This window comes from Lutra lutra, chromosome 4 (genome assembly GCF_902655055.1).
Source record: "Lutra lutra chromosome 4, mLutLut1.2, whole genome shotgun sequence".
NCBI classification, from domain to species: domain Eukaryota; kingdom Metazoa; phylum Chordata; class Mammalia; order Carnivora; family Mustelidae; genus Lutra; species Lutra lutra.
Window position 1 is genome coordinate 43,877,665 of NC_062281.1, and position 288,358 is coordinate 44,166,022.

A 288,358-nucleotide genomic window follows, 5' to 3' on the forward strand; every position below is an offset into this window, starting at 1 on the left:
GCCTTCTTGGCTCTACACTCTCTATCTCTGGTGATAAGGATGTCTCTCTCCTGGTACAGGGAGGGTACCTTTCACATGGGAAATTTATTTCCTGCTTTCATGGGGACATAGGCGGGTCAGTGTGTCCTTCCTGCACTGGTTGTTTAAGTAACTTTAATTCAAAATAATCAATATGCCAAAGTGGCATATTTTGAGGCTGCCTACCCTGAATCCTATAAGGTATAAAATAATAAAAGAACATGTATTTTACAATTAAGTATTTTCCAAATAATAAATCAATGGGCCTAAAATTGGAATAGAATACTAAGTTGAGGGAAAATGTTCAATTTAAAATAAGTATCTCTGCCAGTCATTATTCCCTTCAAATTACTGGAGTTAGATAAAGCTCCTGATAGTTGCTGCCTACAAATTTAATGCTTCTCCAACAGCTTACACATATCATATTAGATAGTACATATTTCACTAAGGGCAGGGTTTTCTTAGTAGACTCCATTCAAGGGGCTGCTCCTTTAAAAGTTTATCTAAAAGACACATTAGAGGAAACCTCTTCCTTGTACAGGAATTTTTCTGTATTGTTTACATAGGTATCACAGAGTGATATGCTTGATACAAATTGTTGCAGTCGGAAAGAGCTCTGCCAAAGAAAACAGACAGGCAGCTGTTTGCATAGTGCATAATTTTTTTTTTTTTGTTAAATATGGCTGCACCTGTGTAAACACAAACTTTATTTCCAAGAAGTACCCCTGCAGCTGCAAAGACTTTCAGACGTAGCCAGAGCAGCTATTTTTATTGTACCGCCTAATGTGTGTAATAGGTTTTGTCAGTTGTCAGTCTCAAAAATCATAGAAGAAGGTTCATTTATTTTAAGATAGACATTTTATTGTATTTTTCTAAAACCTTAATATGAAGTTGACTTTATTTCCTATTTGTGCTTTGTATTGACTTACTACAAACATTAAAATTAATCAGGGAACAATGTTCCAGTCATGCAAAGCACATCAGAAAGAGCAGCTTTCTTCATCTGTTCATTCACTCCTCATTCACTTGTACCTTCCCTTGTTTTTATGAATATAGTCAAGAAATACAGTAATTGTACAAATGACTGGTTCACACAGACCTTATTTCTCATTCAAAAAATGTCTACTATATTGATGGAGGTAACCGTAGTTACATAACAGAATTATAATCATGATACAGCCTAACAGAAGAGAGGACATTCCTTTCCCACAGCACTGCCGAAGGACTCCCCAGAGCTTTCTAAAACTTCACCCATATGCAATGAGTTGTGCATCAATACTAAACAATATTAAAATAGTAGCAAATAACTGATTTTTAAGTTTACCATATTTACTTATTACAATCAGTGTAAGTAGTCTTCTTAATGTATAAGTAATTTCATCCTTTATATACTTTTAAGCTTATAGTCACAGTCAAAGAAACTGAAAGTTTATCTCTTGGATCTAAAAAGATAAAAAAAGAACCATTATTTTACATACTTACGATGAACTTGTGATATGGAAAGATTCAAAGTAATTTTTCAGGACTGTAAACATTCTGTAGGAAGCACATTCTCTGCCCAGGAGCCCAGGACACGCAGATAGTCCCTGTGGGCATTCAAAGAGATTTCCAATCTGCTACTTGGGAAACAAACTGCTTCTCCCTCCCACAGGGGTGTGGATTGATGAGTACAGCAATTTCATTAAGAAGGTACCGGTAAATCAACGGTCCTTTAAGTGTGGTCCTGGTACCCTTAGAGGGTTTGCAAGGTCAAAACTATGTTCACAATAATACGAAGGTATCATTTACCTTTTTCATGCATTCTCTCATGAGACTACACTGGAGTTTCCTAAAGGCCACTTGATGTATAATGCATTTTAAAATAAAACATGTTAATGTTTTGGAAGTTAGTGAACAAGTAGTTTTTGGAAGTTAGTGAACCAATTTTTTTTTTTTTTTCAAATTAGCATTGTAGGATGCTATAAGATCATCTGTGTTTTTTTTATTTTTATTTTTTAAAAAGGTCACTTAAAACACTGGAAAGACCAAAGAGTTTTAATGTAATAGGGTACAAAAGATCCATTGATATGGTTTCATATTTCATATTACGATTAACCTTTAAGAAATGACCACTTGTTGAGTTTCAGCAGAGTACTAAAGAATAATACCCACAATTTTCTGAAGGGACTATTAAAAACATTAGTGAATTATGACATTTTGAAACATTATTTTTATTTTCCTTAATGTCTGAATCAATAGAAGGCAAGTGGATTCTTATATCTGTGTCTGCATTCCATCTGTTGTGCTATGTTATTTAGTTGATGCATATGAAGAAAATCCTGCCTCCTCCAGATTTTAGAAAATGAAATATTTTTGCTTGTTGCTTGCTTGTTTAGAAAAATGACATTTTAACATGTACTGAAACTATTATTGTTCTTTTTGAAAGTAATTAATAAATTATTAATAAATTACTATTTTAAGAATTTAGCAGCAACTATCAACAAATACATATACATAGGAAAAATATCATGGGTGTCCACAATAATTATTTAAGAATGTAAAGGGTTCTTGAGACCAAAAGAGTTTGAGAATTAGTACTATGGGTTGTGTTTTGATACTTTAAAGAAATATGAAATGACCGCACGAAAATATATAGTACTCAGTTGACTTTTCTTTTTTTTAAATGAAATATAAGTGTAGAACCCATGAACACACACTGAAAGCTGAATTGTAAAGTATGGTTTCATTTACGTACACACGGCCCTTCCCCATCCACCATAAATTTTTCTCTTATGATGATGTGTAAGACTGTAGTCATATGTCCATGACTTTACTCTGCCTGTGGATACCTATGTATTCAGAGAACATGTGGAAGTTGTTTTGCGCCACCTCCTCTCACACCGCTAGACAGGGCTTGATTAAGCAATCAGGTTAGATAACCATCTCTGATACAAACACAAATATTTCTAATATTACCAAAAAAAAAAAAAAAAAACATAGAGAAAGTGCCAAACTCAAATCAATCCCTGCTTCTCTTAACTTTTCATTCAGTCCAATATTCATGGATCCAAGCTCTGTATTAAGCCCAAGGACCATACTGTGAATTATTCACCCAAGCTTGGAGAGACATTTCCATCTACCAACAAAGGCATCACAAAGACTTAGGTGATCTCTGGCTATTCTTGTTAAAACAAATGTGTTTTAGTAGACATAGAAGTTATTAATAATATTTTAACATGTTTTATGTATTGACTCATATATTTCTTTTGTAAGCACAATTAACAATCTTATTCTCAGGTACAGAGTCCAATAAGCAGGACCCAGAGAGGACAATGCATAGTTGTCCATAAAGGATTACTGGTGGCAATACACTCTTGGCTCCTGCGGATGGGGAGACCATGGCTGGCTCTGGAGGATGTATTCTCTGTTAATTGTTGGCTTCACTTGTATACTGTACAATCAGATTTCCCAATAGGGAAGCTGTCTCAGCCTGCGTAAGGGTCAATAAAAACCTTTCTATGATGAGAGCATACTCCATATGTTTAAGTGTTATACCCAACATCTTGTCTTGCGATGCTCATATTATTTCCTGTTAGTCTTTTCCACGTTGACTACAGTTTACCACTTATTCAGACCCAGGAGTTTTTCATATTTTCATTATCCCCTCTCTGATGATCTTCTCCCTCCATTTCCAAAGGCTCTTTTTCTCCTTCAGTGTTTTCTGCTGGTTTTAATACTTCACGAACTTTCTCTTCATTCTGGTAGAGTCTTTTAATGATTTCTAAAATGGAGTGATTGCACTTCAGGAGAGTATGCAAGGTAATTCGTTAAAGTACAGAAAGAAGATACTCGTGCAGTGCTACTCTTCACTCTTTAAGAATTTATTTTAATATATGTGATATAATGTTCATAGTATCCTAGTGCAGAAGCCCATGTATGTAACTTATAAATAAATATCCATATATGTGGATGGATGCCAGGACTTATTTTCAGTGCTGTATGCCATCAAAAATGCTTTTATGTCACTGATTATATTTAATCTCTTCTTCTTAAATCTCCATCCCATAGTTTCTTGGAATCCTCACACAAACTTCATTTTTATTCTTCCCACAAATTTGAAATCTTTGATTAAGTAAACAAACACTGTAAACAGCTAACACTTCTAATTGTATTTTATTCAATCCTTTAAACACTTTGAAGCATTCCTCATGTTCAAAATAGATGATACATATTTAGCAATAAAGGTGGTTGGAATTCAGATGAATTTTAAGAAATTTAAGTAAGAAAATGATCAGAATTGCCCAAATTTTGATAAATGGTCCCTATTTGCTTGTCACCTGTGTCATCATCGGTAATTTATTGGTGTAGTTTTTGTATGGCCTCCAAAGACTACCCATTCTTTGGCTTTAGCAATTACACAGAAATTGCTTACCAACACCCCCCACATGAAACATAAATAAGATAACTAATCATATATCTGGTGCTATTTTATTTTAACTCCAATGGTCTTTGGACCATGAGTAAGAAATGCCCTAAAATTTGTGCTGTTCTGAAGGGGATAAAAATCTTTAGTATCACTGAAGCTATCACCACACAAGTGTGGCTTGTCCTAAAAATATTTGTAATATCAAAGTGCTCATCATAACCTAGTCCTGATTTACTAGAAATAAAATGGTAGAGTCCAATGCAACTTCAAAGATGATTTAATGTCAGCTACTGGTTTTACCAGTGGAGAACATATCTCTGCTGGATTAAGAAACTTGCTAAAGTTATTTAGCTAAATTTCTATAGCTACTTAGTAGCAAGGCTAGGACTTGAACCCAACTCCTTAGTTCCTAAGAGAGTACACTTTCACTAATTTAGGACTGAAATCTAGAACATCTGAAGAATAGTGTTTGAATATTACTTGGAAAATACATTTCATTTCTAGTTTATTGATTCATTCTCTGAATCACTTAGTTATACCTATAATCAAATTAAGACCTTATAATGTTTTTGAAACAATCAATGAGATATGTCATAATCATAAAATTTTTCCATTCCAAATTTGACCCAGGACATTTGGTATACTTTCGGTGCAAAATAATCCTTCTGCTTATTACTAGGAAATTGGATAAAATTTGAGAATACAGATCTCTTCAAAATCATTGTAGTCTCTACAACCTGACACAAACCTAGGAGAAAACACTGTTCTTCCCTCCAAAGGCTGTTTACAAACATTCTCAGCCCTGAGAGAAGGATGTGGATTGTTATTTATTGAATATCACATCTCCTACAATAGGCATTTTACAATACTAAGCTCTATAATAGTATTAAGTACTAATAATGGTCTCATTGAGTAGCCTGCTTGTGGAATAAAATGGCTTTTAATGGGTTGCCAGTCTTTTTTTTTTTTTAATAAATTTACTGGAAATTCAACTTATAGTAAATGCAGATTCATTTCTTTTTATAGTTTTAAAAAGATACAAAGGTGTGTCCCTCAGCTCACATTTCAGAAGTTTTTTTTTTTTTTTTTAAAGATTTTATTTGTTTATCTACAGACAGAGGTCACAAGTAGGCAGAGAGGCAGGCAGAGAGGGCGGCGGGGGGCGGGGGGGAAGCAGGCTCCCCGCTGAGCAGAGAGCCTGATATGGGCCCAGGACCTTGAGATCAGGACCCGAGCCGAGGGCAGAGGCTTTAACTCACTGAGCCACCCAGGCGCCCCACATTTCAGAAGTTTTAAACGACTCTCTGTATCTGATTTTTACTGCACTGTGAATGTTACAGCAATTTTGGTTTCAATATATAAACTGGAGCCTGTTTTATGCATAAAACCATGTAGCTCAATCTCCAAGTACATTGCCCACCCATGCATGATAATTAATTTTTTATTGAACAAAGCCCTAAAATATAAAGCATTAGTTGATTATGTGTAACCAAATGATGTTAGATGTCCAGGGGCAATTATGATAAAATATTAAAGAAATTTTATATCAAGAAAAAGATAAAAATATACAGCCACATACCCTTGATTCAGTTACTTCCATTTTTTTGCACATTAAAAATGTATTTAAGAGCTGTCAACTCAGTTGTTTCACACATGAAGTTACTTTAGTTTTGAGAAACTCCAAGATTGTTGAAGTGCATTTGAGACACCAGGAGTCCCCAAAAATAACTGACACTAAGCCTCCCATAAGCCAAGGCAAGCTCATGATCCTTTCTTTAATAATAAATTTAGAATCCTTATTAGAAAATGTGCCACAGTGTAGCACTCAGAGATAAACTATGTTGCAGGAGTCTCTCTTGAAAAAAGATAGAAATAAGTCGCTTAATAAAGTCTAAATCATTCCTTAGGTTAGCTAATAGAAGCACCCGTGGTTATAAAATTAATCAGTCCCTGCTATTACAGCAAATTGGTGAAGATTGTATTGACACATCTTCATCTGCATGTCTCATCAGAGGTGTCCGTGCCATTTAGCTACGAAACCCTGGAGGCTTTCCTCCGCACAGAATCTTATAACACTTCAATTAAGGGACACCAAGCTGCCAACCAGACAGCGGCACATTTATTTCTTGATGACTCCTTAAGTTGTGCCACAGGCCTATCATTAAGAGAATATTTTTCACAGCAGGTTGCAAAGATCCTCGTGCCATTAAAAGGAATTGAAAAAGCATCAATTTGTTGTTTCCACCTAACACAGATATTTTTCATTGCTGGAACAGCCATTAAAAACAATCTGTTTTATTGCACTCTGAAAAGATCACATGAAGTACACATAATGATTTATTTTAAGGATGACATTAGGATTAAAACCACTGTGAAAATGTAGTATTTGAAATAAATATTTAGGAAAACACAGCCTCAAATATGCTTTTCTTTTTTATACCAAGTTATTAGAAGAAATTTATTGATACCTTGAATGATAGTTTGAACATACTCCAAAAGAATGTCTTTTAAAAGAGGATGAGGAAGAATATCTCTGGAAAGGTATGTCTCAGGAGAATGGCACATCTTAAAATTTTAAGTGGAAATTCTTTGAAAATTAGTAAACTGGAACAGAATGCTTTAAAAACATAATGGATCAAATCCTGCTTTGGGGTAATTTTATGGGGAGATTTTTGGGGGGGATATAGGTGTTTAAAGCTATTGCTACATTGTAGAGTCTTGATGTAAAATGCTAGCTTTTTAGTCACCAGAGTGGGAGGAATCACCCAATTCTGGTTATTTATTTATATTATGACAGTTGCTGACTATGGGTAACCTACCAGAAATTGAAGTTTGACATAGTGACTTACTTTAAAATTTACTTTCTCAGTACCAGAGTTGGTCACTTATTATGGGATAGTCTGCATCAGCAATAAGTTAAGACAAGGGGATATTTCTGTCAAGGAGGCTTCTTAATGCTACTGCTTAGAAAATTTCTGAAGTTTTTTTAAGTCATTTTTCACGAAACTAACTGGTTTCTGACAAAAACGAAGAATAAAAAATAAAAATAAATCATGCAATCCAGTAGCCATTATACAGTATTTTGAATCCATCTTCTAAAGAAAAACAACAATAAAACAACCTCACAGAGGAGGACTTTATTCTATCTTTCTGCTTTAAAATGTTGATCACACTATGATGTTATGGGAGTTGGAGCGCCCTAGGTTAAAAGTGACCTCGGGGAAACCTACCAGGATCTCACCATGATCAAGGGAACAGGGTATAAAATAAGAGCTGTAGTGGACATTGTGATGTACTGTCAGACCCACCTTGCAGGACTGAGTCATTTGTCTTACGGCAGGAGTGTTGGCAGTTAGCAGGTCTCAGCTGAAATTTTTTCTGGAGATTTCCTGGAACAGAAGATAGCCTCTGTGCCCAAGGTCACTGCTCCTGCCTAGAGATAGTTTCCATACAATGACTGGTCTACAAGGAAAACTGTAAGGGCACTGTCTCCCTGCTGCAGAGCCATACAACTCTGGAGGACCTTCTCTGCTTTAGAGTTCCCCTGTGGGATCGAGGGGGCCTTTGTTGTAAATGCAATGCCATTCAAATCTTCCCTCTGCCCAGTCCTATCTTCCTCCCTGAGCCCCCAGCATCAATCAACTTCCCACAGGGTGAATCGTCATCTCACATTTGGTCCCAAAGAATTAATGTAAGACAACAGTGTCCTGTATATAAGATTTGCTGTATATAAGATTTGATTAGTTTGTCTGAATACATGATGCCCACAGGAGCAAAACTCAGAGAATTTTTTAAATAATTTAATTTAATTTAATTTTTTTCAGTGATCCAAAAAACCCCAGAGAATTATGGAAGTGTAAGGGCACCTGTTTAAAAACAAACAACCTTAGATACCCTTGGAATGCCTGGGATATTCAGAGGTCAGTTTTGGTAAAATACATCTCTTGAATCCTCTGTCTTGTCCATTCTCACTGACACCACCTTCCTAATGTCTGTCTACCTCCAGTTTTTCCCCAGTTCTGTATTGTTCATTCTCTTTGTGGCTGACAGAAATACCTTCCAAAAACTCAGATTCAATGTTACTCCCTTGTTTAAAAACTCTGGATGCTTACACATTGTTTCAGTATAAAGTAGTAGGTCTTACCTCTTAAAACTCTCATTCTGACATTTATGTGCCTTCCCTACACGTAACAACCTTCCTCTGGTGACCAGTCTCAGAGTACTTAGTATAACCCTAGTACCTGTGTTACAGATTCTTGGAATATCTCACTATTTGCAACATATGTCATGTCCTTCTGTGATTCAGTGTGTGCTTTTGAACCTGTTGATCCTAAATGCCTTTTTCTCTAACACCTTATCTTGTTAATAAACTTCCATTGATCCTGCAAGGCTCTTCAAATCTTCATTATTTTTTCAATTGTTTCCTGATTCTCCACCAAAATAACGGCTCCATATTTTATTTCCCAACTTTGTGTTTTTATTTATCACAAAGTTTTTGCTATATTATCATTTATTATGTTTACATTTTTCTGTACCCCATGAAACAGTGCATTTTTAAAGCACAAGGGCATGCTATTTAATTTATAACTCCCAGCATCGCCCATAGTAAATATTTAAATTAAATGGCGATGTCTTAATTTAGGTTTTCCCCAAAGCAGAGCCTAAGACAGGATTTGGGTGCAGGTAGTTTATTTGAGAAGTGAATTTAAGAAGCAACAGTGAGTGAGAAGGAGGAATAAGACAAGGAAGGAGGGAAATTCAATAATGGATTCATTGGTTTTTGGGTGGTCACCACTGTGAATAGTGGGTCACAACCTCTGGGAACTTTCTAAAGCCACGGTAGAAAGCACTTCCAAATTGTCCCCATTGAAAGACAGGAAGATGGAGGCATTTATCTACGCACTCCATCCCACATTGGTGGATGGTTGCTCCAGAGATATTAACTCCCCTTCCCTTCCAGACTGGGTGGGATCCTGGGCTTTGGAAAAAGTCTTGAGTGGAGTGTGCACTGGCAGTGCGTGCAGAACCATCACCACAGCTGCAGCTGAAATCACAGGCAGGTTTGGCAGAGCATAGCTATAGGGAATTATTTAACTTATATTCTGAGATTACTCATTTTGAGAGAGCAGCATTGGATCCAATCAGGCACTTTGATTTAAAGTGGAAAATGTAACTAAATTCATTTTCACTGCAACCAAACTGAAGCTTATATTTATGACATGGATTCTTATTCCCTTAGTTGTCCCTGGCTATTTTTCTTTGTTACCTTCTTTGTTATCTCTTCTATGAATAATGGAGTATGTACTAACTTGACAATATACTCTCTGACCCTCAGTTTTCTCGTGTGTAATGAGAGGATATGACTCTATCTTATAGAATCATTATCCATCTATCCATTCATTCCCTTTTTCATTAAATATCTATTGAATATCTACTACTGCCAGTCACCACTATAGGTAGGGCTATGGATATAATGGAGAGTAAAACAAAACAAGGTGAAACTTCAAATGAACAAAATTATTTACCAGTCCTTGACCTAATGGATTTGGTGAAAGAGAGACACTGAACAACTAATCATACAAATAAATATAATACAAAATAATCTGGCCCATGCAGAAAGAAAAAGTACAAGGGTTGTGCATTAGGAATGTGTAATTTAGACTGGTGTTTACTCAGTGGTCTCATACTAAGACCTGCCTGAAGAATGATCAGGAGTTGGTAAAATGAAGAGATGGAGTGGGTGGTGGGGGTGGGGTGGTAGGGGTGAGGGATAGCATAAGTGATGGTTATGAGGCAGAGGGGAAACCATGATAAATTCTAAAGAAGGTGAAATTTCTCAGCACAAAGTGAAAGAGGTGGGGACAATTGGTGCAAAGTAAGGCTGGAGAAGGAAGCAGGGACAAGAGCACATGGGAGCATGAAGATTCTTAGTTGTCATCAGGAATGGGAAGCAATGGGAAGCCTTTGGAAGAGGTATGTGATAGGACATATTTGTGGAAGATTGCTCTACTGCTATGTGTGGATTGAATGAGTTTTGGAATGCAGAAAATGGAAACAGGACCATAGCTCTATTGAAGGATAATGATTTCATAAAGCAACTAATGTATCTACATGGAGTTGATAGGATTTATTTGCATTCTCCTTTTCTTTTCTTTTTTTTTTTTTTAAATATTTTATTTATTTATTTGACCGACAGAGATCACAAGTAGACAGAGAGGCAGGCAGAGAGAGAGGAAGGGAAGCAGGCTCCACGTTGAGCAGAAAGCCTGATGTGGGGCTCGATCCCAGGACCCTGAGATCATGATCTGAGCTGAAGGCAGAGGCTCTAACCCACTGAGCCACCCAGGCGCTCTGTATTCTCCTTTTCTTGTCTTCTATTTTCCTTTCTTCATTTTTTCTTCCCTTAAGTCTTCCCTCTATCCTAAGAACTTACTCTTTGCACCTCATAAGAGAACTTTATTAAGAGAAAGAAGTTATGTTATTCATAACCAATGGCCCATCACACGTTTTCTGTCATGTTTCTGTGTGATCTGTGCTGCTGAAAAAGGCAAAAGAGGATGCAAAGCCAAGTTGCTTAGGATTTATGGGGCAAGAAGGAATCGTGGTCTTCGTGGTGTTGTTAGAAGTGAAGGAGCAGAGAGAGGTTACGAATCATTTGACAGATGAAATTATATGTAAAGAGAGGTCAAGGGTGTTGGGTAAGCTAAAAGAGGTGAATTAGAGATGAGAGTAACAGTGATTTATGGTAGAGATTTCTGGATATCTGAGCAGCAGGGGAAGAACTGACCATACTCAACTTTAAAGATGCATAATACAATCCTTTCATGATAGAAAAAGGAAACATGAAGAAATTTGGGTAACAAGTATGGTAATGTTGGTATACAACACTTAAGTATCACTATATGTATGTATGAGTTTTAATTCTTATAAAGAATTATAATGATAATGAATTAGAAATATTTTGAAAGCTCTCTAAGAAATTGATAAATGTGAATTTATTTTTGTAGAGAAATAGCTGAGTATCAAGGAAATTCCTAGGGACAATGTATATAGAAATCACTCTCCTGATTATTCAAGGAAAAATCAAAGAGCATTTCCTTTTGGATATTAAATCTGAGCTTATTAGTAATAAGGATAGCACTTTGCATTTTGTTTCTTTCAACTTTGTAGAGAAATACTAAGTTTCACATATCTGAAGTGTGTATTTTGATGACTTTGACACAGTTACACCTCTGGAATACTGCCATAATTGAGGTAATACACAATTCCATAAGCCTAAAAGTTTACTTGTGCCCCCTTTGTGATACTTCCTCCCTCCTCTCTCATCCCAGAGAAGCACTGATGTGCTTATGCATTAATTTACATTTCCTAACATTTTAAATAAATGGAATCATACAGTATGATTCTGAGTTCTTTTACCCAGCACAATTGTCTTGAGATTCACCGTATTGTTGCATGTATCACTAGTTAATTCTATTTTATCACTCAGTAATAATACATTGTATGAATATACCACAAATTCTTCATCAATTTGCCTATTAATGGGCATTCAAGTCCATTAGACATTCAGGTTCCATGTTTTATCTTTTACAAGTAAAGCTTCTATGAACACTGATGTATAAGTATTAGTATGGACATACACTTTTATTTCTTTGGTCTCAATACTTAGAAATGGAATGGCCAAATAATATGGTATGTGTATATGTAAATTTAAATAAACTTCCACAGTATTTCCCAAAGTAATTGTACGATTCTACATGCTCACTTTTCATTTAACATAATTGTATGGGTTGGCATTGCCTTACACAAACGTAACAACAATACACCTGTAAGCTCGGTATTATTTCCCCCATTATATAAAAGGAAACTGAAAGTTCAGGAATGGCACACAAACTACTTGTGGTCACAGAAGAAGTAAATGAGAGAGCTGGAATACAATCTTATATCTGACAGTGTTAGAATGATTTTTCAGAATGCCAAGAAAAGTTTTTTATAAACCAAGGACTAGCTCTTGCTTTAAATAGATATGATTCTCGTCCTCTGAGTTGCTAGCTCCTGCTTGACTTGGATAAATGGATAGAAAGGGAAATTATTTTAGTCCAAGTGATGGCTCATTGGCCAGACAAGGTCGAGGTATAGCTTTAAATGGTTGACTGGAATTTAAACTTGTGACCTGACATCAGTTGGAGAATACACACACACACACACACACACACACACAGACACTTCCGATAAACCAACAATCTCAACAATCTTAATTTAAGAGAGTGGCTCCAATTTAGATGAAGTGCTACTTAAATCAGCAACCATAGCCATGCTTTCATTGGTTTAATGGATTTTTCTTTTTACTGTTGATTTTGTTTCAAAGAGCAGATAAAGACACAAGGACTGGAAAGCAAAAAAAAAACAAAAACAAAAACAAAAAACAAAATCAAATAAGAAATACAAAACCAGCTGGGAAACAAAGAGAAGAGGCTAAAGCACCTGAAGGAGATTAATGGATGGAAGTACTTTCTCTTTGTTTCCATTTTTAATAAGACAGACGCATTATGTAAAATTTAAAATGTGAGAACTGTACATAGATGTATGAAACACAGCCTACAAGAGGCTCTTGTGGTTTTTGATGCTGCTGTTGGCAGTGTTTCTTCTAACTACTGAGGGGCACTTTGGTTTCTATAATGTTACTCTCAAGGCAAACCTCTATAGCAACCTAATATCCAGGAGACACAACCATGAAATAACTGCTTCTACCTTGGAGATGTAACATTTTAGTACTGAGACTAAAACCAATAGAAGACTCTAACTCTTTTCTTTTTAAAGAAGAGTTGGATGTAAGGGTGGTCTGTCTTTAGAAGCTAATGACTGATGGTCCAAAAGGTCAATATTGGAATCACTGTTTCTCAAAGCCTTTCATTTCTCTCCATCTCTACTGTCATCAACTGCAATAACTTCCCAACTGGTTTTAGCAAATACAAATATAGGACTCAGAAATAAATTTAATCTTCAGATAAAAAATAATTTTCTTACTCTAAGGATATCCCTGTAATATTTGGGACATCCTTACATTAAAAATTAGGCATCATTTATCTGAAATTAAAATTTAATTGAGTGTCCTGTATTTTTATCTGGCAACTCTATTGCCAACAGACTTAACCTCCTCTTTCCCGACCTCTCTTCTTTCATTGTCAGAAAAATGGAATATCAAAATTTACTGAAGAAGAAGAACACCTAAATTTAACAGGAGCCACAGAAAAAGGAAGCACCTCAGTACACTCTTTTCAGGCATTCAAAAACAGTCAACTACAGTGTCATCTACTCATACACACATAGAATCGATAGCACGAGTGATAATTTCAGTAATAAAGACATTTTGTAAAACTCAATACACTTATTCTTGATAAATACAATGTATTTATCACATATATACATATACAATATATATCTGAAAAATACAAATGAGAGGACAATACTCAACATAATACATAATCTAATATTTAGTAACTAATCTTGATTTCTGTCTATGTGTCAGCTATGGTAATAAGGAAAAGCAAAAACTTATGAGACAGAAATAATAATTATTATTCCCATTTCCATTCTATAGGCAAGGAAACTGAAGAATAGAGAAGTTAAGCCATTTGCCACAAGGTACACAGCCAGTGATTTATGGGGCCAGGCAACCTCAAAGCTCATACTCTAAACAATTACACTAAACTGCCATTTTTTATAGCAACAGTGATAAATATGCATTGCCTAGGAATAATGCAAATAAAAGATATTTGGGACTTCTATGGAAAACAGTTAAATGGCCAGATATATGTTTCATGTTTTGAATGAAAGACAATGTTTATAATTTTCTCAATTCCTCCCAATTCATATATAGCTAGAATGAAATATCAGTCAAACCTCAAATCCTCCTACTGAAGAAGTTGGCAAAATTATGCTAAAATTATCTGAAAGGATGCATTAGAAAAAATGTTTGAATAAAGGAGATTAAGTAGAGGGAGGTCTGATCTACAAAATAGGATAGGAAGAGTAAATATTGTAAAGATATCAATTTTTCTCAAATTAACCTTTAAATTTAACATAATTCTGGTAAAATCCAGACAGGTTTGTGTGCATGTATATAACTTTACAAGACTATTATAAAATTATGACTGAGATCAGTTATACATTTTTTCCATTTCATTCAACAATATTTAGCATGTCTAAAAAATACTCTTTTTTAAAAAATGTAACCAACCACCATTGTATCATCATGTCTAAATACCTTAATATTGTTAAATACTGTTCAAATTTCTAAGTGTTTTGTAAATGTAGAAATTGTTGTAAAGTTCATTTTATTGACTCAGGGTTCAAACAAGGCTCATGCATTCCAAGTGGTGGAAAGTCTATATATTCACTCCCACCCCCACTGTTTCTTTCTTGCAATTTACTTGTTGAAGAAACCAGCTTTGTCCCATAGTTGCTCACGTTCTGGGTTTTGCTGATTGCATCCCATGTTGTAGTTTAATATCTTCTTCTGTCTTCTGTATATCCTATGAATTGCTAGTAGCATATGGAAATTCAATAAGAATTCAATAAGCACTACTTCCCACGTGGTATTCTTCCATTTGCAAGTACATAAATGTTAGCAGCCATTGGTCATTAATGATTAGATCCATTAATACAGAAGAAATTGCAAAATAGTGATACTCTAATGCTCTATTAAGAATTCTTCCACTTTATTAGTGAGAATGCCTCTATAGAAAGAACCATGTCTTCATCTATTCTTTAGTTACCCAGAGTATAGTTTGAATAGAAAAGGCAAGATAAATGCCCAATTATTCAGGAAATACAAATTTGATAAATAATAACAAGATGGAAAACTCATTTCTTTTGGGTGTGAGACTCATTTTAAAGTTTAGTAATTAATGTCATCTGGTGTAATGAAAAGAAGAAGGGCCATCTGTACCCCGATGTTCATAGCAGCAATGGCCACAGTTGCCAAATTGTGGAAAGAACCAAGATGCCCTTCAACAGACGAATGGATAAACGAGATATGGTCCCTATATACAATGGAGTATATGCCTCCATCAGAAAGGATGAATACCCAACATTTATATCAACATGGACGGGACTGGCAGAGATTAGTCAAGCAGATAGAGTCAAGTATCATCTGGTTTCACTTATTTGTGGAGCATAAGGAATAACACGGAGGACATTGGGAGAAGGAGAGAAGAAGTGAGATGGGGGATATCGGAAGGGGAGACAAACCATGAGACACTGTGGACTCTGATAAACAAATTGAGGGTTTTGGAGGGGTGGGGGTTGGGTGAGCCTGGTGGTGGGTATTATGGAGGCACATATTGCATGGAGCACTGTGTGTGGTGTGTAAACAATGAGATTTGGAACATGGAAATGAAATAAAATAAAATGGGAAAATAATTCTATTAAAAAAAGTTATCTGGCATTGGTATAGACATATAGGAACAAAGCAATGGAACGAAACAAGATGCCCAAAACAAATATTTATTAAACCTTTGAAATATTTTATTGAATAAAGCAGCAACCAGGTAAAGATCAGAATGTTATCAGTCACCCAGAAACCTCCCTCATGGGACCTTTTGGTCATAACCCTTTCCCAAAGGTGACCACTGTTCTGATGTCTAAAGTTACAAGTTGGTTTTGGCTGTATGGTACTTTTTATAAATGGATTCATATGGTAAGGACTCTGTAGTATTTCACTTTTTTGGGTTCAACATTGTATTTGTGAAATTCATTAATGTGGCTGCATGTGGTTATAGATCATTTGTTCTCATTTCTCTATAATATTCCATTTTGATAAGCACTGCTCTACATACTAAGGATAGAACAGATCAAAGAGAGTCTCTGTTTTAATGGGGTTTACCTTCTAGTATATATATAGTAATATATGAAAACAGGTGTATTTAGGGAAGCTGCACATATGCTGGAATTGTTGGGCAATTGCATAAATGGTGCTGGAAAAATTTGTTATCCATTTGGAAACATATAAAAGTGGGACTCTGTGCCATACACACACAGAAATAATTCTAAGAAATTTAAAGTTCAAAATGTAAAAGGTAAAGTTTTAAAATAAGAAATACTAATTTATTAATTATCAATATTTATTAAACATCTACTTGTAACAAGCACTCTTCTGGGTTTCAGGAACACATCATTAAAAACTAGCATACCAAAATCCCTCTCTCATGAAGCACACATTCAATGTGATAAGAGAGACAATAAAAACATGGACAAGTAAATTACATAATATATTAGAAGATTATAAGTGCTTTGGAGAAAAGTAAAGCTAGTAGAAGTAGAGGTATTAAGAGTGTCTGCAGGAAACGATAGGGTTGCAATTCTAGGTAGTTTGGTCAGGAATTGTGACCTTAGAGTGGGGAACTGAAATAAGATTTAAAAACAAAAACAAAGCATAGGAAACACCTGATTAATTCTACTGCATTGGAGAAAAAACTTTTATACATCAAAAAACATTAGAAAAGTAAAAATGAAGTGAGAAGATATTTGCAACCCATATAATCTTCCAAGGTTCAGTAACCAGAATATACAAAATACTTCTATAAGTTAATAAGAAAAATACAAACAACCAATAGAAAAAAATATAGACAAAGGATATGAATATGTAGTTCACAAAAGAGGGAACCCAAATTATGACTAAACCTATGGGAAAAAAGTGCTTAATATCAAAGAAAATATGACCTTAATCCACAATGATTTTTCTTTAGTATCTATTTTTATCTATCTAAGCAAATTATTTAAGATTCGAAAAGAAGACTTTCACTGAATGATTGCTGGGATCAGAGAGGTACCACTATTCTGAATTTGACTGACGGCTTTCCTACTTGCTTTCAGAATCATGACGTGTGCTTTTGGGTTACAAGTAAGATGAGAACCACAGATCCAGGAAGCAATGGAATCCTTTTTCTTTCTTGCCTCTTTAAGCATGCATAATATTAACATCTCTGTAACTTCTATAGTAAATATAGACCTTTTTCTCAAAGTTTTGAGATCTTTGAAAATGAAAAAGAGGAGAAAATGGCATTCACGAACCAAGGGAGTTTGAAATGCCACCCAGCCAAGGTGATGTCTAATTTCTTAAGAAAAAGAAATGCAATTTGTAGATGACCCAAGACCCTTGTTTGCTATTTTTCTTCCTGATGGTCAGTTAATGTCCATTTCAATTCAGTACTTATTGAAATCCTATTAGAAGTGATATAATTCAAATTTGTAAAAAAATGTTGCTCATCACAACTGATGCGAAGATGAACTATCCCATGCATGATGCCAAACTGAGCTTTCTAAAATGCAAAACTGATCACTACACTCCCCTGTGCACTCTGTATTCCAACCTTAATAAATTACTTGCTCTTCTAAAAACAGAAGATATTTGTACTAATACAACCTGTTCCCTCTATTTTTTGTTCATCAAATATTTATTGAGCACCTATGGTGTGTCAGATACTGTTATAGGCACTGGGGTTTTACCTATGAATAAAAAATAAACTTTCTGTTTTCACGGTGCTTATATTTAAGTGGGAGAAAGACAATAACATGAAAAAAAATGTTAATATGTCTGGTATTCTGAGAGCAAATTAAAAAAAAAAAGGATAAGGGGACAGGGTGAAGGAGAAGTGCTTTTTGGTATTTTGGTTTAAAGAAAGGCTCTTAGATAAGAAGAAATTTGAGTAAACGCTTGTGAGAAATGGTGGAGGAAGCCATACAGGTAACACTGCTCTGTGTTTATCCACAGTGTAACAGAAATAAGTTAGTGCTATATCAGTTTAGGATCTGAAATATAAGTGGCAAGTGTTAGTATCTGAATAAAAATATGATTTTTAAAATACCCATACCATTTCAAAGGATATTTTTCTCTGAAGTAAAGAAAAAAATGATACAGCTTTTTGAAATTCTGTACATCCTCCTGCTAGCTGCATTATCAAAACTATAAACCTTGAACCACAGAAACATTTAACTTTTGAAACTCAAAACAGATACATTTCTTATTAAGAATTTTTATAGGAAATAAAAAGGGTCTGATATTTGATGTAATGTATACATGTGACTTACCCTTACCTAAGAGGATTCTTTGTTTTCTCTGCATGTGCAAGGGTTGGGTCCTGCTCGATAAATACCTTTCCCTGCTATCCCTTCCTCAAGTCAAGACACTGAGGTCTGTGGGAGGATTACCAAGAGGCATCTAGACACTCTTGCAAAATTCTTTTTTTTTTCCCCCAAAGATTTTATTTATTTATTTGACAGACAGAGATCACAAGCTGGCAGAGAGGCAGGCAGAGAGAGAGGAGGAACCAGGTTCCCTGCTGAGCAGAGAGCCCGATGCAGAACTCGATCCCAGGACCCTGGGATCATGACCTGAACTGAAGACAGAGGCTTTAACCCACTGAGCCACCCAGGAACCCCAACTCTTGCGAAATTCTTTTAAGAGTATTCCAAAGATGAATTTAGTTTAAAAATGTAATAACTATATCTGAACTTCCCTGGGGACATTTAAAATACAAGTGGTGATTTGGGAATCGGTTGCCATAATTTTCCAGGTGACAAAACCAGTCTTCCCAATAACCCTGCTTTCTCAGGGTCTCATCACAGGCTGATCTTTTGGAGTGTGACTATCACTCCAAAAACTGATGGCGATCTCGATGCCCTCTACCCAGTCACCTAGACACAGAGCTTACTCTTGAACTGCTCTGTCTTCTGAGTTTCTAAAACATACTAGATGTCCTAACCTTGATGTTGTTCATCCCACCAAGTTTTTCCTAGTAGGATATGTGAGCAAATGAAAGAGAAAAGATACCAGAAAAATCATTTCTGATAAAATGAAAAATATGGGATAAAAGAAATTTTCAAAGGCACCCTGATCACAACTTACACATGTAAAATAGCCATGGAGTATCGGGGAAATAAAGCAAATTTGCCACTTGGAAGATTGGTTTATCTATCTATCTATCTATCTATCTATCTATCTTCTATCTGCCCACCCATCCAAACATCCATCAACTCATTCATTATTCATTCAATAAGCACTTCTTGAACATTTACTGTGCATTGACTTCATGATAGTATTCAGGATTAAACAGTTGTTTCAAAATATAAACACTGTTCTTGAAGAGCTAGTAGGTCATATAAAAAAATACATGAATTATTATTTGGTGAGTGTTCTCTTAAAAGTTTATGCAGTCAACTTAGAACATGGAAAGGAAGGACTAAAAGCCATTCTGAGTTGGGAGATGAGTGTGTCAAAGAAAGCTGCTCAGAAACATTTTTTCTTTGAATTTGAGTAATAATTCTAGCAGAGTGTCAAAGTCTAGAATATTCTCTCAGCATAAACACTGTATAGGTTAACAAGTTCCCATTATTTGCACATGCTTACATGCCTTTCCTTTAACTATGGCATCAGTTATATAAAAACAATGGGGGTCACCACCTTTTCAGGCCTTTCCCAGAAATGTTCACTCCTCCTCTTGGCCAGTGGTTTTTCCAGGAATAAATGATAACATGGTCTCAACTGCTTAGCAATATATGAAACTGTGGGACCATTCCTGGAAATACTGAGATTTCAGGGATTGATGTATGATCAGAAGCCTGAATAGGCAAAGATTTCACTTTTTCTCTTGGATCCCAAAAATTATCTTTAAAAGCAGAGACATTTGTCTCTGGAGGGAACTTGACCAGACCTCCAGAGCAAGGAAATATTTCAACCAGTTTAGAGAGTACAGTTGATTTCTGCACTGACTTCCTCCTAAAGAGTAGATGAGCATCAATAAAGGCTCATTCACGCTGAACTTTCAGTAATCGACGCATAAAGAACTTTAATGTAATTTGTTTTTACATAATGCAGGCTCATAAAATGCATCGTTTTTCTTACCCAATTCATAGTTGGAAGATTTATCATTAAGAGGTTTTATTCAAGGCCAGACTCTTTAAAAAAATCTGAAACCTTTTTTTCCCCTCATTCTAGCAAAATCCTCCCGTTAAAGAACTGAAGTGCTTCAAACACCCTAGTAATGGTACAGTAAATTACATTTTCTCATTTGGAACATTGTAATAGATTTCTCTACAGAGTGATTTATCATGCAACAATTAGGAACCCAAGGGAATTAGATGACCATTTTAAATTTTATCAGCTTGTTTCAATAAACTGTTAATGTGACCCTAATGTTTGGGAAGCACTTTAATATAATCAGATTTTGGTTGTTCAATCTACTGACATTAATGGCTACCTCATTAATCATAGCATTCTCGCTGAGACCTTGGAGGCTAAGCTAAGTTCAGTGGACCAATTCTTACAATAATAAAAACAGGCAATTTTCAACAGGAAATATTCTCACTTTAACTACAAAGTGCGTTTTGTTATTTCTTAGGAATTGACAGGAGTAACTAGAAACTCTAAAGGTTTACAAAATAACAATTAAAAACCCTTTAGACTTAATTCCCAAATTGGTCAATTAAATCAAGACCTCCTATAATCATTACCTGTAATGATTTTCTATTATTTAGAAGTATAGAGCTATACAGCAAGACCTAAAATAGGCTAGACGACAAAAACATAATAAATGTCTGTCTCCCAAACCTGGGTAGCATCTGATGGCTTGCACCAATCCTGCAGAGCTGAAACATGCCTTCAACTTTTAAAACCCCATGGTTAATTCCTCAGTGGTCTTTCAGGAGGGATATGAAAAGAGGTACTACAGAGTGATTTATAAGATTCCAGGAAATTGTGTGTAAATGTAGAGGTCGATTTTAGTATTTCTGGCTTTTTGTTCATTGTGATAACAGACTCTCTGTCTCTTTAATGTCTATAGAACTGAAAGAAACAAGATCTTTTTTAAACCACAATATCACTGTAGTTTCCTGCTTGGGTTACCGTTACAAAATGTCTTTGTATTGTATGTCATGACTGGAAAAAAGAGCATAGTACCATCTGTTTCTAAAGTTATGGTTTTGTTTTATTAATTTTTCTTGTTAAACTTAATAGAATGTGATTATATTGGAAACAAAGTTTATAAAGATATATAGTTAGCTGGAAACAGAAAAATCAGATGTTTTTAAGTCAGGCTAAAATGCCTTGCTTGAAAAAAATTTCATTTTTGGTTTCAAGGAAATTTCATCATTAAGTGTGTGGTTTGTATTCTGGGTTTTCTATTATCTTCAAAGATTAAGCGATAGAAAACACAGTCTTAAAATCAAATATAAAAATTCATAAAAATGCAACCAAATACATCTTTCCAAAGCAGAAATTTTTTGGAAATGTAACATGACTGAATCACTATTGATGACTTTTTTAGTTCTTACCTTTTTACTTACTTAACATACATTATTTTGGATAAAGATTCCAGGGTAGAGATGTTTAAGTTTATTGTGTTGGAGAGGAGGAGAGCCTTCTAAAAATGTTCTAGTGCACTATGCCTTCCTAAGGTGATGGAATTTCATTGTATAAAATGGGGTCAATTCACTCATTCAGTCACCAAATATCGTTAAGCCCCTTCTATATTTTAGATGCTATGTCTCCAAGGCTTGGGATTCTGAAAACAACTTGCTAGATTAAGCACATGTTCTGTGCATAATAGTATTTTAAAGGTTGGAAAGAGATGACCTCTATTTTGCCTGGCATTCACTAGGCACTTGCTTCATTCCTTCAGGCTTATGAAATGGATAAATGCATACCCAAGGTAACAAATTCTAGATACTGTGAACTACATAATTCTCCATAGCCAGAAGTCCTTCACTGAAAGACTCCCTGTTTTAGGGGGTGCCTGGGTGGCTCAGTGGTTAAGCCTCTGCCTTCAGCACAGGTCATGATCCCGTGGTCCTGGGATCGAGCCTCACATCAGGCTCTCTGCTAAGCAGGGAGCCTGCTTCCCCCTCTCTCTGCCTGCCTCTCTGCCTGCCTGCCTCTCTGCCTGCTTGTGATCTCTCTCTGTCAAGTAAATAAATAAAATCTTAAAAAAAAAAAAAGACTCCCTATTTTAGGACCGGTTACTAGTAGAGAGGGATTATGCTGGGAAAGCAAAGATGATGGTGATTTGTTTTTTAGATCAGTTAAAACGCCTGGTTGAATTTATTGTCTGCTGGGTTAGAGTTCTTAAAAGTTCTTCAAAAACAAAGCGTTTCTCTATTTGTAACATGTGAAGACCATGGAAATGCACTGCTTAGATCTCCTGCTGAAAGAGCAGAGCTGAGTGACAGACCCCACCACTGTCCCTGTGATCAATAAACAGTGCTTGTCCAAGGCCACGCTTCCTCCAGGATGCTGTCTGTTGGCGTAAGTGCAGGTGTTCACTGGAGACAAGAGCCCACTGGAGGGCAACTTTGTCTTGGGGACTGCACTGGCCTGGCCCAAGCTTTCTTAGGACAGTGTTGCAGTCTGAGAATCTTTGTAGGCAAGCCTCCTCCTTTCCCCCTCTCCTTTCCCAGGAATCAGATCAGCCTTGTGGGCTGCAGGATCTCCTTCCCTACTCCAGCTGCCTCCCCTTTATCTTTTCCACAAGTTGCCCCCCGGGAAATCTCTTGCATATCAAATCCTACCTTGTCCGCTACTTCTCAGAGGATCCAAATATAGAAAATTTGTTCGGCAATCCTTGCAAGCTCTTTTAACATGTATGGTGGATTAATTCAGAACTCATTTTGTTTGAAAGAGCACGAAATGTTATTGGAAGGTGGAAATCATAATTATGGCTCTCTTTCTAAAAGTGTAGAAGAAAAAGCTTTATCATCCATCTTATACTTTTGTATACCATTTTCATTAGTGTGAGACATTTTTTCACTAGAGGCAATTTGAGAGTGCTGTAGACCAGCATTGGCAGCTACTAGACAAAAGAGGAATACCATTTTATGCCATGTCACAAGTCAAAAGCTTTGACTCTGTTGCTCCGTTTCAAGTTATGAATGGGTGATACACATTGATGACATGTTGCAAAAACACATACACTTGCCCAGTCTAGAGCCCAGATGATGCCTTGGATGAAATCATCTTGAAGAATACTATAAATAGAAGATAGTGTATTCTCATTAGACACTGCTTTATATTCTGCTAATGTTTTATGCCATAGAATTTTTATGGGGCGAATTTTTCTGATTATTCCTCCAGCTTATTTAGTCCAGTGATCTTCAAACATTTTTTTTTCTTCAAGCATGGATTTTCTTCCCAAACAAATACTTATCCATTAAGGAAATTCATGTGTTAGTATTTAAGGGCCCAGAGGCTCAAGCATTCAACCTCTCTTTCTCCAGAACCTCCTAGAATCCACCTTGCAGTTTGAAAACCACCATTTAGATTATTGTAATCTTTGGGATCACAGACTAAATTTATATCCTCACATGCTGTAGGAACGTATTTACGGACTTTGTTCCATATGGTGTCTTTTTTCAACTGTGACAGAACTTTCTATGAATGACAGTGGAAATTACATATCTGAAGCGGGTGAAAAATTAATCTCGCTGGCACCAAAATTTTTCTTGGGAGATAATTGTCTTTGTTTAGGAAAATACTTTGATATGTCTTTTAGAGTGGCATCTGAGATCCTCAAGTCATAAGTTTTGAAGACAAATTTAAAAACGATAACTACACTGTTCTGCCAAACAAATGTGTAGGAAATAGAGGGCTGGAAAGGAATAAAGGAGGACTGGAGGAGAGAAGAGGCAGCGAGAGGGAGGCAAGACGGCGAGGGACAGAAGCCCGAGTTATATTTGTAAAAGGCAAACTGTATAATATACTCCATTAAAATTTCAATTATATATCATAATTATATATGGCTCCCACTTTGATGAACATCAGTTGTTGCTCCAGATGCTTCGCTGCTTTATGTAATTTACCTCTAATACACGACAGTCCCATAATGTACTGTATTTTCCCACTTTACTGATAAGGATGAGTAAGACCATTTACATATTCATTCTGTCAGACACATACTTATTGGCGACTTCCTAGTTGACACACAGCACGTTATAGGCTGGGGCTATGGCAGAGAATAAAGAAGGTTGAAGTTCTTGGTCTCAGACAGTTTACATGCATCTGCGTTATGCCGGTGATGAAGGATTCAAGTCTAAGTATACACATTTTTAAATAAAATATGCTCTAATAAGTCAAACTCTTTAAACAAGGCCACTCTTTAAGAAGTTAGCAGTCTTGGCTTTTCTACTTTTTCACGTCTTCTAAGAGACCGGAGGTGGGTGGATAACCTACTAGATCTGCACACCTTACCATGTGTTACTGATTACTTCAGGCCCCTTCCATAGCTACTCACAGGACTTGGAACATTGCTCTGAATTTGAAATGTCTTCTCCTGTGCGTGATGTGCCTAATTATGTCAGCACCAGCTGGAAGGAGATATTGACAAGAGAGTACAACACGGCTATGTTCCCTACATAATTCAAATTCAGTGGCAGGCTTCCACCTCCGTCTCCCCTTGTACCTCCGTCAGCATAAAGAAGCGCAAGCCTACTACTCCATATTTAAATGCACAAAAGAAAGGGCATGCATAGAGGTTTTTCTGTGCTTTCAGTGCTCTAGCATCAAAGTTCTCTAATATCAAACTTATCATCAATAATTAAATTGCATAATAATCACAGGAAGTGCATACCATGGTGGGTTTCAAACGATGTTTCAATGCCTTATTAATTTGTACTGCTGATGACAAATTTTGATCATTTTCCTTCCCCTTCCTGGAGTAAAGCAGTGAAATATCCCATCTGCTTTCATCCTATTTGGAGCATAATGGCCTTAAGTCTAATAATGACTTAAGTAGATATTCAACATAAGCATTTAGTTTCTGCTATAAGCTTAGAAGTAAATGTATCATTCATAGTCCTTTAACAGGTAGCTTTATATGCTTGTTTATTTTTACTTCTGTAATTTAACAAATATTTGTTGGATGCCTACTATATTCCTAATAATGGGAAAATAAGATACAGGAGGTACAGTTTTTCTCCTCTAGAAGTTTATAAGCTAATGACAGACACTGACAAACAGGCACATAAGTTAATTGAATAGACAGAAATCACAGAATGCTTATGGGAGCATTTGGGTGGACAGCGTAGACTTTGCAGGGCTTTTTTTTGGGAGGGTGGGGACTAGTTAAAAATACAATGTTCACATACATTTCATATGAAAACAAAAACATCATCTATTCAAATAGAATAATACCTAGAGAATCATTTTAAGTAAATGAACAAAAACTCAAACTGTGACTGCCTAATGCAATTTTTTAAATATAGGTTTTTGTAATAACTGAGAATAATCACTTTCCTCATAGATGTTTCCTCAATGGGTTTTTAAGAAATTCTATATCCTTAAACTTCTATAATATGAACAATGTTCAAATAAGAATATTGCTTTTAAAATAAGGCTATAATAATAATTATAATAATAATATGTGAAATTAGCATGAAATGGCAATGAAGTGTTATATCCATGTAAGTGCTTCATGTATGCACCTTTGATGGAAGTATACTCAAAGATCTCTCCATAGATTAGGTATGGAAAGCAAACAAAAAATCTCTTTATAGAACATAAGATTGCCCAATATTAAAATACTGTAAATGCATTTTTTTCATTATTGAAATAGGTACACTAATTAACTATATTAAAGTGGTATGTATTTTAGGTAGCAAATTTAATGATTCTTTGGTGTTATTTTGGTTCTCATATAGGTTCTTTTGTTTGCAAGGAACAGAAATTCATTCAGGTCACCTCATATAGGGAATCCTATAAAAATAAGGAAAACAGGAATCTTAGCCAATCCTCAAGGAAAGCCAGAAAAAATATCTGGTCTAAGCAAGAATGAGAAACACTGAACAGTGGGGCCTTGTGACAACTGGAATGCAACCTTTGAGAGTCAATGCAACTGTGGAGTGTCTTCAGGGCTTTCTCACCTGCCTGGCTCCATCTCCTGGGTCAGCAGCCAGTTTCTACCTGCTGGGGCATCCTTTGGTGTTTTCACTTCTGCCTCTACTGCCGACAAGCTCCTTCCCTACATGTGTCAGGATCCAATCCCACCCCGGGGGGGAGGACTGAGTAGTTTGGGTATCAGTGTCATTGAGAGGTTGGACTCTGATGTCATGCTATCTCAGAAGCTTCTGAATGCCCTAGAGTTAGATACCCAGGCCGGTAAAATCGGTCTGGTCAAAATGGCAGGGTCAGATGGTAGAGGTCAGTAGGGTAGGGTCACCCACGATTAAGCTGCTGCCTGGAGTTCTTTCTACAGGCCGTTTATTAAATTACTAATACTTAGTTCTAACACATCCAGTGTGTGATGCAGCTTCTTTGTCATTACTGATATGATCACTAAATGCAATAAAATGATGGATTATTCTCAAAGAACTCTGATTTTCTCAGGAAACATGAGCAATGTGTAGACAAAATTGAAACCAGAAGCAAGTATATTACCTTTTGCATCAAACAAATTTTCTAAAAATAGCACTCAATATCTGGCATTATAAAATTCCACTGATGAAATAAAAAATAGTGTTCAAGGCTCTAGAGACCTACCAGATGAAGCTCTACCAATCCAAAATGAAGTAGTTAGTTGCCTCACTGAAATAACTAAGACGAGGTCAAGAACTATGCACTGAAATCAATGTGTTAGTTATTCAATGTTTTCACTGTTTTTTACATGTTCTGGCATTGTACACTTATCACTTAGAATGCTATAAATGTACAAAGTCAGGCAAATTATTACTAATAATTAAAAATGTCTATAACCTTATTGTTAATATTTATTAATTGCCTCTAGAAAACAGTATGGAGCTTGCAGCCTTCCCGTTGAGATCAGGAACACGACAAGGATGCCCATTCTCACCACTCTTGTTCAACATAGTATTAGAAGTCCGAGCAACAGCAATTAGACAACAAAGAGAAATAAAAGGTATCCAAATTGGCAATGAAGAAGTCAAACTCTCTCTCTTCGCAGATGACATGATTCTTTATATGGAAAACCCAAAAGACTCCACCCCCAAACTACTAGAACTCATACAGCAATTCAGCAACGTGGCAGGATACAAAGTCAATGTACAGAAATCAGTGGCTTTCTTATACACTAAAGATGAAAATACAGAAAGGGAAATAAGAGAATCGATTCCATTTACTATGGCACCAAGAACCATAAGATACCTGGGAATAAACCTAACCAAAGAGGTAAAGGATCTGTACTTGAGGAACTACAGAACACTCATGAAAGAAATTGGAGAAGACACAAAAAGATGGAAGACCATTCCATGCTCTTGGATCAGAAGAATAAACATTGTTAAAATGTCTATACTGCTTAGAGCAATCTATACTTTTAATGCCATTCTGATCAAAATTCCACCGGTATTTTTCAAAGAGCTGGAGCAAATAATCCTAAAATTTGTATGGAATCAGAAGAGACCCCGAATCGCTAAGGAAATGTTGAAAAACAAAAATAAAACTGGCGGCACCATGTTACCTGATTTCAAGCTTTACTACAAAGCTGTGATCACCAAGACAGCATGGTACTGACATAAAAACAGACACATAGACCAGTGGAACAGAGTAGAGAGCCCAGATACGGACCCTCAACTCTATGGTCAGTTAATCTTTGACAAAACAGGAAAAAATATACAGTGGAAAAAAGACAGTCTCTTCAATAAATGGTGCTGGGAAAACTGGACAGCTATATGTAGAAGAATGAAACTCGACTATTCTCTTACACCATACACAAAGATAAACTTGAAATGGATTAAAGACCTCAACGTGAGACAGGAATCTATCAAAATCCTAGAGGAGAACATAGGCAGTAACCTCTTCGACATCAGCCACAACAAATTCTTTCAAGACATGTCTCCAAAGGCAAAGGAAACAAAAGCAAAAATGAACTTTTGGGACTTCATCAAGATCAAAAGCTTCTGCACAGCAAAGGAAACTGTCCCATCAGATTCTTAATATTATGGAATTCTGTGTTCCCCAACTTGTGGGAAGGAAGAGGACTCTGGTTAAACTCATGCTAGGTCCATTTTGAGGAACAGAAATTGGGGAAAGAAGGAGTGAGCAAGAGGGTAGCTCTAATTGGGTGTATGTGTGTGTGTGGAGGGGGTCTCTCTGTGTAGTGTCAGGACTCTGAAATCTAGCTGTTTCAGTACAATGCCAGTGTGCCTTGATTCAAGCACTCTGAAACTTACTTGGAAGGCAAGGGTAAAATAAACTGTCAATACTGTACATTTTATACAAATCATTTTTCTATTAAAAAACTGCCTTTCTTGTCTCTGCAGTTAAAGAACACTCTTCAATGGCCAGATTATTTCTCCTAATGCTTCTGGAATATTGGCTACTAGAAGAGACTTTCCAGCAAACTAATTTACATACAACATAGACTATGGCTACTTTAACAGTATTTTTGTCTCAATGCCTATCTGAAATCAGATGCTCTGTGGGGCAATGTCTTTATTCACTCATGGCTTCCGTGATGAGGGATTTTCACCAAACACCAAAAAACTAAATACCAAGCACATACCAACCAACCAACCAACAAACAAAAACAAAAGGAAAAAAAAACCAAAACAACAAACAACAGAGCTGGAATGATGCAAAAATGGCAGCATAGTTTGTGCCAAAATTCCTCCTTCACAAGATTTCTTTTTTCCTCCTTATTTCTGTCTTAAATAATCTTTAACCCAGGAAGTGGACTTAAAAGTTCCTTAAGTTCAGAAGCAGTGTGCCTCAATAAATTTTTGTCAGCTGTTCTTAGGACCTATCCATCTACAAAACATTCAAGTGTTTTTAAGATCAGTTCCTAGCCTACCTTTACTGCTAAGATTAAGTCTAACCTCAAACTTTTTGTATAGAAATACTCCAAACTTCTAGAAAAATGAAGTGTCATAATACCCATTATTCTTCATATAAAAATAAATGAGTGTTAACATTTAGTACTGTTTTCTTCTAATTATTCTTGTAAGGAAATAAGATCTTCTTTCATCCAACAGGTATTTAAAAAAATTTTTTTTAAGATTTTATTTATTTATTTGAAAGAGAGAGAGAGAGCAAGCGAGCACAAGCAGGGTAAGTGGCAAGCAGAGGGAGAAGAAGGCTCCCCGCTGAGCGAGAAGCCCGATGCGGGACTCAATCCCTGGACCCTGGGATCATGAGCTGAGCCAAAGGCAGCGGTATCCCCAACAGATATTTTTTTGAGTAACCTACTGTTAGCCAGCCATCCTTCTTGGTGTTTAGAATGTATCAGCGAGTAAAACAGACCTCAATAGCTGTTTGGAGGGACACTTGCACTCTTTGTAAGTTATTTTAAAACATTTTAGAGGAGTAAAGCTTCCTGTCCACTTCTCCTTCCTTCTATGTAGAGGTAAGTCATTAACACAGTAGTGTGGGCCCCTCTTGCCAACATCTCTCTTTTGAGGAGAGCCCATTTATCTGGTTGGTGAATCTTGGAGAAGGACTGGATCTGGGCATTTAGCTCCTTCTTTTCAGACAATAGAATCACGCCACTGCTGTCCTGCAACACAGTTTTACAGAGAGAAGCTCTGACCCTATGAGAATGGTCTGAGTAAGTCCAGAGCTGCTGGTGACAGGGTGGATAACTTTGCCAGTGTACTGTCAATATTAAGAAGACTATTTGCAAAATTCCTACACTACACTCCTCAAAACTGATAAAAATATATATATTGCTCTCCAGTTTGCCAATTTTTTTAAATTGTTTATTTGTTAGGTAAAGGAGAGATTTGATTATTGGGATCTCTCAAGCACTCCAAATCCTATTCCTCTTCCCCTCTCCCCAGAGCAATCGTTTTCGTTTTCTAATATTGGTGCATGTTCTCCTGGTCTATGGCTTTGTAGGTTTTTATCTTTCTTTTTTTTTTTTTTTTTTTTTTTTTGGACTACATTTGTATATAAACATAAAAAATTCAGTGTTATTTTTTTTAAATTTTACATAAATGTTCCACATGATATATTATTCTATAGCTTCTTTTTTACTACATTTTGTTATTGAATTCTATCTGTACTAATCTGTTTATAACTAATTTGCCCATAATTACTATATAATATTACATCATACAAACATAAGTTTTTTTGCCCATTCTCTGTGATGGGACTTCCTTTGTTAGCCTTATGCTCAAGCTGTGCTTCATTTCTGCTGTTGCATAGTGATCTCAGCTCTGGGCCTTTGCACCTGCTGTTCTTCTAGGAATACCTTCTTCTACTCAGTTCATCCTCACCCCTATCCCTCCTGCCCACCACTTAGCTAACTCCAAAATTTAAGACTCAGCTCAGACATCTCTCCTTCTAAGAAGTCTTCTCTAATCTGTACAGTAGGTCTTGCCTTTCCCAGATTGTGGTAGGGATCCACATTTCAAAATGAGACCTAAATTCAAGTGTTTTGTAAAACTGGATTGAGTTCTATGCATAAGTGAAATATCTGTAAGGTACATTTTGCAATTTGTAAATTCTCTGCATGAGATTGCAGCAAAATTAAAATTAAAAGTAAACTTTGCTTGGTTGATGGTTAGAGCTGTTTTTCCAAGACTAGATTAGAATGTTAATTGGTAATGGAGCCAACTACGTATGTCATATTCTCTTTCTATACATCCCACTGAATAATTTCCAATTATAATAGAAGAGTGCCCACCAATTTAAATCTCTCAGTGACATTAATGCTGGAGGACACACAGAAAAGCAAGAAATTTGTCTTTTTTGAATAGCAAGTGGGCAACATTTTGTTTTAAATAAAGGGCATGGCTTTGCAAAATGTACTTTGTTCATTTATTGTGATGGCTGTACTCTAGTATAAATTATTTATTATGATACTTTATACTATATTTTATAGTCTGAGTAATATGAGTCCTTACTGAAGCTCTTTGCTATTAAATCTTTTCTAAGACGCATTCAAGATCACTAGTTTTCAGAGAGTATTTCCAGAATTAGTAAAATAATTAGTATGTTTTTAGTGTACATCATACAAATTAAATTCAGTTCTGAGGAATACAAATCTCTATGCATGCTCAAGCAAGTTTTATTTTATTTTATTATTTTTATTTTGGAAAAAGATGTTTTTGTTTCTGATGCACAAGGTGTTTTGTGGGTAACACTCATTAAGGTTAATGGGAGTAAGATGCAAAAATCCCGCCTGCTTTGTGAGAAGTACAGGCCCCATAATGTTTCCAGGAGGAATACTCTGAAACCTTCATAAAACATTTATATCAGTTGGATAGAAAAAAAAAAAAAGAAAGAAAGAAAAGAAAAACCTCCTTTAATAAAACATTTGCCCCTATTACACCATGCTGCCATTAGACTTTTATTTATTCAAGATTGTATGCAATAAATTTGCATTACATGTACATTTTGCAAAGAATGAAAGCACACCAATGCCCTCATGTTATCTGAAGAAAGACAGTCTTCTGAGCAATGAAAGTGAGGATTTTGGTAAAAATTTGCATGTTTCCTGAATGTCCTGGGTTTATATATATGGCATTCCTAATTTGGATTCTAAGATCTATGTTCTAGCTATTGGTGTTAAATTTATGTAATAAAGAAGTAGAGAAAGCTTATACTTATTTAACTTTCTAAGTAAGGGGTTAGTAAAATTAAAAAGGTAAAAAATGTATAATTGAGAAAAATAGTCAATAAAAAAATTAAATATATTTGCAGAATAACCATACATTAAATTTATTTTTCAGTATTTCTTACTCTGATTATATGTTGAATGTCATAATGTAGCCAGAATTTTGGAACAAAATTTAAAAATAATGTAATTTTTGAAACATATAAATTAAAAAATAAACTTGGAAAATCACAAAAAAAATTACGGGCATATACATATGTATAACGTAATAAATTCTAACAAATTTTTTTGGTCAGCTTTTGGTAGAGAAATGCACAGTCAATGTTTATATATCTTAAGTGAAATATGCCACCCTTTTTGAGGAAATGTTAAAATGTTGAACATCTATGTTCTCCACAAGTAAATAACACATTATATGGCTACATTATGACCAGATTATATCTATTAGTTACTGCTGTGCACCATGTAAATCTCTAGATTCCCCTGGGAAATGAGAAAATCATTTCAGACTTCAATAACTAACAATCAGTTATTGCTCTGGGCAATAATAAAGCTGAATGCAATTACCTAAAGTGAAGTTAGCAGTGTAACAAATGAAATACAGATTTTTTTTTCCTCTCTTAAAATAAATGTAGCATCTCCTCATCCTATACTACTGTGTAATATAATAGGGTCTTCTAAACAGTATATTGTCTGTATAACCTATTTGAGATTTAAAATATATCTGATTAAAAGTTATAAAGTTACTTTATGTGATATCACTTAAATGGTATGTTATCACTTGGTGGGTGCTCAAAATAGCAGTAATGATAATAGCAAACAAAAATCAAATCATAAAATCCACAAAATTGCTAAAGATAAAACATTTATTTTATTTAGAAGATTTATTAGACAGGTTTGTGTCCTTAAAAATATTGAATCTTACTAATGAAAATGTTAAAACTTCTTCCTAGTCTTTGTTCATATTGCAAAATGACTAGAATAAAAAATAAGATCATTTTCAAGTTAGCAATAATGGTCTTACATGTATATTATTATTATACATTGTTAAAGTATTTATTGAAATGAATGCCAAAAAGAAAGAAGTGATTCACAGTAATGGCTAATTCACAAATTTTACTCTAAGAATTTCTTTTTTTCTGTAACATTATTTATTTATCCAAAATTGATTTCTAATTCATTATTTGCATATATTTCCTATTTGTCACAACAGAATGCAATTATACTGAAACAGATTTCCCAGTAGAAAGTTAATCCTGCTGTTTCACATTTTGTTTAACCATTTTTTTATGTATAATTGTAGTCTGTGTTTTGGCATAGACCACTCCTGAAACAGTAGATTTTCTGGCAATTTGGCTGTTAGCATACATTTGATGGTGAATATAGCCTTTCATTAGCTCTGTATTCAAATAGCATTGCCAAAGTATTTTTCATGTTCTTTACTCATTTCTGTTTATAATAAATCCTTGGAAGCTTGAAGCTGACATCTGTTTTCTGAAGTAATCCTTTCTCTTTCCTCTGTATGGGCACATACTGACTTATTATTGTAGGGTTGTTTATTAGAGTTGGGCTGCTAGCAATTATTATTATTTAAGAAAAATGGATTGTTTTGTGGGGAAAAACACATAAGAAAACTGTATGAATAATGTTACAAAAGGATATGTAAAAATTGGCACCTACAAACACTGACAGCATCTGCTTAACTGCGTATTTATATTCTGTAGTTTTATTATATGTTGAGTAATCTGAGGGATGCTTCTATTTCACGGACCACACAATATTTTAAAATCAAATAGATGCACTATAGTAAAATCTTTTTTGAATTTGCTTGTCTAAAATTTGCTGTTTTAACTCCTTTATCTCATTCAAGTTGGTTCCCCTTCTGTTTCCTTCCCAATCTCCCTTTCTACTGTTGTCTTTCATTCTATTAGAATTCATTAAACACATACTCTGTTCCGGGTCACCAACAAAGGCAGTTCAAAGGTCGGTAAGATACAGTCCCTGCCTGCAAGAAGCTCACCATCAACTAAGGGAGAGAGACATACAAACCAACAATGATGCTTTTGCCCAGTTTTATTGAAAAATAACTGACATACATCACTATATAAGGTTAAGGCATACAGCATGATGGCTTGATTTACATATATTATGAAATGATTACTGCAATAGGTTCAGCTAACATCCATTCTCTCTTATAGCTACAATAAAAAGAAAAGAAAGAAGAAAAGAATTAAGGAAAAAAATTTCTCCTTGTGATGGGAAGTCTTAGGATCTACTCTTTTAACAACTTCTTATATGCCATTCAGCAGTGTTAGCTGTAGTCATCACGTTGTGCATTATAACCCTAGTACTTATGTATCTTATATCTGGAAATTTGTACCTTTTGACCACCTTCCTCCAATCCCTCCACCCAAATTGTACCAAAATTTGGTACAATTTCTCTTTTTCTATGAGTTGTTTCCCCCCCTTTTCTGATTCTACATATGAGTGAGGTCATACAATATTTGTCTTTTCCAGTCTGACTTATTTCACTTAGGATAATGTCTTCAAGGTCTACCCACATTGTGTATATATGTGTATATCATGAGTTATTTATCCATCCATCAATGAATACTCAGGCTGTTTCCATCTCTTAGCTATCATAAATAATGCTGCTATGAACATGGAGGTGCAGATAGCTCTTCAAGTTAGTATTTTTCTTACTTTTGGATATATTTCCAGAAGTGGAATTGCTGGATCATATGATAGTTAGTTTTATTTTTAATTTTTTGAGGAATCTCCATACTGTTTTCCATAGCAGCTATACCAATTTACAATCCTACCAACAGAGCACAAGGGTTCCTTTTTCTCCACATCCATGACAGCATTTGTTAATCTCGTTTTGTTTTGTTTTTTAAAGATTTTATTTATTTATTTGACAGAGAGAGACAGCTAGAGAGGGAACACAAGCTGGGGGAGTAGGAGAGGGAGAACCAGGCTCCCCCTGCTGAGCAGAGAGCCTGACTTAGAGCTCATCCCACTACCCTGGGATCATGACTTGAGCCAAAGGCAGACGCTTAATGACTGAGCCAACCAGGTGCCCCTTTTCTTTGTTTTTGATGATGGCTATTCTAACAGGCATGAGATGATATCTCATTATGGTTTTTATTTGCATTTCCATAATAACTAGTGATATTGAGCATCTTTTCACATACCTGTTGACCTTTTGTATATCTTCTTTGGAAAAATGTCCTTAGGACTTTTGCCTATTTTTGGTATTTTGCTATTGAGTTGTATGAGTTCTTTATGTTTTAGATATTAACCCCTTATCAAATATATGGTTTGCAAATACCTTTTTTCCATTTTGTATTGTCTTCTCACTTTGTTGACAGTTTCTTTTCCCAAGAGAAGCTTCTAATTTGATGTATTCCTACTTGTTTTTATTTTGTTGCTTGTGCTTTAGGTGTCATATGCAAGGAATCATTACCAAGACTCATGTTAAGGAGATCTGTTCCCATATTTTCTTCTAGGAATGTCATGGTTTCAGGTTTTACATTTAAGTTTTTAATCCATTTCAAGTTAATTTTTGTGAATGATGTAAGATATGGCCCAGTTTCCTTCTTTTACATGTGAATATCTAATTATCCCAGCACCATTTATTGAAGAAACTGTGTGTTCCTCATTGAGTATTCTTGGCTCTTTTGTCAAATATTAATTGACCATATATGCTTGGGTTTTATTTCTGGATTTTCAGTTCTGTTCTATAGGTCTATTTGTCTGTGTTTATGCCAGTATCATATTCTTTTTTTTTTTTTTTTAAAGATTTTATTTATTTGACAGAGATTACAAGTAGATGGAGAGGCAGGCAGAGAGAGAGAGAGAGAGAAGCAGGCTCCCTGCTGAGCAGAGAGCCCAATGTGGGACTCGATCCCAGGACTCTGAGATCATGACCTGAGCTGAAGGCAGCGGCTTAACCCACTGAGCCACACAGGTGCCCCGCCAGTATCATATTCTTTTGATGACTACTGCTTCATAATATTGCTCAAAATCAGGAAGTTTGATATTCCCTGATTTTCTCTTCTTTCTCAGTTTTTCTTTGGCTATTCAGGTTCTTTTGTGGTTCCATTTTATTTTAGTGATTTTTTTTCCCTACTTTTTTTTCTCCTATAAAAAATGACATTGGAATCTTGATGAGGATTGCATTAAATCTACAATGGCTTTCAGTAGTATCAACATTTTAACACTATTAATTCTTCTAATCCATGAACATGGGATACCTTTTCATTTGTCTTCTATTTCTTTAATCATGTCTTTTAGTTTTCAGTGTAGAGATCTTTCATCTCCTTAGTTAAATTTATTCCTAAGTGTTTTACTGTTTTCAATGCTATTATAATTGGGATCTGTTTATTTCTTTTTCAAAAAGTTCATTGTTAGTGTATTGAAATGCTACTGATTTTTGTATGTTGATTTTATATCTTGAAGCTTTATTGAATTCATTAATTAGATCTGACATTTTTGGTTGCATCTTTAGGATTTTCTATATATACAATCATGTCAAAAGCAAATAAGGATAATTTTATTTCTTCCTTTCCAATTCTGCTACCTTTTATTTCTTTTCTTTCCTGATTGCTCTAGCTAGGACTTTCTGTATTATGCTGAAGAGGAGTGGTGAGCATCAGAAATCTTATCTTAAGACTTTGCGGTCTTAGAGGAAAACTTTTCAACCTTTTGCTGTTGAGTACAACATTAGTTGTGGGCTTGTCATATATGACATTTATTATGTTGAGATATTCTCTCTATGCCAAATTTGTTAAGTTTTTATCATGAGTACATGTTGAATTTTGTTCAATGCTTTTTCTGAGTCTACTGACATTATCATATGTCTCTTTTCTTTGATTCTATTGTGATGTACCACACTGACTGATTTGCATATGTTGAATCATCCTTGCATTCCAGGAATAAATCCAACTTGATTGTAGCGAATGACCCTTTTAATGTGCTGCCAAATTTGGTTTGATAGAATTTTATTGGGAATTTTAACATCTATATTCATCAGACTAGTGGCCTATAGTTTTACATTATACTAGTTTCCTTTTCTGGTTTATGACAATTGTTTTTTATGTTGGATTAGTCAAGCCAAATAGTCAAAATGTTACTAAATAAAACCATATTGAATAAACATATATATATATAGTTTTAAGATTTTATTTATTTATTTGACAGACAGAGATCACAAGTAGGCAGAGAGGCAGGCAGACAGAGAGAGAGGGGGAAGCAGGCTCCCTGCTGAGCAGAGAGCCCGACGCAGGGCTCGATCCCAGAACCCTGGGATCATGACCTGAGCCGAAGGCAGAGGCTTCAACCCACTGAGCCACCCAGGCACCCCATATATGTTCTTTAATTAAGGGATTTTCTGTAGATGGGATACTGTGGAGATTGTGCATTGCCCTCCTCTTTAACCTCTAATGAGTGATCAAAAGTTCTCAAAATGTATAATTTTTAGAAAACTTCTCTTAGTGTATCTTGGACAATTCTGAAGAAATTTAGCAAAGCCAGTTTGGGTGATTCTTCTTGTGTATGATGTCACCTTTCTCAGCACTCTCTTCATGTTCCCTTCACACACAGAAAAAGACTGGTGTTTTTCAAATTTAGAATGCAGCCTAGTCAACTCAAGGGCTTGTGTAAATGCATACTTCTGAGCCCCAGCCTCCACTATTTCTGATTCAACAGGTCTAGGGTAAGGCCTAAAAATTTGTTTTTCTGACAAGTTCTCAAGTGATGTTAATGTTGCAGACTTAGGTACCATGCTTTGAGAACTGGTCTATTATAACATTTGGGAATATTTTCTACCCCTTGAGAGAGTTTAGCAAAGAAACAAACCTACTGACAAAACGCTATTAGAGTTCAAGATTCAAGTTGGTGCATTACCTTGTTAGGAGATGGTGAATTATTGCTGTTTTGCTGTCTGCTCTGGTATCAATGTAAAGTTAATGGCAAGCTTTGAAATATATCTGAATTTTGATTTAAGGTGAAGGAATAAAATAATCAGAATTAAAGACCAGGAAAATTTTTTCAATAGTTTGTGCAGTTCCGTTAAACCACTTTTGGGGGTGACCAAATGGGGCACTGGATAGTCACAATTATAATGAAGTATTTGCATTCCCAAAACCACTGTGTTTATTTGCAGCTACCAAATATCTGTGTCTATTTGCAGCTACCACTTCTACCTCCAGTTTATATATTCATAAGATCTTGGCACATGAACCAAATCTTGGACATTAGTTTTACCTGACCACCAACAAAGACATTTCAAACTGTGCATTTGGCTGGACTTAGGATGTTTTCTGACACAAAGAAAAGACAGAATAGTAGTCATTTTGAACGTAAAAAGTTGAAAACAACAACAACAACAAAAATCCTTTGCCCTCTCAACAAAGTTCTTGGCTCAAAACTACAGGAGTATGATTAGTCCATCCAATTTCGAGAGTCCAAAATCAGCCCATATCTCCTCCTACCCATTTTTACTTCCTATCACATGCCCCAGCTTCCTCTCTCTCCACACCTCACAATGTCTTCTTTCATATCTCTGTGCTAGACATCTACTACATACACTCTCTAGATATTTTTCTCCAGCTTATGAATATTTCTCCTCTCACCCTCACCCAACTATCCATCATCAACTTCTGTCTTCCACTCTCAGCATTTGCACATATTTGGTTTTGATACATTTGCAGCTTTTAGTAGAAACAAGAAAATGGGCACAAAAATGGGCATTAGGTTTAGACTAAGTTTGAATCTCATCTCTGATAGTTAGTACTTGTGTTACTTGAGTTGTTTCCTAAACTCTCTGGTTCTCAGTTGCTTCCTTTATAAAATAGAGTTTATTTCCATGTTACAGTTTAGTGGTAATGGTCTAGTGATAAAACACTTGTAAAGTACAGGTCAGTGTTTGGCACAAAGTAAATGCTTAACTGATGGTGTTCCTCTTCCTCCTTTCCTTCTCCCCTTCCCACAAGCTGTGCCTAAATCAGAACTACATTGCTAGGATCTTTACTTAACCATCCCTTCCATCACCCCTCTGACAAGTGAAGGTAATCTGAAAATGATAATAGTATTCTATGACGGTACTTTCTTAAAAAGGAACAAACTATTTTTAACCTAAAGCTAATGTTTTAGTTGCTGTGTTAAACTACCATCAGCTTTTCTCATTTGCATCTTTCCTAGTAAAGACATTATTGGTATGGGGCAATTTTATAGTTAAAATAGGAAGTATGGTGTAAACAGGTTTCCATTCACTTCCACTGGTTTAGATCAGATAGTACCGCTATTAGATCTAGGCACGAGGAACAAGAGGAACCCCTGTATATAGAGGGGTCACCAGACATATACAACACACACACACACACACACACACACACAGTTTATTAAAGTTCATATGGATGCCTATGATACTCAGAATCCTTCACTTGGCATTGGGATAAATTAACCACTAACCTGAAACATCCATTCCTGTAATACCATTCAGGTACTAGTGAAATACTAAGCTAAGATGTATTATGGGCTATGCCATAGGTGACATGCTTTAGATTGCATGGAAAATTTGTGTAGCAAAACCACTTAGGTAAGAAAAAGTTGAATTAATTTTTAAATTCTTTTTTTTTTTCAAATAGTATGAATGTGGTAAATACTTGTACAATAAAGTACTATTTTCTAAGAATCCAAGCACTCATTTTTTTCTCTCATGTTTTAGTTTGTTTCTAAAATTTTTCATAAATTAGTACAGTATTTCCAATAGCTACATGTGCTGGGTGGCAACATTTTACAATATTAAACTACTTATATTACTCTAAAATGTATATAGTTTTATGGAATAGGACACTGGCACACTGGCAACTAATGGTGTTAAAAATAGAACTGCAGGGATGCCTGGGTGGCTCAGTTGGTTAAGTCCCTGCCTTCAGCTCAGGTCATGACCCTGGGTCCTGGGATTGAGTCCCACATCAGGCTCCCTGCTCAGCTTGTTCTCTCTCTGACAAATAAATAAGTAAAATCTTAAAAAAATATAAATGTGAAAGTTTTATCCTTCTAAAAATATCTAAAAATTTAGAGATTTAATTACATTTTCAAGAAGATATTTTAAATTCAGGTTTATTTAAATAATTTTAATTTAAAATTTATATGTATTATAATTTTCATACTTTTAAATATCAATAATTTTGAAAATTTTAAAAGAAAAATATCACTTTGAACATATACTAAAATAATTTTTGATTTTTAGCTACTTTCTTTTATATTTCATATAAATTTCTATACTTTGAATATGAATATATTTTTTAAAAGTTTCTTAATATTGCCTAGCTCATTGGGAACATGTACAAGTGGATAACATGATAGAAACTGAAACTATATAAAAGCAGAATTTGGAAAAGAAAAAAATATATAAAAAATGGAAAATCTGCAAAGAAGAGATTTCATTAAGGTTTTTAAAAACTGGAAACAATTTTTACAATGTATAACACACATCAACTTCATATATAAAGCATTATATATTTTCTATTTATTTATTTATTTATTAGGATTTTATTTATTTATTTGACAGACAAAGATCACAAGTAGGCAGAGAGGCAGGCAGAGAGAGGAGTAAGCAGGCCCCCTGCTGAGCAGAGAGCCCGATGTGGGACTCCATCCCAGGACCCTGGGATCATGACTTGAGCTGAAGGCAGAGGCTTTAACCCACTGAACCACCCAGGCGTCCCCATATTTTTTATTTAATGAAGATTTAATTACTACTCAAAACCATGATGAGAAAAAATTATGTTCATCAAACTACAACTTGAATTGATCAGTTAAAATCTCATCTTCTTTATTAAAAGGAGATTTAAATGTCTATGAACAATGAGAATAAAAGTTTTTAAATTATTTATATCAAGTTCACTGCTCAGAAGCAACAATTCTAATTCTGGCTCACCCAGTAGAGATGAAGATAGTAACATGAGTGAAGCCAAAAAACTGGAGAAAAATGAGATCTCTGGAACTTCGCTGTTGATATTTGGTGATGATCTTACAAGATGGCCATCAAGACCTTCTAACTTCATAAACTATTTCTAGCAAAATATGATCCAGTTCAAACTGGTAATTATAATATTCCATTGCATTAGTGTTTATCAACTTCCATAAAAAGGAGAAAGAAACTAGGACATATAATAATTAAATGGTCAGAGACTAAGTATTTTTTAACTTTAGTCATAAGTTTCAAATCAATAGTCAAGTCTGTTAGTGGCCAACAGAACAAAAACAATTAAGGTTTCAAATAAAACAAAATAAAAATATTATTTTCACACAAAATACAAGCCACTACTAGTGCTATAATCAAGGTTTAATAAACAGCAATAGCTAATATTCAACAAAAAAAAAGCAAACAACACTGTATATTAGCATGCTGGTTGTAGAACAGTAATATAATAGATTTGCTTAAGCCACATACAACAATGCTCTGGCACTAACAGCACAATATTTACAAAAAGTAATGAAGCACTTTCAGGTTTTGTAAAAACAATTTTAAGTGTGATGTTAGAAGATTCAAACATGTAAGACCAGTAAAAAATAATGACAGACATGACTACTATTGAGAATGAAAAATTCAATATGAGATTACTAATTTAAACAAATCATACATGAAATTTTAAAAACTAAATACTCTTCAATCAGCCAGAGTGTACCAAGGACAAAAGTCAAATTTAACAATAACATTTATTATATGTATTGTTGAGTTAGCAGCAGAAGAAAAATAATTCAAAGTTAATGACTGTTTCATTAGTTTCACACTTATTACAAAACACATTTGTTTTGACTTAAGTAAAGAACTGAGAGAAAAATGATTTTCAATTTTAGGCAAAGACTGTTGAATCTATGATAGTAACTCTGAAATGTTTAATAAAGAAAAGAGCAGAATTTGGCCAACAATCTAGAAGAATTTATTTATGCCATAGATGGCACACAGTGTGAATTTATTACTAAGAGACATGCCCTCAACTAAGCTTATGGTGATAATATTCTTTAAAGTAACTAAAAAATTATATTTGTCTGGGTCTGCTACATCTTGAAAATATGTCAAATTTCAAATATGACTGTACCAGCACTCTTGAAAGCTGGAGGGAACTGCCTACCAAATGCTGTTAACGCAATTATATTTGTTTATTCAACATTTCATATGCCCCAGAAGAATGTGATCTGGCTCATATTGATATGCTTATTTCCTCTCTCCCTTTCTCTCTGTTTCTCTCTCTCTCTCTGTCTCTCTAAATCTCTCTCTCTCTCTCACACACACACACACATACACACAGAACTCTGAATTTCATTAAGTGTTATTAAACTATTTCTAAATACTAGCAAAATATGATCCTGAAGCTTGAAACTCATTCTTCACTATATTTCCAACACCTCAGATGCCCAGAAAATAGTAAGCACTAAATAAATACTCAATTACGCTTGGATAAACAATGTTGTCTCATGCCTTTATGACTTTGAATTTTATAATCCTATAAGTCTACATTCCTCTGCCAAAGACATATTCCTTTTCCTACCTGAGATATTCTGGAGGCTTCTAGAGACATTTTTGTAAATCTTTCCCTAAATTGAGATAGATGCTTCTTTCTTCACTGTTCCTAGAATTCCCTTGGTTTTCATCTATTAAAACATATTAGCCTTTCTTGAAAATGTGATTTACTTGTCTGACTTTCCCACTGAAGTATGTACCTTAAAGTTGTTATTTCATTTTTGCAGTCTCACTTCTAAATATTAACAAAATAGAGTTCCAATAATTATTTTTCAAAATGAATAAAAACTAATAAATTTATATTTCCTTTGTGTTTGAGATATCAGTAACATTTTTTCCCAAATGCTATCATAATTTTATACTTACCCACACTGACCTTACATTATACATAAAATACTTGACCTTACACAAAATAAAGGAATTTTGTTTTTATCGTGGTAGTTCTCAAGTTCCTCACAGTCTTTGATGAAAGACATAAAATATAGAAGTTTAAAAAGTATTGATTTAATTTAATTTTCTGCCTTTTTACTGTGCTAACACTAATCCCTTAGAAATTTCCCAATCTCTTTCAGTAAACCGATCTCTTATTGAACAAGCTTCTCTGCCAAATTATCTTTCTTAAAGTGAATATAAATCCTTACACTGAAGTTTAAACCCATTTTCCTCTCTCTACATTTTTATTATAATGCCGAAAATTAATGGAAAGAATTAAAATGAATATGGAAAGATAATTAAAATATATCAATATTAAGTGGGCTAAATATTTAATATTTGATTACAAAATGTGATCATTAATCATCCATTCATTTATTCTAAAACATTTACTGAGGGATTATTAAGGGCCAAGCACTGAGTTGGAGACTTTATATAGGATTAAAATATGAATAAATTAAGTTACTGTTTATTGATGTTTTAGCAGAAAAAGTTTTAGCCTTGGGGCTGACTAGGCCTTTACATTTTTTTTCATTTTTATTGATAACTGCTCTTGTTTCTCATACTATATACCTTTATCTATCTATATCATCTATTTAAATGTTCAGAAAATTAATGCTATAACTATTTAATTAATTTGTCTGGATTTATGGGTATCTTAACACTTACAGAATTCATTTTATTTCATTTTTATAAGTATTGTCTAATTGTTGGAAGTCTTTTAATATTCTTTCTTGGTCTACTATAACAAGAATGATTTCAGAGATCAAAGTCAAATTTTCCACATTTTTGGGTGAGAAATTGAATCCTGGGATGCCTGGGTGGCTTAGTTGGTTAAGAGTCTCCCTTCAGGTCAGCTCATGATCTTGGGGTCGTGAGATCCAGCCCAAATCCGACTTCCTGTTCAGCAGGGAGCCTGCTTTTCCTTCTCTCTCTCCCCCTCCCTCTGCTCCTGCTGTGCTCGTTCTTTCACTGTCTCTCTCTCTCTCAAATAAATAAAAATCTTAAAAAAGAAGAAAAAAAGAAAGAAAAAGTTGAAGCCCAAAGTTCAGAACTAACCCAGTTCCTAGACTCATCATTCATTCTTTTCTTTTTTCATTCATTCTTTCACTAATTCATAAGTTGATTAACTGATTGATTCATTTATTCAACAAATATATGTATAAATCTACTGTGTAGGTGCTAAGAAACCAGTGCCTTTTTTTCAGTGTCCTTATGCCTACCTGCTAGCTCTTAAAACAGCAAAGAAGTAGCCTTCATTATTCTAAAAATTAAAATCTGAAACTAAATCACAAACACTAATCTCACTTCTGATGACTAGATATAAGGACAGAAATTGAGCTGCATTTAAGATGACATAACATGGTTTACTTAAAAATATAACAAATTTGTAACCTAGATATCCAGTGTCCTTTAGCCTTCTGTGGTAAAGTTTGAGATGCCCTTTCTTTTAATATGTAAATAATATTTCTCAAAATCCTATCATCTAGCAAAATCAAATATTTTTTGAGAATTTCCCGGAGAACTTATTTCTTTACTCCTTTGCACAATCTGAATTCCTAGTGCCAGTTTATTTTTTATTTTTATTTATTTTTTATTAATTTTTCAATTTTTTAAATAAACATATAATGTATTTTTGTCCCCAGAGGTACAGGTCTGTGAATCGCCAGCTTTACACACTTCATAGCACTCACCATAGCACATACCCTCCCCAATGTCCATAACCCCGCCCCCCTCTTTCAGCCCCCCTCCCTCCAGCAACCCTCAGTTTGTTTTGTGAGATTAAGAGTCACTTATGGTTTCTCTCCCTCCTGATCCCATCTTGTTTCATTTATTCTTTTCCTACTCCCCAAACCCCCCATGTTGCATCTCCACTTCCTCATATCAGGGAGATCATATGATAGTTGTCTTTCTCTGATTGACTTATTTTGCTAAGCCATAATACCCTCTAGTTCCATCCACGTTGTCGCAAATGGCAAGATTTCATTTCTTTTGATGGCTGCATAGTATCCCATTGTGTATATATACCACATCTTCTTTATCCATTCATCTATTGATGGACATCTAGGTTCTTTCCATAGTTTGGCTATTGTGGACATTGCTGCTATAAACATTTGGGTGCACGTGCCCCTTTGGATCACTATGTTTGTATCTTTAGGGTAAATATCCAGTAGTGCAATTGCTGGGTCATATTTTCAATTTTTTGAGGAACCTCCATGCTGTTTTCCAGAGTGGTTGCACCAGCTTGCATTCCCACAAACGGTATAGGAGGGTTCCCCTTTCTCTGCATCCTTGCCAGCATCTGTCATTTCCTGACTTGTTAATTTTAGCCATTCTGACTGGTGCGAGGTGGTATCTCATTGTGGTTTTTGTTTGTATTTCTCTGATGCTGAGTGATGTGGAGCACTTTTTCATGTGTCTGTTGGCCATCTGGATGTCTTCTTTGTCTGTTCATGTCTGTTCATGTCCTCTGCCCATTTCTTGATTGGATTATTTGTTCTTTGGGTGTTGAGTTTGCTAAGCTCTTTATATACAGTTTGTTTATTGATTTTGGTGCCACTATTTCACTTTCTGTGGACCTCCTTTTTCAGTTAATCATTCCTTAATACATTATTAGCAGAAGGTGCTCTTTGTAACACATTTTACTAAATGTTTATAGGAAATGAAGGGAAATTATAGTCTGACACTGAAAGAGAGAAAGTGTATAATTGAGTGTTGGTCATCTTAAAATTATCTAATTGTCTTCAACATAATGAATTTCTCATTGGATACTAATGTTCATAGGCCTCATTCTGTATCCATCTTGATTATGGGCACCCCATCTCTATTGAAGTGATTTTCCCATTTCTCCATTTCTTCAACCAACACCCTTCCTCTTACTAGTTAAGAATTTCTATTAATTTATTTTGAAGATTACCTCAGTTTAATTAACTTACTATAATTAATTTAGTCTAGGTATCCACTCTGATCATAATTCTAGGTCTATCTGCAGATTCACAAAATTTGCTTATTAAGCTTTCTTGGAAAAAAACAAAAAGTTCAAACTCTTGCAAGTTTGGTAATATAAACAAGTAGAATCTTTCCAGACTTTAGAAGGGACTAGGCTCTCACTTATTTCACTATTGAATAATTAACTACCATCTTATACTAATAAATAACCAGTATTAAGATGATTCAGAGAAGAATTAATCACAGTTCTTAATGTCAATGTGATAATAGTCCATGACTTCATGTTACCTCCTTAGTGAACCTTTTTCTTATCAAACATTAAACCATATGCAAGTAGCTCCTTGCTCCTTGATGTCTAACATGATTCCTCCCATGTTATAACATCTACAGGGCGCAATACACAATTTTGTCCAAGAGCCTGTCTTGATTTCTGGTTCAAGGCAGTAGACTACACACATCAATTTACCTTCCCAGATTTACTGAAATAACAACAACAAAAAAATTAAAATACTGTTAGAACGTTAGAAAATAATAAAAGGGTACAATTAATGGACCAGCAATTCTTTTTTTTTTTTAAAGATTTTATTTATTTATTTGACAGAGAGAGACCACAAGCAGGCAGAGAGGCAGAGAGAGAGGAGGAAGCAGGCTCCCTGCCGAGCAGAGAGCCCGATGCGGGGCTCGATCCCAGGACCCTGAGATCATGACCCGAGCCGAAGGCAGCGGCTTAACCCACTGAGCCACCCAGGCACCCCTTGGACCAGCAATTCTAAAGAACTTTTGCAAAATAGAAAACAGAAGGACAAGATTTAGGGTGGTGCATGCTGAATCTGGATAAGTAGACATCACCTAGATCATGCTAACCTTGCAGACCATGGAAAGGAGTTCAGATTTAACTTCAAGTGCAATGAAAAGTCATTAAAGAATTTTAATTAGGAGAGTGACCTGATCCGATTTACATTGTTATAAACTCAGTCAGAGAGATTCTGGGAAAATGGCATTCTGAACTCAAGCCCAGGACACCCACATTCTTAATTTGCTATCCACTACATTTCTGAAATTCAGGAAATAGGGCAAGTAGCTTGACAGAGCTGGAACAATGTGTACTTGTTCAAAGCCTTTGCCAAAATATTTGGAGGAGAAAACATGTAGAACATGTTATCCTGGTGGAGGAGGCAGGGATACTGGAATTCAGGATATTCCAAAACCTAGAAGAACTATAAGGAAAGTCACACAAATGGACTAAGTTACTTCTTATGCCCAAGACTGGGAACACATTAAGACTTTTACCTGGATAGAACATAGATCAAAAAAGCTTCCTTTTGGTGTTTTAACAGAAACGTGACAGTTGATAAATTATACATCATTTGTTCATAAAATGCCAATCTGTGTACCTTCTATTATTCTTATTAGATTTCCTACCACATAAATAATCCAGGAAATCTGACCTAGCTACTAGGGTTGAATGAAGACATGAGAAGGTAAAGAAAAATATTGGTACTTCCACAGGAATGAAGAAAAACTTTTAAAGTAGGCACCCCTATGAACTAGAATTACAAGATGTATACATAACAATGTTCACTAACTTCAACCAAAAGAATGATGTCATTTTAAGTAGAATAAATTATAACAAAGAAATGACTTCCTATTTTCAAATTAAAAAAATATTAGTAGATGAACTGAGAAAAAATAGTTACTATTGCGAATGGAATCAATGATATCGAAGAATAAGAAGAAAATTACTTCAAAACAGAATGAAAATTTTAAAAATATGGAAATAGTAAGAGAAAAGGGAAAAGATTCATAGAGGATCTAAACTGTGGAAACAAGGAGATACCGCAATAATATACATTAAGACAATAGGAGAGTTATCTGAAAATTTTATACTTAACAAAGATATCAGGATATAAGAAATGATATTTAAGAAAAAGTGAGAAAAACTCCACTATAATCAAACAAAGAATTACAAACAAGATTCCCAGATAATGGTAGGAAAATAGAAAGGAAAAAATATGGTGAGCAATAAACCTTCAATAAAAATAGTTTATTTTTTAATTTTTAAAAATTATTTATTTATTTATTTATGTGAGAGAGAGAGAGTAAGAGAGGGAACACAAGCCAGGGGAGAGGGAGAGGGAGAAGCAGGGTCCCCACAGAGCAGGAAGCCCGATGCTGGGCTCCATGCTGGGCTTGATCCCAGAACCCTGGGATGATGACCTGAGCTGATGGCAGATGCTTAATGACTGAGCCACCCAAGTGCCCCAAAAATAGTTTAGTGAACATAATTAATAATACTGTGACTGAAATAGTAACATAATTAAATATGGATTTTTGGATGAGAAGGAACTTATTGTAATAGAAAATCAACAGTACTCTAGAGTTGAAGTTCTAATTTATCCAGCTAAGGAGTTTGGCAGTGGGAACAGCAAAATTAAACAGCATTCTAAGAAGTTTATTTTGACTGGTGTTGGAAAAGTGGGGCAGTGAAGTAAAAAGATTGGTGTAATATGACATAGTATCTCATTTGATGTAATACAATAAAAATATTTTTTGATTGTCAAGAATGTGAAGGACAAGGAGAAATATTAGGACTTCTAAACTGACAATGGTAAAAAGGGGTAATAAATGATCTAAGAGAAAATAGGAAAAAATAGAAGAAGCAACAAAATAAAATAAATGGTAAAAATACATTTAAGTGGAAAGAATAAAAATAAAAATATAATCTGTTCCCCTGCATATGAATGGTATGAATTCTGTCTCTTAGAGAAAGCAGGAGTAAGATTTGTGATTATTTTTTATGAAACATAATTGAAACAAAGGGATTTTTAAAAGGTGAAAAGAGTGAGCAAATAGATACCAGGGATATATAGAAAAAAGGAAAGCAGTCATGTCCATAAGAAATTCATTTAGGATCCAAAGACTTAAGCAGGTTGCAAGTGAAAAAATTGGGGGGGGGGGTACCCTTATATAAACACTCTTTAGTATTAATAAAAAAGAAAAAAAATAAAGGAACACAACACTCATCTTAGTAAAATAAAAAAATTTGAAAACTAGTAGGAAAATGGAATTAGAAAAATATAGGTTGAGATTAATAAAATTTTAAGAAGTAGGAAATGAGTTATTTGGAAAGACAATAAAATAGTTTAATCTCTTAATGAGGCTTACTGAAGACAAAGATGGAGCAAAAAACATGATTTGAATATGATTAGAAAAATAATTAGATATATATATACAATAAAAGATTTGTAAGAAGAAAAATGCTAACTTTAGGCACCAAATTTGAAAAATTAGAGAGAACGGATATTTTTCTAGCAAAATTTAAGTTAATAAAATCTATGAAGAGGTACAAAGTATGAGTAGATCAATGATCATGAAATAAATTGAAAAGTGTATTTAATATCAACAATTTAAAAAAGCATCACACTCTCATGAATTTAGATGTATAAACCTCTATGTGCTTAGGTTTTCTCATCCATAAAATGTGAATAATAATGTCTACCTCACTTAGTCGCTGTGATGATTAAGTTAATATACATAAAATGCTTAGAATAGTCTGCAATATATTAAGCTTCATATAAAAGTTAGCTACTCTGATATTGAAGAAGATATAATCCTAATGCTATTTAAATGATTCAGGCATTAGAAAAAAAGATGGAAAATTCCTCACTGAAATAATTCCTAAATTTGATTATGAGAAGACAAAATAGAAAATTATAGACCAATTTCCTTATAAATAAAGCTATATTATTTTAAGTATAATAAAGCAAATTGAATCTAGCATTTAAAAAATAATCATTATTAGAAAATATTACTTATTCTAGGAAAGCTAGAATGAGCTTATATCCATAAATATAATTAATCTCAATGAATTAAAGGAGGAAATCTTTATGAATGGGAAAAGTGAATGCTTAAAATTTTATCAAATTTAGCTGCCATTCTTAATTTAAAAAAAAACTGAAATGGAAAGAAACTAACTAAATATGAGAAAGGATGATTTCACAGCAACAAATAATACTCATTCGCAATAGTGAAAATCTATAGTCCAAGATTAGGAACAAGATAGGGATTCCTCCTGTTAACATTATTTTCAGCTCACCAACAACATTATCTATGATCTTCCATGTTTTAGTTTTATCATCAACACTTAAAACTATATAATACCCTGCATATTTTAGTTACTTTCTTGCATTATTGTCCTCTGTGACCTTCAGAATGTAAATTCTAGGAGTACAGAGATTTTGTCTGTTTTATTTTCTGCTATACCCTCCAAGCCTTAAAGAATGGCTGGTACAAAAATTAAGTTAGTATAATTAAATAAATTCATAAATAAGTAATTTATTCCATCTTATTTTTGAGATAATAACTAGTGCAATAAGTTAAGAAAATTGGGTTATAAAAAACAAAATTGTTGTGAAGACTGCATATATCAAGAAAACCTAGGGACTCAAAATAAAATTTAAAAAGCTACTAGAACTAATGAGCTATTTGATAGGAGTTGGATTTTTTATTCCAGAAATTTAAATCTGAAGGGATATTCAAATCTTCACAGTAGTATATAAAACTAGAGTTGAGTCACTCTTTTAATAGTTAACCTAAAAAATTATCATGGGATCTTGCTTCTAAAATCCCTGGAGCTCCTTTAATTCACATTTCTCAATTCTATAATCCAGTAATAAGTTTAATTTTTTTTTTTTTGGCTTGAGTTAATCAAAGGCAGTTTTTGTCACTTGAGATCAACACATCCTACCTGGTACAATATATAAAACTTGATTTTTAAATTTAAAAACCAGTAATATAAATAGATTTTTGGCAAATCTGACCAAAAAATTACAGAGAAAGCACAGAGAGTAATCAGAGGAAATAAAACAGGAGCATCACAGTAAAAACAGCATCAATTTCAGTACAATAATTGACTGAACTTCTTAGAGAAACAGATGTTCTGGTTAATTTAATTTTCTTATTAATTGACAAATTAAAAAGAAGTTCTTAACATTTGAGAAACATTTGAGAAAATTTTCATGAAATGTATTTCTTCATTTTGTTATTTTAATAAGCAACGTAAAGCACATAATATATAGTTTCTTTGGGATTCCTAGCATAATGTTTCAATTTTACCACATTCTGGCCAATATGGAATATTGTCATACCACTATTCTATTTTTTAATCTATGTTTTTATGTATTGTTCTTTCATAATCTTAGTAATTGAGGTATTAGTATTTTAAAAAATCAGTTATTACAAATGTTTTATTAAAATCACTAATACTGGGACGCATGGGTGGCTCAGTCTGTTAAGTGTCTGCTTGCCTCAGGTCATCATCCCAGGGTCCTGGGATCCCTGCTCCTTGGGGACCCTGCTTTTCCCTCTCCCTCTACCTGCTGCTCTGCCTGCTTGTATTCTCTCTCTCTGTCAAATAAATAAATAAAATATTTTAAAAAAATGTTTAAACCTTTATAAAAAATAAAATAAAATCATTAATATTTATGGCAATCTTCCCATTACTTGTTGTTTATCTTTTTTTTTTAAAGGTTTTATTTATTTATTTGACAGACAGAGACAGCACAAGCAGGCAGAGTGGCTGGCAGAGGAAGAGAGTGAGGTAGAGAGAGAAGTAGGCTCTCTCTACACATCTGGAGCAAGGAGCCAGATGTGGTACTTGATCCCAGGACCCTGGGATCATGATCTGAGCTGAAGGCAGCCACTTAACTGACTGAGCCACCCAGGCATCCCTGTTGTTTGTCTTTATTCTCTGATTTTTTTTTTTTAAACAAGAGGTTTTTGCTTTGTTTTTCTTTTTTTTTTTTTTAATATTTTTATGTAGTCAAATGTATATTCCCTGATGGTTCCTTCACGTTTATGGTTTGCTATCTATTATCTAGATATTGTGCTGTATTTTATTCTAGATAGTTGTAATATCTTCTAAGCTTTAACTTTGATACACATGGAATTTGTTTTCATTTTTGGGGTAAACTGATTATTTTAAAATAGAAACACTTTATAGACTAATCCTTCCATTCCTGAAACATAACATTATCTTTATCGCATATTAAGTTAAATCCTCATGACTAAAGAGTTTGTTTATGGACTGTCTGTTCTCTTTCACTGATTTGTCCATATATTTTTGCATCTGTAATGTACTAATTTTCTTAGTTTTAATTGTTTATCACTTTTCTAAATAAAATTAAGAGTAATTTTTGCATGTCTATTGCCGAAAGTGAATAAATCACTATTGTATTTTGGTTGGAATGAAACTAAAATTATAGATTGGGGAAAAGGGGCAGACATTTTTATAATATTTACTTCAACATGTATCATCATACAGTATTCCAAGTATAAGAAATTGACTAAGTCATAATCCCTAATTTTGAGAAAGTTACAGTCAGTAAAATTTGCTGAATGTTTAGAGGGAAGTATCTTTTGGAATAATGAGAATATAAGGAACTGATGAATGGACCAAATGGATCTTGGGAAGATTCTGGGAACAGATGATGTTTGGGATGACCAAATTATTAAGTGTAAATGTTACCTAAGTAAATGTTGGGGATTAAGTAGAACAGAGTCAATCTAAAACAGAATAATTTTAGATGAGTTACATCACTGAACTAATTATAATACTTGAAAATAAAATTGACTTTGTGGTTTTTAGTATGAAAGTAAAACGTAAAATATACCTAATCAATCTAGTGTCTTTTTGATTTAAATGCCAGAAAAGGTGGCATGGAATTTAAACAGTGTATATATACAAACATTCATACTTTTCTACCTTCCTCCTTCTTTTTATGACAATAAAAAGAATATTAAAAGAGTATGAATTCACCTTTGGGATGTAATTATTTTTGAAAATATAAATAAGTATGAAGTAAAAATAAAAATCACAAAGCTCACTATGGGACAGTCCCTGGCTGTAATGACTTCACATCAGGTCCAAGTGTTTTAGAGAACAAAGGCCACTAATAGATGATAGGAGGTTGACTTATTAAATGCCAGGTTATGCCTATAGATATGCCTGAAATAATACTTAAAATCTGCCAAACTTTAAGCCCAGTTACGTTTATGCTTTAACCTGACTATTGTACTTCTATAGAGCATAACTGTTCAGAGGTTATTAATCTTGCTTATTGTAGTTGACCAGATTTAAAAGATTCCGCTATTGAAAATGCAGATGACAGTTGGCTTACTGATGGCAATGGTTTCATAGAAAAAGGAATAAAATGAGCTGGGTATGCTATAGTATTCACTGCTGCTTTGCAATTGCCAAAGTCTTAAAATTATTTATACTGACTCCAAATATGCCTTCCTAGTCCTACAAGCCATGGAGCAATTTGGAAGGAGAGGGGATTATTATCAAGCCATAACTTCCCAATCAAATGTGGGCCTGAAAGTATGACTCTTCTTGAAACTATACACTTACTTAAGGAGATAGCTGTAATTCACTCAAAGGACAGCAAAGGATATGACCTTAGAATCTAAAGGAAACAATTCAGTAAACCGTGCAGTCAAGTAGGCAGCACAAAATAAACAAATACTAAGTCTTTTATCAGTCTTAACTCCAATAAAGTCAGTAAGTTTAGTCTATTCAGACCAAGAAATTCACATAGCCCAGGATGTGAATGGAATGAGGATATTAGAAAATGCACAGGACTGGCTTGTTAATAATGAGGGAGAAATTTTTTTTTTTAAAGATTTTTTTTTTATTATTTTTATTTATTTGTCAGAGAGAGAGGGAGAGAGAGCAAGCACAGGCAGACAGAATGGCAGGCAGAGGCAGAGGGAGAAGCAGGCTCCCTGATGAGCAAGGAGCCCGATGTGGGACTCGATCCCAGGACGCTGGGATCATGACCTGAGCCGAAGGCAGCTGCTTAACCAACTGAGCCACCCAGGCGTCCCGAGGGAGAAATTTTTATAACTAAAAATAACCAATGGAAGGTAATACAGGGTTTACACCAAGCTACTGATTTGGGTAAAAAAATCATAGAGGTGACAAAAACGTTGCTAAGAAAAATTTTCCCTAGATTTAGGCTCCCTTGGTCCCTACCAAGTGACAATGACTATCTTTTATTAAACAAATTCAAAAGGTGGTCCTCTAAAACTGAATAGCCCTTGCTATCTTAACTATAGTTAAAGGAAAACCCAAATTAGATGACTGTCTCTTAATGGGACCCAAGGGCTATGTTGCTCTAAGTTGTGCCCATGGCTTCCCCCAGGCTGGATATGCCACTTGACTCCGTTTTGCCTGAATGCACAGACACACTATTACTATTATTTTAAAGATTTTATATATTCATTTGTCAGAGAGAGAGAGAGAGAGAGAGTGAGCGAGCACAAACAGGGAGAGCAGCAGGCAGAGGGAGAAACAGGCTCCCCACTGAGCAAGGAGCCTGATACAGGTCTCTGGGATCATGATCTGAGCTGAAGGCAGACACTTAACTGACTAAGCCACCCATAATGGATGCATTACTAAAACCAATTCCAACCTAGCCAACTTTCCAAATTTTAAATGATGGTGGACACATTATGTGTCTCATTGGTATGACCACCTAACATCTACCTTTGTTCCATCTTTCATACTGGATGATGTTGTTTGGCATATGGAAGCTTTTAATAAGTACACGGTCAAACCCTAAATGACAGCCAAAACAGCATTTCTCTACTAAATACTGAAGTAACACAAATGCGTAAAGCAGTTTTATGAAACAGAATGGTATTAGATGTTTTAACTGCTGCACAAGGTGGAAGTTGTGTTATCATAAAAACAAAATGCTGTGTGTATGTTCCAGATTACCATAAAAGTATTTCTGGCTTTCTAACTGACATGGATGCTCAAATTGGTGCTTCAAAAGATCCTTCTCTCTCCTTTAATGATTAAACTCCTGGTCTAGAAGACGAATTTTGTCAGCTATCAAAGGACTCTTACTTGGGCTCCTGTTTCTTTTTGTTATACTAATTACGTTTTGCTGTTTTCTCCCTCCTCTCTCCACCTGGTGCTGAGACTCCTTCCCTGCCATAACTTCAAGCCAAAAGATGATCCTTTTGACTTGAGGAGCTCCACACATGCGGTGTCCCTTGGATTCAGCTGCTTCTGCTTTCCATAACTCATATATATGTAAGCCCCCAACTGACAAATATTGACCCATAGGTAGGGATATCTATATGCCCCTATTCAGCAAGAAGAAGTTACAGAAGATGAGCCCTTCCACCCTCAGCAACCTTAAAGATTTAAGGGCCAAAATTGTTCAGGGGGGAATGCTGTGAATTTCCTTACTACCTACAGCCCACTGATAGATTGAAATAGGCAGAGTGACATTCTTCTAGGGACTCAACTGCCCGGATGACAATACTTTGCCAAGGGCAAAAGCAATCTTAGCCTGACCCCCAAGACTCTGTAAGTCTACTTTAACATATAAAAATTCCTTTGGAAGCTTCCTTTATCTCTACTCCTTCCAAGATACATGTTGGCAATCATCCCCCAAGCATATGACCCACTGATATACATCTGAAGGGTCTCATGACTAAGGTTTTATTAGACAGTAATAAATGACCTTTTCCCAACAATAGCTAGCCCCTCAAGGTCCTGGAAACCCAGCTTCCAAAACACTGGGGCTTACACTATCCCTAACACCCTCCCAACCTGAAAGTGTATAATGGGTCACTCCTTATGACCCCAATACAGCTCTTTCTGCCCACGGGTCCTGTCCCCATGCTCTAATAAAACCACCTTTTTGCACCAAAGACATCTCAAGAATATTTTCTTTCCTGTTGGCTTTGAACCCTAACATCTCTCTATATCATTGTATGTTCAAATCACTTAACTAGAACAAGTTTGCTAGGCGTAAGGTCACAGATACCTTTTCAGTAATTTAACTTCCCATGTAACTCAGATATAGGAAGAAAATTTGCTAGTTAAGCAGAAAAGCATCTGGTGCTCTTAACAATTAAATTACTGCTGTAAATTATTAGTCACTATAGAGAATATTGAGTTGTTATTAATTTTGGTAAACTGACAAATCAGCATTCCTAGCCTGTAAATATGAGAGGTTAGAACCTGGATTATGCTAATGGCCACCTTATGTGGCCTCTTACTGACGATATTCTGGGCATGGAATGTATAATACAGTTTTGTAACAACAGTAATGATGGAGAAAACTCTCTCAAGGCCTAATATACAAGAGAAGTCATTTTAGATTTCTTTCTAAGTCAACATGACTGTATATAAATTTTGTTCAAACTAAAGCCTGATTTATGGCCCTCCATCATGCATTGTATGTCCAACTGTTTTGTGAACGAGTAGCCTAAAAGAAGCCCATTTGTCCTTGAGATAATTGATCAATCCTCCTACTCACTGAATTCCTTTGTGATAAAACTTGCGATTTCTCCCTATATGCTAATCTGTAATCCTTTGATCTTCTACAAAATGTAAAAAAAAAACCCCAAAAAACAAAAAACCCTGTAGAAACTGTTCATTGTCCAAAACACTTTATTTCCTGTAGAGTGTGTTTCCTGGGCAGCTGTCCTAACGTGGGCTTGAATAAAGCTCCCTTTTTGACTTTTAGCTAAAAGGTCTGTTCAATTTCCATCAACAGTAACAACAACAAAAAATAATTTTACTTATATTTTCCTCACTTAACTAACATGTTTTTGGCCAAGTTTGTCTGACTCTTTATGACAACAAGGCCTGGGGAAAACTTAGAGGACTTTAGGATATGTCAGACGTGGACGAACAGTAAGTGCATGAGATTAAATGTTAGCCTGTGGTTTCCCATCATGAATGGCAACTGAAAATATAGTGAAGACAAATCTCCTCTAATGTCTCTAAATTAAGCTATCTCCCACATTTTTTCTATCAGGAATAAATAGGTTCATGGATTTCATCTACTGAGAGTTCATCTGGGAGTTGTAAGGAAATGACAAAGAAAAGTGGAAGAAGAAATAGGAGATGGAGTCTAGAAACTATTGAGTAGTCATCAGGAATGCAGAAAAACTTCATGGTCACTAGCAAAATTTGCAATGAGCATTTTTTTGTACAAATACTAGCTCTTCACTCTCTTTTGTACATACAGACACATGCACACTTCAACTCACATTTAAGTAAAAATAAGCTACGTAATTAAGAAATGGCATTATACAAGTTTGTAGAATAATAATAGTCATTCAAAATCTAGCACAGTGGCCATTGACTTTAAATAAAAAGAAAACTAAAATGAAATACATATATAGTATTACCTGACTTGAGTCTAGGAAAAAAAATTAAGACAATGAATTTATTAATCTTTGGACACATGACAGGTAGAGACGAATTGGTCATGGTAATTAGCAGAAGAACTAATTTATTCTAATGGAATTTAGTTCAGTTAGAGGTAACAAGTACAGCATTATGCATATGAGTTGAATATCCTTGCTGTGGTTCCAGATTTTACAGACTAAATACATAAAATACATACATACTCAAGAAAACTTTTGGGAAAATCATGAAGAAAATGTAGGGAAAAGACAGAGAAAGCCAAAACGGAAGCTAAGAGAGGTGAGAGAAAAAAGTTATTTTTCAACCTACCTAAAAATTATAACTTGGGACTTCATTGAACTGGTACATTATCTTCCAATTTGCAGGAAAAACTATTTGATCTTGAGTTCCCATTTAGGTGATTAAGAACAAAGTTGTAAATGTTAAATAAGTAATGATTTATTGCAAAGGAAGTATGTTTAAAAGGTAGGCTAATGTCTATAACAGAATAAAAGGGAACTAAAGAATTAAATTCCTCCTTTCAATTCTTTAATGAGAATTAGCTTAAGACCCTATACTTAGGTTTTTTCTTATTCTGATATCTAATATAATGTTAACAACGAACTGAATTCTCCACTTTTCAGATCCCTGCTTAATGTGACCTTTAAAAACTCCTTTCTCCCTTTTCTTCATTTGAATCTTTGTCTTCTAAATCCTTGGCTCATTATGTAATGGTAAGATTCTGTCCCCTGTGATGACTTCATTATTTTTTACCTCATAGCTCACTGGAACCTTCTCAGTATAAGAAAGTGTTAACTAAATATAGATTCCTTCTGTATAGTACATGTGAAATTCAAATATACATCTAACATTTAAACAACATGATTTGCACAGGGATGCTAATGGATTTGATGAAGACAGGGCAAAGTGGAAATGGAATGCCACGTCATTATTACAGTAATTTTTCAGCCATCTTTTCATTAGTAAAAATAATGCCTCGTGCTTTCTAATTTATAAACACATTTTCATGTATTATTTCAATTTAACTTTCCATTTCTGTGATTTAGACAGACATTTTTCAGGTGAATGAAACTTGGAGAGGTTGAGTCACTTCAGCTTTACAAAGAGCTGGGCCTGGGGCGCCTGGGTGGCTCAGAGGGTTAAAAGCCTCTGCCTTCAGCTCAGGTCATGATCCCAGGGTCCTGGGATCAAGCCCCGCATTAGGTTCTCTGCTTCATGGGGAGCCTGCTTCCTCCTCTCTCTCTGTCTGCCTCTCTGCCTACTACTTGTGATCTCTGTCTGTCAAATAAATAAATAAAATCTTTAAAAAAACAAAACAAAACAACAACAAAAAAACAACAACAACAAAAAAACAAAGAGCTGGGCCTAAGAATCCAGCACTGCTGAGCTAATTAAATTGTAACTACTTTTGGGTTTGATCTTCAGTTTAAGCAAAAATTGGATGCTTATTTTCAAAACTATTTGAAAGGAGCATGCAAAAACTTAGGTGAGGAAATTAAAAAGAAAAATTCAGTGGACTCTCTGCCCATATTTTGATGTCTGACCAAATGACATCTGTGGCTGAAACAATGCCATTTGTTTATCAAACTCTATTTTTTTTCCACCCTGGGTACACAGAGTATATCTCCAAACCTCCCCTCTTCTAGCAGGTGGGACCATGTATGACTAAATTCTGGCCAACGCAATATGAAAAATTTGGAAATGATATATACTGCTTCTATGTGTGGTCTCTAAGAATGCACCCATATGTTTCTCTCTCTCTCTTTTTTTAATCTGTTTGCCAGGTGCAATGGGTTTATCCAAGGTCTTCAAGACCTGGGAATAATGGAACCTGTACATGAAAAAGCCTGATGCCCTGGGTGACTTCATGGAGCAGAGGCCTCACTGCCTTCCTATATCAATTGTGAAGTCAGCAAGAAGTAGACCTTTAATCTGTTAAACCGCTGAAATTTGGCACTTGTTTCTTATAGCAGTTACTCTACTCTGTGCATATGAACAGTTGCCAAATATTTTGTTTTGACTTGAGTTGAAGTGAAGCTCTCACATCTCCTGTCTGCTTCTGCTTTGGGTCATTACTTCCAGCCAGGAGAGCAATCTGAAGAGACTAATAGTGTCTCAGCACATAGAAAGCAACCCTGCTCCTCTCTTTATTGTAGCACTTATAGAATAAATAAAAGTAGTTTAGAGTAAATTTAAGTTGAAAAACCATATAATTCATACCATGGATTTCCCTATATTTGTAACTTTTTGAACATCATCTTGTATAATTTTTATAGCAACACTATGAACTGGATATTATTATCTTAATTTTGTGGATGAGAACTCTTGAGGCAGAGAGACATTAAGTAATTTGCCCAATCTGTCACATATAGATTGAATAGACCTAACATTCAAATTTAATTCTGAAGGGCTCCAAAGCTCCTCAAAATGGATTGCAGCAAGGTCCATCTTTCTCTTAATACTCCCTTTAGGCACTATCACCCCCCCCACCAAAGAAGAAAAGAGCCTCATATCACATCATAACTTTATCTTCTGGGCTTATAATGTGACCCTTTTCAGAAAGCATAATAGAGGACAATTAGCTGTATGGAAAAGAGAATATAATAGCTCTCATTGATATTTGGGGCATCTGAGTTTACAGTAACACTTAAAAGACCAGCGTATCCTTAATTTACCTTACCATTTAGAAATAGAAAAATTATTTCTTTCCGATTTTTGCATCAGTTCTGGTGGCTGTTCTAGCAGGATAAAATTGCCTTGAAAGCAGTCAATCATGATCTTGTCCTTATCATGGACATTTCTCACAACTGAACAACATATGGTTAATTCAGTGAGTGTCAGATTGCTGACGGAATTTTTTCTTGTCCAGTATTCATGTATTCGGCTGGCTGACAAAACACTTTATTGAGTTTGCAGAGTACAATTATAGTTTAACATTCCACAACAAATATATATAAAAATACGATTTCCATTGAAATTCAGAAAATATACATTGCTAAAATTAAAGTGGACCAACTGTCTAGCTTTTCCATTTTTAAGTCTAATTGAATCTCAAAATTATGTTTTCCATAGAAAAATACCCAAGTAAGGTAATATTGCAAATGATGCAATTGTTAATTTAGCAGACTTCAAATAAAAAATTACCAAAGAGAAGCCAAATTTTCAAAATTAATAGCCTCTTTTACTACCAATTGTTGATTTTAATTATTTCTATTTTGTCTCCACTTATTGATTTTTCTAAGATTCTTGCAAAAATAGAAAATCTTATTTACTTATCTCTGAATATTATGAAAATGGGGCTTTACTCTATGTTCTGTAATATAAAATGAAAGGTATTATTTTCATAAGGAGAAATCATGTGCTTGAGATATAAGTTACAGAGTCTAAAATACTATTAATATACTAGGATCAAAATGACATATTAGGTAAATTCTGTATCTTACCCTGTTTCAATTTCTTGGAGTTCACAGTAAAAATATTTTTCAAATATCTATGATTGTACTGGAAAACAAGAAGGATATCCATTTTTGGTCTAGAAACTATGAGAAATGTACAAGATCCCAAGGAGATTGCATTCAGTAGAAGAAAGCTCATCTGAAGCAAAGGACACATTATGTTAGGAAGTAAAGGAAGAAATGAAAAACGAATAAACCAGAAACTTGTTAAGAAAAAAAATAAACAGCAATATTACTATTAGACCAAAAAGAATTTAAGGTAAGCAGCATTAAAGAGGGGGAGGGATATGGCATACTAATGAAATCTAATATAGGAATTTTAACAGTATAGAGCAATAAATGTTCTTTACATACCAATCAGCAAAGGTGAGAAATACATAAGGTAAAATTGATCAATACACAAAAAATTTAATGAATCCATAATCATAGGTAAAAACTTTAATACCTACCTTTAGAAACTTTTGATTTGTTAAATCAGGGATATAAAAATTAGTAAGGAAACAGTATGGAGGGTCTTTAAAAGTTAAAAATAAAACAACCTTATAATCCAGCAATTGTACTACTAGATATTTAACCAAAGGATACAAAAATACTGATTCGAAGAGGTACATGGACCCTGATGTTTATAGCACCATCATCAACAATAGCCAAACTATGGAAACAACCCAAGTGTCCATCGACTGATTAAGGGATAAAGAAGATGTGGTATATACAGGTTAGGGTTAGGGTTACACACACACACACACACACACACACACACACAGAGGAAGATTCTACTCAGCTATCAAAAAGAATGAAATCTTGCCATTTGCAATGATGTTGATGGGCTAGAATGTATTATGCTAAGTGAAACAAGTCAGTCAAATACAAATACCATATGACTGCACTCATATGTAGAATTTAAGAAACAAAACAGATGAACATAGGGGTAGGAGGGAAAAGAGAGAGGGAGGCAAACCATAAGAGACTCCTAACTACAGAGAACAAAATGAGGGTTACTGGAGGGGAGATTGGTGGGGAATGGGCTAGATGGGTGTTGGATATTATGGAGGGCCCTTGCTGTGATGAGCACTGGATATTATATGCAACTGGTGAATCACTAAATTCTATTGCTGAAACCAATATTGCATTATATGTTAACTAACAAGAATTTATTTAAACATTTTTATAAAAGATTTATTTATTTGAGAGACAGAGTACATGCACATATGAGTTGGGGTAGGAGCAGAGGGCCAGAATCTTCAAGCAGACTCCTTGTTGAGTTTGGAACCCAATCTCACAATCCTAGTATCATAACCTGAGCTGAAACCAAGAGGCACTTAAACTACCGGGCCACCCAGGTGCCCCTAACTAACTTGAATTTAAATAAAAACTTGAAACAGAAAATGAGGAAAAAATTAAGGGTTTAAGCAAAGTGTAATGTATGTTAATTCTAGATTCACCACAAAGAAAAAGGATACAATATAAATCTAGCAGAAATACATAGAATTTTACAGAAGTTTGTATTCAGTGGATGATTTAAACACAAAAGGGACACTGAAAGAAAAGAGAAAACAACTATGTACTAAGTTGCAAAACAAATCTCAAAAAGCCACCAAACACTGATATCACAGAGGCCATATTCATTGAAGATGCAAAATAAGAAATTAACAAAAAAAAATCAGCTCTCTTCCAAACCCCCTCCATATCTACAAATGTATTAATTAAAGAAAATGCTCTTAAATAATTATTTGATAACAGCAAAGGAAACAGTTAACAAAACCAAAAGACAACTGACAGAATGGGAGAAGATATTTGCAAACGATATATCAGATAAAGGGCTAGTGTCCAAAATCTTTAAAGAACTTAGCAAATTCAACACCCAAAGAACAAATAATCTAATCAAGAAATGGGCAGAAGACATGAACAGACATTTCTGCAAAGAAGACATCCAGATGGCCAACAGACACATGAAAAAGTGCTCCACATCACTCAGCATCAGGGAAATACAAATCAAAACCACAGTGAGATACCACCTCACACCGGTCAGAATGGCTAAAATTAACAAGTCAGGAAATGACAGATGCTGGCGAGGATGCGGAGAAAGGGGAACCCTCCTACACTGTTGGTGGGAATGCAAGCTGGTGCAACCACTCTGGAAAACAGCATGGAGGTTCCTCAAAAAGTTGAAAATAGAACTACTCTATGACCCAGCAATTGCACTACTGGGTATTTACCCTAAAGATACAAGCGTAGTGATCCGAAGGGGCACGTGCACCCGAATGTTTTTAGCAGCAATGTCTACAATAGCCAAACTATGGAAAGAACCTAGATGTCCATCAACAGATGAATGGATAAAGAAGATGTGGTATATATACACAATGGAATACTATGCAGCCATCAAAAGAAATGAAATCTTGCCATTTGCGACAACGTGGATGGAACTAGAGGGTATCATGCTTAGCGAAATAAGTCAATCAGAGAAAGACAACTATCATATGATCTCCCTGATATGAGGAAGTGGAGATGCAACATGGGGTGTTAAGGGGGTAGGAGAAGAATAAATGAAACAAGATGGGATTGGGAGGGAGAGAAACCATAAGTGACTCTTAATCTCACAAAACAAACTGAGGGTTGCTGGAGGGAGGGGGGCTGAAAGAGGGAGGTGGGATTATGAACATTGGGGAGGGTATGTGCTATGGTGAGTGCTATGAAATGTGTAAACCTGGCGATTCACAGACCTGTACCCCAGGGATAAAAATATATTATATGTTTATAAAAAATTTTTAAAAAAATTAAAAAAAAAAAAGAATACAGATATGCCAATGGGAAGCACCAATGAAAATCTTGGTTGTTTAAACCTGCCATTCTCCAACTCTACTATGAATTTGGGGAAGAATAATATATAATATTATTACTTAGCATACTTCTTATCCTCTTTATGTATGTATGTATGTATCTAACTATCTATCCATTCATCCATCCATCCTTCCTACCTACCATCCTCTGGTTATTCTCAAAACTCCTGTATGAGCAGATACATATAACAACATATATATGATATTATCTTTAAATTAAAATTGTGGAGAATAGTAATCAAAAAATAAAAGTATGTCTTTCCTGGAAAAAAATAATTCTTTGTTAAGAAAAAAAAAACTATTTTTTAAAAGATTTTATTTGTTTATTTGACAGACAGAGATCACAAGTAGGCAGAGAGGCAGACAGGGGGTGGCAGGGAGGGTGGGAAGCAGGCTCCCTGCTGAACCGAGAGCCTGATGTGGGGCTTGATCCCAGGACCCTGAGATCATAACTTGAGCCGAAGGCAGAGGCTTTAACCCACTGTGCCAACTAGGTGCCCCCAAATAAACTATTTTTAAAGAATGAAACCACTATTTAACAAAAGTTATACTGGGTGTCCATGACAGAATTCAGAAAAAGATTTATGAGCCTAAATGCATTACTAGAAAACAATAAAGATTAAAAATAAGTAATAAATACAGAACAAAAATAACATAAAACTAAAAAAAAAAGAAGTCAGGAAATTAAAGTATATATTAATAAAATAACAAAAAGCAAAAAGAAATTCTAAAGTTGATCAACAGAAATAAAAAACAAGATTTTTGGAGAGATAAATATAAAAAATAGCTAGAAGTATGGTCATTAAAGAAAAGGGAGAAGCCCATTAGGAACTCAAATGGACAAAGTTACTGAAAAAAGTTTAAAATATTGTAAGATATTGTACAAAATTTATGCCATAAATTTTTAAAACTATGAAAAGTGCATATGCTTGTAGGAGAATGTGAATTTCCAAGTGTGTTCAAGAGGAATTGGAACAACTGAATTAAACCTTTAACCTTACAAGAAATTGAAGCAGCAGTAAGCCCAGATAATTTTAACCAAGATAGTGAGTTCTGGTAAGATTTTAAAAATAAACAATCTCTCATCTTCTGCATAGATTTCCAGAACAAAGAAAATAAGGTAGAGCTACCTAACTCACTTAACCTAGTATATGCAATAGTTACCAAAAGTGAGCAATGCTAGCAAATACCACACACACACACACACACACATCCCACAATATGCCATTTATACTTATAAAATAAAAACAATATAAAATATTAACAAGTCAAATTAAGCAGCATTTTCAAAAAAAGGCATGACTAGGTAGTGTTTCTTCAGGGTAAAGTATATTTCCATATTAGAATATCTATTAATGTAATAATAGTAAAATGTTATTTGTTTATCTCAATGAGAGATGATAAACATTTAATAGAAATAAATATCCATTCATAATAAAAGCATTTAACAAAACGGGTCTAGAATAGAACATTTGTAATTTAATAAAGTACCAGATATTTATGTGAACACCTTATCACAATAGTGAAACATTAAAAATATTTCAAATTACAGTTTATAGTAAGATGAAGATTCTTTTTTTTTTTTTTTAAAGATTTTATTTATTTATTTGACAGAGAGATCACAAGTAGGCAGAGAGGCAGGCAGAGAGAGAGGAGGAAGCAGGCTCCCTGCCGAGCAGAGAGCCCAATGCGGGGCTCGATCCCAGGACTCTGAGATCATGACCTGAGCCAAAGGCAGCGGCTTAACCTACTGAGCCACCCAGGCGCCCCAAGATGAAGATTCTATTATTGCTTTTCTTCAACATTATGTGGGAGGCCCTAGCTATTGTAATAATGAAAATAAAGTGTTATATATATTGAAAAGGAAGAAACAACTCTGTCATTCATATGTGATCCTCAATTTCAAGATAATCAGGGAGCAAAACTGACAACAGCTAAGAAGCAAGCGGAATGGCTTGATATAAGATCGATATGCAAAAATCAATGGCTTTCCCACAAACCAGTAGTAAGCAATTAGAAAATATAGCAGCATGTAGTGAATACCATTCATAAAACCACAAAAACTATAATATCCTCCCCCCAAAAAAACCAAACCTAAAGAAAAATGTGCATGACCTGAATAGTGATAATGATGAAATTTTGGTTAACAAACTATAAAAAGAAATAATGTGTATGTTCAAGAATGAGAACACAATATTAAAAAGGCATCTAAAAATCAGTAATACCAGTGAAATGCCCACCAAAATGTCAGTAAGACTTTCATGGAATTTGAAAAATTGATTTTAAAATATATATAGCAGTTGAGAGTTCCATATCTAGTGATATGAACCTTAAATGTCCAGAATGACCCCTGGAATTCTTCTTTGCTTAATTCTTAATGCTGAAAACAGCTAAAAACAATGAAAAATGCTTATATATGTATATATCCAAAGAGTTAGTAAGATTAAAGCATTTCAACCACAAATATAAGAGAAGATATGGCAAATCTCATTTTCCAAAAGTAAGTATAATAATTTATTCCATCCCACAGATCTTCTGCAATGTGAACTCATGCTGTAAGAATCCCAAGCCACACCTCAAGACTATGTATATGTCCTCCTGTCAACAGCTCCAGCTAAGTGCAATGCAGCTTTCAAAACATCTTGATCCAGGTACCAGACATTTGTGTAGAAGGCTTAGAGACAATTCCAACTACCAGCCATTTGTATCCTTCTTTAGCAGCTTAGTCTTCCCAGCTGAGACCTCAAAAATCATGGAACAGACAAGCACTTCTGGTTGAGTCCTAATTAGATTGTAATAAAATTATTGTCATTCTGTACCACTGGATTCATGGTGGGGTGTTATGCAGTAACAGTTAATTGCTTCAGCTGTATTTCAGCAAGTAGCAGGAATATCAAAATAGCTTTTTCTCAGAAACTATATGTCAAAGGTAGAAACTTCAGTGATTTTCACAGCCTTTAGGAGTCAGGGCCCACCCAAGGTGGGAAATCTGATAGGATACTCTTAAACATTGACTTGGGAACCTCAGTGTAAGAAGGAAGCAAAGTTAAATAGACTCATGCCTCTATCCTCAAAGAACTATTATTCTTGTTTCTGAGCAGAGAAAAGAAAAAAATAATCCCTGAGAATTTGTAGCCACAAGCTAGACTTTACATGTGTGTGCAGTCAAAGGTGAGATTTTTATGCTTCAATTAATTTTTTTTAAAGATTTTGCTTAATTGAGAGAGAGGGAGAGAGAGAGAGGAGAAGTTGGGGGGATGGAGCAGAGGAAGGAGGAGAGGGAGAAGCAGACTCCCTGCTAAGTGAGGAGCCATATATGGGGCTTGATCCAAGGACCCACAGATCATGACTGAAGCCCAAGGCAGATTCTTAACCAAGTGAGCCACCCAGAAGCCCCTCAATTAAGTTTTAAATGATTCTACATTTTTACTGCCCTAATGTGCTTACTGTGGTGATACAAATCCTCTCTGAAAAGACTGCACCTTTCTTCTACAACCAAAGGCACTGATTAATTTTGAAATAAAATTGAGAATCTCAAGACTTCTGTTCTTCATTATAATTAAGTAATGGAGATCAGATCTAACTTTCACCTGAAACAAAAAATTCAAGTATATCTGTCAAACAATGGTTTCAAACACTAGACATTAGGCAGCACAGGACACTGATCCCTGGGGGGAGGAAAATATTTGAGGTCAGGGATCTCAATGCCCAAGTTTACAGCTTGGACATTTCCTAGGCCACAGGGCAGGGAGAGGAGATGCAGGTGGAGGGGATGCTTGTACCCCTCAGATGAGATGATGGAGTTGGGTATCTGGTGAGGCCAAGGCAGCTACAGTTCACAGGAAGGAAAGCCAGACCTCAGAAAACTGCAGAATGAGAGTTCTACAGAGACATAAAAGTTATCGCTCCAAATTTCAGCTGAGTATTGATCAGTGAGTGTGTGTGAAGAAACAACCCGAGATTGAGAAAAAACTACCTGGAAGAGGCAGAGGCAACAATCTATAGGGCTAACACTGAGCAATTAATAGTTCATGTTCTACCAGCCAAAGTGGAAATACATTATAATTCAAAGGGCACTGGTCAGAATGAACACAAGTGTTTTGGGTCAGTAGTGGGGAAAGATTAATAGACTACAGGCTGCTCTGCTTCTGCCTTATTAAGCTTAAAAGTAAGCCTAAAAAGGACTAAATTGTTTCTAAGTAACAACTGCATTCCAGAAAACAGCTCAAGAATATTTTAGGAACACAAAAATTTCTAGCATCCCACAAGGTAAAGTTCAAAATGTTTGGCATTCAATTAAAAAATTTGCCAGGTATTCCAAGAAATAGGAAAATATGACTCATACAATGAAAAAAAAATCAGTCAATAGTAACAGATCCAGAAGGGACACAGATAAAGTTAGTAGAAAAGAATGATGAAAGTTCTTATAATTATCTTCTAAATAATAAAGAAAGTAGAGGAAAGGAGGAATCTGTGAGGAAAAGAAATGAATGATATAGAAGAAGTTATCAAATTGAACTTCTAGATATAGGAAGAAATTTCTGATATGAAAAATATATTGGATGGGATTAACAACAAAAAAAATAAATGACTTGAATATAATGGAATGGAGCAATACAAACAAAGGTATATAAGAGAGAAAAAAATATAGAAAAATATAAACAGGTCAAGTAATCTAATGTGTATGTGTTTTGGGTCCTTCAAGGCGACAAAGAGTGGGAGGATAGAAAAAATATTTGAAGCAAAAATGACTGAAAATTTCCCAAATTTAACAAAAATAATTAAAAAAAAACATATAGGTCCAAGAAACTCAACAAACCACAAACAAAAGAAACATGAAGAAATCTACATCATAACATATAATCAAATTGCTTAAAGGGACTGATAAAGGGAAAATCTTAAAAGGAATCAAAGAGAAAAGAATCGTAACTTATAGAAGAACAGATATAAAATCATAGCGGATAGCAGACTTCTTATTGTGAATAACACAAAGGAGAAGAAAGTGGGGTAATATCCTTGAAATTCTGAAATGAAAACCACCAACCTGGACTTCTATACCCAGCAACAATGCCTTAAAACGTGAAGACAAAATAAAGGCTTACTCAGTCATACAAAAGAAATCATTACTAGAGGCACCATAAAAAATGTTCAAGGAAGTCCTTCAAGCAGAAAGAAAATAATACGCAGTGGAAACATGCATCCACAAAAGGAGTAAACAACACCATAAATTATAAATATGTAAGTAAAGATAAAAGACCTTTATTTCATGCTTTAAAATTATTTCTAAAGGAAAATTAGTATAGAAAAATAGTAACATAGGGCTGCACTCGTAACATATATAGAAGTAAAGTGCATGACCATTACAAAAGGCCTGAGAAATGGAAGTACATTGTTTTAAGTTTCTTTTACTTTATGTAAAATAATATAATTTCCTATCAGCAGAAATTGAGGAGGCCATAAGAGCAAACCACTTGGAGCAATACATGTTGTATAACCAGGTATCCATGGTCAGTTGCTGATAAGCACCCACTGAAATTATACAGTTCATATGTCATAGCTCATACATGCATATGCATTTTGTTCTTGCCAAAACAGTAGTAACACAGCACAAAACTAACTCAATTGTTCTTATTTCACTTCTTTATTTTTTTTTAAAGATATTATTTATTTGACAGAGACAGACATAAAGAGAGGAAACACAAGCAGAGAGAGAGGGAGAGTGAAAAACAGGCTTCCTGCCGAGCAGGGAGCCCTATGCGGGTCTCAATCCCAGGGACCCTGGGATCATGACTTGAGCCAAAGGCAGACACTTCACTACTAAACCACAGACACCCCTGTTTCACTTCTTTATATGTGATCATTCTACCAATACACTATTGGTATTGCCAGTGACTTTCATAACATACTTACCTTGTATTTTGTGTCATGTTGAACTCCCACACATCATAATTCACTAGAATTCTGTGCTCACAGGGCATCCTGAACTCTACATGCAATGGGATGCCAATATGGTGGCAAATTCGTCTACTGTGTACATCTCTGTTCATGCACATCCTCTGTTATCCAATAAGACTCCCTTTACAAAAGACAAGTTCAAAGATAAAATTATTAAGAATCTCGTGGTGGCAACAGTATAGCATTAACCAAACACAGGGCCCTTCTGAGCCTGGGGTCCTTTGGACTCACATAGTTCTCATGCCATGAAGCTGACCTTGAGTGATACATTCTAGAGCTCAATAAAAATTAAGGGGAAATATTGGGTTTTGCTTGAGTTTTTGGACTGCTTGGCTTACCACTTGTTGGGACAGGCCTTATCCATTCTCTTAGTTCATTTCCCTGTCTCTTTGGCCCAGGTATAGATGATGGTGTTGTTACCCTCCTGTTTGGGGTCATTATCATGTGGCCTGGTGCCAAAAGATGAAGAAAGTTTTTGGTTCCCAATGACCCACTGAAGCCCTGTGCATGGCCAACTGTTTACCTGGGCCAGTAGCCAGGGCTTTGGCTGCACCTGGTAGGATAGTGGGAAAGTCCCTGGGGTTAATGTCAATACTGAAAATTATCTAATTCATTACTCCAATAGGAAAAGTTGAAAAACATGATCATTTCTAATATGCAGAAATATATTTGATAAAGCCAATATTCACCTAGGATTTTTTTTTTTTTAATCTTTAAAACTAGATGTAAAAGGGAACTTCCTTATGGTGGTAGAGAATGCCATAAAAAAAAAGTTCACAGCTAAGAAATACTTAATGATAAAATTGATATAAAAATGTTGGGGTTCAGAGTAAATGGTCAAGAAAGAATTCTTGAGGTGTTTTCAGTGCAAAAAGGTGGTTTTATGAAAGCATGGGGACAGGATGTGTGGGCAGAAAGAAATGCACCAGGGTTGTGAGGAGGAGTGTCTTGTGTTGTATACTTTCTAGTTAGGAGGAGGTTAGGGATAGGGTAAGTCTCCAAGGAATCTGGAAACAAAGTTTCTAGGACCTTGAAGGGCTAGCTGTTGTTTAGAAAAAGGTCATTTACTACTGTCTAATGAAACCTTAGTCATGAGATCCTTCAGATAAATATCAGCTTGGAGGCCGCCTGGGTGGCTCAGTGGGTTAAGCCGCTGCCTTCGGCTCAGGTCATGATCTAAGGGTCCTGGGATCAAGCCCCGCGTCGGGCTCTCTGCTCAGCAGGGAGCTTGCTTCTCTCTCTCTCTCTCTGCCTGCCTCTCTGTCTACTTGTGATCTCTCTCTGTCAAATAAATAAATAAAATCTTTAAAAAAAAATATCAGCTTGGAGAATGATTGCTAACCTATATCTTAGGAGATACAAAAAAGGAAGCTTCCAAAGGAATTTGTTATGTTAAAGGAGACTTAAAGGATACTGGAGGCTGAACTAATGCTAAGCTAGAGTATTAGCATTGAGGCAGTTGATTTCCTAGAGCAAGGTCACTCTGCCTGTCTCAAGGATTTGTCAATGGGCTATAAGTTGTAAGGAAATTTATTTTTTTTTTTCTTTTTCCTTTGCTCCCCACATCAAAAATGTTTAAAGATTTCCTTAGAATACAGAGAAGATAAGAATGCCATCATCACTTCTATTCAACATTGTAGCATAATAAAGAAATAATAAATATTGAAAAGAAGAAACAGTCATTATGTACCAAATGATTATTTAAGACAAAATAAAAATTCAAATATCAATATGAACTTCTGCTTCCTGCCATGACAGAATAATCAGTGCCAGACTAGTCCTTCTACCTTACAGCTGGACAAAATATAGGAAGCAATATTTTTCAGGCTTTGGGCAAGAGTTAGCACACGTCTGTGATTCCTTAAAGAAGGGAAACACTGAACATGAGCCCCAGGTTCACTGCAGTTCTCTGTCTGAAGCCAATTTTCTGATCACAGCATAAGGAATTGAAGCACAAGCAAAGTACATCAGTTTCACAGATCAGTAGAGGCAGATGTTAGTGTCTGAGGTTGTCAAAACAGCTGGAATCTGCAGGGCAGGATATTGGCGAGCAGAAAGATGCTAATTAGGAAGGATCCAAAAGTCTGTTTGGGGGTTTCCTACAAAGTCCTTGGCCAAAGAATAGGCTGGGCATATGTAATGAAAGACATTGCAAGGCTTACCAAAGACCAGTGGCTATGAGACTGGGAGAAGAATAAAGCTATTACAGATTGATGAGAGCTGAGAGATGAAATTTCAGCCCAAGTAGAATGAAGAAACCTCAGAAATACTTCAGGAATAAAACTGAGACAGTAGAACAACCCCAACTTAGGTACAAAGGCCATATCCTAAAGTAAGAACGATTCTGGATCTATGCAAACAGAGCTTAAAACCAAGCCTAGACAAGAACAGGAGGGGAAATAGAGTTTGGAATTTGAGGATAGCCAATGCAAAGGGTCTTGGGAATCATCTTGGAATTTTCACTAATCCACCTTCACATAGTATAAAACTAAGCTTAGACAAATGCAAGGTGATTGGATATAACTGAACTTGCTGCTAATAAAAAACAAACAAACAAAAAACCACTTTTCAGAGGAATTTAACATCCTACAGGCCCCTACATTGTATCATCCACAATGTTCAGTATTCAATAAAAAGTTACCAGATATGCAAAGAAACAGGAAAATATGACCAACAGCGAAGAAAATAGCAGTCAATAAAAACTGATCCTGAGAAGGCCTAGATGTTTTAATTATTAGGTAAAGTGTTTGAAACAAATATTATAAACATGTTCAAGGACTTAAAGGGAAATGCAGCTTTAATGAGTGAAGAGTTAAGGAATCTCAGTAAGTAGAAATATAACAAATATAAATAGAAATATAACAAACATTTAAATGGGTATTCTAAAAATTCTGTAATAACTGAATTGAAAAAGTAACTGAATAAGCTTAAGGGCATATTAAAAACAACAGAAGTGGGGGCGCCTGGGTGGCTCAGTGGGTTAAACGTATGCCTTTAGCTCAGGTCATGGTCTCAAAGTCCTGGGATCAAGTCCCATATCAGGCTCTCTGCTTAGGAGGGAGCCTGCTTCCCCTTCTCTCTCTGCCTGCCTCTCTGCCTACTTGTGATCTCTCTCTGTCAAATAAATAAATAAAATCTTAAAACAAAACAACACACACAACAAGAACAAGGAGTAAAGTGTTAAACATCACCAGAGCCCCAGTGATCTCGATGATACATTATCATTCATGTAACTGGGATTAAAGAATGAAAGAGGAGATGGTAAGTACTCTTATTGGGTGAGCACTGCATACTGTATATAATTGTCAAATTGCTATGTTATATACCTGAGACCAATATAATATTGTCTATCAACTGTACTTCAATAAAAGATAAAAATAAGAATGAAAGAAGAATTACAATGGGCCAGAAAAGTTAATTGAAAAATTATAGCCGAAAACTTCCCAAATAATACAAAGCTTTGCTTATAAATCCCAGTTCAGCAAAATCAAATTAAGATAAATACAAAGGGAAACACATGTCCACATCTAGACACACAATAGTCACAAGGCTGAAAAACAAGGATAGCATCTTGAAAGCAGTCAGAGGTGGGGGACAAAAGACAGATTGCAAACAGGTACAGTAAGATAAATAATAACCTCACAAAAGGAACCTGGTGGCAAGAGGACAACTGAATGACATATTTAAAGTGTTCAAAGAAAAATTACTTTTACCCTGAATTCTAAGTAATATTAAAAAAGGAGAGAGGAGACAGACATTTTCAGATAAACAAAAACTGAGAAAAAATATCACCAATTAACCTGAACTACTAAAAAATACTAATTCTTAATACCATTTATTGAAAAGGCTTCTTTCCCCATTGCATATTCTTGACTCCTTTGTTGTAAATTAATTGACCTAATACACATGGTGTTTTTATGTCTGGATCTCTATGTTGTTCCTTTGATCTATGTATCTGTTTTTATAACAATTGTTTTAATTATTATAGCTTTGTAATATAGTTTGAATTCAGGGAGCATGATGCTTTCAGCTTTGTTTTTCTTTCTCAAGATTGCTTTGGCTAAATGTAAATTGGTGTAGTCACTATGGAAAACACCATGCAATGTTCATCAAAAACCTAAAAATAGAACTACCATACGATCCAGCAATTCCACTTTTGGGTATTTATCTGAAGAAAATGAAAACACTAATTCAAAAAGATATATACACCCCAATGTTCACTGCAGCATTATTTATAATAATCAAGATATGGAAACAACCTAAGTGTCCATTGATGAATGAATAAAGAAATTGTGATATATGTATATATATATACACACACACACATACATACATATATTATATATAATATATATAATGTGCATACATATACATATATATGTGCATATATAATGCATTATATTATATATAAAATATATAGTGGAATATTACTCAACCATAAAAAAGAATGAAATGTTGCCATTTGTGAAAACATGGATGGACCTTAAGGGCATTATGCTAAGTGAAATAAGTTGGAGAAAAACAAATACCATATTATCTCTCTTATATCCGAAATCTAAAAAGAGAAACAAAACAAACAAACAAACAACCCCTGCTCCCAAAATAAAACAATACGAAAACAAGCTCATATATACGGAGAACAGTTTGGTGGTTGCCAGAGGCAGGGTCGGGGGTAGGAAAAAATGTGCTCTAATCGCATTTTTGATCCAGCATCTATATCTATACCTATATCTCTATCTAAAAATTGGATTTTCTCTTTTATTTATTCATTACCATATTTGAAGTTCTACCTAGGAGCTTCCCAACAGTGAGCTAAGCACTATACAGTATTGAAGAGGGATGAATCTTACAGTATTAGATTAGGGAAGATGGATGCTAATTAAAACACAAAAATATACAATAAGCTTTAATGGCTTTTTAAGATAATTGTTAAAAATTTAATCTCTCTGAGCCTCAATTTCTTTATTTCTGCAGATGATGCAGGATAGGATAGTAAATGTAACTTCAGATTAATGTTGCAAGGAATAATTGAAATGTGTAGACATGTTTGTTGAGTCCAAAGAAAATGTTCAAAAGTAAAAATGAATATATGCGGGGGGAGGAGTCAAGATGGTGGAGAAGTAGCAGGCTGAGACTACTTCAGGTTGCGGGATATCAGCTAGATAGCTTATCTAAAGATTGCAAACACCTACAAATCCAACGGGAGATCGAAGAGAAGAAGAACAGCAACTCTAGAAACAGAAAATCAACCACTCTCTGAAAGGTAGGACTGGTGGAGAAGTGAATCCAAAGCTACGGGAAGATAGACCGCAGGGGGAGGGGCCGGCTCCCGGCAAGCGGCGGAGCAACGGAGCACAAAATCAGGACTTTTAAAAGTCTGTTGCGCTGAGGGACATTGCTCCAGAGGCTTAACCGGGGTGAAGCCCACGCGGGTCAGCGTGGCCTCAGGTCCCGCAGTGTCACAGAAGGATCGGAGGTGTCTGAGTGTCGCAGAGCTTACAGGTATTAGAACAGGGAAGCCGGCTACAGAGACAGAGCCGAGGAGTGAGCACTAAACTCGGGGTTACCTTGAACCGGTCGCAGGCTCGGTCAGCTCAGAGCGCGGCCGGAGGCCAGGGTGACGGGAGTAATTGGGTGCTGTTCTCTGAGGGCGCACTGAGGAGTGAGGCTCCGGGCTCTCGGCTCCTCCGGGCCGGAGATCGGGAGGCCGCCATCTTCATTCCCGTCCTCTGGAACTCTATGGAAAGCGCTCAGGGAACAAAAGCTCCCGAAAGCAAACCCGAGTGGATTACTCAGACCGGCCCCGGGTAAGGGCGGTGCAACTCCGCCTGGGGCAAAGACACTTGAGAATCACTACAACAGGCCCCTCCCCCAGAAGAGCAACAAGAAACCCAGCCAGGACCAAGTTCACCTACCAAGGAATGTAGTTTCAATACCAAGGAGAGCATCGGAATTCCAGAGGAGGAGAAAGCAAAGCATGGAACTCATGGCTTTCTCCCCACAATTCTTTAGCCTTGCAGTTAATTTTTTTTTCTTTTGTTTTTCAATTTTTTTTTTCTTCTTCTGCTAAATTTTTTTAACTTTTACCTTTCTTTTTTAATGTTTTCTAACTAGTTTATCTTATATATATATATGTATATATATATATATTTTTTCCTTTTTATATTTTTTCTTTATTGGTTTTCTTTTTTTAATTGTTTCTTTTTTTTTTCTTTTTTTTTCTTTCTGAACCCCTTTTTATCCCCTTTCTCCCCCCTCACGATTTGGGATCTCTTCTGATTTGGCTAAAGCATATTTTCCTGGGGTTGTTGCCACCCTTTTAGTATTTTACTTGCTCCTTCATATACTCTTATCTGGAAAAAATGACAAGGTGGAAAAATTCACCACAAAAAAAAGAACAAGAGGCACTACCAAAGGCTAGGGACCTAATCAATACAGACATTGGTAATATGTCAGATCTAGAGTTCAGAATGACGATTCTCAAGGTTCTAGCCGGGCTCGAAAAAGGCATGGAAGATATTAAAGTAACCCTCTCGGGAGATATAAAAGCCCTTTCTGGAGAAATAAAAGAACTAAAATCGAACCAAGTTGAAATCAAAAAAGCTATTAATGAGGTGCAATAATAAATGGAGGCTCTCACTGCTAGGATAAATGAGGCAGAAGAAAGAATTAGCGATATAGAAGACCAAATGACAGAGAATAAAGAAGCTGAGCAAAAGAGGGACAAACAGCTACTGGACCACGAGGGGAGAATTCGAGAGATAAGTGACACCATAAGACGAAACAACATTAGAATAATTGGGATTCCAGAAGAAGAGGAAACGGAGAGGGGAGCAGAAGGTATATTGGAGAGAATTATTGGAGAGAATTTCCCCAATATGGCAAAGGGAACAAGCATCAAAATCCAGGAGGTTCAGAGAAGCCCCCTCAAGATCAATAATAGGTCCACACCCCATCACCTAATAGTAAAATTTACAAGTCTTAGTGACAAAGAGAAGATCCTGAAAGCAGCCCGGGAAAAGAAGTCTGTAACATACAATGGTAAAAATATTCGATTGGCAGCAGACTTATCCACAGAGACCTGGCAGGCCAGAAAGAGCTGGCATGATATATTCAGAGTACTAAATGAGAAAAACATGCAGCCAAAAATACTATACCCAGCTAGGCTATCATTGAAAATAGAAGGAGAGATTAAAAGCTTCCAGGACAAACAAAAACTGAAAGAATTTGCAAATACCAAGCCAGCTCTACAGGAAATATTGAAAGGGGTCCTCTAAGCAAAGAGAGACCCTCAAAGTAGTAGATCAGAAAGAAACAGAGACAATATACAATAACAGTCACCTTACAGGCAATACAATGGCACTAAATTCATATCTCTCAATACTTACCCTGAATGTTAATGGGCTAAATGCCCCAATCAAAAGACACAGGGTATCAGAATGGATAAAAAAACAAAACCCATCTATATGTTGCCTACAAGAAACTCATCTTAAACCCGAAGACACCTCCAGGTTTAAAGTGAAGGGGTGGAAAAGAATTTACCATGCTAATGGACATCAGAAGAAAGCAGGAGTGGCAATCCTTATATCAGATCAATTAGATTTTAAGCCAAAGACTATAATAAGAGATGAGGAAGGACACTATATCATACTCAAAGGAACTGTCCAACAAGAAGATCTAACAATTTTAAATATCTATGCCCCTAACGTGGGAGCAGCCAACTATATAAACCAATTAATAACAAAATCAAAGAAACACATCGACAAGAATACAATAATAGTAGGGGATTTTAACACTCCCCTCACTGAAATGGACAGCTCATCCAAGCAAAAGATCAACAAGGAAATAAAGGCTTTAAATGACACACTGGACCAGATGGACATCACAGATATATTCAGAACATTTCATCCCAAAGCAACAGAATACACATTCTTCTCTAGTGCACATGGAACATTCTCCAGAATAGATCACATTCTCGGTCCTAAATCAGGTCTCAACCATTATCAAAACATTGGAATCATTCCCTGCATATTTTCAGACCACAATGCTCTGAAGCTAGAACTCAATCACAAGAGGAAATTTGGAAAGAACCCAAATACATGGAGCCTAAACAGCATCCTTCTAAAGAATGAATGGGTCAACCAGGAAATTAAAGAAGAATTGAAAAAATTCATGGAAACAAATGATAATGAAAACACAACGGTTCAAAATCTGTGGGACACAACAAAGGCAGTCCTGAGAGGAAAATATATAGCGGTACAAGCCTTTCTCAAGAAACAAGAAAGGTCTCAGGTACACAACCTAACCCTACACCTAAAAGAGCTGGAGAAAGAACAAGAAAGAAAGCCTAAACCCAGCAGGAGAAGAGAAATCATAAAGATCAGAGCAGAAATCAATGAAATAGAAACCAAAAAAACAATAGAACAAATCAACAAAACTAGGAGCTGGTTCTTAGAAAGAATTAATAAGATCGATAAACCCCTGGCCAGACTTATCAAAAAGAAAAGAGAAAGGACCCAAATAAATAAAATCATGAATGAAAGAGGAGAGATCACAACGAACACCAAAGAAATACAGACAATTATAAGAACATACTATGAGCAACTCTACGCCAACAAATTTGACAATCTGGAAGAAATGGATGCATTCCTAGAGACATATAACTACCACAACTGAACCAGGAAGAAATAGAAAGCCTCAACAACCCTAAACCAGTAAGAAGATTGAAACAGTCATCAAAAATCTCCAAACAAACAAAAGCCCGGGGCCAGATGGCTTCCCAGGGGAATTCTACCAAACATTTAAAGAAGAACTAATTCCTATTCTCCTGAAATTGTTCCAAAAAATAGAAATGGAAGGAATTCTTCCACACTCATTTTATGAGGGCAGCATCACCTTGATCCCAAAACCAGACAAGGATCCCATCAAAAAAGAGAACTACAGACCAATATCCTTGATGAACACAGCTGCAAAAATTCTCGCCAAAATACTAGCCAATAGGATTCAACGGTACATTAAAAGGATTATTCACCACGACCAAGTGGGATTTATTTCAGGGCTGCAAGGTTGGTTCAACATCTGCAAATCAATCAATGTGATACAACACATTAATAAAAGAAAGAACAAGAATCATATGATACTCTCCATAGATGCTGAAAAAGCATTTGACAAAGTACAGCATCCCTTCCTGATCAAAACTCTTCAACGTGTAGGGATAGAGAGCACATACCTCCATATTATCAAAGCCATTTATGAAAAACCCACCGCAAATATCATTCTCAATGGAGAAAAACTGAAAGCTTTTCCGCTAAGGTCAGGAACATGACAGGGATGTCCGTTATCACCACTGCTATTCAACATAGTACTAGAAGTCCTAGCCTCAGCAATCAGACAACAAAAGGAAATTAAAGGCATCCAAATCGGCAAAGAAGAAGTCAAACTATCACTCTTCGCAGATGATATGATACTATATGTAGAAAACCCAAAAGACTCCACTCCAAAACTGCTAGAACTTGTACAGGAATTCAGTCAAGTGTCAGGATATAAAATCAATGCACAGAAATCAGTTGCATTTCTCTACACCAACAACAAGACAGAAGAAAGAGAAATTAAGGAGTCAATCCCTTTTACAATTGCACCCAAAACTATAAGATACCTAGGAATAAACCTAGCCAAAGAGACTAAGAATCTATACACAGAAAACGATAAAGTACTCATGAAAGAAATTGAGGAAGACACAAAGAAATGGAAAAAATGTTCCATGCTCCTGGATTGGAAGAATAAATATTGTGAAAATGTCTATGCTACCTAAAGCAATCTACACATTTAATGCAATTCCTATCAAAGTACCATCCATTTTTTTCAAAGAAATGGAACAAATAATCCTAAAATTTATATGGAACCAGAAAAGACCTCGAATAGCCTAAGGAATATTGAAAAAGAAAGCCAACGTTGATGGCATCACAATTCCGGACTTCAAGCTCTATTACAAAGCTGTCATCATCAAGACAGCATGGTACTGGCACAAAAACAGACACATAGATCAATGGAACAGAATAGAGAGCCCAGAAATAGACCCTCAACTCTATGGTCAACTAATCTTCGACAAAGCAGGAAAGAATGTCCAATGGAAAAAAGACAGCCTCTTCAATAAATGGTGTTGGGAAAATTGGACAGCCACATTCAGAAAAATGAAATTGGATCATTTTCTTACACCACATACGAAAATAGACTCAAAATGGATGAAGGATCTCAATGTGAGAAAGGAATCCATCAAAATCCTTGAGGAGAACACAGGCAGCAACCTCTTCGACCTCAGCTGCAGCAACATCTTCCTAGGAACTTCGCCAAAGACAAGGGAAGCAAGGGCAAAAATGAACTATTGGGATTTTATCAAGATCAAAAGCTTTTGCACAGCAAAGGAAACAGTTAAGAAAACCAGAAGACAACTGACAGAATGGGAGAAGATATTTGCAAATGACATATCAGATAAAGGGTTAGTGTCCAAAATCTATAAAGAACTTAGCAAACTCAACACCCAAAGAACAAATAATCCAATCAAGAAATGGGCAGAGGACATGAACAGACATTTCTGCAAAGATGACATCCAGATGGCCAACAGACACATGAAAAAGTGCTCCACATCACTTGGCATCAGGGAAATACAAATCAAAACCACAATGAGATATCACCTCACACCAGTCAGAATGGCTAAAATTAACAAGTCAGGAAATGACAGATGCTGGCGAGGATGCGGAGAAAGGAGAACCCTCCTACACTGTTGGTGGGAATGCAAGCTGGTGCAACCACTCTGGAAAACAGCATGGAGGTTCCTCAAAATGTTGAAAATAGAACTACCCTATGACCCAGCAATTGCACTGCTGGGTATTTACCCTAAAGATACAAACGTAGTGATCCGAAGGGGCACGTGCACCCGAATGTTTATAGCAGCAATGTCTACAATAGCCAAACTATGGAAAGAACCTAGATGTCCATCAACAGACGAATGGATAAAGAAGATGTGGTATATATACACAATGGAATACTATGCAGCCATCAAAAGAAATGAAATCTTGCCATTTGCGACGACGTGGATGGAACTAGAGGCTATCATGCTTAGGGAAATAAGTCAATCGGAGAAAGACAACTATCATATGATCTCCCTGATATGAGGGAGAGGAGATGCAACATGGGGGGTTAAGGGGGTAGGAGAAGAGTAAATGAAACAAGATGGAATTTGGAGGGAGACAAACCATAAGTGACTCTTAATTTCACAAAACAAACTGAGGGTTCATGGGGAGAGGGAGGTTGGGAGGGGGGGTGGGATTATGGACATTGGGGAGGGTATGTGCTATGGTGAGTTCTGTGAAGTGTGTCGACCTGGCGATTCACAGACCTGTACCCCTGGGGATAAAAATATATTATATGTTTATAAAAAATAAAATTAAAAAAAATGCAAAAAAAATGAATATATGCATATGTATGTGTTTATTTGTATTCATTCTTATTTGAAGTATATGCACATATATATGTGTGCAATAACAATCATTTATAATCTCATACTTTGTGTGAAAGTAAACTTGAAAGTTGTAGAGGATAGAAAAAACTACTAATTCTATAATACAAAGGGAATTGATATTATTGGTGACATAGAAAAGAAAAGTGCTAGAGATGGTAAATACATGAGTAAATATAAAAGACAATTCTCTTTGTTTTCTTTAAAAAAAGCTAACTATTTAGGTCAAAAGCAAATACATTTTAAGTTGAGGTTTTATAATGTATTTAAAAGAAACATATATAACAATAATACTAAAGATGAAGTGGGAGCAGATGAATAGAATTATACTGTCATAAGGTTCTGGCATCTGCGAAGTGTGATGTATGAATGGGAATGTGTGCGAAATGTGCAATTGTGAACTCCAGCTCTCGGGTGCTTGGAGGAGAGGAGAAAACTAGGGACAGTGTGAAGGAGGGGGATAGAGGGATCACTCTTAAATATATAATACTGTATGGATATAATACTGATGAATCTTAGCAATAATTTAAGGATACATATTATTAATTCAAAAATTATAGAACACTACATCAAACAATTGCAGAAAACACATTCTGCTCAAGTACACTGGGAACAATCATTGAGATAAACCATATGGCCAGCTATAAAATAAGTTTTTATAGTAATTTTATTCAGTAATTTTCAGAAGTTTGAAATCTTAGAGTATGTTCTTTAGCAACAATGGAATTAAATTAAATGTCAATAATAAATAAGATATTTGGAAAACCCCCAAATACTTGGACTCAAGAAACACATTCAAAATAAATAACCCAATGATAAAACTCACAGAAATTTAAAAATATTTTCACATGAATGCTAATTAAAACACAACATGTCAAAATTTATGGGCTATTACTAAAGCAGTCTTTAGAAGTAATTTCCTAGCTTTAAATGCCTACAATTTTAAAGGATAACAATTTAAATCAATGATCTTACTTTCTACTAAGTATATAGAAGAATAAAATTAAGTTGGTAGAAAAAAGAAATAATGAAGAAAAACAGAAATTGTTGAAATAGAAAGCAAATATGAGAAAGTTAACAAAATCGAAATTTGGTTTTCTGGAAAGATCAATACATTTGAATCTCACAAATACTTGTTAGGAGGGCAAAATAGTACAACACCTTGGGGAAAAAATTTAGTATTATATTTTCATTTAGAATGTGCCATGCTTTACAAATCTGTGATGCTACTCATAGTCATAAACCAAAGAGAAAGTCTTATAAAATCTACACCAGGAAACTTACATAAGACGGTTTATAACCACCTTATTTATTATAGAACAAACCTAGAAAGAGCCCCAAAGCCCTACAATAGAAGAAGAGATTGTGGCATATTCATACATTAGAATATTACATGGAACTAAATTAATCACAGCTATACAGAACAATTAATTTAATCAAAAATTTCTTGAGTGTACATTAGGTGCTTGGCACTGATCTCAGCACTTGGCATACATAAGTTAAAAACTGACAGGATCTCTACCCTTGAGCAATTCACATTCTTGAGGTAGAGAAAGATAATAAGTAGATCATCTAGCAAATAGGTAAATTATGTATAAAGTACAATAAAAAGTGATGAATGACAATAAGCAAAAGAACATGTTAAGTATTGGTAAGTGGGCTCTGGAATACTTGAGTTAGAGAAGCTGGGGGTTAAGATATAGGGGGAGCATAGGAAGATTGCTGTTATCAGTGTGATATTAAATAAATATAATATTGATAAGTCTTAGCAATGGTGAGTGACAAGAGTACATTGAGATGCTGTGCCTCAATTCTGTCCTGTAGCAGTGAAAACTATGAAACCTTCATTTGCTCCATTCTCTGGATGTGAGGAATTCAGAAGCCTTGTTTTGAGAGTGAGGGGGCATGAGATCAAAGCAGTTTTGATTAATGATTCACCTCCTGAATTATAAGGGGGCTATCAACTGAAAAAAGGTCGTTACTATTATGTGTACACTTAAGATGAGAAAAAAAAAATGCTGTCAGTGAATTATTTGTAAACTATCTTGTTTTTAGAATGTTTACAGTCATTATCACATTCGATTAAATTTCAATAAACTGAAAAAAAAAGTAAATCTGAACATTTTCAACTGGCTACCTTTTATCTACATGTCATTTGCCAGTTAAAGAAATAGCTAGCAGCTATACGTTTGAAATTATATCCTCAAAATATTTGTAATATGTGATCCATCTTTCTTCCATGCACATGAAATAATTCTTGTATCATCTGAAGAATATTTTGAGATATAATTTTATTTCAGATTTCAGAGACAATCTTGCATTGAAGTAATCAAAAATCAAACAAATACAGAAATATGTATTTAATAATGTATGTCAGTTCTTCCCAGGGAGTTCATTCTATATATGTGCTATATAGCTATAATTTCAAATATTATACAAATTAATGAAAAAATTTTTTTTGATTATTAATTTTCTGAATTTTGCAAAGGAAGTTTTTCCTTAAGAAAAGCATATCCATTTTCAAGGTTTTATTAAGTGGTTTCAATATAGTACTATGGGCTAAAACCAATATTTTCAGGCACAGACTTTGGGGATCACAGGGATTTCTTAAAAGAATTCACATGAAAAATAATTTCTTCACATGTTTTAAACAAAATTCACCCTAAATGCCTCCTTATATTCTAAGATGACTGAACAGAAAGAGTAATATGCATATTTGACCTATTACACAGTCATTTTCCAGTTACCACGAGAGCTAATTTGGATATTTAAACTTAAAAATTTAAGGCAAAGGACTGCTTAAAAACATTAAATAATTTGATATTATATTTCTTATTTTAATATACCCAGTGAATTTCATATATTTTGACAGAATCGTAATTTCTGCAAATGATCCAATTGGTACCCCCAAATTTCAAGCTATATGCATATTCATCTAGACCAAAGTGTTAGCACATATAATTATTAGATTCTAATTTGCATTTCAACTTATCACAAATTTAAATGTAGCATGCCTGTCATTACATGGTAAAGAACTCTGAGAAACAAACTGAAGGTTTCAGAGGGGAGGAGCGTGGGGGGTTGGGTAAACCTGGTGGTGGGTATTACAGAAGGCACATACTGCATGGAGCACTGAGTGTGGTGCATAAACAATGAATCTTGGAACACTGAAAAAAAATTATAAAATAAAACTAAAAAAAAAAAAGAAATAAGCATATTCATAACATACATATGGATGCTTTAATTTTACATTAGTCACTGACTTCTTGTTCAATATCCCTAAGATACATTTTATTTCATATTAGGTTAGTTTGTACTTCATAATTTCTTCTAATGTATATTGGTGCCTATGGGGAAATTACAAATTATATATGTTCCAAGTATTGGAGCAGAAGCATAAGTTAAAAAATAAACAACTGAAGCATGGATAACATGAGACTCTCCTACTCCAAAGTGGAGAAGTTAACTAGAAAATTATTTTTTGGAGTTTAACTATTTGGATAAATACTTGCGAAACTACTTTGTAATAGTCTTACTCATATAGGGTAAGTTGGCTACTGCTCATTTTATAAAATAGTAAAGTGCTTGCAGAACAACTCACCAGGACAAGCTATTTCAAAAGAAAATGTTCAAGATAAGAAATTGAGTGGCAGAGACTCATTATTCATTGTTCTAACCTTATTTCCTCATTGCAGACAGAGTTTTGATATGTATTCTTATGTATATGTAGCACAGTAATTTCTACTGGGTGTTTAACTAGATACCAAGGTGTAGAGTTCCATAAATTTGAATGTATGCTTCAAACATCTGGAGCTATACATATGGGAAATATACAGCTGTGTTTATTTCAATGATTACACATTTACATGCATACAATACATTTATTTAAATGTATAATCTCTTATATACGTGAGAATATTTAAACAAATGCATTTGCTGTACTTACTTGAATATGCAATTGAAAAAGGATTCAAATAAATAATTCACCACTTTTATTTAAATCTTACAGTATTTATTTATATAACATACTTATTAATATACAATCATAGCTCTTTTTTTTTAGTCTAAAACAAATATTTTTAAAAGATTAAAGAAACATAATGGTGATCATGAGTCATACAAATCAAGAAATTTTGTGGAGAGTTATTTATAGTTAGTGAGCTTTCAGAAGAATTTGAAAATTCAGCAGGACAAGAGAATAAAATCATTTGCAATTGGAATGTGTCTTTTATCCCAACAATTTTATCATAGTATAATGGACATTTTTAATTGAATCTCAAAGCACTTGTCCAGAAATACCGTTTTGTTTTTTCTGTTATTATTACTACTGTACCGGACAAGATAAACACTTCTGGGTATTGGTTTAATATAGAAGGAAAAAAGAGTTGCACTATTTTAAAACCACACGCATACAAATCTGGTTAAGAGTATTAAGATAATCTCATTTAACTCTACCTTTATTTCTAGGAGAGGAACTGGAGACCAGCAAATGATTTAGGAGAAAAGAAAATAAAATTACATTTTGGATTAAATTCCTGGTCCTGATATCCTGAGAGATTTCAGAGACCTTCTAGTTAGTTTATTTATACTTGTCTCAGTCCTTCTTTATTCTGTGTGCTATTTCCCTTCTCAAGGGCTTTTTTTTTTTTTTTGGAAACTAGGATGGGCTGGCCTACAGGAAAATGACTTACACTAGAGCAAGGGAAAAATTGAAAAATTAAATTGGAAATTGCCTAATTTTAAGAAAGAATTTTAAATTCAATTCGCCACAGTAAAAAATAATGACTACAGGCACTTTTTCATTTGTTGAATGATTGAATAAATGTAACCTATCTGAGCCTGTTTCATTGCTCATAGGCCTTGGATAATAACAGCTCTGTTGGGTGTTGAGAGGAGTACGGGATTATAAGGTATAAATCATTCAACTGTTAAATGCTTTCCAAAAATATTAGCTTAGTATTTCATTCCCATTTCGTAGACGTGAAAACTGAATACCTGGACATACCTCCAAAGTTTTATTGTTGCTCATGATTCAGGAATCACTTTTCCTAGATTAATTAATCTGTGAAAAACTTCAATCTGCAAACAACGTTGTTTTCAGAGATAGTTCATGCTTCCTTCCTCCAAGGTATGCTTCCCGGAGAGTGGGGATGGGGAATGTGTGTATTAGGTGAGAAGCCTTCAACAATCAAAAGAACGTACTCTCGTGTTTTATATTTCTCAAACGAGTTATAGTCCTTATTTCTAATTTCTGGGGTCACCTCGTAAATCAAGTATTGGAGTTCGGAACTCCATGCTGGAGGAAGAAGAGGCCGCAGGGCGGGCTCCTAGGCGTCCGAGATCCGCGCACAGGCGGGAGAGAGACTGACCAATCCGAGCGCGGGCTGGGGACTGGTCGCGTCCTTTTCCTCCGAGCCCCGCCTCTTTTCGTACCGCCCGTTGGGATTAGGGGTGTGCGGCCGGCTCGTCCCGCCCCTGCCTCTGAGTGACAGGACCGTGGACAGCAACATTTCCAGCTAGACCCGAAGTTTGTCGGCCCTTGCCTTGGCTGAGCTGAGGTGTGTGTCCGGCGAGGGCGAGGGGGCTGGGGAGGCCCTGCCAGGGAAGCTTGGGGTCAGGGACTGAAAGCGGGCGCACGGCCTTAGCGAGCCCCCAAAGCGTTTAGGAGATGGTAGTTCCGCCCCTGAGAGCGGCACTTGGGTGGGCCGTGTGGAGGGAGGCTCTGGAAGAGGGGGAACCCGAAGCCCGGGAAACCCAGTAGGTACGGTAATAACTTAAGGACCCCTTCTGGCTAACCGGACGCTCGCGGTGGGGGTGGGGATGGCGGGTCTGGTGTTGGGGTGCGGGGTGGGCGTGGCCGCCGCTGTTGCTAAGGAACGCGCGGTTCCCGCCCTGCCAGCGTGTCCGGCTGGGGCACTGGGCCCTGGAAATTTTAGTCCCGCCCACCTCCCGAGACCGACCTCTCACTTGGCTAGGGATTGGCTCCCTTGTGCTGTCAGTTAATTAGCGTTCGTTTATTTTACTGTCTAGCTCTCCCGCTCAGTAGTTGTCTGGCGTCCCTCCCTAGTATTACCCTTCTCCGTACTTTCCCCGCCTTTCTTTCTTAATAAGCATCTGCAGACCAAAACAGGCAGCGTGAGGTGGCTTTATTTGCACGGAGGAGGGGGGCGCCGGAGTGGGATGGGGAGAGGATCTTTGCTTGGTTCTTGGTGAATCCCTGAACCCACAAAGTGTTGGTGTCCATGTGGATGGCTAGGGAAAGGTGGATAGGAGATCTAGTCTTTTCCACCTAGAATTCTTTTTCTCACTGGTGCCCGTTTGAGCACAATGAGCAGCTCAGGAAGTTGAGGCTATTCATTTTTGGACAGGCTTCAATACATGATCTCCATGTCTTCTGTGGAGAGTGGGTAATATTAAGCTTTATGTAAAGCCCCTTGGCTTCACTGACCCACCTTCAATGATTAACTGTAAGATGGTAACCACAGAAAACCACTTCAGATCTCTTTGCTCATACCACTTGGCCCCAAATGATTCAGCAGAACAAACATTCCAGAGAGAAAACACAAAAGGAGCTAAAAATCTGCTTTTACTTCCTTCTTCTAGGTTTACTGTATAAATCCCCAAGAAGGAAGCTTGTACTGCTTGATAACACTGGGGAGAACCTTGACCTATAAGTCAGAAAACAGGCAGGGTTAGGAAATACTGTCCTTGGGCAATAACTTTCATAACTTTTCTCATCTATAAAGTGGGGCTTCTGTGCCCTTTGTTCCTAAAGAGTAAGAAGGGATAATTGATTATGAAAGTATTATTAATGATCTACACAGATATAAAATGTTACTGATTACATTTTATCTTTTTGTCTGTATAATCTGAATTTGTAAACACAGAAGTATGATTATTCAGCTTAAATATTTTCAGACTTCCTTTGTGACTTATCATTGGAACTACTCTGGGTCTGTAGTTCCCTCCTTTATGTTAATGATTCTGTAATAGTTCTGGTTACATAGCACTTTAAATGTTTTGTGTGACATCCCTCTCCCCCCTTACTTGAAAAACCATCACTGGTTTTTCAAAGTATACACATAGCCTGAAAGGATTGGGAAAGATTACCTTCTAATCCAAAGATGAATGACCTCTTTGGTGCCATATACCACTTTGAGAAGCCAAGGAAAGCTGTTGACTCTCCCCTTAGAGAAAGACACAGTTGGAAGCCTAAGTGGTCCTGGATTAAGATCCTATTTTGGATCAAGTTCTTGAGGGATAAGGAAATTACTCTCCCCCTTGCCTCATCTCAAAGAGAGAGTGAGTATATAGTTGGGAAAAGAATTGGGTCTTTTTCCTTTCTTCCACAATGCATTTACCATAGTTTAATTCAGAATCTTAAGCCAATCCTTTCTTTTTTAAAACTATTTAATAAACAGGAACTACCAATAGATTGTTGCTGTCATTTCAAAACCATGTAAGCTGTAATTTTTTTCAAATACCTTTTGATCATTCTCTTAAAGGATATTCTTGTACTTACGCCAGTGGAAAGAGAAATTATTGTCAAATATTTTGAGAAAATGTGAATTGGTATTTTTGAGATTAACATTAAATACATAAACTTTCTCTTCTATCAAAGTCCATTTTGGACAAAGAAAAACTGATTATGTTTAGCATATGCCACTTGAATACCATAACCTGACTCCTAGACTCCTTTCTACAACTTAAGTGAGTCATCTTTTGTACTATTTTAATTTCTTGTGGCTAAAAAATATTGTGGTTGGTTCCACTGTGGCTCTTTTCTTGATTTCTATATTTAAATAAAAGGCTATAAATGAGGTTACTTTGTTTGCTGAATTTTCTTATCGAGGTTTATCAATAAAGTGGACATCTGTAGTAGATATTATCATTAGGGAAAACACTGGAAAAAGAAAATATATATTGCTTTTGTAATAAACATAAGAGTATATAGGAGCACTTGTTTTCTTTATTAGCATTTATAATTTCATTTGAATTGTTCAGTATTTGATTATCCTTTCTTAACTCCATTTCTGGTGGAGAAGCTGGTATAAAGACAAATGGATTAGAGAAAGCATTCTAATGAAATTAAAGTTTTTAGGGCCTCAATAAATAATAGCTTTTTTTCTCTCTTGAGTTTGTTAACAGGTGGAGTTTACAATATCAGCTTCATTACTAAATAGCTGATTGGGCATAATAATTTCAATAGGAGAATAGAAATGAATACTAGTACTTCCTGTCCCTTTCTACCTCCGCTTCTTTTCTCAGAACCTAGACTTCAGTGAGAGAAAATTTCAGTTTGCAGAAAAGATGCACTTACCCAGAATTACTGATAGGCATGGCCCAGGGAGGAGAGTGAAGTAAAAGAAGGAAAACCTCTAGTATTTACAGATTTGCAGTAGTTACTATCTACCCATTGGAGTAATATGGACCAATGGATTTCAGTCATCAATCAGATAACTCTCCTCTTGGGAAGCCGCAAGTAGGGAGTGGGATCTGAGGCCAGGACTGTTAACCTAGTGTTCTGATTTTCTACCCTGGGTGATCCCTTTGGGTCATTTGAAATACGCAGAGGTGTTTTTAAATTATTACTATCTGTTTAAAAGCTCCTGGCTTTTGGGACCCTGTGTAATATAGAGGTACAGCTCAATGAAGAATTTTCTTCCTCCCCTCCAATGCCAGAAATACTTCCTTTGAGAACCACTGTTCAGTGAAGTTCCTCCACATGGAAACATGAGGCTAGGCCAGATTTCTCCCGAGTCTTTGTTCCTCTGTATTCATATTTTTGATATCAATAGATTTAGCTCTAAGTGTGAAGGTTTTAATAAAAATATTGCTTAGAAATTGTCATTTTTTGGTATTCTCCCAGAATGTCCAAAACAATATTAATGGAAAGTAGTGATGCATATTTTATAATATTTGATATCCTCAAGACATATCTAACTGAACAAATAAGGATCATAGATTCCTAGAGCTAATTCTTTTCACACCTCTTACATCCATACCTGTTAAGTATCTTTGTAACAACAGAGTGAAATAGGTATACAGTTTCATGAAAAAGAAAAAATGATTTCTTAGACTCCTAATTTGGGAATGTTAAACAATAGAAAGATAAATACTCTGTACTCAGAGGTTTAACAAATTCTGTTTTGTTGAATCAGAAGGTGGAGACAGTTGCATAAGTGAGAGGATCTTATCAGTTTCATGGTTTTCAAGCCACTGAACATGGAGAATGACAACAGGATTAAAAAGATGCTTAGTTCTTCTATAGAAGTATTATGTAGTGGATGCCTGGGTGGCTCAGTTGGTTAAGCGACTGCCTTCGGCTCAGGTCATGATCCCAGAGTTATGGGATCAAGTCCTGTGTCGGGCTTCCACCTCCATGGGCAGTCTGCTTCTCTGTCTGACCTTCTCCCTTCTTGTGCTTCTCTCACTCTTTCAAATAAATAAAGAAAATGTTTTTTTAAAAAAGGAGTATTATATAGTGATACAGTTGCAAAATTAGCAGACCAATTAGACTGATCAACTTAAAATTTTGGCAAAGAGAAAAGGAAGATCGTTAAACCGAAAAAACATTTTGTCATAGATATTAAAAATATTCGAATATTCTAGGATGTAGAATCATAAATTATATGGGTACCTGTGACAAAGTCCTACTTGTGGATTATAGTTTATATCTACACTAGATAGAAGGTACACTGGACTGAAAGGTTTTGGCTTAACTCCAGCAGTAGAAACATTATTTTGGGTGGAGTGGGGGGTGGTTTATAATGTTTCAGGCATCAAGTTCCTTATAACTGAATATATACAGTTGAAGATTTATGAGGTTCTTCCATTTTTATGAAGAATGTGCTTGAACATTATAATACATTCTCATTATTCACAGTGGTTCAGTATAGCACTGAATCTCTCTGGGCAGGGGCATATCAGATTTTTTTAAGGATGGAAAAGTATAATTTTAAAAAGAACCAGTTTCTGATTCCATTTTGTCATTTCCTAGGTGTCCATTCTCTGCCTCCTCTCCTCTCCTCAACATCTCCACCCTACCCCCATACATACATATATATACATTTGGAAAAGACTCGACTAGGTAGAAATGATCTGTATAGTCTCATCCAATGCCAAAATATTCTGGATAGATTTAGCATTTGAAATGAATAGAGTAGAATAAAAAACCCCCACAAATCCAAGGAAGAGTTAATCATAAGATTCAGTGAAATACCTGTGAAAATCAAGAATTTTAAGCTACAGAAGAACATTTGAGGAAATTCTTTGACATCTAATACAAGAATTCATGGCCTCTATGGATAGGAGAACTCCATATAAAAAGGACAGACAATGATTAAGTGACAGTAGAAAGATAAAAAAGGTAAAACGAAAAGATGAGGAAGAAACTAAAAATGAGAACTGTATTAATTTATATTCTTGCTTTAACAAACTGCCACAAACTTAGTGACTTTAAAAAGCACAAATTCGGGGCACCTGGGTGGCTCAGTGGTTAAACCTCTGCCTTCGGCTCAGATCATGATCTCCGGGTCCTGGGATCAAGCCCCACATTGGGCTCTCTGCTCAGCGGGGAGCCTGCTTCCCCTTCTCTCTCTCTCTGCCTGCCTCTCTGCCTACTTGTGATTTCTGTCAAATAAATACATGAAATCTTAAAAAAAAAAACAAAACCAAAAAACCCCCCCAAAACCCCCAAAATCCCCACAAATTCATTATCTTATAGATCTGTGTAGTTCAGAAGTCTGACATAGTTCTCAATGGGCTGAAATCAAGGTATCACTAGGGTTGCATTCCTTTCTGGAGGCTCTGGGAGGGGATCTGTTTACTCAGAAAAAATATATACTTAAACATTCATCAGCTGACTATGATCCATGGGCTACCCAAATCTGGATCACTGCTGTTTTTTATGACCCGTGAACTAAGAATAGTTTTTGCTTTTATTTTTTATTTATTTATTTATTTTTTTTTAAAGATTTTATTTATTGATTTGACAGAGAGAGATCACAAGCAGACAGAGAGGCAGGCAGAGAGAGAGAGAGGGAAGCAGGCTTCCCGCCAAGCAGAGAGCCCGATGCGGGACTCGATCCCAGGACCCTGAGATAATGACCTGAGCCAAAGGCAGCGGCCCAACCCACTGAGCCACCCAGGCGCCCCTAGTTTTTGCTTTTAAATGGTTGGAAAAAACAAACAATATTTTGTGGTGTAAACATGGATTTTAAATTTTGTTTACAAATAAAGTTTTATTGGGACACACCTACACATATGTTTACATATTGTATGTGGTGCTTAAACTGCAGTGTTGAGTAGTTGCAGCAGATAAGCAAATGTGTGGGTATGTTGCTTTGTATTGCTCAGAGCACTACAAATTGATGCGACACAGTTATAATTTGATTTTCCCTCAAACTTCAAAGCCTAAAAATTTATGATCTGGTGTTTTATAGGAAAAGTTTGCAACTCTTGCCCTAAACTATAAACTTTAGTGTATAAGATTGGAATTTTCTTTTTATTTCAAGGTACCCAAATTTACTTAGTAATTGCTTTGCAGTGTTCTACTCCCCCCTCTCCGCCCCCACTTTTCTTGGTCTTATATGGACTGGGGTTAAAAATAAGTCTATTATTCTTTATATTTAATCATACAAAATTTCTTTTTTTCATCTCTGTGCCATAAATGAAGCATACTCATGTAAAGATTTTAGAATTTCATTTCCAAAGACTTTCAGTTAATTATTGCAGTATTGTAAGAAATAGTAATACTTTATGTATACCAAAAATCTGTGTACTTATAGAGATAAGCATGTACTGTATTAAGTTACGTATCAATCAGTTAATCAGCAAAGATCTGTTTGTCGGACATAGGTGAATTATATAGGGGGAGTGGCTTTGAAAGGTTTTGAAGGATGCCTGTGAATTTAAGGTAGGTAAGGCTGGGGCTAAAGTAACATCAAGGCAAAGAGAACAAGATTTGTAAAGCTACTAAGCTGTCAATAGGATCACATAGATGGGAATTGAAAGAAATTCAGTGGCTGGAACACAGAAAAGTGGCTGGAGTGGAGGCAATAAAGACCTGCTGGCCCAGGCCGAGATGGCTGTTTTATATGCCATACAAAGCAATTTTCATCTTATAGGCAGTGAGGATCCATTTTAGATTTTTATACTGTAAAGCCCATGTGATTGGATCGGTATTTTAGAATAATGGTTATTAAATTTTCAAATATAGCACTCCCTAAATTTTTTTAATGCTATGAATATACCATCATGGAACAGAAGTTGCATTGGGATATACCCTCGCATGTCGTATTTATAACAACATTTTCCTTGAGGGAGGATATATAGATAATCCTCTAATTATCGTAGAAACTTAAATGGTACATAAATTTTGTGAGCAGACTATTAAATAAACTGAAATAATTTTAAGATTTCAAAAGATTAAGAAGTTACCTATAATGTAAAAAATATAATCTGTCTGGCCTCTCCTGGGTACACAGAACTACTTTAAGACCAAACACAATATATATGTTTGCACACTGCACCAGTGTTATATATGGCTTATAAAAACTTGAGATAGACGTTTAGTTATGGACCACTTTAACACATTTGGATTTTCTTTTCTTAGATATTTAAAAAACAATGTTTAATGCTTAGTGTTTCTTCAAATAAAATTAGTGTATTTTGAATGCCTCTAAAGAATTGGACTAAAACTGTATCTCACTTTAAACATTGATTTAGATATATAATAAAAATTGTATTCCAGGTAATATTTTCTCACATTTATATAGACTTTTATATTTGCCACATTGTTTTCATAAAAATGATCTCATTTCATTCTTACAATAATCTCTGATATATATGAGTTCTTTACTCCATTTTATAGATTTGAAGTCTATATTTCAGAGGGATGATCTGAACATAGTCTTCATTGTAGAGGAAAGTGAGTATGCTCTATGATTAGATAGATTTGCATTCAAATCTGTGCCCTTTTCTTTGTTAACTGTGTGTGCTTAGAAAAGTCACTTAATTGTTAGGAAACTCAGCTTTACCAGTTGGAGTTAATTGTACTTGTCCCACAGGAATGTTATGAGAATTTCTTTCTGATAATTCATGTGACATGTAATGCACAGTAAATGGAAACTGCTGATATGATTATTGTTGCTAATATTAATCATCATCATTAATAAGGGTCCAATACCCATTATTCACATTTTCAAAACCCAAAACTTATTTAAAGAAAAAGGTTTTGCAAAATAAATTTTTCCCCAAGTATTACATAAACTCAGTTGAGACAAAACAGTATTTAAAATGACATGGAACCATTTATGTAGTGTTTACTTTTCTAGTCATTGTCAATAGTGATAAGATTCTGCTATGAAGTATTAATATGCTGTCCCTACATTCCTCTAAGATTGTTTTGTAATTACAGTAAATGAGACATATTACCTCTCTGTAATCTAAAAACCTTTAAGACACAACTGGCCCAAACATTTTAGATAAGGACTACAGATATATATTATTATAATTCTTTTATTTTAATAACCTTATTGAGATGTAGTTTACAACCATTAAATTTATTATTTTAAAATGTACAATTCAGAAGTTTTGTAGCATATTCACAAAGCTGTACAACCATCACCACTATGTAATTTTAGAATATTTTCATAACCTCAAGAAAGAAACCCTGTACCCATTATCAGTCATGCCCCATCTCTTCTGCTCTCACTCCCAGCCTTACCTAACTGTTAACCTGTTTTCTGTCTCTATAGATTTTCTCATTCTGGACATTTCATATAAAGAGAACAATAGGAATGATGTATTAACTGGACTTTTGTGACTGGCTTCTTTCATTTAGAATAATGTTTTCAAGGTTCACCCATGGTGTCACACGTATCAATATTTCATTCCTTTTTTGGTGGAATAATACTCTATGGAATGGTTATATCACATTTTATTTATCTGTTTCTTGGCTAGAAGAATATGCTGCTATGAACATTTATGTGCAAGTTTTTATGTGGACATGTGTTTTCATTTCTCTTGGGTAAATACCTAGGAGTGGAAATGCTGGGTCATATGGTTACTCTATGATTTTGGGGGGAACTACCAAACTATTTTGAAGATGGCTGTGCACCATTTTACTTTTCCACCAGCAGGGTATGAAGATTCTAGTTTCTCTACATCCTCACTAACACGTCTTATTGTCTGTCTAGTGAAGTGGTATCTCACTGTGGTTTTGATTTGAATTTCCCTAGTGACGAATGAAATCTACTGTCTTTTCATGTGCTTATTGGCAATTTGTTTTTATTCTTTGAAGAAATCTCTATTTAAGTCCTTTGCCTTCTAAATTTTGGATTATTTGCATTTTTTACTGTTGAATTGTAGGAGTTCTTCATTCTGGGTATAAAACCCATATCAGATATGTGATTTGCAAATATTTTCTCCTGTTCTCTGGGTTGTCTTTTCACTTCCTTGGTCATGTACTTTGGAGCACAAAGGTTTTTCTTAATTCTGATGAAGTCCAATATACCTATTTTTTCTTTTGTTGCTTGTATGTTTGGTGTTATGTCTAAGAAACTATTGCCTAACCCAAGGTCATGAAGTTTTACTCCTCCATTTTCTTCTAAGCCTTTTATAATTTCAGTATTTACCTCTAGGTCTGTGATTCATTTAAGTTAAATTTTGTGTATGGTAAAACAGGACTTTGATGTAGGAAAGATGTTAAGGTTCAGAGCTAACAGCCAAGAAAGAATTCTTGAGACGTCTTTGGTCCAAAAAGGTGGTTTCATTAAAGCACAGGGATAAGGAACTGTGTTTTCAGAAATGGCTGCACTGGGGTCATGAAGAGTGGCTGATTATATACCAACTTTCAAGTTAGGAGGGGTTCGGGATAATGTTATCCCTTTTTGGATTTCCAGGACCTTGAGGGGACTAGCTGTTGTTGGGAAGAGGTCATTTATTATTGTCTGTCAGTGGGTAATAAGCTTGGGGGATGATTGCCAACATGCATCTTGGAGGGGGAGGCGATGATAGAGAGAAAAGATGTTTCCAAAGAGATTTTTATGTGTTAAAGTAGACTTGCAGGATCCTGAGGGTCAGATTAAGATTGCCTTTAGCCCTTAGCAAAGTATTAACATCGAGGCAGTTGAGTCCTTAGAGGAATGTCACTCTGCCTTTTTCAAGGACTTGGCAGTGGGCTGTAGGTAGTAAGGAAGTTTAGTTTTTCTTTTTGCCTTTCTTTCCCATGTCAGACTTCAATTTTATTCTTTTGCAGCACCATTTTTAAAAGACTATGCTTTTGTATTATCACGCTTGAGCTGGATTATTATCACTATTTAAAAACAGCCTAAAGGTTGCAAGCTATTTTTAATGATATGATTAGAATTAGTGAAACTTGTGTTCTCAAATGCTTGGGGTTAAATTTTGAGTTGGTGTTACTATTATGAGACAATGGTTTGGAACCATTGTCTTACATAGATAAGAGTATCTATATAAGGGCAATTGCAATATAAAACTAGAGATAAGTTCAGTGCCTGGCACATAATAGGTATTCAGTAAATATTTGTCGAACAAAAATGAATAAATCATCTATTATTTGATTGTTTCCTTTCTTGCTTTTTAATGGGCATTTAGTTTAGAAAGTAACATATTTAAGCAATTATGGTTAAATAAAATTATTTTATAGGTTGACCCTGTATAAATTACTAACAGAGAACAAATTCAAATTGGTCTCTTTATATTCCTATTCAATTCTAAAATATAGTGAATACATCTCTAACTACTTTTTAGATAATTACTATACAATGAACCATTCTTAAAGTGTGATCTGCAGAAATAATGTTACTATTTATTACAGTGGAAAGGGGGTCTTTAATTAAATAAATTTTAGACACATTGGGTCAAGCAAATTTAAATAGGCTTTTCTATTACAGGATTTCTCAGAGCCTTGTTTTTGAAGGTATGCTTTGTGAAAAAAGAGCATGATATGCAACATTTTCTGAGTATATTTGACCAGAGAAACTTAATTCAAGTGAATGTGTAACAGACTTAGCAAACCAAGAAACACCTCTTAGAAAATGCTACCACAGTGATTTTATTTTGTAGGCATTAGGGCACTGGAGATCATCCATTTATAATGTTTCCATATACTCTACTTTGAATTCCAGTAAGAAAAAGCAACCAAGAGCATTGTTATTGGTATCTGGAATTGAATTTGCCAGGAATGCAAGCGCAGCTTCCTCGGTAAAGATCTCGCCTTTGGAAACGTCTTACCCCTTGGCAGCTCTCCAGAGTTCAGACTTGGCAGCATCAAGGACACAACACAAGGTGTGTTTATTTGATTTAACATTTGGCAAAAGGTGTTTTGACTTGTGGTTTGTTTTCTTTCACTTGTTTTTTTTTTTTTTTTTTTTTTTTTTTTTGTTTTGTTTTGTTTTGGTTTGGTTTGTTTGCTTCTGGCAATGAACTTGAGTTTGGAATGTAGTTTTTATAGAAGGCAGTATTACAATGGGAGGATGATTTTATTTTTATTTGTTTTGTATTTGGGCAAATCCAAATAAAGAGAGCAAGATCCCTAGAGCTATAAATCTATATCTGATTTTTTAAATCATTTAGTTTTATTGTCTACTAGGATTTGCTTCTACTTTAAGCACTTGATCTCTCTCTCTCTCTCTCTTTGTACTTGATCTCTCTTATGTTTGATACACTATGATACTTTGGCACATTACTATATTTTGGTAGTTATATATGGATTATAATCAATGTCTCTGTATAGTAAGTAATAAGCAGATTGAGATCATCATAAAATGTCATTCAATGTCATTTTTAACCTTTCTTGATTAATTGGTGTATCTGTGTTTCACCTGTTTTGTGGGAGAGGAAATATGTTATATAATCAAAGAATATGGGCCCCATTATATCTCTGACCTCATCCTCTGCTATCCTCTTCCACCTCTTCCTCCACACAGAACTTTTCAATGGCTTTCTGTTTCATTCAAGATAAAAGCTAAAAGCTCTTAAACTGGCCTCTTCAAGAGATGGTTCCTTGTTACTGCTCTAATTTCATCTCTAATCACTCACTTGCCCAACCATACTGGCTCCTTTGTTGTTCTTTGAACATGCCAGGCATGTTCCCCCTCAGGATTTTTATACCGTTCTCTCTACTGAATACTCTTCCCTAGATATCTGTATAGCATATTGATTACTTTCCTTTGGGTCTTTATTACAAGATCACCTGGTCACCATCCACATATCTCTGCTCTATATTTTCTACTTAGCATTTATCGCTATATAATAAACTATATATTTTATACTTATTTGTCTTGCTTATTGTCATTATCCTTCACAGGAAAATCAGGTCCTATGAGGGCAGATGGCTTTTTTTTTTTTTTTTTTTTTTTGCTTTGGTATTACTCTATCTCTAGCAACTAGAGTAGTTCTTGGTTCTTGATAAGTGAATGAACGAATTACCAGTTAACTTAGCAAACGTCTCAGTGTTTCACTTACCGTGAGTGAGGCACTTGTGCTAATTGGTAACCCTACATGTGGTGTCCAAATGGAGCATCTCTTCATTGGATGGGGGGTGACGATCAGGTAGAAGCTGTAGTGCAGGGGGTGAAAGAGTTCACCTGAGGCGGAACAAAGGAGACAGAAGTTTATTGAATATACTGCAAGGGAGAGAGGTGGGCAGAATAGTAGAGGAGAGGCTGTCTGCCATGAGGTGGTGGGTGGAGGCTGTTTATTTAAAGGGGGAAGGTGAGGCGGTATAATCACCTATGGAATTCTCCTTTTTGGTTATCTGTGCCTAATTGTAAGTAGCCTATTGTTCAGTTAGGGCCTATGGATATTTTGAGGTAGGCTCTTGATGGGCCTTTTTCTATATTCCATTGCTCAAGCCTGTTTGCCTAAAAGCTGCCTCTGCAATACAGAGATGGAAAACACAGTTCCTGCCCTTCTAAGGACTGTTTGAAGGGAGATGGATGGTTATAGCAGCCATCTTACTACAGTGTTGTGTTGTAATGAGGTATGAATACAAAGCTATCATCATTTGGAGAAACAGCATTTGAGTCAGACTGTGTTGGGCTCATGGAAGCCTTCCTGAGAAAGGTAACCTATTTTTTTTTTTTTTTAATCAGCTGGAATAGCCTAGGTTATGCTGTAGGAACAGACAAGCCCAATTCACAGTGTCCTAACACAACAAATGTTCATTTCTCACAGAGACTACATGTCTAAAATCTGTTAGTAGGAAAGCTCATATACTTCCATGATCCACATGCAGCAATGGGAAGAGAGGGGTTAATTATGCACTGGCATTTAGAGTTTTATTGGTCAAAACAAATTTCAAAAGGGGGACTGTGAAGTGCAATATCGTCTCTACCCAGAGGGAGAGGAAAATTGGAAGATATGTGAGTAGAATTAATGACTACTGTTATACTTTTCTACTGTTTTAAAGGAGTATAAGATATCCAGGTAAAGAGAAAGTATTTCAGAGAAAGGAAGAGCATGGGCAAAGGCAGTAAGCTGTTATGTAGTGTGGTAATTTCAGGGAACTGTACGTAATTCAAAGTAGTTAGAGCACAGTGTTGGTGTGGGATAAAGATAGGTTAAAGAGATTGGGGGGAGAATGGGGGTTTGATTACACCAAACTATGGAATTAGAACTCCATCCTGAAGCACATAAGGAAACACTGAAGGATATAATATACTTCAGGGGAATTTTCTTGATTAAACTTAATTGACAAAAGATTATTCTGGAAGCAGTATGGGGGATGGTTTGAGGGGAGCAAGACCAGAGACAGTAAGAACAATTATGATACTAACGCAATAATGCTGGTGAGACTGCAGATGAAGGCAATGACAGAGAAAATGGTAAAGGAGGGGAACAAAAGGTAAAAGGGCAGGAAAAGTGTATATACATGGAGGTGGACTCCAGGGCAGAGGGGGAGCCTTGGTGGAAGACAGGACACTTCATCCACTGAGATTATAGTAGAGGTAACGGCATGAACAGTGTTTGTACCTTAGCATATGTGTGGATTTATGTGTGTTTAATGTGTATGAGAGAGTAAGTTAGAATAAGCTAGCAAGTGAGCAATTCTTACCTAGTGATCTATATATTCTTTGTGACTTGGGAAACCAGCTCATGTGCCTAGAATAGAATGAAGGTGGGTGGAAGACTTCAGGAGAGCCCTACAAATTGTAATGGCTACTGAGTCAAATGGGACATACAGCCAACTTGAGGCAGAGACGTTGCTGGGAAGTGTTATGCACTTGTTAAAAATCAGATTATACACTTTACTATAGAAATTGCTTTGGGAAGCTCGGTTGCTTTTTCTTTAAATTGTTTAGAATTCAGTAATAATTTAAAAATATACACTTGAAAAAGCTTTTGTGTATGCAGCTTCCATTAGAGGGACTCAAGAGATACAATTTAGTTCCAGTCCCCAAATTTTGGTTAATGTGATAATAAGGACCCAATTATTTCATAACAGAAGGAATACAAATTTCTAAAACTAGTGAGGTAGTTATCCAGTGCTTTTATAAAATCATTCTTTTATGATATGCTTTCAAATAAAGTAGTAAATGTGACAGTAAAGTTTAATTTTTTTAAAGAAGACCGAGAAATGATTGGAATACCTGTGATATTTTTCTTAAAGGTTTTAGAAGACATTGCTTGGAAAGTTCTATGATTTAAAGGATATTCTAAAATCATGTTTCTTGTTTCCCATGTATATTAGGACCATGGTTAAAATATTTGGGATGCTGGGATGCCTGGGTGACTCCCAGTCAGTTGAGCATCTGACTTTGGCTTGGGTCATGATCTTGGGGTCCTGGGATGGAGCCCCAGAGTGGGCTCCCTGCTCGGCTGGGAGCCTGCTTCTCCTTCTCCCTGTGCCTCTACTCCTGCTTGTGCTCTCTCTCTCTCTCTTTGTGTCAAATGAATAGGTAAATAAATCTCCAAAAAAAAGAAAATATTTAGGATGCTACATTTATTATTGCAAATTGAAGTTTTGAGACCTTGATGAAAGAATCAGTTTTATCTAGGGGCACCTGGGTGGCTCAGTGGGTTAAAGCCTCTGCCTTCGGCTCAGATCATGATCTCAAGTTCCTGGGATCGAGCCCCACATCGGGCTCTCTGCTCAGTGGAGAGCCTGCTTCCTCCTCTCTCTCTCTCTCTCTCTGCCGGCCTCTGCCTACATGTGATCTCTGTCTGTCAAATAAATAAATAAAATCTTTAAAAAAAAAAAGAATCAGTTTTATCTAATATCATACTATTTCCCTAGAGAACCATACTGACCTGCTCAATGCATGTGGTGGGAATACAGATACATATGGATATAGATATATAAAATTTTTTTTAGATATATAAATTTTATATATGTAAACTTGTACAACTTAGTACAACTCCTGAGGAGAGAATAACAAAGAATTGATGGGAATGTTGACCTGAGAGGATTTTTTTCTTAGATTGGAGGGTAATTAGGAACTCTTGACAAAGATTAGAGATAACAGTTATTAGTTTTAAAACTGGGGACTAGTGTTTAAGCCTATTTGTTAGTTAGTTTGTTTGTTTAGGAGCCTGCCATTTTCCAAAGTATTTTTTTTTTTTAAGATTTTATTTATTTGTCAGAGAGAGAGAGTACACACAAGCAGGCAGAGAGGCAGGCAGAGAGAGAGGAGGAAGCAGGCTCCCTGCCAAGCAAGGAGCCCGATGCGGGACTCCATCCCAGGACCCCAGGATCATGATCTGAGCTGAAGGCAGTGGCTCTACCAACTGAGCCACCCAGACATCCCTCCAAAGTATTTTTGAGTACTTCTACTGTAAGCATGAAAGTGGTACTATCTTACTCCAGAATTTCCAATACTTGCTAACAGTAATGGGCACCTGGGTGGCTCAGTGGGTTAAAGTGCCTACTTGTGATCTCTCTCTGTCAAATAAATAAATAAAATCTTCAAAAAAAAAGTGCATATGTAATTTGGCATCTTAAAAGTAAATCCAAAGATACTTTTGTTGAAGCCACTTAGCTGATAGTAGAGGATAGTTAGGAGACCAAATAGTAGCAGAAAAGTATACAATTTATATGTAATTAAGTTAATAGTATATTCTGAGATCATTCTTATACTCTAAGAACCTTAACTATAAAGGAGCTCATTTACTTTTTAAATGAATGTAAGGTCATCAAGTTCAGATTGTTTTTGTTTGTTTATTTGTTTATAAAAGCCATTTGGACTGTGTGGCCCCTCAGCAATGAGTAACTGATTAAACCAGCATGATGTAATGATACTAATAATATTTAATGAACACTTACTATGTGAGAAGCACCATGTTAAGTGCTTAATATATTTAGCTATTTAATTTAGTGCTCACAATAGCAGTATGGGATAGGTATTCTTACTGTGCCCATTTAAAAAATGGTGAATGAGCTTAGCTTGGTAAACAACTAAAAAGTGATAGAACCAGAAAGGAAGTGAATTAAGATAGAGAAGAGTTAACCCACCTTTTATCAGTCTCATATTCCTATAAGAGTTAGAGAATTTATAGTAATATTTTAAAACTCAAAGCATTTTTAATTGTTTATGATAATGAACCATAAAATATGGATGATTTAACTTAATGTAACTGTCTTCTGAAAAATGTTTGCTCAAAAACATGTGTGCCACCATTTTCTAATTGTTTTGGATTCTTTTTTTTTTTTTTTTTAAACCTTTTTTTTTTTTTTTAAGATTTTATTTATTTATTTGACAGAGAGAGATCACAAGCAGGCAGAGAGGCAGGCAGAGAGACAGGAGGAAGAAGGCTCCCTGCTGAGTAGAGAGCCCGATGCGGGACTCGATCCCAGGACTCCGAGATCATGACCTGAGCCGAAGGCAGCGGCTTAACCCACTGAGCCACCCAGGCGCCCCTTGTTTTGGATTCTTAATATATAAAAACAAAGATCCCTACTCTTGTGGTACTATGTTCTAGTGGATGGAATTCAGAAAATAAACAATAGACTACATTTAATATGAAAAAGCCTTTTTGATATTTTTAAATAGTTGGTAGATCTAAAGTAAAATAACTTTTCTTTTGCAACACTGATAATCTAATTGTTCACATCATTTGTAGTGCCTACATCAAATCATGAAAAGGATGAAATATTGATATAAAATGGTCATTTATGTTAAATAATTAATTTGCGATTAAATATTATTGACCATTATTTTGAAGACATCTCTTCCTCTCCTCCCTTCTTATACACTGAAGATGCAGCATTCCAAGAAAGCAATTAATTGTCTTTTGTCATTTGTAAAAGAACTTTGTTTTGTGTAATTAAAGATCTGGGTGGTCTATGGCTAACATGGAATGAAAGTGAATTAAAAAAAGTCTTTGGACATATTTTTCCTATGAAGGACACAGTTAAGTGTAGTCTTAGTACCTTAAAATAACAGGAAATGCTCATGATTAAAGATTCAATTTTGCTCTTTTTGTTCAGCTATATCAGTGTGTCTTTATATGTGTATGAGAAAAAGAGGAATGGAGAGAATAAATATGGGAATGAATTATGTCAGGGCTTCCTAGGTGCCTTTGTTACAGTAGGTTTTCAGAATCCTACTGCTGTAATTCCAGAAATTGACTAAACATTTACATATATTGTTAAAATAGAGCACGCTATTTCTCTCTGTCTTGGGTTTCTTCTACTTTCTCTTAAGTGATCTTAGTATCCTATACAGGATCTTCCTTTATGTATGCATCTCCAGTAGACCACTCTGCACTGCTTTATTTGGTAGGCTATCTTTCATTAATTCTCTCTTATAAATGCTTTAAGGAGTTAAATAATGGATACGGTTTATGGACTTCATTATTGAAGTAGTAATGATGTGGTACAGTGAAAAATTAAAATGTTCAATCACAAGGTCATTAACAAAGAATGAAAAATAATTAAGGGCAAAAGAAGAAAGACAGTTTTAAGATAAAATCCAAACTCACATATAAGACCAGTGTGTTGAGAAAGACATTGGAAAGATTTTTGCAGAGGATAGAATCTGTATTAAAAGAAAAGTCCAGTTCTGTTAGTAACTAGATTTTTGTATAGAAGAGATAACGAAAGTCTTTGGCACAGGCTGTAAAAAGGTTTTGGAAAAAAGTAGAGGTAACGAAAGTGACAAGTGTAATTAAAAAATGAACAGTAAGGAGTATGATGCATTAAGGAGAAATATGGTCCTATCGGAAATTATGATTATGGCCAATAAATGTGAAAAAGTTTGAGAACGTTTGTTTCTTTATTAATTGCTTTAGATATTTATTCATAGATTAAGAGTTGCTTACTTTCATGAAATCCCATTTCCTGATCTGAGCTAAACAGGGCAAGTTTAAAGGCAGGGCTCAGAAGAGTTCATAGCCTTTTTACTACATTCATTTTTAAATGCCTTATTTGAAAGAGGATGTCCTAGTTTATGATTTTCATATTTTTTTCCCTTTTAGAAAGAGGCAGATGGTATGAAAACTGGACTCCCTTATTTAAAGGGAATGTTGATATTTATAACCAAGCTTATCTCCAGCAAGATTTGTTTTTTGCAGCTGTTCCAGGTTGGAAAAAAATATTATATTAAAGCCCTGGCTTGTTTTTCTTTCCATATTTGGGGGGGGGGGGGGAATCTTCAGAATGTGAAAAAGTGATGTTTGATTTTAAACATGAATGCAATGTAAACTGTGATTTTTTCCTTCTATATGTGAATTTTCTGTTTGTATGCTGTGATGATATTACTCTTTTTGTTTCACTGATCTTTTTCCTAGATGCATCACACTTGAAAAATAATTTACTCATCGTTTTCATATCATCAAAGTATTCTAGGAAGTATAGCAGATTTTTATTAAGAGTTAGCCTATTTTATTAAACAAACCATTTTCTAACTTTGTATTTTGGTATTTTAGTCATTTTCTTTCTGCCCAGAGCATCTTTTTCACTGGGAAGTTAAGGGTTTTTTGTTTTGTTTTGTTTTGTTTTAATAGTTATGTTATTTAATATCAGATATATATTTTTCTTTTTAATTTTCTGTTCTTTGCTTCTGTTTTTAATAAAAGCTGCTGGACATTTCTGTGGACATAGTTTGGTAAGGTTTTTAAAAATAATTTAATTGAAAATTAATTTTATTTTATACTTAAACTTAATACATGGAGCTATTTGGGTGCATGATAACACTAGAGTGAATATCTATGCTTGTACACACATAAAGTCTTTGTACATATTTATTCTGTATATGCACCCACACATACACGTTTTTTCATAAAGAAGGGTGTTTTTGTAGTAAATATATTGATTTATTGTGAATAAATGTGATTGCTGATTTATGTAGAGATAATTTATACATCCTGCTTGTCAAATTAAAGCAAACCCCACTATTTATCTTGAATATGAAATTTTATGCAATTTATGATTGTCAGACTTGTATATTTTTTCTTTTTAATAATTGAAATCAACATTTTTATTTAAAAGTTTTTATTGCTTGGGGCACCTGGGTGGCTCAGTTGGTTAAGCATTGGACTCTAGATTTGGGCTCAGCTCATGATCTCAGGATGGTAGGATAGAGCCCTTTGTGGGCTTTGTGCTCAGCATGGAGTCTGCTTGTCCGTCTCCCTCTTCTCCTCTATCCCTCACCCCTTGGTCGTTCTGTCTCTCTCAAATAAATAAATAAAGTAATAAAGTAAATCTTTAAAAAAAATTTTATTTCCTGTCTTTCAGCACTTACAATTAAACTATTTTAACATCATGAAGACTAGCATATTGCTAAATCTTTGAAATAAACCATTATTAGTATAGTTTATTTCCAGAGATTATCTGTTTTTCTGAGTAAACCCTTTAAACTTCAATCTTTTTTTTTTTTTTAAGATTTTATTTATTTATTTGTCAGGGACAGAGGGAGAGCGCACAGGCAGACAGAGAGGCAGGCAGAGGCAGAGGGAGAAGCAGGCTCCCTGCCGAGCAAGGAGCCCGATGTGGGACTCGATCCCAGGACGCTAGGGTCATGACCTGAGCCGAAGGCAGCCGCTTAACCAACTGAGCCACCCAGGCGTCCCTAAACTTCAATCTTTAATTCAAAAAATTATCACTCTCTCTCTCTTTAATTACATAGAACATGAATACCTTTAATTGATTTTATCCATTCAGATTATTACACATCTTTTATTATTCCCTTAGTCTTTGTAATGATACTCAGAGTTAAAAGTGTAAAGTGAAGGATATGGGAATTTTTTGTTGGTTATCGCTTCTCTCTATCTTTTTTATAAGGAATGCTTTTCATGTTCATTGCACAAACGTCATTCTTTCCTTGCTTGAGTGTTTGCCTAAGGTAGGTTTAGTAAAAATTTAAATGCAATTCTTAAAATTAAGAAACAAATCAACATGAAGCACTTAATGAAAGGTGCTAGCATTCTGTTGCTCTGTCTTCTCACCATGTAACAAAGCAAGTGATTCTATAGAAGGTATGAAACTGTGCAAGTAAAAATCATGCACATTACTGTTCCCTGTTTTCTTGTGATTGCTGCATGTTCTCAGTGGATACCTATATGAGTGAGCATTTAAGGACCATGTGACTGGGGTCATCTGTATTCATTTTCTATTTCTTTAGCCAAGAGATCCAAAGTATGTTTTTCAAATTATTTAAAAATAATAAAGATGAAAAGATATTTTTTCAATCAATACCTTACATATCTGAAGACATATAAGTTCAGATACAAAGATCTGGGGCAGAAATAAAATGAACTTTTTTATTATATGACATGGCTGAAGGAGATGCTGTGTTTAGTAATTTAAATGTAGATGTAATGGAGTATAAAAGAAAATGAAATAAAATATATTTATAAACTATATTAAAATAATTGAATTTTTAATCAGAAAACATTTATGTATTTCCTGTGCTTGTGGCCTCTTATTATGAACATCAGTGATCATTATTCTATTTGTTCACTGGGGCAAATAGCAAATTACTGACAATAATCATTCTCTTTTGGAAATATCTTCTAGAGGACCTGATTCAGAGGTAAAATGTTAACTTACTGAAGGAGGATTTTATCAACACTGTTGAAAATTAGCCAGTGGGAAAGAGAGAAAACTTGCAGACTACTAATGCCATTTTATAGGAGAATAAAAATTGATTCTAAAATAGAAGCCTCTAAGACATATGTTAAAATAGTGACATTTTAACTTACTAATAAGAATATCGTATAAGAAAGGATTTAACATTCTTTTGTCTTTAAAAATAATTGCTAGTAATAGCCTGCATAGCTATGTTTAACTGATTCAATAATTAGATATCAGATGACCCATTTCCAGGTATATATTAATTAATTTTTTATTGCTGCATAGCCAATTACCATGAACTTGGTGACTTAAAGCAACAACCATTTATTAGCTCCCAGTTTTGTAGGTTAGAAGTCCAGTGTGGCCTGCTGGGTTCTGTGCTCAGGGTCTTACAAACCTGAAATCATACCAGGGTGTTCAAGGATCTGTGAAAGAATCTTCGTCTAAAATCAGATATGTGGTTGGCTGAATCTAGTTTCTTGTGGTTGTAGGACTGAAATCCTCCTTTCCTCTTAGCTCCTTTAAACCACTCATATGTCTTGCCACATGGCCCTATCCAGCAGTGGAGAATTTCTCAGGCATCAAATCCCTTTTAGTTTGAATCTCTCTAATTTCTCTGACCTCTAAACCAAGATTTAAAGTGCTCTTATTATTAGATGAATCCCAGTTTGAAAATATCCCTATTTTAAAGTCAGCTGATATAGACATTAATTAAATCTGTGAAACTTCTTTTGGTATTTAATTTAACATAATCATAGAAGTTATATTTCATCATATTCACAGATTCTGCCCATACTCAAACTTTGATTTACTCTGTTCTCAAGATCACCTCATTATTTTTGTAGCTAATATGAGGTCTTTCTTGCTATACCCACTTAACATTTTTGTATTTACATTTGACATATGGCTTCCTACATCTCTGCAACTATTATCATAGTTTTTTTTTAAAGATTTTATTTATTTATTTGACAGACAGAGATCACAAGTAGGCAGAAAGGCAGGCAGAGAGAGAGGAAGGGAAGTAGGCCCCCTGTTGAGCAGAGAGCCTGACACCACCGGGCTCGATCCCAGGACCCCGGGATCATGACCTGAGCCTAAGGCAGAGGCTTTAACCCACTGAGCCACCCAGGTGCCCCATCATAGTTTTTTCTTATCTGCATTTAGAACAGGATAGACATAGGGAATCCACACACTGAGCCCCCTATTTTTGAAAAGCAGCTTGTGAATTTCTAGGCAAAGTTACTGTGGGTCTCTGACATTCACAACTGTTTTTAAGAAATCACACAGTATCCTAGTTAATCACAAAAAAGCTGTAATATATTTAGGAATTGATGTGACAGGAATATAATAATGAATTATAAGGTCATCAGATTTCGATGTATAAGTTAAGCTTGGGTACAATACTAGGGGGATATAACAAACAAACAAACAAACACACACAAAAAACCAGTATAAAGAAAGACAAATACAAGGTGGTTACTGGGCTGGCCACAGCTGCATCAGAAAACATAGACTTTTGTCTAGTCAAGTGGGAAATCTCCAGACGTGCTGTACAGAACCAATTACAGCTGATTCTTGAACAACATAGGTTTGAACTGTGTATTTAAAATATGTGGATTTTTTTTTCAATAAATATAGTATTTTTTGTAGCTTTATGGTAAGAATACAGTATATAACACATATAACATAGAAAATATGTATTAATTGACTGTTTATACTGTTTATTTTATTGGCAAGGCTTCCATTCAACTGTTAACTTTTAGAAGTTAAGTTTTGGGGGAATTAAAAGTTATACATGGATTTTTGACCGTGGGTTGGCATCCTTAACCCCTGTGTTGTTCAAAGGTCAATGTATCTGAACTGAGAAAGAAAGAAATTTATCTACCTGCATCTTCCTATCTTTTGTTTCCCATTGGTCAAAGCTCACCTCATGGTATGTTATTGTCCTTGTACTTTTCAGATCATTGTTGGGGAAGTCAAATCTCACAATGTGTACTCTGTGGCTTCATTAGACTCTTGGAAGTGGTGGGAGGAGCCAGGCTTCCTGTGGGTGTAGGATTATGAATGTCTGTGACCGTGGAGGTAGTAGTGGAAGCTGTAATTTACCATTACACCTAGAGGAACTCAAGACAGACAGTGGTGTTAGAAGATGAGTTGAAGGTAATGGCTGGTGTTGACCATTGAGCAAGGACTGAGGCTATAGTAGGCAGTGAATATGGAGAAGTATGTAAGTTGGGTCTAAGGATAATTTATAGCAATTGCATCTGGATAACATCTTTAACAATTCTTTATCATGTAAAGGTGACTTTGATAGAACCTAAGCCACAGTTTGAACTCATTGAATGTTTGTAAAGTTTAATCTTTAGGTAATGTATTCTCCTTGGTTCTTAGAGTCTCTTCAAAATTTGGAATTTTTTTTTTTTTTTTACAGCTTTATAAACAGCAGAGAGAGTCAATTATCATATGGTTTCACTTATTTGTGGAGCATAACAAATAGCATGGAGGACAAGGGGAGATGGAGAGGAGAAGGGAGTTGAGGGAAATTGGAAGGGGAGGTGAACCATGAGAGACTATGGACTCTGAAAAACGATCTGAGAATTTTGAAGGGGTGGGGGGTGGGAGGTTGGGGGCACCAGGTGGTGGGTATTGTAGAGGGCACGGATTGCATGGAGCACTGGGTGTGGTGCAAAAATAATGAATACTGTTATGCTGAAAAAAAAATAAATAAAAAAAAATTAAAAGTTAAAAAAAAATTTGGAATTTTTTTTTTTTTTTTTTTTTTTTTTTTTTTACTGACAGGGAAATAACTCAATCAAAATTAACATAAGAAACAATAGCTATCCTTCCTTTGGATACCTTTGTTAATTGAGTCTTAGAGTTGTACTGAAGAGCATTGATCATATGGATGTATTGCTTTTCAAATGTGAGTATTCAACCAGGTCAGTATTCTTTACTAGTGTAGACAAAAGCCAGTTGTCTATATTTCACAGTTACAGCAGAATTCAGATTAGAATTATATTACAAATATTACAAAAATATTTTCTTACTGTCATTTATTTTGTTGTCATTGTTAGCAAGATCAGGGTAGGGTGGAACTCAGGTTCTCTGATAAGGCTAGTTGAACTGTCCAAAGAACCCTGATTAGGATAAAACATAAACAGACACCTAAGCACATCAAAATTAAATTGTTGAAAACAGGGATAAAAGAAATCTAAAATAGTCACAGCAGGGGATTTATATGAAGTAAAGAAAAAAATTAATTTAAAGAATGTTCGATACTATGCCAACTAGAAGACAAAGGAGTGACATTTTTCAAATACCAAAAAAAAAAAAAAATAGAATTCTATACCCAGCAAAAATATTCTTCAGACATGAAAGACAAAACAAATACTTATGTATCTAAAAAAATAGCTGAGAGAATTTGTTGCCAAAAACTTACACTGCAAGAAATGTTAAAGGAAGTTCCTCAGAAAAAAGGAAAATTAAACATCAATCTATAAATGAATAAAGAGAACTGGAAATAGAAAATATGTTTTGATAAATATGAAAAACATTTTTCTCATTTTTAAAAATTTGGAAAAATATATTTGTTTGTTTAAAGCAAATATATTGGCTATGGCTTATTTATTATACATGTAGATGTAACATGTGACATAATAATGTCCCAAAGGATTGGGGAAGGGAAGTGGATGTTTACTGTAGTAGTAGCAGATTATTTGAAGATAGACTGTGACAAGCAATATATGGACATTATAAATTCTAGAGTGACCATTAAAAATACAAAACAAAAAGGAATAGCTACAAATTAAAAGGGAAGATAGAATAGAATACTAAAATATGTTCAATTAATTGCAAAGCAGAAAGTAAAGAATAAGGAAAAGAATAGAACAAATAGAAAATAAATTACATGATAGTAGATATAAACACAAACACAATTCCATTAAATAAAGTTATTCTCACACTCCATTTATATATATATTTATTTATTTATGAATAAATAAAATGATTTATTTATTTATTTGAGAGGGGAAAGGGGCAGAGGGAGAGAGAAACAAATAGACTCTGTGCCAAGTGAAGAGCTTGATGCGGGACTCAAGTTCATGACCCTGAGATAATGAGCTGAGCCAAACCACTCAGTTGCTTAACCAACTGTGCCACCCAGGTTCCCCCTTAACACTCTGTTTAAGCCAAATATTTTCAGACTGGGTAAAAAAGCAAGACCCAACTATATGCTATGTACAGATCGATCCAATTAAATACCTCTGTGCAAGCAATCTCAGTTGTATGTCTTTCTTGTTTCCACCAGATAACCAAAGAATTTGATATTTTGATGTTTATTATTAGGAAGCATGAAAATATGTATTATATATATTGTATATTTTCCCTAGCTGATACTTCAGCTATTAATTTGAATTTTTTTTTTATCCATTTGAGAGAGAGAGAGAGAGAGCATGGGCAGTGGGGTGGGGCAGTGGGAGAGGGAGAAGTAGACTCCCCACTGAGCAGGGAGCCCTACTTGGGGTTCTATCCAAGGACACTGAGATCATGACCTGAGCTGAAGCAGATCCTTAACTGACTGAGCCACCGGGCGCCCCTTGAATATTTTAAAACCTCATGTAATTTATCTCTGTCCACAGATTTTTAAAAAAGATTTTATTTATTTATTTATTTTAGAGAGAGAGAGAGAGAGTGAATGGGAAGTGTGGAGAGCAGAGAGGGAAGGAGAGGTAGGGAGAAAGAATCCCAAGCAGACCCTGTACTGAATGCAGAGCCCCAAGTGGGATAGATCCTACAACCTGAGCCAAGACCAAGAAGGGGGGGTCAACACACTGAACCATCCAACCATCCAAGTGCCCTTCATTGCCTACACTTTTTTTTTTTAAAGATTTTATTTATTTATTTGACAGGCAGAGATCACAAGTAGGCAGAGAGGCAGGCAGAGAGAGAGAGGAGGAAGCAGGCTCCCTGTTGAGCAGGAAGCCTGACGTGGGGCTCGATCCCAGGACCCTGGGATCATGACCTGAGCCAAAGGCAGTGGCTTTAACCCACTGAGCCACCCAGGCGCCCCATCATTGCCTACACCTTTTAACCTCATTATATTTCACTGATGAATGAATTGTGATGTACATGCAGGACTTTGGATTTTTTTTCCAAGTTTTTAAAATTTTTGCTATCATTAAATAGCTTTTTGAATGTTTTGTTTACATAGAGGATGTTTCACTAGTTCATATAACTAGCAGTGAAACTGATGTTTCTGACACATACATGTTTTAGATTTTATTGCATATTCTGTAGCTCTCCTCAAAATGCCCATTAACGACTGCTCTTATTTTATTGTAATAATCTATTCTCTTAAAAAAGTTATGCATATATTTTATATGTATTCATGGTATTTATAGATGTTTAAAAATTTTTATTGCTATAGTAATTTATGATTTTTGTATATAGACTTTATAAATTGTAACTTTGCTGAGCTCTTATGAAAAAATCTTATACTGATTCTAATAATTTGTGTCATATTATTTGTGATATATTATTTGTGAATCATAGTCATAACTTTTTTTTTCTTTCAATTCCTATGTCCTGTCTCCCCTTGTCTCACTCGATTACCTGGATTTCTGATTATAGTGATTGTCTTGTTCATGATTTTTCACAATTAAGGATAATCTTTTCTTTTTCTGTTTGCTACCATCAACAACGTAAGAAGGTTCTTTTCTATTGCTATTTCCCTCCTGCTTTGTCTCTTTTCTCTCCTCCTTCCCTTCTTTTCTACTTTGTCTCACTCTTTAAGAATCAATGGGTATTGAATATAACTTTTTTCATGTATCTGTTGAGGACTTCCAATTTTTTTCAGCTGAAATCAGTTAACATGGAGAATATTACTAATGTATTATCTAGTGTTAAACTATCTTTCCATTTTTGCTATTAGCCCAGCTCTATTTTGGTAAACATTGTTATATGATTATATGCACATATTGTATTTATTTTCCAATATTATACTTAGGATTTTTATCTCTCTCTTTATAAGTGAGTTTGACCTATGATTTCTCGTTCTCATAATGTCCTTGCCTTGGTGTCATTGTAAGGATTTGTTAGCCTCATGAAATGAGTTGAGCAGTGTTGTACCTATTTGTATTTTTCAAAATAGCTTATCATTCTATGTGTCTGATACAGCTTGTTTATATGGATTATCTGTCTCTTGAATGGCTAATAGAATTTACCTTTAAAACTATCTAGGGGCACCTTGGTGGCTCAGTGGGTTAATTAAGCTTCTGCCTTTAGTTCAGGTCATGATCTCAGATCTCATGATCTCAGGTCCTGGGACTGAGACCTGAATCCAGCTCTCTGCTGGGCGGGGAGCCTGCTTTCCCCTTTCTCTCTGCCTGCCTCTCTGCCTACTTGTGATCTCTGTCAAATAAATAAATAAAATCTTTAAAGAAAAAACAAACAAACAAAACCCTATCTAGTCTTGTTGCTTTTGTTTTATGTGTATATCTTTTAATTTTTAAGGGTAGATTTTAAACACTGATTGATTCTTTTAAATGACTTTTATTCTATTCAATTTTATGCTACCTTGACCTTCTTGAACTGGTATTAGTGATATTTTATCTTAATTTTTAAATTTATTTACAAGAAATTTTTTTACAGTATCCTCTTCTTTTTTTTTTTTTAAAGGTTTTATTTATTTATTTGACAGAGAGAGATCACAAGCAGGCAGAGAGGCAGGCAGAGAGACAGGAGGAAGCAGGCTCCCTGCTGAGCAGAGAGCCCGATGCGGGACTCGATCCCAGGACTCCGAGATCATGACCTGAGCCGAAGGCAGCAGCTTAACCCACTGAGCCACCCAGGCGCCCCTACAGTATCCTCTTCTTAATTAATAGTAATAGTTGCTGAATGTTTAGCCATGTTCCCTTATATATTTCTAATACTTTTGTATCTTTTTTCTTGTTCTATCACAAGAGTTTGTTTCATGTTTTTATTTTTCAAAAGCTTTTGTCTATGTGGATCATCTTATCTCTTTTGTGTCTTTGTTTCATTGTTTATTGGTCTTAGCTTATTTTATCACTTGTTGTAATTTGGGAGACTTTTTTACTCCTTTTTTTCCCTAATATTTTCTTTTTAGTTCTCTTTTTTCAGTCTCTTGTCTATTTAAAGTTCTTTCTTCTTAAGTATTATATTAGCTGAATCCTTTATGTTTTGTATAAAACATTTCATTGATGTATAATACATAAATTATAAATACATAATATGTAAAGCAACACAGCACAAGAGTGTTAGATGTTCAGTTTTCATAAAGACTCATGTAAACAAAACCCTATGAATGTTTTTATTTTATGTTAATTTTATTTTTTCTTTTCAGTGTTCCAGAATTCATTGTTTATGCACCACACCCAGTGCTCCATGCAATGTATGCCCTCCATAATACCTACCACCAGTCTCACCCACCCTCCCAGCCCCTGTCCCCTCCAAAACTCTCAGTTTGTTTCTCAGAGTTCACAGTCTCATGGTTTTCTCCCCTTCCAATTTCCCCCAACTCACTTCTCTCTATCTACCAATGTCTTCCATGTTATTCCTTATGCGCCACAAGTGAGTGAAACCATATGATAATTGACTCTCAGAACCCTATAAGTGTTTAATCTCAATAATCTATAACGTTGCTGAAATGTAAAGTCTTTTATTGCTTTTTGACCATTCTAAATCTATATCTTCCATATTTTCACTTTGATAGCTTTTCTTTAATTATTTCTTTTTTATGAAACTGAATGCTTTTAGGTCAACTATCAAGCAACACTTTAACATCTTTTTTTTTTTTTTAAAGATTTTATTTATTTATTTGTCAGAGAGAGAGAGAGAATGAACACGGGCAGACAGAGTGGCAGAGGGAGAAGCAGGCTCCCTGCAGAGCAAAGAGCCCGATGCGGGACTCGATTCTAGGATGCTGGGATCATGACCTGAGCCAAAGGCAGCCGCTCAACCAACTGAGCCACCCCGGCATCCACTTTAATATCTTTTTAAATGAAATGCTTTATAAAAGGCAATACAGGGACACCTGGGTAGCTCAGTCAGTTAAGCCTTGAGCTCTTGGTTTTGGTTCAGGTCATAATCTCATGGGTCATGGGCTAGAGCTCTGTGGTGTGGCTCCACATTCAGCAGGGAGTCTGCCTCGGGGGTTCTTTCCTTCTGCCCCCACTCTCATTCTCTCTCTCTCTCTCGAATAAATAAGTTAATCTTTTTTTTTTTTAAAGATTTTATTTATTTATTTGACAGACAGAGATCACAAGTAGGCAGAGAGGCAGGCAGAGAGAAAGGTGGAGGCAGGCTCCCTGCGGAGCAGAGAGCCCGATGCGGGGCTCAATCCCAGGACCCTGGGATCATGACCTGAGCTGAAGGCAGTGGCTTAACCCACTGAGCCACCCAGGTGCCCCAATAACTTAATCTTAAAAGAAAAAAAAAGTATTATGTACTTGATAGAATAGGAATTAAGGAATAAGGAGTGGAAGATAGATCCCAGTACAAAGTAGAATTTATGATTTTCTTATTTGTGTTTTGATTCATATCTGGGGTATTTTTTCTCTATCAATCGATTGCTATAAAAACATATAAATGTACTTTTAGGGGTGTCTGGGTGGTACAGTTGGTTAAGCATCCAGCTCTTGGTTTTGGCTCAGGTCATGATCTTACTGTCATGAGATTGAGCCCCACATTGTGCTCTGCGCTCAGCATGGAGTCTGCTTAAGATTCTCTCTCCCTTTGTCTCCCCCCCATCTCTCTTTCTCTAAATCTCTCAAAATTTAAAATAAATCTTTTAAAAAAAACTAAATTTACTTTTGCATTTTTGTAAAAATGCATACTTGTTTCTATGTAGCAGAATTATATTAGTTAATAACCCAGTGCTTCTCCCCATTAACCTATTTTCTCAGTTTTTAAACTCAATTCTTTTTATTGTATTTCTCTGGCAGTATAGTTTGGTGGTTTTAAAAATGAGCAATTTGCATCATTGTTTATAAATACAAGTTTTAATAATACAATCTGTTTGGAAACTACCAGTCTGAGAAATCCTTATATTAGTAAAATGGTAATGATTTAATCACGTGAGACATCAATATAATGAATGCATTTAATGCAACTTCTATGAAATTGGATGTGTACTAGTTATTTTTATACTTTTGACACTTATTTACTAATAAAGCTATTTTTTAGTAAGTCATACAGAATTATGAAACTATTAGAAACAAAATAACCATAAAGAGCATTCTGATGGTTGCCTTGAGATGTTTATTTCCTCTTATATACTCAGATAAACTTTACCTCAGTGAACATATCTTTCATTGGTTTTAAAAGATATGTTTAAAAATATGTAGTATTATTATTGGGCCTCTCTAATTTGTTTGTTTCTAAGATTTGTTTCTGGGCATGAAAATGATTATCCTTAACCTGATACATATGATCATGTGCACTAGTTTGTCTTAATTTGAAGGAAATTTAGGAATCATTTAAGAAGGGAAATAGCATGGTTTTGTCAAGGCCATGCAATTTTTTTTTTTTTAAAGACTGGGCTCAACTCAAGTTTTGTATGTTCTGGTCTGGTATATTAACATTGATGTTTCTTAGAAACTATCCATGTAGCAAACTAGAATTTTCTTTTCCAGTTTGCTTTTCCTAAAGTAGTTAGCCAAAGAGAAGGAGAGAGAAAGAAAAATCTAGGTGATTTTTTTTGAAGTTTTTAAAACCTTTCTATTTTTGAAATATAGTTAACATACAATGTTATGTTAGTTTTACTTGTACAATATAGTGATTTGGCAGTTCTATGCAATATATAGTACTCACTATGATAAGTGTAGGTACTGTCACCATATACTGTTATTATAATGCTATGGACTATATTCCCTATGCTGTATTTTCCTCCTCATGACTTAATTATTTTATAATTGGATGTTTGTATCTCTCAATTTCCTCTATCTATTTTGCCCATGCCCCCTTTTCTCTGCAAATAACTGTTTGTTCTCTTTATCTATGAGTTGGTTTCTGTTTTTTTTTTTTTTCAGTTTTTTGGTTCATTTGTTTTTGTTTTTGTTTTTTTTTTTTTTTTAGATTCTACATATAAGTGAAGTCATATTTTTGCTCCTAAGTGACTTTTCCCAGGATGTTTTTCTTGAATTTGAAAACCTAATCACTTGAAATAGGTAATATACATCGAAATGACTAATAATTAGCATAAGTGATAATTGCCAAAAATAATTGCCACAAACTAAAAGAAAACTTAATAAATGGGAGAAGATATTTGCCAATGACATATCCAATAAAGTGTTAGTATCCAAAATATATAAAGAACTTATACAACTCAACACCCAAAAAACAAGCAAGACATAAACAGACATTTCTCCAAAGAAGACATATAGATGGCCAACGGACGTATGAAAAGATGCTTAACATCACTCATAATCAGAGAAATGCCAATCAATACTACAGTGAGATATCACCTCATACCTATCAGAGTGGCTAAAATAAAAAACACAAGAAACAAGTGTTGGTAAGGATGGGGAGAAATAGGAACCCTCTTGTACTGTTGGTGGGAATGTAAAGTGGTATAGCCACTGTGGAAAACAGTATGGAGATTCCTCAAAAAATTAAAAATAGAACTACCCTATGATTCAGTGATTGTACTACTGGATAGTTACCAAAAAAAGTATAAAAACGCTAATTCAAAGGATACACCCCTATGTTTATAGTAGCTTTATTTACAATAGCCAAATTATGGAAGCAGCTCAGATATCCATGAATAAATGAATGGATAATGAAGAAGTGGTATGTATATACAGATGGGACATTATTCAGCCATAAAAAAAGAAAGAGATCTTGCCATTTGCAATAATATGGATGGAACTACAGATTATAATGCTAAGAAAAGTAAGTCATTCGGGAAAGAAATACGATATGATTTCACTCATATGTGGAATTTAAGCAACTAAACAAGTGAGCAAAGGGAAAAAAGAGAGAGAGAAACCAAAAATCAGACTCTGAATTATAAAGCACAAACTGATGGTTACCGGAGGAGAGGTGGTTAGGAGCATGGGTAAAATAGGTGATGGGGATTAAAAAGTACATTTTTGATGAGCACTGACTATCAGTAGGGAATTGTTGAATCACTATATTATACACCTAAAATAATATAGCACTGTATGTTAACTATACTGAAATTAAAACAAAAGACTTAATGAAAAGAAGTATGAAAACTATCATTTTCCAATTTTAGAATAAGTGATGAATCCATATATATACAAGTAATTGCACAATGTAGATCTTTATAGATCTTGAATGTTAGCAATTCAATATATGCAATCTATTTCTTTTTTATGGTGAATCTTATATGTACATTGAAACAACACTTTCAGTTGTCTATTTAGAATTCCATTGATCCTAATCTTCAAAGAACCTTGATTTTATTACACTAACTATTTCTCCCATATGCAAACATATGCTTATGAGAAGATGGCCATCTTTAGGGATAAGCCTAGTTTTTTTTTTTTTTTAAGATTTATTTATTTATTTATTTATTTGACAGACAGAGATTACAAGTAGGCAGAGAGGCAGGCAGACGGAGAGAGAGGAGAAAGCAGGCTCCCTGCTGAGCAGAGAGCCCGATTCGGGGCTCGATCCCAGGACTCTGGGATCATGACCTGAGCCGAAGGCAGAGGCTTTAACCCACTGAGCCACCCAGGCGTCCCAAGCCTAGTTGTTTTAAGAGCAGTCTCATTTTTCTTGCCATAGAGTGGAGCACTTGTCTGTAAGGCATAAAGTAATGTGACTGACATCTGTGAGGTATTTGATATTTGAGATTACTATTACTCTCAAGTTGGTCTACATTAGCATAGGTTAGTTACTTATTAGATTTAGTTCAAATGGGCTTTTGTATATTGTTTCTTAGGTGATCTACAAGTTAAAAATCTTAGGTATTAACTTTTTATTATAAAATGTTAAACAAAAAATTAAATATGACAAATTTCCTTGATAGTAATGCTGATAGGTTTGTCACTGTTAGAAAAGAAAGTTACAAATATAAATGTAGAAAGGGAAAAACTACAATGAATTGTGCGGCATTGGGTTGGAAGTTGGAAGCACTGACTTCATGCCAATATGTATGTTCCCTAGCTCTGTGCACTGACAAGCTTAGAAACGGTATCACTCGTTAGCAAGGAACATATCCTGTCCCCAGATCTTGATGTCTAAATACTGTTCTTCACTGAAAGGTAACTGGGCTCATGGGAGAAATGACAGATTCCAGGGCAGGATCAAGGAGAGTATATAAGATGAACCTTGAATATTTTCTTGTGCCAGAAAATAACAAGTGTTTAAATTTAAAAAATGATGGCAATATGTCAAAACGATATAAACCACTTGAAGGACCTTTCATTGGCTAAACCCAGGACAACCTGAGCATCAAAATAAACAAATGATATATATGAATTTTGACCTGTTGAACAAAATAGCAATTTACAAGTGAGTATATACTGCTATAAACACAGAAATGAATAAATAAATAGGGAGAAGGAAATACTTTTTAATACCATAGAATATGAGCTAATAAATGTAGAAGGAATGATGAAATTAGAAAATCATTTGACAACTCTATGAGTATAATTAATTCAGCATGAAGCATCAATAAATCCTAAACTAGTAGTTGCAAATTTGAGGAAGAAGAGGATATTTATATAATTTCAAAGTACTCCCAACCAAATACTTATTAATTACAGAGAGGAAAAAACTAAATTCACAGTGGGGAAATCAGGCAGATTATCACCTTAATCAAGTGATCAAAGTTAACACTACCAATTGAGGAAAATATGCAATGAGAAGAAAACAACACTGCTTCTGTGACATTCCTTGAGTTTAGTTAAAAAATAAAATAAATAATAAATTTTTTAGTTAAAAAATGTTTTTTCTAGAACATAGAAAAAAACAAGTCAGTCATTGGGACAAATGAGAAATTCACATTGGTCATACTCAGAAGAATGCTGGATGTATGATCAAAGAAGCCAGGGCTAGGGATATAGGTCCTTGATACATATATTCAAAGGAATGAGGTACCCAAGGTGAACACATGTGGAATGGATGAACTATGGGGAGCACCAGTGTTTAATAGGCAAACTGAGGAAGAGTGCATATGAAGATGGTCAAGAGGAAATCAAGATGGAAAGGGGGGGAATTGGGACAGTGCTAGTTGGGAAATCAACTTATTTTCAAGACCAAATACTCAGTAGTGCCATATGTCCCAGAGAGATTCATAAATGAGGACAGTCTCACAGTATAACCTGATATTGTGGTATTGCCATATCTGCAGCAAGTATTGTCTAAAATAATAATTTGTTTCCTTAAATGGAAGTTTTCCAGAAGATGTCCCTTTCCTTCCTTCTACTGCAACACCTAATGAATGACAAAATTAGTTGAGGTACAGTGTGTTGTGAATTGTACTTGTGTTCTTTGTAGTTAGGGCAAGAGTATATTGGGGCAGGAAGTTGGCCCAGAGCAGTCCTGGTTTATACTTGCTGTCCTGGTGTCACAGGACACTTTCACTCTCAAAGTGTTCTGGCTTGGATGGTGAATTATATGGTCATCCTATACTAGGTCTCTGTTGCCAGAATATTCCTTTCCTATCTGAAGCTGGGGAGCTGATAAGCATGTCTCTTAGCCAGTTCTTTAACATCTTTTATTCATCAACCATATGCTTGCTTATTCATTTCCCTTAAAATTCTTCTAAATCAGCTTTCTAATAAACCTTCTCTTTCACCAAACTTTACATGAAATGGAGGCTTCATGAGATGATAATATGCAAAATGTGAAAAGTTGGTCAAGTAACATTGGAAATGACATATTCAAGTTCTATTTAAGAGATTGACAAGGCACATGTAGAGACTCAGAAAAGCTTTTCAGTAGACTTCCCAAAGTTGTTATATATTGTCCTAAAATGACCATTTTGGGGGAACTTGGTTCACATTTGCTTCAATGTAAAATACATGCAAACTAAGAAAAATAAAAACTTTTAACTTCAAGTAAGTCAGACTTGGTTATTGTGATTTTGTTAGAGTTAGAGTGTATTAGAACGTTTCATCTACACTGAACACAGGTATATTATTTGGATGTTCCCAGTGAAATGTGTTTAAACATTTGGGCTAAATAGAAAAAAATATATACTTTTTGTCAGTAAACCTTTGTCTCTGGTAACTTATTGAAAGTTCTGAATCATAAGAATTCACTAATATCACTTGAGAACCAAGAAAAGGGAGTTTGTATTGAGAAATTATGATAAAATAGATATATATCTGTTTACTTAGGAATTACAGAGATAAGAATAGATGCCATCTGAGATGTTTGCATCTAGAAATTATTGTTTTCCTTCATCCTTTAGCCACCAGTTTTTGGTACCATCTGGACAGAATAAAACTTTTTATTATCTGTATGATAATTGAAACAATCTTGGGTTTCATATAATTCTCTTAAAATAACCAGTTTAAAGGGATTATAAGTATTGAAATATCAAGGCTTGTGACCTTTAGATCTATAATCCTGTTTTCAATTACTCTTTGTCTCATCAGAAGAAACAGTCTGAAGGTGTATTAGTTAGCAGCCAAAATAGACACGAAACTGCCTTTTCTCTACCTCAGGATCATTGAAGCCAAACATACACTTTCTCCTTCTCATTCCTCGTGACTCATTAAGCTCTTAGCGTGCAGTAGTACATGCTGCCGGCCTTACTGGTTTTATACTAGAATTGTAGATGTCTTGGCTTTTTCAGTATGGTTGGATATGTGTCTCTTCTCTGCCGTCACTTTGTAATTAGTAAAACAGGATTTGCTGTTCTATTTATTTGATACCATATTATTGTAACCTTAAAAATTTTTGACAGTACAGTTGACATAATAAAATCCTTTATTTCACTTGATCTTAGCTGAAATGCTGAGAAAGGATTATATAAAATCTTTTATTTGAAAGATACTTTAATTTTTTATTACTAATGACCCTTTATTGACCATTAAAAGTTATATTGTAGATCAATCCTTGTTTAATTAACCTATCTCCTTTTGCAAATATAATGCAAAAAATTAACTGAAGTACGTTTCCCATTTTGCTGAATTTAAACTCTGTAAAAGTATGATCATTTTCCAATTAGGAACATGGTCACTTACTTGGTAGAAATTCTCTCCTTCTCACATTTGAAGTGTTTATTCCTTTGATATTCATGCAAAGTTCAGAATTTAAATAATAATAATTCCATGGGACCCTGCTACTGTAGCACCCCTTCCCCCAGTGATGAGCATTGTTGATGGTACACGCAAGGCAGCTTTTTGTCTATTCTGGGCTGTATAAATTTAATGTGTTGTTTTCAAGTATGTCATGTGTCCAGATGCCACAACAATCTGTGCATTAAAAATGCATTAAAATAAAAGTAAAATATTTGTGGGTATTTTTTGATGGAGGCCAGGGAATTAGTGATACAATTATGTTTAGATAAACCAATTCTTTGAGGTTTCAGGAAAAACAAGAGCCTTGATTTCTTTTTCTTTCTTTCTTTTTTTGTAAAGATGTTATTTATTTATTTGACAGAGATCAGGCAGGCAGAGAGGCAGGCAGAGAGAGAGAGAGAAGCAGGCTCCCTGCTGAGCAGAGAGCCTGATATGGGGCTCCGTCCCAGGACCCTGAGATCATGACCTGAGCCGATGTCAGAGGCTTAACAAACCCAGCCACCCAGGTGCCCCAAATCCTTGTTTTCTTACAGCAATTATAAACATTTTATAATGTATATTTATAACACTCCCCTACCCTCATCACTTACCCCTTATTTATTTCTCCCTATTACTGCTTATATTACCTATTTCTGCTAATGACATACCATCTTTCTAGCTGAATATTTTGCCAAGTGTGGTCCATGTACCACCTGAGATTGAAAATGTTGGCAGGGGGTTGGTGCTTGTTAAAAATTCAGTTTCTTTGGTCTTTCCCCAACCTTACCGACTGGGTATCTTTGAATAATGAGTCCTAGGACTTTGTATCTTAATTATCATTGTAGTTTAAAAGCACTGTTATCTTCAGCTTTTCCTCTGCCTCATACCCCATTTCTGCTCTGCCCAAATTCTGAAACGTCAATCACCAAATGTCTCTTCCTTTCTACTAAGTATTGCTCTCTTAGTAGATTGCCTTAGGAAAGTACCTAGATTTGTTTTAAGCTTGTTAATTATCTTCTAACCTTCTAGTCTTTCATAAACATGCTAAAAAGTATCTGATTTGATTACTTCATTGCCCAATACCATCTATGGTTTCCTGTTGAATTTAGAAAAAGTCTGTAGTTTCAGCTGATTTTTTTAAATCATTTTTTTAATTTATTTTCAGCATAACAGTATTCATTGTTTTTGTACCACACCCAGTGCTCCATGCAATCCGTGCCCTCTCTAATACCCACCACCTGGTTCCCCCAACCTCCCACCCCCCCACCTCTTCAAACCCTTCAGATTGTTTTTCAGAGTCCATAGTCTCTCATTGTTCACCTCCCCTTCCAATTTCCCCCAACTCCCTTCTCCTAACTCCCCATGTCCTCCATGCTATTTGTTATGCTCCACAAATAAGTGAAACCATATGATAGTTGACTCTCTCTGCTTGACTTAGTTCACTCAGCATAATCTCTTCCAGTCCCGTCCATGTTGGTACAAAAGTTGGGTATTCATCCTTTCTCATGGAGGCACAATACTCCATAGTGTATATGGACCACATCTTCCTTATCCATTCGTCCGTTGAAGGGCATCTTGGTTCTTTCCACAGTTTGGCAACCGTGGCCATTGCTGCTATAAACATTGGAGTACAGATGGCCCTTCTTTTCACTACATCTGTATCTTTGGGGTAAATACCCAGTAGTGCAATTGCAGGGTCCTAGGGAAGCTCTATTTTTAATTTCTTGAGGAATCTCCACACTGTTCTCCAAAGAGGCTGCACCAACTTGCATTCCCACCAACAGTGTAAGAGGGTTCCCCTTTCTCCACATCCCCTCCAACACATGTTGTTTCCTGTCTTGCTAATTTTGGCCATTCTAACTGGTGTAAGGTGGTATCTCAATGTGGTTTTAATTTGAATCTCCCTGATGGCTGGTGATGATGAACATTTTTTCATGTGTCTGATAGCCATTTGTATGTCTTCATTGGAGAAGTGTCTGTTCATATCTTCTGCCCATTTTTTGATATGATTATCTGTTTTGTGTATGTTGAGTTTGAGGAGTTCTTTATAGATCCTGGATATCAATCTTTTGTCTGTACTGTCATTTGCAAATATCTTCTCCCATTCCGTGGGTTGCCTCTTTGTTTTGTTGACTGTTTCCTTTGCTGTGCAGAAGCTTTTGATTTTGATGAAGTCCCAAAAGTTTATTTTGGCTTTTGTTTCCTTTGCCTTTGGAGACATATCTTGAAAGAAGTTGCTGTGGTTGATATCGAAGAGATTACTGCCTATGTTCTCCTCTAGGATTCTGATGGATTCCTGTCTCATGTTGAGGTCTTTTATCCATTTTGAGTTTATCTTTGTGTACACTGTAAGAGAATGGTCGCGTTTCATTCTTCTACATATAGCTGCCCAGTTTTCCCAGCACCATTTATTGAAGAGACTGTCTCTTTTCCACTGTATATTTTTTCCTGTTTGTCAAAGATTAACTGACCATAGAGTTGAGGGTCCATATCTGGGCTCTCTACTCTGTTCCACTGGTCTATGTGTCTGTTTTTATGCCAGTACCATGCTGTCTTGGTGATCACAGCTTTGTAGTAAAGCTTGAAATCAGGTAACATGGTGCCGCCAGTTTTATTTTTGTTTTTCAACATTTCCTTAGCGATTCGGGGTCTCTTCTGGTTCCATACAAATTTTTGGATTATTTGCTCTAGCTCTTTGAAGAATACCGGTGGAATTTTGATTGGAATGGCATTAAAAGTATAGATTGCTCTAGGCAGTATAGACATTTTAACAATGTTTATTCTTCCAATCCAAGAGCATGGAATGGTCTTCCACCTTTTTGTGTCTTCTCAATTTCTTTCATGAGTGTTCTGTAGTTCCTCAAGTACAGATCCTTTACCTCTTTGGTTAGGTTTATTCCCAGGTATCTTATGGTTCTTGGTGCTATAGTAAATGGAATCGATTCTCTAATTTCCCTTTCTGTATTTTCATTGTTAGTGTATAAGAAAGCCACTGATTTCTGTACATTGACTTTGTATCCTGCCACGTTGCTGAATTGCTGTATGAGTTCTAGTAGTTTGGGGGTGGAGTCTTTTGGGTTTTCCATATAAAGAATCATGTCATCTGCGGAGAGAGAGAGTTTGACTTCTTCATTGACAATTTGGATACCTTTTATTTCTCTTTGTTGTCTGATTGCCGTTGCTAGGACTTCTAATACTATGTTGAACAAGAGTGGTGAGAGTGGGCATCCTTGTCGTGTTCCTGATCTCAACGGGAAGGCTGCAAGCTTTTTCCCATTGAGGATGATATTTGCTGTGGGTTTTTCATAGATAGATTTGATGAAGTCCAGGAATGTTCCCTCTATACCTATACTTGGAAGCGTTTTAATCAGGAACGGATGCTGGATTTTGTCAAATGCTTTTTCTGCATTAATTGAGAGGACCATGTGGTTCTTCTCTCTTCTCTTATTAATTTGTTCTATCACATTGATTTGCAAATGTTGAACCATCCTTGTAGCCCAGGAATGAATCCCACCTGGTCATGGTGGATAATATTTTTAATGTGCTGTTGGATCCTGTTTGCTAGGATCTTGTTGAGAATCTTAGCATCTATATTCATCAGTGATATTGGTCTGAAATTCTCCTTTTGGTAGGGTCTTTGCCTGGTTTGGGGATCAGGGTAATGCTGGCTTCATAGAAAGAGTCTGGAAGTTTTCCTTCTGCTTCAATTTTTTGAAACAGCTTCAGGAGAATAGGTGTTATTTCTTCTTTGAAAGTTTGGTAGAATTCCCCAGGGAATCCGTCAGGTCCTGGGCTCTTGTTTTTTGGGAGGTGTTTGATCACTACTTCAATCTCGTTACTAGATATTGGTCTATTTAGGTTATCGATTTCTTCCTGGTTCAATTTTGGGAATTTATAGTTTTCCAGGAATGCATCCATTTCATCTAGGTTGCTTAGCTTATTGGCATATAACTGTTGATAATAACTTCTGATGATTGTTTCTACTTCCTTGGTGTTAGTTGTGATCTCTCCCTTTTCAGTCATAATTTTATTAATTTGGGCTTTCTCTCTTTTCTTTTGGATTAGTGTGGCCAATGGTTTATTGATATTATTGATTCTTTCAAAAAACCAGCTTCTAGTTTCATTGATACGTTCTACTGTATCTCTGGTTTCTACCTCATTGATCTCAGCTCTAATCTTGATTATTTCCCTTCTTATGTGTGGAGTTGGTTTGATTTGTTGTTGATTCTCCAGTTCTTTAAGGTGTAGAGACAGCTGCTGTGTTCTGGATTTTTCAGTTTTTTTGAGGGAGGCTTGGATGGCTATGTATTTACCCCTTAGGACCACCTTTGCTGTATCCCATAGGTTTTGGACCGAAGTGTCTTCATTTTCATTGGTTTCCATGAATTGTTTGAGTTCTTCTTTGATATCCTGGTTGATCCAAGCATTCTTAAGCAAGGTGGTCTTTAGCTTCCAGGTGTTTGAGTTCCTTCTGAACTTTTACTTGTGATTGAGCTCCATTTTCAAAGCATTTGATCTGAGAATATGCAGGGAATAATCTCGGGTCTTTTGGTATCGGTTGAGTCCTGATTTGTGACCCAGTATGTGGTCTATTCTTGAGAAGGTTCCATGTGCACTCTAGAAGAATGAGTATTCTGTTATTTTAGGGTGGAATGTTCTGTATATATCTATGAGGTCCATCTGGTTCAATGTATCATTCAATGCTCTTGTTTCTTTATTGATTTTCTGTTTTGATGATCTGTCTATTACTGAGAGAGGTGTGTTAAGATCTCCTACTATTAATGCATTCATATCAACATGACTCTTTATTTTGATTAACAGTTTTCTTATGTAATTGGCTGCTCCCATATTGGGGGCATAGATATTTACAATTGTTAGATCATCTTGTTGGATAGTCCCTTTAAGAATTATGTAGTGTCCTTCTGTATCTCTGACTACAGTCTTTAGTTTAAAATCTAATTTATCTGATATGAGAATCGCTACCCCAGCCTTCTTTTGAGGCCCATTGGCATGAAAGATGCTTCTCCATCCCTTCACTTTCAGTCTGGGTGTATCTTTAGGTTCAAAATGGGTCTCTTGTAGACAACATATGGATGGGTCCTGTCGTTTTATCCAATCTGCAACCCTGTGCCATTTTATGGGCACATTTAGGCCATTCACATTGAGAGTGATTATTGATAGATACGTTTTTATTGACATCGTGTTACCTTTGAAGTCTTTCTTTCTGTAGATTGTCTCTATATTTCTGTTCAATGCTATTCTTAGGATTTTTCCTCTTTTATAGAACCCCCCCCCCCCCTTAATATTTCCTGCAGTGTTGGCTTGGTGGTTGCATAGTCTTTTAAGCCTTGCTGGTCTTGGAAACTCTTTATCTCTCCATCAATTTGAATGTCAGTCTTGCTGGATAAAGTATTCTTGGCTGCATGTTCTTCTCATTTAGTGCCCTGAATATATCTTGCCAGCCCTTTCTGGCTTGCCAGGTCTCTGTGGACAGGTCTGACGTTATTCTGATGGGCTTTCCTCTGTAAGTAAGGAGCCTCTTTGTCCTAGCAGCTTTCAAGAGATTATACCTACAATCATGATTCCTCAACTTGACTATCAGGTGCCTTGATGTTTTTCTGGAATGTATAATCTTGGGTGGAGACCGTTCGGCCTCTAGTACATGAGCGCTGGTTCCATTCGCGAGATTGGGAAAATTTTCATGAAGAACTTGTTCCACTATATCTTCTAGACTTCTTTCTTTCTCCTCCCCTTCAGGGATTCCAATAATTCTGACTTTGGAACGTTTCATGATGTCATTTATTTCCCTGATTCTGTTTTCATGGTTTCTAAGCTGTTTGTTCCAGGCTTCCTCTTGATCCTTTCTCTCTATCTGTTTGTCCTCCAGATCACTAATTCTATCTTCTGTCTCAGTTACCCTATCTTTGAGAGAATTTAGATTAGATTGGAACTCATTGAGAGCATTGTGAACCTCAGCCCTGGTAGCTTTTAGCTCTGCCCTAACATTGTGAACATCCTGTCTGGTCACTTTCAGCTCGGCCCTAATCAATTCCATGGCTTTCTCCCACCTAGCTATTGCCTGGATAATTGTTAGCCTGAATTCTCTTTCCTACATATTGTCTATGTTGATAGCTGTTAGCTCTGTTGCAGAAGGTCCATCTTCTGTATTTTTCTTCTGTTGGGCATTCCTCCTCCTAGTCATTTTGGTGAGAGATGACTGAACAGATGTAGCTGGTTGTATCGGCCGTGGTGCAGTCTGGGTGCACCCTGGAACACTTCTGAGCAATCAGGATTCCCCACCCAAATGAGAGAAAAAAGAAAAGAAAAGGAAAAAAAAAAAAGAGAGAGAGAGAGACAGGAAAGAAAGGGAAGATGAAAGAGAAGGCTCAGCCCAATTGGGCCCCAAGGTAAGATTTATGAGGTATACAAACAAAAACAGACAAACAAAAAGACTGATAAAAGTATATAACAAGAGGAAAAAAAAAATATATGCAAATAAAGGAAAAACCTTGCCGAAAAGAACCCCAAGTGTAAGATTTATATACTATCAGTACAAACACAAAAACACAGAAACACTGGTGGAAGAAAAAGATGGAAGATTGGTTATAAATTCTCAGTGTGGGCGAGGAAGGTTGTTTTGATTCTTCCTGGATGTATCTTGATATCTTTGTTAAAGGACTCAACTTTCCTAGGCTAAAGGGGGATTAAAAATTGGTTTACCGGGCGCTTGGGTGGCTCAGTGGGTTGAGCCTCTGCCTTCGGCTCGGGTCGTGATCTCAGGGTCCTGGGATCGAGCCCCGAGTGGGGCTCTCTGCTCGGCGGGGAGCCTGCTTCCTCCTCTCTCTCTGCCTGCCTCTCTGCCTACTTGTGATCTGTCTGTCAAATAAATAAATAAAATCTTAAAAAAAAATTGGTTTACCTATAGGGGTAGTATTGATTGGGGAAAGGGTATTACTTTGAATTTTAACTCTATATGAATATTAGAAAATAAAAACAAAAAAGGAATAAACTAGACTAAACTAAACTAAAATTTAAAAAAAAAATTCAAAAAATAGAAATGCAAAAGAAAAACACAGGTGCATGGATCAAAAAGTTCAGGTTGGAAGGTTATTATGGAATTTGATGTACTGGACAGCTCGCTGTGATGGTAAATAGGTTAAAAAATTATCTATATAAAAAAATGAGCCAGAATAGTGGGAACAAATTAAAAATAAAAGTTGTCCTATGAAGTAGTGGTGGTGGTTCTCTTGTAGTCTTTTTTTTTTTTTTTTTTTCTTTCCTGGTTGGTTTTCTGGGGGAGGGGCCTGCCACGTGGGTTTTCAGTCAGTGAAGTTCCCTGAGTCAAGTCCTCCAGTCCCCCTCAAGGGGGTGGGCTCTGAGGAAACCGTTTTTCTCAGGCTTTTGTTCTCTGGAGGTTTTTATGTTTGTTCACCTTTTTTTTTTTTTTTCCTCTCTCCTTGACCGCTTTTGATGGTTTTTGGAGGTTTAGAGGAAAGCAAACTGCACCCTGATCTCCCTCTCAGAGAGAAGCCTCAGCCTGTTCTTCTTTGGGTATTGCAGAGCCCATATAAATCCCCGCCTTGGCCGCTGGCAGAGCAGGTTCCGAGTCGCGGTCCCTGGGGACACAGGATCTTCTGCTTGTACCCGAAACCAAAGCAGCGGCAGCTGTTTGGGCAGCTCCAGACCACCAGAGAGGTTCCAAGCAGCGATCGCACACTGAGATTTTCCCGCTGGCCCAGGCTGGGAGTGCCTGGTCTTTCTGTGTCTAAGAGCACCCGGCTTGCGCGCACCTCTTTCAGGGGAGGCTGTGGGTCACATGCACGTCTCAGGCTCTGAGAACGGGGCGCAGGTACGAAAGCACCAGGCTGGGCCTTCGCGCACCTCTCTCAGGGGAGAGTTTGGGGCGCGCGTCTTAGGCTCTGAAACAATGGCGCATGTCAAAGAGTGCCGGCTGGGCCTTTGTACCTCTCTCAGGGGAGGATGAGGGGCACGCGCTTCTCAGGCTCTGTAGCAGGGCTCGAGTTTCTGCCGTCCAGCGTGGCTCCCATCCCCTCACAGGGGCCAGAACCCACGCAATCTCGGGCGCTGGTGGCTCAGGGACCAAGACCTGGTTTCTCCACTGCACTTTCTCTGGCTCAGCGTCAGGGGAGGCTGTCCTGGGACCCGGGACTTAAGCCCCTGTCCCTAGCCGCTCCGATTCCCACAATTTCCCCCCGCGATCTTTTGCTCTTTTGGAGTGCTTTCAACCAGTCTCCAAGTTAATGCTGGTCCCCAGACGCAGGGCACTCTAGCTCGTATTAGGGGTGTTACTTTCCAACCGGTCACCTCTGGTGGTTCCCTCCTCCTTTTGTTTATCTTCTGATATCAGTCCGCCTTTCCCACGCCGCTTTACCTCTTTACCTGCCCACTGGCATCTTCTGTCCCTGTAGAGATCCAGATGTGTATAATTCTGATCTCAGGCTGATTTCATGGGTGATCGGAGTTCTTTGGTAGGTAATCAGCTCACTTTAGGGTACAGGTTGAAAAGGCGCCTCCTCCTACTTCCCCGCCATCTTGTCCCCCCTTCAGCTGATTTTTTAAAAGCTTCTTCAGCTTTGTCATACCGCCTTATTCATTTTCCACCAAAGAGGCTGAAGGATCTCACAGCCCCTGCTGAGGCCTTCCATCTACTTACAGCAGCGTTTCTCAAATGCTAGTGCACAGAATTACCTATAAGCTGATTTAAAATAAAAGTAGTGATTCTTAAACATTAAAGGACAAAAAAAACAAGAACAAGAACAACAACAACAACAAAAAAAACACCAAAAACCCCTGGAGATTCATGGACCTGGGTCCTTGAGCTTTTGATTCAGTAGGACTATGATGGGGGAGTCTGCATTTTGATCCCACACAACTCCTTATGTTGGTGTTAGATGGACAGCATTTTTGACAAGTCCTGACCTGGAGCCTCTAGTTGCTCCTGGTAAGTTGGTACCTAAGTAGATTCTACAGACCTGGGTCTTTCTTCCAAAGTGTTCAGATCCAGCCAGCTGAACCTTCCTAGAGGGATTGGGATTTCCTCATTTTACCCAGGCCGCAGCTGACTCCTGAAGAGGCCTGAGTACTGGAAGCAGTTTTGAGATAACCTAATTCAAGATACTGCACATTTCTGTTATCTTTATTTGCTGTCCAAAATGACACATTTAACTCTTTATTCTCCCCTGAACACATATGCCCATGCTTTTCTGTGGTTTATTTTTATTCTTTTACCAGACCAGTCTATTGCTATTCTTTCTTCTATTTTTCTTTGTATCCATCTTGAACCGTTTCCATCCTCAAGCACTTCATTGATTATCACTTTTACCTCTTGACATTAATACACCATTTCCATAAAGCCTTCTTAAGTCTCCACTTAAGTCTCTTCTTTCTTTAATTCTCCACATACCTGTGGATTAAAAGTCTGGTATCTTTTTATTTTCTTATTGTCGCTCCTAGTGCATTTACTTTTCCTAGTATATAAAAACAAACAAGACAAATGAAACAAGAAACCCAGCTCCTTTGTAGTTGATTCCATTTGACTGTAGTCACCTCAATCTCCTTATTGCTGTTAAGTGTGGATATCCAGGTCACTCCTCCATCTTCCTAACTTAGAGTCTTTCTGCCTTAGCCCAAACCCTTCAACCATCCCGGGTGCCTTCACTATCCACAGGTGTGATGTTTGTATTATCCTGGCCCTCATTTCCTTGTCTGTTGTGCTGTTTTCCTATTACTTTAGTCACTCTGGATCATAACCTGCTCCATCGCAGTAATAGCATCAATCACACGATACTGTTAACAACCTTTAGTTCTCCAGTCAAAGAAAGTCTAGTTCTTTTCTTCCCCAAACTGGTTATTTGACCTCATCCAAATTTTTAAGCCCCAAAATTGGCTCACTTTCTGCTTAACTCTACACCTTCTGCTGTCTTCACTTCCTTCTCTGGCTTTAGAAGCCATGGCACAACACTTTATCCACTTTATAGAGTACCCTAAACTTTTTTCCCCTACTGCGCTTCTGTCATGCCTCTCCGGGAAAACCTAAACTTTACTTAATCTAGCTATCTATCCCTTCCCAAAGCCAGAAGTGAGCAGCCGAACACTCAGGAAAACCAAACCAAACAAAACCAAAGCATGCTATTTTCAATCATGTAGTTTAATGCTACCATGGATTCATAGTTACCAAATTAATTTGGTCTCATAGTGTTTCTCATTAATCCTGTTTTCACTGGACAGCCCTTTCTATTCTGCTCCTGCGTAAATTTTCCCCAGCGTAAATTCTAGCCTCTGCACTCAAATTTCTGAAGTCTCTACCTTTCATATCACTCTTAGAAGACAATCATGCCTCCTACTTCATAGTGAACATGTAGCTGCCAGGTGGAACTTAATCTTCTTTGGACTACCAAACCTCAAAACTGAATTAATCTTACCCATCCTTTTTTCCTCTCTACTGTTAAAGTGAAAGAAGTAGTTTGCTGTGATTACTACTTCCAGTGTGCACTGAATTCTATCCCTTCCTACTGACTTAAAAATCATTTTTAATTTTTTTTTCTGTCTTCCCACCCCCTCACTTTTTATTGGCTCCCACTTATTTAGACTGATTCCAGTTTCCATCTGCATTCAAAAACAAGCCCTCAAGAGTAAAACCAAAGTATAACAAAAAGTCTTCCTTAACCTCTCCCTTCCTCTGAGTAATATCCTCTTTCCCCTTCCCTTTACTTATTTTGTAATAGATTTATCTATGCTTTCCATCTCTGCTTTCTTACCTCTTATATATTCCTTCACCCTTGGGAAGTAAGTGTTTTAATGAGTGTTTCAACAAAGAGGCAGGTATCACCATTGTTAAATATGTTACAAGGGCACATAAAACTGATAAATACTCACTCGATTTAGTTCTAAAGGAGCCATTGCTTCTTTCCCTCAGCACACTGTTTTTGAGATTTATCTCCATTGTTGCATATTATCAGTATTATTAGTAGTAGTATTTTGCTGAGTAATATTACACCCTATGAATAAACCAGTTTATCAGTTCTTCTGTTGATCAACATGAGGGTTATTTCCAATTTTTGGCTATTATGAATAAAAATACTATGAACATACTTGTACAAAGCTTTTTTGTGGGTGTGTGTACTTACCTCTCTTAGATAAATACCTAGGAGTGGAATTGCTAGCAGTTAACTTTAAGAAATTGCCAATTTTCCAAAGTGGTTGTGATTTTACATCAGCAATGTACTAGAAGTTCAGTTGTTTTACATCCTCCCAATATTTTGTATAGGAAAGCTTTATTTGAACCATTCTAATGGGTGTGGTGATATTTTAATTCTTATTTTAATTTGCATTTTGCAGACTAATAATGGTATTGAGCTTTTTCATGTGCTTATTTGTCATCTGTACATTTTCTTTGATGAAGTTGCTGTTCAAGTCTTTCATTTAAATTGGGTTGTATCTTGTATATTACTGAGTAGTTCTTTATACATCCTGGGTGCAATTTCTTTTTTCAGATAGGCTATTATGAATATTTACAAACTGTCTATAAATTACATATTTATTTTCCTTTTTCTTCCTTGTATCTTTGGTGAACAAAAACTAATTTTGATGAAGTTCAGTACATCCTCTTTTTTTTTTCCTTTAGAGTCTATACTGTTTTGTTTTCTGAGAAATATTTGCCTACACTAAGGTCATAAAGATAATCTCTTTTTTCCTAGTAACTTATTGTTTTAGCTCTTTTGTTTAGGTCTATGATCTATCCTCAATTGATTTTTATTTATTTATTTGAGGGAGAGAGAGTGAGCATGAGCAGTGGGAGGGACAGAAGTAGAGGGAGAAACAGGCTCCGCACTGAGTAGGGAGGCAGACATGGGATTTGATCCCAGGACCCTGAGATCATGACCTGAGCCAAAGGCAGATGGTTAACCACCTAAGCCACCCAGGTGCCCCTATCCTCAATTGATTTTTATATATGGTGTGAGATAGGGGTCTAATTTTGGCTTTGTTTTCCCATAAGGATATACAGTTGTTCTAGCACTGTTTGTTAATACTGTATTCATTTTAGTTCCCTCATATGGCTGAAGGATGAGTCCCAACAACTAAGATTCCTTTCCTGGTATATGACTTTAGGGGGTTACATAGCTAACTATTTTGTTGTTTCTTTTCTTATGAATTTTTATATCATAAAAATTGGATAGTTATCAGGATCTTAGGAATCACTTTTTCACATATTCAAGTTTTGACATATTTTTTTTTCTGCAGCTATAAAGGAAATTAATAAAGTAAAGATGAGGTAGTCACTTTGATCCCTGAAAACATTAAGAAGACCACTGGTTAGCTCTCCAGTTTTACACAACAGGAATTTGTTCCTTCTTGTAATAATTTATTGCGATATTATACTTATGTCAAAGTGTACATTGTCTACTGTGTCACACTTAGATTGTCTCCTAAACTACTTATTTTTTTCATTTCCTTAAGTGTGGAGAATTATCTCTGGAGATCTGAAGCATGTGCTTTTGCTTGAAATATTAAAATATATATTCCACAAGTGGGAGAATATGGAAATGACACTTAAAGTACATAGTAGAGCATGAGTAAATTCATAAAAATGTGAATGAACTTGTCAAAATCATGGAACTAAAAGCTGAATTTGATAGAGTAAGAGTAGGGACATGAGTAAGGAACACATGACAAAGTTGTGTTATTAATGGTCCTGTATATTAAGAGTTTTATCTGGGAAATGGGCCATTATTTGGATGACTTAAATATGTTGTTTTGACCAGCTTTGAGTTCTTAAACCATCAGTCTGGGAATAATGAGTGCATCAGATCAGGGACAAGTGCCTTCTTTATTTATTCACTACTTTGTTCATCCTAACATTGGCATAATATTTTATTTTCATGATTGGTTCTCAATTCTCATCCAGTCATAAACAAATAGGCATATCTTCTGCCTATTTATAACTTCATACTAAAGTAAGAATTTTTTTAAGGAAGGGTCTTTTAGCCTTAAAAACTGAGATGATTATGTTTACTGTGGTCATGGGTTGAATTTTTTAATAACCTGTGTTTTGATCTGTATTTAAATGTCACAGTCTGGATTGCATGCTTTTTCTGGAAGCAGAGACATATGTGGAGGCTTCAGGTTTCTTATTTCTTTACTTGTTCTTTCTGGATTTCATAAAGAAGGTATAAATGAGCAATAAAATAACTTGGTCGGAATGTGATAGGACATTGCATTACCTTTGCTTGTTTTTAAAGGTCACATATTGTATTTAAAAATACGTGAGGCAAATTGCTGTGTAAAATTCAGGTTAAGAAAGGATATTAAAAACAAAAACACCCTCTTTAATCTGAAAAGTCCTGAAGAGTGTAAAGTTTTAATTAAATAAAAATTAATTATGAACTATTTTAATATGCAATTTAGGCATTAAATAAAATGAGCATTTTTTTCTTCCTTAAGTATGTGTTATCAAGTTTCAAGAATGTTAAAAACTTCTCTGATGATTTAATCTGAAATCATTCCTACAGCGAAATTCATAAATAATAAATATTATCTTATTAATCCATATTTTAGTTTAGCTGGGTCTCAGAGCAACTTAGTTCCTCAGGGAATGCGGTGTTCTTTATAAAAGAAGGTGATGAGATGTAATCTCCAAGGAATTAAATTGTGAAAACAATCTTGGTATTGTACATGCTAATATAGATCTGTTATTCCCTTTCCGCATCTATCACAACACATTTTAAATTGTGGCTGATCTTGTATGCAAATAGCTGCGTTATTAGAAATTGCGGCTCTACGTGCTAATGTCTCCCTGGATTTCTTGGGAGTTTGCTATCTCACCATCAAAGCAATAGAAATGAATGATCATTACTGCAAGGCTTTGAAGAACAAAGAGAAGTCAGAACATTTTAGAGGTTCTAGATGTCTGAGGCACTGACAGTTTGCAACATACAAATGAATGGGAATCTCCTTAGATAATTTAAAATAGCCTCAATGTGTTTATTAGGAAAGTAAAATATTTTCTACATTTTTGTATTTGTTACAGCTAATAAAATGTAAGTCATTTGTGCATAGGTGTGTTCTTAAGAACTTTTTTTTGTTTCATCATTTGGTAAAAATTGTATTTTGCTTAAAAAATAGAACAGACTGAATAAATAGAGTAGAATAATTTCAGAGAACAAAGTTTAAATTTTTGAAATTTTGGTTAATAATTATCAGTCACCAAAATCATTGGGAACAAAAATTCAAGGCTAGTTCCTCCTTAGTGTATCTCTTAAGTTGAAAGTCTTTTAAAGATTTTATAGTCACAGGTTATATACATATAAAATGTATCAATTCATAGCGTATAAGCTTTTATAAAAATATAGGTTCTTTAGCTTTTTTGGTATCACTTTATTTAAAGTACATTTTAAAATAAGTAAAATCTAATTCCTTTTGTTGAAAAAATATTCTCAATGGAGCTCTTCCTTTTTTATTTACTACAGGTAAGGAATGAATAAAATACTGGCCTTTGAAGTATTATCTCTGTTAGGATTTTGGTTTAAATGACCAAGCAGGAATTGAGGGAAGCATAGTAGGTGGCCTTAGTAATTTTCTTCTTAAAAAATTTTCCGTAAAGGCAACAGACAAAACTAAATTGAAGAGGGAATAATGTCTTTGTATTTATTTATTTAAACTAACTTCTCTCCTAACATGGAGTGATATTTTTTCTAGCCCCACATAATCAAGATTAAAATAACTTGACTCCCTTTTACAATTAGTAGATGCAAAACACTATGCAAATGGTTGCTACATGAATAAATTATATCGTATCTATTGATATTTTTTGTGATGCTTATATTAATGTTCTATAATAACAAGTGAGAATATAGGATTAGGTGATGTCTTGGTTTCATTTCTGAGATTTTAAGGTTGTATTATCTTAGAGTGATAGCTACATGGTTTATGAGGTGAAGATTTAATTTATTTGATTTTTTTGTCTTACTTTGCACATTTCTAAATATTACCATAATATTAAATGTGAAGATTATTATGAATAGAAAAATAGATTTTTAGCAGAATTTATAGTTTTCTTACACGTAAGTAGTAATTGTTAATTTGGGGATGCCTTTTTACTGTGTTAGGTGGTATCGTTGTTAGGATTGTTCTGTGTGACCATATATATAAATAAACAATACAGTTTGAACAGATTTCAAAGACATTTGGCATTTGAGAACCTTAATAATGCTCTTTAGGAAAATTACAGCTTAATAATTTATATGGAGACATCTATAACTTAAGTTAGGGTGATACTACCTACTGTAACAGATAAATATAAAGTGTATAAAGGCTCAAATGCTACAAGTTATTTCTTGTTCTCACAGCGGCGTGAAAGAGAAAAAACAAGTTGGCTGAGTGGGTTTCCTTTGCGTAGCCATTCAGAATCCAGGATGTCACAGGCTCTGCCATCCTCATCAGATTATTTTCAGCATCGCTTGGGGGGTCATCTCCATTTTATCCAGATGAATGGGTACATATGGAAAGTTTTTGTAGGTTGATTCTAGAAGTAGCAAGCTCTAATTTATTCATATTCTGTTGGCTAAAACTCAGTCACATGCCCACAGCTAACATCAAAGGAGGCTGGAAAAGTTGTCAGGTGAGCTCAAGAACAAAACAAAACCAAAGACCCTAAAAAATGGAGGAGAACGTATTCTAGTAAGTAACTAGGAATTTTTCCTATAGTCTACCTTTCTAGTCATGAAATAGCCATGCACATCCTTTTCCCTGACTCTTTGGTAGGAAGATCCTAAAGTTCCCCACTTATCGTGGCCAGGACAAGCCAAAGATCCCTCTTAGGTTGGAATGTGTGTCCCTGAAGTTTACGGACTATTAAATTTTGCTAATGGTGAACCAGAAGATGACTGCTTCATATCTCCCAATTAAAGAAGGAAGAATGGGAAGAATGGGAAACATACCAGGAAGCACTGATGCAGCATGATAATGAAGCCTGCTGTGCACGAGGCCACTGATAAGGCCCCTTGTGCAGACAGAATTTTCTTCCTTGGACCCTCAATTACGGTTTTTTAGAGAAGTTTCCTTGTCCATTGTTCTTTATGGCCCTCACCTTCTGGATGGTTCTCCTTTCTGGTCACATATGAAGTGGATATTCCAAATCTACAGAGTTTGCTTTCCTTGGGGGCTACAATCTGCTGGTTTAAGTTTAGAGGTCCAAGGATTCATTTTAATTCACTTATTTTTTTAGACAAAGTTGTAAATAAAATTTCCTCAGATTTTAGTATCCTTCTTAACTGTTTCTGATTAGTTCCATGTGACAGTGTGTTTCTGCCACATATAATTTTTTAAAGTTTTTATTTCAATTCCAGTTAGTTGGCAGTGTAATATTAGTTTCAGATGAATAATACAGTAATTCAGCTCTTCCATACAATACCTGTGCCCATCACAAGTGTCCTCCTTAATCCCTACCACCTACCTCACCCATCCCCTCACCCACTTCCCCTCTGGTAGCCATCAGTGTGGTCTCTATAGTTAAGAGTCTTTTTCTTGGTTTGCCTCTCTCTCCTGTCCTTCTCCCTCTCCCCCCTTGCCCATTTGTTTTGTTTCTTAAATTCCACACATGTCTGCCACATATTTAAATTCAATAAAAATAGTAAGATTTGAAAGATGTGTTGTGGATTAAATCAAACAGTGCATGTAATGAGTAAGCATGAGAATACTAGTAAATGGTAGTCATTTATACTGTTTACAGAAGGAGAGACAGAACTAGAACTCATATTTATGCACTTTTCTTACCTGTCATACTTTTTAAAACAAGATTCAAAGTATTTGAGATTCAAACTTTTTGTGTAACAGAATGGGTAATTAGAAAGAAACATACTGCCAAGAGCATGCCTACAACCCTAACCCATCTGAGTCAATGGTACATGGTTTTCACATTTACAGATAATACTTTTAACAGTTTGGTTTAATTGAGTATTTATAGTACTTGATAAAATGAATGTTACCAAGAACAAATAATTGGGAAATTTAATTACCAGCAATTGTATCCTTGATAATTTATTTGAAAGAATTTGTGTTCTTTACTGATATCTAATAGGAATAATCAAAGACATTTTTACCCATTGCTTTAAAAATGGATTTTATGGAATAAATTATTCCTGAAGTTTTTAGATAGTCCTTTTGATTTTTTAGGACTTTATCATAATTATTTTCTTTTTTTGCAGCAGGCATTTTGGAGATCAAAGATGGGTAAAAAAGATGCCTCTACTATAAAACTTCCTGTTGATCAGTACAGAAAGCAAATTGGTAAGCAATGGATTCCCTTTGATACATTCCTGTGAATTAAGATAAAGAAAAAAGAATGATGTGTGATATTAAGAAAATAACTTTTCCTTAATACATATGATACACAGAGTATGAATAATGAAGGGCTATATATTTTTAAAGAGCAAAAAATAAGTGTAGCCTGCTTACCAGTAGAGAAATATACTTTGTGTACTTGTGATTTTCAAAGCTCTTATAATTTTTATTAATTTAATACAAGCAAAAATGATTTTATTATTTTTCTTAAGGCCAGAAGTTTTTATATAGTATTTTTAGTGTTATTATCTATTAAATCATTTATTTTTATCCATGTAAAAACTTAATTTTGTTGACTCAATGACAATAATTTGATAAGCCTGAAATTCTTCTTCAAAATTTTACTTTAGTAAGATAGTGGGCTAGAGAAAAGTACACTAGTCAACACACACACAAAAAAAACAGGAAGCTTATCTATTTTAGACTATTCTCTAAGTACAAGATTTTCTACCCATTCTTTTCAAGAGCACATGAAGTGTTTATAAAAAATTACCCACATACAAAATCACAAACCAAGTTCCCCCAATTTTAAAGAATCTGTATTCTATAGCTACAACTTTGAGCAAAGTGTAGTAAATCAGAAATTGTTTAGAAGCAAAAAGGTAACCTACCCTTTCCCATCTTGCACCCTCTCTTTTTACATATTCCTACTCACTTCCATCCATTCCTACTTTGGAAATAAAAAAATAGCAGTTAGTAAAAAACCTCTTCTAAAAAACTGAAGGATAAACAGAGAAGTTACAATGGAAGTCAGAAAATAAGTAGAAATTATTAATACCAAAAGAGTATACATCTATTTTATAAATGTGATATATAAGGTGCACACCATAAAGATATTTCTGTAAAACAAAAGAGGTGCAAAATGAAAGAAATATTAAATAATATTTAGAATATATATAAGCAATTAAAGATTTATATGTAGAAAAATAAAATCCTACTATAAATAAATAAACAAAATAGTCTGGAAATCCAATAGTAAAACGGGTACAAAACATGAAGAAGCAATTCATGAAAGAAGAAATCTGAATAAAGAAAATAAAAACAAAACAAACAACTATTACAATAAAAAAATGAAATTGAAAGAGTCTTACAAAATGACCTAACTCATCTAACTGGTAGTCAGAAAAAAGCAAATTTAAAAAAGTATTTCTAACTGGATTAAATTTCTTGAGGGACGGTTTATGATGCTTGATTTTTTTCAGGGGGTTTATTCCTCCCTCTTTCCTTCACTTAGAGGATGTCTGATGAATAAATAGTGTGGGTTGCTATGTTATTTTTGTGTTTAAACAGGACTGATTTATCAGATTAAAGTCTCTGATCAAATAAGATATGCTAACCACATAAATAATAGCCATATCGTGAATCAATTCACAATCCAACTCTTAAATATACAATTCTTAGAATTTTGACAAATGTACATACCCATGTAACCAGAAATGCCAGTAAAAATAGAAACATTTCCATTTTCTCAGGCAATTCATATCTGCTTCCAGTCAGTCTCTACCCACCTTCATATGCAACTACTGTTCAGATTTCTATCACCACAGATGAACTTTTTCTAAAATAAAAAAATAAGTGGCCTGCAAAGTTTTTATTGAAATTGACTTTTATCTATCAATTTTGGAGATTAGATATTAAAATCTAAATTCTTCTCTTTTATAGACATGGCATACCTTTTATTTACTTCTATTCATATTTATTAGAGCCAAGAAAGGATGAGACAAAGTAATATAATTATGAGGCCTCCACCCTTTTCTTATACTAAACTATTCAGAGAGTGCTGTGATATGCATTATATTCCCATACAAAGTTCTCTTTCCTGTTTTACTTCCTCTTGAAAATATTAGCTGCACAAGATCCACCTGTCTCACAAGGTTCTTTGGAGATCCATGAGAAGTGTCAGACCAGTTTGTAAACTAGAGTGTTGCATGGATATGAGTAATCCTGTGTGTATTTTACAAAAAGAGTAATCATAATCAAACACAGTATATTAAAAGTAAAAGAGTGATGATGTTTTTGTTCACTACTTTTAAGGATAATTGACTGAGTTAAGATTCTTATGCATATATCATAGAATATTATGATATATATAAGTTTTTTGTAAAGATAGAAAAATGGAATAGAAAAGATACTGACTAGTTAATTAATAAAAACTAATTAAGATATTAACTAATTCAAGGATTTTCTCAAGGAAAGATTATCTGATTTTCTGTATCACAGTTAGAAAATACCACAAGACTGAGCTCATACTAATGATGATAGATTTATCTTCAGCACTGTCTCCCTTAAATGGAGTCCTATGCAGATGTTTCCCAGATCTGATAAAAAATGTGAGGAGGGAATAAATCAGCCATAATTATCTTGAAGCGATATTTTAGTATTGGTGGTAAGAAAAAATATATAAATATATAAATAAATATATATAATAAATATGACATATTTATTATATATTATATAAAATATATAAAATAAATATATATATATAAAATATATAAATAAAATAGTATCATAGTGGTTTTTTTTACTATTAAAGTTATTGGTAAGCTAATTCAATTGCTACTTAATGAACATTCACAAAGAGTAGTGGTATTACATGTGTGCAATGTCCTCTTGTTATGAAATCTCACTTATTTATATAATTTTTGTATGGTCAGTCAATAACTATATTTGGTAATACCAATACCAGTGCCATTTTTTTGAATGATGATTTTAATATCACTGTTTAATTTATCTTCTGCTAAAAGTTTGCCTTTTCAATTATGTACTAAATGACAATGATTAATGGCTTTCATAAAAGCTTTCTTTACAATATTCTTTGCTCAGGTAAGAATCAAATAGGCTAATGCTGTGACTAGAAACACCTTGTAGATACAGAATCCTCATATTAAATGGACACTGTTTTAATTACTCTAGCGTGATCTTGAAATGTGTAGTAAGATGAAGTACCTTCTCGATTTCAAGGCAATGCACCTAAGAAAAACAATACTTTGAAATATTTCTGGCTTAAAGGAGAAATAAATTGGTTTGGGTCTTTTCTTCAGATATAATATCATATGAATAGAGAGTAAGATTGCCCAGTATTGCATGTATTATTCTAGGGATAAATTATTTCAAGATTGGAAGAGAATTTTAAAAACTGCTTTAACATAATTAAGATATATTCTAAGTATATGTCATTAAGTATATCAGGCTAAACAATATTTATATGTATGAGGTTATTCATTATAAAACACAACTAATTTACCTGTAAATCTCTATTTTCTTACATAATATAAGTTGCTAACATTATTAAGCATCTTGTGCCAGGCACATCTTATTTTATCTTCATAATAGGTAAAAAAGCAACTACTATTTATAACTCCATTATACATATCAGGAAGATTTGGCACAGATGGGTTAAAGAAGTTTCCCAAGGTTCTACAATTGGTAGAAAGTACAGCCAGGACTCAATTCCAAGCAATGACCACATAATCCCTTTACTATACTACTTTTCTAGGGTTGAAGACTATATTAGGTACTGGCAGATGCAAAGATAATTGAATCACAAGATTTGAGTTCATGGAATTGACAGAATAATAGCACTTTGGCTGTCAGGAGAGTTTGAGGGACCTCTCTCTGCCCCTAATTCAGAAATACCAAAATATGAAGCTTCCATTTCTTAATTCTATTTTTAAGACTCCTAAGACATTTCTATTATAGTTCATTCAGTCAAAGCTCATACAATTATATGCATATTTACCACCACCCTGCTCTTAATTCACATTTACATCCCAGACCTTAAATCTGAAATCATGTTCTTTGTGCCTGGTGAACATTTTTTGGAATTTCTTAGAGTGTATGTCTACTTGTGACAAGTTCTGTTTCTTTCTTTTATGATATTAACATACCATTTTTAAAAGTTTTTATTGAAATTCCAGTTAGTTAACATACACTGTAGTATTAGTTTTGGGTGTACAATTTAGTGATTTGACACTTCCATGCAACACCTAGTGCTCATCACAGCAAGTATACCTATTAACTCCCATCACCTATTTAACCTATCCCCCACCCATCTCTCCCTGGTAACCATGTTTGTTCTCTATAGTTAAGAATCAGTTTCTTGGTTCCCCCCCACCCATTTTGTTTCTTAAATTAATTCCACACATCAGTAAAATCATATATTTGTCTTTCTCTGACTGACTTATTTCGCTTAGCATAATACCCTCTAGCTCTATCCACATCATTGCAAATGGCAAGATTTCATTCTTTTTGATGCCTGAGTAATTAAATAATATACCATTTTGTGTGTGTGTGTGTGTGTATACATAATAGAAATGGAATTTTCTTTGGAAAAATGTCTATTCATGTCTTCTGCCCATTTCTTAACTGGATTATTTATTTTTTGCATGTTGAGTTTGATAAGTTCTTTATAGATTTTGGATACTAACCCTTTATCTTATATGTCATTTGCATATCAAATTCTCCCATTCCATAGGTTGCCTTTTAGTTTTGTTGATTGTTTCCTTCTCTGTGCAGAAGCTTTTTATCTAGATGGATTCCCAATAGTTCATTTTTGCTTTTCTTTTCCTTGTCTAGTAAGTAGTTGCTACAGCCAGTGTCAACATTTCAACAATATTTGTTCTTCCAATCCGTGAGGATGGAATGTTTTTTCATTTCTTTGTATCCTCCTCAATTTCTTTCGTGAGTACTTTATAGTTTTCTGTGTACAGATTCTTTGCCTCTTTGGTTAGGTTTATTCCTAAGTATTTTATGGTTTTGAGTGTAATTGTAAATGAGATCGACCCCTTAATTTCTCTTTCTTCTGTGTTGTTGTTGGTGTATAGAAATGCAACTGATTTCTATGCACTGATTTTATATCCTGACACTTCACTGAATTCCTTTATGAGTTCTAACAGTTTTGGAGTAGAGTCTTTTGGATTTCCACATAAAGTATCATGTCATCTTCAAAGACTGAGAGTTTTACTTCTTCTGTGCTGATTTGGATGCCTTTTATTTCTTTTTGTTGTCTGAATGCTGAGGCTAAGACCTCTAGTACTATGTTGAATAGCAGTGGTGATAGTGGACAGCCCTGCTCTGTTCCTGATCTTAGGAGAAAAGCTTTCAGTTTTTCCCCATTGAGAATGATATTTGCTGTTGACTTTCATAGATGGCTTTGATGGTATTGAGGTAATGTACCCTCTATCCCTGCACTTTGAAGGGTTTTGATCAAGAAATGATGCTGTACTGTGTCAAATTCTTTTTCAGCATCTATTGAGAGTATCATATGGTTCTTGTGCTTTCTTTTATTAATGTATTGTATAACATTGATTGATTTGTAGATGTTGAACCATCCTTGCAGCCCAGGAATCAATTCCATTTGGTCATGGTGAATAATCCTTTTAATGTACAGTTGGATCCTATTGGCTAGTATTTTGGTGAGAATTTTTGTATCCATGTTCATCAAGGATATTGGTCTGTAATTCTCCTTTTTGATAGGGTCTTTGGATTTGGAATCAAGGTAATGCTGGCCTCATGAAATGAGTTTGGAAGTTTTCCTTCCATTTCTATTTTTTGGAACAGTTTCAGGGGAATAGGTAGTAATTCTTTAAGTGTTTGGTAGAATTCCCCCAGGAAGCCATCTGGCCCTGGGCTCTTGTTTTTGGTAGATTTTTGATGACTGCTTCAATCTCCTTACTGGTTATTGGTCTGTTCAGGTTTTCTATTTCTTCCTGGTTCAGTTGTGGTAGTTTATATGTCTCTAGGAATGCATCCATTTCTTCCAGATTGTCAAATTTGCTGGTGTATAGTTGCTCCTAATATGTTCTTATAATTGCTTGTATTTCTTTGGTGTTGGTTGTGATCTCTCCTCTTTCATTCGTGATTTATTAATTTGGGTCCTTTCTCTTTTCTTTTGGATAAGTCTGGCCAGGGGCTTATCAATCTTATTAATTCTTTCAAAGAACCAGCTCCTAGTTTTGTTGATTTGTTCTACTGTTTCTTTTGGTTTCTATTTCATTGATTTCTACTCTGATCTTTATGATTTCTCTTCTCCTGCTGGGTTTAGGTTTTCTTTGCTGTTCTTTCTTTGCTGTGCTTTAGGTTTTCTTTACTGTTCTTTCTTTGCTGTGCTTTAGGTGCAGGGTTGGTTGTATACTTGAGACCTTTCTTGTTTCTTGAGAAAGGCTTGTATCGCTATATACTTTCCTCTCAGGGTCACCTTTGCTGTGTCCTAAAGATTTTGAAAAGTTGTGTTTTCATCTTTGTTTCCATGAATTTTTTCAATTCTTCTTTAATTTCCTGGTTGACCCATTCATTCTTCAGTAGGATGCTCTTTAGCCTCTATGTATTTGAGTTCTTTCCAACTTTCCTCTGGTGATTGAGTTCTAGCTTCAAAACATTGTGGTCTGAAAATATGCAGGGAATGATCCCAGTCTTTTGGTACCGGTTGAGACCTGATTTGTGACTCAGGATGTAATCTATTCTGGAGAATTTTCCATGTGCACTAGAGAGAAACGTGTATTCTGTTGCTTTGGGATGGAATGTTTTGAATATATCTGTGATGTTCATCTGGTCCACTTTGTCATTTAAAGCCTTTATTTAAAAAAAAATAAATAAATAAAGCCTTTATTTCCTTGTTGATCTTTTGCTTAACTGATCTGTCTGTTTCATTGAGGGGGTGTTAAACTCCCCTACTATTATTTTATTACTACTACTGTGTTTCTTTGATTTTGTTATTGCTTCATGTAGTTGGCTACTCCTGTATTAGGGACATAGATATTTAAAATTGTTAGATCTTCTTGTTGGACAGACCCTTTAAATATGATATAGTATCCTTCCTCATCTCTTATTACAGTCTTTGGCTTAAAATCTAATTTATCTGATATAAGGATTGCCACCCCAACTTTCTTTTGATGTCCATTAGGATGGTAAATTGTTTTCCACCCCCTCTCTTTAAATTTGGGGGTGTCTTTGGGTCTAAAATGAGTTTCTTGTAGACAGCATATAGGTGGGTCTTATTTTTTATCCATTCTGATACCCTGTATCTTTTGATTGGGGCATTTAGCCCATTTACATTCAGGGTAACTATTGAAAGATGTGAATTTAGTGCCATTGTATTGCCTGTAAGGTGACTGGTACTGTATATTGTCTCTGTTCCTTTCTGGTCTCTTACTTTTAGGCTCTCTCTCTTTGCTTAGAAGACTCCTTTCAATATTTTCGGTAGGATTGTTTTGGTGTTTGCAGATTCTTTTAATTTTTGTTTGTCCTGGAAGCTTTTTATCTCTCCTTCTATTTTCAATGACAACTAGCTCAATATAGTATTCTTGGCTGCATATTTTTAATGTTTAGTGCTCTGAATATATCAGGTCCTTTCTGGCCTGCCAAGTCTCTGTGGATAAGTCTGCTGTCAATCTAATATTTCTACCATTGTATGTTACAGACCTCTTGTCCCATGCTGCTTTCAGGATTTTCTCTTTGTCACTAAGACTTATAAGTTTTACTATTAGATGATGTGGTGTGGACCTATTTTTATTGATTTTGAGGGGGATTCTCTGTGCCTCCTGGATTTTGATGCTTGTTCCCTTTGCCGTATTAGGGAAATTCTCTATTTTAATTTGCTCCAATAAACCTTCTGCCCCTCTCTCTGTTTCTTCTTCTTCTGGGATCCCAATAATTCTAATATTGTTTCATCCTATGGTATCACTTCTCTCTCATATTCTTCCCTCATGGTCCAGTAGTTGTTTGTCTCTCTTTTGCTTAGCTTCTTTATTCTCTGTCATTTTGTCTTCTGTAGCACTAATTCTCTCTTCTGCCACATTTATCCTTGCATTAAGAGCCTTCATTTTTTTAATTACACCTCATTAATAGCTTTTTAAATTTTAACTTGGCTAGATTTTAGTTCTTTTATTTCTCCAGAAAGGGATTCTCTAATATCTTCCATGTCTTTTTCAAGCCCAGCTAGCACCTTGATAATTGTCCTTCTGAACGCTAGTTCTGACATATTACCAATGTCCTTATTGATGAGGTCCCTAGCCATTGGTACTGCCTCTTGGTCTTTTTTTTTTTGTGGTGAGTTTTTCTGCTTTGTCATTTTATCCAGATAAGAATATATGAACGATTGAGTATCTTTTCTTGTTAGTTGTAATAATTTGTAATTTCTCTTTGATTTTCTATATAGATAGTTTTCTAATAGGTATACTTTAAAAAATTTTAATTCTTGCATTTAATCTTTTGTATCTTGTTGTGTTTTTCAGTTAGAAATAGAGATATTCATATTCTATTTCTAAATTTGAAGGATATGTTTCAGTCATTTTGCCGTTATATGTGATGTTATTTCTAGGTTTTTGGTATATACTTGCTGTTGAGCTAAGGAAATTCCCCTTTGTTCTTAGTTTATAAAGAGTTGTTTTTTTTTCCCCCATTTTTTAAAGTAATGAAGTAAGTGGTATTTTATTGAAGATTTTCTCTATCAGAAGAACATTTATTTTGTCAAATATTATTAATAGATTTTCTACACTCTCTTTTCATTGCTGATATAAATCTTATTTTGTTTTGATTTCTTAAAAATATGCAGTTGATTTCAGTTTATTGGTATTTTATGACTTTTTACACTTTGTTTTTTATTTATGAAATTGATGTATGTCTCTCCATTCTCTTACCATCTTTGTTCAGTTTTAGTTTGAATGTCATATAAGATTTATATAATGAATTGGTAATAATACCCTTCTTTAATATGCTCTGAGATAGGTTATACAAATATGTAAAAATAACCTTCTAGAATGTTTCTAAAAGTCCCTAAAAAAACTTCTGTATTGCTTTATATTTAAGTGGATCTTTAATGATTTTCTCTCTTTTTTAAAATTGATTAATAGATCTATATTTTTGAGCAACTCTAGGTAACATATTCATTGATAAAGCTGAATAAAAAAATTTCAAATGTATTCATAAAGTTGTGTGTAAATTTTTTTAGTATTTTTAAAATATCTACTATGTTTCTATTTTTAGTTGATGTTATTTAACTATGTCTTTATCACTATTAACTGAGATGTCTAATTTTTTACACATTTTAAAGAATTAGCTTCTGGTACTATATATTCTACTGTTTCTTTTCCCATAATTTTACTCTTTATGATTTCCTTCATTGACATTTCTTAACTTTTTCTTTGGTAATTATTTGAGATGAGTGTTTTTCTATTTGTTTTTTAAACTTTTTAAAAATAATGTGTTCATTTAATGAATCTTTTTTTCATTTAATTATTGGCAACATTACATTATTTAGAGCTTTTTTGAACTTTTAAATATACTTTTTTCATGTATAGGTACTTCATATATATTTATACATTTACGTAATTTGAATTGATTATTGAACATATTGTTTTTTTTTTCTTTAAAAAATTTTTTTTTTAATGATTTTATTTATTTATTTGAGAGAGAGAGAGAGCATGAGAGGAGAGAGAGATCAGCGGGAGAAGCAGACTCCCCGCAGAGCAGAGAGTCCAATGCGGGACTCGATCCCAGGACTCCAGGATCATGACCTGAGCCGAAGGCAGCCGCCCAACCAACTGAGCCACCCAGGCGCCCCTGTTTTTTTTTTTTTTTAAGAGTTTATTTAATTGAAGAGTGAGAGATGGAGAGAGAGAGTATGAGTGGGAGGAGGAGTCATGGAATGGGAGAAGCAGGCTGAGCAGGGACCCCCATGTGGGACTCAGCCCCTGAGTCATGACCTGAGTTGACGGCAGAGGCTTAATCAACTGAGCCCCAACTTACTATTTTTTGTTCAGAGACTTTCAAGAGTCAGTTTGTGATATTAAGCTTTTCTCTATTGCTTAGTATGTGGTAAATTTCATTTATGTTCTTATGTCCATGCTTGAAAGGAATAAGTATTCTCTAACATTAGGATACTGTACTGCTTCTGTTACTTGTGGTGTTCAAATCTATTTTGTACTTTATATGAATGTTTAAGTTGTCATTCTGTGAGAAAGGAGAATTAAAATACTCTCATAAGACGATGGAGATGTTAATTTTTGTAATTCTATTAGTTTTTGTTTTGTATATTTTAAAGCTATGTTTTTGTTGTGTAGCATTTCTAAATTTGTATATATTTCTGATTTTTTTTCTTTTTTCTATTAAATGATGGTCTTTTTATTTCTAAAAATGCATTTAAGTTTTTCCTTAGAGCTTTTTTTTGGTTTTACATTAATATTGGTGACCTTGCTCTTGTTTAGTATTCCGAATTTCTTTCCTGTTGCTTTACTTTTGTCTCAACTTTAGCATTATGTTTTATGTTTTTGATATAGCCTAAGAATCCTTATTTTTGAGCAAGCAAATTTAATTCTATATCATTTCTTGTGAATGAAAAATCTAGATATATTTCCATGATTTCATTTTGTAATTTTTAATTGTGGTGGATTTTGCTAATCTCTACCCTAAATCTTCTTACCTGAGAAATTTGGAGTTTTTTTTAATTGTTCAAATTTGGAAAGTTTTTTGAAATGTTTTTCATTTCATTTCATTTCATTTCATTTCATTTCATTTCATTTCATTGCATTTCTTCTCTCCTTCCTCATTCCCTCCCTGTCTCTCTCTTTTCTTTTTCTATTTTTACCTTCCTGCCTTCCCTTCTCCTCCTCCCCCACTTACCTCCTTCCCCTCCTCCTCCTTTTTGTTTCTCCTCTTCTTCCTCTTCATTTTCTTCCTCTTCTTGGATTCCTCAAATTTCATTCATGATGTATTTGACTTAATGAAATTTAAAGCCTATTAATATCTTTATTTATCCAAAACAATATAAAGATTTTTAACTCTATATATGATTACTCCTTCCTGTTGCTCATGTTATTGTGTGTATTACTTTATTTCTTTTTTGTTTTTAACAATACAAACTCAATTGTTACAGCTCTTTTTTAGTGTTAGTCATCAGTAATTACTTAGATCTAACTTCATATTTGTTTTTTTTTTTACTTTTTGTGTTTCACATCTGCTTTCCGGTGAAGTTTCCTTGTTATTTTGCCTTCATGCAAGTATCTATTAGTGGCAAAATTTCTCGATCTTTGTTTATAAGACACTATTATATTGCACTTATTTTTGAATTATAGTTTAGCTGGATACATAATTTTAGGTTGATATTATTTGTATCTGCTCAGAACTTTGACAGCATTGTTTTATTCATTTCTTGTTTCTGGTATTTCTGATGAGACAATTTTCAATAATATAATTATCACTTCTTTTAATTTTCATTCCTGTTTTTAAGGTTTTTCTTTTTATCTTAAATGTTTTTCAGCTTTAATTCAATGCAAATGCTTATTTTTATTTAGTAAAAAGAAAAAAACCTTGAAATCTGGTTTTCTCCTTCATATTAAATATTCTTGTCTTTCTAAGTCCTGGAAGTACTTAATATCTGATTTTTTTTTTTTTTTTGGTCTTTTGAATAATGGCTTTCCCCCTTCTCTCTAATTTCTCTTTCTAGCATTACTATTATATATAAATTGAGACTTCATATTACAACATTTGTAATTCTTAAAATCATAGTTATATATTTTCTCTCTTAAAACTTCTATTGCAGGGATGCCTCAGTGGCTTAGTTGTTTAAGTGCCTGACTTTGGCTCGGGTCATTATCCCAGGGTCCTGGAATTGAGTCCCACATTGGGCTCCTTGCTCAGTGTGGAGCTTGCTTCTCCCTCTGCAGGCAGTTCCCCCTGCTTGTATGTGTTTTCTCTCTCTCTCTCTCTGATAAATAAATAAATAAATAAATAAATAAATAAATAAAATCTTTAAAAAATTTTTCTATCATATTTGGGTTTGTAATTTCTCTGACTTATCTTCCCTTAGATTAAATTTACAAATTCTTTTTCTTTCTCAGTCATTTATTTACTATGTCTAAGTTGGGTCCATGGATATATAATCTCAGTGACCTTTTTTGTCATGTGTAAAAGGTCAATTTGGTCACTTTAAAAATCATTCATTTTTATTCTGTTTCTTTCCTCTTTATTTTAAATACCAATTTTATATATTCTTTGAGATTCTTCCACTATTCCTTCTTATGGTGCCAATTTTCCCATTTGTTATATTGGTATATTGTATCTCATGCTATTTTCTTTTTCTTTCTTTCTTTTTTTCAGTCCTTTTATGGTTTATTCTCTCCCACCCCCACCCCGTGTGTGTGTATGTGTGTGTGTGTATTCATCTTCAACAGAGGGTCATTTGTTTTTGTTTCTGTTTTCTCCCTCTGTAGGGGGTTCAAGCAGTCTAAATTGTGAAATATACTTGCAGAGCAGTGTTTAATTTATTTATTGACAGTAGGGATTTTTGGACCATTAATCTAGACTTATTTCTTGGCTGAAGATGTCTGCAATTTGGACCTCACACCTTCTTTTTGGGTATTACAGGCTTACGATTTGTATTTCCCATAGGTGACACAACTTTTCTACATACCCAGAATTTAGAGGCAGTAGAAACATTCCTTGTTATTTCTCCAAATAAGTACAGTGTCTTTTGTATGGTTGGGTCAATCCTTTGAGGATCTCAATTTTATCCATATATTTCAGTTTCAGCTCCTTTCTCATAGCAGTGCTGCCCATGCCTTGGCCTTAAAAGCCAATGTACAATCCTCTTGATATCTACAACCGGGCACTGGTTTTAGATGTACCACCTCCCTCCCAACTCCCCACCCAAGGCCACCCAAGGATATCTAGGATATCAGCTAGAACTAGCTGTTTTGCTTTGAGTTTTATCTTTGCTTCTGCCACTTGAACATTTCTATTTTTCCTTTTATTATCATGTATATATGTTTATTTAAAATATATATACATTCAATATTTATAGGTCTATAGGATGAGCATTTCACTACCATTTCTATGTGTTTATATAAAAAAAGAGTCCACCTCAGCTCTGTCTACCATATTTTCAGAACTGGAAGTCTTTTGAGCATTTTATTGGCTGATAGCACATATAACTCTCTTTCTTCCTTGTTTTAAGTATTTATATATGTATTTTATATGTACCTACTGGAATTTAAACATTCTTGAAGACAGAAGTTCTATCTAATTTTATTTTTCATCCCTGATGATCACCTCTAATGATAGAAAGTACTTAAAAATATTCAATAAAAAATCTCCCTAATTCTAAGGTAATTAAATTCTATACAGTCTTTGTTTAATCTACTCTGTTCATATTAGTCTTGAGTGTTCTATTATATCACTTGAAATAATGAGTATCTTTGATATGCTGTTATTTAATTTTTCTGCAAGTTTTTATCTTCCCTGTGATACTTTTTTAATGTTTTCTATTGATTTTTATCTCTGTATCCCCAAGGATACATTACACATAGCAGTTACTTAAAAAATTGTTCATTTACTTGTTTGTTTTGGCTAGGTGCAAACTAAAGTTTGATATGCTTGATGATATCTTCTATTCAGCCACATTTCTCTCCATATCTAAGTTGTTGCTTGGTCAGCATTTTTAATGTGATTTTCTGAGAAATTAATTTATATCTCATGAATAAGTTGTTGGTTTATCTTTGTAACAGCCCAAAGCATAGACTTGTTTCTTAGTACTTAATGTTATTCAAGGATGGTGGAGCCTCTGCAATATATGATTAATATCAAGCTGTTTTGTCCAAGTATTTAAAAAAACTGGCTTGAGTTGCCTTTATAACATAATTTTTGAAGTTTGAATGAATTTTAATTTTTAACGATTAGTTTACTTATTTCCTCTCCTTAGTTCAAATATACCTAAATAATTTTTTAAAAGATTTTATTTATTTATTTGATGGTGAGAAAGAGAGAGAGCACAAGCAGGGGGAGCAGCAGGAAGAAGGAGAGGAAGAAGCGGGTTTGCTGCTGAGCAGGGAACCTGATGCTGGGCTTGATCCCAGGACCCTGGGATCATGACCTGAGCTGACGGCAGACACTTAACTGACTGAGCCACCCAGGTGCCCCAAATATCCCTAAATAATTTTGAGAAAAATACTTTTTTGCAAATTTTACATCATTTTATATGACTGGCTAAATATAAAAGTGTACTATACCAGTGATAATCCACTCGATCTGTATTGTTTATTCTTTATCTGTATTTTATTGTGTTTCTGGTTTTGTAATAAGATTTTAATCAATTTGATTAACATTTAAATTATTTTTTTTGCCTGTGATCATGCCATTTCTGATTTTGTTCATCTTGTAGCTATCAAAATGCTGATCATTTGTTTATTGACATTGTTACTGGAGTTTGCTATAGGATTCCATAGGAAAGACTATAGACCCTTGTTTTTATAATGAGTTTTCCACAGTTATTTGTAGTTTACAATATAGTAACTAAAATCTGTGTTCATATGGCAGGGAGATTACTTTATATGCCAAATTCCATTGCTCTTTTATATGTAATACAAGTAATATGATATGGTAATACCATATGGTAATCATATGGTAAGATGAGAAAAGTAAGATTTCAAATAGTGTTTTGCTTTTCGAGGAAGAGGGGAGGGATTTAAAGCAGTTGATAAGAAATTATTCTAAAAATGCTGAAGGAAATCTGAGTCTTTGATTAACAAATATTATTATTTGTCAGTATTTTTGGCATGCTGTAAATAACTCATCTTCCAATAATTCGTTTGAGTAATTAAATTTAGATTGCAAATTTTTCTTTTCAAATATTTTGACTCTTATCTCTTTGCTTTTCTATTGTATCTTAATTGGTGTGGTCTCTATAAATGGACAATAAATTATATATCTTTGTTATAGAGATCAGACAGTGAATAGAACTTGGTATTCATCCCAGACAGAATTATGATTGAATGTATTTGCAAGATTAAAGCACTGAATTTACTTTTTTCTAATTAAAGGCAATTAAAGATTTCCAGACACAAATAAAAGACAATGAATTGAGGAATAAGTGTAGGAGCAAGTCCATTTGCAGGTGAAAAGATGTGCCTTTGAAGCAGAACCAGCTGTATTTTCATTGAAAGAATAACAGTTTAGGAAGCTTTTCTGCATGTGCTTGCTTGATAGCATAATGTACTCATAAGCAGCTTATGCAGTATTCAGAAAATAACAGTGCATTAATTTTTAAAGCAGCAAAGGCAGAGGAAGAGCAGTACTGCCACATGATGATAATGAGTGTGGCTAGCGTAATGTCGAGTGTTGAGAAAGAAAAAAACAGCGAGCTTCTGAAAAATGAACATTTATAAAACAATAACCAGATAGTCACATGATAATGAGCTTAGACAGCAATATCAACAAAGGGCAAAGATTCAGTCTTGTTTCTGGACAAAGTAAAGGAAGGGAAAAGCAAAAAGCCAAAAGCAGTTAAGTCACCTGTTTTTTTCATTAAACTAAGAAAACTCAGTGAAAGTACAGCAGAGTTAATGCCATGTCTTTAAATATGAAATAATTTATGACATAAATGTGTTTTTATGTTGAATTAAATAAAGCATAAAAATTACTCTATTCTTTTCTAAATTAGTGTAATATGAGGAATAGTACATGACAATATTAAGGTACCAAAATATTTATGATTTTTGTTAAATATGTTTTTGTATCTACTTGGGATTTTTTTATAGAAATGGTGCTCATGCTAGAGTTAAATGTATTTTAACATATTGAATAAAAAAGAAAACATTACATAGACAATATCTGCTGATTAGAAATTATAACTGAAAATGACTTTTTAAATTATTCTGTTTTAAAAACAGATACTACACAGATTATCTGCAAAGTATATATAAATAAAAATTATGAATATGTGTAGAATAAACTTTGCTATTAAAAATTCAGGTGTAATTCAAAAATTATTTTGCTTCAATGATTACTTTTTAGTTACAATTTTGCTTTTACTTCATACTCAGAAGCCCTGTTTAAGACTTGGAACAGGAAATTCTGTTGATTATGTACTATTAGTTTTCATGTATGTATTTTCAACCCATATTTAACAGGAGAAATCAGGGACGGGCTAGTTTGATTTGTTAAAGCTGATGGAATTGGGAACTAGACCCATATTATCAGGTGAATCTTAACTCTTTTGTAATTGGAAGAAACGAGATAGTTTTTTTGAGTTTAAGAATGATTAAAATTATCCCAAGTTAAAGTATTCATCCCACTTTGCTTTTCATTTTGTAAGACTGTGAACCAGAGTGGGAAATAGCCATGATTATAGAGAGAAGCAAGAAGTACAAACTGGTGGTGTAAAGTCCTTCAGAGTCAAGACTGGAGTTCAAGTCAATCCCAGCTGAACTCATTCTTCTCCTTGGAAGAACTCTTCCTCATTCTCCTGGAATAACTAAAAAATCCATTAATCTTTTGCTCTCCCCCTCTCCCTCCATCTATCCTATTTTCCCATTATTTCAGGTTGGATTTCTGCCCTTTATCACTAAAATAATCTTGAAAGGATCTAGAAAGATCTTCAGCAACTACCCACATATTTTCCAACCAAGACTGGGACTACTGTTCTCTAAGTACAGGATCTTCAATGATATAGATAGATAGATAGATGAGCATATATCTATCTAACTATATATTGTGACTCAGCCTAAAGGGAGAGGAAGAAATATTTTTAAAATTTTGATAATGCCAATCTTACAGAGAAACTGGCTATGTAGAGATGATGAGCAAAGAAATAAAAGTTCAGGTTACCATTCTCATTTCTCTTGCTGGTTGTAGTTGTTACAATTTATGACCTACCTCCTCCAAAATTCATTCTGGATCTTGTCCCTAGCAAGCATCTTAGTTTGATGAACTTTTTTCTTTAGTGCATAACCCACATGTTTATTCCTGAAGGTTCTAGGTGATTCTTCTATTTATAAAGTTATGTAAAAAATTCATGAAATTTTATTATTGGTCATAATAGCACATGAGATAACCCCAGAAGTTCCCTAACATCTTTCCATAATTCTTTTGATCTTCACTGTGTGTTAACAAATCATTTTATCCTTGATAATCAGCATCAATTACCCTAGCCAATACTGTGATTCTCCATGTTACCTGTTTACCTACAGGCATAAATAACCCAAACTGACCAGATGACAGACTTGGTATCCACTTCAGGAAAACTAATATTGTGTCTTTCTTAGGTTACCTCTTTTCCTAACTAAAATGCATAACCAAATGTACTACTCAAATTTTGGCCACTGGGAGGATCTCCTTTGTAGGTTGTGTTTAAGGGCTATCTCCAAGGATAGAAGTCTACTTCCAGCTGGTGTCAGCATGTTATAAAGAGCCATCTATAAACATTTTTTTAACTGCTAAAATGGTATACCCAATTTTATGCTTTGTTGAATTAGATAACCTTCAATTCATAACTGGTAGCTCTGGCCAGATGGTCCCTGAGTCTTATGACCAGGTAGTCAGTCTCCATCAGAGCTTGGTAGCAATCCAGGAGTTGTTTCTTAGCAGCTGTTACCTGCTGAAGGATGTATGGCACTATTCCAAAACCCTAGAGACTGCCACTTCTTTTTGGGGGGGACCTGCTAAAGGCTTATTTCTATGTCACAGCTAAAAGCATTTCAAGCTTCATTTATTCTGCCATGCCATAGGCTCTAAGAGGTAGAGTAGCTTGCACAGCAATCTGCTGGAGAACTTTTGATTGTCCCATGTCCACACAACAGTAGCAGCTTGTCAGGTTCTCTACCTTTATAAAACATATATGCAGAATTTAAAAACACAATTATAGCATGGGCAACCATGCATCCCTCATCCAGGTTAAAAACTAGACATATACCAGTATCTTAGAACCCTCTTTATGCTTCCCAGTTGCAACACTCTCTAAGCCTCTGAGAGAGAAATCACTATCTTGATTTTGCAATAATTCTGTTTATGAATTTCCATCTAGATTCATGTTTTATGCTTTATAGCATTTCATTGTATGTGTATACCAGTATTGTTTTTTGTCTGTTCTCCTGGTTTTGACATTGGATCATTCACAGTTTCTTTTTTTCCTTGAAAGTTTTTTCTATGAATGTTGTTATAAGCATTCATTGCACATTTCTGGACATGTCTGTTCTTTGGTCATATGTATGAGAGTTTCTCTATAATATATACCTAGCAGAAAAATGTTGGATCATAGATCATAGAAGAATGTTATCAAGTAATGCTGGTAAGTTAGACCTATGTTCCTTTCTTAATGGTAGATATAGTGTGAAGTAGAACAAGTTGGACCTTTCTTCTTGGAAACAATCCTGACATGCTCTAAATCAATGGATTCCCATGAATCAGATTTAGATGCCAAGTTTCTGTATTTAAAAGAATGTTTTCTTTTCTCTTTCTTATACATGTATTTGAATGAGGCATATCAGGCAGTTGCCCTGCCTTCTCCAAGGCTTACAACAAATCATTGTTATTGTGATGTATCATGTAGTAGTGAGGCAGTTAAATTCTCTTAGAATGAGACCATAGCACTAAGACAGTTGTTCTGGTTCTTGAGCAGGATTATAAGTATACTGCTGTTTCTTTCCAGTAAAGGCAGATAGTACTTGTGATTGGAACTGAGAAAAAAACATCGGCTAGAATAATTAGCTACTTGTGACCATGTGTGAAGACTTTTTATATTCTGCTACTGTAAGAACAACAAGAAAATTCTACCATAAGTTTGAATTTAATAGTGCTCAGTTGGCCTCTCAAGACCAACAATACACAGTGAGAAAATAAATAAGTCTCTGGAAATAAACAGTGTGACTGTATGTTTAGTTTTGATGATATAATGAATCTATGAATCTTCTCCAGGAATGTACATTCCCTTTGATTTACCATTTTAGTAAGGTAGGAGAGTAATATTTCTACCTCACTTTTACTTTCAAAATAGCTCTCATAGCACATATCAGAGAACCAAGCTGAAGGTTCTGCCTATCATTTTAACCCATATGCTCAGAAACTGTGAATATTCATTGGGTCTGTTCTGGACCTCTGAGCTTACCATCAGGAACTGAACTTTTTAATTTTAAATTTACTTAATTTTTAAAATTGAATAACTGGCATGTAACATTGTATAAGTTTAAGGTATACAATGTATCATTTTGATACAGTTATGTTTTGTAATTGCTGATGTAGCAAAGTTTATCACATTACATAATTAAAGTATAACATTTGGTCTATATTGATTATACTGTGCATTCGATCTCTATGGCTTATTTATTATTTGTTGCAAGTTTATACCCTTAAACACCATCACTCTTCTCCCTCTCCTCTTTTTTACTGTTAACTACCATTTTACTGTTTTGTTTTTTTTTAAAAACAGGTTTAACTTTTTAGTGATATCATATAGTTTTTGTCTCCTCTATATGACTTATTTGGTTCAGCATAATGTTCTCAAGACCCATCCATGTTATAGCAGATAGGAAGATATCCTTCTTTCTCCTAGCTGAACAATATTCCATTGTGTTTATTTACCATATCTTCTAAAATTCATTTATCCATTGATGGGCATTCAGGTTGTTTTCACATCTTGGCTATTGTGATTAATGCTCTGATAAAAGTGGGAATGCAAAAATCTCATTGCAATCATGATTTCATTTCCTTTGGGTATATAAACAAAAAAGGAATTGCTGGATCATGTGGTACATATATATATATTTTTAATTTTTGAGAGCCCTCCATATTGTTTTTCATCATGGTTGGACCAGTTTATGTTCCCACCAAAAATGTATATAGGTTCTCTTTTCACCACATTCTTTTTTTAAAATTTTTACTCCAGTGTAGTTAACATACAGTGTTATATTATTTTCTGGTGTATAGTGTAGTGATTCAACAATTCCATATATTACTTCCATATATAGTGCTCATCAAAATGAGAGCACTCTTAATTCCCTTCACCACATTCTTGCCAGCTCCTGTTGTCTCTCATCTTTCTGGTGATAGCCATTCCAATAAGCATGAGATATCACATAGTTGTTTTGATTTGCATTTCACTGATTAGTGATGTTGAACATCTTTTCATGTGTCTGTTGGCCATTTTGATGTTCTCTTTGGAAAATTTTATTTAGTTCTGCCCATTTTTTATTGGATTGTTTGAATTTTTTGTTATTAAGTTAGCTGAGTTCTTTATATGCTTTGGCATTAACCCATTATCCAATATATGATCTGCAAAAATTTTCTCCCATTCTATAGCTTGTCATTCCATTTATTTTTTGACAGAGAGAGAGGGAGAACAAGTAGGGGGAGGAGGTGGAGGAAGAGGGAGAAGCAGGCTCCTAGCTGAGTGGGGAGCCCAATGTGGGGCTCAGTCCCAGGACCCTGGGATCATGACCTGATGCTTAACCAACTGAGCCACCCAGGCACTCCTGTGCAGAAGCTCTAGAGTTTAATGTAGATTTGTTGATTTTTGCTATTGTGGTTTGTGGTTTGGTGTATGTTAAAAATATCATTGTCAAGATCAATATTGACCAATATCTTCCCTATGTTTTCTTCTACAGTTTTATAGTGTCAAGTCTTGTGTTTAAGTCTTTGATCTATTTTGAGTTAATGTTGTGAGTGGTGTAAGATAGGGGCCCAATTTTATTGTTCTGCATAACTTTCTCCAGTTTTCTCAGCACCATTTGTTAAAGAAACTGTCCTTTCTCTATTGGGTATTCTTGGCTCTCTTTTCAAATACTAGTTGACCAAATATATCAAGATTTAATTCTGGGCTCTCTATTCTGTTCCACTGGTTGATGGGTCTGTTTTTGTGCCAGTATCATACTGTTTTTATTATTATGGCTTTATACTACAATTTGAAATTGGGAAGAATGATACCTCTGGCTTTGTTCTTTTTTCTCAGGACTGATTTAGCTGTTTAGGGTCTTTTGTGATTCCATACAAATTTTAGGACTTTTCCCTTCTATTTCTGTGAAGAATGCCTTTGGTATTTTGATGAGGATTGCATTAAATATGTAGATGCCTTTAGGTAGTATGGTCATTTTAACTATTAATTCTTCTGAACCATGCATGGGATGTCTTTCAATTTGTTTGTGTCTTCTTTCATCCAAGTCTTATAATTTTCATTGTATAGATATTTTACTTTGTGTGAATGTGTTCTTAAATATTTTATTATTTTGATGCTATTGTGAGTGGGATAGTTTTTTTTTTTAGATGCATCATAATTAGTGTAAAGAAATACAATTGTTTTCTGTACATTGATTTTTTATCCTGCCACTTTACTAAAGTTGTTAATTCTACATATACGATCAGCAACTAAAGAGTTTACTTTTTCCCTTCCTGATTTGGATGTCTTTAGTTTCTCTGTCATGCCTAATTGCACTAACTAGGATGTCCAATACTGTATTGAATAGGAGTGGTGAGTCTATGGCCATACCACCCTGAACGTGCCCGATCTCATCTGATCTCGGAAGCTAAGCAGGGTCAGGCCTGGTTAGTACTTGGATGGGAATAGGAGTGGTGAGAATAGGCATCCTTGTCTTATTCCTAATATTAGAAGAAATGCTTTCAGTTTTTCTCCATTAAGTATAATGTTAAATGTAGGTTTGTCACATTTGTCCCTTATTATGTTGAAGTATGTTCCTTCTATACCCAATCTGTTAAGGATTTTTTATCATCAAATGGTGTTATATTTTGTCAAATATTTTTTCTGCATCTATTGAGATGATCGTATGATTTTTATCTTTAATTTTATAGGTGCGATGTATTACATTGATTGATTTGCATATGTTGAACCATCCTTGCATCCCAGGGATAAGTTCCACTTGGCCATAGTGTATAATTCTTTTAATGAATTTTTGAAATCAGTTTGCCAGTATGTTGTTAAGAATGTTTGCATCTATATTCATCAGGGATATTAGTGTATAATTTTCTTTTACTGTGGTATCCTTATCTGGCTTTACAATCTAATTAATGCTGGCTTCATAGAATGAGTTGGGAAGAGTGTGAAAGAGTTTGAGGAGGATTGGTGTTGATTCTTTAAATGTTCTGTAGAATTTTCCAGTGAACCTGTCTGGTCTTTGAGTTTTCTGTGTTGGAATTTTTTGATTATGGATTCAGTCTCTTTACTCATTAATTTGTCCATATTTTCTACTTCTTCCTGAGTTAGTCTTGGTAGGTTGTGTGTTTGTAGAAATGTATCCATTCCTTCTAGGTTATGTAACTTATTGGCAAATCATTGTGCATAGAGGTCTTCATATTTCTGTAGTATCAGTTTAATGTCTCCTCTTCCATTTCTTATGGATTTATGGATCTTCTCACTTTCTTTTTGTTGTTGATTTCTAGTTTCATTCCACTGTGATCAGTGAAGATAGTTGGTATTATTTTAATCTTTTTAAATCTGCTAAGATTTGTTTTGTGATTTATCATATGATCTATGCTGGAGAATGTTCTATGTGCACTTGAGAAGAATGTTTATTTTGATACTATTGGATGGAATGTTCTGTATATGCCTATTAAGTCCACTTGTTGTAAATTGTGCTTCACTGCAAAGTTTCTTTGTTGATTTTCTGTCTGCATGATTTACTCATTGCTATATAATGGGGTATTGAAGTCCCCTGCAATTGTTACATTATCATCTATTTCTCCTTTAAGATCTGTTATTATTTACTTAATATTATATCTTGGTGCTCAGATGTTGAGAGCATATACATTTAGCTGTTACATCTTCATGAGGTACTGATCTCTTTATCATCATATAATGATCTCCTTTGTGTCTTACTACATTTATTTTTCTTTTTTTTTAAGATTTTATTTATTTATTTGACAGACAAGGATCACAAGTAGGCAGAGAGGCAGGCAAAGAGAGAGGAGGAAGCAGGTTCCCTGCTGAGCAGAGAGCCTGATACACGGCTCCATCCCAGGACCCTGGGATCATGACCTGAGCTGAAGGCAGAGGCTTTAACCCACTGAGCCACCCAGGTGCCCCTACATTTGTTTTTCTTGAAGTGTACTTTGTCTGATGTAAGTATGGTCACACCTACTTTCTTTAGGTATCTATTTGCTTGGAATATCATCTTCCACACTTTCACTTTGAACCTATGTGTGTTTTTAGAGCTGAGATGAGTATTCTCTAGGTAGCATATAGTTGGGACTTGTGTGTGTGTGTGTGTGCGCGCGCGCGTGTGTTTGTGTGTGTGTGTGTGTGTGTGTGTGTGTGTATGTTTTAAACCTCTACAGCCACCCTGCTTTTAATTGGTGAGTTCAATCCCTTTACATTTAGAGTGATTATTTCTAGGTAAGGATTTGCTACTATCATTTTATTTTTTGCCTTCTGGTTATTTTGTCTTTCCATTGTTTATCTTCTTTTTCTATTTTTTTAAGTTAGTTTTCTGTGCTGATTTGCTTTGTCTCCCCTGTCTTTGTTTCCTGTCTCTCTAAATTTTTGCTTTGTGGTTACCACAAGGTTTAAAATAATAAAATGATAAAAAAATGATGAAATAAAAAATGATTATATAAATAAATAATTAATAAAATAGCCTTTTTTCCTGCTGATAACTTATCTTCTTTTGCTGTAAGGGTTCTGTCATTTTATTCTTCCCTTTTTATATTTCTGATGACACAAAGTATCTTTTTTACACTGTGACTTTCTTACCAAGTTGTAGTAGCTATATTTTTAATGTTCTCTTCCTTTTACCTTTATGTTATAATTAGGAGTTTAACATGCTATTCTAAAAGAGATACTTTTTTTTTTTAAAGACATATATTTGACAGAGACAGAGACTGAGAGAGAGAAAACTTGAGCAGGGGGAGGAGCAGAGGAAGAGAGATAGAGAATCCTCAGGTAGACTCTCTGCTGAGTATGGAGCCCCAATGCAAAACTGATCCCAGGACCCTGAGATCATGACCTGAGCTGAAATCAAGAGTCGGCACACTCAATGAACTGAGTCACCCAGGTGCACCTATTCTAAAAAAAGATTCTAATTTTAATTTTGACTGACATCTTATCACCTTAATCAGTTTTGTGTACTTTTGTCCTTTCTTCTCAGCTTGAAGTGATTATTTCAACATTTCTTGTATGGCAGGTCTAGTGGCAATGAACTTCCTCAGCTTTAATTGTCTGAGAAAGCCTTTATTTCTCCTTTATATATGAAGGATAAATTTGTCAGAGAGGGTATTCTTGGGTGGCAGTTTTTATCTTTCAGTATTTTAGTATTCCATTCTCTCCTGACCTGTAGAGTTTTTGCTGAGAAATCCACTCATAATCTAATAGGCATTCCTTTATGGGTTACTGTCTTTTTTTCCCCTGACTGTCATTAAAATTCTTTATCATTGATTTTTAACAGTTTTAATAAAATGTGTCTTGGAGTTTTTTTGTTTTTGTTTTGTTTCATTTTTTTTGTTTTGTTTTGTTTTTTGCATTGAGTAATAAGGTATTCAGTAAGCTTCATGGAATTATATCCAGTTCCTTCCCTGGATTTGGGAAGTTGTCAGCTATTAGTTATTTAATTAAACTCTCTGTCCTCTTTCCCCCCTCCTCTCTTTCTGGAATATCCATTATTCTTACCTTGACTTTTTTTTTTTTTTTAAGATTTTATTTATTTATTTATTTGTCAGAGAGAGAGAGAGAGAGGGCACACAAGCAGGCAGAGGCAGAGAGAGAAGCAGGCTCCCTGCTGAGCAAGGAGCCTGATGTGGGACTTGATCCCAGAATCCCGGGATCATGACCCAAGCCAAAGGCAGTGGCTTAACGAACTGAGCCACCCAGGCATCCCTTACATTAGTTTTTCTTTCTTTTTTTTTTTTAATTTTTTTTATTTGACAGACAGAGATCACAAGTAGGCAGAGAGGCAGGCAGAGAGATGGGGAAGCAGGCTCCCTGCTGAGCAGAGAGCCCCATGTGGGGCTCGATCCCAGGACCCTGAGATCATGACCTGAGCTGAAGGCAGAGGCTTAACCCACTGAGCCACCCGGGTGCCCCTACATTGGCTTTTCTAATGGAGTCTGATAACTCCTGTAGAATTTCATTATTTTAAAAAAGTCTTTGTTCTTTTTCATCTTCTACCTGAATTATTTCTAGATGCCTATCTTCTAGCTTGTGAATTCTCTCTTTCATCTGATCTGCTCTACTTCCAATGCATTTTAATGCATTATCTCATTTATTGAGTTCTTTACCTGCAGAATTTGTTTGGTTCTTATTTAGAATTTCAATACTTTTGGTAAAGTACTCATTTTGTTTGTTAATTTTATTCCTGAGATCTTTTTATGGTCTTTCTGAGTTTTCTTACAGCTCATTGAATGTCTTCATAACAACTATTTTGAATTCTTTTATCCATTAGATTGCAATATTTCATGTCTTTGGGTTCAGTTGCTGGGAAATTGTCATTTTCTTTTAGTAATTTAAGTATGTTATCATGATTTCTCTCTCTCTCTCTCTCTCTTCTTTTTTGATTTCTCATTTTTGGTGAAAAGTGTTTCTGCCACCACATTGAAAGTAATGTACACCTTTCTTATTTAGTTAAGATATTGTTTAATGTGATTCTAATAGATCAACATGTTGGTAATTAGGAGCCTTCCTTTTGCCTTCCAGAAGGTGGTGATATCACATAATCTTTTGGTTTTTCTTATCAGAGCTGATTGGCGCTAAGTTTGGGAGTCCAGGCATTAAAAAAAAAAAAAAAATGGTGGCAGACTGGGTGTAGGTGTGTATTTAGCTCTTGGGTCTGTGGATGTGCGCACAGCTCTATTGAGGGTTCCATGATTGTGGGGGAAGTAGTCCCAGAGGAATATGGGTGATTCTATTGCCAGAACCCTGAGGCAGACAGCAGGAGACACTTCCCTTCAGTTCTCTTTGTCTGCTACTTCCCTCCTAAGAGAAAGCAATGGATTCCCAGCTGCAGAACACAAAACTGGGCACACCTCACTTACTACCTTCACCCTCCACCTCCTTTGCCAGAAAGATTGTGCTGTTCCATAACCAGACCTGCAGCAGTCTTCTCTGTAGCTACCACCTCTGGTGCAACTCCCCTTGCTCCACTGCCCCCTCTGCTATCCAATCCACCCACTTTTGGGTGCATGAATAAATGGGTCTCTTGAGTGCCTTGGTATGTGCTGCAGAGGGGCTTTTCTTTGGTTACGGATATCTGATTAGTTGCGAAATGAAAGGGCAGGGGAAAAAGGAACAACTCATGCTGCTGTGATGCTAACCTCACTCTCAGACTTTTATTTTATTACTTATAAAGCTCTTTTTTCTGACTTGAGAGACTTTAGTGACATTTTGACTCTCTACGGGTTCTTGTCTCCTGAGTCTTTGAACTTTGATATTCCCAGTATTTGGAATTGCTTCTACAAGATATCCATGTGACTTCCTCCCTTAAACTCATTTAAGTATCTGGTCAAGTGCAATCAAGTAATAATGTCGAGTGGCATTATCAAGGAGGCCTCCCTGGACCACTCTATCTGAAATAGTACTTCTCTCCCTTTTATTTTCTGCCCCTCACCAGCTCTATTTTTCTTTTTAGTGCTTTTTATCACCTAGAAAACTGAATATTTTTTTCCTTATTATTTATCTTTTAACAAGGATAATAGGCAATTAGTCTGTTTTGCTCACACTGCTGTATATTTAGTACCTTGAACGTTGTTTGTTACATGGTAAGTGCTCAATAAATAATTTTTAAAAAAGATTTAAAGTAATCTCCACACCCAGTGTAGGACTTGAACTTACAACCCTGATATCAAGAGTCATGTGCTATACTGACTGAGCCAGCCAGGCATCCCACAGTAAATAATTTTTAATGAGTGAATGAATGAATGAATGAATGAGTTGTTTAGAAAACAGACTATAAAAATACTTATGACTGTAAGGGAACAATTTTAGTTACACTTAATTAGGTACAAAGTTAACTAGGAAAACTAATAGTCAGTGATATGTTCTAATGTCACACTATTCTCAGACGTTCTGGCAATTCTATCTACTAACCTTAAAAAATAATGACTCATGTAATTAAAATTTTGGATGCAGGTGAAAATAGTAAACTGTTATATATATTTTTTCATATATTTTTCTTTTTTTTCCTGATGGACAATAGTTAATATTTTTTTACTTGATAGCCAAAATAACCATACTTCAGAGATCTCACCATCTACTCATTAACTATATGCATATACTAATAATTTGAGAATCAGTATTAATATTAGTTCAAAGAGCAATCTTATAACAAATTTTTCTATGTGAAAATGCAAACTTTAATATTTCTTAATTATGAAACATCCATTTTTCAGCATTAAATCTTGACTCATTTTGGGAAATAAAAAAGAAAGCTAGAATCTCTTATGGAATAAATACTAAGGGTCACACATCTTAAGTGTATTTTTGCCTTATATGTAAGTTCATGTAAATCCAGGCATTCATATAAAAACAAATTTGTTTTGTTGTTCTAAGTGTATTATTTAGCTGTATCATTATTATATTGGGGAGGACTTTTTCACTTTCCCTCTAAGAATGATCTAGGATTTTACATGCAAAAGGAGTTTTGTAATGAAAAATTCACATTGACGCACTCTCTTTTTTAAGAATTCAGGTTGATTTGAAGGAATTTCAACTCAATGTCATGATTTTTAGAGAAATATTCTGTTTGGATTGGTAATTTAAAGATGCAATTATTTAAATGTATTTTACTTATTAAGAACCATAAATAATGGATAATAGAATCTGTATTCATACTAGGCCATAAAAGCAGTTTCCCATATTATAGTATTTTCTACTAGAATATTAATTTTACAACTTTAAACATATAAAAATGGCATTTTGCTAGTATAAATATATCTCACAAGTTTAAATTATAATATGTAGTTATTTTAGAGAGAATTAAAGAGAATATTATGACTGTTTTGATGATGGTCATTGAGATTGGGGATTAAGAATGGCATTTGTCATCATGTATCATCCTGAACATTACATGTGTTTCTGTATCTTTTTTTGGTTTCACAATATCAAGAAAATTCTATTAACATGAATAGTTAAAAATAATAATGTAACTTTTTAATAGCACAGATCTTGCAACTTCAGGATACTATTCAATTTAAACTAGTCACAAATAAAAATAAATAAACTAGTCACAAAACTGGAGAGAAGAGTAGTAGGAAATTTTATTTCACGACTATATCACAGATATTATTTAAGGATAAATTGTAGTTTTATCATGAATCTAAAGTTCCAGTAACAAGAGTATAATAATCCTTCTAACTATGCATGTGTCTTTCACATTTTATTGCAAAACTGTTAAGCTATAATAAGAACATACATCCAATACAAACAACAGTGTCTTGCCTGGCATTTTTAAGGAAACCAAGCATGTGCTACAGTACTCTATTCACTTTTTTTTTTTAAGATTTTATTTATTTATTTGACAGACAGAGATCACAAGTAGGCAGAGAGGCAGGCAGAGAGAGGGGGAGAAGCAGGCTTCCTGCTGAGCAGAGAGCTGATGCAGGGCTTGATCCCAGGATCCTGGAATCATGACCTGAGCCAAAGACAGAGGCTTAACCCACTGAGCCACCCAGGTGCCCCTCTATTCACTTTTATAAATCTTTCCTTGCAGACATTTAAAGGTTTGAATTAGTAGACGCCCACTGTGTACATCAACTTTCCAAACCTATGACACATGTCCAGGAAGTTCAAATATAAGCACAGAAAAGTCAAAAGATAGAAACTACAGCTAGTGGAACTAGCTCTACAAAGCACTATAGTGCTTATTTCCATCAACTGGAATATGAAATTTATTGAAGTGTGTATTTTAAAATTTTAAAAATAATGTAGATTATGTTTAAAAGTAGGGAATTGAACAAAATATTGATTTGAATTAGAATCTGAAGAGTTAAATATATATTTTATAATCTCTAGGACAATTTTTAAAAATACTAAAAATATATCAAAATCATGATAACTTAAATCAAATACTAAGAAATGTTTAAAGAATTCAAAAAAATGACAGGAAAAGTGAAACAGGAACAAATCAAAGGGAGCAAAAAGAAAGCAATAATAAAATAATAGACCTAAATAAAAATGTATTAATAGTTTCTTTAAGTGTTAATAGTCTAAACATACCAATTAAAAGACAATAGATTTTCAGGTTGAAATTTTATAAAATAACCCAAATATATGCTGTATAAAAGAAATAAACTTCAAATATAATGCCATTAAAAGTAAAGGGATGGAGACGTACTTCTTGAATAAAAAGGAAGGATCTCAAAATCTGCTCTTCTATAAAAGCAATAAGAACAATGACAAAAAAAAAAAAGTCAAAATCAACTTTTTCAGAAATCTGGAAATTAATGGACCTCTTAACAACAGTCCAAGGAGTGTTTACTTGAGAAAAACTGAATTTCAATTAGAACATTAGACTTTTTGGGGTTTTAACTGGTCTTACTTCCATCTTTCTCTGCTCATCCTTGCAACTATAGTAGTTGTGAAAAGCATCATCCTGCAACTAACGGAGAAGGCAGAATGAGTTTGGGAACTATGCCACACTCTATCTTCAGAGAATTGTCCCTATCTGACCTGTCTGGTAACTCCCTGAAAAGCCTCATTCTCAAAACTTGTCCTTATTTGACTAGACTTAGAGCTCACTCTGTGTGAAGGGCCCTCTCCCAGAATTTGACCCAGTCAGTGGCAAGTTTTTAACATCACAACTACTTGAAGTAGCATTACTAGTTGGGACTAGTAGGAGGTTCTCCTAAAAATATTAAAAAACTGGGCAATGAGATTTCCATAGGGTCTTTAAGAATCTCCAACATAGATTTCTGGGAATCTAGAAAGTCACAAGCCTATGGAGAGCTATGCCATGTCCAATGAAGATCTGAAAAGGCTATAAAATTTTTCACCTCTTGCTGACCTTGAAGAAGCTAGCAGGAAGTGAAGGCCAAGGCAGGACTATAAACTACTGTCAGAGTATGGAAAATATATACCAACACACACACACACACACACACACACGCATACACACACACACCTGCCCCACCACACACAGCTCCTGAGCAAAGCTGGAAGATATTGGTTCAGAGCATTTAAGAAAATATTTGTCCAGTCTTTAGGTGAACATTAAGCTAAGTGGCTGCACATGACAAGAATACAGACTTTACAGAATTAGAACATAAAAGTCATTAAAAAAACAAACAATAAACCCAACAAAAGAAAAACAAATAGTAGCAACAACATCATAGGGGAGATATGATTAGCAGGGTTGCCACATTACATTACTTGATATGTCCAGTTTTTACAAGAATTATAAAATGTACAAAGAATCAGCAAAGTGTGTTGCATACACAGAAAAAGAATAGTGAGACTTGTCTCTAAGAAAGTTAATATCTTGGACTTATTGAACAGAGACTTTAAGTCAGCCTTTTAAAATATGTTCAAAAACTAAAAACCATGTTTAAAGAATTGAAATTAAGAATGATGCCTCATCAAATAAATCACCTTATTATAGAAATGTAAATTATGTATATTTAAAAAAGCAAATAGAAATTCTGGAGGTGAAAAATACAATAATTATAAAAATTTCACTAGAGGGACCTCACAGCAGATGTGATCTGACAGAAGAATCAGAGAACATGAAGAGAAGTTAATTGAGATTATACTTTCTGAGGAACATGAAGAAAAAAGAATAAATGAAGAATGACCAAAAAATGGACAGAGACACAAAGACCTGTAGGATACCATCCATCATACCAACTATGTACAGCAATAGTTCCAGAATAAGAGGAGGAAGAGAGCGGCTCAGAAAGGGTATTTGAAGAAATCATATCCGAAAGCTTCCCTAATTTGATGAAACACTTTGATTTTTTTAATCCAAAAACCTCGATAAATTTCAAGCAGGATAAACTCAAAGAGATACACACTGGTCTACATTATAGTGAAACTGTCGAAAGTCAAAAATAAAAAACGATTGTTGAAAGCAGCAAGAGAAAAGTAATAGATTACATATGATATGCTAAAAGCAATAGACAGTCAGCCAAGAGATCTATATCCAGCACAATTTTCCTTTAAAAAGGGAGAAATTGGGAGAAGTAGCAGGCTGAGACTACATCAGGTAGCAGGAGATCAGTTAGATAGCTTACCAAACCATTGCAAACACCTAAAAACCCAATGGGAGATTGAAGAGAAGAAGACAGCAATTCTAAAAACAGAAAATTGACCACTTTCTGAAAGGTAGGACTAGCGGAGAAGTGAATCCAAAGCGACGGGAAAATAGACTGCGGGGGGAGGGGCCGGCTGCCGGCAAGCAGCGGAGCAACGGAGCACAAAATCAGGACTTTTAAAAGTCTGCTCCACTGAGGGACATTGCTCCAGAGGCAAAACTGGGGTCAAGCCCATGTGGGGCCAGCATGGCCCTAGGTCCCACAAGGTCACAGAAGGATCGGGGGTGTCTGAGTGTCGCAGAGCTCGCAGGTAATAGACTGGAGAAGCTGGCTACAGAGACAGAGCCAAGGAGTGGGCTCTCAGCTCGGGGTTACCTTGAACCGGTCGCAGGTTGGGTGAGCTCGGAGCGTGGCCAGAGGCCAGAGAGACGGGAGTGATTGGGCTCTTTTCTCTGAGGCGCACTGAGGAGTGGGGCCCTGAGCTCTTGGCTCCTCCTCCGGGCCGGAGACTGGGAAGCCACCATTTTCATTCCTGTCCTCCGGAACTCTACGGAAAGTGTTCAGGGGACAAAAGCTCCTGAAAGCGAACCCGAGCAGATTACTTAGCCCGGCTGCTGGTAAGGGTGATGCAGTTCCGCCTGGGGCAAAGACACTTGAGAATCACTACAACAGGATCCTCCAAGAAATCCAGCCAAGACAAAGTTCACCTACCAAGGAGAACAGCAGAATTCCAGTGCAGGAGAAAGCAAAGCACAGAACTAATGGCTTTCTCCCCATGATTCTTTAATCTTACAGTTAATTTAATTTATTTTATTTTATTTTTCTTCTTCTGCTAAATTTTTTTTAACTTTTACCCTTTTCTTTTTTAACATTTTTTAACTAGTTTATCTAATATATATATATATATATATTTTTCTTTTTTATATTTTTTCTTTATTTGTTTTCTTTTTCTAATTTTTTTTTCCCTGAACTTCTTTTTATCCCCTTTCTCCCTCCCATGATTTGGGGTCTCTTCTGATTTGGTTAAAGCACATTTTCCTGGGGTCATTGCCACCCTTTCAGTATTTTATTTGCTCCTTCATATACTCTTATCTGGACAAAATGACAAAGTGGAAAAACCCACCACAAAAAAAAAAAAAAAAAAGAACAAGAGGCAGTATTGAAGGCTAGGGACCTAATCAATACAGACATTGATAATATGTCAGATATAGAATTCAGAATGACAATTCTCAAGGTTCTAGCTGGGCTCAAAAAAGGCATGAAGGATATTAGAGAAACCCTCTCTGGAGAGAGAAAAGCCCTTTCTGGAGAAATAAAAGAACTAAAATCTAACCAAGTTGAAATAAAAAAAGCTATTAATGAGATGCAATAAAAAATGGAGGCTCTTACTGCTAGGATTAATGAGGCAGAAGAAAGAATTAGGGATATAGAAGACCAAATGACAGAGAATAAAGAAGCTGAGCAAATGAGGGACAAACAGCTACTGGACCATGAGGGGAGAATTTGAGAGATAAGTGACACCATAAGACAAAACAACATTAGAATAATTGGGATTCCAGAAGAAGAACAAAGAGAGAGGGGAGCAGAAGGTATTTTGGAGAGAATTATTGTAGAGAATTTCCCTAATATGGCAAAGGGAACAAGCATCAAAATCCAGGAGGTGCAGAGAACCCCCCTCAAAATCAATAAGAATAGGTCCATACCCCATCACCTAATAGTAAAATTTACAAGTCTTAGCGACGAAGAGAAAATCCTGAAAGCAGCCCGGGAAAAGAAGTCTGTAACATACAATGGTAAAAATATTAGATTGGCAGAAGACTTATCCACAGAGACCTGGCAGGCCATAAAGAACTGGCATGATATATTCAGAGCACTAAATGAGAAAAACATGCAGCCAAGAATACTATATCCAGCTAGGCTATCATTGAAAATAGAAGGAGAGATTAAAAGCTTCCAGGACAAACAAAAACTGAAAGAATTTGCAAACACCAAACCAGCTCTACAGAAAATATTGAAAGGGGTCCTCTAAGCAAAGAGAGACCCTAAAAGTAGTAGATCAGAAAGAAACAGAGACCATATACAGTAACAGTCACCTTACAGGCAATACAATGGCACTAAATTCACATCTCTCAGTAGTTACCCTGAATGTAAATGGGCTAAATGCCCCAATCAAAAGACATAGGGTATCAGAATGGATAAAAAAACAAACCCATCAATATGTTGCCTACAAGAAACTCATTTTAGACCCAAAGACACCTCCAGATTTAAAGTGAGGCAGTGGAAAAGAATTTACCATGATAATGGACATCAGAAGAAAGCTGGGGTGGCAATCCTTATATCAGATCAATCAGATTTTAAGCCAAAGACTGTAATAAGAGATGAGGAAGGACACTATATCATACTCAAAGGGTCTGCCCAACAAGAAGATCTAACAATTTTAAATATCTATGCCCCTAACATGGGAGCAGCCAACTATATAAGCCAATTAATAACATAATCAAAGAAACACATCAACAATAATAAGTAATAGTAGGGGACTTTAGCACTCCCCTCACGGAAATGGACAGATCATCCAAGCAAAAGATCAACAAGGAAATAAAGGCCTTAAATGACACACTGGACCAGACGGACATCACAGATATATTCAGAACATTTCATCTCAAAGCAACAGAATGCACATTCTTCTCTAGTGCACATGGAACATTCTCCAGAATAGATCACATCCTGGGTCATAAATCAGGTCTCAACCAGTATCAAAAGATTGGGATCATTCCCTGCATATTTTCAGACCACAATGCTCTGAAGCTAGAACTCAATCACAAGAGGAAATTTGGAAAGAACACAAGTACATAGAGACTAAACAGCATCCTTCTAAAGAATGAATGGGTCAACCAGGAAATTAAAGAAGTATTGAGAAAATTTATGAAAACAAATGATGATGAAAAGACAACGGTTCAAAATCTGTGGGACACAACAAAGGCAGTCCTGAGAGGAAAATATATAGCGGTACAAGCCTTTCTCAAGAAACAAGAAAGGTCTCAGGTACACGACCTAACCCTACACCTAAAGGAGCTGGAGAAAGAACAAGAAAGAAACCCTAAACCCAGCAGGAGAAGACAAATCATAAAGATCAGAGCAGAAATCAATGAAATAGAAACCAAAAAAACAATAGAACAAATCAACGAAACTAGGAGCTGGTTCTTTGAAAGAATTAATAAGATTGATAAACCCCTGGCCAGACTTATCAAAAAGAAAAGAGAAAGGACCCAAATCAATAAAATCATGAATGAAAGAGGAGACATCACAACGAACACCAAAGAAATACAGACAATTATAAGAACATACTATGAGCAACTCTACGCTAACAAATTTGACAATCTGGAAGAAATGGATGCATTCCTAGAGATCTATAAACTACCACAACTGAACCAGGAAGAAATAGAAAACCTGAACAGACCCATAACCACTAAGGAGATTGAAACAGTCATCAAAAATCTCCAAACAAACAGAAGCCCAGGGCCAGACGGCTTCCCAGGGGAATTCTACCAAACATTTAAAGAAGAATTAATTCCTATTCTCCTGAAACTGTTCCAAAAAATAGAAATGGAAGGAAAACTTCCAAACTCATTTTATGAGGCCAGCATCACCTTGATCCCAAAACCAGACAAGGATCCCATCAAAAAAGAGAATTACAGACCAATATCCTTAATGAACACAGATGGGAAAATTCTCACCAAAATACTAGTCAGTAGGATTCAACAGTACATTAAAAGGATTATTCACCACAACCAAGTGGGATTTATTCCAGGGCTACAAGTTTGGTTCAACATCCACAAATCAATCAATGTGATACAACACATTAATAAAAGAAAGAACAAGAACCATATGGTACTCTCAATAGATGCTGAAAAAGCATTTAACAAAAGTACAGCATCCCTTCCTGATCGAAACTCTTCACAGTGTAGGGGTAGAGGGCACATACCTCAATATCATCAAAGCCATCTATGAAAAACCCACCGCAAATATCATTCTCAATGGAGAAAAACTGAAAGCTTTTCCGCTAAGGTCAGGAACACGGCAGGGATGTCCATTATCACCACTGCTATTCAACATAGTACTAGAAGTCCTAGCCTCAGCAATCAGGCAACAAAAAGAAATTAAAGGCATCCAAATCGGCAAAGAAGAAGTCAAACTATCACTCTTTGCAGATGATATGATACTATGTGTGGAAAACCCAAAAGACTCCACTCCAAATCTGCTAGAACTTGTACAGGAATTCAGTCAAGTGTCAGGATATAAAATCAATGCACAGAAATCAGTTGCATTTCTCTACACCAACAACAAGACAGAAGAAAGAGAAATTAAGGAGTCAATCCCTTTTACAATTGCACCCAATACCATAAGATACCTAGGAATAAACTTAACCAAAGAGGCTGAGAATCTATACTCAGAAAACTATAAAGTACTCATGAAAGAAATTGAGGAAGACACAAAGAAATGGAAAAATGTTCCATGCTCCCGGATTGGAAGAATAAATATTGTGAAAATGTCTATGCTACCTAAAGCAATCTACACATTTAATGCAATTCCTATCAAAGTACCATCCATTTTTTTCAAAGAAATGGAACAAATAATCCTAAAATTTATATGGAACCAGAAAAGACCTCGAATAGCCAAAGAAATATTGAAAAAGAAAGCCAAAGTTGGTGGCATCACAATTCTGGACTTCAAGCTCTATTACAAAACTGTCATCATTAAGACAGCATGGTACTGGCACAAAAACAGACACATAGATCAATGGAACAGAATAGAGAGCCCAGAAATAGACCCTCAACTCTATGGTCAACTCATCTTCGACAAAGCAGGAAAGAATGTCCAATGGAAAAAAGACAGCGTCTTCAATAAATGGTATTGGAACACTGGACAGCCACATGCAGAAAAATGAAATTGGACCATTTCCTTACACCACACAAGAAAATAGACTCAAAATGGATGAAGGACCTCAATGTGAGAAAGGAATCCATCAAAATCCTTGAGGAGAACACAGGCAGCAACCTCTTTGACCTCAGCCGCAGCACCTTCTTCCTAGGAACATTGCCAAAGGCAAGGGAAGCAAGGGCAAAAATGAACTATTGGGATTTCATCAAGATCAAAGGTTTTCACAGCAAAGGAAACAGTTAACAAAACCAAAAGACAACTGACAGAATGGGAGAAGATATTTGCAAACGACGTATCAGATAAAGGGCTAGTATCCAAAATCTATAAAGAGCTTAGCAAACTCAACACCCAAAGAACAAATAATCCAATCAAGAAATTGGCAGAAGACATGAACAGACATTTCTGCAAAGAAGACATCCAGATGGCCCACAGACACATGAAAAAGTGCTCCACATCACTCAGCATCAGGAAGTACAAATCAAAACCACAGATACCACCTCACACCAGTCAGAATGGCTAAAATTAACAAGTCAGGAAATGACAGATGCTGGCGAGGATGTGGAGAAAGGGTAACCCTCCTACACTGTTGGTGGGAATGCAAGCTGGTACAACCACTCTGGAAAACAGCATGGAGGTTCCTCAAAAAGTTGAAAATAGAGCTACCTTATGACCCAGCAATTGCACTACTGGGTATTTACCTTAAAGATACAAACATAGTGATCCAAAGGGGCACATGCACCCGAATGTTTATAGCAGCAATGTCCACAATAGCCAAACTATGGAAAGAACCTAGATGTCCATCCACAGATGAATGGATAAAGAAATTGTGGTATATATATACAATGGAATACTATGCAGCCATCAAAAGAAATGAAATCTTGCCATTTGCGACGACGTGGATGGAACTAGAGGGTATCATGCTTAATGAAATAAGTCAATCGTAGAAAGACAACTATCATATGATCTCCCTGATATGAGGAAGTGGAGATGCAATGTGGGGGGTTTGGGGTGTAGGAGAAGAATAAATGAAACAAAATGGGATTGGGAGGGAGAAAAACCATAAGTGACTCTTAATCTCACAAAACAAACTGAGGGTTGCTGGGGGGAGGGTGGTCGGGAGAGGGGGTTGTGGTTATAGACATTGGGGAGGGTATGTGCTATGGTGAGTGCTGTGAAATGTGTAAACCTGGCGATTCACAGACCTGTACCTCTGGGGATAAAAATACATTATATGTTTATAAAAAATTAAAAAATAAAGATGGAAAAAAAAACAAAATTAAAAAGAGAGAAATTAAGATGTTTTTGGATAAACAAAACCAGGTAATTTGTAATAGCACACCTGTCCCACAAGAAAACAAGGAAGTCCTTGAAGTTGGAATGAAAACACACAAGACGGTAATTCAAATCCATATGAAGAAAAAATAAACAAACAACAACAACAACAACAAAAACTCAAAAAAATTAACACTTGTAAATGTAAGTGCATAGATAAATATAATAGAAATCTACATATATGTTTTATGTCTAACTTTTTTCCTCTTCATGTTAATGTATGAGGTGCTGCTAAAGAGTACTTAGATGGCATTTTGCACCTATTAAACAGTACATTTATGAAGAGGAAATATTTCAAATCAATAACCTAACTTTCTGTCTAGACAAGTTAGAATATGAAAAGAGCAAACTAAACCCAAAGCTGAAGAAAAGGAAATAATAAGGTTTAAAGTGGAAAAAACATAGAGAAGATAAAAATAATAAAAAACATAACAAAACCAATAGTTTATTTAGAAAGATCAACACAATTGAAAAACTTAGTTATACTGTTAAAAGCGAAAACAACACAAAGATATCATTAATGAAACAGGGCACCTTACTGTTGACCTTATGGATATAAAATGGATTATAAAGGAATAGTATAAACAATTATATGTTAAAAATTAGATAATGTAGATGAAACTAATACACATCTGATGCAAAACTACCAGAACTCTGATCCATTGCTTGTGGGAATATGAAACGATATAGCCACTCTGGAAAATGGTTTGGCAGTTTCTTACAAAGTTAAATATATACTTACCATATGACTTAGCAGTCCTACTCTAATAAATTGAAAACTTGTGTTCATATAAAGACCCATACACCTGTGTTTATAGGTAGCTCTTGTAGCACTTGTAAAGTACTAGACAAAGTACTTTGCAAGTACTGGCAAAAGAGCCCTTAAAAACTATATCCTGTTTTGTGGTGCCTGGGTGGCTCAGTTTCTTCTCATATAAAAGGTAATGAGTAATTGTCAAACAGCTACTTTGGTTATTGTATTATCGATATAACCAAAATCGGACCCAACTATGTCTAGAAAGCCATCTACATATAAAATCTAGATTATTATATATGTATTTACATACATATATAAGTGTATTTGTATGTGTATATATACATATACAATGTATATAAATGTACATATATAAAAATGTATATAAATGTACATATATATATGTATGTGGTTTTCTAAGTACTCAGAATGTAGGGGCTTCTGAATTTAACATTTTTACAATTGTGTAGGCATAGGTATCCTTCTTGAAGCCATACAAAATTTAAATGTTGAAAACCCCTTTAATATAGTAGAAATATCTAGTTTTAGTTGTAAAGAACTTAACAGATGCCCCTGCAAACGCTTTCACTTAGTTGACTGAAACCTCGTTTTTCAGTATATACTTTTGGATATCATAGTTAGCAAGCAGAATGCTAAACTACTGACAGATGCACTATTTGGAGAAGTACCAGATGTAAATAATTTTTTAAAACCATCTATTTGTTATAAATACAGTTTCAAATGTTCATATCAACTTTAATATGAATCTAGAGGTATTATTCTCTAAGAGATACAGAAGTTGAATTGAAATGGAACACATTATTTAACTAATAAGTTACATGGCAAGTGAAGTAGAGTGATAAATTCTCACTTTAACCTTGACTCTTTGAAGTATATTTGAATCTGTTTTATGACAGACACATCATCCAGAATAATGCATATGTGTATGTAAAACATTTGGGTTAAGACGATCCTTTTTCCATTTATTTTCCCCCTTGCACCCAGAGATTATTATAGGGCATATATAAGATAAAACAAGAAATGACTTTTTGGTCTCCGATCTATAATCTTCAAATTTCTCTTTAGATTCTCCTTAGAAATTTGCTTTGTAACCCTGATTGAGTCATTTGATGTGTCACCATTTTCATTGTTCTGACCTGTTTATATCTCAGCAGGAATAATGACATGAATAGTTTGACTGTTGAGATGTGAAATCAGAGTGAACACTTGTCAAGGCTTTAGCAGCAAAATTAAATGTTGCTAATTTAAACTGGGTCAGAGTAATATTTTTCTGTAGTTTATTCATTCCATAATGTAAATTTAGATCATTTGATGTACATTTTTACAATTGGTTCATTTCTGGATCATTAAACCTTATCATCAAATAATATTTATTAAGCTTCCACATGTTCATAGATCCAGGATGACTGCTATGTGATAGCAGTTAAGGAAATAGCATACACTGGCTCTTTAAAAAAAAGCAACAACAACAACAAAAAATCACATAGCTTTTCAGCCAAACAAGCACTTTTATGTGTCTAATGAACACAAATAGAGCATTTCTTCATTACTCCCATCCATTTGACTCACTTCTCCCTGCCATTTCTAATTCTAAAAATCTATATGGAATTTTAAAGGCACTTTTGAATCATTAGCAAAGAATTATTTTATTGCACATTAACTTTTTATGATACACTACAGTGTAGATCAACTGCATTCAGATTTATTTCAGTGCAAGGAAGATGTGGAAATTAAAGTTAGAAGTTGTATTATTTACATAAAGGAGATATAGGGGTAAGTCTGGAAAGGAACTGATCATAAAGGAAAGGGAATAAGATAGAAACCGGGCAAACTATAAGAATATAAAAGAGAGATTACGTGGATTTATGCTAACTCCCACACAGAGTGACATACTGTATTTGAGACCCATTGATCCAGTTCTTAGTTAAAAGTTCTTTTGGTTAACAAAAGAATATATTATTCTAGTCAATGTTTTTATTACTCTTGTTTTGTTTTGTTTTTGTATTGTTAAATCTATTTTCTTCACAGGTTATGTAATTCATTAGTTACATACAGAGTCAGGTTTGTTATTCATTAGTTGTCAAATGGTACACAAAAGAAATTTGGTGATGTTAACTAACTTAGTTTTGTTCATCTTTGGCTGTGAAAGGTGGTAGAGAAGACTGGGACTAATATTTAAATACAGCTTTCCTACATCTTTTATTTGGCTGTATTTATTCTGTCCTCTATTAAGAGCAAATAAAGTTAAATATGTATTTTTCTAATGAATTCAATGACTGAAAGTTTTTACAGATCTTCTTTAGTTCCTTATACAAAACTTGAGGATATTCCTCAAATTGATTATTTGGTTATTTTATATATCCCTAATAAAATAAATTTATAATGAGCTCTTATTCTTCATGTAGGAAGATGAAGTTAACTTACCTATTAATGGGACCTTAGGTATACTCACTTACACATTTGTTTTTAAATGTTTCCAAAAGGTTTACTTACTTTACTCTGAATATTCCCTAAAATAACTTTTTAGCTTTTTACTGCACACCAAATTGAAGATGTCTGTCAGATCTTCTTCCTGCAAAAAATTAAGAGAGGAGAAGTTGACCTTAGGGTGATAACGTTTATGGTTTCCAAAACTGGGAGCTCCTTTGCAACTCTGTGTCCCAGGCTTACTGTATTTAAACATTCCTTGACATTTCAGTTGGCTGTTAAACTTGAATTATATATTAAGCGTAGCTCATTGCCTGAAATTATTTCTTTCTAGGTAAACAAGATTATAAAAAAACCAAACCTATTTTACGAGCAACCAAATTAAAAGCAGAAGCAAAGAAAACAGCAATAGGGATAAAGGTACCTGTATTTGGTAACTTTAAAATTTGATATATGCATGCCATTTCATTTTCTAAAACTGGATTGCATAAATGTTGAATGCTAAATGTTTTATGACATTTCAAAATCAAAGTCAATGCCAGAATTGAAGGTACTTATAAAGAATTTACTTAATGGGAAGCATCATTCTGATCCTGAGATTTTACCAGGTCTTAAAATAAAACACAATGTCACATAAGAAAACCAGTTATACTTAAAGTTGCAGCTTATTTTTTCCTCTAGCTACTGTATATATTGCTCAAACATTTCAGTGATTTATGTGGCCCAAATAAGAAACTTTTTAAATTTTCAATAAATTTAATTTTATGGTTATTGCAATTTTAGTTATAATTACGTATCTTAGATCATTAATATATATAATTTTATTCTGTGTTTTATTATTGTTGTCAGTACTCTCTTTGATGAAATTCTAGTGATGTCCCCAAACTTGTTCTTTTAGAAAACCAGTGTTTTAACTGCTTAAGAGGGATAAGCACATCTGAGAATGATGTTAGCAGATAATAATCCAATATGCTAGCACAATGAAGTTCAACAAAATTACATTTATATTACTACTCATGTCAATTTTTTGCCAAGTATTTAGAGGTGACTCAAACTATAAATAAAAAAATTAGCTTGATAGTTCTACTGTCAAATGTATAAAATTAAAGTGAATAGTGTATATACTTTATTTAAATATTAAAATGTTAAAAGGAGATTTTGGTTTTTATCTGGCAGATGAAAAATCAATTTTTCTAAGTTATAGCTTATAGCAAATGCCAAGGTATTACTACCAGGCTGTAACAGCTGTTGAACTGCCAGATGATATATTTGGTTGTCTTCCAGAATTTGCTATTATGATCACCAAATACTGCTTTCGTTTTACTCTTGATTGCTGATTTTGATCAAGTATTGCCGTGTGATACGGTATGTTTTCACAACACAATCCCCTCAGTTAGTGCTGTGTGTCAGTTTTTAATGAAAAAAAAAAAAAGGTTAATTGTCTTTTTGTTTAAAAGAGAAATGATTAATCTTTTGAAATTTTCTTCTAATTTCACATGAAATTTTGTTCATCTTTTAAATTATCTCCATGACATGATATTTCTAAAAGCATTAGTTAGGGGTTATTTTCTTTCTTTATTTTACAGTTAGTTACCTGATGATTGTCTCTTTTTGTGAGAGCATTATCTGTAATTTTCCACCAAGGCATTATGTCAGTCACTTTTATCTCTTCCAAAGTGGTGTTTTGGTTTTGGGGTTTTTTAAAGAAAGATATTGGGTAGCAAAATCCTCTTGTGGCACAATATAACGAGCAACTATAAGTTAGAATTTGAGAAATGTGCAGCCATTCATTATTTAATATACACACATTCTCTTCATTTGCCCTTATAATTTTTGTTATTTTAATTTGAGGAAATGATTGTCTTAGTATCAGATAAATCTACCTTATAACATAATTACTTAGTATCTTTTTATAAACAATGCAGAACTTGCTTATCTTTTTTTTGAGAAAAAAGTTTTTCTTAGATTTCATTTATGATTTAATGTATGTACAGAAGTGTTTCTGACATCTGAACATAGCTCCTTTTGAATAAGCTCGCATATCATTTTGATTTGTATACCTGTGAAAAACAAAAACCTTGACTTTAAACATTGGTTATTTTGCTTGAAAAATTATATGAAGAGCCCATTAAAATGATATGAAACTTTTTAGAATCAGAACCATGGATGTGTTTTACATTTCAAATCTGGCATACTAATTAGTTTGCCCTGTTAAACTTTGATTGCCTTGTCATTTTAGCATAGGATTTTAAATAACGAAGTTTCTTTCAGCAATTGCCATTTAATGCTGTTTAATTTCCCCAGTGAGTGATTTTATCCATATTGATAATGTCAGAGAAGCAACTAAGGACTAATGAACATCAAACATGTTTGACTCTTATCTAGTTGATTCAGGATGACCATAATATTATAGTATTTTATCACTTTATTGCTTATTTTTAGAATGAATCATAGTTATGCTCTTAAAATAATTTAAATCTATAGAAAATATGAACAGCTGGATGGAATAGAAAAATACCAGCCATGACAACACTGAACAGAGAAGAAAGAGGTCTGGGATTACATTCCCTTTTCCTCTTCCTGTTGCCATGATCTAGCAAAGTCTAAACTGACATATTTACAAAAGCAATTATAACATTACCTCACAGGGTTTTCAGAAGAGTTAAATAATACCACAAACAGTTGACATTGAACCGAGGACATTGAATTCATTTATTAATTGTTAGCTGATTGAGAAAACACTTCTTTGAATTGGCCATTACTGGTTTGTACAAATAAGACTCCCCTTGGTTGTTTGTCATTGGCCTTAAGATCCCCCACTTCAACTTAGTCAGCATTGTATTATTATACTGCATATTATAAAATGTTCTCAGTTTACTGTGGAGATACTAATATTGCTGTTGTAAAGTTCTCAAAGTATTATCTAATTTTTTAAAAAGATTTTATTTATTTATTTGATGGACAGAGATCATAAGTAGGCAGGGAGGCAGGCATTGAGAGAGGAGGAAGCAGGCTCTCCGCGGAGCAGAGAGCCAGATGCAGGGCTCGATCACAGGAGCCTGGGATCATGACCTGAGCCAAAGGCAGAGGTTTTAACCCACTGAGCCACCCAGGCACCCCCAAAGTATTATCTAATTTTAATATACTTCTTATATAGGTTATCTAAATCTTAATCCTTCATTATCTGTTTAGAAATGCTTTAAATATTACAATGTTGTAGAACCTATAGAAAGAATATTACAATGTTCTAGAACCTATAGAAAGAAAGATGACCAAGACATGATCACCTGGGAGCAATTTATACAAGAAATAACTTCCAGATTTCAATACCATAAAAATCAACAATAGTGACTGGGATATCTAGGACTGGAGAGGTAAGGAATACACAATATATTCTTTATGCTCAAAGACTTTTAGTGCCTTTTTGTAAACATATGTTTAGTAATTAAAAATGTTTTGAGAGAACAGTGCTGATTCAGAATAAGATGTGAATATCAGGGGCGCCTGGGTGGCTCAGTGGGTTAAAGCCTCTGCCTTTGGCTCAGGTCATGATCCCAGGATCCTGGGATTGAGCCCCGCATTGGGCTCTCTGCACGGTGGGGAGCCTGCTTTCTCCTCTCCCTCTCTCTCTGCCTACTTATGATCTCTGTCTGTCAAATAAACAAATCTTTAAAAAAAAAAAAGATGTGAATATATTGTTTCAAAATTTAGAACTAATTTCTGGTTATTGAAGGTATTTTTATTTCCTATGTCTTACTAATATAAACAAAATCTTGTATTTTAAGACCCAGTAATGAGTGCTACCTAAAAAATATTTGTATAACCAATATTTCCTATTTGGTTGCTGTTCAGTTAGATTATTTTTGAAGAATTATGACTTCATTAAACATTTTTTAGAATGTAAATACCCATGTTTCCTAGTATTTAGAAGAAAAAAGATAATTCATATTTGTTAATTAATTAGTTATTTGAAAGGCTTATTTGAAAGGTATAATCTAATAAAAGAATAAATATAAAAAATTTAATTTATCTGTTACATAAGTAAAATATTTAAGTGTCAAACAGATCTTGCTAACAACCTCTTGGGATGAGCCATCTGGATATGTTATTTTTCTTCTTTTTTGTGATTTTGGATATAAAACTAAAAATGGCCAGGGAGTGAGGGGTCATAAATGCCTAGAGCTCTCTAAGTTATGGTTAGTGTCACCAGCATCCTGAAAGCAGTATTTTCAAATTCTGTCATTGTTTTAACCCTCTGTACATGTGGTCCCACAATGTTCATCTCCTCAACAGAACAAGGATTTTTTTAAAATGATGCTGTTCCTCCCCATTCAATACTCTTTAGCCCTACCCCCTCCACCATATATTCAGCAAACCTAATTGAATTAATGGATCCTCTGAAGTTGTATTCTATGAGTGTTCTCTGCTTTCTACCCTTAAAACCCATTTTCATGCCTCCGGATATCCTGAAAATGTATAGTGAAGATGATAGTTTTTTGAAGGGACAAGGAGCAGTTGAAAAGCAGCAGTTAGAGGTGATTATCAAATGAGATGTGGATGATGGCCTCCAATCAAGAGTAAAAACTTTATTCCTGCCTTAAGCTTGTATGAATGGTGACTGCTGTTGAACAGTTTTGTTGTCCACTATACAGAACAGATGGAGTTTGCAGTTGTGTGTCACTTGTTTATTACATCCTCTTAAAATTAGTAGCTGTGTAACCAGATGGGTCTGGGAGCACAGCTGTGGATATAAGAATATAAATGAAACCTGTCTGATGCTGCCATGCCCTTTTGAGATGCCAAAGTGTTCCAAATGCAACAAAGAAAAACTCACTTTCATTGACATTATATTGATGTATTAGATTAAAAAAAAATCTTATAAAAATTGTTGACACTGAATCTATCAACCCCCTGATTTTTATCAATATTTACTTCTGTAGTTTGGAAATCTAAATAAATGTACATTTGATGCTAAATATCTATATAAATTGCCCATTTGTAATTTCAACATCCAGGAAAAAATTTCTTGTTGCTTATAAACCAAATTCATTTTAATGTCTTTTAAAGTTTATTAGATAGCATATGTTGAATTAGTAACTTTACATTCTAATGAAATGTAAAATATATTCATATAAATACAAATAAATTGCTTCTCCATAAAACAATGCCAGGAATGAGTGAGATACACAATTGAAAATTAGAAAGACATATTAGCCTCTTTAGGATATGGAACTGGCACTAGTTGCTCTTTTTTTTTTTAATTTCTTTAGCCAAATGATATGTTAATATTGAGAATACTTCTATTGGTGTGTGTGTATACTACATATTATATACTATGTACTTCATTTATATATGAAGCTTATGGACTTCTTAGGAGATAATAGGATTTTTGCCATAATATATGTAGTAAATTTTTGGCTACTAGTTTAACATAATTAATATAACCTATATCAAATAACCAAATGAAATATTCAGAATAACCCTTCACAATTCTGATAAATTATACTATGTCTTGCTTCATGAACTGAGAGTCCTCAGTTTTATTCCCCCACATTATAAACTAGAATTTAGAGTTTAAATTTAGTTTTAACAAAATAATATTTAATAGAGACTTACAGAGACATAATTTAGAAACTGGCTATAATAGCAGTTTCTTCCTAAAGAAAAAGAAAGATAAAAGTTTTAAAATCTGTGTCCTAAAGCTATAACTAATAACAAACGAATTGAAGCAACAAATAAAGTTAAACATACTCAAATAGAGAGCAGAGGAACTGTGTAGGCACAAACTACACTGCTTGCACCCAACATCTTGATATCCAAACTATGCAAATATATCAAAATTGTAAAGTTAAATTTTATTATTAGAAATTTTAGTATTACAAATTATATAGAAATAATAATAGAAATGAGTCATCCACTGATGTCCTTATCATTGCAGTCGGTATTGTCAAGTACAAAATAAATTGCTTTACTAAATGACAAGAAGAGTTAAACAAAAAAATGTGATTAATTAGGTTCAAATTATTATTCTAGATGATGGAATTATATAGCTATTTTTCTCTGATGAAACTTATAACATTAACCAATCTCTTTTCATCAATTTCAAACATACCTTTTTTTTTTTCCCCCCTCCTTAGGAAGTTGGCCTCGTACTAGCAGCTATATTGGCCCTCCTACTGGCTTTCTATGCTTTCTTTTATCTCAGACTGTCCACAGATGTTGACCCTGATCTGGAACGAGATGAAGATTAGCTGAACAGCAATCAATGCATTAAAGGGAAATAATTTTATAAAAGCATCCCTTGTGACCAACACTTTCTAAAGTACTGAAACTGGAACATCTTGAATTCTTTCTGCTGGTATTTTCAGTTTTGAGAAATATCTTTTTAAATAGTTGCATAGGATATCAAAAAAAGAACCTTACCTAGCAATGTAGTATAATGTATGCTACCGGATACTTTTATAAATCTTTCTACTTTGACAGGCAACCTATTCATGGTGCGTTTAGATTAAATGGAAAATAGATCCTAAATTCTTCGGATGTCTTAGCCAATTTATGTGTATAACTCCGTCACTTCAGATTACTAAATCTATTTTTGTTCCGTATACATCGTAAGTAAAAGTATATATCCTCATTTACAGGAACATTCACACATCACATTCAGAGCCTAAGAAGGAATGAAAAGTCATGGGAAATTTTTCATTATACAAAGAAGCCCTGCTTTCTTTCCAGACATATTTTATATCATTAGAGAAACTATCTGCCATACATCTACAGTAATCTTTTTCCTTCTTTGCCAACTGTTCAGCGCACATGTGCTCCATCAGAAATGGCACCTGGATGACAGAAGCTCAAAGAGTCACATATGTCTGTAAAATAGAGTTCCTTTCCTCTTGGGCTGTCTGAACTGGTGTAAATAGAAAGTTCAGTTGATCTTGATTTTAATTAACTTATTATTGTATTAATATAAACTTGGAATTCTATTTTAATTATGTTCAGGCTGCTTGCAGTATCAGTTTGCCCTTCTTGTTAGGGAGGTATGTAACAATCTGTCATTTAGTTGTGCAGTTGTTGTTATTTTTTTTTTCACACAACAGTAACGGAAGTCCTATCTACTCAGAATAATTTTCTTGGGTTGCCTCCTAACCCTAAACAATACAAAGTTGGTTTACAAAATTACATTTTGTCTCTTGAGAGTTAATCAATTACAACTGTTTTGTGAAAAATAAATAATAGAAGAAAATACATGTCTCACATTACTTGCATTTCTAATTTTTTTGTTTACATAATTTTTAAGATATTTTGCATTTGTTGGAGTATAACAATCAATATATTCAATATTTTTACCAGTAATGGATTTTTTAAAAATATTTTTAGAACACATGAATACATAAAGCTTAGAAAATGGGAAAATATGTGTCCACATCAGAGTTGTTAGCTACTATCTTATATAAAGAAGTATAAAAAATTAATAGTTAGAAACAAATGCACAAAGTGCTTTATATCATATACATTGTATTTATGAAGAGCAAATAAAATGTAAAGATTGTTTCCATATTTTTCCAGAGAAGAAAGCTTTGATGAATACACTCAATGTTCTGTGAGACTTTTGCGAAGAGTTGAATATGACTGTGTAGCTTTATGTTCTATAGAATTTTTCCAAGTAGCATAATTTATTTCATCAATGTGAAAACAGCCCAAAGTTCCCATATCCTCACAGATCATTTATGCCAAACATCTGAGGGCAAAATTTAGCCAGTGTTATTTACTGGATTCTACCCCTTGAAATCACAAACTCATGAGACAGACCAAGAGTTCTTATGCACTCACCACAGCAGACCAATCCAAGTGGCATTTTTAGGAAAGGTTGCAGCATTTAATGCCATGTGGTATGTCTGTTCGTGAAGTGGGTGGCAAGGGAATATCCAAGCTGGCATTTTGGATATGATGGGCCTTTTCCTTTCCTGAGTGACATGCCACATGTCAAGAAATACTGCTTTTCCCCCACTCCTATCACATTTACGTGAACAATTTTCATTTAGTTATTTTACCTCCCATATGGTGTTAAAAACAGTCATATTAAATAAAGATTATTTCTAATTTCAGTAGTAATTTAAATGAGAAGATATGTAATTGTTTATTAGATACCTACCCAAGTGAAATATAACAGAATTTATAGTATTTAAAATAAATGAATATACTCTTGGAAATGTCTGAAAATTCATTACCCTGAGAAAAAATTGTTACTGTTCCCTTCTGTTCTTGAGGTGTTCTCTTGAGGAAAAAGGTTGTTTCTGATAGTAGTAAGTATTAATCTATACATAGTATAATTACAAGCTAGTTTGATTACCTCATGTTATCGATACCTTCAGTATCTGGCTAGTCCATTTGTGTAATTGACTTATGGTGGCTCCAGAGAACCGTAAGTCCCAAAGGTCCAACTCTGATTTTAATAAATTCTGGGTAAACTGAGACAATATATGTTTATACAACACTGTTTTCATGAAATGCAAATTTTTCAAATTCACATTGACTGGGAAGCGGCCTATAGAGAAATTCCAGATTGAAATCTGGTTTGCATCTTTGAAGCTAGAGAGGTGATATCTGGCCTACATTTTCAGGGGACCACACTTCTAAATAGTGAGTGGTGTTTGGCATACATCTAAGATTAGCACCAGACACAAATTTTAGGCGTGGGTTTTTCTCCTCCAATAATTCACTGCTCAGAGTAATTCAGAAGACAAAAACAGAAAAATTATAATGACTTTTCAGAATGTTAGAATCTATTTGCTAACTATACTCTGCAGGATAAATTTCAGCTAATGCAGCAGACTCTACATACAATGTATGGAATACTGTGAATGAAGCTTGAAGAGTTGCTGGTTCTTATTTTGAATGCAAAATAAACATATATAGATTTATTGAGAGGAGATATTGTAAAACTATAACCTCATGCAGGATTTCTTTTAAAACAAATGAACAAAAAGCCTATCATTGTGCCAGTATAGAGTTTGTTGTTTTAAGGTGACAAGTACTTGAAGATTTTCTGTCTTTTCAATTTTTCCAAAATACTTCTACCCCAACCAATGATTGCAAGATCATGAAAGTATTTTCTTATTCATTTCTGTAATTTCAGTAGTGTAGTGATCTGCACATATTTAATAAATGCATGTCAAAATTTAAGTTAATTTCTTTTAGTATTCTCAGAGTCTGGTACAGTTGCTGCATGTAACAGATGATCAAAAATTATTTGCGTTTAATAAATAAAACTTAGAAATCACTATATTGATCAACTCAACATTTAGCATTTATGATCATTGAATGTCCTGGGACAAATATATGTTTCATCCTGTTCCTTTTTAAGGTCAAGACAACTAGTGTTAAATTTGCTGTAGAGCAGAAACATTGCTGTTTTCTGGGTAATCAAATATGTTATTTTTATCTTAGTATTGTTAAAAACCACACTCAGTGTTTTTAATTTAACTTATTATACATTCTCACTCCCAATAAAAATAAAACTAAATTTTCATTATAAGGCTTACATTTATGTGAATACTAAAGCACTGTATTTTCCAGATTCTAAAATGATATAGTTGGTGATAATTCAGTAGAGTAAGTTTTGATTTATTTAGATGGGCTTCAGAAATAAAACTTCCAGAAATTAAACTTAGAGAATTTTCATGTATTTCATTCCTAAGGTAAGGTTGTTGAGCCAGAGACTAGACTATCTAAGGTATGTACACTTACCTTGGGCTTCTCTGAGGAGATTCTTACCATTTCACCCTTAGCGGCACTGCCTTCCTTTATTAGAATTGCTCCAATGCAGCCTGGATAGAATGTATGTTTGCTAGATTTTGTTCCACTGACATCATATCAAGAATCAGTGCAACCCACAGTAAAACAAAACAAAACAAACAAACAAACAAAAAACCAAAAAAAACCTAGCAGAAGAATTCAGTGCCAACAGAAACATTCTTAGTATTTTATTTTGTATTTTAGGGATGCAGGTAGGTATAAAGGGAACTGGGAGAGTCACTCAAAGAACTATAACAGTGTGGAAATATCCATAGTGGGCCAGTAAATTCATTTAAAACAATTGAACTGCTGCCCTATTCAGCAGAGTGCCTCATTCTTAAATAATTTTTTTTTTTATCCTTAGCAACAGACATGAAATCCTTATTTCAAGAAAAATAAGATACTTTACATGCCAAAGGATTTTTTGATGACAGTACTCCCTCCTATTCTTCATTTTTAAAAACAACAACCAAATTGGTGGGGAGGCAGCCAAAATTTGAGGTACCAATGCCTCTCGAACAGATGTCGCACCATTATTTTTTAGCTCGTTTAGATGAATAAACATGTTAAACTGTGAAGTATTACATTTTAGATTTTTTCATTAAAAAAAGAGACAATCTGTTTACTGTCCTAATTGAGACAACAATCCTTGTGGTTGCCAGTTTTGGCAGTCATAACAATGAACTATAAATATTTGAACCAACCAAGTAAATGGTGACTATAAAGGCTATAGTATGTGTAAAGTTCTGTTTTCATGGGCACCCATCTTAGTATGCCTTTTTTTTTCTGACTTCTTCAAATACAATTGTGTAAATCTGAAGTTTCATGGTAAGCCTAAAAGAAATTGATTTCAATATCTAATTTCGTTCTAGTTTATTATCCTTTTTAGCGTTCAACTACCCATCTGCTTGTAACAAATTGCTTCTGCAGTTGCTCTACTGAATGTGAGAAGGCAGGTCTTCATTGCATTGCCTTCTCTGTACATCCTAGGATAACACAAAAAATCAGGGCTTTTTTTCCTGTTTTGTTTTGTTTTGTTTTAATAAAGTGGGGTTAAAGACATTGTAAGTCTCTTAAATTGCAGCAACTAGTTTTTTAAGAGAAGGTTTTATAAATAAACCATGTCGAGATAGAATTCTGGCTGTAATGTCCATGAGAAGGAGGTCACAGTCTTAGCTGCAATAGGATGTTTTGCATGAAGCACTGGCATGTGAGAAGTTGATAGACCAAAGAGAAGTAATCTAGACACAAACAATCATTTATTACACTAGTTCCCAAACATTGGTGATCCAGATAGTGAACGCCCTTGTAGGCATTTTCGAGTACCATTGCTTCCTTTTCTACCCTTCACATTCTCCTTTATCTGCCCCAATTGTAAATTCTAGGCAATCTCTAACATTTCCTTTTTCAGTTTGTATGAACCTCACTTGTATGTTAAGTAGCACTTAACTATGTACTTACCATATTAACTGCCTCCACTCTTTTTACTTAGAATCAAGACTATTTTCCCAATCTCACTCCTCATCCCTTTCTTTTTCTTAATCACTGACCACATGCATTACACAAAACTAGAGATAAGAGTGTAATGAACCTCAGTGTACCCATCACCTAGAGTCAACAATTACCAATATTTTCCCACTCTTTTGTTTCCCCATTTTTTTTTGTAACCTGAGATATTTTTTTTTTAAAGATTTTATTTTTTATTGGACAGAGAGAAATCACAAGTAAGCAGAGAGGCAGGCAGAGAGAGAGGAGGAAGCAGGCTCCCTGCTGAGCAGAAAGCCCCATGTGGGGCTCGAACCCAGGACCTGGGATCATGACCTGAGCCGAAGGCAGCAGCTTAACCCACTGAGCCACCCAGGCACCCCTGTAACCTGAGATATTTTAAAACAAACCTCAAATAAGGTGACATTTTACCTATAAATATCTCAGTATACATCTCTGACAATAACTTTCATTTTTTGTTTGTTATTTGTTGTTTTTTTCTTGCATTACCAAGAAGCTATTATTACAGTTAATAGGACTAGTTATTTCTTCAAATCATTTAATACCAAGTCCATATTAGAATGTCCCAGATTTCTTCAAGATACCTACTTATAACAGGCTTTGAATCAAGATCTCTACTACATTTTATTGTAAGCCTCTTAAATTTCTTTTATTCTATAGCAAACCTCTTTTTCTTTAATGCCATTGATTTGCTGAAGAAACCATAATATTTGTCCTCTTGGATTTCTAATATTTTAGACTTGGCTATTTTCATTTTGTTATGTATTTTGTACCTCTATTTTTCATATTTTTTGTAAAGTAAGAGATCTTAGGCTAGATTAGGTCCAGGTAATTCCATTATTGTTATTCGTTTATTTTTAAGGCAACAGTATGTCATAATACTTAATGAGATACATCACTTCTGGTTGTCTGATTTATAATGATGGTGAAATTTACCAATGGGTTCATGTGCTAGTAATCCCTTTCCCTCCAAAATCAACATTTTGCCTGGGGCTTTTAGCATCTGTTTATAATTATTCCCTAGATCTATTATTTCATTTGACAATTTTTGACATTACAAAATGATAATTTTTAAAAATTTTACTTATTTTTTTTTCAAGAGAGAGTAAGAGAGCATGTGCACAAGTGAGATGGAGGGGTCAACAGGAGAGGGAGAGAGAGAATCATAAGCAGACTCCATGCCCAGCACAGAGCTTGCCCTAGGAATTTGTCTCAGGACCCTGAGATCAGGCAGATGCTTAACTGACTGAACCACCCAGGAGCCCCAGAATGACAATTTTTCTATCAGTCCTTCAGCATTTAAGTGAAATTATTAAAACAAAACAAAACAAAAAACCAAGAAACTTGATCAACTATTCAGTTACCTTAGAATATGGCTCATAACAGGAAAGGAAGGATAAATACTTGAATCTTTGCCTTTACCAAATTTCAGAGTAATAGGTTAGCACTCTCTAATAATGACCAATGGAGATTTGCCATTGTTGTTCCTGTTGTAGCTTTTATTACTACTATAAAGCCATAGATTTTATATATGTAATGTGTGTTTCAACCCATTACAATCATCATCATTTTTAGTACTGAAATACAAATTCCAGTACCATGCTCTATATTAAGGGTATTATCATTAAAATCATGAAAGTTTTATGCTTTTATATGATTTTATATTTTTCCAAAAATAATAGCCAATGCAATCAGACTTTTTAAAACAGTTGGAATAAGTAGTAAATGTGGAAAAAGACTATAGATTGCAGATTATATGATTAACTGGAAAACTAATAAGATATTGAGTAAGATTTATATAACATGGCCCATTAGAAAACTATGTGAAAATTAATAGCTCTATATGATAATTACAATAGTTAGCTAAATATCATAAGAATATATCTTATAATCACAATCAAAACTATGAATTGTCTAGAAAAAAATCAGCAAGAACTATCAAGAGTCTTCATTGGAAAAAAGACCTTACAGAGTAAGATAATCAAACTTTAATAAAAAAGTGACCAACTGTCTCCCTGGATGAGATGATTTGATATTGTACAAATTTAAACTTTTTTCTAAATTGGAAACAGAAAAGATAACCTTAATTCACCAGATATTAAAGTGTATTATAAAGTTATAATAATTAAAATAATCTTACAGTCAGGGAAAGTAGACAAAGCAATAAAATGTGCAGCCTGGAAATAGATCCAAATATAAATATCCACTTAATGTAGCTGTAAGTCATGAAGATGGAAAGATAAAAAGATTACTTATTAAATATATTAAAACAATTGAGTATCCATTTGGAAATTAAAAGATGCCTATACCATGACTTAAAACAAGATTAATTTCTGATGGAATTTATTATTTCTAAATGAAAAAAAACCCATAAAAATTATTAGAAGAAACTACAGCATTTTAAAAATCTCTTAGTATAGAAATTATTTCTAGGCATTGATTCATGAGTCAGAAATCATAAAGGAAATACTGTTGGATTATAACACATTAAATTAAAATCTAACACAAACCCAGCACTCAGTGTTAATTAAAGATGTGAGGAAACAGTCTCTTTCATACACTGCTTCGGGGAATGGTAATCTCACACACTTTCTGGAAGGCACTTTTGCAGTGTACTTTAAAAGTCTAAAATTCCATATATACTTTAGTTGCTTCTGTATCTCTTTAGAAATTCTTTCAAGATAATAATGCCTGTCGTGTGCAGAAGTGCACAAAGTATTTTAACCATAGTTTTCTTCATAACCTCAAAAAACCTGAAATTGATGAGAGTGTCCAACCTAAGGGTCTTTTTAAACAAGTTGTGTTACATCTATTAAATAAAGTGTGATCGAATCATTAAAATAATATATAGTTATACCTATTGATATGGAGAAAGGTGAAGAAGCACTTAAAAATAGGATACTCATAGGATTCTGTTTTGCTTGAATGTATGTGTGTGTGTGTTTATGTCGTGTGGACACGTGAGTGCACATATGTATAATTGAAGAATATTTAGGAAGAAGTAAAAACTATTTCTGGATATTAGATTATAAGTGATTTTTACTTCTTTCTATTGAGTGAATCAATCTCCATTCTACAGAGAGGACTAGAAAGACAAGTGTTTTAGTGAGCTATATCATGAGCCCAGACAACTGGTAAATTTTTTCCTATTATGTTCTTCTATTTTTCATTCATTTAATAACCACTAAATAATAACTACTAAAGACCTTTATCAGGTATTGATAAGTCATCTTTCAAATTCCTCATCTATACACAATGTAAGTAGTATAGGAAAAGGCAGTTCAGCTTTTTTCATAGTGAGAAATTCAGAATGTTTCAGAAAGGAACTGGTATTTAAGTTTATTCATTTTCATTCAAAAAATATTTATTGAGGGGCGCCTGGGTGGCTCAGTGGGTTAAGCCGCTGCCTTCGGCTCAGGTCATGATCTCAGGGTCCTGGGATCGAGCTCCGCATCGGGCTCTCTGCTCAGCAGGGAGCCTGCTTCCTCCTCTCTCTCTACCTGCCTCTCTGCCTGCTTGTGATCTCTCTCTGTCAAGTAAATAAATAAAATCTTTAAAAAAAAATTTATTGAGCATTTGCCACATGGCAGAACTGTACTTTACCCTCACAAAAAAAATCCATGAACATTTCGAACAAAAAAGAAAAAATAGTACTCTTGCCCTTATGACATATGACTTGAGAGATGGTGATAGTTTCATCAAAGAAAAAAAGAGGGTGAAAAATGTATTCCAAGTGAGAGAAAAGCCAATGAAAGTGTACAAAGACGACATATTAGTTCTTGGCCCATATGTGGTATAGTGGTATAGGAAGGTTGTTAGGTCCCTTTGTGCTCATTGTTAACATTCTTTCCTTCCTCTGCCTAAAACCATTCTCTCTTATTTAATCTGGAAAATGCCTTCATATCTATCCTTCGAGATTTATTTATTCCCAGATAAATCCCCAGACTTTCCCCACAGACGCTCCCCAACCCTGCCCACCCAAGACTGAGTCAGGTGATTCTTCTCTTACATAGAATCTATTCCATGATTATCCATTTATGTGTCTCTTAACTGGAATCTGAGGTCTTTAAGGAAGGAACTTTGGGTTTTTTTGCTTTATCTCAAATGCCAAGTGCTGCACTAGACTCATGGTTTATTCCACAGTAAATATGTTTGAATAAGTACTACACCTCATTCCCATAGAATAGGCTTTCTCAACTTCAACGTTATTGACATTTTGGGCCAGCTAATTCTTTGTGTGGCAATCTTGCAAGTTGCAGGATATTTAGATGCTGATATGCAACTAGATGCCGGTAGCACCTCCTCCTGCCCTAGTTATAGCTGGAGGAGGTCATCAAGGGGATGTGACCCATGGTTGACCCTTGAGCTGCAGGGAGGGGTGGTGGTGTCGGATAATAAGTGGAGGCCCCTCAGGCCAGCCCCTGTCTTTGGAATGTACTTCTGCCCCCAGTAAGTTTTCACCACTGGAAGCCTTCGTTTTCAAGGTGGTAACTTCGACAGAGTCATGTGGGCAGTATACTGACTGAATCCAGGTAAGGCCTCTTTATAAATTTTGTAGATTTCGTACCACTGCCCAGATAAGCCTTGTGTTTATTCCCTTGCTTATTAAACCTGCCTTTTTCCTCCAACTCCCCTTGCCAGCTGTGTCTGGGGGCCTGTTTCAGATTTCACTGGAGAAGCTGCCGAGTTATGACAACCAAAAATGTCTCCAGACATAGCAAAGTGTTCCCTGGGGTCAGAAGGATTCCCAGCTGTACCCCTGAGAACCACCACTGCCCTAGAACTATGAAAAACACAGCTGCATCGAGAACAGGGTGGAAACGGGGAGGTATGGGACGGGACTTCCGAGTTACTTCAAGTCTTTTTCCAGAGGCATTTATTTTTTAACTCCAAACACTCCTAGCTGTATACAAATTGTTGACTCAAATCTTGTAGTCATTCTGGTGGGTGGCTGGCGGGGGGAGGACACAAGAGATGTCTGAACTTGAGCCACCCATCTGCTGCTCAAATCTCTGGTGCGTTTGATTTCTCAAAAGAAAGGGAGAAGGACTTTAAGATATCTATGTTATCAAACAATCTAGAATTCTTTAAAAGATTTTATTTATTTATTTGACAGAGAGAGACACAGCTAGAGAGGGAACACAAGCAGGAGAAGTGGGAGAGAGAGAACAGGCTTCCCACAGAGCTGGGAGCCCAATATGGGGCTCGATCCCAGGACCTGGGATCATGACCTGAGCCGAAGGCACACACTCAATGACTGAGCCACCCAGGCTCCCCACAATCTAGAATTTCTTTTTTTTTTTTTTTAAGATTTTATTTATTTATTTGACAGAGAGAAATCACAAGTAGGCAGAGAGGCAGGCAGAGAGAGAGGAGGAAGCAGGCTCCCTGCTGAGCAGAAAGCCCGATGTGGGGCCCGAACCCAGGACCTGGGATCATGACCTGAGCCGAAGGCAGCGGCTTAACCCACTGAGCCACCCAGGCGCCCCTTAGAATTTCTTTTTTTCAAGAAATTTTAAACACATTGTAAGACAAAACTCCTAAAGCAGAAAAGGATGGCTCTTCCACCTCTTATTATTTATTTATTTATTTACTACTAACAAAACACATTTGGTGCAGCTAGACATTTTATATGTAGGTAATAGCTAAATAATGAGCCTTAGAAACAGATACATAATTCTTGGGAGTAATCAGAAACTTTCAATGTATAAATTCTTTTTCATGGAAGCAGGGTTTGATCCCCATTTTCTCTATTTTTGAATGTGAAATGACTCCTAATTTTAAAAAAGCACTTATATGTACATGTATATTTTGAGAGATATGAATGGAATAAATGCCCATATAACTAGTGCCCAGGTTACTGACATTTCATATTGTCTGGTTATTGTACATTTTGCTTTTTTGAAGAGTGTATGATGTTTCACTTTAAAATTTTCATTTCATGATCATTTTTATTGTTTCACCATTAGTTTTACTGTTGATTCTCTTAAGCTATCTAAGGATTCTCTGCTGTCGTCTATAAGTGGATACTTTATGCTGTTCTTATCCAATCCTTATTGTTTGGGCTTTCCCTCTAAACCAAGAATTATTTAATAGAAATTTAAAAAATATATGTGTCTACAGGTAGAATAGGCTGCTCTTTAAATTTTAATTTTTAAGTTCAAATTTTAGTGCACAGTAATCAGTGTTGCTTGCGTTATTTCTATTTTATGGAACTTGCTCCTGTTTTCTATTTGACCTAATATATACTTACTTTTTGTGAGGGATTCATGTACACTTTAAAAAGTGGTATATTCTATTACAGTATTATGTTCAATATTAGTACACAAAATCTACTTTATGCTGTACGTATCTTCAATTTACTTGTTTTCCATCCATTTGACTTGCCTTATGCTGAGACTGGTACATAAAAGGGTTATTTATTTATTTATTTTTATTAGGTATTTATTTGTTCTTGCATCTGCTGTAGTATTTGCTTTTGAACACAGTTGCTGTTATTTGGCATATTGATATCATAGCTACTATATCTTTATTGTGAGTTTTGGCTTTTAGCATTATAGAGTATTTTTGGTACTTTTTGGCCTGAGTTCTACTTTTTTTTTTTTTTTTTTAATATCCATACTGATGTGGGAAACAAAGGCAGAAGGAAATGTAGATAAAATTAAATGTCCTTATAACCTGCTGCCTGTTGACAAATACTTGAGGCAGGCAAAATATTATCTTCCTCCAGGAAGCTCCCAATTTGTCTTAATGTTAATGCCTTGCTAGAGGGAAAAACAACTTGGTTTGACAATAGCAAGGCCTCTAGTATCTGGTGAGTCTTCTTTACACATGAAAATCCCTTTGGAACTTCCCTTATCTTTACGTTCCCCCCACCCCAAAATATATAATCAGTTGCCCCTCCTAACCCTAGTGCAGCAGGGAGCAGCAGCCTCTGCCTAGCTCTTTCTGCCCTCAGATCCTGTCCCTGTGCTTTAATTAAACCACCATTTTGCACTGAAGATGTCTCAAGAATTCTTTCTTGGCCTTTGGCTCCAGACCTCACCATCAGACCTCATATATATTCAAAAACTACATCACACTTCCTGCCTTGTTATAGTTTTGTTTTCCTGATTTGTCTTTACCCACACCTCTGATTTCAACCCTTTGAATCCCTGTATGTGAGGTGGGACCCTTGCATAGAACCACAGAGGTGATATTTGCTTCATGAGTCAATTAGGAATATTTTTCTTGTAATGAATGAGTCAAGCCCATTCACAGTTTTTGATGTGGCTAATATATTGGTATCAATTCTGTATATAATTTTATATAATAGTAATCCTATTAATTCTGTCATATATGCTATGTTTCTCTGATATAGCTCTGCTTTATTTTGGTATTTTTGAACATTGGTATTTTTATTTAGAGGTTTCTCTTATACTTTTTTTTTGCACTTGAAAACATTTTTATAAAAAACTCTTTTAATCTGTGGATTAAAATGTCCATCTTACATGATATCCTTGATTTTCATTCACTGCTGATAAAACAATCCATAATCTTACTTTATTTTCTTCTTTGTCTTTTCCTTCAACTTCAAGGTGTTTTCTTTTTAATTTATCAGAATATATCATAGGTAACACATAAAATACGTACACACTACTCTTCCTTCCAGTCTTGCCACTACCTTCCTTTTAGGCATTTAATTCTTACGTTAAATTCTAAAATTAAATCTATGAAATGCTTATCTGTTCTTTTGCCAGAATTCTTTAGGTTAGGTCCTAGTTTAATGAAGCTCATGCAAACAAGGAAAGGCTCATGTGTAAAGTATTCTGTGGATTCATAAAACTTTAAAAGTGTTCTTCTGTTGCCTTGACACTTGAAGGGAAGTTGGCTGTTTCTAAAATACTTGGCTTGCAAGTTCTTTCCTTAAATTCCTTTAAAATGTTGTTTTCCACTGTTGCTTTGTTTTGTATGTTGCACCCAAGAACTTTGATGCCTATTTTTTTTTTTTAAATAGTGATTGCAAGTAATTTGATCTTAGTCTGTATACCCTGGATGTTTTCCTTTGTCTTTAAATTCATACTGTTTCTCTAGGATATGCCTTAGAGTTTGTTTTTGAGTTTTTAAAGACACACAGTTGGCCCTTTGAATGTGTAAAAATGATTACTTTGTCCTGAGAAGTTTTCTTTGATTTTAGTTTTACATATCAGTTATAGTATGTTTTGTTTGTCTCCTTCAAAGACTTCAATTCTATGTATGTTGAACACTCTTTGCATATCTTCTCTTTCAGCCATTTTCTCTTTGACCATTATACTTGTTACCTTATCTCATTTTTATCCTCTTGGTTTTCTTGCTTTTCTTCAAAGTACCTTATTCATTTTCACTAGAATCTATTATACCTTGGATTCCTTTTAATTTATTCTTTATTTCTGAGGTGGACTTTTTTTTTTTTCTCAATTTAACTCTTAATGATTTACTTTCTTTTTTACCCACTTATGCGCTTAGTTTAAAATTTCTGATTCTTATTTATATCTATATCTACACCTATGCCTATCTTCATATTTACATCTAATCTCCAAATGCTTATTTGAGGATTTCCAAATCAGTGAAAAATTTTGTTAAAGTGCTCTTCTGTTCTGTAGATTTTTCTTTCTTCTTCAGTAGGGAACATTTCAACAGCTGAAGTATTTCAATTGAATTTTTTGTTTCCTTCCCTTCTTCCATTAACTTTGTGTGGAGTTAGCTTTTCTTTTCTTTTTTTTTTTTTTTCCACCTATTCCTACTCATTTTGGGGGTAGAGTCTATAGTCTAGGAGTGCTTTCTTCTGTTACTGTGGTAAGGCCAGTTTTTTATATGAATGCGCTAGTGGTGGGGGAGATGGAGAATTGGCATTTTTGTGTCTCTTTTATTTCTGAATTCCCCTCTTACTTTCTTCTTTCTCTCTTCTGCTACATCCTCAAGAGCATTATCTTTTCTCTACTTTTAGGATTGTTTCCAGGAAGCAATGTTTTTTGAAGCTTCTGACTTTTTTGATATAACTCATTTCCTAAACTCTTTCCTATAACTGATACTGTGGACTGACTACCAAATAACAGATGCCAAATTTTGCCACTTAGCATTGTACTCTTTTTCTGGGGCCTTTGCTTTGTCTATGTATTATACTTTTTAATAGTATCTCTTAAGCTCCCTTTTCCCTGTGTTTGTCTCTACAGGCTCAAGAGGTCATTTGGATGTGGTATTTATATCTCTTTTTATAGGTAACTTGATATTCATGATATTTTCTACTTCCTAGTAAAGCTAGAGGCTCAAGTCATTTGGGATTTTATTTGTACTGGTTTTTGATATTGTCATTTTGGGGGAAGACTTGAGGAGAGATTTGGTTTCAGGAGGACACCATTATTTCCAGTTCCAGAATTTCCTTGGAAATAGTTTGAAATGGACTATTTTCTAGGTTAAATATATAAGATCACCTTGGATTTGTTTTCAACAGGTTTTATTATATTTTGAATTTAAATTTTTCTATGTATTTTACATATCCCTAACTGGACTCCATAATTTGAGGGGAGGGGTCTTGTAGTTTTGATTTTTACCACAGTACCTAGTATATTAATGTATACATAATGGTTTCTTAATAAATATTAATTACTTATTAAGACTATCATTTATTAATATAAGAAAATGTTATTATATATGATATTTAAAGCAAAACATTTGGGTTATTTATAGATCTTTTAAAAAATGTTTTCTTACCTTGGAGTAAATGTTGAGAAATATCTTCTGAAACAACTAAAATATAGTTCAGTTTCTTAAAAAGAAGCCATGTTTTAAGGGAAACACCCATCTGAAGACACATTCTCATGAAATAATAGAGACTGAGTAATTTCTCCAATTCATAGTTTTCTCAATACGTTCTCTGCAAAAACACAAAAGAAAATTTATACATTTTGTTTCCTTATATTATCATGTGTAAAAATTAAAGCAGCAAACAATAAGGAAATATAACACATTATTGTAATCTCTGCTATTTATTAATTCATTTAATTTATATGCAAATTATATGTTTTAATAATCATAAATTGCTTGGCATCAGGTTGTTCTTAGTAATGAGCAGTTCGAGAGATGGCACTTTTTTGAAATTCTAATAAAGCATTCCACAGAGCCCTCTTCCTTTGTGAACATTGCTACCCCTTGAAACATCCTGAAATACAGAGCTGAAATGATTTAAAACCTCAGAAGAAGGTTTTTAAGGTTGGAATAGGAAACCACTCTTGGCTTCATGGCTAGATCTAAACATTGAAGTTAAGAAGCAATTTCAAATCAATCTGTAGAAAGATTTTACCTCTGATCATGAGCAAACAGAGGCCCTCTCTCCAGTAGGTGTCAGGAGTCATGTGATGGACACTAATGATGTCTGCTAGCTTTTATCATCTGTCAGGGACAAGTCACATTTATTTCCACACAGACAGTGAGAACATTTAATGAAACAAAACAGCATTATCGAGCTCCAGGTTTCCCAATCCTCTTTGGTCCTAGAAATGAGGCCTCAGGTTCATTAAATTGTGGCTTGTGGAGGGATACCACAATTATAGTCTACTGAACAAAAATTATAATAAGATCCCAAAGCAAAGCTTTAAGATACACAAACCTCCTCTCTCTATTTCAAAAGTTCAAATCAATACGGGAAATATCACAGGTTTAGGATATATATATATATATATATATATATATATATATATATATATAAAATCGTTCTCTAATACATATGTTTATTAGAGAAAAAATATGAAAACTAATTTAAAAACTCAATCCAAATCATATTATCCAGAAATATTCCTTAATAATATTTCTATATTTGTGCTTTTCCTTTTAGTCTTCTAGGTCTTATGGCACATTGATATTCTTACAAAAATATGTAATTTATCTTTCCCAGACCTCAAAAGCCTGTGACCAAAGCAATACTCAGATTTTTGCTGTATTTAATCAAAAGATACATAAATGTAAGCAAATACAGGTCTACCATATTGCCATATTCTTTCTAATTTATTCATTCACTCAAACACTGCATTTGTACTACAGGCAAGGTACTTTTAGCAACTGGGAATATAGTAGTGAACTAAAAGGAGTTAAGTCCCTGTATACACAGAGCTCACATTTTGGATGAGTAGGTAAGCAGAAATATGAAATAGACAAATGAAAAAATAGATAAAAATGTATAAACACAGTATGCCAGGAGATGGGAAGTATTTTGGGGAAGGGAAGGTAGAGAGGTGGAGAATGAATGTCCCCATTCTCCCACTTGCTCTGGCACAGCCACAGCTCACATCTATCTTGATTTCCCCAGACATGCTTTCACCCGAGGGCCTTTGCACTCACTGTTCTTTCTTTGTGATTCATTCTTCCTCCTCTTTCTCATCTTCATTCAAATGTCACCTTCTCATTTAGGCCTACCCTAACTACCCTATATTAAATTGAAACCTGATGACACCTCTCCTGCCTCCAGCATCCCCCAGCCACTTAGCATAGTCCTTTTTCTTCACATTGAACACTTTCTACTTTTGAAGATTATGGATCTTTTACATGATTATTCTGCGTAGTATCTATTTCTCCATCTTTCTCCACTGGAATATAAAGTCTTTAAAGGTGGAGGTTTTTGGTTTTTTTTTTTTTTTTTGGTCTGGTCAGTCATGTATTTCAAGTGCTGAAACTAGTGCCTAGCATACAGTAGGTGTTCAAAAATATATGTGAGATAGTTAAAGTGGAGATGTTGAATAAGTGGTTGAATATCCAAAACTTGAGTTTTGAAGGCAAAGTCCAGGGCAGAAATACAAACATGAAAGTCATGTAGGCAGACATGTTAAGTCATAAAATCAGAAGAGATCTCCTAGGGAATGAATTAAAATGGAGAAAAAGAGAGGTTGTTGGAATGCCAATATTAAGAAATCAGCAAGATGAGGAAGCTACAGGGAGAAAAGTGGGAACTAAACTAGGAACACCAATTGAGCATGACCTTCTGTGATCTGAGCAAAGAACATGTTTTAATAAAGAAAAGACCAGCAAACTTGGAGTATCTATCTTTTTGCAAAAGGTATACAACATCTATTAAGTTTTACTGCTCTTATAAGTACTATACTACAAGAGAAGCTCTGTAATTCTGTGTAGTGAAACAATTTTTATAGTCACTCCAATCTCCAAATGTTATAGAGATTCTAATTTTTGTAAAATTAAGCACATGTAATACATGCATAAACTGCAGTATGGCCCCCAAAATGAATAGCGAATGTCTTAAAATACACCTACTCTTCTTTAGAGATTGTTGATCTACAAAACAAGACTCAAAGGGACCTCAGATTGAAATTATCCCAAGGAGGATTCATCACCTTCTTTCTCAGTTATCTTGATCTTCTATTTCCACATGGCACATCTTTTCCATAGAAACTTAGCTATCCCACTTGATTCTTCTTCCCTTTTTCAGCCAAGGGTCTAGCTCTGTTGGCTTCACATCTGCCAAATTCACCCCATGCTCATTACCAACTCCTGTCCTCTCTTTCTCTACAGTGGCATCTTCTTCCACGCCATTAATACTGTGCTTTCAGTTTTCTCTACATAACCAAGTGTCATAAAAGCAATCTCTCTCAAGGCTCATTGGCGTTCACTACCTCTCCCTTTCATTTTCCACCTATTGCACTTTGACTTAGGTCCTCATATCTCCATATCTGTTCTAGCTGAGATTACTGATAATGGCCTAACTTTCCAGTTCAATGGACACTCTTCAGTTCTTATTTTGCCTGTCTGGAGATTTGACCTTGTTGGAAGCTCTCTTCTGCTTGACATCTTTTCTTCTCCTAGTTCTGTCACCACTGTATTATCCTTCTTTTCCAATTTTCCTTATGATTCTTTGTAGCTTCCTCTGTGACTTCTCTTTTCTCTCTCTGGCCTTAAATTTCAGTATCCCTTGGGGTTCTGTCTATGGTCCTTAAGCATTCCTCAGGCTTTAATCTACATGGACCCCTTGTTCCAATCTAATTAAATCTAAATAAACTGATTCACGCCCCAATGCTCACCTATGTTTCCTTTCTCTGCTTTTTGCTGGTGCTCTATCTACTTTCCAGGTTCTTTCCCTGTCACTGCTTGCTCCCTTACAGGTCTATATAGTACTGGTGCTTCAGGATTCAACTAAAATGGCATTTTCTCTTCATCCCTAGAGCACTTCAGCTGTCCCTTTCATAAGGCACTTACCACAGCTCATCAAGCATTAGAATTATTTATGTAGCCCATTATCCCCCTGCAGGCTGGCCCCATATCGAATGCTTCCTTTTCTACCCTGGCCTTGGATTGCTGAAACTCAATAAATGGACTGAAAACAGAATAAATAAATGTGAATGTCCTAATGTTAGAATGACACAGTAGAGTCATAGGAAAAGGTCATTTGGTTAGCAACTAGTGGAATTGCCTACCACACTTCCAAATTAAGGACTGAGCAAACTCAGTCCTGTTGGATTCCTGTCCTGTTGAAAATACTGTGGTTGCAAAGCATCTCAGTGAGTGATGGTTGTAGGAATCTTTCTCACAGTTCTGAATAACTGGACACTAAAATATAGAAACGCATTTACAAATATTGCAAATTACAGTGGTTATCTTCAGTTATTTTCAATGAACCATTTATATGTACATCAATACTATTATTTCACAAGTTTTTATAATGTTTTAGACATTTATTATGTATGACTTCACAGTTCTCTGAGTACCTTGGCAGAGTTCACTCTGAAATACAATTAACATTAATGATTATTAATAACATTTTAATGGAGCATTATATTAACATGTGAAGAGATTAGGGCTTATTACACTTATTACTAATATCCCTCATACAATAATTTCTTTAAGAGTTCTGAAATTTATTATGCCATTATATGGGCCCCTTTTCCTTAAGCATTGCTTGTGCTTATAACTGCCAAAACTAGTACATTTAATTAGCTAGGAATAAAAATAGCAACAGAAGTTACCGCTTACTGAGAATTATGCCGGGCCTAGGCCCACTGGTAAGCACTTCATGTGTATCATTTTCTTTGATCCTACCTACCCTGGGAGGTAGATAACGTTGTTACTCCCATTTTATATTGAAACTGAAGCTTCGAAAAGTGCAGTGACTTTTTCAAGGTCATAATCTAGAAATAATAGTTCTAGGTCTCCAAAATAAAAATGTCTGATTCCAGGACCAGTCTTTTAACCATGCTTATTCAGCTTCTATGTCTCTTTGCTTTCAGTAAGATGGATGTTTGAATAGGTGACACTACTTCCATCTGGTCAGCCATTTCCCATATTTAACATTGATAAGGTCATGTTTCACTTGGCTCTAGGAAAAAAAAAAAAGTTCCAAATAGGGAATTTATTAAATATCCTATGGGGAATGCAGTATGTTTACTGCATTTTCATCTCCATAATCTTTTATTTGAGAAACTCTAGCTTAAAAGAAAATGAGCCTGGCTTCATTTTACGTGCTCACAAAAATACATTTTAAATAATCCATTTTCTGCCCTTGACTGCAGTCAAGTTGTCTGACCTGTTTTAGAACATCAGAGTGAAGTTTGCCCACCTCCAGTCTTTCAAAATTTTGAATTTTAATGATTCCATAAGGATATCTAACTTAGATGGATGAACTGATATTGTTTCCTTGAAGTTCTAAACAAGGAATATTTGAAAGCTAAGAGACCAGTGCAATTGAGACATAGAAATTCTTACAGTCTTCATATGGATTGCAGACTTCAATTTCCTCTTACCAGCATTTACCCTACTTTTCCTATCTGAAGATCACTATCCTTGACAACCAAGGCAGAAAAATCATCAGACCTTATCAGATCTGTTCTCTACTTGTCATCTGTCAGCATTGTACAATTGGACCTGAGCCACAAGCAAACCTAGACCTTCCCTGCTCTTATTTGGAATATAGGTAAGTGAGACTTTTTTTTATGTTTGTCCTTAATAATTTTCACTCACTTCAGTTCACTTAGGGGCTAAGACTTCCTGATGCTATTCCTTAGACATGTCTGATACGTCTACGGCCATATCACCATGAATGCGCCCAATCTCATCTGATCTCGGAAGCTAAGCAGAGTCGGACCTGGTTAGTACTTGGATGGGAGAAATGTCTGATACTATGTGTTCTTTAATACACCCTTGTACAGTGAAATCTATTGGAAAGCCCCCTTTGGGGATATATGTAACTTCTGAAGTGATGATTCTAGACCATTTTGAATGAACAGACTTTTAGGAATCTGATGAAAGCTCTGGACACCCCTCCCTCAAATAGTGGGCCTAGACATTCAAATTTCCTATAATTTCAGGGAATTTATAAACTCAAGTCTTTCATCCATGAATCCTTGTAGACAAAATCCTGATTACAACCACCATTACTGAAGATTTTCTCATTTTCATTTTCATTAAGATTATCACAATTGTATCAAAACAATTGTAATTTTAACAATATTTGTTGTAGGGTCTCACAACACAAGTTTATAACTATCTTTACTCTGAATGTTTTGAAGACTGCTTTCATAAGATTTGGTTACTGCCTGCATTTTCTAACACAGCTGCTTTGTATTATTGGTTCATTTAAGGCAGTGTGTATAATAGCAAAAGTCAAGGCTTTGAGAAATAATGTTAATCAAGGTATTTAATATCTCTAAGTGACAGTATTCCCATCTGCTAAGTGTGATTAGGATCTACTTCATTGCTTGTTTGCTTGTTTGTTTTTTAATGGGTGAGAATTAAATGGGAACATCAGCTCCCCAACCCCGGAAATGTCACTGGTTTTTTAATTGCTTCCTGAGTTCTTGTCCAGAACAGTGCCTGGCCCATAGTAGGTAAATCATGAATATTTATTGAATGAATCAATAAAGCATACTTTATTCTTAGAAGATGGTATGTCCTTAGTAATGACTTTTTAACCACAATGATGAAAATAATGTTTTGGAATTGAAATAATCCCCAGACAGGTCAAGAAGTCTTTGGAATATGCCATTTAACTGTATGCCACATGCAGCAGGTGTTCGACTGGTTGTAAGTCGAATGTAAGTTCCCATTGCTACTTTATATTTAAATAAATGAGTACAAGAATAAGAGAGAAATAATATACATAAAGACCAGCTAACTGAAAAGCCCTAACTCTATACTATTTTCCAAGAGGATGAGGAAATAAAAAATGACTCTTCTATTGAGTGGGCAGCAAGAAGCTTCCAGTAGAAGCAGAAAATTCAAAATGGATTTTTCTACCTGCCGCTTGCCATTGAATGACTAGGTAATAAGTTTTTATTCTATTTCTTAGATTATGTTGGAGACCTTACTCATGTCTTTTAATTACTTATGGATAGAGTTGAACAAACAAGTTACATCTTAACTATCCAGAATTCTGGATGTTATTTATTTATTTTTTTTCCCACAATTCTCAGCCTCTATTCGCATGACCTCATTATACGCTCCCTGTGAAGAATGCCAAGGAACAGCCACAGGTGTCTGGCACACACTGACTGTGGCCAGGAGACCCATATCATTAGGATAATGGCCACGAGTCATCCTGCTTGGCTATGTGTTTGAAATCAAAATACGAGGCAAAACCAACATAAGCACAGTTAATTTAAGGCACTTTCTGTCTATTTAATAAAGCTAACTGCAAGTCTGGCTTACAATTAACAATTGCCCAAAGGATTAAAACGCCATGTCACTTGACATAACCGAGTGTCCATGGTACTGCCCCCCTGGATTTAATATTTCCAGGAAGGGATCTCATTTCCTGTGCTGTTGTGGCTGGAAAGAGTCCTGCTGTAAAACGAGGATCAACAATATCTTGGCAATGCTGAAACAATTTATGATCTTTATGACCATCTATAGTGGTGTATTAAAGCAATACAGCTGGAGGCTAATTAATGGATGCAGGTAGGATGTTCCCTCCTGTAAGAAAGAGGTTGCCGGTTTCCTCCCCGGCTGCTGGCTGCAGCTCTCATACCGATATCATGTTGTTGCCAGTGTTGCCACCTCATTAGAAAATTAGCTTTTAATTAACTTTGGAAGCTGTTGCATGGGTTTCGATAGGAGGCACACATTTGTACACATCTTGTTGCAGAATTAAACCGCCCCTTCGTGTTTCTAATGGGCCTCTCCTGCCTTGTGGAAAAGCAGCAGTCTCGCCAGCTTGCAGGCAGCCGCTCCATGGGTAGCAATGGCCACACAGCTCCAGCCTGCTCCCAGTTACAAAGAGATGTCCTTTCATGCCCTCGTGGGCAGCCCCGTACTCCAAGGCCGCTTGAGATATTAAGCGGCAACAGAGAAGACCACAATCCCAGATGCTCCCCTTTCATGCTTCTGACCCCCAACCTAGCTTTAATGGCACATAGTCTGGCAAGAACGTGCCTTACCTCATTTTTATATTTAAACATCTCTGCCTGAGCACAGTGGTGATAAACCTACAGACAAGATAAATAGCTAGATTATCACTCTTCTCTCCAGGGGAAAGTCATGCTGTCAATTAGGCTAATGGGGGTTCCGGGTGCAGCTTTGGCATGCCCTAACACTAGGGAAGGCTTTTTGCCCTGCATAGCTGCAAAGCCCAAAGATGGATCTGAAAAGTGGCTACGACCCTAGGGTGGCCAATCAGCAAAGAGGGAAGTCAAGAACCTGATGATTAATCATCTGCCACAACAATGGGAGGGCAAGGAAGATGAGGCCCATGAGACCAGATCTTTGGAGCTTTATTCTAATTATACGTTGCCTCTTCAATTCTATCCGGTGGCTTGAAAGGAGATATGGGTGCTTTCTGTTGAAGAAGTGAGGCTCCATCCTTTACTAAAAATAAGCGTTCTTTTGTCATCCTTTTTCAAAGCACTTACACTGACATCCCATTTGATCTTATTACCAGTCTCTGAGGGACTTAGGGCAGGTGGCATTTTTCTCATTTTGCAGCTGATGGAACTGCGACACAGTGGAGTTTAGTAATTTCCCTGTGATCACACAGCCAGCCGGTGATGGCACCAGAATTTGCGTGCAGATAATGTGACTATCCTAAATATTTACTTATGCTTCACCACTGCATCATCCCTCGCCTTCCAGCCACAGAAATTAAATTGTGACCTGATAACGAAAGTTTTGGGTAATGCTATCCCTTATGTTATCTGTTACGTATAGGAGACAAATTTAAAAAGTAACTCCTGGCAAATACAGCCTGCTAAACAATGAAATTATTTAATGCATAATTTGGAGGCATAATGTTACCCCTGATTTGTCCTACAATTTGGACAACAGAGGGATCACGTGTTTTAGATACCAGCAGCAAATGACCAACTGTGCAATACTGGGATTTTTCCATCCCAAAGACAGGCCCTTTGTAGTGTGAAGGTTGGACTGTAAGGAGGGCGACAGCACATTTCCCTGATTCACGTGGGTGGATACCAGTTTCCAGGTATTGTCTAGGTAGTCCATCGTTTTTTAGCATTTGTCCTGAGCAAAAATGAAGTAGCTGTATAGTAAATTTTCTGGCACCCCAATTTTAAGTCGAAGACTTATCTTCTAGTTACATTGTTTCACTGAGGAACCAACCCTGCCACAGCCTTACTGTTGTGATTTTCAAGAAAATCGTTACTGGATGTACACTTTTAGTCCTCAGAGAGCAGAGGACAGTGATAAGGAAGATGCCAACTTTCCCAGGCCCTCACTCTATGCTCGGAGCATTATTATCTGCCTGCATTATTATCCTCTTTAATCTTCCTAAGCCTTGGTGGTAGTTACCAAGGTCACATGTATTTCAGGGAGGAGGAAACTGAGGCTCGTGGTGATTGAGTGACCTGCTGAAGACCCAACAGCAAGTACATGGCAAGGCTAAGGTTTGAGTTCAAGTCTCTCTGGATTCAAAGCCCAGTCTCTTTGCAGCTGAGACATTTCAAAATAGGCAAATTATCAGTGTGGGTCTCTTCACAGGATGCTTGACGCCCACAAATGGAGAAAATGGCCTGGGTGTCAGGCCTCCCAGGCCACACTTCCTAACTTCGCCTAAATGACTGGTTTCTTGAGCTTTAGCAAGAACAAGAGTCACATGAGGTGTTTTATTGAAATGGGTATTCTAGGACCCCTTCTCAAAGACTGGTTGAGTAGAGTGTAGGAATTTCCCTTTTTAATAAACCCCCTTTATGATTCTGATGTTCATGATTTCTCAACCACAATTTGAGAAACACACTGATCTCTTTATTTCTAAGTATTAGAAAATGTGGGTCTGAGTAAAGATGATCAAGTAGGCTGGTTGAGTCATGGATAGATCTTCCATTTCATTGAAAATCCCTGAAACAAAGAATAAAAATGGTGGATATTGGGCACCTGTGTTGCACCACACACTTTCACATATTTTATTACATTTAATTTTTTGCAACAATTCTCTGTGTGTGTGTCTGTCTGCCTCTGTGTCTGTCTGTCTATGTGTCTGTGTGTGTCTCTGAATACATATTTTACTAATAAAAAATGGAGACAAACAGAAATAAAATAATTGTTGATAAATTATACTTCTTGGTAGTGGTATAGGGATTCAAGCTTGGATAGTGAACACAATTCAGATGCTTTATATTTATTTATATGGATTAAAATACATAAAAATTTTAATTTTATAACTATATCTACTATGTTATGTTTTAATAGTTTTTGTTTTCTTCTTTATACCTCTTTATTTTTCAAATTGCCCTCAGTGGACAACTATTATTTTTATTATCAGAAAACAGTAGCAACATAAAAATATTCTTATTTTTCCTTAGTTGGCTTTCCCAGCAGTGAACTCTGAAATAAGGATTGAGTTTATGATGATTTTACTTGGGAGATAACCACTGGGAGCCCTGATGGAGAATAGAGACAAGAAGGAGGATGATGGGGCACCTGGGTGGCTCAGTTGGTTAAACATATCCCTTCTGCTCAGGTCACAATCCCGGGGTCCTGGGATTGAGTCCTGCATAGGGCTCCCTGCTCAACAGGAAGTCTGCTTCTCCCTCTGCCCCTCCCTACACTCGTGTGCTCTCTATCCCATTCTTTTTCTCTCACACTCTCTCACAAAAATAAATAAGTAAAAAATATTAGGGGCAAAAAAAAAAAAAAAAAAAAAAGAGGAGGAGGACGGCCACACAGACTGTTCATGGACAGATTATCATTGTGGGCCACTGGGACTTGGCCCTGCCAGGGACTTTTGGAAAATCGCAGAGAGCACTCAGCCTTCAGGTGTGTTGCAAAAATGGGGTGTTAATCCTCCAACTGCTCTTTATCATCATTCCCCACCATTTGATTTAAAGTGGTAAAAAAAAAAAATCATATTAACATGGGCAAAAAAGAACCATTCCTTCCCTCACAAAACTGAAGGATGATTAGGGATACATATAGTTAAATCTTCAGGGAAAATTGGAACCTTGAACTTCATTTCCCCCATCTTTCTCTTCTTTTGTCTTTTTCTTTATTCTCCTTCTCCTCCTCTCTCCTCTTTCTCTCATCTGCTTTTCCCACCATCTTAGTTTTTTGAGACCACTTCCATTCACATATATGAAACAATTTGATCATCAATAAATTCATTCTCCATATTTCACAGATTTACCCAGAAAGGGCTTATATTTCTTTTTGCACTTTATTGCAAAAAGTTCTACAGACAGATTCTCATTATTTTAGCCTCACAGTCCATTTGGAAATCGACTGTCTGGGGAGGGGATGGAAGAGTAATATGAATCGCAACTTCCACTAAACCCTGGGATTACGGTTGGGTGAGAAGAAGCTCCTCAGGAAAAGAGAGTGCTGATTCTGTGAGAGGGAGAGCTAAGTTTCCGAATTACAGGGTTCTTATTCCATTAAGAAGAGACACAGCTCATGCTAAATTCTTTTAAGTGGGGCAGACAGAATAGTTGAGAGTCCCAGGGCATGGGAAGTTGGACATGGTCATATGGACACAGGGACCCTTATGGATGGTGATGAAGAAAACTTAGACGATCAGGCAGAAGTGTGATTCCTACACTGTGACATGCCTAGGAGCCAACTCGATGCCAAGCCCTTTAGGTAGCAACTGGTACAAGTTATAAAGTCTATTTCATATCCACCTGGATTGGTCTGAAATTGGGAGAAAGAGTGAATAAGGAAAATTTAGTTTTTGGTGCTTAATCTTCATTCATTCATTTCCTCAATAAATACCCATTGTGTGGTTTATATGTGTTAAGCTGTGTTTAGGGCAGTGAGCACAGAGCAGTGAATGGATGGGACAGAGGCTTTTACTGTCCACAGATGCCTAGACGAAAGCTCTACCATGTATTTCTTCAGTTTCTGCTCTTGCGATGTAATGTTGAGTAAGTAGGAAATTGCCAGAGCACCCCTCCTTTCCTTACACAGGTAACTCATTTCAACAGTAGACTAACAGTGTCAAATGTGTGAAATCTTCATAGAAGCATGTCCAACAACTGGATTTTCAGTCTGTCTTATATGGGTGAGGGATAAGTTTTCAAACTAATCCCATAAGACACTTCTATAATTAGATAAATGTGAATGGCTTTTATTTGCTTATAAATTACATTATTTGACTAATCAAAGTAGCTTCTATGGCTGTGCCTATCTTCAACAGGGTTCCTTCTTTTTATCCATATCCTTTTAAAGGTCATCTGCGTCATTTTCCTGATTAAGAAAAAATTCTGTCGTTATTGATCCTGTATAAAAGGAATCACAGAAGTTTGTTCTTTCCTTCTACCTCATGTCCACAATTTGATGGCTTTTAAAGGCTTTAGCTGCATAGCTTATGAGGTTAGGATTCTGTTATGAAATTTAACCAGGAAAAATCTTGTATGAAATACATGATTAAGTCATTTTTTCCTATAAGATTGGTTTTAATTAAAATAGCAACATAAATCATTGAACTATTTACTATGAGGTGTTTCTGAGAAAATGTTAGCTATTTTACTATAATTTTAAAAACATAAACATATACTTTGATGTTTCTGAGAAAATGTTAGCTATTTTACTATAATTTTAAAAACATAAACATATACTTTGATGTTTGATTTAAACATGGTATATGTGGTCATGTTGAGTTTCTTTCTGAAAGTAGATTATTTTTGATGTGGCTTTCTTCATGATTCTAATCTTTCAGAGAAGGCTTTGTGAAGAAAAAAAGCACAGAACTCTGGTTAAAATATGTTTATTTCATTAAGCTATGTTTAAAATGTGAATAAAGTAAAATAAAAAGGCCATACTCTATAGTAACAAATCAAATATTGCCTGAAATTGAAGTTGAGGTTTGCAGAATCCTAGAAATTCATTTTCCAGGATTCAGAAAAACACTTTTTGAACTAATCTTTTTAAAACATTTTAGCATCTCAATAGCTACTTTACAAATAGAGGTTTAGAATGTCTCTCCTACTCCCATAAGAATGTTGAAAAATTTAAGTGAGAGAAGGAACATGAAAGTATTTTGAAAACACTACTATCATGTTATGTGAGACTGTTCTGTGTTTATAAGCACTTTTAACTTCTTTATTATGAAAACTATGCATCAGTGGGCTCCATGTGGCTCCCCTACTGGTACCTGGCATATGGTCAGTTTTCACACCAATGCACCGTCATAGCAATGATCAGTAGAGTAAGTATTTATATGTGTTTATAAGCATCAGTAGAGTAAGTATTTATATGTGTTTATAAGCAGTAGGTACAAATAGATATTAGGTAGCTAGCTATATTCACATGCATACTCATATATATACACTTACATAAAAAGATGTATATTATGTTTATTATTTTATGAGGCAATAACATCTATAAATATCTTGAGCACAGGGATTCTGCCTTACTCATCTTGTAACAGCCACAACTCTTACTTAAGCAGAGTAGACTTTTAACACATATTTGTAACATTGATAAACATACCATTGCAAAAAAGAAATATTAAGAGCTATTAAAAGATATTAGCTCTGAAAAGTCAGAGGTAATTAAATGGTCTGAAACAGAGTATACATGGAAACATGAAATAAAAATGCATAAAAGATAAGTGTTAGATTTCCTCAAAACTTGAGATAATAGGGCAACCTAACAGTGATGATAAGGAAAGATGACTTTTAAAGCATTAAATACACAGAGACGGAGTCAAGATGGCGGAGAAGTAGCAGGCTGAGACTACTTCGGGTAGTGGGAGATCAGCTAAAGCATTAAATACACATAAAAAGAAGGAATTTAAGTATTGAGAAAAATTTTATTCAAATATAGCAAAAGAACATGCATGTCTCTAAAACAGATAGAGCTTCAACAAGAAAAGGTTGCTTAAGATATTAAGGTCAATAACTAAAATTAGCAGAGTCATATTATCCAAGTCAGTAGAATCAAAGCCAAGAATAAAGAAAAACCAATCAATTTAGGAAAGGGCAAAGAAAGAGAAAAAATAAGCTTAATAAAAACCATGGCAAATATTAAGGGAAAATAGCCACAATAAATGTAAATGGACTTTGCCTTTGAAAGGCAGATCCTTATGTTGGGTAAGGAACTAAATCTCCTTTAAATGCTAGTTGTGAAAGACACGCCTAATGCATAAGGATCTTGAAAATTTGGAAGAAAAATGAGAGAAAAATACATAGTAGTTATTTTCAAAACAACATTGTTGTTGCCAGATGAAATACAGGATGACCAGTTAAAGTTTAATTTCAGATAGACAAGGAATATCTTTTATTATAATAAGTATGTCCCAAATATTTCTCAAGCAAACATACTGAAAAGAAAAGAATTCATTATTTATCACAAAGTCAAATTTAGCCATGTGCCATAAAATTATTTACTAAATCTGGCAAAACTCAATGAAAACAATGTTGGTCTAGCTATATTAATATCAGATAAAGTAAATATAGATTCAGAAGGAATTTCTTTAATAAGGCACAAGCTACATAAGCCATAAAGTGAATCATAGACATATCATACTACATTAAAATTTTAAAACTTCTCATCAAAAAGACACTATAAACAAAGTGAAATACAATACACAGACAGGGAGAAGATATTTATGATTCACATAACCAGCAAAATATTAAAATTGAGAATTTATAAATTATGTCTACAAATTAGTAAAGAAGAAAGAAAAAAGGGAGAGATACAAAGCAAAGAAAGAAAAGAACTCACTAGAAAAGTGGTTAAAGTACATGAACAGACAATTCAAAGTGTAAATCAAAATTTTTGATATTAAAAGATGATAAACACTAATAATCAGGAAAATTGAGAGTAAACTAATCAAGAGCTGACATTATTGCTCATGTGACTACCCAAAATTTAAAATTTTGACAATACAAGTGGGGAAGAAGATAAACTATAAAAACCAAATAATTTATATATATAAAAATTAATTAAATTTGGAAGTAACTTGACAATATCTAATAAAGTTTGCACAAAGGAGTGTTATCTTTTTTTTTTTAAAAGATTTTATTTGTTTATTTGACAGTCAGAGATCACAAATAGGCAGAGAGACAGGCAGAGAGAGAGGAGGAAGCAGGCCTCTGGCTGAACAGAGAGCCCGATGTGGGGCTCGATCCCAGGACCCGGGATCATGACCTGAGCCGAAGGCAGAGGCTTTAACCCACTGAGCCACCCAGGTGCCCCAGGAGTGTTATCTTTAAATCAGATGTTCTCTTCTGACATGTATATCTAGAGCTGAACTGTCAAATACAATAGTCACTAAACACATATGGTTAAATTTGGTTAATTTAAATTAAATAACATTGAAAATTTTGTTCTGCACTTGTACTAGTCACATTTCAAATGCTTAATAGTCACCCATACATGTGGCTGGCGGCTATATTGGACAGAGCAGATACAGAACATTTCATCATTATAGAAACTTCTGTTGGATGGTGACCCTAAGACTGTCTTGAACAACAACTTCTACAAGGAAATATTTCTTTCCATTCTGGTTTCCTGCCTCACCCCCACCCTGTTACAACCTAGCAGAAGTATCTCCACCTCACCTAGCAGCCATTGCTTTAAGATAATCCATCTCAAAGGCATTTCCTATCTAATTTAGCCCAAGCACATTAAGAACATCAGAGAAATAACTTATTTTGCCTAAGTGTATAAATAAGTGAATATATATATTGAACTTTAGGAAAGAAGCTGAAAGTGGCCCATCTGCCCAAAAGAAGTTTACCAAACTAGAGAAACGTGGGCCTGCAGATATATTTTGTTTGGCCAGTAATTTGTTTTCGTTGTTTATTTATTTTATTTTTTTTTAATTGAGGTAGTGTCCAACATTTAAAAATAAAAAGATTTCCTTAAATACAAAAAAAAGTTGTCTGGCTTCTCTTAAAAAATAGAAAAATCTAGAAAACTGAGTTACATCTTCTGCCAGGAAACCTTGGCTAGTGGGAAAACCTTGAGGAGTGGGAAATTCCTTTTAGTAGGGCACAGGCCTCCCAGTAGACCCCAGTTCTTCACCACTTCCTCATTTCTGTCATCTGCCTGGCCCCTGTGGGCTTTTGAGTTTATGACTCCTGCTCCCAATATAGAAAAATGATTTCATTTATTTCTAGCATACACAACATTCAGGGGCTCCCAGCTGTGTTGTAGTTGTGTATGGTTGACCACATCAACTTGCATCAGAATAAATCCTTGACTATCACTTGAAAAGTCTAAAACAACAATTGACTGAGTTGTGTTAAGATATTTTAGTATGAACACATGATTCTCTGCATATGTTAATTTCTGAGGTTTTATTTATATAGCCATGTTTGTATTTATGCATCTGACAACTGTTATTTTGAGGAAATAAGGTAAAGGTGAAGGTCCAGCCGTCCTCAGCTGTTAGAAGCTAATATTGTATTCACATATGCACCAGAAAAGGCTAACAATTTATTATTTTGTTTACACCTGAATTGGGGAGGAAAAGGGGGAAGCACAGTCTAAATAAACATAATGTTTTCAAGGAACATAAATGATAAAACTGAGTGGCTAATTACTTTCAGGGAAGAATACCTGACTATTCTTCACATCTGACCTGAATTCCTTCTCTTAATTAATTAGGCAACAAAAGCATTAACATAACTATTCAGGCAGAGGTTAAATGGCCATTCTTCAGGGATGTTGTAAAAAGAATTGCTACTTTGTTGAGTTTGGACATGATTTAGTTTAATACTGTGGTCTCTTGACATCTTGGGGGTAAAACAAAGTCAACAAGTTTAAATGGTTTGGGTGATTAGGGACAGGGTGGAATTTAGTGATAAGTCTCCAACTAGATGAAGATACTTAAGACTTCCTCTGGAAAAAAAAAGTAGAAGAATGAAAAAGGAGGAGTTGGGGGAGAGAAACATATCCTAATTCTGTTTAAATTTTGTTGCCAACCAAAGACAGTGGAGAAATTAGAACTATATGTGTTTCAAACTTCAGTTCATACTCCATTTGTAGGTCTTGAAATAATGTCAAGAGATAATTTTTAAACAATATTTAATCTTTCTGTGTGATCTGCTTCTGGTACTGATTATTCTTTTATTTTTTCCTTTTCTTAAAAATTTTTATTCTATTAGAAGAAAATGTTGGCCATGGTTTTTCCATTCTCCTTCTTGGTCTTCTCTTTTTACTACACACTTGATAAAGAGATGAGGTAAAATAAGAAGAAAGAGTACTGCAGACAATCCATTAGCTACTGTTCTATCCTGTGCCATGACATCGGGTGCATTTATTTTTTCTTTATACCTGTCTCTTTCCAGAGTTTAAAGAAAAGTCAAACCCTCTGACACTCCATTGAACAAATAGGGGCACACATTGTTCTGACTTGTGAGACCTAAAGTCTAAAACATTAAGGAACACTAAGGTGTAAATGATATGGGTTGATCCACCAATTTCATTAACCCATTTATTCACATGGGTATCAATAAGAATTCAATAAAAGAAAATCAGTTGCCTCTAGCATCTTTAAGCAGGGAGGAACTTTCTATAGGGAATGAGATGGGTTACAAAATGATCCTGAGAGCTGAAGAAATGGCTCTCAAGAATGCCTCTCTAACGGCACACAACAGAACTGAGTCATCAAAGAAACTGCTACCCTGGGCAAGTTAAGTGCAAGAAACTTACTCTTTCATGGTATCCCTATGCCTCTCCAGAGTCTGGAATGGTTATGGTGAGGAGCACCTCCAGGACTTGGTTCCTAGGTCTTTTTCATTCCTTCTGCATCTGTGTTACCACTACTCTGTCCAAGAGTGCTAGACAACTGGCGTGTCTTTGGCCACTGACTTGTTCTCTGTGAGCTTTTAATTCCTCATCTATAAAATGGACCTAAACTTTCACAAAGTTAACTTAGGATCAAGAAAACAAATTCTTGCACGAGACCTGGCACAATTAATGTTAATTCTGTCCCTTTATAGAAAAGCTAATATCAACTTGCAATAGCCCAGATAGCAATATTTTATTCTGAAGCAAATAGTCAACTTGATGGCTTGGAAAAATGGAACACCAGTTGCCTTTTTGAATCACAGAGGCATTTATAATCATAAATCCATGCATGCCTTTGAGTCAGCCTGATTGAACTGAAATTAATGTAGCTCTTCCCTACAGAAATAGTGTTGGTAAATGACACTGGACTAGATTCTAAGTAGTTTAAATTTTCTGTATAAATGAAATACAGATGATCAGTTTGATGATTATCTTTAAAACACACACACACACACACACACACACACACACACTTTTTTGCTTATTCTTTTTTTTCCCCTGTTTTTTTAGTGGAAGAAGTATAGCTTTTGAATTGGCTTAAGTCCCTTTTGCATGTTTTATGAGCTACGTGATCTTAACCCATGTTCTTAATCTTTCTGAACTTCAGTTTCTTCATATGTAGTGCATTTGGGTGGATCTGTAAAGCATGAGGCACATAATAGGTACTCAGTGAATAATGGGTTTTATTATTGTTGTTGGTGGTTTTATCTTTATGTTAATTTACTTTCTACTACTTTTTTTTGCTCCAAGAAATAATATTTATTGACAAAATTTATCAAGCTTAGTAAAACAGCTTTCATCTCAAATATATGTTATAAAACATGATACACATTTAAAATTAGGTTTACAGGGGCGCCTGGGTGGCTCAGTGGGTTAAAGCCTCTGCCTTCGGCTCAGGTCATGATCCCGGGGTCCTGGGATCGAGCCCCGCGTTGGGCTCTCTGCTCCACAGGGAGCCCTGCTTCCTCCCCTCTCTCTCTCTGCCTGCCTCTCTGCCTACTTGTGATCTCTCTTTCTCTGTCAAATAAATAAAATCTAAAAAAAAAATAAATAAAATAAAATAAAATTAGGTTTACACACATTTAAAAAAAAATCTCTATTTTTTTGAACTTGTATTAGTGTCACCCACCCGCAATAGAAGGGTATTATGCAAATCGTGTACATCAAGGAGAAGAAATCTTCAGGTCCATCCTAGAATTCTGCCTATCATATCCAACTTCATTTCAAGTTTGAGGAAATCTGGTTCTCAACTCTGATATGACATTAGAATCCCCTCAAAAACTATAAAATCCTAATATTAGACTCCTCATTAAGCTGGTCCAAGACAAAGCCTGAGAAGGTTTTTTTGTTTTGTTGTGGTGGTGGTGGTTGTTTTTATTGTTTTCTTTTATTTTTCTTTCTTTTATTTATTTTATTTTAATATTTATTTTATTATTTATTTATTTATTTTTATTTTATTTTTATTTTTTATTTATTTTATTTTATTTTCTTTCTTTTCAGTGTTCCAAAATTCATTGTTTATGCACCATACCCAGCACTCCATACAATATGTGCCCTCTATTATATCCACCATCAGGCTTACCCAACTCCCTAGCCTCCTCCCATCTGTTTCTCAGAGTCCACAGTCTCTCATGGTTTGTCTCCCCCTCCTCACTTCTCCTCTCCATCTCCCAATGTCCTCCATGTTATGCCTTATGTTCCACAAGTAACTGAAACCATATGATAATTGACTCTCTCTGCTTGACTTATTTCACTCAGCATAATCTCTTCCAGTCACATCATGTTGATACAAAAGTTGAGTATTCATCCTTTCTGATGGAGGCATGATGCTCCATTATATATATGGACCATAATTTCTTTATCCATTCGTCTGCTGGAGGACATCTTGGTTCTTTCCACAGTTTAGCAACTGTGGCGATTGCTGTTCTACTACTTTTAAGTGGCATCGTCCCCAGGTAAGTAAATGCTAACACAGTCTGGTGGAAAAAACTCTAATACAGGTTCTTCCTTTCCAAAAGCCTTGAACCATCTAGTTTTTCCTCAGGCTCTGATTTTTGGGCAGTGTATCTTTGCTATAGTCTCCTCCATACAGTAGTCTTTCTTTATCATCTCTGACTTCCCAACTGATAAACATCAGAAGCTCTTCCAACCAAAAACAAGATAAAGTTCTCATCTTTTGCTATTTTTGAAAGAAAAATTGGTATATGACATAGCCCTGGGAAATAATATTGCTGAGTTGATCTTCAGTATTGTTATTTTCAGGACCTGCGCTAACAGAATTCCTCAAAGAAAAGAATATTCAAATACTTCATAAACAAAACATTCATCAAAGTGATGAAGTCTATTTGTTCTAAATAGGTGTAGGAGACCTGGATGATTTTCTCTTGATTGCTTTGATAGTAAATTTAATAAAAGACTAAGAAAACAGAGAAAAGAAAAAAAAGAAAGAAACAAGACTCTAAGTAGGCCATCAGTTGGAAATGAAACAGATCCTGGCAAGCAATTTTACTGTGTAAAATAGATTATGTTATGTCATATTCACTGATGATAGATCTTTTAGGTACTTCACACATACTAAATAATAACATCTTACAGTATATAATAATTACAAAATTAGACTTGGCTTGCTTTTGAATGGTGAAAATCCTTTTTCAGAATATAAGTATTGTGACAAAATCTGTGGGTGTAGTAAGCCCTTGGGTATCAGCGAGTCAGAACTATCAAGCAAGTGAAAGACACACAGCCTATATTTTCTCATGGAGTGAATAGTGCCAAACATAAATATTGCAGCATTGAACATAAAACACCCTATGCAAAAATATAGACTTTGTTTGTTTGATTCCCCTAATGCTTTAAAAAAGCTTATATCAACGGTACTATAAGTACTATATTTAAGAATCTAATTCAATTTAAGGGGGTTCTACACTGCCTATAAATTTTTCTATTGAACTACTGCCTATTTTCAATTTGAGGCAATGCATTGTTCTATGCCAACAAACCTTGTTAGGTACTTAATAATAGCAATAATATATAAAGAGTGACTAAAGTGCTTGTTGAGAATTGGCCATTATTAGTAATTACTGGCAACTTCTTCCCATTGGAGTTCAGACAATATGGGACTATTCTTGCTTTTCAAACTAATTTAATGGAATACCTACTATGCATATGGTCATATTTAGTTGCTTTCCATATGTACTTCAAGTAATTATTTTTACCAGTCCTGCCAAATAGGTTTTTTTAGAGATGAATCTTTATTTATTATCTTTGTAATTCCATAGAGAGGTCTTTTCAGATTTTCTGCCAATTTGGGGAATTTTGAAGGGAACATTTCTGGCTTTATTTTCTCTACTGCATGCTTGCTCCTCCCAATAGATAATAACACTGTTGGGCAATCAGTGGGTCACAGCCCATACACCACCCCGTCACCCCTCAGTAGTGGGAGAGACTCTTTCTTGGTTCTCTGAGCTGCTTGTTTAAATGAGTGAGAAAGATGGGGCTCTTCCTCAGCTCCCTCTGCCCTTGAAGTAACAAACCCAGGGCAGATTCCAGGACCTACTGTGTTCCATCTTGGGCTCCCTGGTGCCTTCTTCCTTGAGGAGCAGTTGGTGAACATCACTGCTCATCATTGTGAAGCAGATGGATTCTGCAAGCAGCAGATATGGAACATGCCCTCTGAAGCTGCTCTTCCCCATGGAGGGCTGCTAAAGTCTAGACTCAGGAGAGGTGGGGAGGGTAGGAGACAGCCATGCAGACCTGTTAGTAGTTACATCCCCCATCCATCTTTCCATGAATCCTTATACTCTGGGAGTAATAAGACATCCCTATAGGCTGAGACTTTGAATGTAGTTAGTTCCCTGTTTTATTCTTATCATTAGGCCTTGAAAAGATGAGGAATACATTGTTGGGGCCCCAAACTACAACAGAGTTGTATATTATATTTTAACTGAGACATTGGAGATGTACAGAGATGAATAAATTGCCCCAACTGACCTATAAATAGGGTATGATTTAGAGCCCTGGTGCAAAATGATGTACTGGGTGTGCAAAGAAAATATTACAAGTCATAGTACACATTATTATAAGGTGTTTATATTTAGTTTTGCACTAATTTGGCGAAGGAGTCATAGAAATATAATTTGGGGTCTGCCTTCTGTGGTTGTATGAAAGGGGAAAAGAGAAGAATGGTTGTATGAAAGGGGAGACAAATGGAGAATAACTTTTATACTGATATTTTTATCCAACTTATCTCACCAGATTTACTTTGTTTATATGGCCATCTTTCCTCTCTTTGAACAAAGAAAGAAGTGTCTTTTAACCTCTGTATCCTTACCACATAGTAGTGCAGCAGTATAAGTTGGAGGGAAGAATGAAAGGAAAGAAGGAAAGAAAGAATGAAGGAGGGGAGGAGTGATAGATGTTATGTGATAAGCATATTTAATATAAAGTGGTGGTATGATTGCAATGAGACATTCTATGAAGCAGTAGGAATTCAGTGTCTAGAGCTGAAGCAAGAGGTTCCAAGTAGTGACTTAGGAATCAAACTACATCACTTCCACAGGGTGCTTCCACATTAGAAACTTCCTTCTGTTTTTGTACTGCCCTGGATTTTATTTTTGTGTTGGCTTTAAATTTCATTTCATAATAGTCCATCACACAAGGTCATTATTTTGAATGTAACAAAACTTCATTACCATATTGCAATAAATGAGAAGTATTTTTGAAATAAATTTCTTTGAACTCAGGCTGCCTGATGTATGTACTGACCTTATTATCTCAGTATCCTGATTTGGACATTTTGAGTGTTATAAAGCATTCACTCTCTGTTTCAAATTCTTCTACTCTGCTGGTGATCTGATACTATTTTAAAATATTTCAGATTTTTTACTAGATACCTAAAGCTGAAATGTCTGTATCATGGGGGTAAAGTATTAAGTGTTTCTGAAAGAATTACAGTATTCAGTGCCAAAACTGAAAATTTTCATGGGTGGTTCTAAAAATAGCTTTAGAAAATATCCTTAAGATCTAAGACAGGGAGAGGAAGACAAGGAGGAAGAGGGAGAATTGAGAAGGGGAGTATTCTAAGGTATTTATTTATTTTGTGCTTTGCTTCAAGTATTTTTGAAATATTGAAATTCTGAGAAACTTTTAAGATGATTACGTTTATGCTTTTTTTTTTTTTTTTTTTTTGAAGGAAGAGCTTGTGACATTGTTCTATACAGTTTGTTTGGTCTTCCTTATTAAATAGTATTCAGTAACTCAGTGATTTCATCTCCTGCTGCTCATACTAACTTTTCCATCCTTCCTAATATGACCCACTATTAATCCAACTTTCCTTCTCACTACTCTATTCATGGCTCCTATCACATTATTTTCTTATCCCCATTCATAAATGTCTTATGTGTGTTATTTGGTTTCTCAAATATTTATCACCTTTCAGTAGTAATGGTGAATAAGAAGTACCACTATAAATATGAATAATAGGGCCTTGTCATGAAAGAACACATCTTATTGGTGGAAAGAGACTTCACAATAAATAATGACCATATAGCCCTGCTAGTGATGCTATCTTACAGAATGTGATGAGAGCAACAGAAGGTGGGATTGACATGTGTCTGGAAGATTTGTAAGAAGAAACTTCATTTAATTAGAGTCTTAAAGAATTGAGTAGGAGCTTTCCAAAAGAACTATCAAAAGTAGGAACAAAGCTGTAAAAGTCAATACAATCAATAATTGTAGAAAGAGTTTTACACAATACTTCATTAAGTCCCAAGTTGTCACATATATTGAGGCCCACTACACACTTATTTTTTTAGGGGAATTTCCTGTGACACAAAAAACTTTTTAGGGAGAAACCAGTTATTTTCAATATAAGAGATCCAGTGACTTAGACAACTTCTGAAATCTTTACATCTTAGCTACAAAAACTTACAAACAAATTCCACAAACTCTTCCTCAAGTAGCTGGGAGCCTTCCAGAAGGAATTACTGTCATTTCATATAGAACCAGCAATCACTTCAATTTTTCAGAAAGCTAGAAAAAAGCATTTTCCTCCCAGGAAGAAAAACTAAATATCTTGAGACACAAATCAAACAATAGACACTTAAAACTAATGTTTTTAGATGACTTAATTCCTTTCTTAGAGAAGAGTAAGTTTTAATTAAATAATAACTATTATTATTATTATTTAGATAACTAATGTATTTAGATAAGGAAGACTTATGCTTCTGACAGTGATGGGATAACAGAGACCAAATTTACCATACTGATTCATACAACCAGAAAACCAGACAACATACAGGAAACAATGGTTTTAAAACATTGGATATCAGGCAACAAAGGATAGTATTCCCTAATAAGAAACAAGTCAAGTGAACTCTAAAATCATCCCAAATCATTACCTTGAGAAAGTTTCCAGGACACATCACAGAGAAAGAAACCCAACCACAGCCTTGCATATTCCCCGAGTTGAGGAGAAAAATTGAGATTCCAGAGAGATTGAAGCAGCTAGGTTTTCAGGAAAAAGAAGAGAACTACACAGATAGAGAACTCCAGAGTTCAGAGACTCCCTTTAAGTATTTAGCTGAGTGCTGAAGTGCACTCATGAGAGGAAACTACCCATAGATGAGGAAAAAACCACTCAAAAGTACACATACCCTGTACTCAAAAGTATTAGAAGGAACAGAACAGGGAGCTCACACAGGCTAGAAAAACTCACAGTCTATAGATCATTGAGGAGAGGACTGAAAGTCTGGTATCAACCCTAAGGAATAATTAACCAAATAATTAACAAAAACTGTTTTGGTCTGATCTAACAAATCTTACAAACAAGACCTGGAATTATCGTACTGTTTCTGAGTAACTTCGCTTGTCCTAGAAAAAAGCTCAAGAATATTTATAGCAATACATAGTTACCCATCAAGGCATCCCATAAAAATCATAAGCATTCAAAGAAGTAGGAAAAGAAAACCCATAATGAGAAGAAAAATCAATCAAATATTGACCCAGAACTGACACAGATGTTAGAATTCACAAACACATTAAAACGTATAAGGGTGCTTCATATTTTCAAACAACTAGAGATAAAGCATGTTAAGTGAGACATAGAAGATATAAAAAGGACCCAAATCCTTGTTCTACAGACTAAAATGATAATTTATGGGATTAAAAAAAATACACTGGATAGAAATAATATCAATTAGATGTTGAGAAGGGAAAGATTAGTGAACTTGAAGACAGCAATAGAAAGTACTTGAGATAAAACACACAGAGTAAAAAAGACAAAATAAATGAAGATAGTATCAGAGAGCATTGGGAAAACTCCAAAGTGCCCTAAGAATAAACACATCATTATTTATTATGAAGTGTCATGGGGAAGAGCAGAAAAAAGAGTTCAAGAAATAATGGCCCCAAATGTCCAAATTTGGTGAAAATTATAAACCCACAGATCTAAGAAGTTCAATAAACTGTAAGTATTAGAAATGAGGAAAACTGTACCAAACCTATCATAATCAAATTGCTTAAAACCAGCAATGAAGAGAAAAATCTTGGGAGGAATCAAGAAAAGAAAAAAAGGTAAGGGTGACAGCAGATTTCTCATGGGAAACAGCACAAATGAGAAGAGAGGGTAGCACCCTCTTTAAGATACTAAAAGAGAGAAAAATACTGTTAACCTAAAATTCTCTATCCAGGAAGCTATCTTTAAAATGAAAATAAATGAAGACTTTCAGACATACAAATGCCAAAAGAATTCATCACCAGCAAACACATATTGTGAGGAATGTTGAAGGAAGCCATTCAGGTAGAAGAAAAAAGTACCAGAAGTAAATATGTACCTGCACAAAGGAATGAAGAGCATTTGAAATGATGGCTACTTTGGGTTAATGTACAAGGTTATTTTCTTATTATTTGAATTTCTTTCAAAGAAAGTTGGCTAAGCAAAAACAAAAAGTAGTAGAGGATTATAATACACATAGAACTGAAATATATGACAACAATAATACAAAGGCCAGGAAGGAAGAAATGGAAGCATACTACTGTCAGGTCCTCATGCTATTGGTGAAACATTATAGTATCATGTGAAAGTGGAGTGATAAGATAAAGATATATACTATAACCCTGAAAGGAACTACTGATAACAAAACAAAGAGTTATAGCCAATAAACCAACAAAGGAATGGGATGGAATCATAAAACAACACCCAATCTAAAATTAATGTGTATTAGAAGACAAGCACCAATTTTGTTAACCCATATGAAAGGAAAAGGATTTACATACCCTGTACAAATATTTTCACCAAGGGGAACTAATGTCATTCATATTGTTTTCCTCTGATGTCTTAGTCTGATAAAGATAAAATTGTTAAATATCTTTTTAGACCAATAATCCTTCACCACTTTTTGCTATCATGCACATGAAGGATGCCTTCAATAAGTGTGACACATTTTTAGTGTGGCAGAAATGCATATGTAGGTATATTGCTAAAATGCCTTGCCTTTCTTTGCCATACAAGAAAGAATTAAAAAATATGTGTGAGTGACAATATTGGCCTTCAGTTACCTTTAGTTTATATTAAAAGGAATATGTTTACATTACCCACTTATTTCTTACTAGTAATGAATTGTCAGTGATATATCTCACACTTATCTAGAATCTCTGCCTGCCTGGGGTTAAGAACAGATGACGCAAACTTATTTCCCAACCACAGACCCAGTTCTAGCAAGAAAAGTCTTGTCCCTTAATGGTCATTTCTCCTCTTAACCTCAAAAGTCTTGTCCATTAATGGTCATTTCTCCTCTTAGCCTCATCCTTAGTAACTTGGTTGCTTCCCTCTTTATTTCCTAAATTGTTTGTCTGTTGTAAAAAATTTTGAGTTTGCAGTTGATAGCATAATTCAAGTTAGGAAACACTGCCTTAGACACTTTTTCAAATACGATTTTTCTTAACTGTCTTTTTGATGGAAGCTGGATGGCAGCCAATACAAGATGGAGTTTACTAATGAGACTAAGTACAGGCACTTAGTGTTCTTGATTAAAAAAGAGTTCTACATTTCAGGTTCTCAATCCAGTGCCAAAAGAGGGCTGACTTTCAATGAAAGAGTATAAATATCCAGTCATTCCACAAATGTATTTAATGCCTACCTGTGCTAGGCACCGAATTCAACAGTGGTGATATTATGGTGAGCTAGACAAACAGCAAACTCTGGCTGAGGTGAAAACCCAGCAGGGAAAGACAGCAATGAGTAAAAGTGTGAATGTTAGAAAGCTGTGTCATGGGGAGCTTGGAAATAATCGGGGGAAAGAGTAAACTTAAGTGTTTCCCTTTATCCTACTCTAATTTTTTATATTTTAGGACCATGAAGTACTGTGACAATAAAATTATATATTTTTAAGTTGATGCTATTGCTCCTCTTTTTGTTGTTTTTGTTTTTGTCACTCCAAAATTTTGTGATTGTTATTTTATTTCTGATTTTAAGTAGTTGGTATTTAAAAGGTCTTTTCTGTGAAGCAACATTTTTTTTTTGACCCAAATAAAAAGTATGTGCATTATATGTAAGCCTAGTGGCAGAAAACGTGCAATTGTCAGGTTGCCTGGGTGGCTCAGCTGGTTAAGTGTCTGCCTTTGGCTCAGATCCTGATCCCAGGGTCAAGCCCTGTGTTGGGCTTTCTGCTCAATGGAGTTTGCTTTTCCCTCTCCCACTCCCTCTACTTGTGTTCCCTTTCTTGCTGTGTCTCTCTCTGTCAGATAAATAAAATCTTAAAAAAAAAAATGCAATCGTCATGTTTCTTACAATCTGTAGTCTCAGTAGAATTAAGATGGTGCTTATTATGCTTACGGGGTAGGGATGGGGCAAGTTGTGGTTCTTTAACATTTTTACTATGTTTTAAAGATGCTTTCATTTAGTTGGCTGCTCAAGGCAGACCACGGATATTATGCAGCTCAGTATTTCATGTTTAGACCTGAGTCTCTAAACTCAGAAACACTGGCTGGGAGCCCAGCTGACAGGTGGGACCCACCATGTCGCCACGGCAGCCATACCCTGAGCCTGGCCTGTCACCTGACAGGTGGGATCCACTGAAGAACTTGGGCTCTTTTCAGAAACAAATTCCATTTTTTCAGCCAGGCAGTCGGCCTTGCAACCTTCAGGTGTGACTCCAAAGTGCCATGGAAGAAGCCATTTCTGATGGTACTCATCAAAAGCAAACCAGTTCTAAGAAACACCATATACAGTCTAATAAACACACAGCCATCACTTCATTTGTACTTCATAACTCCAGACTGTTATTCTCCTGAACAAGAGATCACCTTTCCTGGAGTGAAGCAGTGTAAAAAGAGTGACTGTGACAGCTGACAGGTGACGTGGGTCCTTTTGCAATGCAAGCAAGCTTTCTGATCTTGGGCCAGTGGGTCTCACCTGTCAGCAATTGCTGACAGCGCAGGGCTCACTGCCAAGAGCAGGAGCCCTGTGACTTTGACATGGCAGATGGGAGTCAAGTTTAATAGCTAACAAGTGAGATGGGCAACCCAGGGAATGTTCTCTTGCATTTTCCAGGGTCAGAGTTTATGTAAAAGGTCTGTGGCTCTACCCAACTAGCCCAGTGGCTAGACCATCCTCCGTAGTCCTAACAAAAATGTAGACACTGAACATCTCAGGTAATAATTGGGATTTAGTGCCCATTATATAGCAGATATTTATAAATATCTTCTCTATCTTCAGAATGAACCTGTCTTTTGCAGATGAGAAGCTGAGGGTCAGTTGGATGAGCATTTCAGGGCTACACAGCTAGAAGTCAGAAGAGGTAGGATCAGACATGGTGCTATCCAGCTCCTAAGCTGGGTTGTTTCCAAAATTCTATTACTGGCTTTCCAGTAATTTCCTGTTTCTACATTTCAGTCAGTCATTTCTATTTCACTTTTGTAGCGACATATTAGTAATAGTATTTCCTATTAGTAATAGGAAAAGCTATAAATTTAAAAAAATCTGTTAGAATATTTTATATGTGATTTTGCTATGTACAATATTTGGCTTATTACAAATTTAAATATAACATTTTTGCTAAACTTGACTTCTGTCGGGCAACTGGCAGAACTTTTTCAAGCACCAGACCTAAACACAAATAGAAGTTTAGGAATCTTCTACTTGGGAGTGTGATATATAAGTCATATGTAATATGAATACAATTAGAAAAAAAGAAAAATGGAAGATGTCACTTTAAAAAACATAGTGTTTTTCACATTCTATGGACTACCAGAATTTTTTAATAGGAAAAAACCTGCTCTTTTGTTTGGGAAAACATTTTACTAAAATTTTTGAGTATACTGGTATAAGATTAAGGAAGTTAAGAAAAAGCAGGATGAAATTGTGTGATTAAAAAAAAAAAAAGGCCTTCTTGTGGATGAGGAAGGCATAGGTACTGCAGCTGGGAATGGAAGGAGAGGGGACTGGGGTTTGGTAGAATCCAGCAGACAGCAATGCCTGTTACCTGAGCTCAGGAGGGAGGAAGGGTCCAGGAGACTCAGCTGAGTTCATGTACCTTGGAAGCAGTGATGGTAGATGCTGATTTTTATGTCTGTCTTCTCTGTAACAAAATTTCCTTGTGATAGGTTCCGGGTTTGTCGATCCTCTTTTTTTTTTTTTTTTTTTTTTTAATTTTTTTATTTTTTTCAGCATAACAGTATTCATTATTTTTGCACCACACCCAGTGCTCCATGCAATCCGTGCCCTCTACAATACCCACCACCTGGTGCCCCCAACCTCCCACCCCCCACCCCTTCAAAATTCTCAGATCGTTTTTCAGAGTCCATAGTCTCTCATGGTTCACCTCCCCTTCCAATTTCCCTCAACTCCCTTCTCCTCTCCATCTCCCCTTGTCCTCCATGCTATTTGTTATGCTCCACAAATAAGTGAAACCATATGATAATTGACTCTCTCTGCTTGACTTATTTCACTCAGCATAATCTCTTCAAGTCCCGTCCATGTTGCTACAAAACTTGGGGATTCATTCTTTCTTTCTTTTTTTTTTTTTTTTTTTTTTTTTTTTACAGCTTTATAAACATATATTTTTATCCCCAGGGGTACAGGTCTGCGAATCGCCAAGTTTACACACTTCACAACACTCACCATAGCACATACCCTCCCCAATATCCATAACCCCACCCCCTTTCCCAACACCCTCCCCCCATCAACCCTCAGTTTGTTTTGTGAGATTAAGAGTCACTTATGCTTTGTCTCCCTCCCAATCCCATCTTGTTTCATTTACTCTTCTCCTACCCCCTCGACCCCCCATGTTGCATCTCCTCTCCCTCATATCAGGGAGATCATATGATAGTTGTCTTTCTCCGATTGACTTATTTCGCTAAGCATGATACCCTCTAGTTCCATCCACGTCGTCGCAAATGGCAAGATTTCATTTCTTTTGATGGCTGCATAGTATTCCATTGTGTATATATACCACATCTTCTTTATCCATTCGTCTGTAGATGGACATCTAGGTTCTTTCCATAGTTTGGCTATTGTAGACATTGCTGCTATAAACATTCGGGTGCATGTGCCCCTTCGGATCACTATGTTTGTATCTTTAGGGTAAATACCCAGCAGTGCAATTGCAGGGTCATAGGGTAGTTCTATTTTCAACATTTTGAGGAACCTCCATGCTGTTTTCCAGAGTGGTTGCACCAGCTTGCATTCCCACCAACAGTGTAGGAGGGTTCCCCTTTCTCCGCATCCTCGCCAGCATCTGTCATTTCCTGACTTGTTAATTTTAGCCATTCTGACTGGTGTGAGGTGATATCTCATGGTGGTTTTGATTTGTATTTCCCTGATGCCGAGTGATATGGAGCACTTTTTCATGTGTCTGTTGGCCATCTGGATGTCTTCTTTGCAGAAATGTCTGTTCATGTCCTCTGCCCATTTCTTGATTGGATTATTTGTTCTTTAGGTGTGGAGTTTGCTAAGTTCTTTATAGATTTTGGACACTAGCCCTTTATCTGATATGTCATTTGCAAATATCTTCTCCCATTCTGTCAGTTGTCTTTTGGTTTTGTTCACTGTTTCCTTTGCTGTGCAAAAGCTTTTGATCTTGATAAAATCCCAAAAGTTCATTTTTGCCCTTGCTTCCCTTGCCTTTGGTGATGTTCCTAGGAAGATGTTGCTGCGGCTGACGTCAAAGAGGTTGCTGCCTGTGTTCTCCTCGGGGATTTTGATGGATTCCTTTCTCACATTGAGATCCTTCATCCATTTTGAGTCTATTTTCGTGTGTGGTGTAAGGAAATGATCCAATTTCATTTTTCTGCATGTGGCTGTCCAATTTTCCCAACACCATTTATTGAAGAGGCTGTCTTTGTTCCATTGGACATTCTTTCCTGCTTTGTCGAAGATGAGTTGACCATAGAGTTGAGGGTCCATTTCTGGGCTCTCTATTCTGTTCCATTGATCTATGTGTCTGTTTTTGTGCCAGTACCATGCTGTCTTGATGATGACAGCTTTGTAATAGAGCTTGAAGTCCGGAATTGTGATGCCACCAACTTTGGCTTTCTTTTTCAATATTCCTTAGGCTATTCGAGGTCTTTTCTGGTTCCATATAAATTTTAGGATTATTTGTTCCATTTCTTTGAAAAAAATGGATGGTACTTTGATAGGAATTGCATTAAATGTGTAGATTGCTTTAGGTAGCATAGACATTTTCACAATATTTATTCTTCCAATCCAGGAGCATGGAACATTTTTCCATTTTTTGTGTCTTCCTCAATTTCTTTCATGAGTACTTTATAGTTTTCTGAGTATAGATTCTTAGTCTCTTTGGTTAGGTTTATTCCTAGGTATCTTATAGTTTTGGGTGCAATTGTAAATGGGATGGACTCCTTAATTTCTCTTTCTTCTGTCTTGTTGTTGGTGTAGAGAAATGCAACTGATTTCTGTGCATTGATTTTATATCCTGACACTTTACTGAATTCCTGTACAAGTTCTAGCAGTTTTGGAGTGGAGTCTTTTGGGTTTTCCACATAGAGTATCATATCATCTGCGAAGAGTGAGAGTTTGACTTCTTCTTTGCTGATTTGGATGCCTTTAATTTCCTTTTGTTGTCTGATTGCTGAGGCTAGGACTTCTAGTACTATGTTGAATAGCAGTGGTGATAACGGACATCCCTGCCGTGTTCCTGACCTTAGAGGAAAAGCTTTCAGTTTTTCTCCAGTGAGAATGATATTTGCGGTGGGTTTTTCATAGATGGCTTTGATAATATTGAGGTATGTGCCCTCTATCCCTACACTTTGAAGAGTTTTGATCAGGAAGGGATGCTGTACTTTGTCAAATGCTTTTTCAGCATCTATGGAGAGTATCATATGGTTCTTGTTCTTTCTTTTATTAATGTGTTGTATCACATTGATTGATTTGTGGATGTTGAACCAGCCTTGCAGCCCTGGAATAAATCCCACTTGGTCGTGGTGAATAATCCTTTTAACGTACTGTTGAATCCTATTGGCTAGTATTTTGGCGAGAATTTTTGCATCTGTGTTCATCAAGGATATTGGTCTGTAGTTCTCTTTTTTGTTGGGATCCTTGTCTGGTTTTGGGATCAAGGTGATGCTGCCCTCATAAAATGAGTGTGGAATAATTCCTTCCATTTCTATTTTTTGGAACAATTTCAGGAGAATAGGAATTAGTTCTTCTTTAAATGTTTGGTAGAATTCCCCTGGGAAGCCATCTGGCCCCGGGCTTTTGTTTGTTTGGAGATTTTTGATGACTGTTTCAATCTTCTTACTGGTTTAGGGTTGTTGAGGCTTTCTATTTCTTCCTGGTTCAGTTGTGGTAGTTATATGTCTCTAGGAATGCATCCATTTCTTCCAGATTGTCAAATTTGTTGGCGTAGAGTTGCTCATAGTATGTTCTTATAATTGTCTGTATTTCTTTGGTGTTCGTTGTGATCTCTCCTCTTTCATTCATGATTTTATTTATTTGGGTCCTTTCTCTTTTCTTTTTGATAAGTCTGGCCAGGGGTTTATCGATCTTATTAATTCTTTCTAAGAACCAGCTCCTAGTTTTGTTGATTTGTTCTATTGTTTTTTTGGTTTCTATTTCATTGATTTCTGCTCTGATCTTTATGATTTCTCTTCTCCTGCTGGGTTTAGGCTTTCTTTCTTGTTCTTTCTCCAGCTCCTTTAGGTGTAGGGTTAGGTTGTGTACCTGAGACCTTTCTTGTTTCTTGAGAAAGGCTTGTACCGCTATATATTTTCATCAGGACTGCCTTTGTTGTGTCCCACAGATTCTGAACCGTTGTGTTCTCATTATCATTTGTTTCCATAAATTTTTTCAATTCTTCTTTAATTTCCTGGTTGACCCATTCATTCTTTAGAAGGATGCTGTTTAGTCTCCATGTATTTGGGTTCTTTCCAAATTTCCTCTTGTGATTGAGTTCTAGCTTCAGAGCATTGTGGTCTGAGAATATGCAGGGAATGATCCCAATCTTTTGATACCGGTTGAGACTTGATTTAGGACCAAGAATGTGATCTATTCTGGAGAATGTTCCATGTGCACTAGAGAAGAATGTGTATTCTGTTGCTTTGGGATGAAATGTTCTGAATATATCTGTGATGTCCAACTGGTCCAGTGTGTCATTTAAGGCCTTTATTTCCTTGTTGATCTTTTGCTTGGATGATCTGTCCATTTCAGTGAGGGGAGTGTTAAAATCCCCTACTATTTTTGTATTCTTGTCGATGTGTTTCTTTGATTTTGTTATTAATTGGTTTATATAGTTGGCTGCTCCCACGTTAGGGGCATAGATATTTAAAATTGTTAGATCTTCTTGTTGGACAGTTCCTTTGAGTATGATATAGTGTCCTTCCTCATCTCTTATTATAGTCTTTGGCTTAAAATCTAATTGATCTGATATAAGGATTGCCACTCCTGCTTTCTTCTGATGTCCATTAGCATGGTAAATTCTTTTCCACCCCCTCACTTTAAACCTGGAGGTGTCTTCGGGTGTAAGATGAGTTTCTTGCAGGCAACATATAGATGGTTTTTGTTTTTTTATCCATTCTGATACCCTGTGTCTTTTGATTGGGGCATTTAGCCCATTAACATTCAGGGTAAGTATTGAGAGATATGAATTTAGTGCCATTGTATTGCCTGTAAGGTGACTGTTATTGTATATTGTCTCTGTTTCTTTCTGATCTACTACTTTGAGGGTCTCTCTTTGCTTAGAGGACCCCTTTCAATATTTCCTGTAGAGCTGGTTTGGTATTTGCAAATTCTTTCAGTTTTTGTTTGTCCTGGAAGCTTTTAATCTCTCCGTCTATTTTCAATGATAGCCTAGCTGGATATAGTATTCTTGGCTGCATGTTTTTCTCGTTTAGTACTCTGAATATATCATGCCAGCTCTTTCTGGCCTGCCAGGTCTCTGTGGATAAGTCTGCTGCCAATCTAATATTTTTACCATTGTACGTTACAGACTTCTTTTCCCGGGTTGCTTTCAGGATCTTTTCTTTGTCACTAAGAATTGTCAATTTTACTATTAGGTGACGGGGTGTAGACCTATTCTTATTGATTTTGAGGGGGGTTCTCTGAACCTCCTGGATTTTGATGCTTGTTCCCTTTGCCATATTGGGGAAATTCTCTCCAATAATTCTCTCCAATATACCTTCTGCTCCCCTCTCTGTTTCCTCTTCTTCTGGAATCCCAATTATTCTAATGTTGTTTCGTCTTATGGTGTCACTTATCTCTCGAATTCTCCCCTCGTGGTCCAGTAGCTGTTTGTCCCTCTTTTGCTCAGCTTCTTTATTCTCTGTCATTTGGTCTTCTATATCGCTCATTCTTTCTTCTGCCTCATTTATCCTAGCAGTGAGAGCCTCCATTTTTGATTGCACCTCATTAATAGCTTTTTTGATTTCAACTTGGTTAGATTTTAGTTCTTTTATTTCTCCAGAAAGGGCTTTTATATCTCCCACGAGGGTTGCTTTAATATCTTCCATGCCTTTTTCAAGCCCGGCTAGAACCTTGAGAATCATCATTCTGAACTCTATATCTGACATATTACCAATGTCTGTATTGATTAGGTCCCTAGCCTTTGGTATTGCCTCTTGTTCTTTTTTTTGTTGTGAATTTTTCCGCCTTGTCATTTTGTCCAGATAAGAGTTTATGAAGGAGCAAGTAAAATACTAAAAGGGTGGCAACAACCCCAGGAAAATATGCTTTAGCCAAATCAGAAGAGATCCTGAATTGTGAGGGGGGAGAAAGGGGATAAAAAGGGGTTCAGAAAGAAAGAAAAAAAAAACTATTAAAAAAAAGAAAGCCGATAAAGAAAAAATATAAAAAGAGGAAAAAATATATATATATTAGATAAACTATTTAAAAAACGTTAAAAAAAGAAAACGGTAAAAGTTAAAAAAAATTTAGCAGAAGAGGAGAAAAGAAAAAAAAATTGAAAAAGAAAAAAAAAATTAAATTAACTGCAAGGCTCAAAAATCATGGGGAGAAAGCCATGAGTCCCGTGCTTTGCTTTCTTCTCCTCTGGAATTCCGCCGTTCTCCTTGGTAGGTGAACTTGGTCCTGGCTGGGTTTCCCGTAGATCTTCTGGGGGAGGGGCCCGTTGTAGTGATTCTCAAGCGTCTTTGCCCCAGGCGGAGTTGCACCGCCCTTACCCGGGGCCGCACTGAGTCATCCGCTCGGTTTCGCTTTCGGGAGCTTTTGTTCCCTGAGCGCTTTCCGTAGAGTCCGGAGGACGGGAATAAAGATGGCGGCCTCCCGGTCTCCGGCCCAGAGGAGCCGAGAGCCCAGGGCCCCACTCCTCAGTGCGCCCTCAGAGAACAGCGCCGAATGACTCCCGTCACCCTGGCCTCCGGCCGCGCTCCGAGCTGACCGAGCCTGCGACCGGTTCAAGGCAACCCTGAGCTGAGAGTCACTCCTCGGCTCTGTCTCTGCAGCCGGCTTCCCCGTTCGAATACCGGTAAGCTCTGCGACACTGAGACACCCCCGATCCTTCTGTGACCCTGCGGGACCTGAGGCCTTGCTTACCCCGCCTGGGCTTCACCCCAGTTAAGCCTCTGGAGCGATGTCCCTCAGCGGAACAGACTTTTAAAAGTCCTGATTTTGCTCCGTTGCTCTGCCGCTCGCCGGGAGCCGGCCCCTCCCCCCGCGGTCTATCTTCCCGTCGCTTTGGATTCACTTCTCCGCCAGTCCTACCTTGCAGAAAGTGGTTGATTTTCTGTTTCTGGAATTGCTGTTCTTCTTCTCTTCAATCTCCCGTTGGATTTGTAGGTGTTTGCAATCTTTAGATAAGCTATTTAGCTGATCTCCCGCTACCCGTAGTCTCAGCCTGCTACTTCTCCGCCATCTTGACTCCTCCCTTGTCGATCCTCTTAATACACAGCTATACTGTGTTACTGGTGCCATTGGCTCAGAGAGTAAAGGAAGAAGTTGTATTTATGCTCAGAAAAGGCCAGTGAAGGGAGGAACATAGCCGACACCCAGACTAGCATGATGCTAGCAGGTGGAATCCTTTGAGTTCCAGGAAGTAACCAGTGGTCAGTATTACCGGGCTCCACCCACGAGGTAGAAACCAAGTTATCATGGGGGAGTGAGATATCTTGCCACTACAGCTCTTCCCTATGTAAATTACTTGCTTGGTGATCTCATCCTGCCTTATGGGTTTAAATACCATCTATGTGCTGGTGATACTTAAAGCTAATGTCCAGATCCAACCTCTTACCCACCTGCCTAGCATTTCCACTTGGACCTCTCATAGACATCTCAAACTTCCTGATTTACTAATCCTCCCAAAACATTCCCCCCATTTTAGTATTCCCCATCTCAACAAATGATGTCATTCATTCTCAGACCAACCAAAACACCGTATTACCACCATCCTTGATGCCTTCCTAATATTGATCTTGAATCTTACTACTTCATGTAATTTTCACTAGTAATGCCCTAATTGAAGCCACTCTTCTAACTCTGGACTGTCACAGTAGCCCTGAGAGGATTCTCTGTCCTCACTCTGGCCCCTTCTCCTGGTCTGCCTACCCTGTGCCTCTCAGTCTATTCTCTAAACGGCAGTTAGAGTGAGCCTTTTACAACCTCAGTCAGAGCAATCCCCCTTTGCTCCCAAATCTTTAGTAACTTTCTAGAGGAAGTGTGGTTGGCTGTCTCTCATGCGTCCCATACCTTGGTAGCTAGCATAGTGTCTAGCACAAAGTTTAATAATGCCTGTGTGTTCACTAACTAAGGGAATATAATATTTTCCTACCCAAGTGGGAAGGCGGTAGGAATTGGAGAGGTGTGTACTCCTCAAGAAGGTGCTATGTACTCTTCGGCAGCTTTCTTTTCAAGGCTAATTTCACAGCAAACATGGGATTATGTTTTAACAGTTTCTGAGAAATGATAGCAAATGGCAAGAAATCTGTACATTAGCAACATAGACAACTTTATGGCTCAGGAAATGAGAAAATGCAAAATTGTGATAGCATAAATAGGGGGTTTTCTGTATATATAGCTTCCTCTTAGCCCAATCTTATGTTTATTGAATATTCATTGGGGTATGTTAGAACAGCGAACAATATTTTGTGAGTTTGGCAAAGGAATAAATTGCTGAATGGCTTACATTTTTGCTACCAAGAAAGCCCCACAAAATGGGCCCAAAGTAGGTATTCAGCATACAACAAAGATGACTGAAAAGTACATTTTGTTCATTGTTCTTATCAGTTCAGTCTCCTGTATTTGCTGAATACTCCTATTTTATACTCCTCATTGGCTAACAACATACTTCTTATGAAAGTGTGTCCTTTTATATATGTCCCCCAATCTTTTCCTTTATATATGTCCCCCAATGTCTTCTAATAACTACATTTCCCTCTTCAACAACCTTATTTTTTCACCTATTTTCTCCTAGAAAGATTTGTACTGATAGTCCCAGTTACCTCAGAATATTGTGGAAAAAGACTACCTCATCTATACAGATGACAAGTAGACCTCAACTTTCTTGTACTTCTTTCTGAATTAAGACTTGAGGAACTTTTCTTGATTCCCTTCATCTAGTGGAATTTATGTGCTCTCTTGAAAATAAATCATAGTAACAGTAACTATTCATATCCATAAGCTATTCATTGAGGGATTTTCAAAGATACTTTACTTAAGGTAACAACCCTCATTGAAACAATGAACCAAAGTTTCTGCACACATAGCAGGTGCATAAAAAAACTTCCTTAGGATGAACATAATGACCCTGAGAGTGAATAAGGGATTGAGTATGTGATTTAATAGTATTTAGACTTGATGTGCTAGCTTGTAGGCCAATGTGAAATTTGAATACATTTTGAAATATGATGTTTTAAGTAGCTGATAATTTCAATATTGTAATACATTTCAAAATGGTTTATGACACAGGCTATAATCCTGTCACAAAACATATGATCATCACCTGATATAGTATTTGAAATCTTGCCAGCCAAAATTATCAATAAGAAGTAATTTTTATCCCAATTAAAAGCTAACTTTGTTTCATAACCATATTATCATAATTGCCTTTAAAGAGTTATTGACAGACTTAATCATTTATCTAAAAATACTATCTTGGGGTGCCTGGGTGGCTCAGTGGGTTAAAGTCTCTGCCTTCGGCTCAGGTCATGATCCCAGGGTCCTGGGATCAAGCCTCACATCGGGCTTTCTGCTCAGTAGGGAGCCTGCTTCCTCCTTTCTCTCTGCCTGCCTCTCTGCCTACTTGTAATCTTTGTCTGTCAAATAAATAAATTAAATCTTAAAAAAAATAAAAATACTTGCTTTTTGGACCAGTACAATTCAGGAGAGCAAAATTTTAAGTTTAACAAAAACAAATGTATTTTTTTCCTTCAGTTAATTTGATAGTGAATGTCATAGTTAACTATAGTCAACTTAGTTTGCCTAGAATTTTCTTACTTTCTTGTTTTCCCTCTCTTGTCTGTCAGTCCACACTGCTGGCTTTTAACACTTCTTTCCAAGAGACTTTCACTTTTGTTTTCTTGCAGTTTTGTTTATTTCATGTGTCTTTCACTTCCTCTGATAGTCTGTCCTTCCTTCCACTAGTCAGTATTACACTTTCATTATTCTTCTATTTTTGCTGCTTTTTAGCTATAACCAGAAACAAGCTGGTGCCTTAAAAGACATGCTTTAGAATATGTGTGTCTTCCTGGGGTAGATTTTATTATTGGTTCATATTCTCCACTTATTAATACATCCATCCCAGGACCAGCTACATTATCTGCAAGACTTAGTGCAAATTGAAAATGTGTAGCTGCTTGGTCAAAATTAAGAATTTCAAGCTAGCAACAGCAAAGCATTAAACTAATCATGGGATCCTTCTAAGCATGGAGACTTTTGAGATGTACAGTAGCATACTCCTGTCATAGCCTTTGCCGTATGACTTTGCAGATCTTTCTCTACTCCCTATCCTACTGATATTGGGTGCTGTTATCTAAATGTTTGCATCCCCGCTCCCCAGATTCATATGTTGAAATCCTAGCCCCCAAGGTAATGGTATTAGGAGGTGGAACCTTTGGAAGGTGAATAGGTCTTGAGCTTAAAGTCCTATTGAATGAGAATAGTGCCCTTATAAAAGAAGCCCAAGAAAGATCCCTTGCCCCTTGTGCCATATGAGGTTATAATGGGAAGATAACCATTAGTGAGGAAGTAGGCTCTCATTAGACACTGAATCCTGGACTTCCTACTCTCTAGAACTGTGAGAAATAAATGCTTTTTGTTTATGAGCACCCAATTTATGCTATTTTTATTGTAGCAGCCCAAATGAACCAAGATAATTAGGTTTGATCATGTGATTTGCTTTGGATAATGGAACATGGACAGAAATGACATGTTCCCGGTTTGTCTAGGCCATAAATAGACATTAGATGTCTCTGCTTGTCCTGTCATGGCTGTATGTCTCAACTAACTCATGGCTGTGGGAGATTTAATTTGAAGTGTAAAGTTAAGCCCAGCTGAAAACAGCCCACATCAGTTAGCCCCAGCCTAATAGCAGACACACAAATGAGAATAAATGATTGGTATTTTGATCTATTGAGTTTTGGAGTAATCTGTTATACATCAGAAGCCAACTAAACAAGTAAATGAAAACAGTTCATCATAAGAGGCCTTATCAGACAAAATTATTTTTGTTATTGATCTTCATCTCAGCTCTTTCTCATACCTCCCTTACCCAGCTCAGATTGTGGACTAGTGAGTTGCCATATCAAGATCCTGGCTGTGCTCCCGGCCCCTGCAACCAACCCATTTAAGCACACTCTAAACTCTGTTGCCTACTTCTCCAGTTCCACTCTTCGTTCTGACAGCCTTAGCTCCCTCTCTGCTAGGGATGTCATATCACACACACACAAAATCATCATTCTCTCAACGTATTTATTGTGATTTTGATTATGCCTTCTATCTGGCCTCCTTGCCTTTATTTTGGGTGACCCCATCTTTTTTTTCCCCACTATCTTCCATCCTATAGTGAGATTGACCTTAGAAAAGCATAAACGAATTTATATCATTCCCATGGTTACACCCTCTTATTGCAGTGTTTGGTAATTGGAGTAAAACTTCTTACACAGCCTATATCTTTGACCTCACCTCCCTCCATTCCTCTGCTGTCCCCCATGCTCCAGCTAGATAAGCCTTTTTTAAAAAATGTCATGCATATTTCCATCGCAGAACTTCTGATTCTTCTGATGGAAACATGCTCTCTACCCCATCTTCAGCTTTTCTATGATTGTAAGGTGTTCCTACCACTCTATTCCTATTACTGTCCTGTTTTATTCTTGAAGATGCCATGTCTGAAGGGATAAAAACAAGTAAAAAGGGAATAATGCAATGTATAACTTACAAAAAAAATAGCACTGGTGAAGAAAAGGGATCAGTGACCAGATCTGGGACTGTTAATGCTCTGAACTTTGAATGAAAGGCACAGAGTTAGAAGGCATGACAGTTGCTTCCTACACTCTCAAAATCGGAGAATCCCAAGACAGCCTTCCATTATTTTCCACCTTTTTTTTTTTCATAATGAGCTAAAACATGAGGCGCCTATTATGAAATTTTCCATATTCCTCTTGCCCCATATTTATTTTTTATGAAATATATTTTCTTGATTCGGGCCAAAGGTAGTCCACATGTCTTAATTTGGGATGATAATGCTAATTATCAAAAAAATCCTTGCATCTTCATAATATTGTAAAGGGCATTATAGGGAGACTATATCAGAAGCTATTAAGCAGGTGCTATTCTAAACTGGAATTTTATAACATTCTTTGCTTTTTCAATAACTTCATTTTTAAATATTTGTCCTCTTGCCTCCATTTTTCATTCAAAAATCAACATTCATAAAGATAAATCTTTTTAAAAATTTCTTTTACATTTTCTCAATTCTTCACCAGGAAAAATGATAAAAAATAATGATTTTAAATGTTGTTTAAAAAAACAGCTTACTGTGATTATGGAGAAAGTAGGGGTTTGTAAATGATAAAAAAATCTTATATTAAATAGTTACCATAAGGGACTTACATACAAAGCTTATGAGCCACAACTAAGGCCAATGGGAATAATGATCAGGGCTATGAATTTGACAACAGCAAGGGACTACCATGTAAAGTGCACTAAAACTTTGCCAAGCTTTGAGAAGTATCATAATTGGTAGAGAAGGCAGACAAAGTGGAAGAGGGATGGGTCCCACCCATTGATAGCCAGAGATGAGACTGAAAAATTCCAAGACTAGGTAATTATAAGCAGTCAGAACTGGGCTGTCAATTCATCATATGTAAATGAGGGAAGAATGATGTCCTTCAGTGGAAGTAGGAGACTGTTGTATGCAGAAGCTATTCAGCCTAGTGTCTGGATAGGACGAGAGCCTAGGAAATATTCCACTAAAAAGTGGAGAACCAGTGAGAAAATACAGGCGAGGAAAAGAACATTATAACTTGAAAGTATCTGTTTTCTCAGATGATTCTAGGATATAGCTGAGAACCAATACTGTTTTCAAAGATAATCAGGAATATATCCTTTGCTGTGGTTTGCATTATATTTATTTAAATAACACATTATACTGATCCTTCTAATAATAGATACTAACATTTCATACAAAAGTATATGGGATAAGGTGATAAATATGTTCATTTATTATTACATTATATGTATTTTATTTAAATAGGTGAGATATTTCACTTGCAGAGAATTTAATGAAGAAAAACAACAGGAAAAAGAGAAAAAAAATGTAACACTGATAGTGCTCTCAAGAGAAATTCTTATGTACAACTCTTGTTAATGTCATGCGGAATTTGATCTTACCATTGATGAATTTTATTATAAATACTTTCTAGCAAGAGTTTTTGTTAAAGGCTTTAACTTATGTTTTATAACCACATTTATCATAAATTATTTAGCTACAATAGTATATTTAAAAGCTTCTAATTTTTCTTCTAAAGCTAAATAATACTCATTTTTGAATTCTCTATTTCAGTGTCTTTTGGTTAAGCGAATAACATATGCGAGAGATTTGTTTTTCATGAAAATTTTTTTAGTGGCATATTTTGTGAATAATTATATGAGATTGTCTCCCATGACAACTTGGCTGGGTATAAAATTTTTCTGCTCCATCCTTTTGCACTTAGGTACTCTAAAGAAGTTGTACTATTATCTTCTGACATTAAATATTGTGGAGAATTTGGAAATCTACATCAGTTTCTTCTGTTATATGTGAGCTTTTTTTTTCTTCCTGGATGCTTATGGAAGTCTTCATTCTTAAAATTTATTTTTCAGCAAGCTCTATTTGATATTTACTTTTTCAGAGTAATCACCTTTACATCTGTTAACCTTATTATTTTAAATCTTATTTAAAATCCTTTTTACTTATAATACTCAGCACATGTGTAACTCCATGGATATTTATTTTCAGGAAAATTAGTGTCTTTGATATATCATTGTCTGTCATCAGAACAAAAGAGACTCAAATTAATATCAGTGTTTTCTGCTTCTTTAGCTTTTAATTCAATAAAACTTATAGCACCAATTTAGTGACAGGCACTATGTTGGTGAAGAAAATAGCAGAATAAAATAGGCTTCCTAGTCTCAATAAATTTATAATGATTCTTATGTTGTGACTCTTGATAATCACAGAGGCTAGTCCTAGAATTTAGAAAAGAGCTTGAATTTGTCTTTGAAGAAAAGGGATTTAGTTCAATTGACTTTCACATGCTGCCTGTAAAAATCTCATCAACAGTCCTGTTGTATGCTTAACAATAACAAAATATATACATAAATCTATGTGCAGCAGTTTATAAATATATCCATATAAACAGATGCTATTCAATAATAATTTCTATGTTTATTGTGTGGCACATGCTGTGCTAAACCCTTTTTTAGATCATTTGACTTAATCTTCACAATAAGCTCATGAGTTATATTTTATCTGTATTTTACAGATGAGGAAATGCAACTGAGTTGAGTTCCAAGGTCATACAATGCTTAGCACAAATTAGACACTCAATCAAAATTTACTGAATGGGAGAAGAAACTGGGACTTAAAGCCAGGGCAGTGCAAATACAAACCTTTGACTTAACCACTGTACTAAACAGCTCATCAAGGGGAAACAAACAAAAATAACAGCACAAATAAAAACAAATCAATTCTGTTTAAGGTTCAAGGATAAGAAGACTGGAATTAAACCAGTCATGAATTCTGTTTCTGTTAGCAAGATCAATTTTCTGCCTTTTTATTTTTTTAAGTAGAACGTTAACTTTAGACATTTTAGCACATAAAAGTTAATAAATCTTGACTCAGTCGTGAAAGTCCCAAATATGAGCTGTAAGATTTTGATACTCAATAACCAATTAGAGAATTAATAAAGGCTAGATAAGAATTTTAAATCAAAATTAGGTCTAGAAGTTTATGTTTAAATAGAAAAGGAACTTACTTTTTTTTTTTTTTAAAGCTTGTTGTAGAAGACTATCCAGTATTTAGGCTGATAGTGATTTCTTTTAATTGATACATGGAAAAAAATGATAGCAGGAAATAAGTCATCCAAACAGTTACCACACATAATGAACCAGACACTGTGATGGGTGACAGCTTTCATTCCCCATCCCCACTTCCCCTCCAAAAAACAGATGGGGGGCTTCTTATGAAACTACTTTATATTAAATAATTCTATTTATTTCAGTTTGAAGAATTAATCAAATGCCATATATCTTTAAATATGCTTCAATAATATAAATATAATTTATATAATAAATATGTAAAACAAATATTATTTTATGCTAATAAATATGATCAATACTTACTAGGAAAAATTTCAAAATAGAGAATACAGGAACAACAACAGTGTCACTCATTATCCCATTACCCATACATAACAACTGTTGACATTTTTATGATATCTTCATTCATGAAACAGCACACACAGTGGTGAATGCTGTGTGAGGACGTAAGTAATGCAGCTGGACAGTTTGATAACTACACTGACTACTTTCCACAAAAGAAAAAAAAAATATTTGAAGTTTAATTTGTATGATTTGTTTTTAATCAGTTTTTTCTGAATATTCTCTGTGGCTTGAAATATAATCAGTAGTATTATGGAATATAACTTGCAATGATTCTACAAAGTATAGGGAGCAAAGGAAAGAAATTTAAGACTTGTAATATAAAGAATTGGTATTGTTTCTTAACTGCAGAATAACAGTAAATAAAAAAGAGTATGCTACACATTTAAGCCAATACAGAAATTCCCACACTTCTTACTTCACACAGTTCATTATATGGGCCCCAAAGGAGCTTCAGAGTAAAAACAAAGATCTAATTGTTTGCTTTAAAAACTGGTTACACAGTTTACCTAGCTTAATAATCTTGAACAACAAAGGAGGGATTTTTCAGGGTGGGTGGGAGTTGGAGTTGGGTTGATGATCCATGGCTTGAGGCATGGGAAAGAAAGGTCCTATTAGGAAAGTAGAACATTTATGGCAGAAGTAGATTACTAAGTGGATAATTAATGGTGGCAAAGATAGGAGATCTTCCCTCCCTCCTTGGGCTTATTCTCACACTGAGGTTATAGCCCTGAGGAAGGTTTTTTTGTTTTAAAGACCATTCTTTCTGAAACTTTTGGTCTTTCCGTGGTTTATTGAGCTAGTCTCTAAGGTTCAAGGGGGTCAAAGCAGAAGATATCTTCTCCAAGGCATTAAACAGACATTAAAGGAACAAAGCCAGTCTGAAGAGTTTTCACAGGGTCTTCTTCAAAGATTTAATCTACAAAGGAGTTTTTTTTTTTCTTCACATAACCATTTACTTAATGACTTTAGGAGTCTTAATTTATATCTTTTACCCTTTAAGTAAAAGTTTAAAAATGATCAAATTTGAGCACATAAATTAATATTAACAGTGGATAGATAACCCTAAAGACTAAATCAAAAGTTGGAGGGTAGAAGATGCTTTAGGATAGATTTATATCTTGATTCCTCCTACATATTAGAATTCTTAGATGCATTAATAAATACTACAAATGCAAATATAGTAAGAGCATGTATAATACTTTCCAACTTGAAATGACTTATGTATCCTGTACACATGCAAATGTGTAAATTTCATTCTTAGATTACTTTAAATAGCATTACATCATTTTAGTAAGTCTTTTGGTGCCCAGGCAGCAAAAAACAGCACATACATGATTAGAGCATTTTCTCCATTGGTGTCATTGTCATAAATATATAGAGCCAGATGAAAAAAGAGATAACATTAATAGTAAACTGTATATTGTTTACTATTTATTAATTTAGTCAATAAAGTACCATTGTCATGCTACAATAATGGTTATCTTGGTATATTCTTACATTTATACCTATGATATGAATAAAAATAACTTTCATATAATTTGAGCAATAATGTCTTGTATTTTGAATCATAATATAAATAATTACAGAAGAATAACTTTTTAAATGTCTCATTTTTACTGCATGTGTGTGTATGTTCACACATGCACATAGATCATGTATCTTCATTTAAAAGCCATGGCTTCTATAAAATTTAATTACGTCTCCCTGCAGCTTTAAATTGTGAGTGGCTCTAAATCAAGTGTGTCTTCAAAACAGGGGCAGCTTCTATTAAATTTAATTATGTTTCTCTGCGTATTGCACAGTGGAGGTGTAGCCGCTAAATGAGGGCATCTTCTATGGAAATGGCACAGGAAAGATGTAGGAATAAGTAGGATGGCCTTCATGCCTCTTTGAAGTGGATAAAAATACTGTTGTCTTGCCACAGTCAAACTCTCTGAAACCAGCTTTAGTAATGTAAGACAAAGCCAAGAAGATTGAATTTTTCATGCTATTTTCACGTATGATATGTACATTTCTGGAAATATTCCATTTATGTTAATTTTTCAATACATTAAATATGAATTCAAATGATTGAAATGTAGAAAGTCTTTTGCATTATATTTGAATTTCAGAACCATATGCGTCACTAATTTCCAGTCATACAAAAGGGATTAAAGAGGCATGGCAGCTTGAAATTATACTTTCTTTTGTTAAAAAACAAACAACAAAAGAAGAATACTAGGTTTTTTTTAATCTCCAAAGATAAAAACTTTTCTTTTTAAAATTAAGAAAAATATGTGATATAAATATATTTTTTGCTATCTCAATAGTTGCTTGATCATATGACTGATTTTTATGAGGGTATACGTTTGCTCATATATGTGTTAAATATTAAAAGCCAGCTTTTGAAAACTGGTAAAAACTGAGAATTCATGAATGGATCACCTGTAAAATGAGATTGACTCAGTACTTGTGTTGAGCACTTACTGATTGATGTTATAAATCATGGTAATATACGTTGCTTCAACATAAAGTCTCTATAGATGCAGGCTGAGTAAAATGGGTAATTACTTCTATATGTGTTTCACAATATTTAATAATGTACTATTATATAATTTATTATTATTACCATTATAGAATTGCTTCTGGGAGGGTGGCAGGAAGTTGATTACCTCAATATTCCTCTCCCTCAAGGAGTTGGAATTTTAAAGCATTACCATTTGGGGGGTGTAATACTTAGAGAAGGAGGTCTAATTAAAATAAACATTGCAGAAGGTCACGTTCCCAAACTCACTCAATGGAATAGTCTTTTCAAGTTTTTTGCTTTTCCTTTTTTTCTAAGCTGGAGCCCTTTCCTAGAAGGGAAGCAAAAAAAAAAAAAAAAAAAAGTACTTTTAACTCTTGAGCAAATTAAAGTCCTGGCCAAACATTTTCCCAGCTTGTGTAGAAGTAAAATTAACTCGCTCAACTGGCATTTTTTGGACATGCAGACCTTGGTGGTGCTCTGCGCTTGTCTTGAGAACTACCATGCGTTGCAGCAGACATGTTTATATGCAGAAAAGGACAGCTTGTGATAACAGTGGCAATGCTCTTGCAACTTGCCTATTTCCTGAGCTGCCTAGAAATGTATTGAAGACAAACACTGCAGGTGTTTTTATCCTAAAGTTATACGTGTAATCTTCGACTTCAGTTTAAAACAATGACTGCAGCGATCTTGCCAGATGTTGAAGGTGTGTCCACGCAACCCCACAGAAGAGAATATTTGACTGGTCACTCTGTCATTTAGGTGGAAACTTCTAAAAATAAGAGAAATCAATCTACATGGGTCAAATGTTTTTTGTAGTCTATCCCCACTGGCTGAAATTAAGAATGGGATTTTCCACTCTAGAGATTCTGTTTCTTACATTAGCTCAGGTTGAGAATTCTCTGAGAATCTACGTTACTGATGAACACTTGATTTTGTTTTATTTGAAATGTGTGTTTATTTGAACCCCTTGCATGACATTGTATTTTCTGTTAAATTTATCAACACATCACAGCTTAATAGGTATAGCTTGTAAAGATGATTTGTAGATTATTTGTTTAAATTATGGTCACTGGGCTGATTGACTGGCTCTTCTAGAGTAAATGTGCCCAAATAAATTACAAACCGAGATGTTCATTAGTGAATTGGGGGCATGAGGCTAGAAAAGTAAAACCAGCTGGGTGCACAGAGCTTAGCGGAGCATAGATGTATTCAGGTACCGACATCAGTTACCTGCTCACCAGTTTTCAGTTGAGTATCATTTTCCACTAAATAGCAATAGAAAAGGTTCCATTTTTATGGCCTGTAAGAGTGTGCCATATACATAGTGCTGTATATATCCATTAAATTGCAAAGCTTTCCCCATTCCATTTTCACTATTTCTAAATACTGTCTAAAATAAAATGATTAAAATGTCACTGGACCCACATGCATTCCATTTTTGCAATAAGCATGTCTTTCTACAACAGAAAAATGCTGTTTAATTTCAGTGTGATTGTGAATTTTGTAAAATGAGGATGTAATAGCATTTTACTTAAACTTATAGCATCTTCTGCTCATATTGTGTTTCAGAATAGTTCCTTCATAATTAAAGTGTCAAAAAACACATTTGTAACAAGAATGATGAAATTCATTCTGAATAATCCGTCAGCAAATAATAACCTGCATTTCCTGCTCTCAAACAGAATCATTTAATACCTTTCAATCATTTGGTTCTTCCCTCTTTTTTCTTTTTTCTTGTTACTCTTAGAAAATAACTTCCTATAACAGCTTAGAAACTATTTTATGGGCTTAATGGAGGTTTTTCTTTAGCTGGAATGTTATATGGTTAGCAAATGTTTCTATAAATATGTAAAACGCTCTTCTCTGAGTCCCCACTGGATGCCTCTCAACTAGAGCATTTCCAAAACAATAAACAAGGCAAACAAAGAATGCTCCAAAATAATCATGATTTCACATTTCCCCCCAAATATTGTTCATCTATTTTTCTATTTTATGGGTGAAAACAGACATCATATTGAGTGGAGGTTTCCCTCTCACGTAGAGATAAAGGCAGGTTGGCATTTAGGTGCCCTGGCATATTATGTTTCTGAGATATTGAAGGAGTAACTCAGATTATTTGAGTGCATTTTCTCCATCTCAGATCTTATTTTTATCACTGCCTTTTTAAAAATGATATTCATTTTATATTTACTTTAAAATTTTTAAATAAAAAAACCTGCTGTTTATATCTGGGCGTGTGTGCTTGCTGGGGATTGTGATAAAAGGCAAATATGAATAAGCAAGCAATGTCCATGTAAAGAATTTATCTTATATCATGAGAACCAGTTTTCTGGTTGGCTTAATATTTTCATGCCACATATGCTTGAAACTTAGCTTTTGGAGAGTTACTGGATGAGGCAATGTATCTCAGGACGATACACAGATTTATGCAGCACATACATCCTGACTTTTCACCTCTCTCTCCTTTGCCTGAAGTTTAGTACAATACTCGGGCTGTACAAGGCATGACACGATAAATTGTTTTATAGTGTATCTTAAGATTTCACTCCAGCACAGGTCAAGCAAGATTGTAAAAGGGAGAAAAGAAAATCTTTTAAAATAATTTATTCTTTTAAAAATGCTTATACCATTCACTGCAGCTGCAGAACCATAATGCTTTCATTAGAGATCACATCTGGGCTGAATTAAAACAGGAGCCTTTCCCAGCTCTGGAGTGCTTGTCAGGTTGAAAGTTTTTCTCATAGCTCCTGAAGCTTTTCCAAAAATCAAGGGCTAAGACAGAGAACAGACCTTGTCACGAGCTGGTACCAGGCTTTAAGTACATTCCTGCTCTGTTATTCACCGTCTGGCTCTAATTTGGAGGTACATCTCCCTTGTGTTCACTTTATTAACTTACATATGACTAGCTCTTTTGTTTAATATGGAAATAAAGAAAACAGGGCTTGTTGAAGAATAGTACCATAGACTGAAGCTTTTATTTTTCCACACATTTGCTTTTTTCTCCCCTATATGTTTGTTCTTTAAAGCAATTTCCCCATATTTGAACCACTTGGATAATTTTTAAAAAGCAGATAATATGGAGAATTCGTAACAGACCTTGTTTTCTCCTTTATTTTATAGAAAAGGAGGGGGAGAACTACACGGATCTCAGTGCATTGTATCTTTTTTATTCTGACCATCAATTTTATCTTAGGATTTCAAAGGAAAAAGTTTATCAATGTTATCCATAGACACAATGATATAAAAACAAAATTATACAAATTTTGGTGAAATTATTTCAACAATGTATTGTACAGTTGAATAGAATGTCAGCTATTGAGATATCATGACAGTAAGTAAAGACTGGAAGTATGTTTTCAAAATTAAAAAAAAATCCTAAGGTGTATTAGAAAGAAATAAATCACCAACCAAATAGAAAGGGGGCTAAAAAAATTATTGGGAATGTGTTTCTGATGGCTGAGAAATGTTAATGCTCCAGATTATTAGTATACAGTAATCTATCCATTTGTACAGCAGACACACCTTTATTAAAATCCCAGATCTTCAGACAAAAGGAAATGACACATTCTGTGAGGCTCAACATACTGAAAGAGAAACAGGTGCGCAAATAGTTACAATGCAGTGTGCGCTCTACTGAAAAACACCTAACTGTCCAGCAGCAGCAGTGATTAACTCTGCCTGAGGAGGTCACCTTTGAGCTGGTCTTTGAAGGTTGAGTAGAAGTTCACTGAACTTTAGAGTAGAGATTTTAGCAAATTTTTAACATTTACTCTTCATCTGAATTTACCAGTTGATAGTTTTGTGGGAATAAAGAATGCATCTCAAAAAAAAAAAAAAAAGAATGCATCTCACCATAGCATTAATGCACTTTCCACCTTTATCGTTAATTCTAAAACTAACATTATTCTGACAAATTCTTTTCCTAAGTGGCATCATAAATTACAAATGTTTTTCCTCCTCCTACGTAGACGGAGCTTACTTTCAGTACATATAACAGGAAAAAAACCTAGAGTCAAGTCAACCCAGATGATACGTGAGAATGCCAATTGAATTAATCTCTCTGAACCTTAAGTTTTTCATTAAAAAGATGAGGAGAATACCTATCCCATGGAAGGATGAGGATATAATAAGATTATGGATTTTGTGAATGAGGACAATAGCTACCCTATAATAAAGTAACATTCAGCAAAAATGTCATTCTCTTCTGTAAATTTTATCTCCAAATGGGACGAACAAGCCATCGCTCATGCTAGTGCTCTTTTTTCGCTTAGTAATACTGTATTTCAGGGTATAAGGAAATGTATGTATGATAAACATGAATGTCCATGTGCTTTGACAGATGAATGCAGACGGTTTGACAATTATCTTGATATAAAGTAGATTAATGGAAGAACACAAATAATGAAGTTCCTCTAATTTCTAATACCGAGGTATTTAGATTTAGTTTCTTGATGAACAAAGTGATTTGTGCATTCCTGTGAGATATTTCTCTTCGTAAAAAGTCTTGCAAGCTTCCTTGCAAGGAACAAGCCCCTTGTTCTTCAAACTTAGATTTAGGATTTCTCAGAGAGCATTAGCACAGTTTTGCCTAGTAGGAAAGACACAAACCAGAGTGCCTGAGTCAAGTCACTTGTTTCTGTATGTGGTTTATGAAATGTTGAACCAACAAACAAAAATTTTCAAACGTAAAGCAAATTAAATGCTATATATAGCACTGTTGAGTTTATTTATAAAATGACAAGAATAACCTTCTAATTACATGAGATATAAACATTTAAGAGGATACAGTTTGAAAAGTAGATTCCTTCTTCTCCTTCACTGTTCTTTACTTCTGTATTAGACAATGAAGGTAAAAGGACTTGTTTTACTTAACAAAGCTGGCTAGCTGTTTTTACGGAAATTCTTTTTCAGTTTATAACTCATGTGAATGTCAATGTCAGAGTAACAACAGCACCACTGGGATGAAATGGATAAAAGACTCCTGGTCAGATGAAATTCTCTTTCCATTAAGATTTGCCCTTCATGCTTTCCATTAAGTATTGTCAACTCAGCTTCTTTCTTCAATGAAAGCGGCCAGCTGATGGATGTTTATGTATAGTATAGCAAAAGATAAGAAAATACTTCTATTTCTATGTGTTTTTACAATCCTTGAATGGAGACAAAATATGATGGTATTTCTAGGCTACATTGTTTTGCATATGAATTGTGAAATATCTCATTTTTTAGTTGTAAGTTTTGATGCTCTGTGTACATTTACTATAGCATTTTAATCTCTCTAATCTTTCAATCTATTTGTATATTACACTTTATTCAAGTTTACCTTGTGTGAAGTATTTATAAGACTGGATAGATTTCATAGACTTATAAACCCAAGTTTAGAAAATACATTTTTTTTTTTTAGATTTTATTTATTTATTTCAGAGAGAGAGAAGATGAGAGAGAGAGAGAGAGCATGAGAGGGAGGGAGGGTCAGATGAAGAAGCAGACTTCTGCAGAGCAGGGAGCCCAATGTGGGGACTCCATCCTGAGACTCCAGGATCATGACCTGAGGTTAAGACAGTCGCTTAATCAACTGAGCCACCCAGGTGCCCTAGAAAGTACACTTTTAAGGTGGGATTGGATATTAAAGAAATAAGTCCATAATTCAGCACAATTCATTCACTTGTATACCTTAAAATTTTTTCTGGCCCCTGACTGTGTGTTACTTAGAGTGGTTGAAAAAAATAAGTCACTTTATTGACAATTAATGTACCTTTGGAATGATGGCAATGTGCTTGTAGTTTCTATTTATCTCAGTACTAATAATCAAGTTTGAAACATGGCTTCCAAGATTAAAATTTTACTGCAATTAAAAGTACAAGAAAAAAAGTAAAGAAAAAAAAAGTACAAGAAAAAAAATTGATTTCATTTCTTAGTGAAGTATTTTCCTTTTATCAAGGAATATCTTTTTTTTTTTTTAAAGATTTTTTATTTATTTATTTGACAGAGAGAAATCACAAGTAGGCAGAGAGGCAGGCAGAGAGAGAGGAGGAAGCAGGCTCCCCGCTGAGCAGAAAGCCCGATGCGGGGCTTGAACCCAGGACCTGGGATCATGACCGGAGCCGAAGGCAGCGGCTTAACCCACTGAGCCACCCAGGCGCCCCATATCAAGGAATATCTTAAATACATCTCTGATTATGCTTGATAAGTTTTGGCACTCAAAATCTATCTTACAGTATTTTTATAATGGTTTCCTATAGACAAGTTAGAAATAGCATCAGGAGCTATGTATTTGAAAGTTAAGGAACATCAAAATCATATGATTTCTTGGCAATGCTCCTGATCCTGAGGTAGATCTATGAGTATTAAATAGCCTTTGGCACTTAAATAACAAAGTCAAGGAGCGTATTTTTCCTTTTCCTAACTAAAAAGATTTTAGAAAAACAATCACCAAGAAAATATTATTTTTTTCCTTCTTCAAATTTCTCTAGGGTAAATTAGTTACATATTTAGAACAAAGTATCATTTCCACCAAAAGGAAGACAGTTAAAGAAATTAACAGAGCATATCAAGGGATATACAGGAAGGTCAAGAAAATTATAGTAAATTTGCCATGAGAGGGTGGCAGTTGGAAAAACAAAGAGGGGCCTATCTAAGAAATATCTTGGAAGTGAAAAATCAGTAAACTTTGTGATGTATTAGATTTGAGAAGCTAAAGAGTCAGGTTTTTTTTTTTTTAAGATTTATATTTATTTATTTGACAGAGATCACAAGTAGGCAGAGAGGCAGGCAGAGAGAGAGAGAGAAGCAAGATCCCTGCTGAGCCGAGAGCCCCATGCGGAGCTTGATCCCGGGACTCTGGGATCATGACCTGAGCCGAAGGCAGGGGCTTTAACCCACTGAGCCATCCAGACGCCCCAAAGAGTCAGTTTAACAGCAATACTTCTAGCATTGGCCCCTTGGAAGCACTGCTGATTTTGGAAAACAATACTCATTGCATGCATAAAAGTCACCTCAGACAGATTTCTTCCTGTCTCACCCTCTGCCACATTTATTCAGTCATCAAACTAGGTTGTTAAATCATCTCTCTCAAACTTGTCCCTAACTTTCCACCTTTACAACCAACACACGAAATAGCCTTTGAACAAGTCTCCCTCTTGTAGACTGGCTGAAGGTTAACTGCCATGTTAGAGATATTCCAGCTGAGAAAATACAGAACGGTCATATAACTGCAATGGCTTCCCTGGACTGTCAGGACAAAAATCAATCTCTTTTCTCTAACAACAAAATTACCCTTCAGAAGCTCTATCTGCCTTCTTCCTTCTCCAACTGCTTGTACTTCTCCAGATACATACAGGGATTTCATATCTCTGTCCTCTTCCATATGTGGCTAACTCTTGACACTCCTTCCCTGGTCTGCTCCTGTCAGTTCTTATTTATCTTTAGGTTTTGTTTCCACCATTCAAGAATCACCTTCCCTGGGAGTCCTTCCTCTGCCTTTCTCTATCTTAATCACTGATGTTGCACTGAGTACAGGTAAAGATTCTACATATTTTCAAGATAATGAGCTCTTTGAAAATAAGGAGTGTATTTTTTGTATTTTGTAAACCCAGGCAGGGGTCAAACCCAATGTTTGGTGAAAAGTGAGTGTTCAAAATATATACTTGGGGCGCCTGAGTGGCTCAGTGGGTTAAGCCGCTGCCTTCGGCTCAGGTCATGATCTCAGGGTCCTGGGATCGAGTCCCGCATCGGGCTCTCTGCTCAGCAGGGAGCCTGCTTCCCTCTCTCTCTCTCTCTGCCTGCCTCTTCATCTACTTGTGATCTCTCTCTGTCAAATAAATAAATAAAATATTAAAAAAAAAAAACAAAAAAAAACAACAAAAAACAAAATATATACTTAATGCACTAATGAATGAATGAATGAAGTAATAATTATAAGAAAGTTTAAATCAGAGACAATGTGTACGAACTTTTAATTGTCTTTGCAAAGCTTGGAGGCCATACTGAGCATATAGGTGTTCTGTATTCAGTGCCATGAACAGAAGGTGTATTTTGGAGATACAAGTTAGGTTTACCTGACATTTTTAGCTTGGAAGTTTGCATTTCATATATACCAAAGAAAAGTTGTCAACCTGTGCTGTATCTAACCCTCTGATTCTTTAAATTGTTCTGAGAAGGCCACTTAATTGTTCAGTGCTTTATGTTTTCCTTTTTGGGAAAACATACTGATAGTTCCAGATATCTATTTCCTTAAAATGGTGTAATTAACAAATTATGCAGTCTGGTTTTCTGAGAAATGAAGCAACACATCCTATATATTTATATATTTTTATATACAACATGTACTTATGTAGAACTAAATAACAATGCAGTATTTTCTATTTTCTGTCATACAACTAATATTTCAGAATTTCAACCAATCTTGATTGTCGCCAATATTTCTGATCTCAGGAAAGAGCACTGCCGTCCATGATGTTGCCCCCCCAACTAAATGCCATGATTTTTATTCCTCCTTCTTCATTACTTGTTTATATTTATTCACCAACTCTCATACATCCCATATCCTAAACCATGCCCATTACCAAGTCCCTAACCTGGGCCACCATTAGTGTTCAGCTAGACTGTTGGAATAGACTTCTAGTTGACTCCCATTCTCCCAGTCATGCTCTTTTCTAAAATATTCTTGAAACTAGCCAGAATGATTTTCCAGTGCTCACATCTTACCATGTTACTCCTCTATTTAAAACCATTCAATGCGGTCAGTGGCTTCCATTTTTTTAACTTATCTTTTAAGTTCTAAGCTTTGTCTGTGACATCTCCTCATCTTGTACTCTGTACTCTTACTATATGAAAATTATTTTTCCTTCCTTGAATTTTCTGCTCTGTCTGGAGAATGGACTTGGGCAGGTGTTGTTGTTTCTTAGTCCTAATGCCCTCTTCTCCATCTCTTCTTGGGATAACTTCCACTCATCATTTAGTTAAAAGTTCAAACTTTACTTTTTCCTTGAGCCTTCCTGGTTGCTTGACTTTTTTTTTTTTAAGATTTTATTTATTTATTTGACAGACAGAGATCACAAGTAGGCAGAGAGGCAGGCAGAGAGAGAGAAGGAAGCAGGTTCCCCGTGGAGCAGAGAGCCTGATGCGGGGCTCGATCCCAGGACCCTGGGATCATGGCCTGAGCTGAAGGCAGAAGCTTTAACCCACTGAGCTACCCAGGCACCCCATGGTTGCTTGACTTTTAGCCACCCAATCTCAGAGAACATCATACTCTCATTTTTAACACTTAGTACATTTCATTACTTTTGTTTGTTTGATATCTTATTCTTTCCAGATGGGCATTAAGATCCATAAGGACAATGCTTTTGCTCAGTGCCTTGCAAAATGCCTGACACACAGGATATACTCAATGAAGGTTTTTAGAATACAGTTAATTGATTCTGGATACACAAGACATTTTTTCTCTGCATGAAGTTGATCTAAGCAGTTGTTTCTGATAACTTTATTTACTTGAAAAATAAAGAACATGAAAATTTTATTTAATTAATCTCTGCAAAATTCTTCATTTCTTGTTTGGAATAAAATAGAAAAAATGAAATAAATGAACAGAACTCAAGTCCCCATTGCTTAAAATTTTAAGTAACCAAAAAGATGGTATTTAAGAAAACTAAAAGGGAAGCTACAAATATTGCTTTAATTATTTAAAAGTGACCTAGCTCTTGTCATTTACTATTGTCAGTCTTTTTGTTTGTCCATTTTGGTTTGTACACCTTGTAAATCTTACCTTGGGACTCATTCTGGCTGGGTCTTCTCTTTCTTTTTCTGTCTCCCTCTTTCTCTCTCCCTTCTTTTCTCTTTTTTCTTCCTTTTTGGTGGTGACTTCCAATTGCTCAGAAGCATTCCAGGGAGCACCTTGCCTGGATCACAGTTGATATATTCAGCTACACATCCCCTCAACCACCTCTCACCAAAATGAATAAGAGGAGGAATGCCCAACAGAGGAAAAATCCAGACACTGTGCCCTCTCCATGAGAGCTATTGGATATAGGCATGTCAGAAAGGGAATTCAGGGTAACAATTATCCAGGCCATGGCTAGGCTGGAGAAAACCATTAATTACAACATGGAATCAATTAGGGCAGAAATGAAAGCCACCCGGGAAGAAGTTAAAAATGTTATCAATGAGATCCAATCTAATCTAAACTCTCTAACAGCTAGAGTAATGGAGGCAGAAGATAGAATTAGTGATCTAGAGGATAAAATGATAGAGAAAAAGGATCAGGAGGAGGCCTGGAACAAACAGCTTAGAAACCATGAAAACAGAATTAGGGAAATAAATGACACCATGAAGCATTCCAATGTCATAATTTTGGGGTCCCTGAAGGGGAGGAGAAAGAAAAAAGGCTAGAACATATAGTTGAACAAATTCTCTATGAAAATTTTCCTGATCTGGGGAATGGAACCAGTGTTCATGTCCTAGAGACATAAAGATCACCCCACAAGATCATAGAATCTAGAAAGACATTGTGATATCTGATTGTGAAATTGTTGAATCATAATTTAAGACAGGAGCTCTTGAGGGCAGCTAAGGGGAAGAGATTCCTTATGTACAGAGGAAGGTCCACCAGAATAATGGCACACCTGTCCACAGAAAGGGCTGGCAAGACATATTCAGAGCACTAAATGAGAAGAACATGCAGTCAAGAATACTTTATCCAGCAAGGCTGACATTCAAAATGGATGGAGCAATAAAGAGCTTCCAAGAACGGCAAGGTTTAAAAGAGTAGGTGACCACCAAGCCAGCACTGCAAAAAATACTAAGGGGGGTTCTATAAAAGAAGAAAGAACCCAGGAGTGTCATAGAACAGAAATGTACAGAGACAATCTATAGAAACAAGGACTTCACAGCCAACATGATGTCAATAAAAACATATCTTTCAATGGTCACTCTCAACATGAATGGCCTAAATGCTCCCATAAAATGGCACACGGTTGCAGATTGGATAAAACAACAGGATTTGCCAATATGTTGTCTACAAGAGACCCATTTTGAACCTAAGGATACATCCAGACTAAAAGTGAAGGGATGGAGAAGCATCTTTCATGCCAATGGGCTTCAAAAGAAAGCTGGGGTAGCGATTCTCATATCAGATAAATTAGATTTTAAACTAAAGACTGTAGTCAGAGATAAAGAAGGACACTACATCATTCTTAAAGAGTCTATCCACCAAGAATATCTAATAATTGTAAATATTTATACCCCCAATACAGGAGCAGCCAACTACATAAGACAACTGTTAATCAAGATAAAGAGTCATATTGATATCAATACATTAATAGTAGGGGATCTTAACATGCCACTCTCAGTAATAGACAGATCATCCAGGCAGAAAATCAATAAAGAAACAAGAGCATTGAATGATATATTGGACCAGATGGACCTCATAGCTATATAAAGAACATTCCACCCTAAAATAACAGAATACTCATTCTTCTAGAGTGCACATGGAACTTTCTCCAGAATAGACCACATACTGGGTCACAAACCAGAGCTCAAATGATACCAAAAGATTGAGATTATTCCCTGCATATTCTCAGAACACAATGCTTTGAAACTGGAATTCAAATACAAGAAAAAGTTTGGAAGGAATACAAACACTTGGAAGCTAAAGACCACCTTGCTTAAGAATGTTTGCATCAACCAGGAAATCAAAGAAGAACTTAGACCATCCTCAATGGGGAAAAGCTGACTGCCTTCCCTTTGAGATCAGGAACACGACAAAGATGCCCACTCTCACCACTCTTGTTCAACATAGTACTAGAAGTCCTAGCAACAGTAATCAGACAACAAAAATAAATAAAAGGTATTCAAATTGGCAAAGAAGAAGTCAAACTCTCTTTTCGCAGATGACATAACACTTTATATGGAAAACCCAAAAGACTCCACCCCCAAACTACTAGAACTCATACAGCCATTCAGTAATGTGGCAGGATACAAAATTAATGTACAGAAATAGTTGCTTTCTTATACACTAACAATGAAAATATAAAAGGGAAATTAGAGAACCGATTCCATTTACTATAGCACCAAGAACCATAGGATACCTGGGAATAAACCTAACCAAAGAAGTAAAGGATCTGTATTTGAGGAACTACAGAACACTCATGAAAGAAATTAAAGAAGACAAAAAAGATGGAAGACAAGTCCATGGTCATGGGTCAGAAGAATAAACATTGTTAAAATGTCTATACTGCCTAGAGCAATCTATACTTTCAATGCCATTCTGATCAAAATTCCACCAGCATTCAAAGAGCTGGAACAAACAATCCTAAAATTTGTATGGAAACAGAAGAAACCCCAAATTGCTAAGGAAATGTTGAAAAAGGAAAACAAAACTGGGGGCATCACATTGCCTGATTTCAAGCTTTACTACAAACTAGTGATCACCAAGACAACATGGTACTGGCACAAAAACAGACACATAGACCAGTGGAACATAGTAGAGACCCCAGATATGGACCCTCAACTCTATGGTCAAATAATCTTCAACATAGCAGGAAAAAATATACAGTGGAAAAAAAGACAGTCTCTTCAATAAATGGTGCTGGGAAAATTGGAGAGCTATATGTAGAAGAATGAAACTCAACCATTCTCTTACACCATACACAAAGATAAACTCAAAATCGATAAAAGACCTCAACTTGAGGCAGGAATCTATCAAAATTCTAGAGAAGAATATAGGCAGTGACCTCTTTGACATCGGCCACAGCAACTTCTTTCAAGATATGTCTCCAAAAGCAAAGCAAACAAAAGCGAAAATGGACTTTTGGGACTTCATCAAGATCAAAAGCTTCTGCACAGCAAAGGAAACTGTCAATAAAACAAAGAGGCAACCACAGAATGGGAGAAGATACTCGAAAATGACACTACAGACAAAGGGCTAATATCCAAGATCTATAAAGAACTCAAGCTCAGCACACACAAAACAGATAATCATGTCAAAAAATGGGCAGAAGACATGAACAGACACTTCTCCAAAAAAGACATACAAATGGCTAACAGGCGCATGAAAAAATGTTCATCATCATTAGCCATCAGAGAGATTCAAATAAAAACCAAATTGAGATACTACCTTATGCCAGTTGGAATGGTCAAAATTAACAAGAAAGTAAACAAGTGTTGGAGAAGATATGAAGAAAGGGGAACCCTCTTACCCTGTTGGTGGGAATGCAAGTTTGTGCAGCCACTTTGGAAAACAGTGTGGAGATTCCTTAAGAAATTAAAAATAGAGCTACCCTATGACCCTGCAATTGCGCTACTGAGTATTTACCCCAAAGATACAGATATAATGAAAAGAAGGGCTACCTGTACCCCAATGTTCGTATCAGTAATGTCCACAGTTGCCAAACTTTGGAAAGAACCAAGATGGCCTCCAACAGATGAATGGATAAAGAAGATATGGTCCATATATACAATGGAGTATTATGCCTCCATCAGGGATGATGAATACCCAATTATTATATCCACATGGACAGGACTAGAAGAGATTATGCTGAGTAAAATAAGTCAAGCAGAGAGAGTCAATTATCGTATGGTTTTGCTTATTTGTGGAGCGTAAGGAATAATACAGAGGACACTGAGAGATGGAGAGGAGAAGTGAGTTGGGGAAATCAGAGGGGGAGACAAACCATGAAAGACTGTGGACTCTTAGAAACAAACTGAGGGTTTTAGATGGGAGGAGGGTAGGGGGTTGGGTGAGCCTGGTGGTGGGTATAATGGAGGGCACATATTGCGTGGAGCACTAGGTGTGGAGCATAAACAATGGATTTTGGAACACTGAAGAGAAATAAAATAAAGTGAAATAAAAAGGAAAAAAATAAAAATAAAAGTGACTCAGCTCTCAAATTTGGAAGGCGAATTACATATAAAATCACTTAACCCTCTAAGTGTAACTTAAACTTCCTTGCTACTTTTTCATCTCAGTGCAGTGAACTGGTTTCCCTTTTCTAATGGAGTCTTTTTTTAAGGTGAACTTAAATTATGTCAAATTATGGTATGGTGCTTGAATCCTTTCCAGGAGTCTCCTTAAAATCCTTTCTTACTAGGTTTCAATCTTGTTGCAATCCCTTTGACTGGAGTGACTGCAAATTACAGTTTGAAAACCACTGACCTCTTCCTCCCTGCTAATATTGTTAGAATGAAGCTACAATGGCACCTATCAGGATAACCAAATTAGAGCAGTTCACATAAGGCAGACATGCATACAAATGTACTTTATTTATCAGATGTATCCCGCAACAGGAAAATGACAGCCATTCAGATAAAATGCTTTTATTATTTACTTTCAACAAGTATCTATAGCTGTGGCATGACTATTGTTGAATCATTTCAATAATCTTGTTATAGGGCTGGTAATAAAAGAAAAAGCACTTCAGCAGAGAGAAATGACCTGCCTCCTGACATCCTCAGAGGTACCAGATGACAGTGATATGTAGATTACTTTTCTGTTCAAACCAGCAAGAGCATTGCCAGACCTTTTTTAGCCCAGTTTATTTCCTCAAAACACTGATATATGATTGACAAGAAAGACAGGAGGCACCCCTGCAATTTCACCACTGCCAGTAGGTGTAGCAGTTGGTGTAGTTTGACATGTGAAGGAGAAGATGGAGGCATCCTTGGAAAAAGCTGTCCAGGTACCAAAGATGTAATGACTTTGGCAAAGACTGTATCTTCTACACATAAGCAAGCACTGATGAATAACGGTGCTTTGAAACATAAAAGGAAATTAACCTTTTTAAATTAAGCAGGGATAGGTATCTCACAATTTATGTGTATGCTTTGCATCTCAAGGCCCAATATGTAAGTAATGTTTAAGTATTTTTTCCTATAGTAACAACTAGAAGACAGAGGTGTAATATCCATTCACCCTCAATTAAGAAGTGGCAAGAAACTTAGCAAGTCCTAACATTTACAAATTGTATTGTATCCCTCTCCTCTTTATTTGGTCTGTTACTTCTCAGATAATCTTGGTATCAGAAAGAGAAGAGAAGCTCCTTTGTTGTCTCACCTTTTTCTAGTAATATCACACTGCTCCATTAGATATGAACTATTGTCACATTGAAAAATGTGGAGTCATGGACCAGCAAATATGAAACCAGTGTATCAAGTTAAACAAAACAAAGTGAACAAACAAAAAAGACTCAGTGATTTTAAGGTTGTATAACAATGTGTTTTTATCTGCATCTTTAGAACATAGTGGTTACCAACTCAACATCAACATCTTGGATCTAAAATTTCCAATGGAATTGGCCGTTTGATTATTTATGCTACAAAACATGTTCTGTTCTCCTTTTTGCACACAAGAAGAGGAAAGTTAATAGTTAGCAAATTGACTGGATTCTTCCAGTGCTCTGTGTGTGGCTAGAAGGTTAATTAGCTGAATGAAAATGTCCTAAATTTGCTGGTAGGTGAACATGACTTGTCCTTAAAGGAAAGGGACCTAGCAACATCGGTGCTGGGAAGTACAATCAGCTCAACTAAGCTATTTCTTTCTTTCCATATTATTATAATGTATTAGTATTTTATGATAAATACCACATCATTTCTGCCTAGTAAGGTCATGAGACAACCCATTTCTCTGTATAAGAAATCTTAAAGCATTTATAACCCCCAGTTACGAGACTAGATTGCAGGATTACTATACTTCAAATCAGAAGACTTGGGTTCAGTTCCAAACTATGTTATTAACTTTGTGATCTTTGGCTTTCTGCATCTCAGTACTTTTTCTTTTTTTCTCCTTTTTTAGGAGTTGATTTATTTGAGAGAGAGTGAGCCAGAGGCAAAGCACAAACAGAAGGAGGGGCAGAGGGAGAGGAAGAAGCAGACTCCCCACTGATTGGGGATCCGGACATGGGGCTTGATCCCAAGGTCCTGGGATCATGACCTGAACCAGAGGCAGACACTTAACCGAATGAGCCACCCAAGCAGCCCAGTACTTTCTCAATAATAAGATTATGGTAGTATTTTTATGAGGATTAAATGCTATTACTAAGCAAATTATAATGAGTTATGCATCTGGTATATTTTTATTATTTTGTGGGAATTTGATTATAAGTGCATTGGCACTGCTTACCCCTTGATGGGATTTGTGATCCTAGAAACAAGAAGAGATTAAGCTTTATCAAGTATATCCCTTGTCTACAGAACTGAGGAGTAGCTTTATTTCCTAGTATTTTCCACAACAGAACTCTGAGGTAATTTTGACCCTTTATTGATGAAGGAAGAAACCAAGACGTGGAGGTGCAATTACTTTGCTAGTCGTTGATACAGCAATTGGCAAAGTCAGGTTTGGGCCTATTTCAATGTGTCTCCATTGTACCATTCTAGAAAATATCCATTCAAACAGCTGATATAAAGTTGCATTAAACTAAAGTGGGCTTATGTAGAACAGGCCCATGGATAGTCCTCTCACTGATAGTAACATACCCATACCCATCAAAAAATTTACCAGATCACTGACAAATCAATAGTGAAGAGTTGATAGCCTTATATTACAAGATGCTGTTCTAAAATATGATATGACGTATTTTTGGCTAGCTTAGATATAAGCTACTTTATAGCGTTAAACAGAATATTTTGCCCCAAATATGTGAATATCTATCTATCTATATATATATAACTAAAATATTCAGTATATCTAGTATAGTATGAAAAAGTGTTAATAATACTGATAGGTATTAATATTTATAGGTATTACTATTAATATAGTTTATTACATTTGAGTTAAATTAAAATTATAACAAGAGATATTTAACATTTTTGGGGGTTATTTCTTAAATCTTGAAGTGACCTCATGATGAAGGTGGATAGTATATATGAAGATTAAATATTCTTATTTGATTTGAAACATGCTGGGTCAATGATTTGCAGAGGAACTAGAACACTGAGGATATTGTGTGGCTCGTAGCAATTTCTTAGAAGTTGCTGTGGTCTTTTGATTGAACAGCAAGAACATTTATCAAATTCATACCCTGACCTCATCTGTCTTTCTCTGGGGAGATAACATCTTATAGGAACTGTAACAGAGAGAGCACTCTCATTTCCACAGAATAAACATAATTACAATATTAAGGCTAATAATCATCTAGGAAGATCTCAGGAGCTGGGTCATCCAAAGGAAAAAGAAATTCCCCAACTAGTGAACACTTTATGACTTGGAGTGCTGTGTGGTGACTCAAAACCCACTAGTCCTAGGCTGGAACTTTATCAGTGACATTGCCAGTTGGAAGCTATCCCATCCCATCCTATACTTGAGGATTTGGAGTCTTCTGACTCTCCAATTCATGACCCATGACTACAACTTGACTCTTTAGCCACACGTGGTTATATTATTTGACTTTTTCCAAACTTGACTTCAGTGACCAGATTCTAGAATGACATATTGCTCCCAGATTCAATCCTCAGCACCTACACTTGTTGCCTGCTTACACTTAGCTTTGCTTGTGGAATTTCCTCTCTTGACTCAGGCATCCACTCCAGCCTTATGAAACAGATGGCCCTGAATCGACCTGGATGACTGCTTAGTATTACCTCACATGGTCCCACAGTAAAAAGTGAGATGGTATAGAAGCAGCATTTGAAACAGAAATTGCTAGTAATATATTCCTTACATTAACCCAGTCTTAAATATGGTAATAATAACATTTTAGAAATTATTAATATTTATTGTACACATACTTAATACATTTCTGTCACTGTGCTGTGTGCTCTGTCTACATTAATTTATTGAATCTGTCTAATAATCCCATGGGTATGGATGTTATTAGAATAAGCCATATGAAATTGCTGGATTTTGACAATGTTTGACCTACAAAACTGGCTATTTTCACATGGTTGATGCAAATGTTAGCTCCATTTGACAGATGAGAAATCTGAGGCATGAAAGAAAATAACTTCTTGTAGGTCATAGTTGTAACTGTTAGAACCACATAAAAGAAATGTATAATGGCTTTATACTTTTCTTTCCCCTGTGCTCCATTTTTGGAGCACATCAGCTTCTCAATCTTGCAGAGGGCTAGCCCCACCCCAATTTGAAATTCCTTTTGATCAACTGCTTGGAGCCAACAACCAACAACCAGCTGTCAAACACATAATTCCTTCAGCCTAAGCAACTTTTACATTGATCGAAATAATTTATGAGAAAGAATCATGTAAAATGTGGAGTGGGCAATTTAATCAACTCAACTATAAACAAACCATCGTGCCATATATATCGGTTCAAACTATTTCAAATATTCAGCATGTGGGCCATAAATATAGCACTTATCCAAAAATTAGAAAAAGCAGCTATATAATTTAAACACAGCGTAGATTAGCCAAGTTAGACCATCCCTAATGAATGAAATGAAATAACTTTTAGCTATCTCCACATGTTTATAGCAGACTGTAAAGTAATTTCCCCTTTGTTGAGAACTTTGAGTATACATTTTCCTGTCAGACTTCCTGACTGTACAGGTTGGAAGTGGAGTCCAACTGAGAATTCTGCAGGTGATGCAATTAGTGTGGGGGCACTGTGGAATCTTTGCAGAACCGCCAATTAGCACTTAAAAAAATTATTTGCTTCTGGTACAAAGACAAAGAGATAGACAATAAATTTGGAAAAGCTGTTGTTACATTTCAGTCTCGTGTTTTTAGAACAAATGGGGATATTTTCAGGCTCTCAGGGCTGGTCCTTCTAAGTCATATTAATTCAATCAAGCTTATGATGTACCTTTGGGTGGAACTTACTTGATGCCAAGGTGCAGTTTTATTTATGAGTTATTTCCAAAAATCTTTGCATGAGCTAACTATGACTTTCACCATGTATAGACTATAAGATAGATCCTATAATCACTTACAATAATTACAGATGTATCTTCTGGTATATAAATAAGTAATTCTTATCCCTATTATTACACTTTCTCTCTGGCCACATGGTATTTTGCCTCTTCCCAAGAAAGCACTACAAAGTTGAGCCTTTCATGCCCCTAAAAATCTGATATCCATGAGACATTCAAATATAAAAGATGAGGTTATCACCATCCTTCACTAACTTGGATCAACCAGTGACTGTAGATCTAAAAGTCAGATTATAAGGATTGGATTATTATTTGTTCTCATTTTGTTCTTTAGAAAGGATTTTTGAGGCCTTCATGTAAGAGTCAGCTTTGACAACTCCTCCCAGAGGAAGTTCACTGTAGCTTTATCCATTGGTTGGAAAAAGTGCTAATGAGGTGAAGGTCATTGATTTGATCTCACATGAGTGAGTGCAAGTATGCTTTTTTCTAGCTCTCTGCTTCTGATGGCCTCAATAACCAAAGTCAGCCATTTGTAAATGTGTGCTGCTGGTTGTAAAGGAAGCAGGAGAGGGAATTCACATTTGTCAGAAAACAATGTTAATATTAAAACAAAAATCACCCAAAGAACATGTCTTACTGGTGGTGGGTTGATGGTATTATCTTTACTTCTGAAGCATGAACAGCTCATAAACTTTCAGGGTGTCTTTTTTTTTTTTTTCTTTACATTAAATGATCATTTAAAGCCATATGGAGGATTTTATAAAGTTTTTGTTTAAGTTTTTGAGTGATCCATCAAAAAATTCTATTCGAAGGATCTATTCATTTTTATGATAACATTATTATTGCTTCCATTTACTCTCTTACTTTAGAAAATAATAAAAAGACCATATAGCTATCCCTTCCTCAATCTCAAATAAACTGTATTTCAAATCAACTGTTTGCAATATTCAGTTGAAAAAAATTTGAGAAACGCAAAATGCTTTATACTTAATATATTTTTTTAAAAATTATTAAATAATTCCTTTGAAATGTGAATACTGTGTGTTCGTGAGTAAGAAGCTCTACCTGGAAGACTGATACACTCCAAGAGGATGAATCTAAATTTGCATACCAAAAGGTTTGATGAGGAAGGCCAATCAGAATTACATCACATGTAGCCCAATATATGTTGAATGTCAAAATACGGGTCAGTCCTTTTTATAGTTATCCATATTTGTAATGAATAACATGCCTTTTTTTTTTTTTTTTTTTGGATGAAACCCAAGTAATTCTCAAAACCATTTAGTTAATTGTGTAGACAGGAAACCCTGGGATTTTAGGGAATTGGATTTTTAATCACATGACCATTTCATCAAACTGAGCTGCTATGGTTTGAAAGTTTGTGTTCCCACAAAGTTCGTATGTTGAAGCCTAACCCTAAAGGTCATGGTACTAGAAGGTAGGAAATTTGGGAGGGATTAGGTCCTGAGGATGAAGAATGGGATTAGTAGTCTTATAAAAGGGACCCAAGCAAACTCTCTTCGCCATCTGCTGTGTGAGGACCCAGGAAAACTGGGACCAGGAAGCTCTTACAAGACAGAATTAGCCAGAGCATGATCTTGGACTTCTCAGTCTCCAGAATTGTGAGAAATAAATTACTGTTATTTGTAAGCCACCCAGCTTATGGTATCTCTGCTATAGCAGCCCGTGTGGACTAATATACAAACCACCTCTCATTTTCTATACTTTTAATTTAACTCAGTGTTTACTTCAAAAAATGAAGCATAGGACTGTGTTATAATTTATAGTCACCAGTAACCATGCCTGTCATTTTGTTCAATTTCCTTCAAATCTTGTCATGTAATAAGAAGCCATTTTTCTCCATAGGTATTGAATTCGGCATTTTATTTACATATATCCCATCATGGATTGATTCTGTGAAATACTGTTACATTATAAAGATGAAGAAGTTGGATAGAGATCAGACAGCCAACCATGGTCAGACCTGAACCTGAATGTAAATTACATTGAACCCCAAACTCATTTCTCTTCTGCTTCATTACCCTCCCTCCTTCGTTGGTCTGGAGGTTTGTCCAGAATGGAACAGGGCCTTGGCACTGTCCAGTTCCTGCCAACATGCTGGTCACTGGGCCTGGATCCTGTTGCTGTTATAACTTTCCTGACCAGTGTAGTAAAGCAGAGTGGGAACGTAGAGCACAAGAGTGGAAAGCCTATTCCTAGGAGTCACACAAACTTCAGTTTGAATCCTGTTTTTGCCACTTATTATCTCTGTGATCTTAGACAATTTATTTATTTAATCTCTGTTGAATTTTATTTTCTCATGTGTAAAATGGAAAAAAAAAAATGAAACCTACCTGATGGGGGGTGGTAGTTCACAACCTGGGAAACCGAGTTCTCAATGATTGTTTCTTCCTATTAATAGTTATAATCAATCACAGCTCATACTGATGCCCACTTGACTTCCTTTGTTTGTCTTCTATCTGAATTACTGCTGCAGGTCCCACAGCACTATTTTGGGTCACCTCAAATACCAGCGCTTGCCTAGAACCCACTTGGTTTGCTGTGTTCCTATGTGCGGAGCAACATCTGGGTCAAAGTGCTTTCCTGCAGTTTCTACCTTACTTTTGGAGCTTTCCTGACCTTCCTCACAGGTCAAGGCTTTTTTTCCCTGCATCCCCAGCCCCTGCCTTCTGATTCACAATGTTAGCTAGTATCTTAGTTTTCTAGTCCTGCTGTGAAGAAATTAACACAATTTGGGCAGTCTAGCACAACAGAAATGTATTCTTTCACAATTCTGGAGGTCAGAAGTCTGAAGTCAGGGTGTTGGCTGGGTTGCATCCCCCCACCCCCCACATCAGAGATTCTGGGGGAGAACTGGTTTCTTGTTTCTTTTAGTTTCTGAAGGTTATCTGGCATTCCTTGGCATTCCTTAGTTTGTGGCTACATCACTCCAAACTCTGCCTCTGTGTTCAATTTTCCTCCTTTCTCCTTTGTTGTGTATGCCTCAAACCTCCCTTCTATAAGGACATGGTGATTGCATTAGGGACTACGGTGTAATCCAAGATAAACTCTTCCACCAAGATCTTTCACTCATTCACATCTTTTACCATATACGGTAATATTCACTCTCACCATAAGGGTCATATTCACAGGTTCTAAGGATTAGGACGTTGATATATCTTTTTGAGGGCCACTATTCAGCCCACTGTAGGCAGCCTCAAAAAGTTTTGAAAAGGAAATCCGAATGCTCATAATTCAGTTCAGGAAACTGTTATGGAATGCCTACTAAGCACCATCACACATAGCATACAGATTACCTCACAGGCCCTAATAAGACAAATCAAAACATACGCACACACACACATTTATGTTCATTTCTTATGACCACATATTGGAATAAAAGGAGAGACATTAGAGACTGAGATAGACTGAGACCCCAGAGACTGAGACAGAGTTCTGTGTCCCTTGGGCTGACACTCATTTATTACCAGCACTAGGTAGGTATGTATTATCTTGGTTATCAGTGATACATACTTGAAAACTGTTTTGGTTTAAAAAATGGACACAGTACTAATCCATGTGGACAACATATGTACAGGTGGGAAGCCCATGTATTTGTGAGAATTCCCTTAACACATTAAACATTATAGCCCTGATCATTCATTAAACATATTTTTGACAACTGGTTGTAAATCAAAACAAGGATCACGAATCATAAATATGGAAGCTGATGTTGTGTAGAAGAGTCTGGCAAGTGAAGAAAAGGCTTATTCATTCTGCCTATAAGAACTATGTAAAGAAAAACAAAGTTGTTTTTTGTTTTGTTTTGTTTTGTTGGTTTTTTCCCTCCTTTTCTCCAGAAGAGAGAACAGGGAGAACTGGCAGGGAAACAGCGGTGTAATGGAGAAGAGGTCTAGGCCACCCAGCTGCCTCATTACTAGAAGCATTGTTGGATTTTTACAGCATCCTCTTGTGACACCACCCTTTGAAAAGCAATAATCCTGCATTGTAACAAAAACAAACAAAAAAAATATACATGCCATCACATAAAAAACAACCCTGAACCTTCTAAGTAGAATAATTCAGCAAAGGATTTCATGTCATGAAAGACAAAGCAGAAGAATAAATAATTACTTTGCAATTTTCCCCTCTACTGTAGTGTTTTCAAAAGCCTATCCCATGTTAAGTTGAAATACCACTTTTTAAATTTTAAACTTATTACAATTTAATCTGGCAAGATGAAAGCTTTGAAAATCCAATTTCTTTCGACACTGCATTTGGAAGAACAACAGTGGTGATATTCATATTGTTTCATGCAAAACAACAGCAAAAAAGCAAAAACAAAAACAAAAAACCCCAAAAAACGAAAAAGCTGTGGTCCTCCGTAGCCTAGCCCTTAAGATGTTTAAGCAGAAATACTGCAGAATTATTTAGCAATTCCCCTAAGTGTTCTCTGCAATTTCTTATAACAGATTCTTTAACAATATTACTAAAACTTGAGAGGAGGTAAATGGACTATAGCTGTGTCCCCGTGGAAGATACTCTGAAAAGACAAAACAATAGTGTATGCGCACAGGGACAGCTAGCATTTATTAGCATGACTTCTAAGTTGCAGAGCCTGATCTTTATTGGACAGCAAACTTCTCCAATTGTGCTTACGTGTACACTCCTGCAATAAGTGAAACAGATGTGTTCAATTAAGAAAGAGTCTTTTCAAAAGATTTTGTTTTGTTTTTAGAATTGCTGGATATTGGCTCATCTCTTCTTTGGGGGAGTTATAATCATGGAAGCGTCACTTGGAATGCATTGATTCATGTGTTCATTCAACCATTCATCAAACATTTCAGTGCCTTCCATAGCAGACCCTGTGAAGATTCTGGAGACGTGAAGAGAAGCGGGACATACTTTCTGTTCCTGGGGAGTCCACAGTCCAGAGAAAAAGACAAATATAAAAGCAAATTATTGCCACCAAACATGATCAGTACCATATTAGCAGTAGGAACGAGGTACTTAGAAAGCATGACCAATTTGCCAGGAGGATGAGGACAAAGTTTGGAACAGAGTTTGGAAAAATCTGCAAGTAAATTTGTCTTAGTCTGTCTGCTCCTGTGACAAAAATACTGTAGATTGTGTGACTTAAACATTTATTTCTCATGGTTCTGAAGGCTAAGAAGTCTAAAATCATGGTACCTGCAGATTCAGTGTCTGGGGAGAACCCACTTCCTGGTTAATAGACAGTTGTCTTCTTGTGTCCTCACACGGCAGGTGAGGTAAACTGAGGATTTTGGAGGGGAGAGTAGTGGGGGGTTGGGTACTAAGGAGGGCATCCATTGCATGGAGCACTGGGTGTGGTGCATAAATAATGAATTCTGGAACACTGAAAAGAAAAAAAAAAGTGCTCTCTCTATAAGGGCAGGAATCCTATTCTTGAAGGCTCCATTTCCATGGCCCAATCACTTCCCAAAGACCCACCTCTTAATTCCATTACAATGAGGGTTAGGATTTCAATGTGTGAATTTGGGGGGCACAGAAACATTTAGTCCATAACAAAGTTATTCTAGATAAGAGGAGAGTGTCTTTTCTTTGGTAACATACTATTGGTAACAAACACAGAAGGGAATTTCCTTTTTTATTACTTTAAACCATCAAATCTCTATTAGGTGTTGGTCTCTTAAAAGGTAAATTTTCTAGTTATGGAATGAGTAAGTCATGGGAATAAAAGGTACAGCATAGGGTATATAGTCAGTGGTATTATAATAGCATTGTATGGTGACAGATGATAGCTAACACTTGTGGTGAACATAGCATAATGTATAAACTTGTTGAATCACTGTGTTGGGCACCTGAAACTAATGTAACATGGTGTGTCAACTACTAAAAAAAAAAAATTCATGTGAAAGTTCAAACCTAAACAAAAAGGTAGATTTAGGCAATAATTACTTTTAAATACTATGTACAGTCTGGTCCTGAATATATACTACTTGAGAAAAAAAGGTATAAATTGTATAATCCTGAGTAAGAGGAAGAGCAGCATACTGTTTAAACAGAGAGTCTGAGAGAAGATTGCTTTTGTTTGAATTATAGCCCCAATACTTACTAGCTGTGTGCCTCTGGGGAAGTTACTAAACTTCTCTGTGTTTTTTTAGTTTTTTTTAATCTGTAAAATAGGGTGGTAATTATATTTTCTACCTGTAGGGTTGTTATGACTAATTCTTTACAGATGCATAATAGGTTTTTAATTAGCTTTAGCTCTTATTATTTTAAATATTATGAAATAGATTTTCTATTGTGCTAATTATTGACTAAGAATATTATAGACAAAAAAAGATTCTATAGTCTCTTTCACTGGGACACTAATGGTATATTTGATTGAGTAGGTTTCAGTAAACTAAAAGATAATTTTCTTTTCTGAAGTACTAACTTTAAACAGCATTCATATATAATACTCTGGCACAATATTTTATATTTTCTAAGATGAAAGGGCTAAGAAATTCTTAGCTAGTAAATGCAAAACAAAACAAAACAGAAAATAACCCTACATATTTATTTCTTTGGGAATAAAATTTTAGTGAGCACTTTGACCTGTGGTGCTCATTAAACTTATCACTACCTTCTTTCATTAGTAAAATGAAATGTGTTGGTCTTTTAAAAGGTAAAGTTACTCTTGGTTCCAGAGAGTGTTTCGTTCACTAAATGCATATTACAGTCACATGTATCTATGTCATGTGACATAATAATTGCCTTTGGAAATGCAAAATTCCACTGAATCCTAGGTGCTAGTCATGGCCCAAGTAAAGCCGTGATGGAGGTAGTATTTTACCGTGCCCTCAGGCATCTTTTTTGTGTTTTCTCCTTCCTCTCTATCCTCTCTATTATAACCTATTTTTTTAGTCTTCATTTACACTAACCTGTAAAATAACTGATACTAACTTAGACTAACAGTATCTCTATAGATCATGTGACTCCAAGTGTTCATCCCTTAGATCAGGAATTCACAAACTATGGCCTTTGGACAAAATCAGGTTTATAGCTTGTTCTTGAAAATAAAGTTTGTTTGAAACACAGTTGCATTCACTTGTTTACATATTGTCTGTGTTACTTTTACATTACAAGGGCAGAGTTGAGTAGTTGCAACAGAAAATTTATGGTCCACAAAGCCTAGACTATTTACTGTCTGGTCTTTTACCATAAAAGTTTTCTGATTCCTCTCATAAATTCTAGACTTGATTCTCTGAAGGGAACTTTAAGAAGTTGGACTTACTGGCTTCCTTATCTGTCATTAAAAAATGTCTCTCTTTCTCTATCTCCTTATGGCTATAGACACACACACTCTCCAAATACATATATTTTACCTAATCATACTGTAAACCTTGAGCTAACTAAAAATTCCTCATCAGCTAACTGAATGTTTTTGATAATTATTTGTCATTTAATGGTATGATTACAAATAGAGTGATCTTAGTTTGAACCTCCATTTTAGGACAAAATTGAATCTTTTATATTTTACTCTAATTCTATATCCCTTAGTCTGTAATACCTTTAGCAAAAGTGAGGATAATATTGCCTTCATATTTGAATCCCCCAAAGTAAGAAAAACTAGATCTAATAAGAAAATATATGGAAGAAAGAATGAACATAATCTTTATTATTATTGTTCTCTGGCTTCTTAAAAGGAAAAAAAAATCTAAGAATAGAAAAACACTAAATGTAGGTATAGTTATGAACTGAAAGTGGTCCTTATTCAGTGCTGATGAAGTATAAATTGGTAAAGCATGTTTGGCATAATCTAGTTAATCTAAGATATACTTGCTACATGACTCAGGAATTCTACTCCTAAATATGTACCCTAAAGGGATATGTGTCCATGTATATGTACCAGGGAACATAGACAGAAGTGTTCATTGCACCATTTTTTATAATAACCAACCTCTGGAAAAAATCCAAATGTCCATAAACCAATATAAAGTGTGCACAAACAGTGCTATATTCCCCAGTATTGAAAAATGACAAGTTTTATTTTTATAATTTCTTTACTTATCAATTGGATAGATCTGTGGAATTTCATCCCTATTATGGTGAACATCAGTGACTGAGTATACTGGGCTTATGCGCTTGGATCTTTGTGGTGACTACAGAAAAACTTTTCTATCTGGATGGATTCAATTTTCTGGTAATTTGGCAAGATCTAGCTTCCCTTGAAAATGTGAAGAGCAGAATTTTGTAATTCACTATTTTTGCATCTATGGTAAATATCAGATTCAGCACAATCTCAGTTCTGAGTGATATTCATCTCTCTAGATTAGACAATGTATAAATGTTGTTACACTTGAGTTGAACAGCTCAAATTCTTATCATCATAGCTAAGGTGGTTCTTATGATATCAGTATTCCTTAGTTACTTCAGTTGAACTATATCTCTAGAATCACATATGCTTTTCATACATTGAAGAATTAATGTTATTAGAATCTTAAAATGTATGTTTAGATAACTACTCTGAAAACAAAATTAAGTAACGGACTGGGTTTCCTCTCCTGCCTGTAAAAATTTTTTGGGAAAAAAATGTTTTTCAAGATATTGGATGTTAGGCTTCTAACATTCAGGATAGTGAATCCTGAGAGACAGGAAACAAATCAGGTGACTCTATGATGGCCCAGCTTATGGTCATAAGAGTGTTTCCCAGCTCTGGCACAGGGAGAGGGAGCCGAGACTGAACCTGATAGAATCCCTTAGCTGAGGAGATGAAACTGATACTTTAATGAGACCAAGGTTGCTATAATGCTGAGAACCATGAGGGGAGAGCTACACAGCGAGGGCATTCTTGAAATCTGCATTGGGTTCTCCTTTAGTATTCATCTGAGTACTGATCAGCACATGCATATGAAGAAACTAACCAGGACTGGCAGAGCAACCCAATGAAATGGTTAGAAAGAAAAGTAGGGAAATCCCACACAGGGCCAAGAATGATGACTGTTGCCACTAGCCAGACTGGAAAAATGGATAATTTACAGGACACTGTATAGAGTACTCAGAAGGGCCATGCTTCAGCAATGGGAAATAATGAGTCCTAGACTAAACACTGCTCTGATCCCACCTAACAAATCTTCAAAGCAAGGATGAAAATGTTTCCAAGTAACTTAACTGCATACCAGAAATAAAACTCAAGGTATTTATAGAAATGCAAAAATACTCAGCTCTCAACAAGGCAAAATTCACGACGTCTGGCATCCAATAAAAAATTACAGGCATGCAAAGAAGCAAGAAAATACAACCCATAATGAGGAGAAAAATCAATCAATTGAAATCAACCCAGAACTAACACAGATGTTAGAATTAGCAAATAAGAACCTTGAAACAGTTACTATAACTGTATTCTACATGTTCAGGAAACTATTGGAAAGATTTAACAGGTGAAGTAAACACATGGATGAATATATGTATTTGTACGAATCATAAAAAATCACAAAATCAAACTTCAGTATCTGATAAAAATTAACTGGATGAAATTAATGATAGATTAGGCATTGTAGAAGAAAATATTAGTAAACTTGAAGACATAGTAACTGAAGCTTTCCAAATTAAACACACTGAAGGAAAAGATATGAGAGCTCTGGGCTAAACTCACACAGCCTAAAACACATGTGATTAGACACCATAAAGGAATGTGTAGGGGCAAATATGTTCAAAGAAATGATAGCTAAAGAATTTCTAAATTTGATGGAAATTATAAACACACAGGGTTAACATTTTTTTAATTGAAGTATAGTAAACACACAATGTTACTAAACACAGAGTTTTAAGGAGCTCAGTGAACCCCAAGCATAAGAAACATGAAGAAAACGACAGAAAAATACATCAGAGTCAAGTTACTCTAAACAAGGGATGAAAATAAAATCTTAAAAGTAGCCAGAGAAAAAAGACACATTACATACAGAGGAGAAAGAGTTAAGAGTGTTAACTGATTTTTTTGTTGAGAACAAAGTAAACAAAAGAGAGTGGGGCAGTGTCTTTAGAGTATTGGAAGGAGGGGAAGAAAGAAAAACCCTGGAATTCTACAAACACTGAATATGTATGTCAAAAATGAAAGTGATAATTAAGTTTTTCAGATCTATAAAATGCGTAAGAATTCATTGCCCAGCAGACCCACACTGTAAGAAATGGTAAAGGTAATCTCTTAGAAGGAAAATAATACCACATGAAAATATGAATCTAGGCAATGGAATATGAAAACTCCTGGAAATGTTAACCCTGTGGATCAATATGCAAGTTATTTTATTATTATTTAAAAACCATTAAATGATCATTAACTATTTAAACAAAATAGTAGACCTGTAGTGTGAGTTTATATAAAATATACAGGTATAATGGATGGCAACAATAATGCATGACTAGGAGAGAAGAAATGAAAGTGTATTATTATCATATTATTACACCATTCTATGAAGTGGTATAATATCACTTGAAGGCAGCTTCTGATAAATCAAAAATTTCTATGATGAACTCTAAAGCAAAAATTAAACTAATAGGACAAGAATTATAGCTGAAGATCTAATAAAAGAGATAAAATGGAATAATAATAAACTTAATCCAGAAGAAAGAAAAGAAAAAAAGGGAAGAAAAGAACAAGTGGAACAAGAAGAAAACAAATTACAAAATCATAGATTTAAACCTGACTATGTCAATGATGATATTAATGTTTGTGGTGAGCAAAATCCTAAAAGGTCCCCACAGGATTTCCTTCCCTAATAACGGAGACTGTGAATATGGTGACATATCAAGCTGGTGGTTGGATTAAATTATAGGGCAAAGGAAATTATGTAGGTAGGTCCAATCTAATCACTGAACTCTTTAAAAGCATGGAGCACTAGGTGTGGTGCACAAACAATGAATGAATCTTGGAACACTGAAAAAATAAAAATGAAAACAAAGCAACAACAAAATAAAAGCAGACAGATTTTTCTGTTGGGAGCACTAGAATTCAGAGAGAGATTCAAAGCAATAGAAAAATTCAGTGTACCATTGGAGACTTGATGATTGGGGGTGTCATATGATAAGGACCTTGGGCAGCCTCTGGTAGCTGAAAGGACTCCTTAGCTGATAGCCAGCAGGAAATGGAATCTTAGTTCTACAGTCACAATCAATTGAATTCTGACAACTTAAATGAGTTGGAAGCAAATTATTCGATAGAGCCTCTAGATAAAAACCCAACATGGCCAGCCCCTGGGTTTTGGCCTCTTGAGCCTAAGCAGAGAACCCACCTGAGTCCACCTGGACTTCTGACCTATAGACCTGGGAGATAATAAGTGGGTGTTGTTTAAACCTGCCAAATTTCTGGTAATAAATTATGATGCAGCCACAGAAAAGTAAGAAAAACTAATGATGTACTGTACAGTGGCTAACATAATAAAACAAAACCTACACCTATTGAAAGACAGAGACTGTTAGAGTGGATGTAAAAGCAAGAGCTTACCTGTATGATACTCACTTTTCTACAAGAAGCTTACTTTATTTTCTTTTTATTTTTTAAAGATTTTATTGATTTATTTGACAAAGAGAGAGATCACAAGTAAGCAGAGAGGCAGATAGAGGGAGAGGGGAAGCAGGCTGCCCGATGAGCAGAGAGCCCGATGTGGGACTCAGTCTCAGGACCCTGAGACCATGACCTGAGCCGAAGGCAGAGGCTTAACCCACTGAGCCGCCCAAGTGTCCCAAGAAGCTCACTTTAAATATAAAGACAAAACCATATTAAAAAGTAAGGGTTGACCCACCATTTGCATTGACATGGATGGAACTGGAGGGGATTATGCTAAGTGAGATAAGTCAAGCAGAGAAAGACAATTATCATACGGTTTCACTTATTTGTGGAACTAAGGCATAGCATGGAGGACATTAGAAGGAGGAAGGGAAAATGAAGAGGGGTGGAAATCAGAGGGAGAGATGAACCGTGAGAGACTATGGACTCCAGGAAACAATCTGAGGGTTCCACAGGGTGGGGAGATGGGTTATCCTGGTGATGGGTATTAAAGAGGGCATGTATTGCAATGAACACTGGGTGTTATATGCAAATAATGAATACCATTCATCACTGTATGGTTACTAACATAACATAATAATAAAAAAAAGTAAGGGTTGAGAAGGGTATACCGTATTAACACTAATCAAAAGAGACCTGTAGTGGCTGTATTAGTATCACTTAAGATTCCAGAGTAAAGAACATTATCAGGGATAAAGAAGATCATCTCATAATGAAAAAAAAAAAAAAAAAGACAATTCATCCAGAAAACAATTCTCAATGTTTACTTAATGTCAGAGCTTCTAGATACAAAGAAGAAATCAAAAGGGGAATTTGGAAATGTTTTGAACTGAATGAAAATACAGCATAAAAATTTTGTGAAATTCTACTAATGCAGAATTTGGAGAATAACTTATAGCACTAAGCAGAAAAATTAGCTCAAACTTTATCACAGATATAAATATAAGTCCTAACACTATTAAACCTAGGAAATATAGAAGATTTTTGAACTTTTGGCAAAGTTTTGGCAAAGAGTTTGGCAAAGATTTCTTGGACACAACAGCAAAAGGACGATCTATATAAGAAGAAGCGATTGTTTGAATTTCATCAAAATTAAAAATATATGCTTTCAAAAAAATAAAAAATAAAAATTTCTGCTTTTTGAAAGAAGCCATTAACAGAATGAAAGGACAAGCAACAGACTGGAACAAAATATTTACAAATCTTACATATAACAAAGGACTTGTATCTATTCTATGTAAAGAATTTTCAAAATTCAATAATAACAAAATAACCCAGTTTTTAAAAAATGGGCAAAATATTTAAACAGATGATTTGTCAAAGAAGATATTTTTATGGCAAATAAACACATGGAAATATATTCAACATCATTAGTCATTAGGGAAGTGCAAATTAATATGAAAATCATATGCCAGCACAGCCTATTTGAATGGAATGATTGCAGAGTGAAAAAGAGTTTCTTACACTAAGCATTAGCAATGATAACAATTGGAATTCTCATCACTACTGGTGGAAATGTAAAATGGAACAAATTCTTTAGAAAAAAAAATCAACAGTTTCTAAAAAATTAACATGGCATATTTATGGTTCAGACATTTCATTCCAAGAGGAATGGAAGTATATGCTCATATAAAAGTTACCCATGAAATTTTCCACAAAGTAATAGTCCAAACTAGAAACAATGCAAATGTCCATCAGCTGGTGAATGGATAAAGAAATCATAGTCTATACATGCAACGGAATACTACTCAGCAATAAAAGGGAACAAATGAACTATTGATGCAAACTAAAACATGGGTGAATCTATAAATAATTATGTTGAGCATTAAAGACAATAAATAGTACATATTATATGATCTCCTTTACTAAAATTTCTAGAAAACATAAACTAATTGGCATTAAAGCAGAGCAGTGGTTCCCTGGGATGGTGAGGGAGCGGGCAGAGGAGAGTGAGGGATCACAGAGGACACTAGGAAACTTTTAGGATGATGGATATGTTCACAACCTAGATGTGATGGTTCCACAATGTTTTCATCTATAAGACTTAACAGACTTTGTTCTTTAACTATTTACAGTTTGCTCTATTTTAACTATATCTCAATTAAGCTATTAAATATGAAAAAGTAAAAATGCTTACTTACACTTGAACATTAATATCAATGACCTGTAAAGTCCGTAAATAGAATATACACAGACATACTAGCTTTAGCATTTTTTCTGTCAAAAATAGACCCTCGCTGATGTCACTGGGAACAAAGTGGATTTAGGGAATAAATTTACCTTGAGATCCTGATCCATTTTCTTAAAAAAATTATCTGCATCTTAAAAATATCTGTAGGATCAGATGATATGGTAGTTGCTATGGAAACTGCGTATTTGAGGCAGAATCACAGTGGGTTAAAGTTGTAAGTTATAAACACCTTACAGTAACGGCTGTTCTGTAGTTCTTGTCACCCATCCTCCTTCACTGGGAAGGAAATATCAGTTCTTAATGAACTTAATCTTTTAAAAACACTGTCTCAAAAAAGTTTTATCTGCTAACCATACCCCTTACTAGAATCTAACACCCTTGTGGTATGTAAGTGACAGGTGACATTTTAAGTGACAGGGAATGAAGATTTTGCAATTAAGAATCATTTACAAGGACTAGCATGGAAAACAGCAAGAAACCTCTTTTAGACATGGCCAACAAGCAAAAAACAATTTATTTGGTAAATGAGTTTATCCTAGAGAATGAAAAGGAAATGGGAGAGCATTTGGGGGCTCTCCTCTAACGAACTAGTTTTCCTCTGGATATTTCACAGGATAAATGTAGGAGGATTCTTAGGGCTGAACTATTTAAGGAGCCAGTGAAAAAACTGCTGGCCTTCTTAGTCCTTATAAAACAGGGTAGTGACTTTCTGACCCATAAGAAATAATTAATGTATTTCTATTCTGTCCACACTCCAACCAATATATTTATTTCAGACTCCAGAGTCACAGAATCTGTAGTCTCTCTGGCTAGACATCAAACATAGCCTCAAATCAGAGATATTTTTACCGCTTGGTTCACTTGCTTTAATTATACCAGGTGTCTGGGATATTTTATTTTATTGAATCTACTAGATTTTCTGAAACCCACATAAAAAAGACTATAAAATTGAACTTAAACATGAGCTCATTTCTAATTTTAACGGTTTGAAATTGTCTCTGTTTTGCTAGTTAGGTTCCTTTCATTTTTAGGGGGCAATCAAATTAGAATTGTGTTTAGAGTACTCTGTCTTTAAGTTATTGTTCGTGGTTATGGCAACATGAATTAATACCTTTATCTTCCCTCTAAAGAAATTTCAGCCCTATACTTTCAATGTTCAACTCATACTCTGGAAACAGATCTCATGCTGGGAAGAGTGCACTTCCGTCCTCAGACCGCGTTGCCTCCGAAGGACTGTACTAAAATGAAAACAGCTACTTTAAACTCTCTGCTGGCATCTTCATCCATTATGGCATCAAGTCCGAACAGATGCAATCCTCCGTGATCTACATGGCTCTTGCCTACTTCTCTAGTGTCACTGGTAACCAATCCCCTCACTGCTTCTACCCCAAAGACAGATGGAATTACTTCTATTTCTTCAAATCCATCCTGCTGCGTAACCTTTCTGTGGTTTTGCACCTGCTTCCTTTGAGAGCAGTTGCCTCCTTTTCTAAATGTCTAAAACTCCTGAACGCCTTCTCCTTTGAAACTGTTCCTAACTTTCTCAAGGAGAGAGCTGACCACTCCCTCATACCTACCTGTGTATGCATACATCCCTATTAAGACACTTGCTATAGTGTATAACACATATCCACACCCCCTTAACAGATTGCCCACACACTTTGAAAGGAGGGCTGACTTACTCACCTCTGTATTCTCTATATCTAGGATAGGACCCAGCTCCAGGTAATCAACATCCCCTGTCTGGTGCCCCTGGTGGACACTGGCATGTGTTAGGGTTAGAACTGTCAGTTTTCTGTTTTTATGATGGTGCTCAGTCAAGGCCATGGGAATGCTAGAATCTTGGCCTGTCAGGTTCCCAAGTCACTTTGTGTAATAAATGCAGAAAGAGATGCAGAATATGAATCAGAGAACTATAATTGCTGTGTGGGCACCTGATTCCCAAAAGGAGAATTCTAGTCCAAGGCTGTGTTGGAGTGCATGGCTTATAGTCTAAGTCTAAGTGAGATCTCTTTTTTCCCTCCGACTTTTCAGTTGGAGGAAGGCAGTTTAAAGGAGTAGATGTTGCAAATCCGGAGCCCATCATATTTCGCCTGCTAGTCTTATGGAATGGTTGAGAGCCCTATTAGAGCAAATGTAGTCCAGTCAGGTGTGGGCTCTTTCCTTGTAGGAAATAGAAGTCAGGTCTTTCCTTGTAGGAAATAGAAGAGTCTAGGCAGAGACGACATGAAAGAGGCTGTAAGATTCACTCCTCCCCACCCAGAGTTCATTGCAAAGTGGCTGCTATAGTTAATGATACGTTCTGGTTGGACTGCAGGGTCCTCCTAGGCCAATGCTCAGCATTAGATTAAAGTTGTTTATGGTGAATTTGTTGATAGATAGGGACAGCAAGAACACAATACAAATAATTTTCAACTGAAAATAGTAACTCATTTTTATTTAGCCCTTCTTATGTGTTAGGCACTTATTTTGTACACTTTGTAAAGATTTGTAAACTAATTTAATTCTCACAATAATTCCATGAAACAAAGTATTATACCCATGATCTGGGCACAAAGACATTTAATAGCTTGTCTAAAGTTACATAGGTAAGGGGCACCTGGGTGGTCTCAGTCAGTTAGGCATCTGCCTTCAGCTCAGGTCATGATCCCTGGGTCCTGGTATTAAGCCCTGCAACTGGGCTCCTTGCTGAATGTGGAGTCAGCTTCTCCCTCTCCCTCTGTCCCTCCCTGCACCTCTGCTCATGCTCTTTCTCTCTCCAATAAATAAATAGAATTAAAAAAAAATAAAGTTATGTAGGTAATACATGGCAGAATCAGGACTTGAAGCCAGGCCATTTGTTTTGGAGGCTTAGCCCATAGCCATATAGCAGAACAGTTCCCATGCAGCAGCCACTGTGCCAGGTGCTGGAGACAATGCAGAGCAATATGGACATACTCTCACAAGGCCACAGTCTAATGAAGGGTTCGGAGCATTATGATACATGTGATGGGAGCACCTGTGAGGGTCCCAAATTCATGCTTTCGAATCTAAGCTAAGGCTTGTGGAGGAATTAAAATTTGGTGGGCAGATTAGGTCAGATAAAATGGGTCAGGAAGGGTTGGAGTACTGGCATTAGCAAAAGCCCACAGATGAGAGAAAGATGATGTATCAGGGAATTAAAGTTAGAAGCAAGAATAAGCTATTTTAAAGGGTTTAGACTTTATTCTGAGATGTTTAGTTTGAGGTATCTGTGGGACAAACCAGGTAGAGGTCTGTGTCTGTAATTCAGAAAGAGATTTAGACTGGAAATGTTTGTTTGGGATTCATTAGTATAGAAGTGGAAATGTAAATCACAAGATGGGATCCGGAAGGAGACAAACCATAAGAGATTCTTAATCCCACTAAACAAACTGAGGGTTGCTGGGGGAAGGGGGTTCGGGGGAGGGTGGTTGGGTTATGGACACTGGGGAAGGTATGTGCTATGGTGAGTGCTGTGAAGTGTGTAAACCTGGTGATTCACAGACATGTACCCCGGGGGCTAATAATACATTACCTCTTAATAAAAACATTAAAAATAAATAAATAAAACAAACAAGCATACAAACAAAAATAATGTGTAAGACAATAAGAAGACATAAATTAGCCTAGGTAGCACAAAAATTAATGAATGTCAGGGAATGAAGCTCAGAGGATGAGGACGCAGTCACCATTGAGAGAAAGAAAGATGAACACGGTCCTGTTGAAGCCTAGAATTCCAGAGGATTCCAAGGAGAGCAAGTGGTTAATAGCAGCCATACCAAGAGTAAGAAATGGAAAGCATCTACTGGATTTAGCAACAGGGTGGTCTAACAGGTGAGAACAGCTTCAAAGGAGTAATGGAGGTAAAAGCCATTCTACTATAGGTTATAAGTGAGCGGGAACTGAGGAGTAGATCAACACTGTCAAGAAAGCTGGCTACTCCTGTGGACTGAGTAGAAGGGAATGAAATTGTGTGGCCTTGTGAGTTCTTCAATCTATCACCTGTACTAGATAATACACTTATTAAAAGCAAAGATTATGTCTTCTATTTTTTTCATCCCCAACACCACCTTAGCTGTTTAAGAAACTCAAAGAGAGATTGGTGATGGCAGTGATTTGTTTTCCTAAAAAGCAATATTTTTCAGATGGGATAGGATTTTTGTGTTATAGATTCATACCAATTTTCTACACATCTTTGCTGTATATAATCATATTATAGTAGTTAATAGTGATGATACCCTTGTGTCAAGAAAAGAAACAGAAACTTCATAAAGAATAAAATATATTATAGGTAGTGTCAGGATTAGGACAGACTGCATTTTTTTAAAGTGATAATACATAGATAACATGAAATTCAGTTAATTGGCATATTCAATAAAACAATATTTAATTCCTATCTATCTTAAGGAAAGATAATTTAACTCGAATATGAGATTTCATATTTTGAGAATTACCAATGGTAAATTTTAGTCCGTATAAAACACTGTAAGTATAACTTGACAAATTACAGGCATAAGAGGAATCCAACTTGTCTGTCTAAACTTAATCTTGAGATTCAAAGATTTGAACATTTTATTTATAAGTATTGTTTTGTTGGGGAAATTTGACAGATCTTTATAAATAAAAAGAATTACTTTTATCTACAGTGATGGTCAAATAGGTGGTTTTAATGAAGTTTCTATGACTTCAAATTGAGCTTTTTGTCAGCTTGCCCATATACTTTAATGTTCTCCATTTTCATCCCATCCCTTTAAAAATTAGAAAGAATGAAGCAGCAAAGACATGGCTCCACAATTTGTGAGGATTTTATGTCATTGCTTACTAAATTAGGAAATGTCATTTCAGGCAACTATCTGCTTATTAGAAATTGTCCAATAAAAACAACAGCCCTGGTTTGAAAGGCCACACATTGTGTTATCTAGTAGGATGACATGCTTGTAATTACACTGTCAATCATTTATAGTATTCGAATCACACAGTAACTTATAAACAGTTACCAGCTTATTGGTTGTGTTTTTAACACAATGTTTTCATCATATATAGAGAGTGATGATTTTCAAAGAACAAAATGAGCTTAAAAAAGACATTTATTGGAATAGTACTGAAGTTTTAAGGAGGTATGATGATAGCAAACACTTACTTAGCGCTTGCTATTTGCCAAGAACTATCTCAAGCTCTCCTCTAACTAATTTATTTCTGTATTAGCCGATCTTTGCTAGGTTCTGCTGTGGTAACAAACAACTCCAAATCTCAGTAGCTTACAATCAAAGATTTACATCTTGTGCCATTATGTGTTGGCTGTATGTTTTTTATTTAGGGATCCAACTGAAGTAGTAGCGCTTATTTTGGTTTCAAGGCAGAAGAAAAGAGAGAAATAGCCAAATCATGAAATGTCTCCTAAAGCTTCCACTTGGCTCTGGTGCATTGAACAAAGCAAGTTCCTTGGCCACACCTAACAATCAGTAGAATGGGTAAATGAGTTCTTCCCATAGATGGCACGGTAAATCAAATGTCGACAAATTAGGATGTATCATTCTCCTGGGAGAAGAGCAGAAACTATTTGAAAACATTAATATAACCCCAGCCCTTCCTCTTCAGAATCATTACTTCTCCGCTTTCTGATATTTCTCTCCCATCTCTACATCCAGTGGTGCTCCTCTTCATTCAGAGTCCTGTGAACCAAAAAGAAAAGTTGTCTTCCATGCACAAACTCAAGCTACAACAGTGAGGCATGAACCTTCCCAATCAGGAAGGGGTTTCAGCAAGCAATTCTTTGGAAAAACAACGGTCTCAAAAATATGGTCTGCTTTTCATCTCTTTTACTTTAATCAATCCAAGCCACAATAGCAATTACGTGCCAATTAATGTATGGTTCGCTTTTGCCAGATAATTCTGTAGTACCAATTTCTAAATTCTAGTGACTTAGCACAACAAAGTTTTTTTTTTTTCCTTTCTGATCAATGTCAACTGAAGTTCAGTATATAATCTGTGACACTGTCCAAAGTGTTTTATTTATTTGAGGATCCAGGTTTTGGGGCAGAGGTGTAAGAAACGATAACTGAACTATTCACTGATCCTGAAAGCTTCTCCTCAGAAGTGCCGTTTGCTATTCTTGCTCATATTCCACTGGTTGAAGCAAGTCACAAGTCTGACTGTTGTGACCCAGGAATGTGCTACCAGTCACTTGTCAATGGGGGAGGGGGAATGTATAATGTATAATCTTCTCACAGGGAAGGCAACAAAAATTGTAAATAAACAAAAACCAATCTGCCACACTCACAAGAACCCTATAACTTAGGTATGATGGTTGCCCTCATTTTACACATGGAAAAACTGGAACAAAGTTAACCTAAGGAGTTTGGCAAAAATCGCTTCGCTGGTTGGAACTGGATTTTAAGTCTGGCTTGCGACCGAACCATCCTGATCACAAAAGTGAAGCAAGTTGAGCTGGGCCTCAGAAGTGACTTTACAAGTCAATAGGAGTTGAGCTTCTCTCTGTGACCAAATGGTCTCTTATCACTGACTCTTGGGCCTTCAGTGGACATAAAGGAAAATAAATTTATAAAAGCCACTCCTTGCCCTACCTGAATTCACAGTCTCAGCGCTCAACTTTAACCTTATTGGGGTCCTCTTTCCCAGTTTCAAATTTCCGGGAAACATGATGTCAGTGGCTTAGTTATGGGATATGTCTAATGAGTTTCAGCCAGAAATCCAGTTCAGGTGGCAGGTTGCCCACTCCAAATAGAACTGCGAGGCAGGCTATGTGAGAAGGGTGTTTGGGGTTGGAGAGAAATTATTTTGGAAAAAGTTAATTTTTGTTTTATAATGAATTACATTTTAAAGGAATCTCACCTGCTTTACTTGGAAATATGAATTATAAACTGATGTAATCATGTAAATATGAGAAATCATATTTTCTCTTTTGGCAATGACTTTGGCAAGGGTTGGAAACTCAGTTTCCAGTTAGGTTTATGAAGCTGGAAGTGGTAAACAAATAGTCAGTAATAAGTCTTCAGTTATGAATACCTGTTCACAGAGTTAAATAACCAAATAGTGTTGGGAGGATGAAATGAAAAAGAGCAGTCCCACTGCATTTTCATAAGAATGGTGGTTAGAGACCCTAAATAACCCGTACTGAAAATGACTCTTCCACTACTGAACATGCAGGAAATCTGGCTAGAAACTAAAGAACTCTGTTGAGGGGGTAGGAGAAGAGTAAATGAAACAAGATGGGATTGGGAGGGAGACAAACCATAAGTGACTCTTAATCTCACAAAACAAACTGAGGGTTGATGGGGGGAGGGGGTTGGGAGAGGGGGTGGGGTTATGGATATTGGGGAGGGTATGTGCTATGGTGAGTGTTGTGAAGTGTGTAAACTTGGCGATTCGCAGACTTGTACCCCTGGGGATAAAAATATATGTTTATAAAGCTGTAAAAAAAAAAAAAAAAAAAAAGAAAGGATGAATCCCCAAGTTTTGTAGCAACATGGACGGGACTGGAAGAGATTATGCTGAGTGAAATAAGTCAAGCAGAGAGAGTCAATTATCATATGGTTTCACTTATTTGTGGAGCATAACAAATAGCATGGAGGACAAGGGGAGATGGAGAGGAGAAGGGAGTTGAGGGAAATTGGAAGGGGAGGTGAACCATGAGAGACTATGGACTCTGAAAAACGATCTGAGAATTTTGAAGGGGTGGGGGGTGGGAGGTTGGGGGCACCAGGTGGTGGGTATTGTAGAGGGCACAGATTGCATGGAGCGCTGGGTGTGGTGCAAAAATAATGAATACTGTTATGCTGAAAAAATAAAAAAATTAAAAAAAAAAAAAAAAGAAACTAAAGAACTCTCAGAGACCAACTAAAAGGTCAATTAAAGTGGGAACGTGATGTGGGAGGCAGAGCCCATATCCTGAAAGTGCCGCCAAAAAAATCCAATTTTCCCAGCATCTTAGGGAGTGTGTGGGGACGGGCAGGAGAGAGTCCAGCCTTACCTAGAGTCTGCAGGGCAATCGGACATCAGCACCAAGAGCACCGCAGGGGTTCTTCTCTCAAAGCCAGGATGATCTAGAATACAATTGTTTTTTTCTCTGCACCTGAGGAGGGAGAAGGAAAGTTGATGGGTCTTGAAATTGAGTGGAGAACAAATATTCTCCGAGAATTGGTAACCACAAAGCAGTCTTGTTCCCATTTGTAGGCAGAATTCACAGCGATTGCATTTTTCAGTTTTCTAAAAATTACATGAGCATTGAAAGTTTATTTTGGAGACTTTGATGGTAAAGACTGCTAGCTGTTCCCCAAAATCCATTTGTTTTTTTTTTCTAAGCACATGAGTAAGCTGTAGTTTCCATGAAATGAAATGATGACCAATGAAGTAATATGTTTTACTCTCGGGCTTGTAAAGACTTCCCGTGGCTGACCCACCAACTCCTTCCCCACAGTGTGTAACAGGGAGACAGAAACTGTGGTGAGCTTGGAAGCTGCTTGTGGAAGGGAGCAGGGCTTCCTTTAACCGGGGTTTCCTGAATGACTGTGGAGACAAAGGTCATGCTCAGTAGCACTAATACC

The 288,358-nt window shown here is 35.5% G+C and overlaps 1 protein-coding gene across 11 annotated transcripts; it reads left to right on the forward strand.

Moving 5' to 3' along the window:
* Nucleotides 1–86,327: 86,327 nt before the first annotated feature.
* TRIQK (triple QxxK/R motif containing) lies at nt 86,328–187,037 on the forward strand. Of its 11 annotated transcripts, none has more exons than XM_047727741.1 (6): nt 86,328–86,454; nt 93,771–93,827; nt 97,051–97,210; nt 139,378–139,459; nt 180,265–180,350; nt 186,068–187,037. In XM_047727741.1, exons 4-6 carry the CDS (start codon nt 139,399–139,401, stop codon nt 186,179–186,181), a joined length of 261 nt encoding a protein of 86 aa, XP_047583697.1. In that variant the 5' UTR covers nt 86,328–86,454; nt 93,771–93,827; nt 97,051–97,210; nt 139,378–139,398; the 3' UTR covers nt 186,182–187,037. The 11 variants fall into 11 exon arrangements, with proteins under 11 accessions (XP_047583697.1, XP_047583699.1, XP_047583701.1 ...); XM_047727743.1 differs by having other exon boundaries at nt 139,381–139,459; XM_047727745.1 differs by lacking the exon at nt 97,051–97,210.
* Nucleotides 187,038–288,358: the final 101,321 nt, after the last annotated feature.

What these genes read in the sequence shown, in the direction of transcription:
- TRIQK (XM_047727738.1), top strand. An exon ending in TCAGTACAGAAAGCAAATTG is followed by an intron (nt 139,460 to 180,264) that starts GTAAGCAATGGA and finishes ATTTCTTTCTAG; the next exon opens with GTAAACAAGATTATAAAAAA. An exon ending in AAACAGCAATAGGGATAAAG is followed by an intron (nt 180,351 to 186,067) that starts GTACCTGTATTT and finishes CCCCCTCCTTAG; the next exon opens with GAAGTTGGCCTCGTACTAGC.